The sequence below is a fragment of the Vulpes vulpes genome, chromosome 10 (assembly GCF_048418805.1).
Source record: "Vulpes vulpes isolate BD-2025 chromosome 10, VulVul3, whole genome shotgun sequence".
NCBI classification, from domain to species: domain Eukaryota; kingdom Metazoa; phylum Chordata; class Mammalia; order Carnivora; family Canidae; genus Vulpes; species Vulpes vulpes.
This window is the reverse complement of record NC_132789.1, coordinates 54,623,782-54,902,629: the sequence shown is the minus strand read 5'-3', so window position 1 is coordinate 54,902,629 and position 278,848 is coordinate 54,623,782. Positions and strand designations below refer to the sequence as shown.

Below are 278,848 nucleotides of genomic sequence, written 5' to 3'. Positions count from 1 at the left end.
TGACATATCAGATAAAGGGCTAGTTTCCAAAATCTATAAAGAACTTATTAAACTCTACACCAAAGAAACAAACAATCCAATCATCAAATGGGCAAAAGACATGAAGAGAAATCTCACAGAGGCAAACATAGACATGGCCAACACGCACATTAGCAAATGCTCTGTATCACTTGTCATCAGGGAAATACAAATCAAAACCACAATGAGATCCCACCTCACACCAGTGAGAATGAGGAAAATTAACCAGGCAGGAAACCATAAATGTTGGAGAGGATGCGGAGAAAAGTGAACCCTCTTGCACTGTTGGTGGGAATGTGAACTGGTGCAGCCACTCTGGAAAACTGTGTGGAGGTTCCTCAAAGAGTTAAAAATAGATCTGCCCTACGACCCAGCAATTGCACTGTTGGGGATTTACCCCAAAGATACAGATGCAGTGAAACGCCGGGACACCTGCACCCCGATGTTTCTAGCAGCAATGTCCACAATAGCCAAACTGTGGAAGGAGCCTCAGTGTCCATCGAAAGATGATGGATAAAGAAGATGTGGTTTATGTATACGATGGCATATTACTCAGCCATTAGAAATGACAAATACCCACCATTTGCTTCAACGTGGTTGGAACTGGAGGGTATTATGCTGAGTGAAATAAGTTAATCGGAGAAGGACAAACATTATATGGTCTCATTCATTTGGTGAATATAAATAATAGTGAAAGGGAATATAAGGGAAGGGAGAAGAAGTGTGCGGGAAGTATCAGAAAGGTTGACAGAACATAAAGACTCCTAAGTCTGGGAAATGAACTGGGGGTGGTGGAAGGGGAGGAGGGCGGGGGGTGGGGGGGAATGGGTGTCGGGCACTGAGGGGGGCACTTGACGGTATGAGCACTGGGTGTTATTCTGTATGTTGGCCAATTGAACACTATTAAAAAATAAATTTATTATAAAAAAAAAAAGGTAACTAGCTGGAGGCATGAACTTCCCACTTTGCCCACACCTGCTTCCGATGCATTCTCTTGGTGCCCAGCCCCTGACTGCAGCACAGCCTTTTGATAGATCTTTGCCTAGTGAGGGGCAACACTACATGTTCTCCCAAGGCCTAGGGACTCCTATGACATTTCTTCTGTCTGCTATTTCCTGGGATCACTCTCCAACCTCGTACCTGGGGCCATGTCCCTGGCTGGTGAGACCGCTGACGTTCCTAGAGGGAGGGGCATACACGTCATAATGGGCATTGAGCCAGCTGATGATGCGAGGGCTGGCGTGGGACATAATAATGGGTAAGTGTGAGCTTATGTCCAGTTACTCATTTGGTCAAGATGAGTAACTAGCCAAACGCCGTTTGGAGAAATGACAAAAAAGCTGCCTCGGATTTCTTCTTCTCGACCCCAGGCTCCACCTACGCACTCTATTCCTTCCCCCTCTCCACCCCGGGCTCCACCTACGCACTCTAATCCTTCCTCCCCTCGACCCCAGGCTCCACCTCCCCTCTCTAATCCTTCCTCCTCCCGACACCGGGCTCCACCTACCCACTCTATTTCTTCCGCCTCTCGACCCTGGGCTCCTCCTATCTACTCTATTCCTTCCTCCCCTGGACCCCAGGCTCCACCTCCCCACTCTATTCCTTCCTCCTCTCGAACCCGGGCTCCACCTCCCCACTCTATTCCTTCCTTCTCTCGAACCGGGGCTCCACCTCCCCACTCTATTCCTTCCTCCTCCCAACCCTGGGCTCCACTTCCCCACTCTATTCCTTCCGCCTCTCGACCCCGGGCTCCTCCTACCTGCTCTATTCCTTCCTCCTCTCATCGTCCAAAGCCTCTTCCTCTTGTGTGTAACTCTTTTCGTCCACAGAACACTCCCCAGCCTCGGCCACCTCTCTCACCTCATAAGCCTACCTCTTTCCCTCCTGTTCATAGTGCTGTCCCTCCTTGCCGCCCTAACGTACAGGTTTCCCCACCCAAATCTTGCTCTATTCCTTCCAAAACGTCCAGTCCCCGCTTTTTTTTGCTCGCTCCTGTTCCCTGTTACCTCAATTTCTACTTTGCTCCTACTCCCCCTCCCAGCCCTAAGTAGACGTTAAAGTCTTATCCTCCCCAGCATTCCAGCCGACTCCAACTAGACCTCCGTGATTCACAAATCCTATCCTGGAGAGATGATTTCCCTGTGAGTGGGACAGTTCTGATATCATCCAGAATTGCCAAAACAAAAGATCCCCAGGAGCTTGACTTGGTGAATGTTGGGAACTCAAGACAATGCCAGTCAACATCTAGCTTGTAGGGTAAGCCTTGTCCATGATGGCGTTTTCACCCACAACATGGTTATCGTACTATTCTCTGTATGTTACCTTCATCCTTGTGAATCGCCTTCAGATGCCAGAGATACCTTTAGCAAGATCCTTTTTTCCAGAAAACCAGTTTCTTACCTCTCTTTCCTAATTTGCTGGCCTGAATGAATTCTACATTTATAACTGGTTTCTCCATGGAAGTTGGTCTGTGACCACAGAGCAAACAGCAAGACCAGGGACACAAGGTAGAGAAGAGTGAGTGGAAATCATCTCATCTGATCTCTACATGGGTGAGTCCTATTGATCTGCCCTGGATGAAAGTGAATGGGAGAATGGGTGACGCCTAAGAACTCACACACAGAGCCCATGACCCCTATTATAGACGGAAGGATTGAAGGTTCTTTGGTCTGGTTCCTCCAAGACTCTATTGTTCTGCATCCCAGGATTTGTGGAAATGTACTAGGGACTTTCTGCCTTTGAGAAATTTCTCCTGCAAAAAGATAGGGGGGCACCATTATGTTGTCATTGAAGCTCTGACAGTTGTACCTCTGAATCCTAGGAAATGGCAGGTACCAAAGCCTAGAAGGCAAGGACACATATTTATCCTTTCCAGATAATTGCATCAGATAAGCAGATGATATATACCTGTGGTTATATACTGTTTATTTTAATTAATACAATATTTTAATATAATATATTAATATAATATTAATACTATAAAATATATAAGGTCTAATATATAAGGTCTTATATTATTATATTATATTTATATATTATATATGTTTAAAGTCCTCTTCTCAAACCAATATATAGATTCAGTGGAATCTCAATCAAAATTCTAACACATATACCTGGAAACTTGACAAGCTGATTATCATTTGGATGGAGAGGCAAAAGAGCCAAGAATATCCAAGACTCCCTTAAGAACCGGTAGGAGTAGTTTTTCTACCAGATACTGGGACTTACCACAAAAAATTGTAGTAATTAAGATCACATAGTAGTAGTGCCAGGATATAAGCAAAAGAATTAGCAAAGTTTTCTGGTAATGATAGATCTGGAGTAGAGCATGCCACAGAGAAAACTTGGGCTAAGGGCTACAGAGTCCAGATGGGTTTTGAAAGATTACACGTGGGCTCATTATAAATAGGTTTCCCTAGACAGACACAGGGGAAAGAGCCCTCAAGAACAAGGACAAGGAGCACCAGGATTCAAAACAAGGAGCCATTCAGTAGCTAGCTGGGTTCAGGAACTGCCCATGTGTTCTGTACAGGTCATGTGCTCTAAACTGTGTCCCACACTGACACACATCCTGGACTACTCTGTGTCTTGAGTGAATGAACAGATAGATGATTAAATGAAATAGTTTGTGAGAGAGCACGGGCTCTGCAGTGAAAGTGTAATATAGGAAGTATCTAGAGTAGTCAAATTCCTAGAGAAAGGAAAATGGTACTTACCGGAGCCGCAGATGGGATGGGGCCATGGGAAGTTGTTCAGTGGGTACGAAAAAATTCTGGAAATTAGTTTCACACAATGCAAATATGCTTAAACCTCCTGAATCACATCCTCAAAATGTTTCTATTGGTAAATCTTTTTTTTTTTAATTTTTTTATTTTTATTTATTTATGATAGTCACAGAGAGAGAGAGAGGCAGAGACACAGGCGGTGGGAGAAGCAGGCTCCATGCACCGGGAGCCTGATGTGGGATTCGATCCCGGGTCTCCAGGATCACACCCTGGGCCAAAGGCAGGCGCCAAACTGCTGTGCCACCCAGGGATCCCTCTATTGGTAAATCTTATGTGTACGTTACCACAGTGACATTTTTAAGATCAAAAACTGTGAAGTCCTCACGTTACATACATTAGGAAAGGGTTCCTTGGTCTATATTATCCCACCTGTAATAAGGGACAGAGTAACTTTTTTCAGATTGGAAACCTCCTCCGTTTTGCAAGCTAGACGGGCAGAGTTCTGATCCAGGCAAGGACTTTAAATGGGACAGGTCTCTGACTCCTCCCCAAATCTCTTTTAGCCAATGACTGTTGAAAGGGCGGTGCAATCAGGTCCCTAACCTCCTGGGCCTGCTGCCTGGCCCTGGGTCCCGTCCAGGCTGCTGCAGGAGCCGACCCAGGAACCAGGCCGAACCTCGAGAAGCCGAGGGAAGGGGAGTCGCCGGGCTTCAGGCTTCGGAAAGAAGCGAGGCAGGAGAATCGGTTCCGGAAGGAGGGGGTGAGGTGGGCGGCCCCGAGGGCTCCAAGGGACGCTGTGATCACGGACGCCGTTGCCTGGAGACCGCGAGACGCCGTTGCCTGGAGACCGCGAGACGCCGTTGCCTGGAGACCGCGTGACGCCGTTGCCCGGAGACGGCGCCCCCCCCCCCCCCACCTCCCGCGGCCGGAGCCGGGAGTGCAGGGAGCAGGAGCCCGACCCCGCCGAGCCCTGCCGCCCTGGCGCGCCGCCCGCAGGAGCCGCTGATGCCCGATGAGGTCCACCAGAACCAGATCCTGCGGGAGGTGTATCTCAAGGAGCTTCGAACCCAGAAACTCTCCACAGAGTATCACGTGAATCCCCTCCGCAAGGGTGAGTGAGGGGCGCCCCGGGGCGGGGGAAGGGACGGGGTGCGGGCCCGGGGCAGGAAGGAGCGGGGCCCTAGGGCGCGGGTGGCGTGGACGGAGACGCCTTCTCTGACCTCGCCCCTCCCTCCTGTGTTTCCCGCTGGGACTTGGCAGCGACGGGGGTGAGCTGGAGGCTGGAGGGTCTCGCTCCACATCCCGGCGGAGACTTTAATACGTTAAAATGCACCCACAGAGGGATCAGATAGTATTTTTGTGGCCAAAAGGCAGGAACGCTTTGGAAACTTTTGCTTTCTCAATAATTCTATTTTCTAGCGTTTTATGCTTGGTTTGGCTGTTTGTGTTTTGGTTTATATGCTAGTTGTGTCTGTGTGTGCCAACCTTCTAGGCTTCTTTTTTTTTTTTTTTAAGATTTATTTATTTATTTATTCAGAGAAAGAGAGGGAGGCAAAGGGAGAAGCAGGCTCCATGCAGGAAGCCTGACGTGGGACTTGGTCCCGGGACTCCAGGATCACACCCCCGGCTGCAGGCGGCGCTAAACCGCTGCGCCACCAGAGCTGCCCATCTTTTCAGGCTTTAATATTGTCTTAGATGCTCAGAAAATTCCGGGTTGGACTCAGGGCCCTCCTGAGAAAATGGCCCTGCTCCCACTGCTCAGGTGGCACGTTTCTCGGGGGTTGCCATGGCTGCCCCTGAATGCCACTGGGTCTCAGATGGAGCCCCAGACTCAGGCACCCAGCCACTGCCCAGCTCTCTTCCCCTGCACAGCCCATGAGGATCCCAAACTTACCAGTTGGAACACTGGGAGCATCCGCACCTCTCCCCCAGCTGCTGCTGCTCCAGACTCTCTTGTTTGAGCAAAGGTACCGCACTTGTTTTCTCCCCAAAGTGAGAAGCCTAGAAATCCTCCTAGATGCATGTGTGTGGATTCTGCACCTGGGCTTCACCTAGCCTTGGGGTGAAGGTCCAAGGCTTCCTGCTCTATGTCTAGCCTTGTTCGGCGGCCCAGGACGTCTGCAGCACTGTGGCCAGTGCTGTTTGAGAGAACATTCTGTCCCAGTCAAATGGTCTCTACAAATCTTTGCTGCCCAGAATGCTGGCCGTTTGCCCCATGTGGCTACTGAGCACTTGAGATGTGTCCAGTACACATGTAGAATGGATTTCTAATTCTACTGAATTGTAACTATTCAAATTCCTGTAGTTCCATGTGGCTGGTGGCCACTATCCTGGGTAGTGCTACTCTGGATTGTGAGGTCCTTGAGAGCCGAGTTCCTAGTGACCCTCAGAAAATACTCAGCAGGTGTCTGGCCTAGGGTGAGTCTTCAAGAGGGCAGGGCATTAACGTGTAACCTTAACCTATGCCGGTGTTTTTTCTACAGTTCACACAATTACCAGAAAGCCCATGTCTTGGCATGAGAACCTGGAGGAACCTGCAGATGGTAAGTCCCGCGGTTTGGGAACAACACTGAGGTACAGCACAGACAGGCAGGTGGCTAGAGAGACCTTTCAGGGTAGCGTTACCTTGGGCAACACTCTGAACCCCTGAAAACTGGATGGAAACCCACGAAGCTCACAGGAGCTTCAAGCATAGGGCCAGTCCATTAACTCTCAAGTCCAGAAAAATCCTCCTAATGGCCTTCCCAGTGCATTCATATATTCATTCATCAAACATTGAGCTGTTACCAGCAGAGGTCCTGAAGTCATTTTAATGGACTTCCAAGTCTGGTTCTGCCACTTGTTAACAATGTGACTATGAGCAAGTAATTTTAAATGTCTCTGAACCTATCTTCACGTAGTGGTGAGAATTAGACAACATCACGTAAGTACTCAGAACACAGAATAGTATTGTATTGCTGAAATGGAAATGCGGACTGTTTTGATTATTACCATGTGATAGTCCCTCAGATGGGGCCGGGAGTGGAGACCTCATACCATGATGAAGGAGACAGACAAGTAGGTAAAGAGTAAAATTGGAATGGCAACAAAAGAACACACAGATGCCCCTGGGCAGACAGTGGATTTCTGGGAAGGCTTCTTGGAGGTGGAGAAGGTCAGGGATCAAAGACTAGGAGGACATTCTGAGTTCTATGGAAAGACAGAGGAATGAGAGATACCAGCATGGCCCAAGATAGGGCGGTAGTTTGGCCTGGCTGGAGTATACTGGTGCACAGGGCAGTGCTCAGAAACAATGGAAGAGAGGTCTTTGGTGGAGAGCCCTATCCTTCCTGGCAGGCTCTCTCCTCCCTCCCTCCTTGGAGTAGAATTTGATGGAGGAAAGATGTGAGGTTGATATAGGAGCACAGGGTAGGCAGGTGGGGTCAGCAGGAGGAGGGTGGATTCCATAGCAGAGTAGAGACAGACAAGTGAATAAACCAATAGAGTATCGGCAGGGGAAGTGAGGATGCTATCCGTCCTGAAGAGAGCAGTCAAGCTCGAGGAAGGGAGAGGAGTCCAGGCCTTGCAGCACTAAGATTAACAGGCAGCGAGGGACCTGAAAGCTAGCCAGGATTGCACTGCTAACTGCTTATCCTGAGGATGCACTCAGCCGGGGGCCAGGTCCTTCATTCTCAGCCATCTCGCTGAGGTGGATATTGGCCTCAATTTACAGATGAGCAAAGTGAGGCCTGGAGAAGGTAAACCACCCATCAGGCTAGTAGTGGAAGGGCCAGGAAGGGCTGACTATGAAGCCCAGTTTCCTGCCGTTGTCAGGCTGCCACCCTCAAATTGACAATTGGTAGGGTGGAACCTGAAAATGAACCCTGTGCAAGTCCTCAAGCTAGGGAGTTACAGATACACGCATAGGGTTGGCAGCCCTAGCTCTTGCAGTACGGAAGATGTGGCTTCTTACAACCCTCCCCCGCACTCCGTCATGGCCACGTTGGCCCCGCTTGCTCCTGCCTCAGCACCTTTGCTCTTGCTTCCTGTCCAGTACTTCCGTCTGCCTCTGCCTGTGGCTGGCTGCTGCTTGGCATTGGGAGAGGCCTCCCCTCACAGTCCCGGTCTAGAGTAGCCAGCCCTGCCTGTACCTCACCATCGGGTTCGCTTGTCCCCTTGTGTAGTGTGTCCTCTGTACCCCCAGCTAGACGACCAGCTCCAGGAGAGCAGGGACCATGCTTGCCACACTCTGTTCTACTTGCGGGGTCCAGAAGAGTGCCTGGACAGAGTTTGTGCTCAACAGATATTTGTTGCAAGATGAGTGTTGCAGGGTCTTGGCAGGCCCCCGAGGCCAGCTGCTGAAGCCAGGCCAAAGGACCCAGGAATTCTCGGTCCCAAAGCCTGCTTCCCTCATGACTCAAGCCTCTTCTCCCAGCCAGGTTCCTCAATCTTATCCACCATGCCGCTCAGGGGCCACGAAAGAAATACCCAGACACGCAAACAGAAAGCCAAGAAATTGGATGGGACTCTGAGCCCTTGGTAAGTGTGGTTCCTTGCCTTGGGTAGGCCCAGAGGCAACAGAGGCTGTGGCTAAGAGAATGGTATATGAGGCCAGACAGCCTGGCTTTGAACCCTGGCTACCACTTACTAGCTGGGTGACCTTGGGTAAGTCATTTAAGGTCTTTTGTGACTGCGTTTCCGCAGTGGAGCATAAATGGAGATATTACAGCATGAGGTAGTATGTGTAAGGTACTTAGAACAGTGCCTAACCCACAGCAAAACACACCTCCTTTGATTGGTGAGGCTCCAGGAGCGCTGAGGAGCCCAGGAAATAAAATTGTCAGCACATTACCTCCCGAGATGACATAGGGCTTCTGGTGCTAAGACGTTTCCAAGAACTTCCTGCCACGTTTGTCTCTTAGGTTGCTTGCATCTTTCATCACACGGAAGGCTTCAGTTTTTAAGTAGTCAGATGTGCTGGTCTTTTCCATCCCAGTGTCTCGGCTTTGTGTCTTTCTTAGGAAAACCTGCAATATCCAGAGTAGCAAAACGACTAGCTTTCCTTTTAGGCTTTTCCTCAAGTTGTCATGTCTTTTTAACACGTGGCTTTTAGGCCATCTGTGTGTTTTGCCTCTGAGGTGAAGCTGTAGACGCTGATCCTTAGCTAGATCAGAACTTCCTTCGTTCCCTCCAAGGCCCCAAGGTTTCGCGCCCCCTGTCTCCTTGCGCTTACTGCTCCTGCAGCCACCTCCTGACACCTAGCCTCTACTCCTTGGGGAAGTCCTGCTCATCCTTCAGGAGCAGCCAGGAGTCCCCTCTTTATAAGGTCCCGTTAAGGAACGTGTGCCCCATGCTCTCCACCGGGCAGATTTGGGCACCTTGCCCACGTTGTTCTGGAGCATTGGGTGCCTCCTGCTCCCCACCATTCAACCCAATTCCATTATCAATGTAACATGGTGGCTCTGGAGCCAGACAGCTTGAGTTCAGATCCCAGCTCCCCCACTCTGGAGCTGTGAGACCTGAGGAGGAATGGAAGGGAAAGCTTGTAGCCCGACCCGGGTCTAGTCACAGGCTTGTCCTGGCCCCTTGCTCTGTTCCCAGTTGTATTCCTCTGCTGAGGGTGAACCCTTCCCAAGAACGGCCCACATCCTTAGCTCTTGCCTTTCTACCTTTCTACCGTGTGGCCTGGGCTTCTCACCCCTTTCTACAGCTCTCGTCTGGGGCATGTGGCTCTGCCACAGGGCTGCTGCAGGGGGATTGGAGTAAATAGCTCAGCTCTAATGAAGGAAGAGAGGTAGGGAGGTGGCTTGAAGGGGAGACGAGAGAAAGGAAGGGTGGAGGAAGAAGGGAGGAGGGAGGGAAGAAGAAGGAAGGAAGGAGGAATGATGGAAGAGAGGAAGGAGGGAAAGAAGGAAGGAGGAAGGAGGCAGGGAAGGAAGGATGCAGAGAGGGGGGAAGGAAGGGCTTAAGAAAAAGCTGCTCGTTTACTCCAGCTTCTCTTCGCCTGTGGGACATCACCCTGGGGAGAGCAGACTGGGAGACCAAGGGGTCCAGCAGGGAAGCCCCACCTCCACAAGGATTGCTGAGCCTGAGAGAGCTGCATGAGCCCCAGTGTAACTTAGGGCTCCCTGCCCCAAACACGCAGACAACCCCAGTCCCAATGTGAGGACACTGGGGAAGCCACACTCAAATACCTGCAACTTCTGCCCTCCTGGTAAATTTGAGGAAAATGTATCCTTTCAGTTAATTGTGTAAGTTAATCTTACAGCTTCCCTAAGAGGGACGTGTCAGAGCGCTTGCTGTTGCTTCTCCGTGTAACCAGGTCAACAACGTCCATTCTTTCATCCTATGATCGTGTGCTGAGCCCCTGGGGTGTGCTGGCCTAGGCCCCACGGACTTTGAACTCAGGTCACCCTCCCCCCCGGGGGCATCCTTCTGATGCCCACGATCTCCTCTCTAGGTCAGCCCGGAACGTGATGACCGCAGGCTGAACCATTTCAGGGTGCACAGCGATATCACGCTCTACAAGGCTAAAGTGTGGAGCTTGGGAGAAGATGATCGCCACACATAGTGTTCAGCCCCCACCTCAGCCTCGTTCCTGAAACCCAGCCTGTGTGCTGCGTGGATAAATAAAGATGACTTTCAAGTGTCAGTCTGACCTTTCCTTTGTGGAGTATCACATTTTTCTGCCTGCATGCACTGGTTCAAATCCTTAATCTTGGAGATTCCTGGGTGGCCCAGTGGTTTAGCACCTGCCTTCGGCCCAGGGCGTGATTCTGGGGTCCTGGGATCGAATGCCACATTGGGCTTCCTGCGTGGAGCCTGCATCTCCCTCTGCCTGTGTCTCTGCCTCTCTGTGTGTATGTCTCTCATGAATAAATAAATAAAATCTTAAAAAAAAAAAAAAAAAACACACAAACCCTTAATCTTTTAAACTAGTGTCAGAATTCCAGATTAAGATGCCTACAATATTCCCTCTGCCTTTCATGACCCCAATAGCGAATAATAAAGAATATTGTATGAGTGCACAACAGAGAATGGGAGATGATCATCTAAGTCGGAAGATATATTTAGAAGGTGGAAAGCTGATGGAAGAAGGTGAGGAAGCCACAAATAGGATGCACTGAATGGGACACCTCTGAGCAGAGAGCCTTGGAGAGAGGTTCAGGACTCCGAGAGAGGGGGGTGTGAGGCAGGGAACCAAAATGGATGATAGTAGGGAGACCCTCTCCCACACACCAGCCAGGCATGGAAGATCTCCCACACTGGAGGTCTGTCCTTGGAGAAGTGGGAAAGACCAGGGCTCAGGGACAGTGAGTAAAACCCAGGGTAGGAGTGGATGTGAAGCTCCAAAAATCAATGAAAACTTGTGAAAGCAAGGTTGAACCCCTTACCCCACACATATATTGCATCTTTATCCTGGGATTGAAGGTGGAAGGTTCTCCTCTGGAAAAATGAAATGGCTCCGCAGAAAAGCCTCCATGTGGTACCTGCCGAGAAAGAGCCAGGGAGCTCCAGGCTGGTGAGCACATGGAGGTGTTGGGAGGGCGGTGCGCCCCAGAGCTCATGGAAGCCCCCAGCTGCCTTCCCATTCCTTGCTCCACGTAGCTCTTGCGTTTGGCTGTGCCTGAGTCATCCCTGAAAGGGTGAAGCCAGATATTGCTGAGATCACTCTTGCATTCGGAACCTGACAAGGTGGAATGGAAGTCTGCAAATATGAGTGGCCTTGCCTTGGGAGACATTTTCATACAAGATGATGACTACTACTTGGGCAGCTAGAAATGTGCCAGGATCTCTTAACTATGATAATCCTTTTGTTGTAAGGGACCTGTGGTATCAGGTCCTAAATCCCATGTAATTTCCTGAGAGGGGTAGGGGCACCTTTTCCTCTAATGAGGCAACTCTTAGCAGCCTCTCATTGGCTGCTCACTAGAAAGACCAAACCTTGCTTAGACACTTGGGAGTTTTAGCCACAACCCCCAACCTCTGGGGAAGGAAGAGGGACAGAAGACCATCACTAGTGGTCAGTGACTTAATCAACCGTGCCTGCATAGTGAAACCTCCTAAAAACCCTGAAACTGCAGTCTGGAGATCTTCCAGGCTGGTGGATGCATCAAGGTTCAGGGAAGATGTCATACCTGAAGAGGGCATGGGAGCTCTGAGCACCCTTCTACCTTCATAACCTTTAAAACAATTTATCAAAATTTACTAAGATCGCCTTGCATGATTTCAGCAAGCAGCTCATTTTTATGGCCCTGCACTATGGTGCGTGTGAGCACTGCCTGTGTACAGCCTAATAGCATATTCTATTTTGTTTAGTGTTGGGGAGAACGTGCTGTATTTAAAGGAACAGACCTGCAGGAGCAGTGATTACTCTCAAAACCAACAATTCTGTGATGAGAAAGAACTTATAATTTACACTAGGATCAGAAAATTAGACTCACATCTCTGCATATCCACTTTATGCTCTCCTCAAAATATGGTGGTGAAGTTTTTTTTAAAGTTCATCAAAGTACTAAAACCCCCTATTTGTTAAATGCATAAAAAGAAAATAGTAAAACTAGTATTTGGTAGACTGTAATTTAAAATATTAAAAACATTGAAAACCAAGTGTTTTATTTATAAAAAAGTGCTTGCCTTTTTTTCCTTGCACATGACACAGAGAAAACTTGGCAAACTTACTCCTAAATTTGGATTCACTTCCACCATTTTGTCACCTGTACTTTCAATGTTACAAAATACCTCCATGAGCCCCATTTTGTCACCTGTACTTTCAATATTACAAAATACCTCCATGAGCCCCTTTCACGTGAAGTTTCCTGCTGGTGTCCCTTCCTCTGGGACATCTTCAGCCTTTTCATCATTTTCCTGTGTTGCTTCCGCTCCCCTTCTGGCCGTGTACCCAGTCTCCAGGAAGCAAGTGTCACCATGCCCTTGTCACCTCTTTCTCCTAGGGCTCCACTTGTGTCCTTTTCAAATTTTACTTCCAACCTGACCACCCGCACTTTCTTGTCCCTCTTTCATCTTTGTTGGTGGATTCTCTTTTAATAGCCTATTTTTGTAAAATATGGGTTTGTCTCTGGGAAACTGGCCACATGCACACCCTCTTGGCCATCTGTGCATGAACTGAGCAAGATGTGCAGTGACCTGCCACCCAGGCACTTGCAGGGATGGCTGCTCCCTGGTTATGCATCTGTTATTTTGGTCGTGATTTGAGGACTGATTTGTGGAGCTAGCAGTAAAGTTTCTACTTTCTGCCCTTACTCAGAGTTGACAATACTTGGGTAACTGAAATGTGAAGTGTTGCTGAGAAACTGCTACTGCGGGAACGGAAATCCACCCGAAGCAAGAACAGCCTATCTTTGGTGCCAGGAACTGCCGGGTCCCCATCTGGGTCCCCACCTAGGTCTTGGTGCCTGGGGTTGTGATATAATGCAATGGGAAGGTTAATCCTGCCTGCACCCTGGTGACCCCGTGAGGGCTGACATGGTAGAGAGGTGACATAAGTGACTTCTACAAAGTATATCTATCTCTGAAATTAAGGAAAGGGATTCCATTTGCTATACAAGAAAAAAAAAAAAAAGAAGGAAGGTAAGGTACACAGCTTCCAAGGTCTTTAAAAGTGCTGGCAGTAATGACCTACACTTGGCCTTGCTGGTATGAACTGTAAACTTGTGTTCTCCTTTCCTAAAACTCTCAATGTGTTCCACACCTGACCCAAACTCTTGAACCGATTCTGAGGCCCTTTCTTTGAGTTCCTATACATTACCTCCACCCACTTAATATTGTAGATTGTCAAAAATAGGTCAGGGTAACACGTTTTGGTCTTCTGAAAACATGACCTGTTTGCTCAGAATTTTGTTAACTGAAATTACTTTACAAAACCTAAATTCGTTCTTTTTGTACTAGAATCATAGGGAACCAGAAACGTCCTTTCTTTATATACCAATGACTCTACAAGAAAGGAAACAATGGGAAAATAAATTATTTTTTCTGCTTAAGAATATACAGTTCTCAGATATCTCTAGTCCTTAATGTATGGTTTCTAAACTGTAATGGAGAAAGGAAGGGCAGGTAAACAAACTTCCCACCCTATCAACAGAGTAAAACCCAACATGCAACGTGACCTGCCCATCCATGTCCTACCTATTCCTGGCTTCCATTCAGAATCGGAGTACCTCTCAAATAGGTACCACTAAGGCTCAGACATTATGTAAAGCCCCCCACCAAAATAATTCCAAGCAGGTAAAAACTCTTACCATATGGCAGGCAATGTTCTAAAACATTTTACACGTATTAACTCACTTAATATTGATAGGAACTGTATTTGGTAGATTATTCTCATATCTATACAGAGAGGACATAGCACAGAAAAAATAACATGCCCAGGGTCACACAGTGAAGTAGCAGAGACAGGTGTTAAACCCAGCGGTCTGGCCCAGCCAGTGCTCCTGACTTCCATACAGCTCAACATGAAAAACGGGGATCAAAATGCACAGGGAGGGGCTGGAGGAAACCCAAGGAAACAGAATGAAAGGAACAGAATAAAACTCTCAAAAAACCAAAATCATAATTCACATTCTGAGGTGAAAGAATAAGAACTCTTGGGGACAAAATGTAAAATGAAAGCTAAATATTCACTGAATGATTAGAAAAAAAGAATCAAAGAAATCTTTTCCCTAAAGTGGAACTAAAATACAAACCTAGAAAATCATCAGAAGAGGTTCAAAATTTGACTAACAAACTCCAGAATTAGAACAAACAAACAAAAAAAAATAGGGAGAAGCTATCAAATAAAATTTGCCAGAACAAAAGATCCAGCATCCTTCCAAACACCCTAACCAAAGAAATAAAACAGGCCCACGCCAAGGCAGGTCATCATGGAATTTCAGATCGCTGGGAGTGGAAAAGCTTCCAGAAGAGAGGGAATGGCAGCAACTTTTCAGTGGGGAGGCTATGCCTACAACATTCTCAGGACAACTCCCACCAGCCAAACTAAAGGCAACTGCAGAGATGTGTAGGAGATCCCTTCTAGGAAGATACTAGAAGATGGTACATGGCAAAAGAAGGCATAATCTAAGACAGAAATGGGATCCAGGAAATAGTGAGTTCAATCCAGATGGTCTAGAAGAGGCAGGGTGAGAGCTGTATGACAGACAGGAAACTATAAGGTGGAAAGAATGAAATGTGTCTAAGGAAAAATAAGGATATACAAGGAAAATCAGGCACACAGAAAAATATGAGGTGATAATTAACTCAAGGAAAACCCACAGCTGTATCACAAAGGAAATTTTATCATAGTACACGTAGCTTGACAGTGATGGGTATTTAAATAATCATAATGATACGATCACTGATTCTTGACTTATCTAGAATCGTGATACAATTACTTAGAAGCATGAGGAAGGTGCAAGTTAAGTCTTCATATATCATAAAAAAAAAAGACGATTTGGACTCAAAGTCTAAATTATCGTCAATCAATAGCAATCCTACTTAATATATAAAAGTGACTTCTCCATCTTTTAGTCCTGAGTTTTTAACCATGATTGTGTTTCTTTGAAAACTGTTTATTGAAAGAACTTTTTACAAAAAGAAACCAACACAAGAGATCCAACTGTATGCTGAAATCCCAAGTTTGCAACCCTTTTTCTTGGCTCTTTGTATACAAAGATGCTGCTTAGTGTGGTCTGCTCTTCATTTTCTCTCGTGTCCGTTTTCCTGGTCTCTTCTACGGAAAAAGAAATAATAGCACATGTGGTTACAAAGCACTTGGCCTTCTGCCCCAAGGACAGGAAGATGCGGGTAGGAGTGGGATGGGACCCACAGCTCACTTACATTTGATCCTTTCTTTCCAGGCCTCTTGAGGCCCTTGCCATGAGCTGTCTTGGCCCGGAAGCTGGATACATCATCGTAGCTCTCACGAGTGTTCCACTTGGAGCCTTTCTTCTTTCCACCAAAACCAAACTTCTGGTTTTTATAGCGTCGCTTAGCACTGGGCCTAAAAAAAGCAGGCTTACAGGTTACCCACAGCACTGCAAATCCCGATGGATCTTATGGCCCATCAGTATCCTTAGTTTCCCATCTATAAGCAAAAGCTCTTTGCTTAGAGCTAGACGCTACTGCTACCCAGAATCTCATCCTCAACCCTGCATTCTTAACTCTAAAAACTCCCCAGGCAAGCTCATCCACTTATAGTTTTAACCACTAGTGCAAGAAAACAAAGCAAGAACCAGGAAAGGATCCACATAGATCTTGCGGCTCAATACTTATCTCTAGAAAGCTTCTTCTATTCTAACTAACTCTTGCTAGATCATTCTCAGTCGTTTCTATTCCTTTCGAGGATAGTACAGGCAGTTAACATTCAAATGTAATAAATTTTAAAACTGGTCATTCCACAGGAATCTCACATTCAGCATATCCAAAATAACATGCCATCTCCCTTCCCACACTGGTTTCACCTTCCGTATATAAACACCGACTCGAGGTTGGTGGTCCTACCATCTATTCCAGCCTCCCGGGCTAGAAACCTGGGCACCAGCCTTGATTCTTCCTCCTTTCACTCTCTACACCCAACACAATTACTGAATGCTGCTAATTTATTACTTCTCAAATGTTTCTTCGACCTGTTTTCTCTTCTCTGCCCCCGTTACCACTTTCAGCCCATTATCACTGCTCTCTGGACTTTGTAGTGCCCCCTTATTGAATTCTCTGCCTCCCTCAAGTCCATACTACATACAAGTACCACCGTAATTTTTCAAATACATGATTATGACGTGGTCATTATTTTGAGTGCTTTACTCAATCAATGTCTCTCCCATGGCCTACTGGCTAAAACCCAAGCTTCTTAACAAGGCACACACTGCCTCTGTGACTTGGCCCAGGCCCCCCCTCCAGCTACATCTCACCTCTCCTTGCCCCACACTGAACTCCCAGCAGTACCAGATCCTTGCTGTTCCTCATGCACAAACCTGTTCTCATCTCTATGCTTTTGGTCATTTGTGTTCATTTTTGCTGAAACCTGTGTCTCTCCTATTCTCCTGGTTAATTCTTGCTCATCCTTCAGACTAAGCTCAGGTGGGGCTCTCCTCCAGGGAGCCATCCTCACACCCTGATCCCCAGAACAGGTCAGCTATTTCTAAAATGTGCTTCCACGCTACTCCTTACATATCTTTATCATGGCATTAATATATTCTACTGAAATTATCATTTCTCCCAGCCCCGGTGTCTAGGGATACATAAAGGTAAACTAGAAAGAAAATAATAATATCTGCCATTAGCCCTTTTAAGTCTGCATAATGCTATGCAGGCATACACTTTTCTCATTTTCACAGATGAGGCAACTAATATTTAGAAAGGGCAAGTAACTGCTGGGGATTTACCCCAAAGATACAGATGCAGTGAAATGCCGGGACACCTGCACCCCGATGTTTATAGCAGCAATGTCCACAATAGCCAAACTGTGGAAGGAGCCTTGGTGTCCATCGAAAGACGAATGGACAAAGAAGATGTGGTCTATGTATACAATGGAATATTACTCAGCCATTAGAAACGACAAATACCCACCATTTGCTTCGATGTGGTTGGAACTGGAGGGTATTATGCTGAGTGAAATAAGTCAGTCGGAGAAAGACAAACATTATATGTTCTCATTCATTTGGGGAATATAAAAAATAGTGAAAGGGAATATAAGGGAAGGGAGAGAAAATGAGTGGGAAATATCAGAAAGGGAGACAGAACATGAGAGACTCCTAACTCTGGGAAACGAACAAGGGGTGGTGGAAAGGGAGGTGGGCGGGGAGTGGGGGTGACTGGGTGATGGGCACTGAGGGGGGCACTTGATGGGATGAGCACTGGGTGTTATGCTGTATGTTGGCAAATTGAACTCCAAAAAAAAAAAAAAAAAAAAGAAAGGGCAAGAAACTTGCTCAAAACTACCCAAAATGGTGGACTTTAGACCCTAACCCTAGGTCTATACACTTAACCATTGTGCTGTGAGATGAGGAATCTACTTCTACTAAATATTCACTTAAAATGTGCCAGATGCTTAAATCACCCTACTTTAGTTTGTTTTTTTTTTTTAAGTAAGCTCTACATCCAACGTGGGGCTTGAACTCACAGCCCAAAGATCAAGAGTCAAATGCTCTACTGACTGAGCTAGCCAGGCGCTCCCTAGATCACCCTACTTTAATCTTCTAAGACTGATATGGCTAAAAGGATCCATCACATAGGCCTTTAGCCTTGGCTGCAGGTAGCACTGCACTCTCTCAACCCTGAGGCCACTCCTATGGTCTCCCCAACTTGCCCCTGGACTGCTTGCTCAGTACCCACCACAAAACCAAACCAGAACCCTTCATACCCCTTCTTCATCTGCTGGCTTTTTGCTCCTTCCTTTGTTTTCCGTGCAACGGGTTTCTGATCCCCCTCAAGAAAATCCAGTTTATCAGAAAAGCCTGGGGGTGAAAAGGTACTTTGATCAGCATCAACACATTTTAAGAAAAACCGAAGCTTCAAAAAAAGGTTGTTACTTTAAAAAAAAAAAAAAAAAAAAAAAAAAAAAAAAAAAAAAGGTGGTTACTTGCTAAATTAATTTTAAGAGGCATATTCTGCTCCCCACACTGTTCCCAAACCTTAGGTCCAATGGTTCCAAATCAATCAAGGCTCTAGAAGCAGGATATGTTAAAATAGCAACGGCCCCTGCTCCCCTATATCCTTAGAAGGGAGATATACTGACCTTTCTGATATTTCTTAATGGCATTCATCATATGTGTTTTCTCTCGCTGCCTCTTCTGAAGAACCTCTGTTTGCACCTGGGACATGAACATAGGGCTGTCACACCCACTCCAGACCACCATCATTGCAAGTGTCTACATCCACTTGGTAACACTATGCTAACACCGCGGCCACTGAACATTTACTGTGTGCCAGAACTATGGTAAAGCTCTAAGTGTATTCTTAGTTTATCTTCTCAGCTACCCCATGAAGCAGAAATTCCTAACACTCCCTGAAATTGAAGCACAGAGAGCCTAAGTAACTTGCCTGAGTCACACAGCAAGAAAGTGTGCAGCTGAATTCACACCCAGGGGTCTACACTCTTACCTGATTACACAATTCTGCCTACAAAACCACAGCAAGTCACATCTAGATCTACAATCAATTCTCAGGTTCTGTATCTAGCCCCTACTGTTAGTAGGCATGAAAGTATCAACAGAAACAAACTCCCAAAAAAAACAAAAAGCAAAACAGTTGTAAGGATAAAAACAGATGCTTCCATTCGAAGGCAGCGTTTTCAATCTCAATACTACTGATAGCTTGGACAGGATCACTCTTTATGGAGGGGTGGATGGCCTGTCCTGGGCACTGTCGGACATTTTGCAGCCTCCCTGCCCTCTATCCACTAGATCTGAGTAGCTCAGTCCCCATTGAGATGTGACACCAAAAATGTCTCCAGGCATTGCTGAATATTCCCTGCTAAGCAAAATTATCCCCAACTGAGAACCACTGACATGATGTTTCCTCAAATTAGAAGCAGTGAGCTAACAGGCCCAAAGGAAGTTTTTCTTCGCCTTTGATCAATTAGGTTCCGTTACTACCAACCACTTAGGCCCTTGAGTTGACCTCAACCATCAACTACCAGATCAATCCAATAAATGCAAAGCTGCCCTTCTGCAGAGAACAGGATGCTAATCTACTCTTACTCTGCTGAGGACTTGTCAGTGAAATGACTCCAAATGTGGACAGCAGCACAGCACTCCAGATCATGAATGTTTATGTCCAAAAATGTTGACAGAGTCTGCACACTCGTGTTGATCCTCCTTACACTCACTTCTTCCCACTACCCTGACTTTAATTCCTGTCATTGTCTTTCCCAAAGAACCATGAAATAAAGAGGAAAAAACAAGGACACTTTCCCTAGATTTTAAATTAGAACTCAGACATCCACAGCAGTTCAAGCACACAGGTGCCATTTGTCCTCTCACTTGGATGACAATCAATGATATGGTTCCTTCAAAGACTTTACAAACATCTAGACCAGCGATTCTCCAAAGCAGGATGCATTTCAGAATCATGTAAAAAGTTTTGTGGGGAAGAGAAGACAATACCCTCAGATTCCCTGACACCCTGAAGCCTAGAAATCTGTTTTGAAAAATTTCCCCAGGTGGTTTTGCTGTAGAGTGGGGTTTGGCCCCACTGATCTGAACCCACCTCTTCACTGTACAGATATGCAAATGAATGACACACCTGCAGTTACCAGGCTACCTCCTCCCACCCAGCCCTGCCCCCTCAAGACCCCAGGGTCAAGGAAAGATGGTGTTTACAAATCCAAGCACACATCCGCCCTCTGCAGTGCAATAATCAACACAAGATGGAACAGACACAGGGCACAGAACCAGATCAGACCCCGGCACCCCGGGCTGACAAACACTCAGCGACATCCTATGCCCACCACACACTTTCCTTCTCACCTTCTTCCCATATTTCCTAAGTGCTCGCAGTTGCTTCGCCTTTTCAGACTTCTCCATGGCTGCCTGTTTAGCCTGCAGCTTCTGTCGAATCTAAAACACAAAATGTCGTCAGCTTATGTTATTTGGATGTGGGCTGACCACTACTTAGGGTGCACTGGAATGGGAACAGATCTTCCCAGTTCTGCAAACTGGAGCTCAAAGGAAACTTATAAATTGTGTTTTACACATGAGGACGAGAAGCCCAAAGGCTGAGTACTTGGTTCAAGATACCAAGAGTATTAGGGGTAGGACCTGAAAGCCATCTCCCTCCTGGTGTGCTGGCTGTTCTGTTATGCAAATAGGCCTGCTTGCCATTTTACCAGGAGGACAAACTTCTCCCCAACCCTACAACCTTGCTGACTGAGGTCAAACCAGCATGCAGCCTCACTTCCCTTCTCTAACATGCCACATACACATTAAAAACTCAAGCAGGCATCAGGAACCCAGGCTTCTCCATTAGACACACACACTTTAGTCACACTTGTCAGCGTGAGTGTCCAGAGATGTGCCCCAGCTCATCTCTAAATTAGCTTCCCCGAGTACCACGGAGACAAGAGCTCCCTAAAACCCAGTTTGAGACCTATATTGGAATATAGATCTTGAAATTAAAATTTACCCCGAAGACTATAGTGAGAGATGAAGAGGGACACTATCTCATACTCAAAGGATCTATCCAACAAGAGGACTTAACAATCCTCAATATACATGCCCCGAATGTGGGAGCTGCCAAATATTTAAACCAATTAATAACCAAACTGAAGAAATACTTTGATAATAATACACTTATACTTGGTGACTTCAATCTAGCTCTTTCTACCCTCCATAGCCCTTCTAAGCACAACATCTCCAAAGAAACGAGAGCTTTAAATGATACACTGGACCAGATGGATTTCACAGATATCTACAGAACTTTACATCCAAACCCAACTGAATACACATTCTTCTCAAGTGCACATGGAACTTTCTCCAGAATAGACCACATACTGGGTCACAAATTGGGTCTGAACCAATACCAAAAGATCGGGATAGTCCCCTGTATATTCTCAGACCATAATGCCTTGAAATTAGAACTTAATCACAACAAGAAGTTTGGAAGGACCACAAACACGTGGAGGTTAAGGCCAATCCTGCTAAAAGATGAAAAGGTCAACCAGGAAATTAAGAAAGAATTAAAAAGATTCATGGAAACTAATGAGAATGAAGATACAACCATTCAAAATCTTTGGGATGCAGCAAAAGCAGTCCTGAGGGGGAAATACATCGCAATACAAGCATCCATTCAAAAACTGGAAAGAACTCAAATACAAAAGCTCACCTTACACATAAAGGAACTGGAGAAAAAGCAGCAAATGAACCCCACGCCCAGCAGAAGAAGACAGTTAATTAAAATTCGAGCAGAACTAAATGATGTCGAGACCAAAAGAACTGTGGAACAGATCAACAGAACCAGGAGTTGGTTCATTGAAAGAATTAATAAGATAGATAAACCATTAGCCAGCCTTATTAAAAAGAAGAGAGAGAAGACTCAAATTAATAAAATCATGAATGAGAAAGGAGAGATCACTACCAACACCAAGGAAATACAAACGATCTTAAAAACATATTATGAACAGCTATACACCAATAAATTAGGCAATCTAGAAGAAATGGACACATTCCTGGAAAGCCACAAACTACCAAAACTGGAACAGGAAGAAATAGAAAACCTGAACAGGCCAATAACCAGAGAGGAAATTGAAGCAGTCATCAAAAACCTCCCAAGACACAAGAGTTCATGGCCAGATGGCTTCCCAGGGGAATTCTATCAAACGTTTAAAGAAGAAATCATACCTATTCTACTAAAGCTGTTTGGAAAGATAGAAAGAGATGGAGTACTTCCAAATTCGTTCTATCAGGCCAGCATCACCTTAATTCTGAAACCAGACCCCACCAAAAAGGAGAATTACAGACCAATATCCCTGATGAACATGGATGTAAAAATTCTCAACAAGACACTAGCCAATAGGATCCAACAACACATTAAGAAAATTATTCACCATGACCAAGTAGGATTTATCCCCAGGACACAAGGCTGGTTCAACACTCGTAAAACAATCAATGTGATTCATCATATCAGCAAGAGAAAAACCAAGAACCATATGATCCTCTCATTAGATGCAGAGAAAGCATTTGACAAAATACAGCATCCATTCCTGATCAAAACACTTCAGAGTGTTGGTATAGAGGGAACTTTCCTCGACATCTTAAAAGCCATCTACGAAAAGCCCACAGCAAATATCATTCTCAATGGGGAAGCACTGGGAGCCTTTCCCCTAAGATCAGGAACAAGACAGGGATGTCCACTTTCACCACTGCTGTTCATCATAGTACTGGAAGTCCTAGCCTCAGCAATCAGACAACAAAAAGACATTAAAGGCATCCAAATTGGCAAAGAAGAAGTCAAACTCTCCCTCTTGGCCAATGACATGATACTCTACATAGAAAACCCAAAAGCCTCCACCCCAAGATTGCTAGAACTCATACAGCAATTTGGTAGCATGGCAGGATACAAAAATCAATGCCCAGAAGTCAGTGGCATTTCTATACACTAACAATGAGACTGAAGAAAGAGAAATTAAGAAGTCAATACCATTTACAATTGCACCCAAAAGCATAAGATACCTAGGAATAAACCTAACCAAAGAGGTAAAGGATCTATACCCTAAAAACTATAGAATACTTCTGAAAGAAATTGAGGAAGACACAAAGAGATGGAAAAATATTCCATGCTCATGGATTGGCAGAATGAATATTGTGAAAATGTCAATGTTACCCAGGGCAATTTACACGTTTAATGCAATCCCTATTAAAATACCATGGACTTTCTTCAGAGAGTTAGAACAAATTATTTTAAGATTTGTGTGGAATCAGAAAAGACCCCGAATAGCCAGGGGAATTTTAAAAAAGAAAACCATAGCTGGGGGCATCACAATGCCAGATTTCAGGTTGTACTACAAAGCTGTGGTCATCAAGACAGTGTGGTACTGGCACAAAAACAGACACATAGATCAATGGAACAGAAAAGAGAATCCAGAAGTGGACCCTGAACTGTATGGTCAACTAATATTCGATAAAGGAGGAAAGACTATCCATTGGAAGAAAGACAGTCTCTTCAATAAATGGTGCTGAGACAATTGGACATCCACATGCAGAAGAATGAAACAAGACCATTCCCTTACACCATACACAAAGATAAAATCAAAATGGATGAAAGATCTAAATGTGAGACAAGATTCCATCAAAATCCAAGAGGAGAACATAGGCAACACCCTTTTTGCACTTGGCCACAGTAACTTCTTGCAAGATACATCCACAAAGGCAAAAGAAACAAAAGCAAAAATGAAGTATTGGGACTTCATTAAGATAAGAAGCTTTTGCACAGCAAAGGATACAGTCAACAAAACTAAAAGACAACCTACAGAATGGGAGAAGATATTTGCAAATGACATATCAGATAAAGGGCTAGTTTCCAAAATCTATAAAGAACTTATTAAACTCAACACCAAAGAAACAAACAATCCAATCATGAAATGGGCAAAAGACATGAAGAGAAATCTCACAGAGGAAGACATGGACATGGCCAACAGGCACATGAGAAAATGCTCTGCATCACCTGCCATCAGGGAAATACAAATCAAAACCACAATGAGATACCACCTCACACCAGTGAGAATGGGGAAAATTAACAAGGCAGGAAGCAACAAGTGTTGGAAAGGATGTTGAGAAAAGGGAACCCTCTTACACTGTTGGTGGGAATGTGAACTGGTGCAGCCACTCTGGAAAACTGTGTGGAGGTTCCTCAAAGAGTTAAAAATAGACCTGCCCTACAACCCAGCAATTGCACTGTTGGGGATTTACCCCCAAAGATTCAGATCCAATGAAATGCCGGGACACCTGCACCCCGATGTTTCTCGCAGCAATGTCCACAATAGCCAAACTGTGGAAGGAGCCTTGGTGTCCATTGAAAGATGAATGGATAAAGAAGATGTGGTTACGTATACAATGGAATATTACTCAGCCATTAGAAACGACAAATACCCACCATTTGTCAACGTGGATGGAACTGGAGGGTATTATGCTGAGTGAAATAAGCCAATCGGAGAAGGACAGTGTATGTTCTCATTCATTTCGGGAATATAAATAATAATGAAAGGGAATATAATGAAAGGAGAAGAAATGTGTGGGAAATATCAGAAAGGGAGACAGAATATAAAGACTCCTAACTCTGGGAAACGAACTAGGGGTGGTGGAAGGGGAGGAGTGTGGGGGGTGGGGTTAAATGGGTTATGGGCACTGAGAGGGACACTTGATGGGATGAGCACTGGGTGTTATTCTGTATGTTGGTAAATTGAACACCAATAAAAACTAATTTATTAAAAAAAAAAAGGAATATAGATATTGGATTAAATGTTGGCAATTCCCTTCCTCCCATAGTTAAACGAGGACCAAGTTCCAACCAACTTTAAATTATACTACATCTGCTATTAATTACTCCCTCATCTTAGAGAAGAGAAAACTGAGACCCAGAGAAAAAAATCGTGTACCAGTTGGTTATAGCACCACCCCCTGGCAATGGCAGGACATGAAGTGTATTTTCTCTATACTGCATGCCAGGACCACACAACCAGGAAATGCAAAAGGCCATCTTTATCTCAGGAACCACAGTTCTTATAGAACTTCTCCTCCCCTTAAATGTCTAAATTAAGGGGAAAAAAATCATCCTTAAATTTATCAAAATGGTTGTAACTAGCACACGTTTGAGGTAGACAGTTAAAGACAGTAATTGTCCTCTGAAAACCACTTCCCTAATATTGGGCTTAGTCTTTTTTAAAACATTATTGGAGATAAGCCAGCTGACCACACGTAAATATAAAGCCTCGGCTTTCCAGAGAAAACCTTTGTTTCTTACCTTCTGCATCTGCTGATCAGACTTGGCCATCTCTGCAAAATAGTCAGTGGGCCTCTTGGTAGGAACTTTGAGCTGATGGAGGCGGGGTAATACCGCCAGCACCGCAGCCTGGGCCTGCCGGTAGCTGAGGATGCAGGACAGTGTGATGTAGGACAAGCTGGGAATAAGCTAAGGGAGAGACCTTCTATTCCTTCTCACTTGCCTATCCGTCAGGGATAACCTTGGAGTTATCCATGGTCAGAAAAACTCTCAACATCTGACCTCCACCAGCAAGCACACACACACACAAGTGAAAATGTAATAAAACCTCATGAACTTGGTATCTAGGAGAAATTTAGTCATATACACTTTAAAGAAGAAGGGGAGTTCTGCTAAAAATAAATCAGTTTAAGAGGATGACCACATTGAAAATACCCATGAAAATGGGGCACCTGGATGGCTCAGAGGTTGAGTATCTGCCTTTAGCTCAGGTCATGATCCTGGGGTCCCACATTGGGTTCCCTGCATGGGGCCTGCTTCTCTCTCTGCCGGTGTCTCTGCCTCTCTCTGTGTCTCTTAAGAATAAATAAATAAAATTAAAAAAAAAAAAAGTACCCATGAACTAACAAACTGATACCAATAATGAATTCTTATGCAGTCACTGAGAAAAGTTCATGTAAGAACCTTTCAGAGACAAGTTTTTGTTTAAATATCTGAAAGTCCAAAAAAACCTTTAAAACTGAATACTTCAAAATAAAATTTAAAAATAATCTTTTTTTTATTAAAAAAAATCTTAAAAAAAAAAATACACTGGGCTTTCGATTACAACTGGTGGATCAAAGGGCTCTTCCCTCGATTACAACTGATGGACCGAGGGGCTCTTCCCTGACTGCAACTGGTGGACCGAGGGGCTCTTCCCTTGTTGCAACTAGTGGACCGAGGGGCTCTTCCCTCGACTGCAACTGGTGGACCGAGGGGCTCTTCCCTCGACTGCAACTGGTGGACCGAGGGGCTCTTCCCTCGACTGCAACTGGTGGACCGAGAGGCTCTTCCCTCGGTTGCGACTGGTGGACCGAGGGGCTCCTCCCTCCACCAGGCACAATCTCCTTAGCTCTCCTGAGTATAAAGAAGCCCTTCCTACCCTCAGGCTGAGGCCAGCTTCCGAGAAGTACAGGCTCACGACCCTCCCCCACCCCCCACTCCAGTACAGGCACCCGAAACTCCCACCCTTGAAGACAAACCTACAAGCTCATCTCCCGCTTGAAGTCGTCTTCTGGATCAACAGCTTTCTGATCCTTGGTCTGGGGTGTTGACTGAGGTCCACCGACTTCCGGCACGGGACCCAGGGTCACATCGAGCCTTTCAACCCACTCCAGATCCCGCTTGAACTCAGCCAAACACTGCTTCAGGCCACTCTAGGAAATGCAGACACCGAGGCTGCATGAAGGCTGCATGAAGGAGGGGAACTGGCCCGCCCGGCAGCGCGCAGGCCGAGTCTTCCCGGGGACGAGGCCTCGGCCCGACGAGCCCAACAGCGCCTGGAGAGCATCCCGTGTCCCAGGACCCCCCGACCCGGCGCCCGAGCTCACCACGTCGTTCACAGCCTTCTTCGGCCCCTCTAGCACGACGTTGAGGCCTGGCTTCAGGAGGCCTCGGGAAAACGCATCCTGCAACTGCGGGGCACAATCGGCAGTCGGCACCGGGGAGCGGGGACCGCCCCCCGCGCCCGGCCCCGCGCGCTCGGCTGACACCCACCTCTCGGTCCGTGACCAGAGAATCCTCAGATTCCGAGTCCGAACCCGACAGCGGGGGGGTGTCCATGTCGGAGCGAGGCGGGAGGCCCGAGGTCCGCGCGGCCGGAAACCGGCGCCTCTCGCCGCGGCCCACGTGGGCCCGAGCGGCACCTGCGCCGCGGGCTCGCCGCCGCCGCAGAGACCGGGACTTCCGCTTCCGGCTGCAGAACCACACTTCCGGTTTGCCGTTGCTATAGGAACCGCTCAGGCGTCCGAGAGAGCCCGGGACCTGTTGGGGGTTCTACCGCTGGATACCCCAGTAGTCTGGTGACCCGGAGGGAAGGAGCGAAAGGGGGCGCCCGTAGCCGGGGGCCGTCTGGAGAAGCGAGCAGCCACGAGGGAGCTGAGGAGAGAGGAGAAGTAGGAGACGCGGCCGCGGCGAGAGGGGGTGAGGAGTACGCAGGGGAGGAGTGGGGGGAAGCGGAGGTGGGCTCCGGGGCGGGGCCTCGGGTGTGGGCGGGGCCATGGGCGGGACGCGATCGGGCGGGGGCGGGGCCGGGGCGGGGCCGGGGGCGGGGCGACGCGTACCTCCAGGCTCACCCTCTGCGCTGGACGTTCAGCAGAACCCCGTGCCTGGTACCATGTCGACCGTGGTGGCTCAGTCGCTGCACGTTTTTGGTCTTCGAGCCCACGTGGCCAACAATATCTTCTTCTTCGATGAACAGATCATTATATTTCCTTCAGGAAATTACTGTGTGAAGTACAACATGGATCAGAAGTGGCAAAAATTCATTCCAGGTAAAAACCCTTTCCATCCTGACACATTAACTGTGCGTACCAAATATAACCCCCTAAAAAAAAAAAAAAAAAAAAAAAAATATATATATATATATATATATATATATATATATATATATATATAAAATCTCCTAATCCCAACAAGGTTATTGAAAGGAAGATATTTTTCACCAATTTAAATGTGGGTATAGTTTTATAAATGTAGATGAAGTACATGTCTACCTGCATTGTTTGGCATACAGAGTAATCACACATACATAGTGAAAATCACTGTAAAATAATGTTAATTTAAAAGTAGTTTTTTTCCACTGTGATTTAGTGAAAAAAATATTTTATTTTTTTAATCTATTTTTTATTGGTGTTCAATTTGCCAACATATAGAATAACACCCAGTGCTCATCCCATCAAGTGCCCCCTTCAGTGCCTGTCATCCAGTCACCCCCACCCCCCGCCCACCTCCCTTTCTACCACCCCTAGTTCATTTCCCAGAGTTAGGAGTCTCTCATGTTCTGTCTCCCTTTCTCATATTTCCCACTCATTTGAAAAAAAATTATTTTAGAGTCTCTTTTCATTGTCTTTGTCATCAGCAGGACCACTTTTTTAATTGTCTAAATACAGTTTTTTCCAGAGATCATTAACTTCATTACAGCACCTTTTGAATCCATGTATGATGAAGACCCTGGAGATTTTATCACCAGTCACAAATAACCATCTGTATAGTGTTAACATTTGTTCACACCGATCCTTTTAATGTTATACACAATTTCCACAACTTAATCACTCTTTTTCCAGTCTTTGTTGCATTCAAAACGTTTCATCATAACATATGCATACAAAAGAGCATTCACTAGAAATATGTAATATCTAAAAAAACATAATAAAATGTAGGTCTGTGAACCCACCACACAGGGTAGGAAATAGAACATGGCCAATTCCAGTGTTTCTCCCTGATTTCGTTCTCACACATGCATATTCACACCCCATCCCAGATATTGTAATTACTCCTTTATTCTTTATATAGTTTTACCACACTTATGTGTGGCCTTATATAAGTGATAGTTTTGTCTTTGCTACTTACCAACTTTATATAAACGTAATCATAGTTGTACATATGCCACTTGCCTCTTGTTCAACATCATGCTTTTGAGAGTCATACATCTTAATACATATTAACTGAGTTATTTTATTGCTATATAGTATTCTATCATATGAATCAAACATCTCAAATATATTTATCCATTCTAGTGTGGATGGACATTTGGGAAACAACAGTTTTTTGCTGTTACAAAGCATGCCACTATAAACTTTCTTGCATTGGTATGTGCTCATCCACTTGTGCAGGGCACACCGCCAGGACTAAAATTACTGGGTAATGTGGTAGTGCCAATTTACACTTCTAGGGACTGCATGAGAGTTACCATTCCTTTCCAACCTCTTCAACCCTTAGCATTGTCAATCTTCTTAATTTTTTGCTAAGCTAATTGTTGAGAAAGAGTATCTCAATGTAGTTTTAGTGTGCATTTTTCCATTACTAGTGAGGATGAATAGGTTTTCACGTTTATAAGCTGTTCCTGCTTAGTCTTGTGTGAATGCCTTGTTCCAGTCTTCTATCCATTTTTCTTTTCTTTTTATTTATTTTTTTGTAATTTTATTATTGATTTATGTACATTTTATATATTCTCTATAGAATTCTTTCCAGTTTGGGACTTGTGTTTTCTCCTTCTTTATGGTATCTTGATGAACAGAAATACTTAGTTTTATTGAAGTGAAATTTATCAGCCTTTTCCATTTTTCCCTACCCCAAGATTATTAATATATTCTCCTTTTATGCTTTATACTTTTGCCTTTGGTGATAGGCTCTGAGTTAGGAGGGTGCTTAGTGTGTGCAAGGAGGTCAGTGTGGCTGGAGTGGAGTGAATGGAAGAGTGGGGAGAGGGAAGCCAGATGGGGCAGTACCAGGGTTTTGTAGGTCAAAGGCTGTGGTAGTCTGATGAAGTGGGAAGCCATGGGGGGCTTCTGAGCAGAGTAACAGGATCTAACTTATGTTTCAACAGGCTCTTTGGCTACTGTATAGAGAATAGATTTAAGGAAGGGCAAGGGAGGAAGTAGGAGACCAGGTAAAAGAAGACGTTGGCTTGGAGTGGGGGTAGTGGCAGGCTGTAGGGATAGTGATAGAAAAGACTGAAGTAGGAGCAGGTTTTTTGGGGAGCATGAGGAGGTTAGTTCTCGGCATAGTAAGATTGGGATGCCCACTAGGTAGGCAATGGAGATCTTAAGTGAGCAGTTTGATTGATTTTGGATCTGGATACAAGGGAGAGAGGTCCAGGCTGGTGATAGAAATTTGAGGGTCATCCACACAGAGATGAAATACAAAGCCATTCAAATGTCAGAGATTCCTTTAGGGAGTGAATGTATTTATAAAACAGAAGAAGCCTAAAGAGTGTACTCTGGAGCACTCCTACATTTAGTGCTGGGGAACTGAGGAAGAGCCAGCACAAGAGTCTTTGAAGGAGTAACCAAAAAGATTAGAGGAGGTCCACACAAGAGGGAAATATATTTCAAGAAAGAAAGAGTCTATCATCAATGGAGCAGAACTCGGAAATGAGGAGGACCAATGCTATGCCAGGTACCGCCCTGGCGTGAAAGCACAAAAGGAAGGAGGGAGAAGCTTTCCTTTCCCTCTTGGAGGCAATCTCATTTCTGCTCAGTTTCAACTCCCCACTGTGACTCTTACCTCAAATCTGCATTTTCAGTCCCAACCTGTCCCCGAGCTTTAGAATCACATAAACTGTCTGCTAGGCCTCTTTGCCTAAATGTCTCGCAGTGTGTAGCTCCCACACAATATATCCAGAATGGAATTTGTGCTTTCCTTTTCGCTCCCTCTCTTCCCTGAAGGCCCTCCCTCGCCAGATTGTGAAATACGCGATAAAGCGATGATTACAAAAATAATGTGGTGCTGGTATAAATATCTCAGAAACCCAGGTACCTATATTTGTGTATGTAAGTGAATTTGATATATCATAAAGGGTGGCATTAGGAATCTGTGCTGGGACAACTAGTTAGGTATTTGAGAAATGAGAATCAACTTAAATCTTCGTTTCATACCTTTTACCATCCCGAACCCAAAATGAAGTAAAGACTTTAGGGTTAAAAAAAAATGAAATAGGAAAAAAAAAAACTAGCAACCCTAAGAACATGAATAAAAGTAAAATCCTTGGATGAATGGATGGGCTATTTTCAGCAAAAAATCAGTGAACATTATGCTCACCATGACCCCTAACTCCCTCTCTGTGTTCTTTCCCAGCTGTCACCCCTTCTCCTCGTCACCAGATGTCAGTCATAGCACATTTCTCCCTTTCCCTGCCACACCCAGGCCACCACCGGTCTGACTTAGGATTTCTCTCATCTCCCATCCCAGCTTTCATATTGCTTATCACTACCATCCTGTTTTTGAAATAATCTGCCCCTCCCCCCTCTGGTGTCCCTCCCTCCAGAACTGTCTCCCACACAATTGCCAGAGGGTTCTTTCTACAACACACATCCAACCCTTCCAAAAGTTTTTCTGTGACAGTCATTTGTCTTCATGGTAAAATCCAAACTCTCATGCAAGGCTTCCAGTGACCCCAAACCTGGGTTCTTTGCTGAGGCACACTGACTCCGTGCAGCCCTTCCAGAGAGGCCCTGCTGCTGGCCAGACTTGCTGCAGCTCATTCTGGAGCACAGCACAGAGACCGTGGCATCACTTGCTAGCATATCCCCCCTGCCTCACTCACCCTCTCTTACCCTGTGCTGAAACCGGGCCAGTTTATTCACAAGACATGGGAAGCATAGAGCCTAGGGCCAGTGATGCATTTAGAGACCCAGGAAAATGAATATAATAATAATAAATTAAGTTGGCATTATATCCTTCTTTATACCAATGCAGTCATAAAATATAATTTTACTCATTTTTAAAGCATTTTATTAATTTTTACCACTAATGGAAGAAGGGGCCCATGAAAATCATGACATGGGCTTGATTTTATCTCCCCAATAAAGTATTTGCCGCTTAATCTCTGCCTCAGCCTCTGCTTTCTAGACCACAGCTTTTATTCTCATGCTTGTTACCTCGTGTTTGCAAGATGACTGCTCTGTCACCAGTTATCACCAACATATTCCAGGAAAATTAGGGGTAGCCTGCATCCATCTCTGGTTTTTGAGAAAGCACAAGCTTTACCCTAAGGTCAGTCCAGCAGATGTCTGTGGCTCTCATAACCTGAGTGTCACATAGATGACCTAACTGCGAGAGAGCCTGAGGATGCCAGTAGTTGGCCTCTCGGCCTCAAAAGTAGAGGAGTATTGAGTGCCGGCTGTGCAGAGCATAAAGGCCTCCCTATCCCACCCCTCTAGACCCAGCTTTGGTTTCCCCTGGCTCACATGCGATTCTCCAGCCATACCCCACTGTTTGTGGTTTTCCGCCATCCTGTACCCTTCCTCACATCCACGCCTTTGCTCTGCCCACCTGCCCACCCCCACCCCAACCTGCCACCTGCGCACTCCCACCCCAACCCACCTTGTCCTCCTAGCATCATTCCCTGACTTCTCCTCCCACCTCAGCCGCAGTGAGGTACCCATTCTCATCATTTTCCAAATACCCCGGACACAGTGGTACCACGGAACTGCCAGGATTGACATTTAACCATTTCTGTGCCTTCCTCCCATGTGTCAAACCTGCCACCACTATGCCTGGTTCATGTTGAGTCATGATGAAAGCATGATCTGCCCTCATTATCCCCCTTTACCTCTGTTCGCAGGCTCAGACAAGAGTCAGGGCATGCTGGCCTTGTCCATCAGTCCCAATCGGCGATACCTCGCTATCTCCGAGATTGTGCAAGAGAAACCCATCATCACCATTTATGAACTGTCATCCATCCCTTGCCGGAAGCGCAAAGTCCTTAATAATTTTGACTTTCCCGTACAGAGATTTATTAGCATGGCTTTTTCTCCGGACTCCAAATACCTGTTGGCTCAGACATCACCTCCAGAGTCAAACCTTGTTTATTGGCTGTGGGAAAAACAGAAAGTAATGGCTATTGTTAGAACCGACTCTCAGAACAATGCTGTCTACCAGGTACCTCCCAGCATAACAAGTATCGTGCAAGTTATAAAACCTAAGAAGAGCTTTATTGAATGCTTTCCATGTGCCAGGAACAGTGCTGATTTCTTTTTTTTTTTTTAATTTTTATTTATTTATGATAGTCACAGAGAGAGAGAGAGAGAGAGAGGCAGAGACATAGGCAGAAGGAGAAGCAGGCTCCATGCACCGGGAGCCTGATGTGGGATTCGATCCCGGGTCTCCAGGATCGCGCCCTGGGCCAAAGGCAAGCGCCAAACCACTGCGCCACCCAGGGATCCCCAGTGCTGATTTCTTAATGTGCATTTTAAAATTTAGTCTCTCAACGACCATATGTGTTCTGTATAATTATTATCCTACTTTTATAGATGAGAGAACTGAGGCTCCAAGACATTAAGCCACTCACCCAGGATCACACAGGTAGTGTGAGTGGCAGGGGCAGAAGTCCCCGCCTGCAGTGCCTATCTTCTTTCCTTTGGCCCAGAACTGCTTTCCCAGGTCGGGCCCCGAGATGGATTGAGAACTCACTTCGCCTTGCTGGTCCTGGCCTCTTCCTAGCAGCACTGCTAGGCAGTGGGAAAATTTCAGGAATGTAATGCGAAGTGGTAGGTCTTGAGGAACAGGTCCATGAAATTGCAGTTAAGTGGGGAATGGAACTTTCCATCCTGGTTTGAGAGCAAAATGAAGAGGACCTATGGGAAGGCTGGGTGACTGCTTAGGCAGTGGGTCCCAAGGAGGTTTTATCTTGGTGCAGTCACCCCAGGCTAGGATCTGGCACTCAGCTCTACAAGTTCAAGGACTCAGATGGGCTCATGTTCAAAGATATTAGCCAGTCAGTGTCCCAGGAATGGATTCCCTTATTCTCACGAGAGGCTGGTGAATAACCCAGCAGGTGACAACCAGAACACTCGTATCATTTATCTGGTGTAGTTCTTCCCTAGTGATTGAGAACCTGGGAGGTGAAACTAGTAATCAGAGCATACTTGGTGGCCACAGACTCAGATCAAAAGCAGAAAGAACTGGAAGATTATTTCACCTTGGTGAGGTCGGGTCCAGCATCCCTATTCAGAGTAGAGTACATCCTCTCCAATAGATTCAGTAAACACTTACCTGGTGCCTACTACGAATCCAGCCTCAGGAATACAGAAATGAAGAAACTACAGCCCGTCAGTTGCTCACCATCTAGTAGGTTGACTGCCATTACTGTCCATCCCAGTTGATGAGACTGTGTAGCTCTTGCTGATGTGGTCCCTTTTCCCCTGGACAGGGCACGTAAACCCTCCTTTTGCAGCTGAGCCTTCATTCCATTTTGTCAAGACCTGCTTATCCTCTTTTTGGTCTTTGTAAAATGATTTCTGTAGGTTTCCTAGCTTACGATGCATGGGTCTTACAAATATAGTGAATCTGTGCTCTTATCAAATATGATATCAAAATTTATCATGACTTAGTGATGTTTAAAGGATATGCTGAGCTACCTGAAATAAATATTCATTCACAGAATGAGAAGTAATTCCATCAAGATTAGTTTTATCCTTTCATATTTTACAGGTGAGCTTCAATCCCCAGGATAACACTCAGGTTTGTGTCACTGGAAATGGGATGTTTAAGCTGCTGCGTTTTGCCGAGGGAACTCTGAAGCAAACCAATTTTCAGAGGGGAGAACCCCAAAACTATCTAGCCCACACCTGGGTGTCTGAGGACAAGATCATTGTTGGCACTGATACAGGCAGGCTCTTCCTCTTTGAATCTGGAGACCAACGCTGGGAGACAAGTATAATGGTCATGGAGCCCACTAGCGAGACCAAGAACCTGGAGAAGATCCAGGAATCGGAGAGGTAATGACATCCCTCTGCACTGGTGCTCTTGTGAAAATATGCTCATCATCCCAATAGCATTATACCAAAAACCATATTTTTTTACAGTCACTCAGAACCCCTCGACCTTAAAATCGACTCTTTTCACCTTCCCTGTGCCTTTCTCATGTTCGTCTATATTTACGCACAAATTTGACACCTATGACCTAGATACATTTCTTTTTATTTATATATGTAATCTCATCTTTTAGGCACTTCAGCTTGACTGGTCTTCAAAACTGCAGATTTTCAAACATACATTTTCTAGTGGCTGCCTAATTTTCTGATTCAATTCAATAACTGGCCACCAAGCTCTTGCAGTGTGCAAGGCACCTTGCTAGGTGCTGGGGACATGGGTCCTCAAGGACCTCACAATTTGGAAGGAGCCAGCAGACCCACAAAGAAGTGCAGGGAAGTTGTAGGTAAATCTGACAAAAGCCTATGGGGCAAAGTGGGGGCTCTGGTCAAGTTTACCTCTACTATGGTCAATAATAGTCATATCTCACACATATTAGAATGTGCCATCATATGTCCTAGATACTGCGTTAAGCACTTCATATGTATTCTCATTTGAGTCTTTCCCTATATGGTATATATTATCATCATGCCCATTTTATAGACAGAACAGTGAGGCTCAAATAGGTTAAGTGACTCACCCAAGATCGTAGCCTGTCTGCCTGGCCCTGGAGCCTCAGCCCTCCAGCACATGGCATATGGTAGATCGTTCTTTCTTGGTAACTTCCAGTTCATTTTTCACCGTCCCCCACAGCCATGACCTCTCCCTTTCCGCTCATCATTCTATTAGGAGCTTCTTGATGAGTCCCTCTGCCCTCCAGTTTGCCGTGTTCCCAATCCTGCAGCGGGTCCAGTGCTCTAAGAATAAAGCCCAGATTCCTGAACTTGGCCCACATATCCCTGCTGCTTTGACCCATCTTTACATCTGGAGCATTGGCTCCTGCCTCTATCTCCCACACATGTCTCTCGGACTCTTGCTTCTGGGCTTGATCACAGGTAGTTCCTCCTACCCCACTCCTCTGGACACATTCACATACCGATGTACTCATGTTTGTTCATCAGATCAGCTGGGGGCTCTCAGCCTCTGCTCATCTCAGATGGTTATACCTCTTCTGTAACTGTCCTCTGAAACCCTGTTACCGCTGACTGGCTGCTCCCATCCCACCCACCTGCTCCCTAACTGTCCTTAGCATTTGTCCCCTAGACTCTAAGCTTCTGAGGGCAGAAACTGTGCCAATCTTACTTCTATTGTTTCACAGAGTTGTTTACATAGTGTAATTCCAATAAATATTTGTTATGTGGGAGGAAGGAGGGAAAGAGAAAGGGAGGAAGGAAGGAAATGGAACCTTGGATTCAAATCTCAGCCCTCCCACTTACCAGTTGCATATCTCAGAAAACTCTGAGCCACTTTTTCTTAAACAAAAGGAGGATGACAATGCACACAACAACCACAGTAATAATATACTCTCTCCTTGGAGTTTGTGTACCAGTCCAAGGCCCAAGGGTAGCATTTTGGCTCTGGGGCTCACAGTGGGCGATTTCTCCCACCCCCAAAGACAGCCAGCCCTTCTTTCTCATCCCTAGCTGGACTCACCTCGTTGGGATTGTCTCCGTAAACTTTATATGCTATTTTCTCTTTCCAGCCTGATCCAATTTCCAACCATCAGTTCCCCGGTCCCTTCCTATGAACAGGTCATATTGGCCAGTGGCCACAGCCAGCTGGTCTTACCCCAGGTGTTCGCCATCGCAGCCTATTCAAAGGGATTTGCCTGTTCCGCTGGGCCAGGGAGAGTTTTGCTGTTTGAGAAGATGGAAGAGAAGGATTTTTACCGGGAGAGCAGGGAAATTCGGGTAAGGAGGGGAGGAAGAAGCAGAACTGGGGTCCTCCTGGCACGTGTTCTCCAGCAGCAGAGCACTGGTGGGGAGTTTGCTGGGAGGAGAGAGCTGTTGCGCTGAGTGGAAACGAGGACTTGAGCCATTTGTGCCGTGGGGAGTTTTAGGATGGGGTGGCCAGAGTGGGGTTTAAAATTGGGAGAATCTGGATTTGAATTCTGGAAGAGAACTCTGGCAAATTAGATTTTCTCTTTGAGGCTTAGCGCTCCCGTAAAAAATTTTATTATGACATATACTGATATTTAATGTCAAGCATATACTGGCACATAGGAAGCATTCAGCAAATGTTTGTGGAATCAGGGATACAAACTGCTATGAAGAGAGATCGTCTGTGCTTGGGGAAGATCCAGGTGGGCTCTGGGTGTTTGGTGGTTATCTTTAGGGTAGGGCCCTAGAGGAAGAGTAACGATTGACAGGAGGGAACAGGTTAGGAATTGCAGGTGGGAGTAACAGGTAAAGCAGAGGCACCATGGATGAGGAGCAGGTGGTGTATCTGGGAGATACTCTGCTCCCCCCTGGGGGAGAGGAACTGAAATCACTCGAAAGAGCAAGATGGGAGCTGAGGCCGGTGAAGGATCTCCAATGCCAGCCTGGGGAGCATGTGTATGATTCAGACGGCCTGTTTTTGAGCGGAGAAGCATTACACTTAAGAAAAGCAATCTGCCTATGGTGTGTAGTGGGGGGGGCGGTATTTGGAGGCACTAGATGTGCGGCGGCTACAAACACTGCAAGAGCCAGGCTTGATTCTACCCTTATTGGCGGAGTGACTCGAGATGCATTGCTGAATCCAGCACAACCTCTCTTTCTTCACCAAGAAAGCAGCCCATCCCTGGTGGTTATCAAAAGGATGAACCAGACCTGTATGAATCATGTGTGCTGTGCTTGGTGCTCCACCCGTGAGAGCAAGTACTATTGCCATGCTTAGGAATCAGTTAAGCGGCTTTGTCACTCAGGCCAAGAAGTGGTGAGGTCTCGTCACGGCAGTGAATGGCAGGGAAGGTGGGAAAGGAAAGAGCTTTGTGGAGGTTATGCCTGTAGAACTTGCCCTGAGTAAACGTGGACAGCTGGAGATAAGGAGCTCTCAGAGATGATGCCTCAGCTTTGGGACTGGATGCCTGGGGAAAAGATGCCAGGGTTAGGAAAATCGGGGGTAAGAGCAAGGCGAATGGGAACCAAGGGGAATTATAATGAATTTACACCGCCTGCTTTCAAAGCAATTCATTCTTTTGTTTGCTTATTCACTTCGCAAATATACACTGAGGGTTTACCAGGTGCCAGGTTCTATGCTGGGGGCTGGGGATGCGGTAGGGAAGCAGGCACATTAAAAATCCTGTCCAAAGAACACAGTCAACAGGCAAACAAACAAATATTAACTGATTGACCCCCGGGGATCAACGCTGTGAAGAAGAGAAGGCCAGGAAAAGGACAGGGAGTGAGAGGGGGTTCTGTTCTAGAGACATTGGCTCGGGGAGGCCTCCCTGAGAAAGTTGACATTTGGCCAGACACTGGAGTAAAGTGAATCAGCTGGAAATGTGGGTTAGACTTTGGGAGTGAGATCAATACGTACACACAGACACACACACACAGTCCTTAGCTGGTGTCTGGCACAGAGCTGATGCTCTGTTTTTACTATTTTAAGGATTTATCATTGTGATTACATTCACTGCTGTTGCTTTCGTTGAAACCCTCGTATTAGGCAAAATCACTGACAGATAAAACATAGAGACAGAGAAAAAGAGGACTGAGGACAAAATCTCGCGTTTCCTAGTGTAGAGTCTGAGACAGAATGAGGACCCGGCAGAGGCTGAGAAGTGGTGACCGTTCACTTCTCATCTAACAAATGGCTGTTGCGTACCTACCACGGCCCAGGTCCCATGCTGGATGCTGAGATAGCTGAATCGGCCACGGCCACTTCCCCAAGGACCTCACTGTCTCTGGAAGAGAAGAGCAAGGCAGTGCTTCCTCTTTGAGCAGTGCGCTGCGCTAGGCACTGTGCCAGGCCCTGGGACACTGACAGGGTCCTTGGCCTGTGGCTTCCCCATCCTACTTTACACAGTGTGATGAATGTGGAGCAGAGGGCAGCTCCCTGGCAAGCACACTGGGGTGCTGTGGGGGCCCACCCGGCCCAGGGCAGGGTGAGGCAAGGCGAGGCAAGACTCTTCTCCCTCCCAAACCCTCACCGTCCTTGCAGAGCCGGGGGGTTGACGATGGGAAGAAGGAGGAGCAGGTGTACAGGAAGACAGACCTCCAGGCCAAGGGGAGAAACTGAGAGCCTGGTGTCCTGGCCCCTGGGAGGCAGGTACTGCCATCACCACTACAGGATCTAGGAAGGTCAAGAAGGCGAGGATTGAGCAAGAGCCTCTGGCTCTGGTGATAAGGAAATTTCTAAGGTTGATGAGGACATTTCAAGTGATACAGTAGGAGGAATTAAGAACCAAGGGGGTGGAAGAAAGTGGGTGATATGTGCGGGCCAGCCTTTCAAGAAGTCTAGTTGTCAGCAGACGAAGAGCACTGAGGTGGGGAGGAGGGGATATAACATTATCATGTCGACTTGAGAAGTCCAGGCCCTCCCAGAGACGACAGGCTGGGCTTCTGTATGACCCCTTCTCTTTTCCCTGCCCTGTCACCTCCCCATATGGAAGAGGGACTGCGACCTTCCCCTCTGCTGGCCCGAAGTGCGCATTGCTGCACTTGATGAGGTGGCTCCCGCACTGGGATTCTGACAGGTGGGCAGGAATGGGGTTTAAACCAACACTCATCTTCAGGGGGAACCTCAAACCGAGATGTGGAGAGTGATCATTTTTACACATGCTGCTGTCTCTCGGTCAGCCGCTGATCACTGAAGGGTGACACACAGTTGACTCAGGGCCCTCCCTTCTCCCCATCCGAGGAGGATCCTTGCAACCATACTGGTCTGGGAGTCTGCAAGCTAAAAGTATCCACAAGAACTCTGAAAGCCCCGGGACGCACCGACTGACAACATGGGGACATCACTAAGAGCTGCCTTGCCTCTTGGGCAGATTCCTCTGGACCCGCAGAGCAACGAGCCAAGTCAGTCTGACAAACAGGACATCCTCTGCATGTGCTTCAGTCCCTCAGAGGAAATCCTGATTGCCAGCACCAGCAAGAACCAACTCTACAGCATCACCATGTCCCTGACAGAGATCAGCAAGGTAAGTCTTCCCCAGCAATGACTGGCTACCCTGGGGGCCAAGTCTTACTCTAAATTTGCTGAGCATGGCTCATTCAGCCCTTTCATAAGAGCAAAAGAAACTCTAATCTTAAGATTTCGCTGTAGAAGCACTCTGCTCTCCTCGGTGGGATGGCGGTTGGCTGCAGCCTCCTTGTGGGACACACTGCAGTTGTCTGTCAGGTTTAAATGGTACATCTCCTTTAACCCTGCAGTTGCACTTAAGAGACTTCAACCTACCATAGACGTTGCACAAAGATGTATGCTCGTGTGCACAAAGACGTATGTAAATCAAGAAGTGTGTTTTTCCTTTTTTGTTCTTAAATAACAAGGAAAGATAGCATGAATACACTGCAGACATTGCAGCAAAAACAAACAAACAAACAAACCCACCACTATTAAAAAGAATCACTTTGAACTTCTAAAAGGTTCGCTGCATCAAGAAGATATTGCGGTCTTAAAACTGTATGTACCTGATAGCGTGCACTCCAAATACATGAGGCAAAATTTGACAGAACAGCAAGGAAAACAGACCATCTACAATCATAGTAAGAGATGTTAATGTATCTTTCTCAGTAATGGTGGTTTCTTTTAAATGATAGTTTTTTTAAGTTTAAATTCAGTTAGTCGACATACAGTACATCGTTAGTTTCAGATGTAGTTTTCAGTAATTCATCAGTTGCTTGTAACACCCAGTGCTCATCACATCATGAGCTTTCCTTAATGCCTGTCACCCAGTTACCTCATCCCCCACCCACCTCCTCTTCAGCAACCCTCAGTTTGCTTCCCAGAGTTAAGAGTCTCTCATGGTTTGTCTCTCTCTCTCTCTGATTTTTTTTATTATAAATTTATTTTTTATTGGTGTTCAATTTGCAAACATATAGAATAACACCCAGTGCTCATCCCATCAAGTGCCCACCTCCTCTCTGATTTTTTTTAAGACCCATTTAGTTTCCCCTCTTTCCCTTACAGTCCTCTGCTCTATTTCTTATATTCCACATATGAGTGAAACCATATAATTGTTTTTCTCCAATTGACTTATTTCACTTTGTGTAATACCCTCCAGTTCCATCCATGTTGATGTGAATGCTAGATATTCATCCTTTCTGATGGCTGAGTAATATTCCATTGTGTGCACAACATCTTCTTCGTCCATCTGTAGAAGGACATCTTGGCTCTTTCCACAGTTTGGCTACTGTGGACATTGCTGCTAGGAAAATTGGGGTGCAGATGTGCCTTCATTTCACTATATCTGTATTTATATATGAGTTTTATTGAATATATACTGATATTTATTCACATGCCATACAATTCACATATTTAAAGTATGCAATTCAGTGGTCTTGAGTGTATGCAGAGAGTTGTGCAACCATTACCACAATTTTAGAACATTTTCATTGCTTCTGGTTCTTTTTGTTTGTCCCTGTGGATTTGAATCACTACCTGAAATCACTTCCTTAGGGGATCCCTGAGTGGCTCAGTGGTTGAGGGCCTGCCTTTGGCCCAGGGTGTGATCCTGGAGACCCAGGATTGAGTCCCACATCAGGCTCCCTGCACGGAGCCTGCTTCTCCCTCTGCCTATGTCTCTGCCTCTCTCTGTGTGTCTCTCATGAATAAATAAATAAAATATTTTTTAAAAAAATAAGTCACTTCCTTAGCCCAATACAATTTGCTCCCACCTACCATCTTTGTGCTATTATTGGCAAATACATTTCCATGCACCCAACAATGCATAATATACATATTGTTTTATACAGTAGCTTTTTCAGTAAGGTTAAAGAAGAGTGGGGATGAAATATGTGTTTATCTTATTTTTTATAATGACATTATGCCTTTATTGGTGTTCTTTGTGGGTTTTGGTGAGTTCAAATTGCTCTCTTGGGTCACTTGCTTTCAACTTGATCAATCATTTTGCTCTTGGTGCTTTCAATTTTTTTTTTTTTTGTCTTCAGTTTTTGATATTTTTACCATTATGTGTCTGTGGATCTCTTTGTGTTTATCTTTCTTGGAGTTCGTTCAGCTTCCTGGATGTGTACATTATTTTTCAGTAACCTTGGGAAGTTTACAGCCATTATTTATTCAAATATTTTTCTGCTCCTTTCTCTCTCTCCTCCCCTCTGGTACTCCCATTGTACATATGTTGGTATGTTTAATGTTACCCCACATTTATCTGCAGTTCTGTTCATTTTTCTTCATTCTTTTTTCTTTCTGTTTTTCAAATTGCATAATCCTATTGATATGTCATTAACTTCTCTAATTCTTTCTTCTGTTAATTCAGATTTACTTTTGAGTCCCTTTAGTGGATTTTTCACTCCTGTTATTGTACTTTTTACCTCCAAATTTTATTTATTTATTTATTTATTTATTTATTTATTTATTTATGAGAGAGACAGAATGGGAGAGACAGACAGTGTACATGAGCGGAGGTGGGAGGGAAGAAGGGGCAGAGGGAGAGGGAGAGAATCTTAAGCAGGCTCCAGCATGGAGCCTGACTCGGGGCTTGATCTCACAACTGAGATCATCGCCTGAACTAAAACCAAGAGTGAAACGTTTAACTGAGTTGAGTCATCCATGTGCCCCATGAATTTCTATTTTTTAAGCAATTTTTGTCTCTTTTTGATGTTCCCTATTTGATGGGACATTGTTATCAGAAGTTTCTTTACTTCTCTAATCTGTAATGGCTGCTGTGGAGTCTTTGTATATTAAATCCAATATCTGGTCACTCTCACAAAGAACTTCTGTTACCTGGTGCAGAAAAATGCAAATTAAAACAAGTCTGAGATCTTTCTTTTCTTTTCAGTGACACTTTTCCTTTAATATTTTTTGTCTTTTTCTGCTTTTGAAATGAGCCTTCAATTACAAAATATCAAACTATACTCCAAAATATCAGCTATTGGCATATGGAGAAACTCATAACTAAGGACAATTGAATAGCAGCAGCAGGTGGCAAGAGGTGGGAAGTAATTGAAGCAGAGGTTACAAATGTTCACAGGAAGCTAAAATTATCCAACAGGTTGTGCCCTAATGTTAGCACAGGTTACACTCGTCACTACCTTGGTGGGCAGCCTCAGTGTGTTTGGGTTCAGATTCTACATAGCAATACAATTTCTTCCAGTTTAGAGTTCTTGGCTTGCACCAATCACAGGGTGGCCGGATGGCACTGGACCAGTCTAGTCTATTAGCTTTTCAAAATGCTGTTGTAGATGTACTGAGACTTCAGGAGCTCTGCACTTCAATGATAGCATGTAACTCTGGTTTCCTGGCTGGATAGCTCAGCTAACATCCAAATGCTATCAGTGAGCTTCAGGGATTGGTACAGCATGTCCTGCCCTTCTACATTCCTCTTGGCAATAGTGTAACATTATTGTTTTGCAACTTGCTAGTGTCAGTATTTTAATGACATTCCTTAATCTAAAACTGAGGTTTTCGTTGGGAATATCCTTCCATGTTGCAAGGAAGATCTGGCAACTTTGCTTTGCTCTCTCCTACAAAAAGCACATTGAGTGGGGTGAAGTGGCTGAAGTTGCCTCGGGGTTACACCTCTGGCTCCTCAGACAACAAAGTGACAAGTAGAAGGGCCAACTTTTTTTTTTGGGGGGGGGCCAACTTTTTCAGTAGCATATTACAGTAGTCAGAGTCTTTGGGTGACAACCCTAGAAACTTCATTAACTGAAAGCACCAATGCTGGCAGGAGATAGCCAAGGAGTTACATGCCCACAGATGCTCTAATGTGCCAGTCATCTTTAGGGTTGTAATTAGGTAGTCCAAGATAAAAATCTGGCCCCATTCAGTGCACTCATCTGGGGTTGTCAGCAGCTTAATGATGTTCTGTTGGTTCAGATCAAGCAGGTTGCTGTTTAGGTAAGATTCGCTGATTTCAGATAATGCTACTATACCATTAGCCACGACCATTGGGTTTGAATCTGTATGAGATCCCATAGAGAATCCAGATTTCCCTGATCTTCTACCATTTGGGCATTGTGTCATGGAATTTTGCCACACAAACTTGCTGCTGCTGTTTTCCAAACATAGGGATCTTCATCCTTCAAGGACTTGCAGAGAGGTTCACAGGGATATTGAGTAATATTGTCCACCCAGGTGTACCCCATGGTTCTGACTCCCAAGGCCCAAATTAGAGGATAGGGATCTTCACAGTCCTTTACGAAGCTGTTGACAGCTTGAAGTAGTTCATCAAATAGAGATACATGAGCTTCTTTAATTCCAGATTGTCTTTGCATATAGTTCACCACACCTGGAAAGAGAAGACTGACACCTTTCCCCACAGTCAGGGCAACAATCACTTTCTTCACAGTCTCCTCCTTCTTTTCTTTCTTTTCCTTATTGAGTGCAGCCTTCAATTCAAAGATTTCTCCTTTTTTTTTTTTAAAGATTATTTATTTATTTATTCATGAGAGACAGAGAGAGAGAGAGAGAGAGAGAGAGAGAGGCAGAGACACAGGCAGAGGGAGAAGTAGGCTCCATGCAGGGAGCCTGATATGGAACTTAATCCCAGGACTCTAGGATTATGCTCTAAACTGCTGAGCCACCCAGGCGTCCCAATTTCTCCTTTTTTATTGATTTAAGTGCTTGGAGTCAGTCATGGTTTGGGATCTTTTTTTAATTAAATTCAATTAGCATATAATGTATTATTAGTTTCAGAGGTAGAGGTCAGTGATTCACCAGTCTTATATAACACCCAGTGCTCATTACAGCACATACTCTCCTTAATATGTATCACCCAGTTACCCCATCCTCTAACCACCTCCCCTCCAGTAGCCCTCAGTCTCTTTCCTCTGATTAAGAGTCTCTTATGGTTTGTCTCCCTCTCTGATTTCATCTTGTTTTATTTTTCCCTCCCTTCCCTTATGATCCTCTGTTTTGTTTCTTAAATTCCACATATGAGTGAGATCATATGACAGTTGTCTTTCTCTGATTGACTTATTTTGCTTTTCGCTTAGCATGGTTTGGGATCTTTAATGTGCTCCAGAGGCAAGGGCAAGGGTGGCCGCAGCAGCCAGAGAGCATAGCTTGAGTGGTGAGGTAATGATTTCTTGCATGTCACAAGTGAGAGGCTTTTTTATAAGAATTATTTTTATCACACTACCAGAAATTAGAAAGTCAGATCCCATGAGAGATTTCTGAGAACAAGGGGAAATGAGAATCCTAATGTGATGATGATGGATGTGTAAACTGGCACAGGTATTCTAGAGAGCAATCTGGTAGTTCCTGGTCAAGTAGAGAATGCATGCATCTTGTTATTCAGTGGTCTGCCCCTGGATTCATACCAGGAACTACATCATGCCAGTCCACCAAAGAACATGCACAAAAGTGTTCACCTTAATGTTCGTAGTAATGGAGAGTTAAAGACAACCCAGATGTCCATTTCTGGGAGTGATAGAGAAGTGAAGTAGCTGGATGTATACTACAGAATACCAAACCTAAGTTAGAAGTGATGATTATACATATGACAACACAGATGGTTGAGAGAAAAAGTAAAACTACAGAATGCAATCTGAAGACAGTGCCCTATATAGAAATATCCAAGGATATAAATGAGACACATTCATTGGTGCCTTTGATAACAAGGGAACAAGAGTGAAAATTAAAGAACAAAGGAATGAACTAAACATAAAATAAAAATTGACTCTACATGAATTGAGTATATCTGCCCCTGAGATATAAAATAAAGAAAATAAAGATAGAAAATCAAGGAAATATGTGGCAAGTTTGTCAGATGAGCTTTGGGAATGAGAGTCAGAGCAAGAGAGTTTGGAAGACCTGGAAAGAGAATAAATGATATAAAATTGGTATCTCTTAGAGATTTAGAAAGTGAACTTACTGAAAAACGTGGTGGAGTTACTGCGTCCTTTGGAGGTTTATGGTCATGAATTCTAAGTGAAATCGGTAAGCCTGCTTGCCTGATTCTCCATCATTGTACAGCTTCTCAGGCAGAGGTGCAGAAAAAAGACAGAAGAAAGAACTGCTGTTGTTTTTAAGATAAGAGAGCCTTGAGTGTGCTTAAAAGCTGATAGGAATGTACCAGTAGAGACAGGAGATTGAAGAGATGAAAAAGGATGGAAATAATTGGGCCCATCCCCCGATCTCAGCACAGAGCCTTTCCTCCGTGGTAGTAGAGAAGGGTGAGTAGATGCAGGTAAGTTAATAAGTGGAAAAGGGTCAGGATTTGAGGGAATCTCCATCCCAGCCTTTGTCTTACTTGTGAATAGACCTAAAATATATGCAACTCATTGACTTTCTCAGCCATCACTCCTCATTCAGGTGTCCCAGCTCTAATGCCCCTGATTACATGTGGAGCCTACACAACATGTATAACAGGATACATTTTCATTTCAAATCATTCACCCAGCTCTCACTGCTGCTGGTGGCAGAACAACACCATTTCTCTGAAGAGAAATTTGGTGGTACCTATCAAGGCCTTTAGAATTTAGAATTACCACTTCCCCCAGTATTCCACTTCTAGAAATGTGTCCATTTTGTCAGTCTCAGCCTGTTGATAGTGATGCTATTGGCTGGGAATGCCTGAGGCACTTGCCAAGGCCCATGCTACTTCTAGCAAACCCCCAGACATTTCTCCCACTAGGACCAGTGATGTGGATGGACTGGACTTTTTGCTTCTTATTAGGATTGCAGAAAGCACTTCAGCAAAAAACAACAGGGAACTTTGGGAAGCATAATTTATTACTCAGGCTCTGGAGGGTACGCAGCACACGTAGGGTCACAGCATGAAGTCGTGAGTGGGAGGTTATGGGGTTTTGCCTTTATGAGGCTGTGAGGGTAAGACATCTAGAATTTTTGTAGGTTCACTTTTTGTTGGATAATTTAAAGCCTAAGAGTGGGGGACACCTGGGTGGCTCAGTGGTTGGGCATCTGCCTTCAGCTCGGGGTTGGGGGTGGTGGTGATCCCGGGGTCCCGGGTTCAAGTCCCATATCAGGCTCCCTCCATGGAGCCTCCTTCTCCATCTGCCTATGTCTCTGCCTCTCTCTGTGTGTCTCTCATTAATAAACAAAATCTTTAAAAAAAAAAAAAAGCCTAAGAGTGGGATTCAGACCCTAGGAAGGGAGAAGTGGGATCACTCAAGCAGTCAGTATCTAAGTTATCAAGGGCGTTCTGAAAAAAGACCCATGGGTAGCGGTGGCCTACTACCTTGGTGGCTTTGCCAGCAGCTGGTAACACATTTATTCAAGATGGGTATCTTTTGAAATGGATGCCTACACATTCAAAAGCTTAGTCCTGGACACTCACACTGCAGGATCTAAGGAAGTAATCAGAGAGGTACACAGAAATACACACAAGGGTATTTAGTCTAGTGTTACTCCTAAATAACAGAAAATGGAATCCACTGAAATGTGCCCACATCTGGTATATATATAGAATAAAATATTTTATTGCCATCAAGATAATATTTTAAAATAATAGTGGCATCAGAAAGCATGCATGATGTTCAAGCAGTCTTGCTACAGCCTGATTCCTGTGTACTTGGTCTAACTAATGTTCTTGGGTAGTAGTGAGAGCTGAAGTGCACAGCCTGCCTTCTGCTCACTGTGCCAGAGCTCGCTGTGTGTGATTTCTCCAGGGGGAGCCTGCTCACTTCGAGTATCTGATGTACCCCTTACACTCAGCATCCATCACTGGTCTATCTACGTGCATCCGCAAACCCCTCATTGCCACCTGTTCCCTGGATCGATCCATTCGCATCTGGAATTATGAATCAAAGTAAGGATGAAAGGCTTTACTACTGTAGTGTGCAAGATTTCAGTTGTTAGATTTGTTCATGTGAATTATTTTAATTAGAGTTTTAAAATATTATTACTTAGAAGCTTTCAATTGGAAAAGTTTTTTTTAAAAAACCAAGTCAATCAACTTACCTATTTCTCTGTGCTTGGCCTAGAAAATTGCTTTGTGTTTTATTAAGTGCTTACCACATGTCAGACACTATGCTGGACACTAGGGACATAAAGATAGCACTCCAGTATCTCACCTTTTTATATAACCTCCTATGTTCTTCTAGTTTTCCTATTGCCTCCCTCCCACTAGATGTGCTTTCTGCCACATGGAACTCTCTGGAAACACTCCATCTCTTTCTCCTTATCACTGCCTCTAGCCGCCCTTAACTCCCTAGTACTTTATCCCCTTGGCATAGCCTCCGTGAGAAGCTCCAACCTAGTTTGGACCCACACTGGAATATCTTTGGTCTTTGTGTATAGCTGCTGGGATGCTGAAAAGAAACCACTATCCTTCTGATTTGGGGAACTCTAACTGGAGCCATTCCTTCAGCATCACTAGACAGCTCATTGATCACTTCCTCAATTTTCCTTACTGCTTGGACACTGTCCTCATATAATCAAAATACAGAAAAAAAGAGGAACCAATCATTTTAAGCAATAAAGTATCTCAAATGCTATGATAAAAATATTTGCCAGGTACAGTGGAGGCCTCAAGGGATTTAGCAGGCTGGACTTCTAATTCAGTCATCGATCTTCCTTACAGCACATTGGAGCTATTTAAGGAATACCAAGAGGAGGCATATACAATCAGCCTTCATCCATCTGGACACTTTGTTGTAGTAGGGTTTGCTGACAAGCTACGCCTTATGAATCTACTCATTGATGATATACGTTCTTTCAAAGAATATTCTGTTAGAGGATGCAGAGAGGTAAGATGCTAGAAATAAAACCAGAGTTGAAATATCAAGAACTAACACACTTTGGTGAGCTGGGACCAGTCTGCCTTAGAGAACTTCAGTGGCTTTAAAAGAAGAAAAAGGAAAAGATCAGTTCTTCTCTCTCCAAACTCCTTGAGTGTATGGCTCTATCTCATTTTCCTCATACTCATCAAGATATTTCAGTGAGCCCCAAACCTTGTGAGACCCCACCTGTGATTAATCCTTTCCGTGACTGCAGAGGAACAAGAAGCATCAAAGAGGAAATTTATCTTAGACTCAGAGTCCCAGCTGGGAAGGTGAAATTGGAGGTTGAGAGGGGCCAGGGAATATACACATCAACAGGGAGAGACAGTAAGCAGCCAATCACATTTCTCCCTAAGATGACCACAGAAACCAGATAGTTCAGGAATCGCTTCCCCACTCTGAAACTTCTACAGACACAGAATGAGTGCTGTGCTCTACCATCCAAGCAGATTCATGGTCCATGCACGTGGCCATGACAACATCTTGGCCAGTGAGCTACAGGAATAGCAAAATGTCAGCCAGTGCTTGGTTCTTTCTGTGTCTTCCCCCAATTCCCACTTCTGCACCTGGTTGTAGCCTGAACTCTCTAGGAAAAGGAGCTCTTGACTATAACCTGCAGACTGCTCATTTCTCTCTTTCATTCTTGCTGTCTTGCTTTGTTTCCTCGTAGTGTTCCTTTAGCAATGGGGGTCACCTATTTGCTGCAGTCAGTGGAAATGTGATTCACATTTTTTCCACCACAAGCCTGGAAAACATCTCAAACCTGAAAGGACACACAGGGAAGGTAAGTGAGTAAGCAGTGTCCAGAGAAACGAGGGTCACAGAGTCCAGCACTATACTCACTGAGTGAACAAAAGAGAAACAATTCCTTTCTTCTTGGGAGTTCACTGTCTACTTGGGGAAAGAGACAATAAAACAAAGCACAGACTAATTACTAATCACAGTAAATGCAATGAAAGAAAAACATGCGGTGTCATGAGAGTCAATAATGAAAAAGTTGGCATAATTTAGATTGGGGTGTTCACAAAGGCTGGGTCCTAAAGGAGTAGGGAAGTATTAACCAGACAAAGCTGGCAGAGATCATCATTGCAGATAGGAATCCAAGGACCCTGGGATGAGAGGTTGCATGGCTGTCAGAGGAACTGAAAAGTCTGTGGGGCTGGAACATAGATATCAGGATGAAACCCAGGAGCAAGCTGAGTTTGTTGAGGTTGGCAGGGGCCCACGTGCATGGAACTTTGTAGACCTTTTAAGGACAAAAAAGATAAAGATAGTTTATCCTCCTTGTTCCTTGAAACCACTGAAGACTTTCAGGGCAGAGAATAATATAACCAGATTTTCATTTTAGATTACGTTGGCTGCAGAAAGAAAAATGTATTGAAAGAGACAGGGTGAACATAGTAAAGAGAATATTGTGAATATCTACACTATTTTGGACCACGATGGAGGTGGGAGAAAGGGAGAAGTAGATGGATACAAGAGATATTTATGAATCACGACCAATAGCTTTTAGACCGAGTGGAGGTGAGGCAGCAGGAGAACGGAGGGGCCAAAGGTTGAAAGACTAAGAAGTAGTCAGTGAAAGAATTTGGAGAGAAAAAGCACTTGAAAAAGAAAGGCGTTGTAGGCAGGATGGCCTGTTAAAGACGATGGAATGGGAGTATAAAATAGGATAGTGGTTTGGGATATACATGACTGGAACCAGGGACACATTCCAGAAGTGATTGAAGGGGCTGGAGAGGTGGGCTGCATCAGAGTGTGTGTACCATGCCAAAAATTGGACCTTAGTCTGTAGGCAATGGGAAGCAATTGAAAGGATTTAAGAAAGGAAGTAACTGGATTAGAAAGGTACTTCTCTAGCGGTGCCTGGGTGGCTCAGTTGCCTTTGGCTCAGGTCATGATCCCTGGGTCCTGGGATCAAGCCCCACGTCAGGCTCCCTGCTCAGCAGGGAAGCCTACTTCTCCTTCTCTCTCTGCTACTTTCTCACTTACTCTCTCAAATAAATAAATAAAATCTTTTTTAAAAAGAGCAAAAGTGAAAGATGAGTCAGGAAATAAACCATGGTTTAGTAGTACAGATAGAAGGAAGCATGATATTTAGTTCCATTTTGTACATATTATGTCTGATGTACCCAAGATGTATGATACATGAGTGTGGAGATCAGGAAAGAAGTCTAGGCTGAAAATGAAGATTCAGGGGGTTAGGCAGCAGTGGAAATCAGAGACATCGATTACATCACCAAGGGCCTGTGTGGAATCTGAGAAGAATCTTGGGCAGGAGACAGGTGGCCAACATTTAAGGGACTGGATAAGAGAAAGCCTGCAAATGAGGGCAGGCTTTGAACTTGGAATCAAGGAATTGTATCAGAGAAGTTAAGGAACTTATTCCCAAAAGGATAAAGTAGTCAGTGGCTTTAAAGGTCAGAGAGGGGCACCTGGGTGGCTCAGTTGGCTAAGCATCTGACCCTTGGTTTTGGCCCAGGTCACGATCTCATGGGTCATAAGATCAAGCCCCATGTTGGGCTCTGTGCTCATGGGAGAGTCTGCTTGAGATTCTCTCCCTCTGCTCCCTTTTTTCCCCACTTGCGCACATGCATACGTACACACATGCTCTTTATCTCTCAAAAAAATAATTCAAAAAATTTAAAAATAAAAGTCAGAAGTCCTGTCAAAACTAAAAACTGATGATTGAGTTTAGCAAGTAATAGGTGCATCAGTGCAGGTGCTATGAAAACGCTAGCATTATTGAGTTGCTGAGCTTCCTCAGTTTCAACAATGTGACTGGCCTTCAAGTGACTATGGAGATACAGATGAAAGCACACCAGGTGATTCTGATGCTCTTTCTAGAACTATGTGTACCTCCATGGGAGGCCCTCCCTTCACCAGTACAGAAAAGCAACCATCTGTTTCACAACTTTGCAAGTGTTTATAACCCTGGTCTCTAACCAGAGATATATGTTAGATTTACATCTGCAATATTTAAAAAAATACAGATGGAGGATGCAATAAAGCTATGCCTGCAAAGAAATTTATAACCTGAACTATATATATTATAAATATAAAAAAGACAGAATATCAGTGATATAATCATCCATCTCAAGAAATTAGAAAAGTAACAGCAAGTTAAATCCAAAGAAAATAGGCGTGCCTGGGTAGCTCAATGATTGAGCATATGCCTTTGACTCGGGTCCTGGGATTGAGTCCCACATCAGGCTCTCTTGCAGGGGCCTGCTTCTCCCTCTGCCTATGTCTCTGCTTCTCTCTCTGTCTCTCATGAATGAATGAATATTTTTTTTAATTTCAAAGAAAATAAAAGGAAGGAAATAATAAGGATGTGAGCAAAAGTTAACAAAATAGGAAATAAACACAATAGAGGATGATTAAAGCCAAAACTTGGTGTGTGTGTGTGTGTGTGTGTGTGTGTGTGTGTGTGTTAAGTAATCTCTACCCTCAATGTGGGGCTTGAACTTGCAACACAGAGATCAAGAGTTGCATGCTCTGCCAACTGAGCCAGCCAGGCACCCCTAAAACTTAGCTTTTTTAAAAACACAAAATGGACAAGCCCCTGACATGACTGATCAAGGAAGGAAAAAAAGAGGAAAGGTAAATAACCAGTATGAGGAATAGAAAGGGAATATTACTACAGCTCCTATATATAATTTTAAAAGATCAAAATAGGATATTATGAACAAATTTACATAAATTGGATATATAGATGAAACCAACAAATTCCCAGACAAATTGGATCTGTAAAAGAATCTGTAAAGAAAACTCTAGGCCCAGAGCATATCATTGGAGAATTATATCAACTACTTGTAAGGGGAAAAAATGACACTAATCTTGAAGAAACTCTTACAAAGAACAACAACAAAAAAGAGCAAATACTACTTCAACGTGGATGGAAATGGAGGGTATTATGCTGAGTGAAATAAGTCAATCGGAGAAGGACAAACATTATATGTTCTCATTCATTTGGGGAATATAAATAATAGTGAAAGAGAATAGAAGGGAAGGGAGAAGAAATGGGTAGGAAATATCAGAAAGGGAGACAGAACATGGAAGACTCCTAACTCTGGGAAACGAACTAGGGGTGGTGGAAGGGGAGGAGGGCGGGGGGTGGGGGTGACTGAGTGACGGGCACTGGGGGGGGGCACTTGACGGGATAAGCACTGGGTGCTATTCTGCATGTTGGCAAATTGAACACCAATAAAAAATAAATTTATTATTAAAAAAAAAGAGCAAGTACTTCCCGATATTTTTCTATGAGGCCAGCATAATCATGATACCAAACCTGCCAAAGATATCACAAGAAAGAGAAATGATTACCCATTATTTTTCATGAATATAAAAAAAATCCCAAACAAAATATCATTAAACCAGTCCATCAACATATACAGAGAACAATACAGCATGGCCAAGTTGGATTTATTCCAGGAATCAAGGTTGTTTTATAATTTGAAATCAGTTAATATGCTATACCACCTCAACATAAACATATGAATTTTCATCCTTTTTATCTGTGTAAGTGCAGATACAATATAATTGTTAATATTTAATATCCATTCATGATTTTTAAAAACAATTTACTAAAAATATAATGGAACTTTTCATTTTATTTGTTGAAAATCTTATGCAACATATTTAAGAAAACGTACAGCAAACAGCCTGCTTGATTATGAAATTATGGAAGCCATCTTTCTTTTTTTTTCACATATACATAAAAATTTTATTTTTTTATTGGAGTTCAATTTGCCACCATATAGCATAACACCCAGTGCTCATCCCATCAAGTGCCCCCGCTCAGTGCCCATAACCCAGTCACCCCCACACCCCACCCACTTCCCTTTCCACCAACCCTTGTTCGTTTCCCAGAGTTAGGAGTCTCTCATATTCTGTCTCCCTCTCTGATATTTCCCACTCATTTTCTCTCTTTTCCCCTTTATTCCCTTTCACTATTTTTTATATTCGCCAAATGAATGAGACCATATAATGTTGGTCCTTCTCCGATTGACTTACTTCACTCAGCATAATACCCTCCAGTTCCATCAACGTCAAAGCAAATGGTGGGTGTTTGTCGTTTCTAATGGCTGAGGAATATTCCATTGTATACATAAACCACATCTTCTTTATCCATTCATCTTTCGATGGACACTGAGGCTCCTTCCACAGTTTGGCTATTGTGGACATTGCTGCTAGAAACATCTGGGTGCAGATGTCCCAGCGTTTCATTGCATCTGTATCTTTGGGGTAAATCTCCAGCAGTGCAATTGCTGGGTCATAGGGCAGGTCTATTTTTAACTCTTTGAGGAACCTTCACACAGTTTTCCAGAGTGGCTGCACCAGGTCACATTCCCACCAACAGTGCAGGAGGGTTCCCCTTTCTCCGCATCCTCTCCAACATTTGTTGTTTCCTGTCCTGTTAATTTTCCCCCTTCTCACTGGTGTGAGGTGGTATCTCATTGTGGTTTTGATTTATATTTCCCTGATGGCAAGTGATGCGGAGCATTTTCTCATGTGCTTCCTGGCCACAAATATGTCTTCTTTGGTGAAATGTCTGTTATGTCTTCAGCCCATTTGATGATTGGATTGTTTGTTTCCTTGCGGTTGAGTTTAATAAGTTCTTTATAGATCTTGGAAACTAACCCTTTATCTGATATGTCATTTGCAAATATCTTCTCCCATTCTGTAGGTTGTCTTTTAGCTTTGTTGACTGTATCCTTTGCTGTGCGAAAGCTTCTTATCTTGATGAAGTCCCAATAATTCATTTTTGCTTTTGTTTCTCTTGTCTTCATGGATGTATCTTGCAAGAAGTTACTGTGGCCGAGTTCCGAAAGGGTGTTGCCTGTGTTCTCCTCTAGGATTTTGATGGAATCTTGTCTCACATTTAGATCTTTCATCCATTTTGAGTTTATCTTTGTGTATGGTATAAGAGAATTGTCTGGTTTCATTCTTCTGCATGTGGATGTCCAATTTTCCCAGCACCATTTATTGAAGAGACTGTCTTTTTTTCCAGTGGATAGTCTTTCCTGCTTTGTCGAATATTAGTTGATCATAAAGTTGAGGGTCCACTTCTGGATTCTCTATTCTGTTCCATTGATCTATTTGTCTGGTTTTGTGCCAGGACCACACTGTCTTGATGACCACAGCTTTGTAGTACAACCTGAAATCTGGCATTGTGATGCCCCCAGCTATGGTTTTCTTTTTTAATATTCCCCTGGCTATTCGGGGTCTTTTCTGATTCCACACAAATCTTAAGATGATTTGTTTCAACTCTCTGAAGAAAGTCCATGGTATTTTCATAGGGATTGCACTGAACATGTAAATTGCCCTGGGTAACATTGACATTTTCACAACATTCATTCTTTCAATCCATGAGCATGGAGTATTTTTCCATCTCTTTGTGTCTTCCTCAATTTCTTTCAGAAACTACAATGTTCTATGGTTTTTAGGGTATAGATCCTTTACCTTTTGGTTAGGTTTATTCCTAGGTATCTTATGCTTTTGGGTGCAATTGTAAATGGGATTGACTCCTTAATTTCTCTTTCTTCAGTCTCATTGTTACTGTATAGAAATGCCACTGACTTCTGGGCATTGAATTTGTATCCTGCCACACTGCCAAATTGCTGCATGAGTTCTAGCAATCTTGGGGTGGAGTCTTTTGTGTTTTCTATGTAGAGTATCATGTCATTGGTGAAGAGGGAGAGTTTGACACTTTCTTTGCCAATTCGAATGCCTTTAATGTCTTTTTGTTGTCTGATTGCTGAGGCTAGGACTTCCAGTACTATGTTGAATAGCAGTGGTGAGAGTGGACATCCCTGTCTTGTTCCTGATCTTAGGGGAAAGGCTCCCAGTGTTTCCCCATTGAGAATGATATTTGCTGTGGGCTTTTCATAGATGGCTCTTAAGATGCTGAGGAATGTTCCCTCTATTCTTACACTCTCTAGATGCTTTCTCTGCATCTAATGAGAGGATCATATGGTTCTTGTTTTATCTCTTGCTGATATGATCTATCACATTGATTGGGAAGCATTCTTTCTGAGATACAGAACAAAGCATAATGCCTTCTGTTCACCTTGTACTGAGTCCTAACCAATGCAATAAGGTAAGAAAAGTCCATGGGGCTCCTATAACAAAATAGCACAGATTGGGTGGCTCATAATAAACAGAAATTTTTCCTCACAGTTTGGAGGGTGGGAAGTTCAAGATCCAGGTGTCAGTATGGGTAGGTGAGGGCCCTCTTCCTGGCTGCAGATTTCTCATATCTTCTCAGGGTGGAAGGGGTGACCTAGCTCTCCAGGGCCTCTTTCATAAGGGCACTAATCCCATTCATGAGGGCTCTACCCTCAATGATCTGATCACTCCCAAAGGCCCCACACCTCCTAAAACCATCATCTTCAGGGGTTAGGATTTCAACATATGAACCATGGGGGAAATGGGATGGAAGGTAAGAGACACAAACATTCAGACCATAGCAAAATAAAAGGCATAAAGTTCAGAAATGAATAAATAAATCATCACAGATCACATTATTGAGTATGTAGGAAACTCAAAGAATTTTCAGATAAACTATTAAAATGAATGAATCTAGGAAAATTGTTGGAAATAATGTTACTGTATTTTCTCAAGCAGGTTTTAAAATAATAGTAACAAACAGAAAATGCCATTTAAGAGGTGGAGAGGGAGCTGAGGAGGTGGGTAAGGATGTGCCTGACAGGGTTAGAGTCCTGGAAATATCAAAAGAGGTGGCCAGTGGGTCAGGAGGTTGGTTACTTATGAAGAGATTGAGAAAATAGGCAAACATACTGAAGATGACGGAAAGATCTTTCACTACTGGAGAAGGGAATTACAAATATGACAGGGGGGAAAGCCGAGAAAGTTGTTTCTTTGTTTAGTGACCTGGCTGAACTAATTCTGAGAAATCTTTCTTTCCCCTGCTGTGTGCAGCCTTGGTGTCTCAGCTCTTCCTTTTGTTCTTTTTTTTTTTTTTTCTTAATTTTTTTTTTCTCAGTACCTAGGGGCTGCCCCTGGGTTGACCTGAGCCACTTATTAGTCACAGATTGTGCTCAGCCCCCTTAGCCAGTTAGACTTTTACCCTTTACTGTTGGATTTGTGTAGCTGGGAGACTGCTGTCACGGTGCATGGAGGTCACTTTTTTTTTTTCTCCTGCTCCTCGTTCAGCTGGAGACTAGTAGGTTGGAGGTTCTCTCTCTGATTGTACCCAAGGGAGTGCAGCCTTCATCATGCACACAATCTTCCAGCTGCCAGGAATAAGTGTGATTTTAGCGCTAAGCCTGGCTTCCTGGGAGATGCCAATGACCCAGAGGAGATTATTATTCAGTTAGCGTTTGGTCAGATGTAATATTTCAACCCCTTGTGCCATTGAGGCCTCTGCCCTGTGTTAATGGGTCTCCGTGCAGCTTAGGAGATGCTTTCAGGTTTCCCCATATCCCACTCTGATTGCTCTTGAGCGGTCATGGCTTAGCACATGCACACAGCCCTTCCGACCCCCAGAGTTGTCTCTGTGATTGTGGAAGGGCCCCTCTTGACTGTCTCTCTCCCTTGTTCTATAAAATTCTTATGCTCTGCTATTTTGCTTATATCGTGGACCTGCCGGCCTTCTCTTACTTGCTCTGCACCACTATCTCCATCATTGTAGACAATGCCCAGAGGGTGGACCTCTTCATGCTGTGTTCCAAATAAAGTCAGTTTTGTGCTTGCTGAAGGACACGCACCAGCAAAGGACATTCGGCCTCAGTCTAGTGGAACACATGAGGGGTTCATCCTCCTTTCCCAAATGAGAGGCATGTGTGTGCACACGAGTGCTTTTAACCAGATATGTCTCCATCCTGTAGGTTCGTTCAATTGTGTGGAATGCAGATGACAGCAAACTAATCTCGTGTGGCACAGACAGTGCCGTGTATGAATGGAATCTGTCCTCTGGAAAGAGACAGACCGAATGCGTCCTGAAGTCCTGCAGCTACAACTGTGTCACTGTCTCCCCTGATGCCAAAACTATCTTTGCAGTTGGGTCAGACCAGACCCTCAAGGAGATTGCTGACTCTTCGGTGAGTCTTCCTGGCCCACTGCCCAGCCACTGTACCCATCCGTGGGAGACAGCCTCCATGTGCACAGCAGCAAGTGTGATGGGAAGAGGGCTCCGGAGAAGAGGGCCCCTTCTTTGTGGGATAACACCCGGCCCCCCCGTGCCTTCTGAGTCAGCTCAGTCCTTGTTACTCCTGGGATTTCCTGCCCAGGGCCCTACCTGACCAGGTTAAACTGTGGGGCCCCTTTCCACTTCCACTTTGCTGGCTGATGTAAGGTCTCTACCACCTTCCCAGCCCACAAGTCAGCAACATCCCTAAACTGCTTGCTAATCCCAGGGTAGAAACACAACCATAGTTCCTGCCATCGCCTCGGCTTGCCACTGTGTTCACTTGAAACCCCCAATCTCTGAAATTTAGGAACTGCCCCATTTGGCTCCAAAGACCAAGGACACTTCTCCATACAAATGTGGCTGTGTCCTTCTCCAGGTGCCCAGTGACAGCTGACCTCCATTGGCTCCTCCAGCCTCTCTTTGGTGCTTGTCGCCGTCCTGGTGCTGGTGCCTGGGAAAGTGTACAGAAACCACGGCAGCCAACTTGTCTGAGACGGGTTTCCCAGGATTGGAACTCAGCTGAGAGTAGGGGTTCCCTCCACTATGCCCCTGAGTGGCTTAGTCCTAATTCTGTGGTGGCTTTTCCAGTGCTGGACCGGAAGGGAGCTTCATAGGGGGAAGGCCCACTGCAGTCCCCACTTCTTGGTATCCCCACTGGCTGGCACAGCCTGCATGACCCATGCAAACACTCAATGACTGTAGGGCCCATATCCCATTCTGAGTTTGAGATGCAAGGTAGCACAGCAGTCAAGAGCAGCGACACTGGGCCCTGACTGCCACTTACAAGGCAGGTTGACTACTTGCTGTCCCTGTGGCTATTTCAACATCTTAAGATAAGGGCAACAGTAACTAGTCAGAGGGTGTTCATGAGGACTGAATGAGTTACAACATGAGGAAGCTGTAAAATGGTGCTACTTGAAGGCTTCCTTTTATTAGGGTTGCTCTAACTCCTCACAGTTTGTCCACTAGTCAGGCAGCCACGATAGACTAATCTGTGCCTTTTCTGTGCTCCACACTATGCCAGGTGCTTTAAGGAATAGAAAAACATCTTTTCAGTACAGAACTTGCCCTTGTGTTGCTCAGAGGAGGGAACGACATGGGGACCCTGGGGGTATGTATGGCTCAGCCCCTCACTCTGAACAGAGCTGTCTGTGTTCCAGGTCCTTCGAGAGATATCAGCATTTGACGTCATCTACACGGCCGTCGTCATCTCACATTCCGGGCGCATGATATTTGTGGGCACCTCTGTGGGCACCATCCGTGCCATGAAGTATCCACTACCTTTGCAGAAAGAATTCAACGAGTACCAGGCCCACGCAGGTCCTATCACCAAGGTGAGAAGGGTCACTCTCCGCAGGGATCCAGGCCCAGACCTAGCCCTGCCCTAGATCTATCTGATCCTGCCCTTCATACTCCTTCTTCATCCCTCCAACCCCCTCAGTGGCTTTTCTTTCCTTATTGGTCTCTCCTTCTTAATTCATCCAACCACCCATTCAATGAACATTTATTGGCTACTAATATCCTTTATTTCAACTACTCCCAGGAATAAACCCTAGGAGAGAATCAGACATACACCTAAACATTCCTGTGTGAGGTTACTCACCATAATATTATGCATAATAATGGGCCATTTAAGAGATGTCAGGAGCATCTCACCCAGATCTCCGATCTGCTGAGTGCTGGTTGTGGCACCCAGCTGTCCTCCCCAGAGGAAGTGCACTTGACAGGATGAGCACTGGGTGTTATTCTATATGTTGACAAATTGAACACCAATAAAAAATAAATTTATTTTAAAAAATAAATAAAAAATAAAAAAAGTCAAAGCCCCAGAGATGAGTCCCTGCCCTTCCCTGGAGGTACAAAAGGCCTCCCCTGGGGAACTACCATGGGTACACATCTGGAAATTGTCCCCCCAACAACATCAAAAGCTAAGACTTTGAATGATGTCCCAAACTCAATACTGGCTTACCTTCAGACAGTATCCTTACTAAAGAAAGGATTTTCCATTATTAACTGGAACATTCCTATGCTGAGCTTGAGTCTCACACTCAAAGTAAATTTATTTATTTTTTTAAAAGATTTTATTTATTTATTCATGAGAGACAGAGAGAGAGAGAGAGAGGCAGAGACATAGACACAGAAAGAGGGAGAAACAGGCTCCACGCAGGGAGCCCGATGTGGGACTTGATCCTGGGTCTCCAGGATCCCTTCACACCCTGGGCCGAAGGGCGCACCAAACCGCTGAGCCACCCGGACTGCCCTCAAAGTAAATTAAAAAAAAAAAAAATTCCCTCTCTTCTTTTCATAGCGTTTTGTACATAAGGTATTTATTTTTCTGATTATGAAAGCAATGCATAGTTACTTTAGAAATAAAAATCTTCATGAGGCACTGGTGTGGCTCAGGTGGTTGGATGTCTGACTCTTAATTTCAGCTCAGGTCATGGTTTCAGGGTTGTGAGGTGGAGCCCTGCGAGGGGCTCCATGCTACGCATGGAATCCGCTTAAGATTCTCTCTCCCAGACTCCTAAATCTGGGAAACGAACAAGGGGTGGTGGAAAGGGAGGTGGGCAGGGCGTGGGCGTGACTGGGTGACAGGCACTGAGGGGGGCACTTGATAGGATGAGCACTGGGTATTATGCTATATGTTGGCAAATTGAACTCCAATTAAAAAAAATATATGTAAAAAAAAAAAAAGATTCTCTCTCCCTCTACCTCTCCCCACCCACTCTTATATGCTCACACTCTTTCTCTCTAAAACAAAAAAGAAAAAGAAATAAAAATCCTCTTCATAATATCATTAATATTTTGATACATTTTCTCTTTTGTGTAGATTTTGTGTGCATTTTAAATAAATTGAGACCATACTGTATATATTCTTTTGTAGTCTGCTTTTTAAAAATTAATGCTATTATAAGCATTTTTGTACAATTAAATATTCCTCGAAAACATGATTTTAGTAGCTATACAAATATCCTATCAAGTGATAGACCACAGCTTATTTCTTTTCCTACAACTGGGCATTAAATGATCATATGAGAGGCCCTAACCAGGGCTTCTCTACAGAATTCCGTGGGCATCTCTGATTATCCCAAAGGCTAACTTGCTAGACAGAAGAAGAATTCCTGAGTGCAAGAGCAACGCCATTAGTAAGGTTTTCGACACATATTGCTGACTGCGAGAAGGCCTTTTTCATTATTGATTCTTTTGCCTTTGCTTTTTATTTTGAGATCATTATAGAGTCACAGGAAATTTAAAGAGAGCATAGAGGTCCTGTGTGCCCTCCTCCCAGTTTCCCCCAATAGGTACATCTATCATAACTGTGCAACGGTAGGTATCACACCAGGAAACTGACGTTGGTGCAAAATGTGTGTGTTTCCATGTCATTTTATCACATACATAGATTCCTGTAGCTGGTATTGCTCTGTGGCCACCAAGGACCCCCTCTTGCTGCCTTGCTGGTGACACCCACCCCCCTCAGCCACCACTGACCCTAGTCCTGAGAAAACACTCATTGGTTCTTTATTTCAATCATTTGTCATTTTGAGAATTTTATATAAATGGGATCATACAGGGGGCACCTGGGTGGCTCAGTGGTTGAACATCTGCCTTTGGCTCAGGGCATGATCCCAAGATCCTGGGATTGAGTCCCACATCGGGCTTCCTGCATGAGCCTGCTTCTCCCTCTGCCTGTGTCTCTGCCTCTCCCACTGTGTCTCCATGAATAAATAAATAAAATCTTTTTAAAACAAAACAACGGGATCGTACAGCATGTGATCTTTTGACAGTGGCTTTTCTCACCTAGTGCGATACCCCCTTGAGCTCTGAGTTATTTCACATATCAATACTTCATTTCTTCTTACTGCTGAGTAGCTTTCCATGGCATGTATGCACCATAATTTGTTTAACCATCTACCTATTGTAGGATAGCTCATCCCCACCCCCCTAGTTTTTGGCTATTACAAATAAAACTGGTAGTAGCTCTATTGTATACAGGCTTTTACCAATCATATACAGGCTTTTGTGTGGACCTTCATTTCTCTGGGAATCATTGCTGGATCATAGGATAAGTTTATGTTTAGTCTTTTTTTTTTTAAGATTTTATTTATTTGACAAAGAGAACACAAGCAAGGAGAAAGGCAGGCAGAGGGAGAAGGAGAAGCAGGCTTCCTGCTGAGCAAGGAGCCTGACATGAGACTCCCAGGACCCTAGAATCATGACCTGAGCCAAAGGCAGACGTTTAACCACTGAGCCACCCAGGTGCCTCAATTTATGTTTAGTTCTTAAGGAAACTAAAGTAAACTGCCAAGCTGTTTTCTAGTCCTACCAGCAATGCATGCAAGATCCAATTTCTCCACATCATTGCCAGCATTTGGTATTGTCACTATTTTTTATTTTAGCTGCTTTCTAACATGTGTGCAATAATATCTCACCATAGTTTTAATATGCATTTCCCCAGTGGCTAATAATGTTGAACATCTTTTCATGTGCTGCTTTGCCATCTGTATACCCTCTTTGTCATCTGTATACCCTCCATATTTCTTTACCATCTTCTAGTTGGATTGTTTGGGGTTTTTACTGCTGAGTTCTGAGAGTTCTTTTTATAATCTAGATAATAATTAACCCTCAAGATTCCAAACGCACAGAGAATATAAACACAGTCTTGTTTCCTTTATTCATTAACAGAAGCTTATGAGAGCTCCCTGTCTTATTCTTACCCAGGATCCAGTCTTCCTGCCCCATGAGGCTGCACTCATGGTTGCCTGAACAGAGGCCTTGCACATAGCCAGCTCAGTTCTGGTTATCTGAGGCCTCAAAAAGCCTCCTTGTTGTGATTTTTTTCTCCTCAGATGTCGCTCACCTTTGATGACCAATTCCTGCTGACCGTTGCCGAGGACGGCTGCCTGTTTACCTGGAAGGTCTTTGATAAGGATGGTCGGGGGATCAAGCGAGAGAGGGAAGTAGGCTTTGCCGAGGAGGTGCTTGTTACTAAAACTGACATGGAAGAGAAGGTAAGAACCAGATCAAAGGAAGAGGGACATGGAAATTCCTTACCAGACTGTCCACACCCCTAGGACCACCATTCAAGGCCCTATACGCCTGGCTGCACAGTGCCCCACACAGACTCCCGCACTCCCCTGAACATTTCCCATCCACACCACCATGCTGCTCTCCTCTGCGTGGCTGGATCTCTTTCCACCCTCACCCCTGCCCATCAAACTGCCACCTGGTCATCTTCACTTACACTCTGCTCTACTTTTAGCCTGTGAACTAGCTTTCCTCTTCCCACTCTTTGAGGGCAGAAACCATGACATGCAATTCTCTGTGTGACCAGCAGTTTCTAGCCCTTGCTAGACACATGAAAGACAGTCAATAAATATTTACAGAATTGAACTGACAAGCTGAATATGCCAGTTGTATCTGTGAAACTTAACTGCTAGTGGAGCCTTCTTCATTTAAAAAAAGAAAATAAAGTATTTAGAAAACATTCCTGAAACCTAGTCTTCCTAATAATAAAACAATAAAAGTAATGATAATCAGCGTTTTTTTTAGATTTTCCCTGAACCAGGTACTATACTAATTATAAGTATTTTCTTATTTAAATGTCACATCATCTCAGGCAGCCTGTGTGGCTCAGCAGTTTAGCGCCACCTTCAGTCTAGGATGTGATCCCAGAGAGCCGGGTTCGAGTCCCATGTCCGGCTCCCTGCATGGAGCCTGCTTCTCCCTCTGCCTGTGTCTCTGTCTCTCTCTTTCTCTCTCTGTGTCTCTATGAATAAATAAATAAATAAATAAATAAATAAATAAATAAATAAATATTTAAAAAATAAAATAAATGTCACATCATCTCTATGAAAGATTCTATTATTCTCCCCATGTTTCCAGAAGTGGCGTTGGAGAAGTTAAGGGACAGGACTAGAGTTTTGCTCCAGATTTAATATAGAATCCTCTCTCTTAATCACTTCCCCCAAAGGCCCCTCCCTCCTGCGAAAGCATTAAACACTCCAGGAAGATGTGTTTTGAGAGTTTTGAGGGGACAGCTAGCTCTGCACCCCGCTCCCCAAGGGAGACACCGAAGGGATGGGAAACGCACAAGGCTTACAGAGAATGGCAGAGCTATCCATTCATTGCTGTTCATCCAGAATCTAGAGTGAATTTATTGAATGCCTGCTGTTTGCTAGGTACTGGGGATGCATGTGTGAAAAGACAGCCCTGAGCTCTGTGATCAGGAAACTCACAATCAGGTAGAGATGAAGAAAACCATCAGAACAGCACTGCAAAAATGGCCCCAAAGCAGGAGGATAAGACCCAGGCATTTCCAGAGATCTCTGCTAGAGTTTCCTGCTAGGAACTTTCTGCAGGAAAGGTGAAATGAGAGGAAAGGATGAGGGAGAGCCTGTGAGAGTCAGGGTCTGACCTACTGCAGGCAGGCAAGTACATCTCCTCCTCTTCCTTCTTCTCTCTGTTTTCTCCCCCATTCCTCACAGAGGGTAGGGGAAGGGAGCAACTAGGAGACCCCAGGCTGTGCCAAAGGCCAGGCTCCCCACCCAGCCCCCAGCTTGGCCTGTGAGAAGTGCTGCCAAGTTGGAAAGAGCTAGAGTATGTTCTGCTCCCTTCCTGGAGCCGCCCCATCTCTGCATCTGTGAGACTGTGCTCTTATTCACTGTTGGCCTCTCTGCCAAGAGAGGCCCATTTCTCTCTCCCATTTCTCTCTCCACCTGTCCTCTAAAAGTCACATTTCCCTGGGGCACCTGGGTGGCTTAGTGGGTTAACATCCAACTCTTGGTTTTGGCTCAGGTCGTGATCTCAGGGTCATGAGACTGAGCCCCATGATGGGCTCCACGCTCAGCAGGAGTCTGCTTGGATGTTCTCTCCCTCTGCCTCTCCCCACCATTCCTGCACTTGCATGCATGCTCTCTCTGTCTTAAATAAATAAATGAATCTTTTTTAAAAATTAAAAGTCATATTTCTCAGAATTTCCAGTTCTCTTTTTTTCTTTATATTCTATGATTTTCTATGTAACTATCTCTCAGGACATAATTTACCTACTCATTCATCCATCCATCCATCCGACTAGTGGTCACAGAGGGGTCTGTTATGTACTAGATGCTGTACCAAGGTCTAGGATGACAGAAGTGAAAGATATATAGAGGCCTTTAGCTTGTAGCCTGGGAGGAGGTACAGGTAAAATTAAAAAGGGAAATTAAGTGTGTTATGGGTGTTATGACAGAATGATGCTCTGGGGTCACAGGCCAGGTGGTGCCAGAGGAAATGAGCTTTGGATGGAGCCTTCAGGAACAGATGGGAAAGGCTATTCCACACCAAGGAATGAGTGTGCAAAAGGATGAGAGAGGTGCTCTGGGGAAGATGCTCCTGGCTAGGTGGGGCTGGAGAGGGGAGGGTGTTTGGAGCTGGAGCTGGAGAGGGATCGTGAGGGCCTTTTACACCATGTTTTAGAATTCAGAATTTGTTCCTAAGGACCTACTGATAGATTTATATTAGGGAATGGTTTGAGGAGATTTGCATCATGGAAAGCTGCCTCTGCAGCCAGGCTGAGAACACACTGAGGAAGGATGATGAGCTGTGCGCCACAAATACAACATGCCCGAAACCATCACTCCCATCAATAAATCTATTCCGCCAGTCCAAGGCAGACCCTGGAGTGACCTCCTCATCAGATAAACGTTCATTTAGTGCTGTGTTGCTGGTCCTGTCCTAGGTGCCCAGGATAAAGCCGTGACACAAGATAGGCCAAGTGCAATCTTCAGGGAGCACTCTTCCCAGGAGATGGTCTTCATCCATGGCCTTTTACCTTCACCCCATACCCAGTCAGGCACCATGTTCCCTAAAATCTTGCTCTTGAATCTCTCCGTTCCACTCTCCTCCCCCTTCCCCATCTGGACTGTGCTGTTCCCACCCCCCAACTAATCCCTCTGCTTTAGTGCTTGATCTAGCCCAAGCTACACACTGCCATCAGAGAGGTCTTTGTGAGATGAAGTCAGCTTAATCAGGTTGGGCAAGGACCTTCAGAGGCCCTGTAAGAGAAAATCCTAATTTCTTATCATGGCTGGCAAGGACTTTGATGGTCTGACCCCCTCTGGGCCTCCTCTCCCTCTGCCTCCCATCCATACCACATCATACACAGTGTCCTGACCAGACGTCCTTGCTCTCATCCCCAACTTTGCCCATGCCCCCTGTGTTCATCCCTCATCTCAGTACTTCCTGTGTGCCAGGTCCACACTTGTCCACTGGCCAGGAATGCAGAAGTGAGCATAACACATTCCTTATTCTCTAGTTGTCCATGGTTGTAGAGGAGATAGATCAAAAAAGATGAGATAGGGATACGTGAGGAGGCTGGGGGGTGATCATAGATAGGTGAGAAGAAAACACCTGTGTTCTCACCCTCTCTGTCATCAGCGTTACCTTTTTCAGGAAATGAAGGGTATGTGTATCACAGTATTTAGAAAACTTTGGCACCAGAGGATACAACAGAATGAAAGAAGAAGTCACTGGACATAGGAACCAGCAAGGCAGGAAGAGTAAGGACTAAGAGGCATTGAGAGGGACACATTGACAGTCCTGGGAAACCACTGGCTCTGGGCACTTTTCACAATTTGTAATGATGTTATTTGGCTTCTTCAGTAGACCGTTAGCTCCATGGGGGCAGGAATCATGGTTCCACACGTGTTCTTCAAGTACCTCCTATGTGTTAGGCACGCTTCTGTGTATCAGTATACAAAACCAACAAAGATCTCAGCCTTCCCTGAGTTTAAATTCTAATGGAGGAAGAAGACAAAAGACAATAAACAGAATCATACATAAGTTGCATTAGAAAGTGCCTAGATCCAAGAAAATAGTAAAAAGTAGAGCAGTGTGAGCAGGGTCATGAGTGCTGGGAATGGAAAGGAAGGGTCACAGGATTAACTGGCGTGGTCCAAGTGGACTTCACTGAGCAGGTGGTATTTGCACATATTTCAGGCTGAGAGGGTTGTTAGCGTAATGCCTGGTGCACAGCGGGGGCTCACTGAACAGATGTTGTGAAGGCAGAGGAAAAAGCTCGTATGTCTCCCCAGTTTTCAGTCCCGGTGTCTCATGGGGAAAAGATAAATTCTAGTGGATACACGTGTGTTTGAGGCTGGGCAGAGCTGCAGAGCTCAGAGAGCTCGAGGCCACGAGTTTAAATATTCTAATTCACCCACACTGTGAATGTTCTTGATTCTGGTGTCCTTCTCCCAAAGGCTCAGATGATGTTGGAACTGAAGACTCGTGTGGAAGAATTGAAAATGGAGAATGAGTATCAGCTTCGATTGAAGGACATGAACTACTCTGAGAAGATTAAGGAGCTAACAGATAAGTTCCTCCAGGAGATGGAATCCTTGAAAACGAAAAACCAGGTCTGTTTGAGAGACTCAGCCAACAGCCACAAATAATAAGATGTTTCCAGTTTACTCAAGATGGAACTGGCATACACCATCCCAGCTATGCTCAAACAATGAACCATATGATAATGTGTGGTTTTTAAGGATAGCTGATAGCATCAGAAATGCTTACAGCAAAGTGCCACGTAGAACAGAGCAGAATATAAAACTATAGTGAATGGGATTCATCAAATAAAATAAATACACATAGATCAGTTCATAAGAAAATAGCTAGCAGTGTGATTACCTCGGAAAGTGGGGATGATGGATAATTTAAAATTTTCCGTATTTTTGCAAATTCTTTACAACGAGAATATATTATCTTTAGGATCAAGAGAAATGTATTTAAAAACAGAATGCAGGGCACCTAGGTGGCTCAGCGGTTGAGCATCTGCCTTTGGCTCAGGTCATGATCCCAGGGTCCCGAGATCGAGTCCTGCATGGGGCTCCCTGCAGGAAGCCTGCTTCTCCCTCTGCCCTGTGTCTCTGCCTCTCTCTGTGTGTCTCTCATGAATAAATAAATAAAATCTAAAAACAAACAAACAAAAAAACAGAATGAAAAGTCACAAGAAAAACAAAGTATAGAAAGAAAAGAGGTACCAGAATATCAATTTCAGGATCATCGGTAGATGAAATAAAATTAGTCTAACTTGTCCTCCTGTAGTTAGATTTGATCCAGGACTTCCCCAGAATAATCCCCTTATTCTCCACAAATCTGTCCTGCCCTTCATCCCAAACCTCCTATTTTTGGCTCAGATGGTATTTGTTCTTTTATATTATCTCCACGGGTCAGAGAGTTTGACTCAAAAAAAAAAAAAAAAAAAAAGCCCCTGGCTTTTAGTTTTATTATTTCCTTCCTTTAGTCAACAAACATTGGTGCGGGGGCCCTCCATAAGCTAAGCACAGAGTTATTCCTGGGGGCGGCCCCTCTGCCTGCAAAGAGCTTTCCTGCTCGATTAAGGAAAACACTCCTTAGAAGCTGACACATTAGCACATCCAAGAATGTAGTTGACAGCAATGTGCAGACAACAGAGAATTCAAATGAATCTTTACTTTCTTCCCCCCCAAAATCCATCTGCTACATGTCCAAAACCGAACTCATCATTGACAAGACCCGTTTAGTAGAAAGGATATAAATAAGGAACGTCTAGAACTCTCAGAGCAGAATATAATGTAAATAAAAAGTGATAGCTTGCTTGTTGCTCATGGAACAATGCTTGGTTCAAAGGAAGGGCTTGAGAAATGTTTGTGAGTGAAGGGGGATGGCACTCATAACATGTGTTCCTGCCCTAGGGGTGCTTTCAGCAGACATGTGGGAATGAGAACAGTTCACTCTGTGTTTTAGGTTTTAAGAACAGAAAAAGAAAAGCAGGATGTGTCCCATCGGGAGCACATTGAGGACCTGCTGGACAAACAGAGCCGGGAGCTGCAGGACCTGGGTGAGTCCCCAGGGAGAGGCCACACGTCGGGTGGGGGCAGAAGTCTGGGAGTCCCCCGGACCCAACAGAAGTCCCAGGTGACCTGGTTTTGTCTGTAAACAGGCTGCATTTATGCCCTGGATCTCACTGTGGCTTTTTACTCCTGTGCATTTGCTCATTCATTAAATACGTATTAAACACCTACTGCATGCCAACAGGAGATATGAGGAAGTGCAGGTCTGGAGCCTGCTAGGCTGCCTTGGGTCCCAGACTGACCACATTAGGTGCTCTAGGGAGTCACCGGACCTCACCGAGCCTCAGTTTACTCTTCTGTAAAACAGAGGTGCTGATAACTATTTGGCATATTTAGGACATTTTTCTTGGCCGTGAACCCCCAAACATCCCTCCGCCCTTTCCTGGAAACCTTCTGCCTAGCCGACAACGTGGGGGAGTTTGGCGGCCACCTGATGGGGTGCGGGCAGGAAGCTGGGCAGGCGTCATGGAGGCACCTGCCCTGGCTGGTGCTAGAGGTGGGCGGGAGAACACCAAAGGCTCCTGGGCGGCCCTGAGTCCCACGCGTAATAACGGCCCTTGCTTCTCTCCAGAGTGCTGCAACAACCAAAAGTTGCTTCTAGAATATGAGAAGTATCAGGAATTGCAGCTCAAGTCCCAGAGGATGCAGGAGGAGTATGAAAAACAGCTTCGGGATAACGATGAGACCAAGAGCCAGGCCCTGGAGGAGCTGACTGAGTTTTATGAGGCCAAACTGCAGGAAAAAACCACCCTCCTGGAAGAGGTACTCACTGGAAGCTGAACTGTGCCTCCCTTTCACGGTGCATCCTGCAGGCCTGGCCTGTGACCAGCCCATGGAGCTGTGGGAAAGCTGGCTTCACCTCCTTTCACTTCCAGTCCCTCCTTTCAGCATGTGTCCCTTGGGCCTCGTGTTCTGCTCTTTACCATTTGTTTCCCTCCAGACCAGGGGACCCAGGGGGCTGGGAGGTGCTTGGCTTTAGGGACTGAAATTCTTTGGACAGACTAAGTTCATATCTGCTGTCCTATCCTACTTGGACCTTCGAGCCTCAAGGACTGGAGAGACCTTTCTAGATGCAGCCAGCAGGGCCTAGAGAGGAACAAGGGCCCGAACAACAGGGAAGGTAGTTGCCTGAAACCCTTTAGCAGCTCCTTGTGTCTTACAAGATGAAATCATTCCTTCACTGATTTTACAAACCCAGGTTGTATCTTACTGTTTTACCAGCTCGAGTGCTGGGTGACCATGAAAAATAGAGACCGGGACCTGGTTTTCGGTTGTGTGGAGGAGGCAGGCACACAGACGCATCCCCGGAGGTGCATGCATGGAGGAGCAGGGGGAGGTGCAGACCTCCCTGATTGCTCAGGGAAGGCTCGCAGGAGCTAATGAGACCCAGGAGGAGTCGGAGCCAGAATGAGCAGGAGACATGGAAACGCGGGAGGGAAGGGCATGCAGGCAGAGCACAGTCGGAGAATGTTCGGGAAGGTTGGGTTGCCAAAATATCTAGTTTCCCGAGATGAAGAGAAAACTGAGAAGAGCCAGATGGCTGCCTTTCCTGCACGAAACGGCAACAGATGGGGCACCGTAAGCGAGGGCACAGAGTCAGGAAGGGGTGGAATGAGTTTTGAAGGGAATGAGGAAGGAGGTGGCAGAGAAGAGGCCTGGCAGGTGTGTAGCTGAGCACGCAGCTGAGGTTTTAAACCTGAATCCTGGCTGTGTTCATCCTCCACCCAGTGCTTTTCCTCAGCAGGACTGCGGGGAAGGCCGGCACAGAGCGGCTCTCCTGAGCGCTGCCACAGGCAAACCAGGGCATCTGGGGAGCAGCCACCAGGGCCAGCCCAGACAGGGGCAGAGGACCAGATGCCTGGAAGACAGTGGAGGACTCCAGACAGGGCCGGGCCCACCTGGGGTCCAACACCGCAGTCACCTGTGCTGAGGGCAGGGCCTGCGTTTGCAGGCCTCGGAGGTGGGCCCAGGCCCAGGGTGGACCTGAGTGCGGGGGTGCCACGGCAGAGGAGAGACAAGGTCAGAGCACCCTGGACATTACAGGGTCACCCCCGCCAGTTGTGCCAGGAGGAGGACTAGGCCACATCCCCACCCCCACCCCCCAAGTCTTCAGGGAGCCGGGAAGGGAGCAGGCCTTGGGCCCAGAGGAGCAGGAAGTAGAGAGCGGAGGTCTCCTCCCAGCAGGCTGGGTTCTGACAGCCCCACGGGGAATGTTCCCGCACAGCCTTGCCGGCCTCCCACCCCTGCCCCGGCCCTCTGCTGCCATCCAGCTCCCTCCCATCCAACCTCATGCAGTGGCCAAGTGTCCCACACAACCTCTGGGCCTCTGCTCTGGATGATTCCCCTTCACCTGGCCGCAGGTCCTGCCCCTTATAACCCCTCTCCCCGCCCACAGGGCTAAGCAGCCTTACCAGTGTCCTCAGGGTCCCTGGACCCCTGCCTCGTCGGTGGCCTATAGGGTAGCATCCTGCCTTTACTTCCCTTCCCCTGGGGGAGCTTCTCAAGGGCAGGGTCACCAATCAGTGACTTTCAAACCCTGCAAAAGGTGGGGGGGCATGTCCTAGATGCTCCAGAAATGTTTGTCGACCTCCAGTCAACTGATCTGAGCTTTGCCTTTCAGGGGGGCTTGGGGGATGGGGGGGTGGGAGAGGAATCTGCCCTAAGAGGAGAGAGGCTGGAGGAAGGCCAGCACCCTCACAGTGATTACCTCCCCATTTCTTCCTTTGAGTCAAAGATTTCAACTCAGAACTTCCCTAGGAAGTTTCCACCTGGCAGGCCTCCTCACCAACCTGGCTGGCCTACTTTCCTTTCCAGGGACATCTCCCAGAGCCAGAGCCAGAGCCGTGGCTGGCGGGCAACTCTGGGCTGCAAACAGAGCACACCGTGCCAAGGCTTCTGTCTAGCAAGGGTCTGGTGACACATGGCGGGGAAGAGAGAAGCCTTTCTCGGGAGCCCAGTATTAAAACCATGTTGTCTCTCTGAGCCCCTGACACTCACCCCAGGGATGGGTACATGCAGCTTATGAGAATGCCAGGGAGGGATCCCTGGGTGGCGCAGAGGTTTAGCGCCTGCCTTTGGCCCAGGGCGCGATCCTGGAGACCCGGGATCGAATCCCACGTCGGGCTCCCGGTGCATGGAGCCTGCTTCTCCCTCTGTGTCTCTGCCTCTCTTTCTCTCTCTGTGACTATCATAAATAAATAAATAAAAATTTTAAAAAAAAAATGAGAATGCCAGGGTCAGGACAAGGGGGACACAGTGGACTCTGACCGCCTAAGGGCTGTAAGCAGAGGAATCACACCCGAGTCAACTCTCAGCCTCCCCCAAGCTGAGTTCATGCCTTTTTTTTTTTTTTTTAAAGATTTTACTTATTTATTCATGAGAGACACACAGAGAGAGGCAGAGACACAGGCAGAGGGAGAAACAGGCTCCATGCAGGGAGCCCGATGTGGGACTCGATCCCGGGACCCCAGGATCAGGCCCTGGGCTGAAGGCAGACACCCAACCACTGAGCCACCCAGGGATCCCAGGCCGAGTTCCTTTTTCCTGCGTCCCAGCTCCAGGCTCTGACTCATTCTGTACCAGCTGCTATGCAGATTGTTCTTGGTGAGCAGAGAGATGTGGCCCTGCCATCAAGGAGCTTCCATGCCCACGAGGGAGCCTGTCAAACAGGCAATTAGAGTATGATGCAAAGTGTTGGGGGATGTGCAGGGCATTGGGTTAAGGAGCAGGAGATCAGAGTTAAAGACTCTCTTTCACTCAGGTAGTGGCCAAGTACCTACTGTGTGCCCCTGCAGGGTGTACTCTGGGACCCTGGGAGTGGGCAGAATAGACCAGGTTTCTACCTTCTAGGAACTTTTGTCTATTGGGAAAGACGACCAAGTAGTTCCACAGATACAAAATTACAACCATCAGCAGTTCAGTGACGGAAAGACAAAGGAAGCATGGGTGTCAGTGTGAGGAAACCAGAGGTGGAGAGGGTCAGGGGTGTCGGGAAGGTGGTCACTGAGGTGCTGGAGGCCACGGCCCCATCTGGTAGGGAGAGAAGGGAAGACAGAGGACAGACGGGAGGACAGTGGGAGGTCAGGGGACACAGGGCCCTGGTTCCCATGTGTGCAGTGACCCCCGGCTCCCCGTTTCAGGCCCAGGAGGACGTCAGGCAGCAGCTGCGGGAGTTTGAGGAGACCAAGAAGCAGATTGAAAATGATGAGGACCAAGAAATCCAAGATATCAAAACCAAGTACAAGAAAAAGCTGCGGGATGAAAAGGAATCGAACCTGCGGCTCAAAGGAGAAACTGGCATCATGAGGAAGAAGGTATGAGGGGCCCGGGCTTCCGCCAGAGCTGAATTGCTGCGAGTAGCTCTGTTCTCCCCCCAGGCACCCTGCCCTCCCCTCCTCGGGGCTCTCCCTGCTGCATCCTTTTCACAGCGATGGTGATGTTTGCCAGGACACTGGTGGACACCCCTGGCTCTCATGGCTGGGCAAGTAGGATTTAGTCGGTTTTCAGAGTTCAACCTCTGGTAGAGATGGAGATGAGGCTCTCGAGTGGGTGGGAGGCCTGGAGGTGTAGGAAGCTTGGTTTACGAGGCAGATATGTATTTGTAGTCACTGGCGGCGGGGTGAACAGAGATTCAGGTCACAGATCCTTGCAGAATTGGGTTTCCCCAACATGTTTAGCCTCAGAGAAGCCAACTTCAAGGCAAAGTCACGTGCCTTCCCACTAGAAGTCCCACCACCTGTCAATCCAGGGAACAGTGTCATCTTCCCTTCTCAGACTTGGGCAAGGTGGCTCATCCATTACAGTATCGGTGACCTTGATAGGGCACAGATCCCCACCTTTCAAGGTCAGTGGAGTCATGGAAAAGTCTGGGTCCACCTGGGGCGCTGGTCTCCAGAGCTTCTTGACCCGGACAGTCCATCCTCACAGAGGGGACATGGGCTGGATCTTACCAGATAGAATGCTACGTCACTCACGTGGCCTGGGAAATGCCTGACCTGTCCCAAATCTCCAAAAAGTCACTCCTAGAAGCCCAGAAATGTTGAGTGCTGAATGTGTTTGCAGCTCACGAGGGTGGGGAGTCGGGGTCACAGGTTGGTGACGGGGAGGCGAAGACTCTGGTGGTCTCTGTAATCTTGTATCCGCAGTTCAGCAGCCTGCAGAAGGAGATCGAAGAGCGAACCAATGACATTGAGAGCCTGAAGGGGGAGCAGGTGAAGCTGCAAGGGGTCATTAAGTCCCTGGAGAAGGACATCCTGGGCCTCAAGCGGGAAATCCAGGAAAGAGACGAGACCATTCAAGATAAGGTGAAGGCTCATCTCCCTCAGCCACTCCTAGGCAGACCCAGGGGAGGAGGACAAAGCTCAGGAGAGGATCCCTGGATGCTTGGAACACATTCATTGAACTTGATGGGGGCTGAGTGGTCTGTGAAGTACCTGCTGTGTGCTTTGGCACTGGGCTGCTAGCGGTAAACACACCACACTCAGTTCTCCCAGCAGCCACAAGGGGACCCAGCTGTGGAGCTCAGGAGATGGCATTCCAGGCAGTTTGGGATCTTGCCCAAGGTCATGTCATCAAGGGGTGACAGACTTGGGGCAAGAGCCTGAGTCATCTGACTACAGGGCCCCTGCTCTGCGGTGCTCCAAGCATCCTCGGGAGACCATGCCCATGGGCCGGGGACAGCTCACCTGCCCCATTGCACACTCCTTGTGGTTGGCCTACAACTGCTAGGCCAGCCACAGGAAGCTGGTGTCCCTTTTCAGGATGCCTTTCTTACAAAATACTTAGAAGACCAACATCACGTTTTGTGTGGCCTATCAAAATTTTGTATCCTCCTTCCAAGCAAATCTAGGCCGTGTGCCCTTTGGCCCATCCCCTCACCATTCCTGGGTCAGGCAGGCAGTGTTCTCCTGAGATCGTGGCCTTCAGCACCGGTTAATTGGGTTCCAGCACAGGCTTTGCCATTTACTGACCACAGGACCTTGCGTAACTTCTCTAAGTCTCATTTTCTCGCCTGTGAGGTGGGATCTGCTAAAGGGACACGTGATGGTGCCTGTATGAAACTTCTGTATGTGCGTGTTCGTGCTTGTGTCTGGCCATTGGTGTAGGGAGGGTCCAAAGCTCTCTTCAGATTCTCGAAGGGTGGTTGACAAGAAAGAGGGTAAGTCGTCCTGATCTAAAATTGCAACAGTCTCCTATCCAGCCCAATGGCCTTCCTTCCCACTTCCTGCACTGGCTCCCCGCCACCGGGCTCTGTAATCGTGTCATCCTTCCACTTAAAATTCTCCCATAGCTCTCCGTTGCCTGTGGCAAGGGCAACAAAGTTTTTTCCGTAAAGGGCTAATAGTAAATATTTTGTCTGTCACACTACTGAGCTCTACCCCTATGTTGTAAAACCAGCGGTAGACCACACACGAATGAGGGGGCTTGGCCATGTTCCAACAAGACTTTATTGGAAACAGGTCAGATTTGACCCAAGGGCCAGAGTTGGCCAACTCTAACCTCCTTTAACCCCAGCACGCAGACCCCTGGCCTCCTCCCCCTCCTATTCTTCAGCCCGATTTCTCACTTCCCTGTGAACCACCGCTTTACACGCCCACTAGTTGTTCTTGGCACCCGCGGTATATGCTGTGCCTCCCGGGCTGTCCTCCTTTACAACACCTGTAGCAGGGTAGGGCTACACTCATTGACACATATGCTTTCCCAGCTAGAACTTTCTCCATTAGGGCAGGGACTGTGTCCTACTTCTATCTGGAATCTCAGACCTTAGCGAAAAGTCTTCCTTCAAGAAATGTTTGATGGACAGATAGATCTACATCCCAGTTACAATCTATGTGTAACAAATTCTCCCAAAATGTAGTGGTGCAGAACAGTAATTGTTTTATTATGCTCTCAGATTCCGTGGGTCTGGCATTTGGACCAGGACAAGATGGCACGTCTTCGTCCCCATGGCAGGGACCTTGCTGGGCCTCGGGCAGGGGTGACTGAAATAGTGGGGGAGGGGGGTAGAAGATAGTATCCAAGGTGGCTTCATCATGCTCATGTCCAGCCCCTTGGCCAGGGGCAGGGGTTGGGAGGCTGGGCTCAACTGGGACTGTCCACCAGAGACCAGCGTGCTCCTTAGCCTGAAGGTCTCACCAGAGAGGGCTTCTTGCCGAGCAGATGGCCTCCCTCAGACCACAAGTCCCAAGAGAACCAGGTGGAAGCTGCTTGGCCTCTTCTGAGCTAGCCTGGGAAGCCCCCCAGCATCACTCAAGCTGCATTCTTTGGGTTACAAGCCAACCATAAGTTCAGCCGGATGCAAGAGACAGTTAATTAGATCTTAGCTCCTGGTGGAGAAGTGTATGGTCACATTGTAGAAGAGTATCTGGGATGAGAGATGCTGTCGAGGCCAGCTTTGGAAAATACAGGCATTGACAACCTGTATTTGAGTGAGTGAGTGAGTGAGTGAGTGAGTGAGTGAATGAACAAGGTCCTGTCACAGAAGCCAAGGAGTCCACGCCGCAGCCCAGTGGGGGAGCTGGCCTCTGTAACCCCACCAGCCGGGACAGCCGACTGTGGAGGCTCAGCCAGCTCTCAGGATTTATGTCCTTTGCCTGCAGGGGATTCCATAGACCATGGCCTCCTGCTAGCTCTCGCTTCTCTCTCATCTCGCCCACAGGAGAAGCGCATCTATGATCTGAAAAAGAAAAACCAAGAACTAGAGAAATTCAAGTTTGTGCTTGACTACAAAATAAAGGAGCTAAAGAAGCAAATAGAACCGCGGGAGAATGAGATCAAGGTGATGAAGGAGCAGATTCAGGAGGTAAGAGCCATCTGTGACAACAACGCTCTGGCCTCTTGGACCCAGGTCTCCTCCCCACTATTCCTGACTGGCCTGGGGGCAAGGAGAGAAGGCTCTCCTCCCAGGCCCGCCTGCTCCCAAGGTGTGTGGGCCTCCACTCTGCGGAGGAAGCCACAGCAGAGGCCCAGCAGAAGCGCAATGCTTTAAGGTTTGGCTTGGGTGGGCCTAGGCCCTGCCCGCAGCTTAGGGCCGGCGCCCTGGGTTCTCCGCGGGAAGCCAGCAGGGGGCAGCGTGTCCTCAGCCACCAGATCTGTGCCACCCCTCCTGTTGCACCTTTTTTTCTGTCTGGGAATGTTGGTGGGGGCGGATGCGGAGCTGCAGTGTTTGGACTTGATTTGAGGAGGAATGGGAAGTCGTGAAGGCTCTTGAGCAGGAGAGCGACAGCGTTAAGTGTGTGTTCGGGGAAGCAGACAGGCTGGAGGGAGAGAGGAGAGATTAAAATCAAGATCAACAGGACGAGGGCTCCTGAGAGTCCCGAGGGATACAAGCGTCCCCTTCCGGCCCCTCTGGCCCATGTACAGTGCATCTCCTTAAGCAGATGGCAGCTGACCATGGGCTCCACGGTGGATGGAAAACCGAATTCCTGGGGCACCTGCGTGGCTCAGTCGGTTAAGCCCCTGGCTCTTCATTTTGGCTCAGGTCAGGATCTCAGGGTTGGGCTCTGTGCTCAGCCAGGAGTCTGCTCAAGGATTCTCTCCTTCTCTCCCTTCCCCCCATTCTTTGTCCATCTCCCACTCCCCACTTGTGTGCCCCCCACTCTCTCAAATAAATAAATCTTTTTTATTTTTTTATTTTTTATAATAAATTTATTTTTTATTGGTGTTCAATTTGCCAACATACAGAATAACACCCAGTGCTCATCCCATCAAGTGCCCCCCTCAGTGCCCGTCACCCATTCACCCCCACCCCCCACCCTCCTCCCCTTCCACCACCCCTAGTTCATTTCCCAGAGTTAGGAGTCTTTGTGTTCTGTCTCCCTTTCTGATATTTCCCACACATTTCTTCTCCCTTCCCTTATATTCCCTTTCACTATTAGAAACGACAAATACCCACCATTTGCTTCAACGTGGATGGAACTGGAGGGTATTGTGCTGAGTGAAGTAAGTCAATCAGAGAAGGACAAACATTGTATGTTCTCATTCATTTGGGGAATATAAATAAATAAATCTTTTTAAAACACCTGAATTCCTGATTCCCCCTTCCTCCCGCTTCCTGTTTCTCAGTAAACGGTTCACAACCCAGGCGCTTAAGGTGTAAGTGTAGAGCCTTCTGGACTCTCCCCTTCCCCTGACTGCCCTATCCCATCTGATGGACATCCCAGAGACATCTCAAATCCAGCCCTCCGTCCTCTCCACTGCCTCTGTCATCTGCCGTCTGGACTTGACTCCACCTTCCAGCCTGGTCTCCACATACAGGCTGCAGCAAACCCCTACTGGAGTCCCGTCCCACCTGGAATAAAATCCACAGTCCCTACCAGGGCCTGCGTGATCCCGGTGCTACCCCTCAGCAGCCTGGTCCGCAGGCCCCCTCCCCGGCACCAGCCCAAAGGCCTTCCCACGGTTCGGCTCCCCACCCGTGTCCGTGTTCGCTGATCGTGCTGAGCAGGGACACAAGTAACGTGCGTCCGAGCATCCACGGCCTCCATAGAATGGGATTCCCAGGAGCTATGGTGGAGAAAAGCCTAGCCTTTCCTCTCTAGAGGACCCAGGGAGGAAGTCGGGTGGCGGGATCAGTCCAGGGCTAGAGCGTGTCCAGAGAGAGTGTGTCCCTGTGGCAGTGACTTTCTCCCTGGCCTCTGGGAAAAGGTAGGGTGTCCCCAGCTGACCACAGAGCTGCCTCCTCTGGGCTCCCTGCCATTCGTGAATGACTTCATTGACCAGATGTGGCTGTCCAAAAAGGAGCCCCACTCGTTGGGAAGTCAGTGTGCTGCAGGACCCTGAGATCACTGTCCCATTTCCCCTCCTTGTCTGTCAGGGAGATTTACACGCAGGTCACTTACTTTCCACCCCAACACACCTGAAGGATTGCTCCCTTCTCCCATCAGTAACTGGACCAGCCATAGCACTGCTCCTCAGCGGAGATAGGCCTGCACCCCAACAGTGATTCAAACGGGGCCCCTCCTACCCCGACCCCCTGATGCCCGGTGCTGCCAGGGCTGATGTCTGGGCCAGATTCCTTCCCAGGGACCTCTGGGGGTCAGAGGCCCATTTCCCCCACCCACCGCCAATCTCCTGTGAAGTTCCTTTTCCTCCAAGAAGGGAGCTGCAAGCCCGCGGGCTTGTCCATGGAGCTGAGACCACCGTGAAGGACAGTCTCATACTCCCTGGAACCAGGTGCCTCCCTGCATGTTTACTTCTCCAGCTGCTCCTTGAGGAGACAGGACTCCTCCCCAGGGAGACAGTGTCCGGAACCTTGTCATTTTTCTTCACACTTTACTCCTCTAGTGCGGGGTTTCTAAACCTCAGCATTATAACATTTTAGGTTGGGTAATTCTGTGTTATGGGGAGCTGCCCCATGCACTGTAGGATATTGAGCAACATCCCTGGTCTCTCACCCATTAGATGCTGGTGGCAATCCTACCCTTCCCCCCGATGTGACAACCAAAAATGTCTCCACTTGTTGCCAAATGTCCCCTAAGGGGCAAAATGCCTCTTTCCTGTCCCATCCCTTCCCCCCTAGCCCCCCCATTGAGAGTCACTGAGTGTAAGGAGTAACACATGGAAGAGTAGATGGGATTTCCTCACCAGGAAGAGGATGCTTGTTCTTGCATGCTGGCTAGTATCCTAGCTGTCCAGCCGGCTATTCAAATTCAGCATATTTCACAATTTTTCTCTGAAATAGCTTATTTTTGTTAGCGTATTTTGACACTTTGCCTGTACGCCTTTCTAACCTCATCTGCCATTTCTGGCTTCAAGACTGCAGGGAAAGAGGTACAGGCAGCTGTAGGCACTCAGACATGACCTTGGAGGAGCGCCTTTCTCTCTTCCAGCCACTGTTCCCTTGGTCCGGGCACCTTCGTGCCACCTCCTGCCTCCAGTGTTGCTCTCTCTGGTAGGACCTCTACACCAGGCCTTAGGTAGCACCTGCTAGGGACTCCCTGAGCTTTCAGGATAAAGGCCAAGCTTCTGATCCATGTAAACGTCAGGCCAGGATGGAGGCCAAACTTCTCCCTGTTCGAGCCTCTGCCCCCTGGGTCCTGCTGACCCAGCTCAGCCGGCCTCTCTGGCCCCAGTCCCCCTCCCTCACATGCACCCGTCCTGCAGCCCCCGGACCACCTGTAGCCCATGGAGATGCACTGGGCAGCCCACGCCTCTGGTTGTCTCTGTGCATGGCCTGTTCTCTCTGCCTGGGGTTCTCCTTCTTGACTTTGTCCTCCAATGCCTATTGGTCTGGCAAAACCTGACGGAGCATCCCTTTTCTGGATCTCACTTCTGGATCCTCCATGCATGCAGGAGGCCCTTTCTACCTGGACCTGCCCTCTTATCCCTCTAGACCTGCGGCCTCCTGAAGACAGAAACCACCTGTTCATCAGTTCTGTATCCCCGTGCCTATGATGGCTGGCCCGCGCTCTGCAGGGGACACAGTCTTTCTTTAGCTGTGCACATCCCCCCGCAAGGTAGCCTCCACAAGGTGGATCAACATAGCTCCACCAGCATTGTGTATTTATCTTTTCACTCCTCTTCCAGAAGGCAGGTTGCTTCAAGCACTCCTCTTCTTCCTCCTTGTAGGTCCCCTTTGCCTTAAACATTTGCCGTGTGCTCCTCTATTCAGACGAATATCTACTGAGTGCTGCCTTCCTGTCTGACATTGGGTCGAAGGGCTATTCCGTCTCTACAGAATGCTTCCAATGATTATAACATTCTACAAGCTGCCCCTTCATGTCCAGAACATGGGTGTGGCTCACTAGGGGTCCTGGTATCCCAGAAGATGGTCAGGAGCTTTGAAATCTGACCAAAGGGCCTGGGATAGACTAGAGGAGCTACTCCATCCAGCCATGAAAAAAACCTAGTGAACTGTCTCATCCCCCCGCCCCCAAAAAAAGTAGCAAATCTCTCTATCAACAGGAATACTAGTGTCCACCAGATTTGGTGCATCAACCAAACATCATCCCTTTGCTTTTGATAGAAATCAGATCAACTGAGAGCTCACATACGCCTGGTCTCATCCTAATCAGAAGCTCCCATTGTCATTCACAGTGTCTCTGGTTAATACAAATAACAAATCTTTCCAAAGCTCATTGGTCACCTTTTCCTTTTCTTTGAGGATGAGACATTCTCCTCAGTTGTACTTTTGAAGACCTTTTCCACAGAATGATTGAGGTAGAGTTTCCTTAGACTGGGAACACCTACCTGCTGGTCCCTTACAACTTTGATGGCCTGTGGCCCCAAAGGGTCATGATCCACTCACATGATTTCACAAAATAGGCAGGGAAGGTGCTTCTCTGTAGAACCCTGCCTCAGGCTACAGGCTACAGGTTCCAGTACTTGAGAGTAACCAAGTAATAAAGGATTCAAGAAAAGAAGGTAATTAGCGTGGCTGAAGGAACAGGGAAACTAAGGGAAAAATTCAGAGCCTGCTTATAGAAATACATGGTCTGGCTTAATATATCTACCAAAGGGTAGAGGCTTTGGGAATAGCAAGGAGTTAAGAAGAAAGGTTTCAGGGGTGCCTGAATGGCTCAGTCGGCTGGGTGTCTGACTCTTGATTTCAGCTCCAGTCATGATAGGGTCGTGAGATCGAGCCCCACATCAGAATCCACAATGTGGAGCCTGCTTGAGATTCTCTTCCTCTCCCTCTGCCCCTCCCTTGCCCACTCTCCTGTGTGTGCACTGGCTCTCTCTCTCTCTCTCTCTCTTTCAAAAAGGAGAAAGAAGAAAGGTTTCATTGCAGAAGACATAAGTAGGAGCTAGAAAAGAAAAGCCCTGGTAGCCAGCGAAACCTTCCCACTGAAAGGCTTTATTCTCAAATATAATTTGCATTCCCTTACTTTCTTATTCTTGACTTTTCCCCCCTTGATCTCTGTAGATGGAAGCAGAACTGGAGCATTTCCATAAGCAGAACACACAGCTGGAGCTGAACATCACGGAATTGTGGCAGAAACTAAGAGCCACCGATCAGGAGATGCACAGAGAGAGACAGAAGGTGCGAGGATTTCAGAGTCTGGTAGATCTTGGATTTAGGATCTGGCACCTGTCTGCAGCGGGCAGCTGGCTTCCAAGAGAAGGTGCCAGCCCATTGCTAAGATACATTCCCATTTTAACTCACTCTCCACTTGCTCACAGCCCTGCCTGGTTTCATGCCCATGCAAATGTACATGACTACATCCATCTGAGACTATTAGGACTTTGGGTAAAGTGCTCAAGGGGATGGGAAGCCAGTTCCATAAAGCTGCTTGCAGCATTAGCTTGTTGAGCCTGGGAAGGAATATGCTCAGAGAGGCCATTTGTAGGCAGTGGCAAAAGGTTTTGACTATCAGAAACAAAACAAAACAAAAACATGCTGAAACAAGGAGAGCCTCAGAAATTGTTTATTCCAGTCTCTTTAGGTAATAAATAAGGTAAGTAAGGCCAGAGAGATTAGAAGTCTTAAAAATGTCACTCAGCACCCATAGCTACGTAGTATACTCAGAGCCAGCACCGAGAACTAGGTCCTCTGGTTCTGGGCCGGCACCTGGCTGCATCCCCACCCCTAGCACAGGGCCCCCCATGTTGGTTGAGTGATTTTTTTCCATCCCCCACATCGAGCATCGACAATGTACTAGGTCTTAGGGAAGCTGCAGAGCTACCCACGTGAACTGACACAGACCCTGCCCTTCACAGACTGAACAGCGGTGGCTGTTCACAACAGGCTAGGTGGTTTGTGGTGTGGGCACACCAATCATAATGCAAGATGAGGGGTTATGATATATGAACAGAGGGTTATGGGAGCAAAGAGAAAGGAGGGGCCCTCCAGGTCGGGGGTACAGGAGAATGGGTATCAGAAAGCAGGATGGAAGAGTGAGTCTCTGGCCCAGGTGTGCAACTGAAACCAGTGGGCCCAATTTGATCAGGTTTTCACTCCCCACTCACAGCAGTGAGGGTCAGGAAGGATAAACCCCAGTGAGCTCAGAAGGGAGACAGGGAAGCACTGGCCCAGGGGCCTGCAGGAGAGAAGCTATCCTATCCATCTAGGCTCAGAAAGGAATAGGGTGACCCCTCGCACTTCCTTTCATCTTTCAAGGCCTGTGGTCCTGAAAAGAATCCAGAGCCGATGAAGGAAACTTCTGTGTGGCCTTTTTTTTTTTAAATAATAAATTTATTTTTTATTGGTGTTCAATTTGCCAACATACAGAATAACACCCAGGGCTCATCCCGTCAAGTGCCCCCCTCAGTGCCCGTCACCCAGTCATCCCCAACCCCCGCCCTCCTCCCCTTCCACCACCCCCAGTTCATTTACCAGCGTTAGGATAGGAGTCTTTATGTTCTGTCTCCCTTTCTGATATTTCCTACCCATTTCTTCTCCCTTCCCTTCTATTCCCTTTCACTATTATTTATATTCCCCAAATGAATGAGACCATATAATGTTTGTCCTTCTCCGACTGACTTATTTCACTCAGCATAATACCCTCCAGGTCCATCCACGTCAAAGCAAAGGTGGGTATTTGTCGTTTCTGATGGCTGAGGAATATTCCATTGTATACATAAACCACATCTTCTTTATCCATTCCTCTCTCGATGGACACCGAGGCTCCTTCCACAGTTTGGCTTTTGTGGCCATTGCTGCTAGAAACATCGGGGTGCAGGTGTCCCAGCGTTTCATTGCATCTGTATCTTTGGGGTAAATCCCCAACAGTGCAATTGCTGGGTCGTAGGGCAGGTCTATTTTTAACTCTTTGAGGAACCTCCACACAGTTTTCCAGAGTGGCTGCACCATTTCACATTCTCTGTGTTACCTTTTAAAGATGAAGCTCTGCGGGCAGGTGCACAGGGTTTTGGGTACCTGTCTCTGGCTCTCAGCTATGCGCCCAGCCAGATCTCTGTGTCCACTGTGGGCCCCGGCAGCCAACCCCAAGGCCCAGGGGAGGCGTCTCTCATCTTACTGCTGCCATCTGCCTCGGCCTGCACCCCCTCCCAGAGCCCCTGCAGTGCCAGGAGCAAATGCCTGTGGTTGCAGGAGCGGGACTTGGAGGCGCTGGTCAAACGGTTCAAGACAGACCTTCACAACTGCGTGGCGTACATCCAGGAGCCCCGGCTCCTGAAGGAGAAGGTCCGAGCTCTGTTTGAGAAGTACGTGCAGCGGGCAGACATGGTGAGCTCTGCTTCCCTTGCTCACCTTCTCTCCCGGGGGTCCCCCCGCCCCCCGAGTCCCTCGCTGAGAAGCCCTCCGCACTCAGGTGGAGATCGCAGGGCTGAACACCGACCTGCAGCAGGAGTACGCCCGCCAGCGGGAGCACCTGGAGAGAAACCTGGCCACTCTCAAGAAGAAGGTGGTCAAGGAGAGTGAGCTGCACCGCACTGATTACGTCCGCATCATGCAGGTGCCCGCGCCCCTCGCGTGTCCCACTCGTCTGGGGATCGCTGCCTTTCTCTACAGCCCTCTCTTTGCCTCCCCAGAGCTCCACCTGGCAGGGGCCGTGACCAAGAGCCTTTCCATGCTTTTCTAGATGTTTCCTTCCCCACCCCTGTCCTGCCAATGCCCATTCATTTCCACCCCGACCCCGACTTCACAGGCACCATTTCTTCCCCCGCCCTGGCCCATCTCTATCCAAGGCCTCCCCATCTCCTTGCCCCCTCTGGCCCTCCATCCACGTGATGTTAGCTCTCCTGAGTCACGCTCTCCTCTTTTTCCTTGGTTTCCAACTGTGATTTCACCTTACTTTTTTTTTTTTTTAATTTATTTATGATAGTCATCACAGAGAGAGAGGCAGAGACACAGGCAGAGGGAGAAGCAGGCTCCATACAGGGACCCCGATGTGGGATTCGATCCCGGGTCTCCAGGATCGCACACCGGGCCAAAGGCAGGCGCCAAACCGCTGCGCCACCCAGGGATCCCCTCACCTTACTTTGTTTTGCTGTTGTTTATTCCCCGTGAATCACACGATCCCCAATGGCCCAGCTCCCTCCGACCACACCTGGCTCCACCCGCCTCATCTGCCTTTTCTGGTGCCTCAGGTGCCTTCCCTTATCTCTTGGGTCCAGGGCCAACCACACCCACAACCGTGTTGGCCTCACTCAGGTTTGATGAACTGCCCACACCCACCTCCCAGGAGCCTTCACGGGGCTGTTCAGAAGTCCTGACCCCATTACTGCCGCCTCCACTTAGCACATTATCAGGACTGCGCGTCAGGATCCTTCTGCCAGATTTCTGTTTGAGTATCAGTATCGTCTGAGGCAATTAATGTGATTTAATATCAAAGGGGATCATCAGAATCACGTTTATAAGGCATGTACCTTTTTATGTTTGTATTTCTTTAATGCCATAATTAAAATACTGGGATGGGAGGGGCTGCAGTTGGATTGAAACAAACCAGTTCCCAGCTGGGGCAGTCCCAGTCCCCCCACAGGCAGCAGAGATTCAGGCCCAGACCCAGGCACCGCGGGCCTTGTGCCATCCTGCAAGCAGCCCCTGCCCCAGAGCAGCCCATGCCACCAAACCACGGCCTCCTCCTGGGCCAGGGAAGCACTCAGAAGCCCAGAGAGAGCAGTGCATCCGGCTGATGCACCCTTTTGGCACCAGCAGTGGATACACAGAGCCACTGCTAAGGGTCTCAAGGCCCCCAGCACGGAGAGCCCCCGGGGTTCTGGAAGGCGGCCCACTGGCCAGTGGGACCAGGGTGACTACAGAGGAAGCTGACAACTGGTAACATTGCTAGGCCTTTGTCTGTGCCCGGCCACCAGAGCACAGGCCTGTCAGGCCCTCCAGGGGCTGGGTCCCTCTGTCTGTGCCAAGCAGATTTGGTAAAGCTAATGTCAGTCCCAGCAGAAGAAAGAAAAGGAAAGACCACAGGCTACCAGAGGGTGCAGGTCCCAGGACGACACCTCTCAGGTCAGGCACAGGTCTTCTTTTGCTCCCTGGGACCCCAGAGGATATGTGCACCCTTGTCCTGGGCAGGGTGAGATGGTGGAGGGAGCAAAGAGATAGAAGCAGCACTCCTTCCCAGCCCTGCCACTCCCTGATGGCTGGCAGAGAGAGCCATAAACCAGGGGAAGTCCCCGCAAGACTGCTTTACTCCAGCTTGTAAAGCAGTGTGCTGCGGAGGAGTCTGCGGATCCATAGAGGGGGCCCTGGGAGGCAGGGTTCTAGGTTCCCATCCCCTTGCCTACAGTAGGCTCTGTGTCAGATTTTGTTTAGAAGAAAGGAAGGGAGGGAGGGAGAGAGGGAGAGAAAGAGAAAGAAAAGAAAGACAGGAAGCAAGAGAAAAGGGAAGAAGAAAAACTTTCAAAGCCATCATTTTCAATTATAAAAATTGCTTCCTTCTTTGATCTTAAGCTGAAGGAGAGGGCCCAGGCCAGGACCAGGCAAGGTGTCAGGCAGGAGAAACGAGAGTGGGCACTGTCTGTCTAAACCCAGTTTATCCTGCCCCGCCCCCCTTACTGGGAGACCTTGGGGAAAGTCCTCAGCCTCCCCAGGAGCCTCCTTCCCTATCCGTAAAATGGGAAAGGAAGTACCAACCTCAGTAAGTTACTCCAGGGATTAAATAAGATGACTAATGTAAAGCATGAGGTACTGGTCTCTGGTCATTACAAACAGGTGCTCTGAAAATGCTCTCTCCCTTCTGGTCCTCTCACCTAAAGACCTACTCGAGAACCAAGGCAGAAGTCAGTGGGAAAGCCTGGAAGGCCATCCCAGCAAGACCAGGGCTGCCCGTGGGCTGGGGACATGGGAGGGAGGAATTGCACAACTGCTCCCAGACTCCCCAGCTGGTGGCCTGGGGGCCTGGTGCCTTGCTGTGTCGGTAAGAACCTGCCTCTGCAGTTGCCAAGGTGCTGGCACTTCAGTCCAAAAAGGCCAAGGAAGGCCAGGGCAGAAACACAGAAAATGAGGTCACTGTCTCATTTATTTATTCAGAGAGGAGCGCAGGGCCTCCCCCCTCGTTCTCCAGCACGCTTGCAGATACGAAAGTAAGAGTTGCTTTGAATACAAACAACCAGGACACACACTTTATTCATTCAGGAGACAATTTTGAGGGCTTCTTAGAAGCCAGGCTCCACGCTAGCCAAGGAAGATTCTGAGATGAATGTGACAGCATGCCCACCCTCAACAGTTCACGGTAGGAAACTTCAACCAGATACAATCACGGCTCAGTACAGTCTGTCCAGCACTGTGGGCACGTTGCGGAGGCGGGCTTCAGTGAAGGCAAGAGGCATTTGAGTGGGCCTTGAAGTGGAAGTAGAGGTGATCAGAGAGCAAGTGGAGAAAGAAACTTCCAGGCAGAGAGACCACCTGAGAATGGGCAGGGAGGGAAGAGTGAGGCTTCTGGGGTGTCTGGGGACCCTCCTGGGTCCACAGACCTTCCTTTATTGCAGAGCTCCAGAAGGGAAGCAAGGAAAAAAAGGCCTGCTGGTAAGTAAGGAGTTTAGGGTCAATTGAGGGAGCTTTCCTTGCCACACCAAGAAGCATAAGGTTTATCTTACAAGCAGGTACCGCCCAAGGTGGAAGCACGTAGGGGTGTTCTCTGTTTTGAGATCACCTCAGTTGGCAGGGTGGAAAGGCTGGTGGGGAAAGGCAGGTGGTGGGAAACCCCGTGAGAAGATGGCTGCTCGTTAGGGGGAGACGAGAAGGCCTTGGAAGGGCCTAAGGCCTTGAAAGGGGCTAAGCTGTGCCCTCAAAGGCAATTCAGAGGGGAAATGATGACATGTCAAGTCGGACGTGAGAGGAAGGTTGAAAGAGGAGCAGAGAGATGCCTCATCTGTGCAGTTAGGCAGGTGGCGGTCCCACCAACTGTGGGGTCCAGAAAGAGGCCACTGATGCAGGGCTTTCAAAGTCACGGGGTAAACAGGCTGCCTGCATTTTCCATGCTGCCAGCCTCTGCCATATTCTTGAAGGTGTCAACACAGGGAAGGCCAGTAGGGGGTGCTAGAGGCATTCTCTTCCTTCTCCCTTCTGGGCAGAAGGCTCTATCTCGGCCTGGTTCTGGCCTCTCCTCAAAAGGCAGTCCTGGACAGCTCAGTGTTGCCCCTTTGTTTAGAAGTCCACTATGGAAGTGGACTTCAGCATCCCTCCAGCCAGTCATACCCCAAGACCTGGCACTTGATGGCCCCCAGGTCAGGTCACATTTTTCCTACAGCAGAGGAGCTGGGTGGGGGGCTGGAGGATTGGAGGGGTTTTTATAGATGGTCCTGACCAAGGAGGGACCAGGAACAGAAGACTCAGCACACGGTCACGTCCACATTTTAAGCTTACACAGCTTCCCAAAGCACATGAGTTGATCTCAGGGTGACCCCTGGGCTTCTCAGAACATAGACCACTCCCGAAAGCACGCTTGAGGAAGCCAAACTTGTTCCTCTGGGGGGCTTCCATGGCCATCCAAATACCATGTGAGATATTGGAATGGGGTGAGGTCAATGAGAGGTGGAACGTAGAGTCTGGGAGGCAACAGTCCTAGAGGAACAAGCACTTGGAGCAGACACAATCAGATTCAAATCCTGGCTCTACCTCACCGCACTGCCTTGGCCTCAGTTTTCTCCTGTGGAAATGAATCTGATAATACCTTCTTTTGTCATAAGGTTGTAGTGGAATTAAATGAGTTATTGTATGTAAAATATCTGATGTGATACAGGGATCCAATCAATTCTTGAAGTTATGATTACTCTTGTCATCATCATCATTATCATCATCAAGCATTGACTGCCTCAAATTGTGTTTGTTCCCCCTTGGTTCCAGGCCTGAAACATTCTTCCCTGTGCCCCACTACCCCAGGAAGCCTTTCTCACACTGGGTGTGTGCCTCTCTTCAGACTCTCATGGCACCTCTAAGCACTGGATCCAAGCTGGACCTCCCATCTCCAACACAGTGACCAGTGCATAGTAGGCTCTTAGGAACTGGTCCTTAGATGATTTGTATGCATGAGTGAGTGAATGGATGGATGAACAAATGGATGAACAGAACCAGGAACTGGGCTGCATTAAGTCATGGGTCTTGATCACACTCTAATAGGGACCATGGCATGTCCTGGAGGTCCATTTAGGTGGCAGGCATCATGGAAGTGACCAACGCAGGTGGTGGGGTTAAAAAGTACCAGAAGCCTGAAGTCCCAGTCATGGTAGCAGGATTGTCAAGGGTGGAGGGGTGGGGAGACACCAAGGCAAGGGCTCCACCTGGGGTCATTTGGGTAGTAGAGAGGAGAGATGCTGAGCGCTGGTGATGTATCACAGCAGGAAAGGTAAATTCAGACCCAAAACTGATGGGATTTAGTGACAGGACGGATGGAGATGACCAAGAAGGTCCTCATGATATGGCCAGAGAGGACTGGGCAATGGTACCTTCAGTCTCTAATCTTCATTCTGATTATGTTATTTGAATTGAATGAGACAAGGGAAGTTAAGTGATGCCTGTGAAGAGGAGGAGTGGAGAGAGCCCCTGAGCCAGAGCCAGTTTGCCCAAGTTCCCTTCGGCCCTCCCAAGTTTCCCTTCGCTCTCATCTCCCCCATTGACCTTTACCCCCTTTTTTGTAATTTCCTTGTTAGTAAGAATCTCATCCTTTTCAGCTTGATATCTACTGCATTAGTTATTCATTTGCTATCCATTTCACAAATATTTATTGAGCGCTTCTTACATGCAGGGCAGAGTCCAAGGTCTTAGAACGAAATGCATACATATTTAATTGAGCATGTCATGATTGAAAGTCAGTGTGGAGAGGTTCCGGGGGAGGAGACGTGGTGAGTTTTGCTGGAGAGCATTTGGAAAGGAAACGTGGGAGATTCATCACTAAGGCCTGGGCTGGTTAAAAGAGTAAAAGATCCCATGGAGAAATCTGCTGACTTTATAGAAAAAAAGGCACAAAGCCCAGCCTGAAAACAAGGGATCAGCAATAATTGGGCATTTCACCCGAGAGAATTTTTTTTTTTTTTAATGAGGAATACTGAAATTAGGTGATGTACTGAAAATCTGAAGGTATATCTGACCTGCTCAGAGAAAGAGGCTCTGGAGGAAAAGAATATGTTAGTGTCTCCAGTTCATGCACTGGTCCCACCCAGCCCCTATAGGCATGTCCTTGTAACAGAGAAGTAGTTGTTGTGGCTCGTGGACAATAGTGCTTGGGATCACCCTGTTCTCTGGGTTGACTCCATGCTTCCCACTATGGAGAGAGTGTCCCAAGTGGTGGTTGTCCCTAGCACAGGTCTGTTTTATGTAGATTTGGCCTGCATTTGCCTTTTTGGGTACTCTGACCTTCAAGGACTTTGCTATCAATGAAAAGGAAGGCAGAGATTTGAGGTGTGGGAAGGGAAGAGAGAAGCGACTGCATGGTTCCAGGTGCAGAGCTCCCACCATAGGGCCGCCAGCAGACTCTTCATCCTCATTCCTCTGTACCTGCCTCTCACTTTGTGTCTGGTGATACAGAACTGCAGCAAGTCTTCCCCGACACTAGCCATGTCCTACTTCTGTGTCTTTCTCTTGTTCCAGTTGTGTGCGATCCCCATACCCTCTCCTTGGTAACTCCTTGCAGCTTCAGCCCAGGGATCAATCCCTAGGAATCCACCCTGGTCATTCAGTCAGGTCTAAGTGCCTTTCATCTGTGCCCCACTCCTCCATTACAGCAAGGTGGCTGCCATGCTTAATTACACCCAGATCCCCCACTAAATCCTAAACTCTTCAAGAGCAGAGGCCAGGTCTTACTTTCGTTATACCTTAGGATCAGCACAGTGGCTGGCCCATAGTAAGTACTCAAGTAAATATTGGATGGATGGATGGATGGATGGATAGGTGGATATTTGTCAAACACAAGAAAAGTGAACTGTCAATGGATATAGCAAATGTTCAGTATTTGTTTTCTGTGCTCCTCACTAAACAGTACGCTGAATGCAAAAACCATTTCTTATTTCTGTCTATATCCCAGGGCCACAGCAGATACCATATAAATGTAGGTTCAACAAATGAATAGGAAAAATGAATAAAGGATAGTACAGTACTTAAGAGCTCAGAGCTCTGGAGCTGGACTGTCAGAGTCAGAATCCTGACTCTGCCACTTGCTATCTATGTAATTTGGGCAAGTTATATAACCTTTCTATGCCTCAGTTTCCTCTTCTATAAAATTGTAATTATAATAGAATTTCCTCATAGTATATTATGATACTACAATGCATTCAATTCATATGAAGTGCTTAGAAAAGCATTGTTGTTGATGCTGGAAAGGCTCTAGATGCTTGGGAATGGTACACACTGTCTGTATCTTATATTGCCAGAGTCCACCTAAAGGTAAGTCAGCTGGTATCTCAAGAGGCTGATCCACAAGCTAGGATAAGGGCTCATACCCTGGTAGAGTAATCTGGGTTCAGGCCCAACCCTGTCTGTTCCATACATCCTCAGCCCCAGGCCAGGGCAGGCTCTGTGCCCACTGATCACTCATCCTTCCATGCTCACCCTCTCTTCCTTCTTCTCTACAGGAAAATGTCTCCCTGATCAAGGAGATTAATGAGCTCCGCAGGGAGTTGAAGTTCACTCGCTCCCAAGTCTACGACCTTGAAGCAGCTCTGAAACTGACCAAGAAAATCCGACCACAAGATGTTCCAGAGACAGGTAATGTCACCAGTGGCCAAAGGGGATGAGCATTGGGATCAAGGGACCAATGGGAGCCACAAACAAGTCTTCCTTTGGCTTCCAAGTCTGCCTCTCCCCAGTGTCCTGTATCAGGCCACATCTACCCGATGGCCTTCTGGGAACCTCTTCATGCTGTTCCCCATGCCATCCAAAGGATCTGTGAGGCCCTTGCCACATTCAAGCATGTGAGACCAAAATCCTTGAGGTTATCTCTGATTTTAAAATTCAGAATCTTTCCAGTTTTAGAAAGAACTTACTATATACCACATATTACATAACATCCCTAGAGGAGTCTGAGGCAGGGCCCCGACATCCAACACATTCGTATTTCTGTAGTGAAACATGAATATTCACACTGAACTTCATAAATTTTAAAATGCTTCACATTTTTAGGGCTTTTGGCACTTCAGAATTGAAGATAAGGGATTGTGGACCAGTGCGATTAAAATAAAGACAAAAAGAAAGATTAGAAATATTCAAATGGAAAGAGGAAAAAATGACATTAGAGATATTAAATGAGTTAGTTACTGCAATTATCCTAAATTTCCTCTGAATTTCTGACAGCCAGGGCAAAAAGAGAAACAGAAATATGATAGTTTACATAGTCCTCATTTATGGGAAGAGGAAAACTTGGAGTTGTTTTTTTTTCCCCCCCGAGGAAACAAAACTTTCCCTGGCACTATATTTTGTAAAAAAACTTAACACATGGATCTTTATGAAAAAGGATGTTGAATAACACAGTGGGCAGCCTTTAACTGTATGTCTTCAGACAATTAAAAAACATTCTTCAGGTATCCATTTCTTATTTGGATGGTCAATAAAGACAGAATATAAGGTATTTCTATGGAAAATTAAGTCAGTGTGGTTTGAGTATATTGTTTTCTTCGGTTTACATTCAGGAATAGAGCTTAGAAACCTTGATGAATGGAAACCTGCCATGGCTGTGGCCTGAGTCTTTCCAATATCAGTACTATGGTCACTTAAGAGGTTATCACTGGGTGAAAGTGACTGAAGTATATGCAAGAACTCTGTACTATTTTCATAATTTCTTGAGAGTCTTAAACTATTACAGATTTATACATATAATTGTATTGTCTCATCTGCCCTTTTTGTTAGAGTTGAGGAGAAGTTGAAACAAGAGTAAACTCTCTGAGTAGTACCGGAAGAGGCAATATTCCGTCTAAAGAACTGACATAAGAGCCGAGTATGTGTTACAAAAATTGAGATGCTTGACTTATTGGAGATGAAAGTAAAGCATAGATGTGCCTGTGAACAACTGCAAAGCCTCTCTTTAAAAGACATTTCAAATATGCCCAAATATCCTAGCAAATATCATTGAGACCTCCTCAGGATACTGTATGATATAGCCAAGTTCTTCCTATTAATATTATTGAAAATTTCAGACATATACAAAAAATGAGAGAAAAACCTAATGAATTCCCATGAATCCATTCCCTGACTTCAACAAGTATCAGTTCCTGTCACTCTTGCTTCATCAGTATCCACAGTCCCCAGTTCTTTCCTCTCTCATCACCATGGATTATTTTGAAACAAACTTAACATCAGATCATTTGTGTGGTATAGTTTTACTCAAGGAAGATTTCATTTATAACATTTGAAGACAAGTATTACCAACTGTCTGCTTTAATCATGAAGAACCTAAGTCTGACTTTTAATTTTGAACAGGGGGCCACCAAGACAAGTTAGCTCAAAATATACATCCTCACGTTGTTTAAAATTGACCAATTCAATTGGTTTTTAAGAAGTCTTTATATGGGGGCACCTGGGTGGCTCAGTCAGTTAAGCATCTGACTCTTGATTCCAGCTCAGGTCATGATTTCAGGATCATCAAGCCCTGTGTTGGACTCCATGTTCAGCAGGGAGTCTGCTTGAGATTCTCTCCCTTTGCCCCTTCCCAACCTGAGAAAATAAATAAATATTTTTTTAAAAAAGAATTTTTTTTAATTTTTATTTATTTATGATAGTCACAGAGAGAGAGAGAGAGAGAGGCAGAGACATAGGTAGAGGGAGAAGCAGGCTCCATGCACCGGGAGCCTGACGTGGGATTCGATCCCGGGTCTCCAGGATCGCACCCTGGCCAAAGGCAGGCGCTAAACCGCTGTGCCACCCAGGGATCCCTAAAAAAAGAATCCTTTATCTGAACAGCACAGGTTGCCATCCCCAAACCACTGAAAATAAATAAATATTTTTTTAAAAAATTCTTTATCAGGTTGCCATCCCCAAACCACTGAAAATAAATATTTTTTTTAAAAAGAATTCTTTATCTGAACAGCACAGGTTGTCATCCCCAAACCACTATTTTAGTTTTAGCAGCATTTAAGTTTTCATTCACATAACAATTAACTAACAGGTCTAATAGACACACCTGCATATTTTTCAATTATTAAAACCATATAATTAGAACTTCTAAATAAAGATGGCTAATTAGAAGCCTACTAAAATGGCATAAATAAACCATATGATCAAAGAAAACACGAAAGAGACGCAAAATTTTGAAAGCTGGAAAACAGATAAGTGGTAACTGACTCCATAGACTCCTAAGGCAGGAGTGGGGAACCTAGAAGAAACCCAATATACATTACAGAACCTTCCCAAGTCTCTGGAATTAGCAGAAGAACATATCTCAGGAAGTAGGGGTGAAGGTGGGGCTGAAAACAATGAAAGACTTCAAGAAGGTGTTAGATTTACCTACTAACCAATACAATGGCTAAAAATAGATGGATCAAGTCCATCATCATGGAATATCCAAAGACCAGAGAACAAAGGAAAAATCCTTCAAACTTCTGAAAATAGGGAGAAGTTTCATACAAAAGACCAAAAAATCCCAATTGCAGGATACAAAATCAATAGACAAAAGTCAGTTACATTTTTATATACTAACAATGAACACTCTAAAAATTAAATTAAGAAAACAATTCCATTTATAATAACATCAAAAAGAAGAAATACTCAGGAATAAATTTACCCAAGACGGCAAAAGACTTGTACATTGAAAACTCTAAAACATTGCTGAAAAATTAAGATACCAATAAATGGAAAAACATCTTATGTTTAAAAGACAATACTGTTAAGATGTCAATACTACCCAAAACAATCTACTAATAGTCCAATCCCTATGAAAATCTCAATGATTTTTTGTGGAAATAGAAAATACATCCTCAAATTCATGTGGAATCTCAAGGTATCCCAGTCAAAACAACGTTGGAAAAGAACAAAATTGGAGGTCTCACACTTCCTGATTTCAAAACTTAATGCAAAGCTATAGTAATTGAAACAGTGTGGTACTGATATAAAGAGAGAGATACAGACCAATGGAATAGAGTAGAAAGGCCAGAAATAAACCTGCATATATATGGTCAAATGATTTTCTTTTTTTTTTTTTTTTTTTTTTTTGCAAATGATTTTCAACATGGGTGCCAAGACCACTCAATGGGGAAAGGACAATCTTTTCAGTAAATGGTGCTGGGAAAACAGGATACCCATATACAAAAGAATGAAGTTGGACCATACCTCATATACAAAAATTAACTCAAAATGGATCAAGGACCTAAATGTCAGAGCTAAAACTATAAAACTCATAGAAGAAATATAGGAGAAAAGCTTCATGACATTGGATATGGCAATGATTTCTTAGGTATGGCATCAAAACCACAGGCAACAAAAGGAAAAATAAATAAGTTGGACTACACCAAAATTTAAAACTTTCATACATCAAAGAACACTTTAAGCAAGAGTGAAAAAGCAGTCCATATGATGGGAGGAAAATATTTGCACATCATATATTTGATAAAGAACTGAGATCCAGAATGAATAAAAAATTCCTGCAACTCAACAGCAACCAAAAAAAATTTTTTTTGATGAGCAAAAGACTTAAATAGACATTTATCCAAAGAAAATACACAAATGTCTAATATGCATATGAAAAAAATTCTGAGGGATCCCTGGGTGGCGCAGCGGTTTAGCGCCTGCCTTTGGCCCAGGGCGCGATCCTGGAGATCCGGGATCGAATCCCACGTCGGGCTTCCCTGCATGGAGCCTGCTTCTCCCTCTGCCTGTGTCTCTGCCTCTCTCTCTCTCTCTGTGACTATCATAAATAAATAAAGATTTAAAAAAAAAAATTCTGAGCAGAAATCATTAGATATATGCAATTTTTGTTTGTTTTGAGGGAGAGTGTGCACATATGTGTGCATATGCACACAAGAGGAGGAGAAGAAGCAGAGGGAGAGGGAGGGACAGAGAGAATGCCCAACGCAGAGTCCAGCACAGAGCTTGGTCTCATGACCCTGAGATCATGACCTGGAGCCAAAATCAAGTCAGATGCTTAAATGACTGAGCCACCGAGGCACCCCAGAAATATGTACACTGAAACGATAGCAAGATACTACCTCATGCCCATTATGATGACTATTATCAAACAACAACAACAACAAAAACTACAAGTGTTGGTAAAGATGTAGACAGGGAAAGGAAGGAAAGAAGGAAGGAAGAAGGAAACAATGGAGTCAGATCAAGATAAAATAAATTGGGAAACTATAAGCTAACTAGAGAGGAAAACTTACCTTACAGAGGGAGATAGGTGAGATAAATATCTGTCTGTCTTAGCTCTGGATGAAGGAAAGAAAAAACAAACAAGAGAAAAGATCTCTCCCTGAGAACTGCTAACTGAAAGCCCATACTCAGGCAAGTTCAAGTCCAGAATTTACACTTAATTTGTGGCTCAAAGAAACCTTGGCTGAAGATTCAGTTTAACTAGTAGTATCTCCGGGTCCCAAGCAGAAGCAAATGCAAATTTCCTATAGAAGAATACATTTTAAGAATGTTGTCAAAGAATTCCTATAGATAATATCCTAAGGAACATGAACTCACAATCAAAAATCACTAAGTCCAGGAGGAAACCTACTGCTATCTACTACTGTTTTGTTACTACTAAATAACAATATTTAATATGTTTAAAGAAATAAAAGAGAAATTTGAAAACAAGGCAAAATAAGAGTCTCCCAAAATTGGCTAAGTATATTTGAAAAAAGAACCCAAAATATTCCTAGAAATGAAAACCATAAATTGCAATTAGATTCAACGGACAGACTGAACAATAGGTTAGATGTATCTGAAAGGAGACTTTGTGAACCAGAAGAACAAAGAAATTACCCAGATTGCAGCCCAGAGGGACAAAGGTATAATAAACGACAAAGAAGATGGAATGGGAAAACCTAACTCATATCTAACTGAAGCTTGAGAAAAAGAGAATGAGGAGAGGCAACATTATGATAAAGAATAGCTGAAAGTTTTTCAGAATTGATGAAAGATAACAATCATCAGGTCTAGGAAGCCAGGTGGATCTCAAGTAGGATAAATAAAAAGATATATATATCGAAACTACAGAAAACCAAAGACAGAGATGTTAAAAGCAACCAGGGAACAGATAGATTGCACATAGAGGAATAACAAGTCAGCTGATACCTAACTTCCCAAGAGCAACAGTATAAACCATGTAGAAATTATGAAATAGTGTCTTCCGAGTGCTAAGAGGTAATAACTGTCGCTTAGAGTTATGTAACCAGTGAAACACATGAAAAAAATTTTCTTATAAACAAAAACTGGGAGAATTTTTCACCAAGAAAATCTCATTTAAGGAAATTTTAAAGAATATATATCAGGAAGAAAAATTATTCCAGAGGGAAAGTCTTAATGCAAGAAGAAACAATGTGTGAGGAAAAAGCAAATATGTAGAATCTAAACAACTGTATAAGCCAATACAAAAAAAAAAAAAACGTCTAAAGTGTGGACTCAAATACCAAGACAGAGTTAAAATACTGAGCATTTAACCAGGGGACTCAGAGCTAAAGCATTCTAAGTCTTGTATTGTTTAGCCAGAAGGTAAAAATATTGATTTACTTTACACTCTTTTAAATTAAATATGCTTGTTAAACTTTTTAGGATAACTATTAAGAAAGAAAGTGTGTATACACCTTCCAGACGAGTAAAGGGGAAAACCCTCTAAATTCTGAAAAGACCAAAAAAGAAAAGGAAAAAGTGACACAAACATAAAATGCAAATAAAACAGTAGAAATTAATGCAAATGTATTAGTAATCATATTCTTATTTCCCATCATTTAAAATCAGAACTCAGGCGCCCCTGGATGGCTCAGTCGGTTAAGCACCTTCAGCTCTGGTCATGATCTCAGGGTCCTGCTTCTCCTTCTCCCTCTGCAGCTCCCCTAATTGTGCTCTCTCTCTCTCTCTCAAACAAACAAACAAACAAACTCTTTAAAAAATAAAAGAAAATCAGAACTTAATCTCCCAAAAGAAGCTTGTGGGCAGGATGTGGAGAGATTGCCCAGTTCTGGCAGATGGCAGGACCAGAGCAGAGTACGGACCAATAGGACACGGAGGTAGGGGGTGGGCTGGGGCATGGAGGAGAGAACTGACAAGGGAGAGACAACAGCCAAGGGGCCATGAGGAAAGAACTGACATGGCACAGCCATGGTGAAAAGGACAGGAGGGTTTACACACCACAGCACACGGTAGAAGGACCATCAAAGGGAGGACCCTATAAGACAGACCAAACTCTGATGAGCTGGCAGGTCATTATCAAAGGGATGAGAAAAAATTGGAGCAGTGGAGAGAATCAACAGGAAAAGCCTAGCCCATACCCTCAAGATGCTCAGACCAAAGAAAGAGAAAGACTGGGGAAACAAGTGCCAAAGCCGCACATTGGGCCCACTGGCCCATCTTCTGTGTGAACTGGTCTCACGAAGCAGAGCTGCACCCTTAAGAACATTCATGGACAGTGTCACCCAGGCCAGGGATGTTTCAGGAGACAACTGCTTCTGGAGGTCAGCCACCAGCCAGCAGCTGTGTCAACCCTGAGCTTTCTTACAGTTCTGCAGTATCTGACTTCCCTATCCCTTGCATGTTAGGATACTCTGCATCCAGGACATCCCAGTCCATTGACCTCACCCAGTGATTGCAGAGCTGAGGGGACCTTAAAGCCACAATCTGCATCAAGATGCTTATAGCACCTGGTGAAGCACCGAGGGGTTGGTATGGCCAGCGGCAGGGCAGAAGATGGAAAATTTTGAGTGCTGGAATATTTCCAGGTTCAGTCTAGTATGGACCTTTAGGACCGTGGCCTCATAAACACAGGTTGGATCTCCCTGGGCAATGAGACAATAATTGAATAAGTGTAAAGGCCAATGGGGAGGGCACTAAGTTTAGTCCAAAGACTATGCTGGTAACCAGGAAAGAGGAAGTAGCTAAGGGAGCAGGTGGAAAAGCAAACAGAAACTGGGCAGAGGCATGTGACACCGGTGGATGGGCTTTTAGGCTTGGGAATGCTGTACCTTCTCAGGGCCAGGCCACAGCTTGACAGAGAGGATGGTTATCAGGGGCAACCAATAGCAGCAGGAGGATGAAGCGTCAAGAGCTAGAGAAAGAAGAAACACTAAAAGATCAAAAGCCTAGAAATTGCCAAAAAGAAGAAGAGTAGAGGAGCATAGGCAAGAAGAGAAGGGTCTAGACTTCCCTTAGGAAGAGTAGGATATCAGTCAATCTGAATGCTGGTCCCATCTTCAGACCAATTAGAAGCCTAGGGCAAGGCTGGCCACTGGGCATTGCTGACAACTTCCTCCTTGCAATACTCTCTTCCTTGGCTTCCAACATGTGGTCTTTTCTAGAGTTAACTTCTGATATACAGGGAAGAGATTGGGAGTGGGTAGGGAAGAGACCCCTCTTCTCCTGAGAGAAGCTTGACTGGGAGTTGAAGACACAGATTGGCAGCCAAGTGGTGGTAATGTCATCTGTGAGGAGTGGAGGAGAGGATGGATTTGGCAATAATTTCTTAAATGGGACACCAAAAGCAGAGGCAACAAAAGAAAAAATCGACTACACAAAAAACTGAAAATGCATGTGCATCAAAGGACACAACCAACAGAGTAAAAGAGCAGCCTGTGGGATGGGAGAAAATATTTGCAAGTCATATACGTGATAAGGAGTTAATGTCTAGAATATGTAACAAACTCCTACAGCTCAACAGTAACAACGAAACAACCAGATTTAAAAATGGACAAAGGGCTTGAACAGACATGTCTCCAAAGAAGATACACAAATGACCAACAAGCACATGAAAAGACACTCAACATCACTAATCATCAGGGGAAATGAAATAAAAATCACAATGAGATACCACCTCACAGGAATTAGGATGGCTGCTCTCAAAATAAACAGAAAATTATGGGTCAGGATCTGGAGAAAATGAGACCTTAGTGCACTGCTGGTGGGAATGGAAAACATTGCAGCCACGCTCTAGGGCAATTTCTCAAAAAACTCGAAAGTAGGATTGCCACATGACCCAGAAACTCCACTTCTGGCCGTATACCCAAAAGAACTGAAAATAGGGTCTCCAAGAGATATTTGTACCCCCATGTTGATAGCAGCATTATTCACAGTAGCCAAAAGGCAGAAGCAACCCAATGGTTCATCCCCAGATGAATGGATAAACAAAATGTAGTACATCCATGAAATAAAATACAATCCAGCCCTAAAGAGGAAAGATTCTGACACATGTGGTAACACAGATGAACCCGGGGGACACGGTACTAAGTGAAATAAACCAGACGCAAAAAGACAAATACCATATGATTCTACTTATGTGAAGTTTCTAGAGCAGTCACGTTCTTAGAGACACAAAACAGAATGGTGGCATGAGTGTTCTTGCCAGAGTCCTGGAGATTGCACAACGGTGTACATGCACTTAACACTACTAAACTCTGTACTTAAAAATGGTTAAAGGATAAATTTTATGTTATATTTGACCTTAATTTTCTTTAAAGCGTTGGGGCGAGCAGTTAGAGTACAGGCCGAAGTTCAGAAACACAGCCAGAGGGGAGGAATGAGAGTTCTCTATGGACAGGAAGTCTGCCTAGGGCTGTAAACCAAGAATTTGAATCTCATATGTTACTTTTTTCAGTGGCACACAACAGGCCAGGTGTGAATGGAGCCACCAGGTGGCTGGGTAACCTCAGGTTCATGCCATGCATGGCTCATGGGGCAGGAGGAAAAGGCATCTAGAGTATCAAGCATGCTCTCAAGAAAATGGCCAAAGGGGGAAAAAAAAAAGAAAAGAAAATGGCCAAAGAGACCCCACTGTGGGTCTAACTGCACAGAATAGGGAGTGAATCTAAAAGGAACCCACTTGGTAGGTAAAAAAATAGAATTGTCCAGGAATAAGAGATCCACGTTCAGTCCAAGAACAGATAACTTGAGCAGAAGGCAGTGAGAGAGATGGCAGAAGGAGGATGGGCCACTACAGCAGAAATGTAAAAGTGCAGGGTCCTGGTGCTGGGAGGCAGGGGAAGCCACAGAGTGGGTGCCAGCATAGCATGGAAGCCAAGGACATGGGTGTTGAGAGTTCAGCCAGTGGGGCCAGGGAATGGGATGAGCCGTGGACCCTGGAGGACACTGGCATTGGGTGGGATGATGGCAGCACCTGAGACAGGAGGATGGAGCTGGGGGAAGGTCCTCAAGGGGCATGAGAGTGGCCAGCCCAGGAGGGGAGAGAGGGGTGTGCCTCCTGGAGCAGGGGTCTGATTCGAGGAGGAAGAAGACTCGGGGTTTGGATGCCAACCTAGGTCAGCAGGAGAGCACCACCCTGCTTGGGGAATGGGGAGCAGGGGAATGAGCGGGGCCTGCTGGGGAGGCCTGGGGCAGACAGACTGGGGGCTCAGGAGACAGGCTTTCTCACTCTGGAGTGTCTCTTCCTTCCTCCATCTCCACCAGATGGTGAAACAGCCTGTCTCTATCCCTAGCGTCTGGGCTTGAGTGTCTGTCCCATAGTAGGTGCTCAAGAAATCTGGGGACGATGGGGAAAAGAGGGACAAGCTGGTTTCCAAACAGCTTCACAGCAGCCCAGCAACAGGCCCACAGGAGTCCTGCTCTGTGCCTTCCAGTGCCCAGCGAGGACGTGTGCAGCGCTGCGCCCACCATGAGACTAAATGAGCAAGAGGAAACTGGGAGAATCATCGAAATGCAACGTCTGGAAATCCAACGCCTCAGAGACCAGATCCAAGAGCAGGAGCAGGTCCCGGGCTTCCACCCCCTTGCTGGAATTCGGCTTCCTTCCCTGGTCCGGTCAGAAGTGGATTTTGAGGTGCAGACCAACTGATCCCCCCTGGGGAGCCATCTGCAGGTACCCTGGGAGCCCGGCACCTCTGCGCCCAGGCCAACTCTGTGCTGTCCCTGCGGTCCCCACAGCACTGGCCCTACCAAGCTTTTTCTCCTGCCCGGCGGAACTTGGGACATGGTCAGAATAAAGATGTTTGCCCATCACCATGTCCAACTCTCTGTTTAGCCAGGGAGCCAGAGAGGGGGGTAGGGAAAGAGGGGACCCTGAGGACTGGGGGGTTCCAGCTCATCCAAAGCCATCGCTGCTTGTCCCTGTCCAGGCCCAAGGCCGCCTGTCACCACGGAGATCACGCTGCCCTTGGGCCCTGCTTCCTGCTGCCCCTCTGCTCCCTCAGGGGCCACTGGGCTGGGACCACACCCTGTCACAGGGGCCAGCTTATCCACCTCAGACCGGTGTGTACGCAGCATGTCCTGTGCCCTCTAGGACACCAGGCCCAGGGAGCAGGAAAAAAACTCAGGCGCCCTCTGATCCAACCACAGAGACAACAACCCGTTACTTCATGACGCGGGGCAGGTGGGCCAGAACACAGCCCTCATTCCCAACTAGCCTCTGGGCTTTGCCTCTGAAGAAGAAATGGACTTGAAATGAGGTCAGGGAGGTTAGCAGAGCCAGACCTCCCTGCAGGGTCGTGAAGGCGCATTGCAGATCTGTCGCTGTCCGGGGGCCCGTGCAAAGCCCCTGAAAGTCACTGCCCTCTGCTCCCAGGCTCTTGCTGCACTGGCTTCCTTTCAGTTCCTATAAAGGGTCAAGTTCTCCCTGCCTCGGGGTCGTTCCACATACTATTTTCTCTGCCTGGAATGCTCTCATCCCCACAATTTCATCCTTCAGATGGATGTAGCTGAAATGCCACTTCCTCAGGAAGACGGTCCCCAATCCCCCCTCCACCATCTAGATCATGTGCGCCATTTGGTTTCCTTCATAACCCTCACTATGACATTTCCATTTGATGGTGTGATGCTGCCTCTCCTCCAAGGCTCTCAGTTCTGTGGGTGCAAGTGCTGTGTCTGTTTTTAAAGTTCCGCTGGGTGTCTGGGTGGAGCATTGGTAGAGGCACCCAGTGGAGGCTGGGGGCCGTGGGGAGGACACTGTGGCCAACCACAGGTAAGAGGACAGCTTCTGGGCCCCAGATGGTTGTAAAGGAGGTGCAGAGATGTGAATTCTTCTGACTTCAGCCCCAAGGGAGTTAGCCTAGCACAGGGAGAGGGAGAAAACCTGGGGAAGAAGGCAGGCGTAGAGCAAACCTGAGCTCTTCAGGGGCCAGAAGGGGATTCACTGTGGCTAGGATGCAGCAACATTCAAATGACAGGGTTTCCAACCTAAAAATGCCTTAGAATCAAGACCTCACATTTCACCTACAAAGATGGGCCTCAGGTTACAGGTGAGGAAATCGAAAGGGTGAAATAGCTGGCACAGGCTCCTTCCGCCGGGGAGCAGCGGGAGCACCCAACTTGGGGCGCCAGCAGCCTCCACATTCCAGCCCCTTTGAGGCTGCCCTGGAGAAGCACGGAACAGAATCCCAGAACCCCGGGCCAGGTGGTGGAGGGGAGTGCGACGCCAGGAGAATCTAAACCAGAAGTAAGGGAGCTCCCAAGCCAAGCTCACCCAAGCCAGTGGCTAGCTGTGGCCCAGCTGCTGGGAGGGCAGTGGGAGCAAGAGCTCAGGGCGGGGGAGAGCCCTGTCCCAGCAGCATCTGGCAGCTGGGGCCAGCGGGAGACAGGGTGTTTTCTCAGCTGCCCAGGGGGGCAGGGGGGTGGCCTCTTGCTGGCAAAAATCTCACCGTTTTGTGCAGGTCTCCACCTACCAATAATCAGTGTTGAGGCTGGACTGGCCCTTGGGGTTCTTACTAGGATTCCGAGACACCCTGCAGCAACCACCATCAGGCAACCTCGAAAGAAAGGAAGGTTTATTACTTGGGGACCTGGAAATTACACCTGGGGCTCTCAGCAAGGTGGGGGGTGGTGGGGGGAGGCAGAGGAAGCAAGTCCTGTTTGGGGTACGGCTCTACTGGGGTTGCGTGTGGGGGCCTAGGGTTTGTGGCCCCTTTAAAACATAAGAGTGGGATCTAACAGGTGAGGGGGAGGAAGGTGGGGGCAGTGGCTCAACGGGTCTGTTACCAAAATCAACCAAGACCTCTAAAAGCAAGAAGCCTCAGTGGCTGGCAGTGGGTTTTTTGAGAAAGTCTTTGAAGTGGATGCCTCCACAATCAAAGCAGAGCTCAGGTACTTGCACCGCAAAGTGGGGCTCAACTCCACCAGTTGCCGTCTCCCTTTTCCTCTGTGTTCCTACATCAAGCCGGTGGCTGGCACTGCCTGGCTGGCTGCTGCAGCAGAGACCTCCCTGACTCCTCCCTCCTGACTCCATGGGGAGGTTCCCAGCCCCGCTGGTGAACCTCCCCCTTCACAGGGTCTCTGCAGCCGGTTGACCCCTCATTGATAGTGTGGGCCTGACGGTCACGCACTCCTGCAGGACCCCGTGTCACCCAAGTGGCTAGGCCTTGGCATATGGACTCCACACTTGTGCTTCTGGTTGGGGTCCATTATTAAGCTCTGGGGACTCATGCATTTACGGTGTGACAGCTGGTGCTTTGGGGGATTGCTTTCTCTCTGGGCCCCCGGCCATCCATTGGCTCCCCTGCCCTTCCTCTGGAGTCAGCATCCGTTGTGGCCAGGCAACGTGAGCTGCCCCGCTGAGCCTCCTCTGCCAGCCTGTTCTGCACTGAAGACCCTGCCCCACAGGAGTTCTAGCATTAGCATCTACCTTTCCCCACTGCTTTTTACACAGAGCATGACCAAACAGCTGCTCCAGGAAGTGCCTGGGCGCCCTGGGAGGCCTGGGTACCTCTGTGCTTCCAGGTAGGACTCCCTTGTAATCATTGCTCTGGATTTGGAGTAGTGAGAGTTTAGAGAAAAGGACGTGAGGCCCAGGAGCGTGGGTTCATTCTTCCTGAGCTCTCTTGGGGCAGCTGCCCTAGTCCATTGGAGGTCCAAGGCCTGCTTATGCTCTGAGCACACCTGATGAGGACTCCCCAGAGCTGGGCTGGGCTGGGGGGCAGATTTCCATGCACCAGGCAGCCGGAAGAACTAACCTTCCCTGATCAACTACGTTGGCCAATCACAGACAAGAATTGGTGTGTATTGATCATCCTGTGTGTGTCACATGCTGGGATTTGGCAGGAGTGGCAGCTGTAGGACTCGCCTAGCACTTCCTATGTGTACTGATGTAGTAAATATATTGAAGTTGGGACTACGAGAGTCTAGTTCTGAACAGAAGAACTCTGGATGCCTTTCTTTAGCTACAAGTAATGAAACCCAACTCCAGCCAGTTTAAGCCCAAAGGGGAGGTTTATCACTGGGCCGGGCAAGTGTGTGTGTGTGTGTGTGTGTGTGTGTGTTGGCAGGGGTGTCTCAGGAATCTCAGGACAGAGATACAACCAGGCCTCAAGAGAAACTTGAACCAAGGCCTGGCTGGAGCCACCGCTCTCTCTCATCCATGCCCCTCCCTGCAGACCAGTTTCCATTCCCAATTGGGGGAGCAGAAGATGCCTCAGCATCTTATTAGCACACACCCCAAAGCTGAAATGGAATCTCTAGTCCGACTTTAAAATGACAAAAGAGAAGTACTTTTGGCCTTGCTTGAGTCTGGGGCTCTCCTCTATCCACACCCAGGGGATGGGTCACAAAAAGTAATCCTGGTTGCTGGGGTTCATCCCTGCCGTGAAGGTGGTCATTGTGCGCAGGGCAGACGCTCCAAAACATGTCCCTCTGAGGCAGTTGTCACTCAAGGAGCACGGAGGTCGGGGAGGGGGTGGGGTGTGTTGGCTAGAGCTGCAGACAGTAGTCTATGCCTCTTATGCTCCAGGCTGCCCTTCAGGATAGCGGAGACAGCACCTCTTTTCCTCACCACTATGTCTCTAGCACACCTGGTGGGAAGACAAAGAAGGGAAATGGTAACTGTTTGCTGGAGTTAATCAAGATTATAATTATATTATTTAATCTCATACACACAACTATTAATACTAATTCCCCATTTTACAAATGGAGAGGCTGAAACACAGAGTTTAAGCAGGTTTTCTAAGGTTGCACAGCTGGAGCAGGGGCTGGACACTTCAAGGTCAGTCTAGCTCCAAAACCAGTGGGCTTTCCACCATTTACTCCACAAGCAGTCACCAAGCACCTCTTATATGCCAAGCCTATTTTAGGAGCTGGAGGGGGACACGGATCAGACTCACATCTCTTCGGTCATGAAGCTTACATTTTAGGGGAGTAGAAAGACAATATTCCAGACAGGTAAGAGAAATACATAGCATGCTGTGAGGTGGTAATTACTACCAAGAAACTTAAGAGAATAAAGGAAATAAAATAGGGCCAGGGGCTAGGAGGTAGGAGAAGGTTGTGATTGTAGACAGGGTGGCTGGGAAGGCTTCTCGCTGAGGTGGTGTTCGAGCACATACATCCCTGACCTAAGGTGCGGGAGGGAGTCACATGGAAAGAAAAGCATGCCAGGCAGAGGGAACAGCCTATGCAAAGGCTGTGTCACAGCAAGAGCAAGTCCGGGAGGGACAACTGGATGAAATCAGAGAGGGCCCTAGCCATCCAGGAGGACTTTGGCTGTTTCTCTGCGGAAGATGGGACACTGGAGGCAGCTGGAGTGACATCACGTGCTCTGCATTAGAAGGGGGTCAGCCCAGTGACCAGGGCGATAGTAGCCTGTGGTGGGATTGTGGCAGCAGGGAGATGGGGCTACAGGGCCTCTCTTTGGAGAGTGGGCCTCTCAGAACTCCCACCGTCCAACGGCCATCTGATCCACATCCTGCACTCTGTGCCCACTGCCACCTCCTACTCCCGGCTCTCACTACTGCCCATCTGAGCTGCCCCCAGTTTGGGGGACAGAGTTCAAAAGCCCTGCAAGGAGCCTGCCTATCCACTTGGACTGTAGCCTTACTTGACAAGACCCAGACCGAGAACAAAGACTCACTCCATCAATGTTTAAGCTGAGGAATCTTTTAGGCTTGGTTACCACCATCCAAAAAGTTCTGTTTAAACCCCTCAGGGGAAAGGGAGGGAAAATTTCATGAGTTCCCCTGCCCTAGCTCCATCCAGGACATCTGGACCACAGGTCTGGCAGGGCTGACCCCTCCATGGGACCAGGAGGGTAAATAATTGCTAGAAATCAGCAAGTCAGCAGGAGGAGTTCACAACCTGGAGCCCTGACCCTCCTCGCCCTGTGCCCCAGGGCAGGGGATGCCTTTATAAAGTTTTGCCCAAGTGGCATACCCACATGGTCCTCCCTGAGAGCCAGCTGGCCTCACAGCAGGCAGCTTGCCCTGACTTTTCCTTGAGGGGAAGAGCCATCTGGATCTGCACTATCCCCGTCAGGGAGCCGTGAGCCACATGTGGCAATTGCACGTTTGCCACATAGCTAGTCTGAACTGAGAAGCACAAAATAAGAGTGATGTAGCTTAGTAATCGTGTGTCATCCTTCACTAAATGAAAATCATAATCATAAATCATAATCATTCCCTAAAATGAAAAATATTAGGGGGTTAAATAAAAATTTTCATAGAGTATTTTCACCTTTTTTTTTCTTTTTTTAACCTTTGTAACAGGGCTACTAGAAGATTTTTATTTTTTGTTTTATTTTTTTTATAAGAATAAGGTCTGACTTTCTTTTTTAAGATTTTATTTATTTATTCATGAGACACAGGAGAGAGGCAGAGACACCGGCAGAGGGAGAAGCAGGCTCCGTGCAGGGAGCCCGATGTGGGACTCGATCCCGGGACCCCAGGATCACACCCTGGGCCCAAGGCAGATGCTCAACCGCTGGCGCCCCAGGCGTCCCTACTAGATTTATAAATCACATCTGTGGCTCACATTATACTTATCTGACAGCACGGCCCCAAGGCTGTGGCTGGCTCCCACATCATCTCCACAGAGCAAAGCGAAGAGAGGCACAGAAGGGTCAAGCATGAGTATTTCATGAGCTGGTACTGGGAAGAAAACTTTGTCTTTCTTGTCTATTTGATACACATCAGAAGGAGAGAGGGCAGGGGGCATTACAAGGGACCCAATCCAGGAAATGGGTGACAGCCTGCAACCACCTCCAAGTGGGGGCCCCCGTGCACCCATCCAAAGTATGTGCGGTAGGCGCTGCCAGGTTCAGCTGTCAGAAGCAGAGCCCTGGCCACGTCCCTGTTAGGCTTCAGAATCTTCCAGGGGCACCTCAGAGGAGCCCAGAGGCCTTGCCACGGCATGCACGTCCCTGTGCAACCTGCCAAACTTGTCCTTCCAGCCTTATCTCACGGGCTGCCTGCCCCTATCACTTCACATATTCATTCATTCAACAAATATTTATCATTACTTCCCCCATGCTAGGCAAAGTGCAAGCTACGAAAGTGTCCGGTCAGCAAACGGGACACTGAGACCACCGTGTAGTGGGGGATGACGAGTGAGTAAATAGTGGCAATTACGGCGCACGCTTAAGAGCAGCTGTGGGGGAGGCATGGGGCCACTTTTGAATTCTGTTCCCCTGGACCAGCCTGGAAGTCCGAGAGGGCTTCCTGGAGAAGATGATCTTACAGTTGAAGAATCTCAGTTGGCCAGGCTGAGGCAGGATGGTGGTAAATACCACCGTGCATGGGAAATCAGAGTTCAAAAACCAGCCGGAAGGACAAAGCATGGAGTGGACAGAGCATGGAGAACTGAATGACATGCCACCCAGCTGGAGGGCAGGGGCCAGTGGCAAGTGACTGGCACGTGGTGCAGAAGGCAGGGGCTATGTGAGCCTGCAAAGGAGTGTGGCTTGTATCCTGAAGTGTTTATTCTGCAAGAGTTTTAAGCCAGGAAGCTCCTGTTTCACACCTGAAAAGCCTTTGCCCTCTTCTGGGGGGAGCTGAAGCCCCACCTCTCCCAGCAGGTGCCGCATCCAGGAGGCCAGCCCTTGGTGTCAGGGCTTTAAAGGAGACCCAGCAAGGGGCCTGTGGGAGCTCCAGTCCAAGGATGAGGGTACTGGGCCAGGGTTGGGGGGTCAGCTGGTGTTGGGATTTGGGACTGGGATTTGGGGGCTGAGTTCAGGAACAAGGATCAAGGTCGTGGTCTAGGGTCTAATTCCAGAATCTGGAGCTGAGGTTTCAAGCCAGATTTGCTGTTGGGATTTGAAGCCGGGGCAGGAATTGGATTTGGAAATGGGGCTGGAGGGTTGGGGCTGAGATATGGGGTAGGGGTTGCAGTCGGAGCTGGGAAATCTAGTTAGAGTTTGAAAGTGCAGCTGGGGTCGGGGTTAGGTTTAGGCTGGAGCTAAAGCTAAGCTGGGCTTGGAGTCAGGGATGAGTTAGGGTCCAGGCTCTGGAGCAGATAGAGAACATTCCTCCTGCTGCCCGGATCTGGGAATTGTGTTCGAGCCCTAACAGCGGCGGACAGAAGCCCCTCCCTTCCCAGGAATGCCTCCAGCCCAGCAGATGGAGCTGTGCCACGTCAGCCAATCGGCTCAAAGCTCTGCCTTGGAAACACCTGTTGATCCCCCTCCCCCCACGCACACCCCCAGGGCTTACCTGGACCAGGTTAGGCAGGTGAAGCACCTCCCCGGAAACGGAGCTGGAGCGCCCCACCTGCCTGGCCCTGTCTGCTCTGATCGGATCCAGCGCTTCCAGGCTTCTTGTGAGTGCCCCATGGTCCCCTGACCCCCACCGCCCCCACTCTCTCCCGCTGGCTCTGCCCAAGAACCTCCGCCCCACCCGCAGCCTGTCCCCACTGCCCCAGCACACCTGTGCAAGCACTTTCAGACCAGTGAAGTCACAGACCTGGGGAACACTGGGACTGACCCCAGGTCCCCTCCCAAGACCCCGCCCCCACCTCCCTTAGGGGCATCTGCACCTGCTCCTCCCAGCCTGTGTGCTAGGCTGCCCCTGCAGAGGGGGGTGTGTGTGTGAAGAACAGACTCCTCCTGGGGCGGGGTGGGGGTGGTAAACCCTTGTACAGCACGGCCACGTTCATCACATTCCTGGACCTACGTATACAGCAGGAGTCCTATCCTGAATTAGGAGAACATTGTGTTCTTTTATTCAAGGAGGCATTCTTTGGGCATCTATGCAGGTCCTAGAATTCCCATTGGAATTTTGAAGCGGAGATGTCAGATGACTCGCTCCCATCCTTCAAGATAAATGTTATTGTCCTCATTTTTCCAATAAGGAGACTGAGGTTCTAAGAGGTGAACTCATCTGGGGATTCTCTGACCCTCCCCTAGGCCCCTCTTCCAGCTAACCCACACCCGGCATTTATCACATATATGCACCTGCTGCAAGCCAGAGCTCCTTGAGGGCAGGGACCACGGCTGCTTTCTTTTGCCCAGTTGAGTCACGCTGATTGGCCTGTAGAGGAAGGTTAAATGTGAAACGAGTAACCACCGTCAGGTCCTTTGCCCCAGTCCCATGGGTGGTAAGGACAGCAGCTGGGGTTCCCTTACAGAGCCCTCCTCCCTTCGCCCCACTTTAGAGAAATCATGGAGGAGGGTGGCATGGGGGCGTTGGTGAGAGGGAGAGTGGAGAAAGACGGGAGGCAGGAAGACGGACGTGGGTGGGGGTGATGAGGCAGGAGCCGTGGGGACGGAAGCAGGGACTGTTTACAGCTGGCCTCCCTGGGACGGGCATTCCACGAGGAAGTAAGAAACATGAGAGGAGGAGGAGGAGGTCCAGGCTAAGGTGACAAGCTTTGGTTGGGACCTGTTGCGTCAGAGATGACTTGGGAACAATTGGCTTATGGGTCTGGAGCTTAGGAGGGAGATCTGGGTGTGAGGGAGAGAGGGATTGGGGCACCGACAGCCACAGGTGGGAAATCCTATGAGATGCTGGGGAAGGAGAGAGGTAGGGATTAGATCCCGACCCCCAGAAAAGTAGCCGCAGCCCCCAGAGAGAAGGCTCAGGGTCAGGCTGCTGGTTCCAGAAGGGTTAAGCCGTAAGTCCCCCCCCTCCCCACAGCCCTCCCCCAGGAGCCAGCGGTGACAGCTGAGGCCATGTGAGTCCGATCCTGAATGAGGCTTTATCTCTGCTCTTGGTCCCATCATCCACTGTGGCACCAGCTCCTTCGGGCCGCCGGGATGGGACAGGCACCTGAGAGAGCCAGAGAGGTCAGGGGCTCCCCTGGTGGGGTGGGGGACATGTCATGTGGGGGAACCCTCCTGGGGTCACTGGAGAGGCATTCCCAAGTTGCAGTGCTGGGGAGGGGGTGTGGCGCGTGGAGGGACGGAGTGCGGGGGACACTGGGGCGGATTCCCAGGGATCATCCCCGAGGCTCCCAGGGAGGCTCTCCAGGGCGAGTGGGCTGGGCAGGTAACAGCGTGATCCCCCTGCAGGTGCTGGAGAGCGTGCCCTGGGCTGGGAGAGGACCAGGACCCCAGACCTCGGGCCTCGGGCTGCCGAGCAGCTGGTGAGGGCTCTAGGCCATGACCCGTACCCCGGGCCCCCTGGCTCTGCCCTGCGCCCTGCACCCAGCCCCCTGCCATGTCTGAAGGGGAGGCTCCAGCCCCGCCAGGCCGGGGGCTGCCTCCCGACATGCTGGCCGAGCAAGTGGAGCTCTGGTGGTCCCAGCAGCCGCGCCGCTCGGCGCTCTGCTTCGCCGTGGCCGTGCTCCTGGTGGCGGGATGCGGGGCGGGCGGTGTGGCCCTGCTGTCCTCCACCAGCAGCCGCTCGGGTGAGTGGCGTCTGGCGGCAGGCACGGTGCTCTGCCTGCTGGCCCTGCTGGTCCTGGTCAAGCAGCTGATGAGCTCGGCCGTGCAGGACATGAACTGCGTCCGCCAGCCCCAGCACGTGGCCCTGCTGCGCAGCGGCGGGGGTGCCGACGCGCTGGTGGTGCTGCTCAGCGGCCTGGTGGTGCTGGTCACCGGCCTGACCCTGGCCGGGCTGGCCGCCGCCCCTGCCCCTGCGCGGCCGCTGGCTGCCATGCTCTCCGTGGGCATCGGCCTGGCGGCCTCGGGCTCGCTCTTGCTGCTGGGCCTGCTGCTGTACCAGGTGGGCGTGAGCGGCCACTGCCCCCCACTCCCCGCCGCCGAGGCCCCCTCCGCCCTCAGCAACGGCAGCGTCCTCAGCATCTCGGGACAGCTGTCTGCTGGCCAGCGGCACGAGACCACGTCCAGCATCGCCAGCCTCATCTGACCAGGCGCCAGAGAGCTCCCCCTTTTCACGAGCTGCCCAGCACCCACAGGGTGGGTGGGAGTGGGGGCGCGCTTGCAGGGACGCGTGCAGGGAGTGCGCGTCGGCATGCACGTGTCCCCAGGACTGCCCACCCCCTGTGGGGTTGCGTGACCTGTGCCGAAGAGCCCACGTGTCCCCACGTATCCGTGCCGCAGGAAGGCGTACTTGGGTCTCCTTGGAACTCGGGGTTTGTGACCATGGAGCGGTCGGAGTCTACCTGTCTGTCACCGGGGTCCCTGAAGATCCTTGGCACCCACTCTCAACAGCCCTCGAATCCAACCCTGCCTTGTAGCACCGATGAGGGATTTCCCAGGAGTGACTGTTTCCCGCCCCCAGAGACCACACCGGTGACTCTTCACGGACCACGAGAGTGGTCACCTAACTGGTGACCAGGTGGAAAGAACACGGGCTCCGCAATGTGACAGGACTGGACTGGGATCCCCCGTCCATGACTCCCCAGCTGGGGGCCCTGGGCAAGTGACTTAACCTCCCAGAGCCTCAGGTTCTAGAGAGTCACAGTCGTGATTGTGGTGACCAATGGTGAGGACCACGTGACATCGTGTATAGGAGGGGCAGGCACCTGGCAGGTGTGAAATAAAAGCCGGGGTCACCGTCATTGTGATTGTCCCTCACCATCTCACCGAGAGACCTTCCTTCCCCTCCCAGGGCCCCCCCCACCAGCCATCCCTTCCACTGGGAACACTGCCTAACTCGAGCAGGCAGATGTGCCCTGCCCGGCCCCCCGCCAGGCCTGTGGCTTCTCCTCTAGGTCCTGTGGAGGGGAGTGGGGGTGAGGGGACGCTCAGCTTCGGGAAAGTGGAGGGTTTCTATTTGGGGGGTGGAGGCGTGTACCCTGAATCCTTCACGTTTGCTCCTGTGCTGATTCAAGATAAGCCTTAAGAATTGGGGGTTTATCAGCCGGTTTCTCTGGAGGCTGCAGCTCCCTACCCCACCTCTAGGATCAGACCGTCTTGGCCGGTGCAGTTGCTCCACTGGCTGACCCTCCTCTGCACACCTGCACCACCCCCCTCAGGCATGGGAGGGTTGTCCGAAAGCCCCCTGGGCAGGAAGAGTCACTTCCTGCTTGGGGTCAGCCCTGGAAGGCATCGCCCACCTCCAGCGCAGAACTTCTTGGGTGGCAGTGATCATGATCACCTCCTGCAGGAGGAAGAGCACCAGGAGACCCCAGGTTTCATCACTCCCTGCTGCTCAGGTGGGGTGTCCCCCCTCCCCCGCCAGGGCCCCCAGAGAGGCAGGTGTCCAGGGGCACTGAGAGTAGAGCACCTGTAAGTGCTCTGACAGAAGGAAATTGCTTTCAGGGACCAAGATCTGGGGGCTCCTCCTGGAGAAACCTGGGAGCTGATGGATGGGGGAAGGGTGTTGCCAGCAGGGTGAGTGGAAACAAGAGGCCATGTGTCCGGGGGCACCAAGGACAGCAGAGCCTCCCCCGGGAACTGTGGCATCTCAGACCCTGCATATTCAACCTGGGATCCCCTAGTCCTCATCCCCACCCAGCTCCTCATCTCACCTGGGGGGTATGGCCTTCGCCCAGCACCTCGCTCCCTCCCCACCTCATGCCCTGGGAACACATCACCACCTTTGGACTCCACCGCCCACTCCCAGCGCCCTCCCCGGCTATGCGTGATTTGTGCAGCCTCCCCTGGGGGGGGGCTTCCTACTTCTACTCTTTTCTTCCTCAGTTCACCTCCCCCCCAACCCCACCACATACATATACTTGAGCCGCAGTGTTAGGGGAGGTGGGGGGGAAGGGGATGCAGGGGGATGCCCCTCCTTGACCCAGGCTCCAGACCCAGGCACCGGGAGGCTCTTCACCCCTTCTCTTGTCCTTGAAATGTGTGTCCCACTTGCCAGCCCACTCCTAGAAGCTGCCCCAAGGATACAGCCTCAAGACAGTGATGTTGCGAGGAGACTATCTGGGTGGCACAGGACACTGAACCCAGTTAAGGCCTCGGTGTAAGATCTGACAGGCAGGTGCTGAGATCTACTCACCCCCACCTCCCTGAGAGTCACCCAAGAAAAGCCTCATAAGTAAGTTCCTGTGCCCCTTACACCTGCCATCCCCCAACCTGTCCCCGTCTTTGTCTTGGGTCTCTTCCTGCCCCCCAACGGCCAGGACCAATTTCAGGTTACACCCGGGAAGCTCCAGGTTGCAACCCAGTGCTGTCCTTACAGGGAAACTTACAGTATCCCCCCACGACACACCTGTCCCCCTAGACTAACAAGGTGCCCATTTCCTACGTCCATACCCCCAACTGTAGACGCCAGTCTCACTTCCTTCCCTGCGCGCCTGTCTCCTTAGTCAGGTGGTCCTGCTGGCAGGACATGGGTGTCGCTTCTCTGCACATCCCTTATTCCCAAGGTGGGCCTGACGCATAGTGGGTGCTTTACTGAGTGGGTGAAGGGCTCAGCTTGGTTGGATGGCAGTGTGTATGCCCTACCCAGAACAAACAGGTCAGGAACCTAGGCCACTGTCCACTCCTGGCCCTGAATCTTTCTGTCCCTGAATCCTCACTCTTCCAGGGCTCCCAAGAGGGAGCCGCCATTCTCATCAGAGGACCACAGACCGCCTCTCCATCCGTTCATGTGGGGAGAATTCCTGTTTCTTTTCAGCTGAAACAGGGTTAGACTCTTTCATGAGATTTCCTTTAAAAAAACTAAAGGAAAAAAATAAAAATAAAAAAACTAAAAGAAGGGAGACGCCTGGGTGGCTCAGTGGTTGAGCATCTGCCTTTGGCTCAGGTTGTGATCCCGGGATCCTGGGATCGAGTCCCACATTGGGCTCCACGCAGGAAGCCTGCTTCTCCCTCTGCCTGTGTCTCTGCCTCTCTCTGTGTGTCTCTCGTGAATGAATAAATAAAATCTTAAAAAAAAAAAAAAAAAACTAAAGGAAGGGCACCTGGCTGGCTCAGTTGGAGGAGCATGCCACTCTTGATCTTGGGGTCATGAGGTTGAGTCCCATGTTGGGCCTAGTGATGACTTTTAAAAACCCAAATAAGAAGCAGAAGGTTTATTTGAGGAAAACAAATAAAATGCTACAAAAAAAAAAAAAAAAAAAAACTAAAGGAAAACAGAAGCACAGGCCTAAAGAAAGGGTGGAGGGCCAGGTTACATCGCACCAATGTCCCAATAAGCAGCCACCACAGGCAAGGCCTTCCTTGAGCTCCCCTGGGAAGGACGCCAGGTGAAGACCATGGCCCTGCCCCCAGAGGGCCATTCCAAAGGGCAGTGGAGTAGTACCTACACACCCAGTAGGACGTGGGTCTGGGTAGGAGCTGGGTGGACGCACGGGCAGGGCGGAAATGCCGCTACTTCTGCAGTCACTACAGCTGACTTCCCAGGACCTGGTACCCCTAGCTTGTTGGCTCAGAGTATCTCCCTAAATCCCATCTCGGGCCACACTGCAACCAGCCATCCCCTGGCCCCTCCTGTCTTCATCTCCCTTCTGGTTAAGTTTCCATGACCCATCATTTCACCTGCTCCTTGACAGTCCTCAGCTCCTTAGCCCCCCGCCCCCTCCCTGTCCTTTGGTCCCAACCAATCCCTTCCCGTCTGCCTTCACTGCACCTGCTGCCTCACAGTGACTGGTTATTGGAGAGACCTGCCTTCACTGCACCTGCTGCACAGCCAGGCAGCCTGGGGTCACCATGGGTCCCTCATCACCCACCTCGACTGGTCTGCAATGCTACTCATTGCTTACACTGTTCCTCCCCGGTGGGCTCCTGCTCCCAAGTTCTCTCCACGACCTTTCACACCCCAGCGTCACCCCCAGAACACCACCCTCTGCAGGGGGCTTGGCCTCCCTACCACGAGAAAGTGACAGCCCCATGGTGGGAAGCCTTCCCCTTGCTCCTGCCAAATAGCTCTCCCTTCCCTCCCCTTTGTGGAATGGCCCTGTCAGCCCAGCCAAGGAATTTGGACTTTGTCCTCAGGACAATGAGAAACATGGAAAGCTTTTAATTAGGGGAGTACTCTGGCCAGAATAGGATTGGAGACCGAGGCTGGCCACAGTGCAGAGCCAGGAATTGGTCATCAGAGAAAAGAATCAGAAGAAATGTCCAGTCAGTCCCAGAGGTGCCATTTCCGCAGGCCCCTGGGGGATGAGAAGCAGCGGCCAAGCTAGGGAGGTGGAGAAGAAGGAGTATCCCAGAAAGAAGGGAGGGTCCAGAGATGAGAGAACTTGGCTCCTTCAAGGAAACACAGTGGGTTCGTGTGGCCAGAACTGGAACATTCACTGGCAAGAGGCAAGGGGGCAGCCAGGGAGGAGCCCTGGGCCAGTCCTGGGCTCAGAGGCTTCAGAGCAGGTGGTCCCGTTTCTTAAGGTGAAGAGGAAGCTGGTGGAGGGTTTTAAGCAGAGGAATGGCCTGGTCAGAATTGTGCTTTAGGACGGTCATTCTGCCTGCAGCGTAGAGAATTAATTAGAAGGGGCAAAACTAGGGACGGGGGAAGGTGCCGGCTGATGAATGCCATCTCCGGCTCGAGGCAATCAATGGTGGCCCCCAAGAGGTGGCCGTTGGGACAGAGTAAAACACGACAGATCTGATGGACATTCAGAGGGTGCGATCAACATGTCCTTGTGACCAAGGAGCTCTTTAAGATGAGAGAAGTGTGATGGGTTGAGAGAATGTTGAGGGAACGAGAGGCTTAAGACGGGAGGCAGAGAAGAGGCTGTTCTTAAAGGCCCTGAGTGGACAGGCAGGGAGGGTGGCCCCAGGGCACGCGACAGGGGCCAGGGTTTATGATGCCACGTGGACAGGGGAGAAGCAAGAATGTGGACACGGGTAAGTTGGAGCAGGAATTGAGGGAGGCCCTGACCAACAACTGACCCCAAAATGCAAAGCGGTGTTGGGTACAAAGCAAAGAAGGGGCTGAGGGAGAGACAGTGGGGTGGTCTGGGCCTAGACAGAGGTCCCCGTGGGCAGCAGGGGAGGTAGAGAGAGGCACTTGCCATATGTGCCCCCAGTGCTCCATAGTCACATTTCAGGTCCTTGGCCATGTCACCTGGATCCTCAGATACTGGAAGAACATGTTCCAGCAACTTCTGGATGGTTCTTACATCACATCTAGTTACATCCCACATGAGACGTCACCCCTTCTAGGGACACTCAGGTTTCTAGAGGGGCTTTCTCGGGTGTAATACATGCTCCCTGGCACTCAGCTTTCTGCACGCGGACGGGGGGCTGCCTTCTGGAGTGTTCCCCAGGACCTGCACGTAGCTGTGGAAGTCAGCCCCCGGGACTTGATTGGGGCATGCCACTTGTACCCTCACAGCCCGCCCTCCCAAACCTGCAGCTTGCACCCTGAAACGTCTCAGCTCCCGCTCCCTCGGGGGAGGGGAGTGCCAGCCCGGGGAAGGCTGGGAGCAAGTCCAGCTACCAAGACCAACGATCGGTACTTTGGGGTGAGATTGTGGTGCGGTTGCTGAGTGAAGCGGGCAAGTTGCAATTAACTTGTGGGAGCCTCAACTTCTCAGTCTATGAAATGGGGGTGCCCGCCAGGCAGGGCTGTCATAAAGAAGCGCTAGAGCTTCAGTGTCATAATTGTTGATGTTGTTACTGTTACCATGTTCTACAGGATCAGAGATTCTGATTCAAGTCCTTTGCTGTCCTTATGGGATCTTTTTTTTTAAGGATTTTATTTATTTATTTATTTATTTATTTATTTATTCATTCATTCATTCATTCATTCATGAGAGGGAGAGAGAGAGGGAGAGCACACATGTGTGTGCACACATTTAGCCATACAAGGAGAGGAGCAGAGGGAAAGGAAAGGGGAGGGGGAAAGAATCTCAAGCAGACTTCGGGCTGAGTGTGGAGCTGGACAGGGGGCTCGATCTCACAATTCCAAGATCATGACCTGAGCTGACATCAAGAGTCGGACGCTTAACTGACTGAGCCACCCAGGTGCCCCCTCACCGGATCTTCTGACCTGAATCCTGGGATGCAGACACATCTAAATCTCCAGCCCAGAGTGAATGAGGAGGAGGGAGGCTTGGCAAGCTTCCCCTTCAAGATGAGCAGAAGCCAGCCTCTGCCCCTGGAAACCGCACATCAGGCATGGACTCCACGGTCACCCACAGCCAGCCCCTCGTCAGTGCACCCAGCCACCCAACCAGATACCGGGGCCACTTCAGTGCCTCCTTCCTACTCCCCACTTCTGGCAGCAGCAAGCCTGCCAATGCCGCCTCCCTCGTGTCTCTGGAATCTCTCTGTTCCCTGCCACACCCTAGGCAAGTCTTACCACCTCTCTCTGGGGCTCTCCCCTCCAACCCATTGGCACAGCATCCAGAGTGACTTTTCTATCACGATTACATCACTCCCTGGCCCAAAAAGTCCACAGACAAGCCCCAGCTGCTCTCATGTTGAAGTGCAAGCTGCCTTGGCACCAAAGCCCTCGCTGATCTGACCCTCCCTCCAGCTTCATCACTGCCCGGGGCACCCCTCGATCCCTGCCTTTCTCTCAACCTCCTTCCTGTATCAGTCCTGCCCTCCCCTTTCTTCTCGGCTTGCTCTTTCCTCAAAGGCTAGCACTGCAGCCAGTGGCCACATGTGGGGTGGCCACCCGGCTCCTGAGGACTCCCTCTTGTCTGGGAATGACCTGAACAAACAGGCACCGAAGTCACATCTGCACAGCAGGAGGCTGCCCCCATTCATAGCTGGGTAGGTACTTGACCCAAATTGGGCTGATGACATTCTGACATTCCCCCCCACCCCCCCACCCAGTACTTGAAACTTGGAACCAAGAACTCGGGAGTCCCAGGCATGGAGTCTCATGAATGCCCACAAGTGACAGAGCATGAGAGATACTAGATACTTTTCCTGTCCTCAAGCTGCTGGAGCCCTCTGCTTCCTGCCTTCCTGAGTCCGTTGTCCCTTTAATTCTCTTCCCATTGTTTGCGACCAAAAGAAGCTTAAATTTCTCCCTTCTTTAATCTGCCTCCCTTGGTTGGATTATTTGGGGGTTTTTTGGTATCTCGTTATATAACTTCTTTATATATTTTGGATGGTAACCCTTTATTGGATATGTCATTTGCACACCTCTTCTTCCACTCAGTGGGTTGTCTTTTAATTTTACAGAAGATAGGAAAAGACATTTCTCCAAAGAAGACATACAGATGGACAAGAGACACATGTAAAGATGCTCAATATCAGTCATCATCAGGGAAATGTAAATCAAAAGGCCATGAGCTATCACCTCCCACCTGTCAGAATGGGTAAAGTCAACAACACAAGAGGATACAGAGGATGTGGAGAAAGGGAAACCCTTGTGCACTATTGGTGGGAATTCAACCTGGTGCAGCCTCTGTGGAAAAGTGTGGAGGTTTCTGAAAAATAATTAAAAATAGAACTAGCATATGAGCCAGCATTCACACTACTGAGTATTTTTACCCAAAGAATTCTAAAGGATACATGCAACCCTATGTTCATTGCAGCATTATTTACAACAGCCAAATTACGGAGTCAGCCCAAGTGTCCACTGATAGATGAGTGGATAAAGAAGGGGTACATATGCATACATACCATATGTATATAATGGAATATCACTCAGCCATAAAAAAGAATGAAATCTTGCCATTTGCAATGACAAGGATGGATCTAGAGAGTATAATGCTAAGCAAAATAAGTCAGTCCAAGAAAGATAAGTAGCATATGATTTCACTCATACATGGAATTTAAGAAACAAATGAACAAAGGGGGGAAAAAGGGAAACTAAGAAACCTACTCTTAACTACATAGAACAAGCTGATGGTTACCAGAGGGGAGGATGCGAGGAAATGGAGGATGGGGATTAAGAGTACACCTGTCATGGGATGGTTCCAGCGGTTGAGTCTCTGCCTTTGGCTCAGGGCATGACCCCACGGTCCTGGGATCGAGGCCCAGGTCGGGCTCTCTGCATGGAGCCTGCTTCTCTCTCTGCCTGTGTCTCTAACTCTCTGTGTCTCTCATGAATAAATAAATACGATCTTTTTTTTTTTTTTTAAAGTACACTTGTCATGATGAGCACTGAGTAACGTATGGAATTGTTGAATCACACACACACACACACACACACACACACAGAACAGGACAAAACTGCCTCCCTTGCCCCAATCTCCCCAGCAAGGATGAGCCTGTCCTCCTCCTCCTCATCAGCTCTTGATAAAGTCTCCTACATTCGACTCATTCCCTCACCTTTCATCTACTCACTCCTCAGTCTGCAGTACAAGCTTGACAATTATTTATTTAGCATCTGCCATGCACAAGAATGAGGACACAAAACTAGACACGGCCTGTGGCTTCAGGGAGTTCACAGTCTAGCCCTGAGGACCCGCACAGCAAGGGGGATGTGCAAACTCTAATGCAGATTAAAATCAACGGGGGTGGGGGGGGGCAGAGAAAGGCAGAGGAACTCACAGGGTGTTGGGGGTGGGGAGCAAGTCTCTGGAGGGGCTGCACTAGCAGTGTCTTTTCCAGCAACAAGGGACACTTTTATGCACGAGTCCCAATTCAGGAAAATAAAAATCAGTGACTCCTTTTTACTTTCATTTAAGACAAAAATAGGTTTAATTAGTACCTGTGAAAAATGTAATATAACCATTTCAATCACTCACTTTATTGAAAAAATTTCAACAAGATACTTGGCACACTGGATTTTACCTACTAAAATGTCATCATCTCGGTACATCTGAAATGCTGGCAGGTAGGCGGGTCACAAGGGGTCTGTTGGCCAGGGATTTCATCACTGTCATAGAGGATTTTTTTTTTTAAAGATTGTTTATTTGAGGGGGGGGAGAGAGAGAGAGAGGGAGAGACCTTGCATGCGCACACACATATGTGTGAGCAAGCAGGGGATGGGGCAGAGGGAGAGAGAATCCCCAGTGGGGGAACCTGATGTGGGCTCCACCCCAGAACCCTGAGATCATGACCTGAGCTAGCTGCACAACCGACTGAGCTGCCCAAGTGCCCTCTGTCATGGACGATTTGAGAGAACAGAAGAGCAGTGTAAGCCAGGGAGACAGGGTAAGCAAGAAGTGCATGGGAAAACACCTTGCAGGAGAAAAGAAGTAACAAATAAGGAGTTTTCTAGGGAGTGAAGTTGAGAAAGGCAACTAAGGGAACCAAGGGGCTGACAGAGGCCCTATTTCTCCAGCCAGGTCCTGGGTAGTTGTCCTGAGAACTGCAGGGAGCCATTGAGGGTGATGGAGCAAGAGAAGATTTATCACTGTAGTGCTAGCGTCAGGGAAGGGAGGATCGCTCTACGCCTGGTTAGCCCTTAAGCCCCAAACACCTCTGGCCCCTTGTGGTATCCTCCACCCTCAAGTTGTCAGGTATGGGGAGGGGAGGGGGTGTCCAAAATCAGGGCTCAGAAGGAAAAGTTGTCCCTGTTCCCCTCTGTCTCCAGCCCACCAGCCCCGGGCTGAATGTAATTGTCCTCGATGAAGCCATCATCATCCTCTTCACCCACGTCCGGGAAAGCTGCCTTCCCTATCCTGGGCAGCTGGTGGTGCTGGTAGCTGGCATGATATTTGCGGCAGAGGTAGCATTTGGCAGCAAGCGCTATGAGGAGGGAGAGGACCACAGCGCCCAGCACAACCCCGACCAACACAGGCCATGCCCGGGCCCCGGTGGCCAGTGCAGGGGACACGGCTGATGCTGAGGGCCCCACAGTGGCTGCGGAGAAAGGGACAGCATCAGGGTTGGGGGTCCCAGATGGGTTCCCTGGGGAAACCGAAAGGTCCAGTGGGGACAGGGTCCTCCCCGCAACTGCCTCCTTGGCCTCCTTCCCACTCACTCACTTTGGTTCAGCTCACTCATCGAGAGGCCTGAAGACGCCGGTGAGCCTCAGCTTCTGCCAGAAGAGCTGGGCCTCCAAGGAAACCCCTAGATGCCAGGCAGCCCTGGAGCTCAGAGTCCTAGAACATACACATGCATGTGGGTGTCCGGGAGGCCGCAGGAGCACATTAAAGGGCAGACTCACGGCCACGTTAGGGTGCAGAACAATTGACCAGAACCAGTCGTGCACAAAAGGGAAATAAGCTGAGTACCTGGAAATTGGCTATTTGTAAGGGAATGCTATAGGATCCAGCTCTGCAAGCTCCTGAAAAACATCAACACTGGAACTTACTAAGCACCATGTGTGATTCAGGCACCAGGCATGTGCTCACGGCACCCTGTGATGTGGGGATAAACATTATCCCCTCTCTGTAGATGAGGACCCTGAGGCCCAGAACAGTGAACTAATTCAGCCAAAGCCCCAGGACTTGAACCCAGGTCTCTGATACCAGGGCCCAGACCCAGTCTGCTACACTGCTTGGTGGGCAGAGGCTGGGACGTGGGGCAGAGGCAGTTCTGGCCCCCAGGGGTTAGGCAATAGCAATTGCTTCAAGCTAATGAACCAAAGTAGAGACCACATGTGGAGGACAGCGCCAGTCCCTAGGTGGGCAGGGGCCCCACTCCTCCTCAGTCAGGAGTTCCTGCTTCCCCACCTTGACCCTCAGCTCCTCAGACACATCCCTTGTCCATCGACCTCTGTCTGCTCTCAAGAGGGAGGCAGTTTTCAGGGAGGAGCCAACTGTGGATCACCTGGATCAGGAAATCATCTGGATAAGAACTACTAGGGCTAGGGCGGAGCTAGAGGAGGAGCACCTGAATTAAGGGAGTATCTGGAGGAAGATCATCTAGGCTTGAGAATACCTATGGCGGAGCGCCTGAATCAGAGGAATGTCTGGGGGAGCAACACCCGAATCTGAGGAGTATCTAGAGGAAGAGCACCTAGGTTAGGGAAGTACCTGTCAGAAGAGCAGCTAGGCCTGGAGATTATCTGTAGGTGGAGCACCTGAATCAGAGGAGTACCTGGGGAGGAGCATCCAGGCTAGAAAAGCACCTAGGAGAGAAGCATCTCATTTAGGGGAGTACCTCCCACATTCTTTGATACAGATGTCTTAATGAAACCCTCCTTCCTCCCCTCCAACCTGTCACCAAGCCCCATCAGTTCTTCCTGGAACTAAATATCTCTAGAATGGCTCTGACCCTCCTCTGCACCCCACTGCCACTGTCCCCATCCAAGCTACCTTCATCTGTACCTCGACTCTTGCATGACCTCCTAACCCTGTCTTTTCCCACTTTCCATCCATTCCTCAGGGTGATTGGCCTAATGCCCCCATCTGACCCCATCACTCCCCCACTCTTAAAAATTCTTCAGAGCTCCCCAGGCCCTCTGGGCTGCACAGAGATTCCTCAGCATATTCTTCAAGGCCTCACAACCCAGCACATGTCCTCTGACCCACTCGTCCTCTTGTCCACAGTCCCCTCCCCCACGCTCCACACACACACACACATGCACTCACATGCACACACACACACACCCCGTCACCCACCCTCTTGTTTGCCACCCACCCCCTCCTCTGTACTTTGAGTTCCCCATCCCTGATGGCCAAATCAGACCACACCTGCCTGTGAGGTTGTCCCAGGACCACCCCCCTTCCATGACCCCTTCCCTGGCCTACCCAGTCAACTGCCCATCAGAATCAGCCAGTGACTGGCTGGGCAGCTGCCTGGGGCCAAGGACCGGGCTGATTAATGTGTCCCCCGGTACTGGCAGAGAGCCGGGCGCTCAGGGGCTCCCTGCGGGTCAGAGGAGGGGACAGCTGGAGAGTGAAGAGGGGAGCGTTAGAAAGGAGAGCTCCGTCACTCATCACTCACTGGGGGCCTACTCTGGGCCCCACACTAGGCCCTGGATCCTCAGAAAATAAGATTTTGATCAATGGAAATGAATTGTATTCATACTGACCTCTCTAAGATTTTACTCCTACTTCCTTCCTTCCTGCCCTCTCCCTGTGAATTCTTCTCAAGGACACACACACCTCCACAGGCTGTCACCCTACCCCCACAGGTCACATCTGTCTCTTCCATCCACAAACACACACCCTCTGATCTACCAGACATACACCCCTGATTTGTGGCTCCTTTCAAAGCTCCCAGGAGCCCTCAGGGATCTGCGGGATCCCCCTCTCAGGCCCCCCAGGGTCTCCCCCTCTGCTCCCCACCTGTAGGAACTGTGCACAGTCCAGGGAGGACGCTTCCGGCTGGAGCGGGCAGGACCTGACAGGTGGGCGGGCCACTGACTCACCTGGGGACGCCGCCGGCGGGCGGGGCCGAACCCGCAGGTGCGGGCGGAGGGCGGGGCGACCGGCAACGTCTCCAAGCGGGAGGGCTCGGGAGTACGCTCCTTCCCGAGCTGTGGCGGGGACCCTCTGGGCGCAGGTCCCACCCCCACCCCCAGGGCGGAGGGTGGGAAGCCAGGGGGGTGGGAGGGGGCGCGGGGGGCGGTGCTGGGATCCGAGAGGGCTGAAGCGGGCCCTGGAAGGGGCGGGCAGGCACCTCAGGAGGCGTCTGCTCGGGCTCCCAGCCCTGATGTGCCAGTGAGTTTCCCGTGACAGGTGCAAAGTCCAGAGAAGGGGGGTTGGGGAGCTCCTCCCTGGCAGCAAAGCCGCCTGGCCAAGGACACGCTGAACTGCCTGCAAAAATGTGTGCGAGCCTACGCTGGGGGTGGGGAGGGGGTGGAGGTCATTGGGGGAGCTTACCTGTGCCCTTGAGGTCTGCTGTGTGCCTGAGCCCTGAGCGTCTACCTGGATAGAGACTTCTAGGCTTCGTCTGGTCGCAAGGATCCTGGGAGCCCACAGAGCTGAGCTCTGAACCTGTCGCCTTACTCCTCAGCTCCAGGCCTGGTGCCTCCTGGCCTTTAAGACCCAGCTCTAGAGTCACCTTCCAGGGGCATTAGGTCCTCCCAGACTAGCCCTCCCCACCCCACCCCCATCCCGGCTCCTCACAAACACACACACACACCCCAGCCCACCCCCCAATCTTCCCACCCCCCAAGCCCCACCTTCCGCAGGAGCTTTTTCATAGGGGCTGGGTTTTGACATCAGGGTTCCCAGCACCTGATGCGGGGCAGGCTCAGTAAATGCTTAAAGGAGGACGTGTTAGGAGCTAAGCCATGAAGCACAAGCCTTCAAGGGGAGCCACAGGGCACAGCCAGGGCAAGAGCTGCTGCGGGGCTTGGAAGTGGGGCCCACAGAACCAAGGACCTGGAATACCTGGGACTCCTGCCGATGGCCCCTCCCAACTCTCCTTCCTGGTTTGGCACTCACCTGGCACACTGCTCCAGCCGCACCAGAATGTTCTCTATTCCTAGGACCCACCGTGCTCTCCTCTCCCGGGCTCTGAGCCCAGCCCTTCCCTCCAGCCCCTTCTCCCACATGTCCATCTCCCACCTGCTTGATTCCTCCCAGGCCAACTCATCACTCAGGCCCCAGCTCCAGTGACTCTTTTTTTTATTTTTTAAGATTTTTTTTATTTATTCATGAGAGACACAGAGAGAGAGGCAGAGACACAGGCAGAGGGAGAAGCAGGCTCCATGCAGGGAGCCCGACGTGAGACTTGATCCGGGGACTTCAGGATCACACCCCCTGCTGAAGACGGCGCTAAACCGCTGAGCCACTGGGGCTGCCCTGGGGTCTTGCTTTGATTTTTGAATCAAGAACATCACAGGATTCAGAAGCTATTCATTGAACACCTACCAGTCCCCACCTGGGACCTACCAGTCCCAGGCCCTGTGCTGGTTCTTTTTTAATTATGGTATTCGTATAACATAATCCGCTTCACAAAAAAAAAAAAAAAAAATTAGCCGTTTTCAGGGCACAGTCCAGCAGCATGTAGTACATTCCGAACCTTGTGCAAACAGCTCTCTAACTAGTCTAGAACACTCGCATCACACCAGTAGGGTACCCCAACCCATTAAGTAGTCACTCCTCATTTCCTCATCCCTCCAGCCTCCAGCTACCACTAATCTACTTTCTGTCTCCGTGCATTTGACTGTTCTGGATCTTTCATACAATTCTAATCATATTTGTGCCAGATTTTTAATGAACTATTTCATTTAAACCTCATAACTCTGAGATAGGTGTTAATTATCCCTTTAACAGATGAAGAAAATAAGGCCCCGAGAAGGTAATTTGGATGAAGACTCACAGAAGAGAGCAAGTAATGGTCTGCACATCCATCAGTCAGTCACTTATTCAATGAATATTTATTGAAGGCCCACAACCAGCCCATACAGCATGCACTGCAAAACAGCAGAAAGCAACCTGCTGGATGCCCCCAGCGCAGGGAGAGCAGAGAACAGGCTGGATGTCTGCACCTGCCCCATCAGACAGGAGCTCTAGTGCAGTGAACAACCTTTACGACCTTCCATGGCAGCCCTGGAAGCCATGTGGTAAGCTCAGTGCTAGCACTGAGGGCAGAGTTCCCACCACCATACAGCTCTCATTCTGGTTGGGAAGGCAGACAATACACAAGCAAAGAAATAAATAAGATTAGTTCAGATAATGATGAGTGCTGTGAAAAGTATAATAGCTTCCTGTGATAAGGAGTTGTAGAGGTGACCGCTACTTTACATCAGATAGTTTAAAAAAAAAAAAAAAAAAAAGGGACTCACAGAAGAGGAAATGTGTGAGCTGAGACCTGACTCAGAGTAAGATAGCAATCACACCAGTATCTGGGGTAAGAGCATTCCAGAAAGAAGGAACAGCCAGAGAAAAGACCAAGAGGCAGGAGCACAGCTGGTTCATTCAAGCAACAGAGAAGAGTCCAGCTGGAGGGAGCGCAGCCAGTGGGGAGAGTGAGAGGGGCAGTGTGAGGGGCCTATGGGAAGAGCTCATGGGGCCAGGAGGGGGGGGCCTATTCTTCCCTCCTTCGGTAAGAGGGGCTGACCTTTCATTCTGTGTAAAGGTTGGACTAGAGGAGACCAGAGTAGAAGCAGGGAGGCCAGCTGGGAGGCCGTTGCTGTCATCCAGGAGAGAGGGAATGTGACACCAGGATAGTCAGGTAGAGATGGAGACAAGTGCTCAGGCTCCAGACATATTCTGAAGGTAAAGCCAACATGATTTTCTGACTGGATGTGGGGGTTTGCAAAAACAAGAAAAGGAACCAAGAATCACCCCCAAAGTTTTGAGCAAGCAGCCAGTAGGATGGAGTTGTCATTGACTGATACAAGAAGACTCTGGAAGGGGCAGTGTTTGCAGGGCGATCAGGACCTCAGTTGTGGATATGTTAGTTGTGAGATGCCTGTGGGACATCCGGGTGTCCCCCTGAGCCTGCATGCAGCAAAGTAAGAGCTAGACATAGACATTTGAGAATCAGCAAAATGTGGATGATTTTTTTAAAAGATTTTATTTATTTATGTGAAAGAGAGAGAGAGACAGATAATGAACAGGGGGAGCAGCAGAGGCAGAGGGAGAAGCAGGCTCCCCACTGAGGAGGAAGCCCAACCCAGGACTCGATCCCAGGGATCACACACTGGGATCACAACCTGAGCTGAAGGCAGACGCCTAACCGATAGAGCCACCCAGGTGCCCCAAAAGTGGGCGATTTTTAAAGCCAGTCATCTAGATGAGATTCCCCAAAGGGAAGTGTGGAAAGAGAAGAGGGCTGAGCCTCGGAGCTTGCCAGGCACAGAGGTCAGGGAGAGGAGGAGAAGCAGGAAAGGAGGCTAGGAGTGGCCTGGAAGGAGGCCGACACACCCGGAGAGGTGTCTGGGAGGCCAGAGAAGAAAGCATTTCGGGAGCAGGGGCTTGGGGAGCTCTGGAGATGCTGATAGGTCAGCTAAGCTATGGACTGAGAATTGACTTTGAAATTGGCCACGTGGAGGTCACTGGCATCCCTGGCAAGAGCAGTCTCATGGTGTGGTGGAGACAAATGCCCAACGGGGCACGATGTGTGACATATGAGCGATGCACAAGCATAGGAGCAGAGGGCAACTCCATCAGGGAATTTTGCTGTAAAAGGAACAGAGAATGGAGCAGACTCTGGAGAAAGGTGTGGGATCCGGGGAAGATTTCTTTTTTTCTTTTTTTAAGGCTGGGAGCTTTTAGACCATCTGTGTCTGCTGATAAGAATAATCCAGGAGAGAGAGGAAACTGATGACACAGAGAGAAGGAACAATGGGAGTGAGTTCTTGAGGGCTGAAGGGGTGTGGGGTCAAGTGCACAGGTGGAGGGTTGGCATTGCACAGGAGCAGGAACAGTCCCTCTGACGAAGGTGGAGTGTACAGGTGAAATGATGGGAGCGTCTGGTTTCCCAGAGAAACAGGAAGCCATGTCACCAGCTCATAGTGAAGAGTGGGGGAACGGGTGGAGGTACTGGGATTTGAGAAGAGGGGAATCCCTCACCCCAGGGCTTGAGAGAGAGAGCATGGTCTGGCCAAGATTGGGGATTTGCCTGGCAAATCTGAGGAAGCTAGAGAGGGCCAAGGGAGCCGAGCTGTAGGCAAGGGAGTGGTTGCCATGCTGGCCCATGCAATCTGGGTGGGGCAAAGAGGAAGTGAGGGCCAAGTGCAGGAGGTGTGACGAGCCCTGGAAAAGTGGTAGGATGGGTGCATTTTAGGAGCCATTTCTGGTTGTGCCAGAGAGAGTACGTTGAAAAAATAGGATGCGGTCAGGGCACCTGGGTGTCTGCCTTCGGCTCAGGTCGTGATCCAGAGGTCCTGGGATTGAGTCCCACATCGGGCTCCCTGCTCAGCGGGGAGTTTGCTTCTCCCTCTCTCTTTGCGTTCTCTTCCTTGCTCTCTCTGAAATAAAGACGTAGAATCTTAAAAAAAAAAAAAAAAAAATAGGATGTGGCCAGCAGATGGTGGCACATGGAAATGGAGGTTACCCAGGGGATGCAGGTCTTGATACAGACACAGCCTAGGATATGAACCAGAGAGTGGTCCTAGATGGGGGTCTGCAGACGGATGATGGTCTTACTACGCCCTGAAGTATGTTAAACTCAACCTGCTAACCAGAGGACTAAAGAAAACATGCCGATAGCTCTCTTAGTAAATGGAAGAGTAGGATTCGAACCCAGGTCTCCGGACTCTAAACCCAGCACCTTTCTGGTTATATCCCAACTAGATTCCTCTTCTGTGTGTAACACTTACCATCAATGGGTTCGATCCCTCAGAATCACTTGTAGTGACAGACAGCAGTCGCTTCGAAGATTTTAATGTATCTCCCAAAGGAAATTGAGGGTGCTGCTAATAGAACAGAGAACGGATGCTGAGCAAGCGAAGAACAGGGTGTTCTGCTCCCATCCTGCACTTGCTCCCTTCTCCATTTGACCCAACCCTTCCCTGGGGCAGTCCCGGGGGTCTTAGCCTTGGGGTGGCTGAGGTTCCCTTGTTAGAAGCTGATGAGAGCAGGACAGTGCTTGTGAACACAGTCACAAATATGTTCACAATCCTGTGTGCAGTAGGTGTTCAATAAAAACGTATCAGGTCAATGAATTGTGGGAATTCCGGGGGCTGACCTGCTCTTTCCAGGTTAAAGACTGGTGTTTGCACTCTGTATGAGGAAGCTGTGTTCTGTTGTAAATGGGTGGCCCCTTGAATTGGGTAAAAGACCCTTCTTCTTGCAAGGCCCTGGAGGGTGGCTGCCTGCGTCCAGCTCGGTCACCACCAGCCTCCCAGAGGTGGATGGAGTCAGCACCTCCCGAGGACCACCCGCTCCTCTTCCATCCAACCCCCACCATCCCTGGAGGCTGGCCTGTCCCCACTCCCGGCCTGCCACGCTGACCTCCCAGACACGCCCCGGCATTCGGAGCACCCCTGAAGGGGCCCCAGTGGGGAGTGGCCTTTGCAGCTCAGTGAAACAAATCCTCTGACCTGGTCATCTCCAAGAAGTCATGCTTCACCGACAACGCAAGCTCAAAAGGATACGTCCCAGTAAAGCTCCCCAGGCCCAGACCTGAGACTAGGGAAACACTGGAGATGGAAGCTTCCCGTGTTTTCCTCACTTCCTCAAGGTGGACAAGCCTGTCCAGGGTCACAGGATTCCACGAAGCCCCGAGGGAGAGCTTACCAAGCTTCTTGTAGCCCCAACCACACCACCCTGAAACTCCAGTATAATTACCTCAGATGGTTGCTACATCCATCCAACATCCGGGTTCATGGGATGACTTCTTCCCAAGCTGGCAGCTCCATCCAGCCATGTTGGGTATATAATCAGAGATGGCGGGTACCCAGTGTCATGAGGTAGCGGTCTGGAGCCCCCCCATGATCAGTTATCTCTGGAGTAACTGGGTCCAGGGAAGCAGAGGTCAGTAGACCTGGCAGGGGATGACCACACCCTCTCCTGAGGGATGACACAGCCAGGCAAGTGGCAGGGGTGACAGCCCAGGGGGACAGAGTGGCCCCATCATGCTGCGCTCACCCAGCCCTGCCTCCCCAGTCCCCATGCAGTGGGAACAATCACCTCTCCCACATTCTTGCTTTCTCATGACGCTCTGGTAAGAAGGGGGAGAGGAGGAAAGTTGGTGTCCACCTGAGCCCCCCGGGGTGTGGAGGCAGCTCCTATGTGGAAGTCCTCTGGTGGCAGGTGCCATGCAAGGCTGAGAGGAGGCGTGTCTCCCACAGGGGCAGGGAGCCCTCCCCTCCTATGTTTGTACCAGCGTCCCTTCCTCTGGGTGGCGGCAGGATGGAGCTGGCAAAGCACCAGGGCGCCTTCAGGGAAAAAGTGTGGCAAGAAAAGAGTGGGAGCGGTGCCTGGGTGACTCAGTTGGTTGAGCATCTGCCTTCCGCTCGCTTGGGTCATGATCCCGGGGTCCTGGGAGGTGGGCCCCCTTGGGCCTTCCAGCTCAGCGGGGAGCCTGCTTGTCCCTCTGCCTCTGCCCCTCCCCCTGGCTCATGCTCTCTCTGTCTTTCTCATAAATAAATAAAATCTTTTTTTTTTTTTAAGATTTTATTTACCTATTAATGAGAGACAGAGAGAGAGAGGCAGAGACACAGGCAGAGGAAGAAGCAGGCTCCCTTCAGGGAACCCTACATTGGACTCGATCCTGGGTCTCCAGGATCAGGCCCCAGGCTGAAGGCAGCGCTAAACCACTGAGCCACCGGGCTGCCCTAAATAATATCTTTAAAAAAGAAAAAAAGAAAGAAAGAAAAAGAAAAGAATGGGAGTTGGGGCCCCGCCTTCAGCCGCGTCCTTGTCATCCCTGTGTGACCAGTGCGGGATCATGGGAGTTAATGGACTCGTGCTGTCATTACCTCTTACCCTCAAACAATATTTGAAGTGACATTGAACAAGTGGGAAGCGCCCCCTCCGCTCAGCCAGGCTGTGGCCTCTGGTGGCAGCTTTCTCTCCTCAAACGTGCTTTGTCTTCTCAGGAGGCGTGCTATTGTCGGAGGCACAGGGACAATGAGTCATTTGTGTTGTGCGTTATTGGTTCTAGGATTTCAGGGTGACGGAGGTGAAGCAAGGGCCCAGTGGACCTTCAAAGCCAGACATCCAGAAAAGTCATGCCTGCCCATCTCCGCGAGGCCCCCCACCCGCTCAGAACCCAGCACAGCACTGAAGTCGTTTTTCCAGAGTTAAACCTCTCATGCTTTCAGAGTGCATACGGTGGAGATGGGAAGCCACTTGCAATCCAGTAGGACTGTCTAGCCAGCCTGGTTCATGGTGAGCACATGGTCTGGGGTCAGGGCTGAGCCCCAGCACTTAGCTGACTTTAAGAAGCATCCCATTCCTCCCCCGTAAAATGCGAATAATAATAATGAAATGTACCTCAAGGGCCGAGAACCCACGAGAAGGCATCAGCACCTTTCCCTGGCACCTGTAAATGTTCAGGAACTGTTAGTCATGGTGATGGAGGTTTGCTGCTATTCTGCGTAAGGCTCCTGCTTGTGTTACTGGGTCATCTTCATTCTGACCAGGGTCCATAAACACCTGTTATGGTTTTTTTTAAGGTTTTATTTTTATTTATTCATGAGAGGCACAGAGAGAGAGAGAGAGGCAGAGACACAGGCAGAGGGAGAAGCAGGCTCCATGCAGGGAGCCCGACGTGGGACTCGATCCTGCGTCTCCAGGATCACGCCCTGGGCCAAAGGCGGACACTCAACCACTGAGCCACCCAGGCATCCCAACACCTGTTAGGTTTTAAGTGAATCCCGAGCTTTGCACTGTTTGAACCCCCCGTGGGGTGTTCATTCTGGCTTCTGGCCTCATAGGGTTTCTTGGGCCAAATGGCCTTTGTCAAGCAGTGTTCGTGAAAAGGACTTCATTCAAAGGCTTGTTGGATTAACTGGGGCTTCCTTTAAATACGGGCTTGTTTTCTGAAGCTTGCTTTTTCCAACAAGGAGAAAGAATACAATGGGTTCCAAGTAATCTGCAGTCCTCATCACAGCTTGTCACAAACACCTGGCACATCTTTTCAGTCCAGGGTGAAAACACACACTCACTCCCTCACTCCAGGAACACAGCCTCAGCCTGGTGTTCCAGAAGCATCTGCTGACAGACTTCCTCTCAAATATACTTATTTCCTGGAAGAAGAACAAAAACTGTTTTTGAATTGACCATATGGCTTTGGTTGCCACTGAGGGTAAGTGAAGGGACTCTTGTTACTTAACGGCTCACCTAAGAAAGAATCTTAAAAGAATTACTTTCTTTGTTTTTTTTTCCCCCTTTGCTGATGAACATGAAGAGTGATTTACTGGTAAAGTCAATTTTAGGCAAAGATAGGGACTTAGGAATTGGGTGAACATGTTGCTTATTTCGGCCAAAAGAAAACCTCATCAATTCTGTAGGAAACATTTCACTTGGTTTTTCCAAAAGCAATTGTGACCAAGAGGAGAGAGAGATAAAGCACTTATGGAATATATAAAGACACCAGCATTGGGGGTTGCACATAACAAAGAAATATCTTAAATACTTTTCAGAATTTTCTAGGAGCCAATACACAAGGGCATGCTTTAGGAGAAGATAGGAATGTAACGGGGAGGGGCATATTGGGACTACCCATCTCCTTTAACATCAGTGGGGAAAACAGAGCTGCATTCAACTCCACATACTGACTTTACACAGCCTGTATATGACAGCGTGACTGAAATCCAAGAAACAAAGATGGAATTCTCACTCTGTTTATTATGAAAAATAATTGCATGGACATGCAGGTAATCCACCCTTCTCTGGCAGGTTTCCTTGGGAGGAATCTCTGTGACTTAGCAGAGGGCTGATCTGACACATTCCTATGGCCTTGATGTCAATTTTGAGGAACAACTTAAAGAGATTCATGTTCCTCATCCTCCATCGACCCAGCCCTAAATTTCTCCAATAGTTTTTTGTGCATAATTTGCCTAACAGTTTCACCCAGATGGGTCTCAATTCCTTTTTTTTTTTTAAGATTTTATTTATTTATTCATGAGACACAGAGAGAGAGACAGAGACATAGGAAGGAGGAGGAGAAGCAGGCTCCATGCCAGGAGCCCGATGTGGGACTCCATCCTGGGACCCCAGGATCATGCCCTGGGCCGAAGGCAGATGTTCAACCACTGAGCCACCCAGGCATCTGGATGGGTCTCAACTCCACCACCATTTCTGTTGGAAGACTGGAAATTTATCTACATAAAAAATTTAAGTCGACTTCGTGGGCATTTTCATGGGAACCTGGAGAATGTTTCCATACATATTTACATGCAATCTAAAACTCTCAGGGCGGTTTAAGAAGCCATGTGGAACATCATGGATGACCATGGGAGACCACGGAAGGGGCATAAATCAGTATGTGGTCTGAGTAACCAGTTAGGGGAGGGGAGTCTGGTGGGCCTTGGAGGGTTGGGCTTTCCTATCCCTCTTGACCATGAGAGTCACTTGGACAACAGGGGGCCCAACCCATTGGGGTGACCATAGAAAGTGGTCTTTTACTTTCCTAAACTAAAAGTCAAGAAAACAATGCTTTGATCACTCCCTCCAAAGTAGGACTTAAGGGCACCTGGGTGGTTTAGCAGTTGAGCTCCTGCCTTCGGCCCAAGGGGTTATCCAAGGGTCCCAGGATCAAGTCCCACATGGAGCTCCTTGTGTGGAGCCTGCTTCTCCCTCTGCCTGTGTCTCTGCCTTTCTTTCTGTGTCTCTCATGAATAAAAAAAAAAAATGAAAAATGAAAAAAAAAACAAAGTGGTACTTAAGACCACAGCCAGACCTTCATGTTCTTAAGTTGTCTCATGTAGAGTGCTTTTTGCCTTTTTTTCAAGGGAATAAATCAAGGGAATAAATATGAAGAACTGGATTCCCTTTAGGTCACATGAATTTTCTTTAATTCTCAAATATGGGTCAGAGATCAGAAAAACAGAAAAGGTAGACAGTGACAGCTCTCACTCCCAGCCCCCTGCTCCTAACTACCTTACTCCTCTCACCCAGTTACTTACTTTTATGAATTTCTGGTGTATCTTTCCAGTCCCTTTATGCAAATACAAGCACTAAGAATATACATACGTATTTTCTCCTTTAGTACCCAAAAGCCAACATACTGTCCACGCTGTTCTGCATCTTATTTTTTTCACTAATTAGTGTGTCTTGGAGAGTCTTATCTAGATTTAGAGAGTTTCTTCAACAATTTTTGCAGTCACAGAATATTCCATCATATGGCTACCTCAAAATTTATTTGACCAGTCCCATGTTGACTGACACTTGGGTTTTTTTCCAATCTTCTGCTATTCCATATAGTGCTGCAAGGATTAAGTTCCCAAGAATGTAAGTCAGAGAGCCAATGTATTTGTAGTTTTGACAGATATTCCCAAATTGCCCTCCGTGGGAGCTATACCAACAGGCATTATATGCGAGCACACCTATTTCTCCACAGCCTCATCAAGACTGGGTTTCTGCCAAGTTTATGGATGAAAATGGTACTTAGGAAGAGTTTTACTTTGAATTATTCTTACTACAAGTAAGGGGAGCACGTTTTCATATTTTAAAGGACCATTTGTATCTACTTTCCTATAAACTGTTCATAATAGTGAAATTGTGTGTTAACATATTATTTTTTATAGTCTTTGCCCATTTATCTATTGGACTTTATGTGTTTTTATTGATTTCTAATCTGTACTATGAGTTACAAATTTTTTCAAGATTGATTTCAGAACAAGAGAGAGAGAAAGAGTGAGCATGAACAGAGAGAGGGGCAGAGAAAGAAGGAGACAAGCAGACTCCCCATTGAGCAGAGACCCACCCACCACCAGAGTCTCAGTCCCAGGACCCTGAGATCATGACCTGAGTTGAAACCAAGAATTGGACACAACCAGCTGAGCCACCAGGTGCCTAAGTTACAAATATTTTTGACATTTGTCTCTTATTTTTGCCTGTCAGCTTTTTCTTACTTACAGTAAATTTGATTAACCTTTTCTTTTAAGGTTTATGGATTTTGAGGCTTAGTTAGAAGGGCTACCCAATCCAAAGTTAGGAGGGAATTCACCCACATTTTTTCCTAGTTTTTTTTTTTTTTTTGCGGGGCGGGGGGGGGGGGGGCTTGATTTTTAATGTTTAAATCTTAGACTCTCTTGGAGTTTCTCTCTTTTTTAAAGATTTTATTTATTTGAAAGAGAGAGAAAGAGAGCACTAATGGTGAGAGGGGCTGAGAGAGAGGGAGAAGCAGACTCCCTGCTAAGCAGGAAGACTGATGCAGGGCTCAGTCGCAGGACCCTGGGATCGCGACCTGAGCCAAAGGCAAACACTTAACCAACTGAGCCATCCAGGCACCCCTAGAGTTTACCTTGATATATGGTGTACAGATCCAATTTCATTTTTTACAGACCACTACCATTTGTAGCAACACGATTTATTATAAAGACCACTTTTCCTATTGATTTGAAATATCACTTTTTATCTATGGTAAGTTCCTGTATGTATTTGGGTCCATTTCTGGATTTTCTCTTCTTTTGATCTATTTTGGGCCAGTTCCATGTTGTTTTAAGTACTGTGACTTTATATTTAATATGTTTTATGTTCTGGCAAATATTGCTGTGAGGTAAACCATCCCAAAAGTTAGTCATTTCAAATAAAATTCTTGTATTATATGTCCCAGTCTCTGTAATTCAGAACTTCAAGAAAGTCTTGGCTGGGTGGTTTTGGCTCATTGGGTTATCAAAAAATAACCAACTGGAAAAATGTTGGAGGGGAAGAGCTGGAGCAACTGGGGACTGGCCCACCGTCTCTTTGTTATCATGTAGCTTCAAGGTTTCTTTATGTGGTCTCTCTACATGAGCTAGTTCAGGCTTCCTGAAGCATGGTGGCTTCAGAGAAGTGAGACTATTTACATGGCAGCTCAGCATGACGGTATAGGCGTATAGTGCTTCCAGGAACTAGAAGGTACCTTGGCCTTCTCACCCATGTATCATCACATCCTCTGTATTTGTTTGACTGCAAATGACTCAACTCCTTCCAAAGCCAAGAAGAAGAAACATGACCCTACCTCCCAGTGGGGGCAGATGTCAAGGTCACATGGTAAGAAAAACATGTGGAATGGGAGATACTCCCATGGGCAATTTGGGAAATACAATCTGATAGGGCTGGAATACCCTTCATCAATCTTCTATTTCAGAGTTTTCCTGACTATTCTTACCAGAAGAAGTCTTTCAAATAACCTTTTTAGAAATCTGATACTGGAGGTGCATTTCCTGATAATGTGTTAACCTTTTATCATTTTCATAAAGTACATTTAGTTCTAATTATGGCCAAGCTCTCACTATCAGATGTGATTCATTTCTGAAAAATATGCTTCTAAAAAATCAAACAATTGGGATGAATGTTGGGTTTGGCAAGGGAGAGGATGGTTCTAAGATAAAAAGCACTGCCCTTGACACATGTAGTAATGGATTAGAGTTGGAGACATCCTATGAACTCATATTAGTTTAATATACATACAAATTGTTAAATATAAAAATACTTATGGATGAGTTGATATAAACAAACACATATATTTCTTTGCTCTGTCTGCTGGGAGTACCTAGGAGAAATACCCCAGGAACAATGAACATACCTGGCACCCAACTTCTGGTTTCTAATGCCATTCTCAAATAAAAGAAAACACAGCTCCTCAGAAATAGCTGATTCTAGGACTAGACAAGGGAACATACAAGATGAACCTGGAGCGTCTTATTTGTGCCCAGAAGTAAAGAAGTGCTGAAGCCCAAATACAAACAAACAACAACGAAACCCTACATTGGTGGGGATATATGTCAAAGAAACAGAGGAGCCAACTGAAAGATCTCTCAATGGCTGAAGACAGAACAATTCAAGCAATAAAATAAAGTAGCATTGAATTATAACTCAAAGCTTGAAAGAAATACCCATGAGTCCATAGTGATATAAATAAATGCTTGACTAGATAAATAAGTAGAGGAGAAGAGAGACATATCTCCCTTTCAGAAGAATTCTCAATGATTTATTTAAAGCCTCAAGGAGGAGGAGCATAAATCCCCTCTCCTAAAGTGTGGGCTGTGTATAGTGACTTCAGAGGGACAGTGCAGAAAGGCAGAAAAAGAATAGTGACGTTACAGTGGGAAAATCAGACAAATACCACCTCAGCTAGGTGAATGGGGCAAATATTTACAGTGATAAAATGTTGATAGTATGTAGCCGTGACATGATGGGATGAGAATAGCACTTTACTTCTATGGTCTTGTTCCCCAAAACCTGTAACCCCAGCCTATTCATGAGAAAAACATCTATAGACAAATTCCTATAGAGGAACATCCTACAAAATACTTAATCAGTACTCCTTAAAATTGTCAAGGACATCAAAAACAGGAAGTCTGAGAAACTGTCACACCAGAAAAACTGTCATGTCAAGAAGAGCCTAAGGAGGCATGGAAACTAAATGTAATGTCATGTCATGGATGGGATACTGGAACAGAAAAAAAGGCAAAGGAAAAAACTAAGGAGATCTAAATAAATTGTGGACTTCAATTAATAATAATGAATGGATATTGGTTCATTACTTATGGTAAATATATCATACTAACATAAGATGTTAATAGTAGGGGAAAGCAGGCGTCGCATATATGGGAACTCTGTACTATCTTCCCCATTTTTTTGTACATCTAAAACCATTCTCTTTTTTTTTTTTTAGATTTTATTTATTTATTCATGAGAGACACAGAGAGAAAGAGAGGCAGAGACACAGGCAGAGGGAGAAGCAGGCTCCATACAGGGAGCCCGATGTGGGACTCCATCCTGGGACTCCAAGATCACGCCCTGGGCCGAAGGCAGGCGCTAAACTGCTGAACCACCCAGGGATCCCCCAAAGAGACAACTTCTGTTATCATTTTTCTCAGACAGTAATCACTAGCACGTGCAGGTAATCGGGGTTGTGCATTTGTTATGGCCAAATCAGACCCTACCGCTCTGCAGCTGTTATTCTGGAACCTAGACCCTCCTCCCCCACAAAAGAAACATTATTCCCGAGGAACCTCAGTATGGGTCAGACATCACTACATGTGTCACTAAATCATACACCGAGCCTCTATCACGAACCTCGAACCTCAAGAAAACATGGGCCTTGCCCAAAAGGGTCTGTGCATTGGTTCCCATTCTTTGAACAAATGCCCTGAAGCTTCAAGTCTTTGGGTTTCTGCCATGAAAGGATCTCTGCTGCCTTTTAGGCGAAACATTCCAAAGCACGATGTCTGTCCTTCTTGCGGTTGCATCCCCAGCATGTGGCACAGGGTCTGGCACCCAGGGGGGACTTGGAACACATGTGCATGCAGCTGGGGGTTCCCGTGAAGCTGTGGGCCTGTCCTCTTGGTTTCATTAACCTGTTCCTAGAGAAGGACTATGCTGTGATCTGAATGTCCGCGTCCTCCCAGAATTCATGTTGAAATCTTCATGCCCAATGTGATGTTAGGAGGTAGGGCTTTGGAGGTGATTGGGTCTTGGGGGCAGAGTCTTCGTGAATGAGATTAACTATTTTTATGAAGAAGGTCTGAGGGACACCCTGGAGGCTCAGTCAGTTAAGCAGCTGCCTTCAGCTCAGGTCATGATCCAGGGTCCTGGGACTGAGCTCAGCGGGGAGCCTGCTTCTCTTTCTCCCTCTGCTCCACACACCCACCCTTCCTTGTGCTCTCTCTCACTCTCACTCTCAAATAAATTAATTTTTTAGAAAGGCCTGAGAGAGCTCCCTTTGTGCTTCTGCCCTGTGAGGGCCTGTGGCCTGGAAGAGAGCCCTCACCTCGACAGTGCTGGCACCTGGTCTCCCAACTTCCAGCCTCCTGAATGGTGAGAAATAAATGTTTGTCATTTGTAAGTCACCCAGTCAGTGGTATTTTGCTACGGCAGCCTGAAAATACCAAGACAGGCTCCTCCTCCAAAAACAGCAGCCCCAAATCTAGATCAGCTATGAAAAATAGTGATTTTCGGTGTCACTTGAAACAGATGACACCGTCGAGCAAACGCAGACCTACTGGCTCCCCAGCCCACCGTGGAGCATGAGGCCGCCCCAGGGGGTCCTGACAGTTCTGAAAACATAAGGCCATTTTTCAGTCTTTATGGGCAAACGACAGTTGATTTCATTACCCATTCCTTTCTGGTCCAAACACGGCTTCTTTCCAGTAACACTCCAATTATGGGTCCCTAAAATTTGGCATTTGGAAACTAACAGTGGCACGGAACTGTTTAAAATCGAAATCTCAAAAAATAAAAAATAAATTGAAAAGAATAAAATAAAATCGAAATCTCCACGGCACTAAAATCTCCTCTTCAGTGTTCCACGAGGAAGCCTGGCTGCCCCAAAACTTTTAGCAACTGAGTAGCCCAGGCCGCCTACAGCTGGAATCCCTACTATTTGCAGGAAGGCGGCTTTCTTCGCAGTGAATCGTCAGCCTTGTATGGAGTTGGTCAGGCTGCTATTCCTGTCCCCCAAAAAAGAAATTTTCTTTGGTTGAGCTCTTTCATTATCAACTTAGTTGGGTTGGGGGGGGGTGTTTCCAAGGATCGACCCTACAATGTGTCGAGCTGCACACTTGCAGCTTTATCTTTTTTAGCCTCTGACTTTCCAGTGACTGAGACTCTCAGATGCGCATGATGGTTTGAGCATTCCTATTGCAACAGCAGACCCATGTACAACCCACTCAAAATGTGTTCGTGCAACGATATTTCATCTGTGACATGCTGTTTGTAAGCCCGGGCCATGTAGATAACTTGCAACAGTGCTCCCTTGAGCAGCACATGTACTGAATTTTTTGCAACACAATCTGAGGGCATGTGAAAATACACTTTTATACTTACAGGACGTTGTTGCATAATACAAGTCTTTGTAGACCAACGCGGCAGGACCTGCACTGTATTTACCTACAGATGATTACTGGTGGGTGTGCTTCCCAGCTGCAAGCAGGGAGGGCACATGGGCCTCAAGTCTTGGCACGTGCCACAGTGTCACAGGTTCAGACTTCTCCGTTCGGAGCAAACATTTGTGCTCGGATCTGTGTCGCTTTCCAGGAGAACAGATGCTGCTCAAGTGTTCTCTGCGCTTTTGCAAAATGACATCAGGCCCACCAGGTTTTCCCAGAACCAAGGGAGGTGTTCTACAGAAGTGAACTGTGCCTCCAACCCTGCCAGACAAGCTGCCCTGGCATTCCCCAGCTCCTCTCTCGTGCCAGATTCAAAACCCTGGCACCAAAGTAGGCCAAAAATGAAGGCGTCTACTACCTCGCTCCCACACCAGACTCGGAATGGGGTGTCTGTGGGCCTAAGGGATAGGGGAGAGGAATCCTCTCTGATCCCTTTTCATGCTGCATACACCAGCAGTCCAAGTCTCTTCTGAGACTTTTCGGGGATTTTCAGAAAAGCCCCAGGCCTGAACCAGCACAATCAGTCTTGGAGAGTCCCACTTTCCCAGGACAGTGAATTGGAGACTGCTGGAAAGTCCGGCCTTCATCCAGGAATACACTCTGGGAAGATGTCCCAGCCCCAAAGGGAGGGTTTGGGTTCCCAAACAAAGTCACCTAAGCTGGCACCAGATGTCACCCCCACCCCAACCATTCCATTCCATGCCAGAGGGGCCACAGATCTCACCACGAGCTCCAGCCCTCTGACAGCTCCAACACTTGTCCCTCTACTCCCTGGAAGGACAGACTCCTGGAAGGCATTCCGCACCTGCAGGACATGCTCCGTCCTGGGAATTACCGGTGATGGCACCAGATGGAGCAGTGGTGCCAGGGCAGTGAGAGACGAGGGGGCACAGCAGAGGCAAGAGCCATGGGCCTTTGGAGGCTTTTCCAAGGGGCTGGGGCTGCTCCCATGCTGCTGTCAGCCCTCTAAAGTGAGCACACACCCAGTGCCAGGGATAGGCATGGGTTTGCAGCCAAAATAATGACATCGGGGTGCCTGGGTGGCTCAGTCGGTTGAGCATCCAACTCTTGATTTCGCCTCAGGTCATGATGTCAGGGTCGTGAGATTGAGCCCCACCACTCAGCGGGGGTCTGCTGAAGATTCTCTCTCTCCTTCCCCCCCCCCTCCAAAATAAATAAATCTTAAAAAAATATGACATCGGGCAGCCCAGGTGGCTCAGCAGTTTAGCACTGCCTTCAGCCCAGGCCATGATCCTGAAGACACGGGATCGAGTCCCACGTCGGGCTCCCTGCATGGAGCCTGCTTCTCCCTCTGTCTGTGTCTCTGCCTCTCATCCTCTCTCTCAGTTCTCTCATGAATAAATAAAATCTTTTTTAAAAAAATATGACATCAAGCAGACAATGAGCTGCTGCCTCTGGTAGCAGCTTAAGCTAAGGAGGCTCACTCCCTGCACATTCCTTGGGTCTGCTTAATGGGCGCCCTTGAGGAGCCACTAAGTCAGGAGTTCAAGTCCCCGCCTTGCCACAACCCCAAAGTGCCCTCAAACGCCACAGGCCTCACTTTTCCCAGCTGTATGATGAGAAAGCCGGGTGTAGGGAAGCAAAATATACCACCCTGAAATAGATCTCCTTGGCATATTGATTCTTTTAAGCTGGTTCTTTTTAAGAAACAGTAGGAAAAAAAAAGAAAAGAAACGAAACAGTAGACGGGGGGGGGGGGGGGGGGGGGGGGTGTCCTGAAAACCACATAGAAGTCACCCTTTTGTAAGAGACATTTATAGAGATAAGGAAAAATCTCCATCGATAAGCCTGTCTCCCCCTTGTTGTAAGAGGAAGAAGAGAATGACTCAATCTCTAGAGAGCAAAAACTTAAATCTGCACGACCACCCTACCCACATTTACTGTCCTTTTCCTGATGACCTCCCTAACTGACTGCCCCTCGGCCCTCCCCTCCCCGCCTAAGCAGATGCTTAGCTCACCGAGCCACCCAGACACCCCCTTGCCCATTCTTAATCAGGAGTGTGTGTTGAGTTGTATAAGCCCTTTATATATTTTGTTTTTTTTTTTTTTTTTATAAGAAGCTTTTTTTTTTTTTTTTTTTTTTTTTTATTTATTTATGATAGTCACACAGAGAGAGAGAGAGAGGCAGAGACACAGTCAGAGGGAGAAGCAGGCTCCATGCACCGGGAGCCCGATGTGGGATTCGATCCCGGGTCTCCAGGATCGTGCCCTGGGCCAAAGGCAGGCGCCAAACCGCTGCGCCACCCAGGGATCCCCCTTTATATATTTTGGATATTAACCACTTATCCAATATATTATCTGCAAATATCTTCTTCTGTTCTATTGGTTCCCTTTTAATCTTGTTGATAATTTCATTTATGTGCACATAATGGGGGCCACCTTTGTTTTCAAACATCTCTTCTGCCTTCCTGCAAATGACCCACCTCTCCTTTGTAGTCCAACCTTGTTATATAAGCTTCAGCCACCTGGCTGTTGTTTGGGTCTTATATTATATAGGGCTCCCATACATATGTGATTAAATTTATTTTTCTCCTGTTAATCTGGCTTATGTCAATTTAATTATTAGACCAGCTAAAAAGCCTAAAAGGGAAGAAGGGAAAAATTTTTCCACCCCTATAAGAGAGACCCAGGAAAACTGAATAACTCCCTGAAATGGCCAAAGCCATCACTTTATTTATTTTTAAAGATTTTATTTATTTATTCATGAGTGACACATTGAGAGAGAGGCAGAGACCCATGCAGAGAGCCTGACGCAGGACTTGATCCCGGGTCTCCAGGATCACACTGTGGGCTGAAGGCTGCGCTAAATTGCTGAGCCACGCAGGCTGCCCAAGCCATCACTTTAAATACCATCTTCAGGAGCCCCTGGGTGGCCCAGTCAGTAAAGTGTCTGCCTTCAGCTCCGGTCATGATCTCAGGGTCCTGGGAATGAGCCCTGCATCTCATCGGGCTCCCTGTTCACTGGGAGGGTCTGCTTCTCCCTCTCCCCCTGCTTGTGCTCTCTCTCAAATAAATAAAATATTTTTAAAAATAAAAATAAAAATGGGCAGAGGAGCTGAATAGACATTTTCCAAAGAAAACCTACAGATGACCAACAGAGACAAGAAAAGATGCTCAACATCACTCCTCATCGGGGAAACCCAAGTCAAAACCACAATGAGATCATCTCACATTTGTCAGAATGAAAAAGAAGAAGAAAGAAAAGAAAGAAAGAAAGAAGAAAGAAAGAAAGAAAGAAAGAAGAAAGAAAGAAAGAAAAGAGAAGAAAGAAAGAAAAGAAAAGAAAAGAAAAGAAAAGAAAAGAAAGAAAAGAAGGAAATAACAAGTGTTGGTGAGGATGTGGAGAAAAAGGAACCCTTGTGCACTGTTGGTGGGGATGAAAACTGGTGCAGCCACCATTGAAAACAGTATGGAGGAAACATATGACCTAGTAGTTGTACTAGTGGGTATTAACCACCACCACCACCCCCCAAAAAACCCCACTAATTTGAGAAGATATATGCACCCTATTTTTACTGCAGCATTATTTACAATAGCCAAGACGTGGAAGCAAGCTAAGCGTTCATTGATAGGTGAATGGATAAGGACGATGTGGCCTATATATACAATGGAATATTAGCCATAGAAAATGAGATCTTGCCGTTTGCAACAATATGGATAGACCCAGAGGGCATTGTGCTAAGTGAATTAAGTCAGACAAAAGCAGGTACCAATTGATTTCACTTATAGTGGAAGCTGAAAAACAAAACAAACAAAAAATAGACTCAAATGCAGAGAACAAACTAGTGGTTGCCAGAGGGGACAGGCAAGAGATAAAGGGGATTAGGAGGCTACAAACTTCCAGTTATAAAATTAAAAAATCAAAGAGATGGAAAGTACAGTGTAAGGAATATAGTCAATAATATTATAATAACGTTGTTTATTATAATAACGTTGTTTGGTGACAGTCTACACATATCGTGGTGAGCGCTATATAGAACTGTTGAATCCTTATGCTGCACCTCTGAAACTCACCTAATGCTATATATTAATTATAACTCAATTAAAAAAAAAAAAAGATTAGCCTGTTGTGCAGTTAAGCTTCTTAGGTAAAAAGGAATCTCTGCGAGTAGCTCTCTTCCTGGTACTGGCACCCTTTCCAATATAAATTTAGGCATTTGAAAGGGAGGTAAAGAGCTTTTTTTGAATCTGCTGGGTTTTGAATATTTTTAGCTCAAAATAATCTTCCTGCCAAAGAGGCATATGGTGGGAAGACTTGCTCTGAAGCCCTTCACTCCTATGTCTACAGGAGGCATACGTGTTATTAAGCTTTTTTCTCCTGTTAATTGTCTCATTATCATTTATTAGGCCAAAGAACCTGGAAGGGAAAACTTGTCCACCTCTACATATGCAAGATAGAATCACAGAATCAAAGTCTCTCTCTCTCTCTCTCTCTCTCTTTTTTGTTTTTTGCTGAGTGTGAATTCTTGTGTTTTGTCCACTTGCGAACTGCTCTCTAGGACACCCAAGTAGCTGTGTCCTGGGACACATACGTAAGGAATTGCATTGTGTGTATGTGCTGGGGGAGGGGAGACCCCAGAACAATATCCTCCCCCCTCCCTCCTCAATAGGCGGAAGCCACTGGCTTCCTCCCTTTCCTGCCTCCTGCCTGCTGGCAAAACTGAGGACCAAAGGGAGAAGAGGAGATGAGAAAACCCGTCAAATAGTCCCTAGTCTATCCTTACAACTCTCCCCCACCTCAAGTGACCCCATTCCAAGGGCCATCCAGGCCACACCCATCCCCAGCATTGTGGGGCTCGACTGGTAGAAAGTGGGGGCGCAAGCAGGGTAAGTCCTCCCCACCCCTTCCCTGCTACCCCTCCCACCCAAGCTACCTCATTTCCTCTTCCTCCCCAGTACCAACACTCACTAATCAGTGCAGGCCCAGCAGCCAGACCCAGACTGACCGGAGGCCTAGCTCATCCTGGCTGGCCTGGTCAGCCTCCAGAGTATGGTCTGGCTGGGGCCCCCTTTGCTGCTCCCCATCCTCTTTCTGGCTTCTCATGTTGGTAAGTCTCCCCCAAGCCACTCCCACCCCTGGCCCCAAAGCCCTGATTCTCCCCTAGAAAGCCTTATGATCACTGCCATGACCTATAGGTACACACCCAATCAGCTAGAAAGTAGGCTCAAGGCCTCCAAAACCCAGGCAGGCCCAAGAGTATTCTAGGAGCTGTGCTACGAGGTTATTGGTTGAAAGGCACCCAGCCTCCAGATCTGTGTAACAGATCCTGTGATGCTGACCTCCTACGGCTGTTATGGGGTTTAAATGAGATAATTTATGCAGAGCACCCAGTGCCCAGTTTTGGGGTAAGCGGCAGCTGATTCCCTCAGTCATGGCCAAAGAGGATTAGAATGCAAAGGCTATCTTTGAGTGGTAGGTGGGGACACGGGACATGGGGTGAAGTGCTCCAGAGGAGCACTGAGGAGTAGTCAGCTAGTCTGCTTGGGGATAGTAGATGACAAGGAAATCCAGAAAGACTTCACTAAGAGCAGTGGTCTTCATTCCAGGCAGACAGAACAGTAGATGCAAGTCTCAGAGGTGTGGAAGTGCATGGGAGAGAAGGTTCTTGGAGGGAACTCAGCAGGAGAGGCAGAGCTCGAGCAACAGGGGCTCAAGAGCATGCTCTGTACCCTGAGGGGCAGTGGGGAGCTGAGGGAGGTTGCAGACCAGAGAGCCACAAGGTCTTAGATGGTCACTCTGGAGGATGAGTTGGGGAAGGATGGGATGCTGAGATGGTCCAGGTGAGTAAGGGCGAGGCCTAAAGGGTGGGCTTGGAGATGGAAGGGGCAATGAAGAAGCTTTGAGGAAGTAGAAATCTGCAGAATTTTGTGACTGATTGGCCAGCCAGCAACATCCTTAGAGTTACAGAGTTTAGAGTCAGACAACCTGGCTCTGCCAGTTACTAATTGTATGCCCTTGGGCAAGTTACTTTCCAAGTCTTCGTGTGCTGGCTATAAAATTGGAGTAATAACACCCACCACCCAGGAGAGTTGGGATGATAAAATGAGAGAACACGCATCAAGTGCCTGCCGTATAACTGACCCCCAATAAACATTAATTATCACGAAAGGAGGAGCATGAGAGGACTGCAAAGTTTGTGTCTCAGGTGGTTAGTGCCACCTGTTGAGCCAGGGAGCACCAGAGATGCGCGGACCTGGGGAAAGCTGATAGAAACGCAGGCCCAAGCGGAGAGGCCGGAGAGGCTGTCCCAGGGCTGTTGACTCAGAGGTGACAGTTAAAGCAGGGGGGTGGGGGGAGTTGATGAGCTTACTCCAGGAAGCCTGTAGAATAATTATTTTTGCCCTCCTCTGTAAATGGGAAGACATCAACTTCCCTGGGGGGGGGGGGGGGCGGCTTGCGGGAAGATCCAACGCAAAAGCAGGTGCTCCGGCATATGGTGGGGGGGTCAGCAGATGCTAACTTGATTTCCTCCTGCTAGGCTTTGGAATACTCATCCATAAGCTAAGTGGCATTTAAGCTAACTAATTACTTGCCAGTTAATGGGCAGGAAAAGAAAAGCAAGGCCTCCCGCCTTCCTGCCCCACAACCACCCTGCTGAGCGGCCACCTCTCTCCCTTCACTCCCAGGAGGGCCAGCCTTGTCTACATTTCTGGCGGGGCAGGGAGGGCTTTCTCCAAGACAGGCCTGTTCTCGGAGGCTGTCCTGGACAGCCGCTCCCGCTCCCCTTCGCAGTGTGCGACAGGTGGGGACTCCAAGCGGTGGCAGGGCCTTGGGCGGTGAGGAACCGGAGACAGGGAGCGCCCATCATTCCTTCCGAGGCCCTGAAGGGAAGCCATCTGGCAGGAGAAGGGGGTGGGGGCGGGGGGGGGGCAGGAGGCCAGGGGAGGGGCTTTGTTTTTGTTTTTAGGACAGAGAGGCTGGGGCGGGGCAGGAAGGGAGGGGAGGGAAAGGAGGCCTGGGAGGGCGCGGCGGCCTGGGGACCCGGTGGCACGCAGGTGGCGTCCCCTCCAGGCGCCGCGGTGGACCTGACGCTGCTGGCCGACCTGCGGCTCGTGGAGCCCCAGCGCTTCTTCCTGACCTGCGTGTCCGGGGAGGCCGGGCCGGGCCGGGGCGCCGAGGCCTGGGCGCCGCCGCTGCTGCTGGAGAAGGACGACCGCATCGTGCGCACGCCGCCCGGGCAGCCCCCGCACCTGCTGCGCAACGGCTCGCACAGCGTCACGCTGCAGGGCTTCTCGCAGCCCTCCGACCTCGTGGGCGTCTTCTCGTGCGTGGGCGGAGCGGGCCCGGGGCGCACCCGCGTCCTCTACGTGCACAACAGCCCCGGAGGTGAGTGTGGGGCGCGGCTGGGGCGGGGGCTGGAAGGGAGCCCACCGTGGACCTCTGACCCCCCATCGCCTCCACCCATCTCACCCCGCCCCCGCTCCCCACCCGCAGCGCACCTGCTCCCGGACAAGGTCACGCACACGGTGAACAAGGGCGACACGGCCGTGCTTGCAGCGCGTGTGCACAAGGAGAAGCAGACAGATGTGATCTGGAAAAGCAATGGTGAGAGGACCCATGGGCCTGGAGCCTCACCACACAGCTCCCCCCCCTCGGCCGGGGCGCCCCAGCTTTGGCCGCCTACACAGCCCCACTCTGATACACCTGCCACCCTCCCTGCACACTCCACACCAACCTGTCGGGAAGCACCTGCACCCATCTCTTCTCCGGCTGCAGCTGTCCTCCCACTGCACCCAGAGGATCAGCAGCCCTGTGGTTGGCTACCTCCTTCCCTGTTACCCTCAAGTCAGCCCCGTGTTGAACCTTCACCTTTGTCTCCCCCCTGGGAGTTAGCAGGTGCTGGCACATAGCCCCCCTGGAGGGAGCAGCAGCCCCGTTGGGGAAGAAGAGAACTGGTAACTCAGCCCAGGCCTGCACTGACTTTGGCCCTATTGGATGGACCCTCTGGCCACCCCACGGAAGCGAGCCATTATTCTATGTGGCCCCAAATATTTCTTGCCTCTACCCTCAGACCCACAGCCTTCTGGCTGCCTCTTGCAGCCCTGGGCTCTTGAAGGAGGAGGACCCTTCCCTTGGGCCGCAGGGTTTGCCTCCTGAGCACCAGGCCCCCTGAAGTGATGAGGGGTGTGGAGAGTCTAGTAGACCTGAGCTCCCTACAGTCCAGTCCCAGGCAAAGAGGCATAAAGGGGGTAGGACGAGGACAGGGACCCTAGTGTTTGGGTCTGCTTGGAGGAAGAGGCTTCTGGGAGAAGTCCCCAGGTAGATAACCCCTGAACTATGCTGAGAAGGAGGAATGGGAATTAGCCGCACACAGGAGGAGGAAAGGACATTCCTGGAGGAGGATTGGCTAAGAGCAAAGGCAGGAAGTGCTGAAATACCATGGTGTTTCTAGAAGAGAAACCAGCATTTCCAGAACTCAGGCATGTTAGGAATCAGGCAGGGTGTGGAAAGGTGTAGGGCCAGAGGGCTCAGCGGTGGCCAAACTGGTGAACGCGATGTGCTAAGGCATCTGAGCAGGGATGCTGCGGAGGCTTCTGTTGGGGCAAGTCCTACTGGCTGCTGAGTGGAGGCTGGACAGGGAAAGGGGGGGACAGAGGCAGAGGAGACTGCCTGGAAGGCTGAGGGAGGCTGGGGCCATGGTGGGGGTGGCCAGGAGCGGCGTGGAAAGAACTGGCCTGCTTTAGCAGATGAGGAGAGGCGGGACGGAGCAGGACCTGGTGACTTCCTGAGTGTTGGTGGGGCGTGGAACAGAGGATGCACCCCAGCATTCTGGCTTGGGGACAGCCCCTGGCTGGTGCCTTGCCCCAGTTCTGGCGACTGTACTGTACAGATTGATGTGACCTGGGCACCAGCTCTCACCTGGTGCTGAGACCCCTGACCCATTTCTGCCCCCAGGATCCTACTTCTATACCCTGGACTGGCATGAGGCCCAGGACGGGCACTTCCTCCTGCAGCTCCCCAACGTGCAGCCACCTTCGAGTGGCATCTACAGTGCTACCTACCTGGAAGCCAGTCCCCTAGGCAGTGCCTTCTTCAGGCTCATCGTGCGGGGTTAGGAGCAGAGGGCGAAGATGGAGGGTGGTATGGGAGGCTGGGAGCCCTGTGGGCACTTGCGGTGGGCCCCCCGGCCTACCCCCGTGGTCAGCAGCCGTGGTAGGTGGGTGAGGGTCAGCTGCTGAAAGCACGTTCCTCCAGGCTGTGGGGCAGGGCGCTGGGGACCAGACTGTACCAAGGAATGCCCCGGCTGCCTGCATGGAGGTGTCTGCCATGACCAGGATGGCGAATGTGTGTGCCCCCCTGGATTCACTGGTACCCGCTGCGAGCAGGGTAAGGGGGACGGGGAGCTAGGACTGAGGTGGGAGAGGGTGACTGGCTGGGGGGAGCCTCTTGAACCAAGAGGATGGAGCCTGGTGGGTGGCAAGAATGCAAAGTGGGTCCTGAACCCTGAGGCCCAACAGTGGACCCTACACCCACACGCCCGTGTCCAGCCTGCAGGGAGGGCCGTTTTGGGCAGAGCTGCCAGGAGCAGTGCCCAGGCACGTCGGGCTGCCGGGGTCTCACCTTCTGCCTCCCGGACCCCTACGGCTGCTCTTGTGGATCTGGCTGGAGAGGAAGCCAGTGCCAGGAAGGTACGGACTGACCTGCCCAGACAGCCGGCCACAAGCTGGACCTGGAGCCTCCACTCTGGTCCTCCACAGGCCCCTGCTCACCTGGCCCGTGCCCTCTCTGCCCAGCCCGTCATTACCCGGGCCCCAGCTGTGCCTGCATTGCCCCTGACCTGTGTCCCTCTAACCACAACCCCTCTCTCTTCTCAGCCTGTGCCCCTGGCCACTTCGGGGCGGATTGCCGCCTCCAGTGCCACTGTCGGAATGGTGGTACTTGCGACCGCTTCAGTGGCTGTGTCTGTCCCTCCGGGTGGCACGGAATGCACTGTGAGAAGTCAGGTATGAGCGCAAGGGCCTCTGGGATCTCTCAAGACAAGTCAGCCTTCATCAGACACACCTTCCTGGCTCGAAGTCCTGCACTCGGGGAGCTTGCAGGCCAGGAGGACCTCTCACCACCCAGACCACACCGCCCATACAGGGAGGGGCAGCAGCCCAGAGAGGGGGATGGAGCCCAGAGGAGGCCCCGGCCTGTCTGAAAGGTTTAGGGAGGGCTATGGGGAAGGGGCAAGGTCTGAGATGGGGTATGAAGGATGACAGTGAGATGGCTGGGGAAGGAACATGTGCAAAGGCCCGGGGGCTGAGGACTCGGTCGGATACCTGGACGGTGGAGTACAGGGAGGCCGGGGGGAGTGGCCGGGAGAGGCGAACCTTGGCAACTTTGAACTCAGGCCAGCAGGTGTGCACTGTGACGGGGAGGAGGGAATTGTGGGAGAGTGGAGGCAGGAGACCCCAGAGCGTGTGTAACGGAGCCCAGAAATGAATGAGATCTGACCCAGTGTTCGGGCTGTGAGGCGGGTGAGGGGCCCGTGCTGGCCTAGAGAGGACCTCGGGGTGGGGGCACAGGAGGCAGACCCGGTGGCCCAGCAGAGGCAGGGTAGGTGGAGCCGCAGAACCTCCGCTGGGATTCAGGACACGGGACAAGGGCAGCTGGGGGCTTCAGGACGTGTCCTCTCTCTCCCTAGACCGGATCCCGCAGATCCTGGACTTGGCCTCGGAACTGGAGTTCAACTTAGAGACCATGCCCCGGATCAACTGTGCAGCCGCGGGGAACCCCTTCCCGGTGCGCGGCAGCATGGAGCTCCGGAAGCCCGACGGCACGGTCCTCCTGGTCAGCCCCCACCCCGCCCCTCCTGCCCTGCAGCTGCTCCCCCAGACCCCCGAGCCCCGGGGCTTTCCGCAGGCTCAGATGGGGTCAGGCTGACTGTTAAGAAACTGGCGCTGGCCCTCTGTCCCCTCACCAGTCCCCATGTCGGCCACATGGGTGCCCATTGTCTGCTGTCTGTCCCCTTCCCGTGTCTCTCTCAGTCCACCAAGGCCATTGTGGAGCCAGACAAGACCACAGCCGAGTTCGAGGTGCCCCGCTTGACTCTTGGGGACAGCGGGCTCTGGGAGTGCCGCGTGTCCACGTCTGGTGGCCAAGACAGCCGACGTTTCAGGGTCAACGTCAAAGGTCAGTGATGTCCTGCGCCCGTGAAGGACGGTGGGCAGGGTGGGCCCTGGCTGATGCTGCTCAGACTGGGCATTGAAGCAGGAAGGGCTGGGGCATCTCAAGTGACTGCCCAGGACCAGGGCTTGTCATGGACCAGAACTCAGCGCCGGCCGGGGTCAGGGCAGGAGCGTAGCTCGGGCCTATCTGCAAAGGACATCCCGTGCCCTAGAAACAGGACACCTCTGGCCCTGCCCGGCCTCCTGCCTGGCCGTGCTGGCTCTCTCCACCTCCTCACAAGCCCTGCACACTGTGTTCCTTTAATTCTGCCTCTGGGGTGCTGCTTCCTGCTCCAAGTCACACCCCAGGGCTCCCAGTGCCAGGACTGGGGAGCGCTTGGGGCACCTGAGCTCAGAGGGTGACCTGCCACCCAGAGGAGCCGCATGGGGGTTTCCAGGTGAATAGGGAGGAGGCCGCCTGAGCCCAGGATGGTCCCTCTCCCTTCGACAGCACCAGGAGCCCTAGCTCCCTTGCCCTCTGCTCCTGACGGCCACGTACCCCACACAAGCCCAGACCCCTCTCCTCTTCCTCTGGCTCTTCTCCCCACTTGCTCTCACCCCTCCCACAGCTTCGCAGCTGCCCCACCCGCAGGACTTAGTAGTGTGGCCTGGGCTCCGCCTCCAGCCACCCTGTCTTTTCTCTCCAGGCTTCCACCCAGGCAATTTGGGTTCAGATCCTCACCACGAGTTCCTGCCTCCATGCCTTCAAGCCGCTTAGCACCTCACATCTTCTTTCTCTCCCTGCACAGCAGCAAGGACATAAGCACCCACCAGAGAGGGTTGCTGTGAAGCAAGTCAGATGGTGCATTTAATGCATTTAAGTTGCTCTTAAGCACCGAGCGTGGTGACTGACACAGGGCACGTGCTCCATATATGTTGACATTTATTGTTAGTATATTTTCATAAGAATTTAATTTATTTGAGAGAGAGCCAGAGAGAGTGGGGGGAGGAGCAAAGGGAGAGGGACAAGCAGACCCTGCCCAGAGCACAGAGCCCCAAGTGGGGCTCAATCCAGGCCCCGGAGGTCATGACCTGGGCCGAGACCAGGAACCAGGCGCCCAACCTCCTGAGGCACCCCGATTGTGACACCTGTTAAAGTGCCCTCTTCCACGGTTTTGGCTGTTCTCTGGCAACTCTCAGATCTGAGCCGCAGCCTCGACCACTGTCTGAGCTCCAGACCCATTTGGTGGAAACTCTAGAAGTAGGGGTCTGGTTCTGAAGTCAGTGTGGAAGTGTGGGCGCACTTTACATCTGAACACCGCCTGCACAGCTGACCCCCCAGCATGAGCTCTGGGACCCCAACCCCACCCTCCTCTCCCCTCCTTTCTGTCAGACACCATGGCTCCTGCCCACACCCCTGCCTCCTGCGCTCCCTCTCCACCACCCATTCACCCTTCCATCCACTCTCCTTAGAACCATCAGTCCAATACACGTTTGGGGGGAGGGGGCAGTTACGGCCCTGATGTAATAATCGGGGAAGAAAAGCTAAGGCCGGAGGGAAAACGAGCACAGAGTGAGGAAGCCAGGCAGGAAGACAAGAGCTGTTTGGGGTGGAAGTGGCTGGTTCCAGGTAGCCTGGCCAAACACCGGGTTCACACCGCGCTTGTACCTCCTGCTGGCTGCGTGTCCACAGGCCAGGAAAGCTCTCCGAGCCTCATCACAAGGGGTGACAGCCCTGTTGGAAAGGTAGCTGTGACCTGGAGAGGTTGTACGCGTGAAGCAGCTAGGATAGAACAGGTGCTTCATCCCTGGCTACCTTTTTTTTTTCCCAACAAAAGAGTGACAGATGATGGGGGGTGGGCGGGCTGACAGCAGGCTGTGTCCCTGCCTTGGGTTTCTGCCCCCTGCATGTCCCGCACTGCATGGACAGCCAGCCCTCCCCTGAGTCCATCCAGCTGTGTCAGACCGGACCTCACATCCTTGGGGACACGCTTGTGTCCTCGTGGCCAGGTCCCTGCACTCCGAGCTGCCCAGAGGGCCGGACACCGGCCTGACTGGTCGCCGGCCCCGCCAGTCACCTGTTGAACTTGGTCGCTCCCCAGCCCAGAGGGGCCCGAGGTCCAAACCAAGCCGCTGAGACCCCTTTGCTGGCCAGAGCAGAGTCCTCTGCCTTTTCTGAGGACAGGGCCGGCCGTCTGGGCCCTGCCTGACCTCGGGTCCCCCGGCAGTGCCCCCAGTGCCCCTGACCCCTCCTCGGCTCCTGGCCAAGCACAGCCGCCAGCTCGTGGTCTCGCCGCTGGTCTCCTTCTCCGGGGACGGACCCATCGCCTCCGTCCGCCTGCACTACCGGCCCCAGGACAGCACCATGGCCTGGTCGGCGATTGTGGGTGAGCAGGGCGACGGCTGGGGGAGGGGGGACCTGGGGCCCCACAGGGGTGTGGGTGACAACGCCAGGAAGGGGCACAGTGAAGGGGGGGTGGCAGCTTCTGGAAGAGGTGGGGGCTGAGTAGTGTGTGCCGCCCCCAGTGGACCCCAGTGAGAATGTGACTTTAATGAACCTGAGGCCGAAGACGGGATACAGCGTCCGAGTGCAGCTGAGCCGGCCAGGGGAGGGAGGGGAGGGGGCCTGGGGGCCTCCCACCCTCATGACCACGGACTGTCCTGGTGAGAGGCGGGAGTCATCCCTTCGCATCCGCCCAGGGGATACCCTCCTGTGCACGCAGGGGTCGCCCTGCCTTGCCCACCCCAGGGGCCCCTGCCTTCCCCACTGGAGGTTGTCCCCCCCTGTCCCCTGGGGATCGCTGTCCCGGCCAGCCCCAGGGGCCAACTGAACAGTCTGCCTCCCAACCTCCGACCCCAGAGCCCTCGCTGCAGCCGTGGCTGGAGGGCTGGCACGTGGAGGGCCCTGACCGGCTGCGAGTGAGCTGGTCCTTGCCCTTGGTGCCCGGGCCACTGGTGGGCAATGGTTTCCTGCTGCGCCTATGGGATGGGGCACGGGGACAGGAGCGGCGGGAGAACGTGTCGTCCCCCCAGGCCCGCACCGCCCTCCTGACGGGACTTGCGCCCGGCACCCAGTACCAGCTGGACGTGCGGCTGTACCACTGCACCCTCCTGGGCCCCGCCTCGCCCCCTGCGCGCGTGCTTCTGCCCCCCAGTGGTGTGTATGCTCGGGAGGGGGCTCCCAGGCTTGGGGTGATGGGAGGACGCGGAACACACAGGACACGCAGGACGCGGGAGGTTACAGGAGGGCAGGTGGATGCGGAAAGAACGCAGGACGCATGGGCAATGAGGGGGAAGGAGGGCAGACAGACGTGAGCACAGGGAGGACGTGGGACAGGCTGATACGGGAGGCCAGTGGGAGGTGGGTCCCCAGGAGCCTCGGGATGGGGAGAGATGGGGAGGCCAGGCCTCATGTGAGATCAGCGTCAGGGGAGGGGGTGGTGCACAGGAGGACATGGGATTTGGGGGAACACAGGGCACAGGGGCCTAGGGACGCCCTGGCACAGACAGAGAGCAAGGGGAGCAGAAGCTTGGGGTTCGTGAAGGGATCTAGGGAGAGGACTCCAGCCCAGGGGGGAAAGGCGGAGGTTGGTGGGATGGCTCCCATTCCGGGGTCCACAGAGCAGGGGACACAGCTCAAGTGGGTCTGACCCCAGAGCTACATGCCCTGCTCCTGTGTGAGCCCTGCCTTCCCGCCCCCATCTCCCCAGGGCCCCCAGCCCCCCGCCACCTCCGTGCCCAGGCCCTCTCAGACTCAGAGATCCAGCTGACGTGGCTGCGCCCAGAGGTTCCGGCTGGGCCTATATCCAAGTACATCGTGGAGGTGCAGGTGGCGGGGGGCTCAGGAGACCCACTGTGGATGGACGTGGACAGGCCCGAGGAGACCAGCACGGTTGTCCGTGGCCTTAACGCCAGCACACGCTACCTCTTCCGTGTGCGGGCCAGTATCCAGGGTCCCGGAGACTGGAGCACCGTGGTGGAGGAGTCCACCCTGGGCAACGGTGAGAGAGCGGGGCCCCGGGGGCTCCTGGTCCTGGGGTCGGCCCCCACGCCCTCTCCTTCCACACCGTCTCCAGCTTTGGAGCTGGGACACCCAAGGCCCCTCCCAACAAGTGACACGAGTCCTGGTACTGGGCACCCTGACCCTTCCCTGCTTCCGTGGCCTTAGTGCTGGGAGTATCATGTCACTGCAGCGAACCATTGGCCTGACAACCCTGGTCCCACTGGTTCTAGGATCTCTGACCCCTCCGTCCCTGACCCAGGTGCCCCCATGATCTCCGTTGCGTGCAGGTCTGCAGAGTGAGGGCCCGGTCCAAGAAGTCCAGGCGGCCGAGGAGGGCCTGGACCGGCAGCTGATCCTGGCCGTAGTGGGCTCTGTGTCTGCCACCTGCCTCACCATCCTGGCTGCCCTGCTAACCCTCGTGTGTATCCGCAGAAGCTGCCTGCACCGCAGACGCACCTTCACCTACCAGTCCGGCTCGGTCAGTCCCTGGACGCGCCGGGGAAGCACGCGTGCACACCCTGTGTCTGACCCCGTGTGTGTGTGCACACGTGTGTGTGCGTCTCTCTGTTGCAGGCGTAGGACTACACTCAACAATGCTCAAGGGTGCAAAATGTAATTTTCTTTATTTTCCTAGAACTGAATTCAATTCCTAAGTCAATCAATGTTGGCAGTGAGATATTTAATACTCCCAGTTCAAGATAACTCCGTCAGGTCCCTATTCCGCTGTGGTTAATCCAGGACCCTCCCTCTCCTCACTGGGCAGGGGGACACCTGGGCTTCATCCTGGCCTCTGTCCTGGTGGACCCTCTGGGACCTGGGAGCCTCCTGCCCACAGGCCCCTCTTACTGTTGAGTCCCTCATTCCAGCCTCATCTCTGCAAAGGCCAGGGCCTCCCCAGGGAGAATTAAGAGCTGCGAGGTGCTTCCTGTACCCTGCGGAGGACGTGTTCTGTGGCCCCCACACTCTTCATCGCAGCCCTGGTTACCTGTCACTGCAAGGGGGGTGGGGGAGAGGGAGCACCGCCTCACCCTCCCTGGCCTCACCGTAAACTTGTCTGAGCTTTAGGTAGCAGTCTGCACCCTCCAGCACCCAGGCCCCCACTTGGGTGGGAGCAGGGCAGGCTCCCTTTCCAGGACCAGCATCACCTCCTCCTGCCACCCCCGCCCACCCCTCTCTCCCCACTGCCCGTCCTGCCTCCTGTGGGATCTTCCCTGCTGATCTGTCCCTAACGATCCAGACTCTGCCCTTGGTCCTCTACACCTGGGTTCTGGATATTTACAGCCAAGCTTTGGCATTTCAAACAAAACAAACAAAAAAAAAACCCCTCTTCTCTCTCAAGGGCTGATCCTTGTGATAGAAAGCCTAGTGTCCCAGGCTATTGTCTCTGCCTTGGTAAAAACTGCCTTCAGAGTTTCAATTGGCCCCTTTGTTCCAGGCTGCTCCCTCTGAGGTCAGCGCTGAGGTGGGGGCGGGGTGTTGCATACAAATGTTGAGGGCAGGAGGTGGGAAAGCAGCCTTGCACAGAGAGACAACCCTAACATCTGTTGTCGGGAGGAACCCTGCCTCCTGTGCCCTCCTGAAGTGTGTGCGTGCCCGTGGAGGAGTGCACGTGGGAGTGCACGTGTGCGTCCGCTGGTGGGCACCCCCTGTGTGTCTGCGTGTGTCCGTGTGCTCGTGCCCCTCTGTGAGCATGTGTGCATGTGCCCACCTGCGTACGGTGCCCCTAGCTGTTCGTGCCTCGTGTGAATCCAGGTGGCCCGTGCCCTTGGCCCTCACCTGTTGGGCTGGGCTTCAGCTCACTTAGGGACCCCCCACCCACCCAGGTCTGCATTAACCTTCTTCCAGTTGTCATGCCGGCAGTGCCCTGGGCCCTGTCCAGCTGTTTCCTTTTCGTGCCCTAGGCCTGCCCAGGCGGCCCCGCTCCGACATGGTTGGGGGAAGTGGACGTGCCTGTTTGTGGTGGTCTTTCCATCTTCAGCTCCCAGGTGGTTTTAGAGCTATTGATGGATGCCCCGTGGGTAGACAGTAGTCATCTCTGCTTCCGTGGAGAAAACCCCTCCAACTGACTCCTGGCAGCTCAGGCTTAGTGCTCCATGCATGTATCTTAGCCCACCGCCCAGGGCTGGAAGCCTGAGTACTTCTGGTGCCAGAAAAGCCCGGCTGTGAGATCAGCACAGTAATGGGGAGCTTGCCACTTCCCATCACAGCTCATTCCAATTCTTTCCCATTTTAAATGTTAGAGATATCATCTTTCCATCGACTCGTGGCTCTGAGCAGCTTTACCCACTCCTTGATCTTCCAGAACCCCACGCACCTGATCCCCGGCTGTGGCCTCGCAACTCTCTTCTTGGACATTTGTCCACCCAGCAGCCCCCTGATAGCTTCATCTCCTATGATTCTGTGTCAGCATGTGTCCTCTGTCTGCATGTCTCATCCTGGCCAACCACCAGAGTGTCTTCTCTGGTGGTCTCTGTCCATCTGTCTCCTCCCTGTGCCTCTTGCTGGGCCCATGTCCGCTGCATGGACCGTCTGCCCACTTGTCCCATCCTCCGCAGGGTGAGGAAACCATCCTGCAGTTCAGCTCAGGCACCTTGACGCTAACCCGGCGGCCGAAACCACAGCCCGAGCCCCTGAGTTATCCAGTGCTGGAGTGGGAAGACATCACCTTTGAGGACCTCATCGGGGAGGGGAACTTTGGCCAGGTCATCCGGGCCATGATCAAGAAGGACGGGCTCAAGATGAATGCGGCCATCAAGATGCTGAAAGGTCCCCTGGGAGCGACCCCTGACCCCAGGCCCACCCCTCTCCTTTGTCCCACACCTGCCAGGCCTTCCCTGGCTCCCTCCAGCAACTGGCCCCCAGCCCTCACCAGCATGCCTTTTCTCTAGAATTATTTCTGGCGAAAGTGATACTGGATTCTTTCCACAGAGTACGCCTCTGAAAATGACCATCGTGACTTCGCGGGAGAACTGGAAGTTCTGTGCAAATTGGGGCATCACCCCAATATCATCAACCTTTTGGGGGCTTGTGAGAACCGAGGTGAGGCCCCAGCTCCTCACCTGTCCTGTCCTCCCAAGCCCCATCCCCTCCTCGCTGCAGTGGTTTGAGGCTCCCTGTCTCCTACAGTTGGGGGCCTGCCTCAAGTGGCTGCTGGTGTGAGCCCCCACCCAGTACCTGGTCCTTCCCTCCCAGGTTACCTGTATATCGCTATTGAATACGCCCCCTACGGGAACCTGCTAGACTTTCTGCGGAAGAGCCGGGTCTTGGAGACGGACCCAGCTTTCGCCCGAGAGCATGGCACGGCCTCCACCCTCAGCTCCCGGCAGCTGCTGCGTTTTGCCAGCGATGCCGCCAATGGCATGCAGTACCTGAGTGAGAAGCAGGTGTGTGTGTGAGTGTGCGCGGGCAGGTGTGCCACGGGGACGACTGCGGGAGGAAGAGTCAGCCTGCGGTCTTGGACGTGGTGGGTAGGAAGACAGGAAGAGGACAAAACCCTGAGCTGCTGGCCCCGGGCGAGTGCATCTGCGGGGAGGTGTTGCGTTGTAAGCACCCCAGGGACACCTTGGTTGGGGTGTTGAATTGACAGTTAGAGATGCCAGCCTAGAACTCAGGAGAAAGGCCTAGTCCAGAGACCACAATCTGGGAGTCATCACCCCACAAAGGGTGGAGGAGTCCCGTGGCAAGGGAGTGGACCCCATGAGGGGTGGGAGGGAGAGATCCACCAGGACAGGGTGGAGGGTGGAGTGGGGAGTGGAGGCCTGAACCCAAGTCTGAGGACACTCTGCCTGAACGGAAGGAAGGAAAGGACAGTAGCAGGAGGGGAGCGTGACACGAGGGAAGACATTTTAAAGTTAGTGAAGTTTTGAGTGTGTTTGAGGCAGAGGAGTAGAGGCCAGTGCGGAGGGAGGGGTTGATGGAGAGAGGTCCCTGAGGAAGGTGGAGGGTCTTGTGGGGAGGATTTGAGACTCAGGGAAAGGTCACTTTGGGCAAGAGGAAGGCCTTTTCCACTTTCATCCAGGAGGGGAGAAGGAAGGGAGGAGGGAGCCGGTGAAGAGGGGAGGGTGCAGTGTGGTCACCAGAGACAAGCCCACTCTTGCCCCAGGAAAAGAGGTGCACCCTGAGCTTGGCCATGGCCAGATCATGGGAAGGAAGGGATAGCCAGCAGCGTGACTCTGCTGAGGCAGGAGGCGCCGACCCCACCCTGCTGGCTGGGAAGAAGGCTGAGGGGCTGTCCTAGAGACGGAGGGTGCCCGCAGAGACCAGCTGTGAGGCCAGACCCGTCACTGGCCCAGGAGTCCCGGGCTTGCTCATCCCTAGTCTTTCCTGACTCTGACCATGCCTGCAGTTCATCCACAGAGACCTGGCTGCCCGGAATGTGCTGGTCGGAGAGAACCTGGCCTCCAAGATTGCTGACTTTGGCCTTTCTCGGGGGGAAGAGGTTTATGTGAAGAAGACGATGGTAAGTCTCAGTCCCCCCTCTCAGGTTCCAGTGCCCCTCCAGAGCCCCCGACACAGGCCCCTCCTCCTCACCTGACCCCTCAAACCCACTCTCTCCCAGGGGCGTCTCCCCGTGCGCTGGATGGCCATTGAGTCTCTGAATTACAGCGTCTATACCACCAAGAGTGATGTGTGAGTGTGGGGCTCAGAAGGGGCAGGAAGGATGGGTCCCCTCAAGATGCATATAGACATAACCTAGACACATCTTAGACACGTCTCAGGTAGTATAAGCACGATTTGGGTATACCCAGAGTCTCAGGTATACCTTGGCGATGCCCAGCATCTTAGTGGGAAGGGGGTTGGGTGCTAGCTGGAAGGAGGCATTGTCTTGGAAGGTGTTTCGGTGGTAGGACTGGGGTAGGGAAGTTCAGGGCTGTGTTCATCTGATGCTGGGAGATACACTGGAGAGGTTCGGGAATGACCACTCATGGAATGTTCTCACCTTCATCTCTGAAGGGCAGGGTCATCCCCACCTGAGAACCTAAGCAGAGCATGGCCCCAAAACCCTTTATTTATGCTCCTCACCCCAGATGACCATTTTGGCTGCCCTTCTGCTTCTCTTTCCAGGGAACTGGCTCTGGCCATCAGCCCCTGGCCCTTTGGCCTGGCCTGCCTTGCTCACTGTCCACCACAGTGACTGCCCCTCTGACCACCACTCAGCTACTTCCTGCTTCTGCCCCCAAACCCTCTAGATTTCCTGCCCTACTAGAAGTCCTACCCTGGTCTCCCCTGCATGGAGGTTGCTATAATATAAGAGGCAGTGAAGAACAAGGGCTCTGGAGTCGAATTGTCAGGGTTGGATTTCAGGTCTACCACTTACTAGCAGGGTGACCTTGGGCAAGCTATCTAATCCGTGTCTCCATCTGTAGAATGGGTGTAACAATAGCACCTGTATCACAAGGCTGGTGTGAGGGTTAAATGCATGAATGTGTATGTTAGATCAGTGCGTGGCCCACGGTGTGTAATTAAAATGTTAGCTGTGATTATGTTGAGCCTGGGGGCGGCTGTGAAGGAGTTCCCGTGGAGCAGACAGCAGGTGGCCAAGTCGGACACTTGCAGAGTAGCCCCATGCAGGGGCAGGGTGGGGCTGCCCCCTGGGGTCCACAGACGCTAGACTGCTGGCCCCTTGGCCTAGAAGGTAACTAAGTACATCCTTCTCATTTCAGTTGGTCCTTTGGGGTCCTCCTCTGGGAGATCGTGAGCCTTGGTGAGTTCCAGAGCTTCAGACCCCAGCCCTCTCCTTACCGCCCACCCCATTCCCTGGGCTCAGAAAGCTCTGTTCCCTCCTGCAGGGGGCACACCTTACTGTGGCATGACCTGTGCTGAGCTCTATGAGAAGCTGCCTCAGGGCTACCGCATGGAACAACCTCGAAACTGTGATGATGAAGTGTGAGTCTCCTCAGCCTAGAGCCCCGTGACCCTGTCACCCCAGTCGGCCCTTACCCCTCCTCTCAGCAATGTCCCCTCTGCAGGTACGAGCTGATGCGTCAGTGCTGGCGGGACCGTCCGTACGAGCGACCCCCCTTTGCCCAGATTGCGCTGCAGCTGGGCCGGATGCTGGAAGCCAGGAAGGTGAGGAGACTGGGGGTGATGGAGACTAGGGCTCACCAGGCTCCAGGGATCCCCTCTCACAGGAACCAGAGAGCAGCAGCTTCCATGTCCTTGTCCCCACTGCTAGCTGCCAGGATGGCTGGGCCTCAGGATGCCACCCTCCTTTCCAGCTCTCCACGGGTTAGACACTAGGTCCTCCTAACTCTTCCAAGGCCTTGGCAGCAACTCCCTGCCAAGGTCCCAGTCCTAGACTGCTTACCTGTCTTACTCTGCTGGCGCCATCAGCCGGCTCTCATCACTGGGCCACCTCTTCTCACCGGGCACAGAGCCAGAGTATCAATGCATGAATGGTCAACTAACAGAATGGATGGATGCGTGAATGAATGAATAGAATTAGTGGTTGGATGATATAATAAACATACAAGTAAACACAAATAACCAAATCTAATAATCATGTGAATAAATGAATTATCAGGTAAATATAAGTGAAGAAATATACCAAAATGAGCAAATGCAAAAAGAGTTCTTCATATGAATTAATGACTAAGTAGTTGTAGGAATCAACAAGCTGTCTTAAGGAATGAAGGAATGATCGGTGTGGGGGGGCCTGGCTGGCCCAGTCAGTGGAGCACATGACTCTTTATCTCCGGGTGGTGAGTTTGAGCCCCATATTGGGTGTAGAGATTATTTAAAATCTTTTTTTTTTTAATATTTTATTTATTTATTCATGAGAAACACACAGAGAGAGGCAGAGACACAGGCAGAGGGAGAAGCAGGCTCCCTGTAGGGAGGCCGATGTGGGACTCGATCCCGGGTCTCCAGGATCAGGTCCTGGGCTGAAGGTGCCTCTAAACCGCTGAGCCACCCGGGCTGCCCAGATTATTTAAAATCTTTAAACAAACACACAAACAAGAATGAATAAATGATCAAATAACCACATAAATGGGTAAATGATTAAAAAATAGCTTTATGAATAGATGAATAAATGAATGAATTCATGAGTAAACAATTCATTTGATGGGTCCATAAAAACGGAGATGAGTGGATAAAGAAGATATGGTATATACAGTTGACTTCTGAACAATGGATAGGTTGGAGGCACCAATCCCCAGGTAGTCGAAAACCTGCATATAACTCGTGCCTGCCCCAAAACTTAATTACTAATAGCCTACTATTGACTGGAAGTCTTACAGCTAACATAAACAGCCAACTAACACATATTTCGTATATGTATTATATACTGTTCTTAGACTAAAATAAGCTAGAGAAAAGAAAATGTTAGTAAGAAAGTCATAAGGAGGAGCAAATACATTTACCGTACTGTATGGCATTTATTGAAAAAAAAATCTGGTGTAAGCAGACCCATGTAGTTCAAATCCATATTGTTCAGGGTCAGTTGTGTGTATGATGGAATATTACTCAGCCATCAAAAAGAATGAAAGCTTGCCATTCACAGCGACATGGATGGATCGAGAGGGTACTGTGCTAAGGAGGTGAAATACGCCAGAGAAAGACAAATACCATATGATCTCAATTATATGTGGAATTAAACAACAACAACAACAACAAAAACAAATGAACAAACAAAAAACAGAAACTCATAAAACCAGAGAACAAACTAGTGGTTGCTAAGACCCACCGATTTTGGACAAAATCGGTGAAGATTAAGAGGTACAAGAGGAAAAAAAAAAAAAAGAGGTACAAGAGGTAGAAACTTCCAATTACACAATGAATAAGTCCCAGGAATGAAAGTACAGCCTAAGGAATATGGTCACTGATACTGTAATAACTTTGTGTGGTGGCAGATGGTGAGTGTCAAGTCGCTGTGTTGTACGCCTGAAACTAATATAATATTGTATGTCAACTACACTTTTAATGAAAAAATTTTAAAAGCAATAAAAAAAACCCTCTTGTTGAACAATGTGTAAGGGGCTCTCAGCTAAACCCGCAACTGTTGTCCGTCCGTTCTGGCTCTGGAGGGCCACCCTCGCCCATGGGGCCATGTTGCTTGAGTCTAAATCAAGGTCTCTTCAAGTGGCCCTACCGCATGGAAGCCAGGGGGCCCCAGGCTAGAGTCGCCGCATCCCCAGCCCACAATAAAGCTTTCTCTGCTTCCCAGGCCTACGTGAACATGTCGCTGTTTGAGAACTTCACTTACGCGGGCATCGACGCCACAGCTGAGGAGGCCTGAGCTGCTGTCAAGCCAGAACCGGGCTCTGCTGGCCAGAGCAAACTCCACTCTCCGACCTGTGACTTCTGATCCTTGCAGCCTCTGATCTGAGCTGCCTCAAGGAATTTTTTTTAACTTAAACTTAAGAAAAGAGGGGATCCAAGGGTGGGGTGGGCTTAGGGGACGCGGGTCCTCATACTTTAGAGTTGCTCCCATGCCTTCTGCAGCTACACTTCTTATAGTGACTCCTCCCATTTCTCCTTCTCGTTCAGCCGTTCCACATATATCTCCTCTTCTGCAACTGCCCTCACTCAGCCCTTCCTTCAGCTCCTACACCCAAGCCAGCACCCACACCCTAACATTCCACATTCGGCTACTCCCCCACGTCTGGCTTTATAATCAGAAAAAAATAAATGCTCTGAGAAGCTCCATCCAATGTCTTTCTTTTACTTGCTGGCCAATCCCAAGGAAAAGTTAAACCAAAGAGAAACTCGGACTTTCCAAGAAAAGAAACATGGTCCCTAGTTAGACAACCATAGGCCCAAGCCCTGTACTGGGGGTTGTCTCTCCATGCTGGGGAATGTTCTGGAAGACTCATTTTACACAGACACCACCACCCACATCTCTGTCCTATGAGAAGTCCAGTTTCCCCTGGTCTCCTGGTCTCCTCCCTGTCTCCAGCCCACATCAGCAGCAGGCCTCCCGATGTCTCTATGTAACTGCTCGTCCAAACAGTCCGAGCCAGGATCAGCTCCGCCTCAGCTCAGATTGACACCTCAGTACCAGACAGATGCTGGTTTTTCTTGAGCTCCCACCTCTGCTTATGTCTTTTGGTGGCCTTCCCTGGCTTGGTAGCCACCTTACTGGCCCTCCTATAGGCCCCAGAGGAGGAAGGCAGAGGTCACTTCCAATTTGAGCCAGCCACGGCAGGATTCCTTCACCTTCCACAGGGTCTTATTGTGTGCTGGGAGGTGCTTCTGCCCTGAAAGCTAGGCCCATGTCACAATCTCAGGTTGTGTGGCCTTCAGGTTTGCCCATCTTTTGGATTTGCCACTGCTGTCCTCAGATTTCTCTTCCCCCAGTCCTTAAGAAACAAGATTTGTCTTGCTTCACATGTGTTTTCAGTGAATCAGATGAAATCAAAGAAAGCATAACACAGTATGGCATTGTAATAACATGGATTCTAGAATCACATGGATCCATGTGCAGGTTCCTGCTATATCACTTACTGTCTGTGTGACCTTAAGCAAGTCACTTAACCTCTCTGAGCTTCAGTTTTCTCCTCTACAAAATGGGTTTAGTAATAGCTACCTCACTGTTGGTAGAACTAAATGAGATCACACCAGCATGGACCGCATTGGGCCTGGTACATAATACATGCTCAGTAAGTGTCAGTTGATATAATATACAAATGTAAGGAGTTTGGAAGAGGCAGTGGTCATTATCAGAACCTGTATTCCAAAAAAACTCGAGTGGTTGGAGTGGGGGGCTGAATTTAAGAAGTGCACTGGAGTAATTGGGAGGCTATGCAGGATGGGGAGGTAGGATTCGCTAGAATGAAATTTCAGATCTACTGCAGGGATATTTCAAGGTCCAGAATACAAAGTTGTCCTGGGGGGTCAGGGAACATTTGGGTGGCTCAGTTGGTTAAGCATCCGACTCTTGATTTCAGTTCAGGTCTTGATCTCAGGATCGTGAGATCAAGCCCTACATCAGGCTCCATGCTCAGTGAGGAATCTGCTTGGGAAGCATCTCCCTCTGCCTCTCCCCCTGCTTATGCTCTCTCTCTCTCTCTCTCTCTCAAATAAATAAATCTTTTTTAAAAAAGATTTATTTATTTATTCATTAGAGACACACACGCAGAGAGAGAGGCAGAGACACAGGCAGAGGGAGAAGCAGGCTCCATGCAGGGAGCCCAATGTTGGGCATGAAGCACTTAAAATAAATTTTTCAAAAAGTCCTTGATGGAGACGAATATATTAACAAAAGTGCCCCTGTGGGGTGACAGGTATGTAACAAACAATGAAACATCTCTGTATAAATACAGCATACTGTGGGAGAGGGAGGGGACCTGGAAAACAGACAGAAAGTAGAGTCAGGAAGACTTCCAGAGAAAGTGACATTTTAATTTAGCTGCGAAGAAAAAGGAGCTTGCCAGAGGATAGGATCCTGGCAGAGGAAAATAGCACCTGTGATGCGGTATGTTCAGGAGCTGCAAAGAGTTCTGTGTGCCTGGAGCAAAAGAAGAACTCAGCTCTGTGCAGGGAGTGAGTCCAGAGAGATAACGGTCCAGCCCGTGCTGGGCCGTCGAGGCAGCATTATGGAGATGGGACTTTATCCTAAGGGCAGAGAGTAGCTTTGGGAGAGCTGAATGCAGGAGTGTGCCACGATCAGATCTGCATCTTTTAACAGATCACTCTGGCTACTGTGTGAAGAATGGATTGTAGAGGAGCAAGAGTGAAGGGGAAGAGTATGCCCATAAATGTAGACTCACTTTGATGAAATGAACACATTCCTAGAAAGGAAAGAACTACTTAAATGGACTAAACCCCAAAATAGGCCATCTGAAGAGACTGATAACAAGTGAAGAGATTTAAGTTAGTAATTTTAAAACTACTCACAAAGAAAGACTCATGTCCAGATGGCTTCACTGGTGAATTCAACTGTACATTCCAGGGAGAATAAATATATTAATTCTTCACAAACTCTCCTAAAAAAATGGGAGAAAATAGTTCTCAATTCAATCTGTGAAGCCAGTATCATTACCCTGAAACTTAGAGCATAGACATCATAAGAAAACCTCAGTTTGATAGATCTTATGAATGAGGACATGAAATTTCTCAAGAAAATACAGTTGACTCTTGAACAGTGTGGGTTTGAATTGCATGGGGTCCACTCATATGCAGATTTTTTAAAATAATTAACAGTACTCTAAATGTATTTTTTCTTCCTTATGGTTTCCTTACTAACATTTCCTTTTCTCTAGCCTACTTCACTGTAATAATACTGTGTATAATACACATGTTAATCAACTACTATCAGTAAAACTTCTGGTCAAAAATAAGTGATTAATAGTTAAGTTTTTGGTGAGCCAAAAGATATATGCAGATTTGGTGCTCTAACCCCCACAATGTTTAAGGGTCAACTGTACTAGCAAACAGAATCCAGCAACATGTAAAAAGATTATATACCAACACCAAGTGGGATTTAGCCCAGGAATGCAAGGTTGGTTTAACATTCAAAAACCTATTAATGTAATATATCAATAGAATAAAAAAATACAACCTACATGATCATCTCATTGCAGAAAAGGCACTTGACAAAATCCAACACCCTTTCATGATTTAAAACAAAGAAGCTAGGTATCAAAGGAAACTTCATCAACCTGGTATAGAGCATTTACAAAACCCCACAGCTAACATCCGATTTAATAGGAGAAATCTGAATGCTTTCCCTCTAAGATCAGCAACACAACAAGGATATCTGAACAACAAGGATATCTCTCCCTACTTCTATTCAATATTGTCCTGGAAGTTCAAGCCAGGGCACCTGAGCAAGAAAAAGAAATAAACAACATGCAGGCTGGAAAGGAAGGAGTAAAACTATTTCTACTTGTAGATAACATGATTGTGTATATCAGAAATCCTAAGGAATCCACTCAAAAACTATAAGAGCTAATAAATGAGTTCAGCAAGGTTGTAAGACACAAGATGAGCAGACAAAACACAGTTTTCTTCTACACGCTTGCAATGGATAATCCAAAAATGAAAAGAAGAAAACAATTCCACTTACAATAGCATTTTAAAAAGTAAAATACAGGGACGCCTAAGCAGCTCGGAGTCTGCTTGTCCCTCTCGCTCTGCTCCTCCCCCTACCCAAGTAAATAAATAAGTCTAAAAAACAAAACAAAACAAAACAAAAATACCATTTATTTTAAAAGCAGTGGGTAAAATGCTTAAGAATAAATTTTGTAAAAGATTTTATTTATTTATTCATGAGAGACATACAGAGAGAGAGAGGCAGAGACACAGGCAGAGGGAGAGGCAGGCTCCATGCAGGGAGGCCGACGTGGGGCTTGATCCTGGTTCTCCAGGATCACACCCTGGGCTGAAGGCGGCGCTAAACTGCTGAGCCACCCGGGCTGCCCTAGGAATAAATTTAACAAAGAGTGCAAAACTCGTACTCCGAAGACTGTAAGACTTCATTGAAAAAAATTAAAGCAGGATTAAATAAATTGACAAGCTTCTCATGTTCATGATTTGGAAAACTTCATATTATTAAGATGATAATACTTCCCAAATTGATCCACAGACTCAATTAAATCCTTATCAGAATCTTGGCCAACTTCTTAGTAGAAATTGACAAGCCAGTTCTAAAAGCCACATAGAGAATATTCCTCAGCCATTAGAAAGGACAAATACCTACCTTTGCTTCAATGTGGATGGAACTGGAGGGGATTATGCTGAGTGAAATAAGTCAATCAGAAAAGGACAAACATTATGTGGTCTCATTCATTTGGGGAATATAAAAATTAGTGAAAGGGAATAAAGAGAAAGGAGAGAGAATGAGTGAAAATATCAGTGAGGGTGACAAAACATGAGAGACACCTAACTCTGGGAAATGAACAAGGGGGAGTGGAAAGGGAGGTGGGCGGGAGCTTGGGGTGACTGGGTGATGGGCACTGAGGGAGGCATTTGGCAGGATGAGCACTGGGTGTTATGCTAAATGTTGGCAAATGAACTCCAATAAAAATAATTAAATAAAATAAAATAAAATAAAATAAAATAAAATAAAATAAAATAAAATCCATATAGAATTGCAAGGGACCCAGAATAAACAAAATCATCTTGAAAAAGAATAGCAAAGTTCCAGGACTCACACTTTCGAATTTCAAAATTAACTACAAAGCAACAAATACCAAACAAATTAGAATAGAATAGAATAGAATAGAATAGAATAGAATAGAATAGAAAGAATAGAATTTTAAAAAAAGAATAGAATAGAATAGAATAGAATGGAATAGAATTCAAGAGTCCAGAAATAAAATCATGTGGCTAAGGTCAACTGATTTTTAACAAAGACATCAGGACCATTTGATGGAGAAAGAATGGTCTTCAACAAATGGTGCTGGGTCAACTGAGTAGCCACACACAAAAGAATGAAGTTGTACCTCTTGCCAAACACTATACACAGAATTAACTCAATATGAATCAAAGGCCTAAATGTAAGAGACTGTAACTCTTAAGAGAAACATAATAGTAAATCTTCATGACCTCAGATTTGGTAATGGACTCTTGGGACAACAAAAGTACAAGTGGCAAAATAAAAAAACTGATAAATTAGACATCATCAGAAGAGAAAATTTATACATCCAAGGACACTATCAAGAAAGAGAAAAGACGGGATCCCTGGGTGGCTCAGCGGTTTAGCACCTGCCTTCGGCCCAGGGCGTGATCCTGGAGTCCCAGGATGGAGCCCCACATCGGGCTCCCTGCATGGAGCCTGCTTCTCCCTCTGCCTATGTCTCTGCCTCTCTCTGTGTGTCTCTCACGAATAAATAAATAAAATCTTTAAAAAAAAAAAGAAGGAGAAAAGACAACCTACAGAATGTGGAAAATGTTTGCAAATCATGTATCTGATCAGAGACTTTTATCTAGAATATATTAAGACTACAACTCAAAAAAAAAAACTTACAACTCAATAATAAAAACAATCCAAAAAATAAATTAATTAATTAATTAAATAAAAAATAAAAACGATCCAATTTTTAAACAAGCAAAGGATTCGAATAGCTCGTTCTCTAGAGAAGACCTACAGATAGCCAATAAGCTCATGAAAAGATGTTTGATACGATCAATCGTCAGGGAAATGCCAATGAAAACCACAAAGAGATACAAATTTACACCCACAGGATTGGCTATAATCAACAAATCAGATAATAGCAAGTGTTGACGAGGAGAAATCAGAACCCTCATACACCGCAGGCAGGAATGTGAAATTGTGTAACCTGTTTGGAAAACAGTCTGGCAGTTCCTTAATGAAATGTAAGTTTCCATAAGTGTTCCCATAAGACCCAACAGTTCCACTCCTAGGTATCTATCCAAGAGAAATCAAAAAATATGTCCACGCAAAAATTTGTACACAGATGTTTATAGAAACGCTATCCATAGTCCCAAAATGTGGAAAGAACTCAAATGTCCATCTGAAAAAAAAATCAAATGTCCATTGACTGATGAAAGGATAAATAAAACGTGGTCTGTCCATCCACACAACGGAGTATTATTCAGCCATTAAAAGAGAATAAAGTATTGATCCGTGCTACAACATGCATGGACCTTGATGCCATGCTAAGCCAAAGAAGCTAATCACAAAAGACCACCTCTTGGGATTCCCGGGTGGCTCAGTAGTTTAGCACCTACCTTTGGCCCAGGGCATGATCCTGGAATCCTGAGATCGAGTCCCACGTCGGGCTCCCTGCAGGGAGCCTGCTTCTCCCTCTGCCTCTCTCTCTCTCTCTCTCTCTCTCTCTCAAATAAATAAATAAAATCTTTAAAAAAAAAAAAAAACAACCCCCCCCCAAAAAAAGACCACCTATTGCTTTTGCTTGTATTTCATTTATATGAAATGTCCAGAAGAGACAAGTCTATAGAGATAGAAAGTAGATGGCGCGCCTGTAGAAGGAAACTGTGTTTTGTGTGTCGATCTTGTGTCCTGCAGCCTTGCTGAGCTCATTTATTAGTTCTCAATGGTTGCTTAAGGCTGGGAGGAAGGTGGGGGGACAAGGCTACAAGGAGGGCAAGAGCTACAAGTTTCAGATTTCTTTATGGGGCAATAAAAAAAGATCTAAACTCGACTGTGACTGCACCTATCTGTGAATACTAAATTCACAACTTCAGTGGGTGGCTTGTTTGGCATGGGAATTGTACCTTTACTGAACATAAAAGTGTTCAGAGAAAGAATGCCTGAACGCAGCGAGGTCAATGACTGTTCTGGGGGTGCAGGCAGGATGCGGTGAGCCAGAGGAACTCCACGGGTGGAGGAATGGGTGAGGGTTGACCATGGCAGTGGAAGGCAAGGGAAGAGTCTAGATCACCGCCAGCTCTGTGCAGGGGGCTGGGGTGATGGCGTTAGCAGTCACTGAAAGTACGGCAGCTGATTGTTGCATGGAACTTACTTGCCAGGCCCTGTTCCAGGCACTTTCTACGTATGAATTCCTTCGATCTTCAACAGCCCTCTTAGGGCTTATTAGGGATTATTATTGTCATCCCCATCTGACAGGAGGGAAAACCAGCTTAGAGAGAGTGAGAAACTTCCAGGAAATCTGACAGCTAGTAAATGGCAGAGCTGGGATCCAAACCTAGCTATGCTGACTTCAGGGTCCTTCTCGAAGCCCCAATGCTATGCTGCTTCTCAGGCACAGTGGAGAGGGGCCAGATTGGTGTATAATACAACTCCCAGGTTTTTAAAAAGGGTTCTCTTTATTTATTTGATGGAGAGAGTGCAAGTGAGCATGAGCAGGGGAGAGGGGCAGAGGGAGAAGGAGAAGCAGACTCCCCACTGAGCAGTGAGCCCGACTCAAGGCTTGATCCTAGGACCCCGAGAGATATGTCCTGAGCCGAAGGCAGACACTTAAGTGACCGAGCCTCCCAGGGGCCCCAACTTCCAGATGCAGCTTAAACGCACTGGTCACGTACTGGCCAGGTCTTGGGCTAAGGGCCCCCAGGGCACCCTCCAGAAGATGCCCACATTTGCACTGTGGCCTCATAGCAGTCAGAGCCCGCTACAGACGATGCAGCACAGCTGCACCCAGTCTCAGCCTGTCTAGCTGCAATTCTCGCCACTTCTCTCTAGGGCTATGGTCTCTAGGCCCCCAGGACGGCCTGGATTGGGCAGGGGGTACAGAGCAAGAGACCAGCCCAGACCCTTGCCAGAGAAATGGTGGCAAAGGCACAGCTCTCCAAGCCCCAGGAAGGCAGCCGGCTGGGGAAGAGATGACTGGGGAAGACGACCACATTATCCAGAGGGGCCTCCCTGCAGCCTGTCCAGGCCACAAAAACGGAACTCCGGGCCCGTCAGCCCTGAGTCATTCCCTGTTGGCCCCCAAGGAACCGGTGATTTCCTGCCTGGCCCTCAGCCGGCCCAGGCTCCTCCCATGGTCTATGTATCCTCTTATCTCACCCCAGGCCCTCTTCCAAGGCAGGGCAGGCCAACCAGTTGCTGACCGTCTGGGCTGGTCCTCCTGCTTCCTCTACAGGAAATATGGATTCAGGAGTCAAAGAGAACCCAGCGGCTAAGAGAGCAGCTCAGGGGCCAGGCTATGTCACAGAGGATAGAGAGCAGAAGGGCTCACCAGATGGGGTCCCATGCAGCCCCCTCACTGGGGGTCACTGCTGGACCAGGACTGGGGCTCCTTTTCCCATTGACTTGACCTATGCCTCTCTTGATGCCTGCTTTGAACTCAGCCTCCTCCCGTGGGAGAGACTCACAGCAGGCCCTGTGCCAGGCACATACCTGTAAATAAGTGAACAAGGACAGATGAAACGGTGACAGATGTCTATGTAGAGGTTCAAAGAACAGGCTTTGGGATCAAACACCCCTGAATTCAAGTCTCAGCTGGGCCCCTTTCCGGTGATTTTGGACAACTCAATTATCCATCTCAGCCTGCATTTTCGCTTCCCTCAAGTGAGGAGAGGGCACCTTGAGAGAGTCATTGGTGTGAAGAAATGAGACCGTGCGTTAGCATCATGGACAAATAGCCAGTGTCCCTTGATGGTACAGCAGGTGTGATGCTAGGACAGGGCTCCTAGGACAGGGCTCCGGGAGGAGGCAGCAGGCCTGCTCCCACCCAGTTTTTACCAAGGAGGAGTGACTTAGGATGACAGCTCCCCTCTGGCAGAGTTCTCCTCTCCTCAAGCTTAGGCCGAGGCTAGCATAGCTGTTTACATATAAAAGCACCCCAAAGAGGCACAAAATTTGGGGGTGGGCACTGAGAGGAAGGAAAGATTGGGTGTTTGCAACCCAGATGCCCTTAGGGCAGCCCTTTGGGACCACCATTTCCATTTAAATCCAGTTAGAACAGCCCAGTCCCCCCTATTCCACATCCTCGGGAAGTCCACACCCTCCTCTGTTGCTGCCTGACTCTCCCAGGGTGCACACCCTCAGGATCACCTCTCAACCTGAATTCTCTGGCTGCCCTTCTCTCTTGACTCTGCAAGTATCATCACTTTTCTCCCTTTGTTCCTAAAACACCACGAATTAAGGCTGCGTGTAGAGGACACTTTCAGTGAATGCATCGGGGGTGTTCTGAGGCTGAGCATGCACAGAGCAGGGAGTAAACCTGATTCTGGGTATTCGGTGGGCGCATCACTGTGTTGCGACTTTCCTCCTACAGTCCTACTGGAAGTTCTCACTGGTGAGGTTTTCTTCTCCTCCAGCTTCTGTCTTTCACTTTACTACCCCTCTTCTTTTTTATCTGGAGTTACCACAATAGATCCCAAAATGCCCACCAATTTCTTATTCTGCAAATTTAACTCTCTGCCTCCTTCTTACCGAGGCCATGCCAAAGGCTCACCAAGTTGTTCATAATCACAAAAGAGCTAAAGGTTTCTGGAAGGAATGTAACACTGCCTTTCTATTTTTAAATTAGCCTCTCTCCCCTGTTACATATATAGTTGGGGGATAAGAAAAGTTGGGGTCAGATCTTGAATCACAAAGAAAGTTCCAACAGGTTGAGAAGCTGGAGGGTTCTGTGCCTGGGGAAGCAAGGGACCAAAGCCCTGTGGCAGAAAGGGGATTGGGTTTGGGAATAATGAGGGGAGTGTCCTGGGGGGAAGAGATCCCAGGAAGGGGAAGATGAAAGGCATAAAGGCCTTTTGTTCCAGCATCCAGAGAGGAGTCTTGGTCCAAAGGATCATATGGAGCCACAAAAGGATTTTAAGCAGGGAAAGAATAAAAGCAAATTTGAGCTTCAGAAAAAGCGCCGAGTGAGGACATTGAACCATTTGTCAACTCTCAGCAAACTTAAAACATTGACAAAGGCTTGGGGAAATACGGTGCTCTGACACACTGCTGGAGCAATTGAACAAGTGGGACGTTTGGAGAGGAGTTTGGCAAGGCTGGGGAAGTAAGTGATAGGGAGATGGAGGATCCAGGGGCCTAGAGTTACCTATTCCAGGCTGTCCGACTGGGTGGAGATCTGGGGAAAATGGGGAGACAGGCACGGGCTCACGAGAGCCACTTCTCCTCTTGACTCACTGTTCAGTGACATCATGTTAGCAGCTTAAAATTGGCCGTGGTGGAGTATTTGCACCCCAAAAGCTGCAAATGCTACAAAACAGGGCTCCCTCTTGCCCCCAGAGATAGTTTAACAGTACCCTTACTCCCTGAGCCAGGTTTCATCCAGCATCCCCTTACATTCCCCGAGCAATAGCTGCAGAGAGATCAAATACAGGCTTTTCCAAGCCAGGGCTTTGACCTTATATCCTGAGAAAAGCCTAGGCCTGCTGACCTAGACTGGACCTCAAGGAGCCTACTGGACTCTTTAGCCAAAGAATGGGCATACCTGAGAGGCCTCCTTTCCCCTAAGTCTCTTCTAGTTCCCCTTGATATTCTAAAGAAGCAAAAGCCTGGGGAAGTCACCTCTTCCCAGGCTTGGATGCAAGAGCAGAGGGAGAATGAAGATTCATGGATAACTTTCAGGTTCCAGGCTTAGATGCCCAAGAACCTAGGGTGCGATGCAGAACATAGGAAGAGAAAAATCCTCAAGGGTGTGTGGGAGTTAGTGATCTGGGCGAAGTGCCTCTGGAACAACAGAGACCTCTAATCAAGGAAATGCAAATTTGAAGTTCAAGAGAGTGGTACCATCTTGGGAGTTACTGGTCTACGGATGGAACTGAAGCCATGAGATCACTTGGGGAATATGAAGGGCAAAGCAAGGACACCTGGGAAGTGAGAACATGTGAAAGAAAGAGGAAAGAAAGAAAGAAACTGGGAGGGAATGTTCCAGGAGGCAGGAGGAAACCAGGAGAATGTGATACATTGTAGAAGCCAAGGAAGGAGGAGAACTATCAAATGTTGCAGAAAGGTTGACCTTGATAAAGATTGAGATGAGAGACACAATGAGGTTACTGTGGCTGGTTGAGAGTGAAGACAGTGGTAGGAGGTCAGATTTAAAGAAGTAGAGGCCACCCCACGCAAGACCTTGTATCCCCAGGCAGGGCCTCGTGTGCCCTGGGAAGTATTTGGATGTTATTCTAAGTGCAGTAGGAAATCATTAGCGGGTTTTAAGCAGAGGAGGAAAGAAGTCTGATTTGCAGTTTAAAACAGCTCACTCTGGGGACACCTGGGTGGCTCAGTACTTGAGCATCAACCTTTGGCTCAGAGTGTGATTTGGGGGAGGGGAGGTCCTGTGATGGAGCCTCGCATCAGGTTCCCCCTGGAGGAGCCTGCTTCTCCCTCTGCCTGTGTCTCTGCCCCTCTCTCTGGGTCTCTCATGGATAAATAAATAAAACCCTAAAAAAAAAAAAACCAACAACAACAACCCAGCTCATTCTGTCCTGTGGAGGCCTGGAGGAGAGATGCCAGCCCCCCACGTTCCCCACCCTCACCCCTTATCCCCTACCCCCACCCACAAGAATGCAGGCAGGTAGGAAGATACTGCATTAGCCCAGACTTGATCTAGATGGTGGGACGTGGAAAAAAGTGTTTAGATTTGGGGTACATTTTGAAAGAATATCGAATAGGACTTCCTAGTGAATTGAATGTAGGGTAAGAGAAAGATAGGAATCAAGGAGTACTGAGCTTTCGGGTTTGATCAAGTGAGTAGACGGTGATGCCATTTACAGAGTGGGTAAGACTAGAGGAAAAAGAAACAAATCACAGGCTTCGGGGTCAGAACAAGAATCAAGAGTCTCATTTTGGCCATCTTAAGTATAAGACGCCCATTAGACGTGCAAGTGGAGATGCCAAGTAAGCAGTTGGGGATTTAAATCTGGAGCCCAGGGGAAGCCACAGCTGGAGATAATAATTTTGAAGTCATCAGCGTATACATAGCGTCAAAGCATTGGGAGTGCGTGAACATTAAAGATGCACTAGACCCGGAGGTTGGGAGGCCCTGGATTGGGGACTGGGGGAGGCCTCCGAAGTCATCCCCATTGGCCAGAGGAAGCTGGTCCTTGTAACCTGAGAGCTGGACAGGAATCAGGACAAGCCTGGCCTCGGGAATGTCTGCAGAAAAATGGTGCCGGAGAAACTAAGACCTCACAAGAGGGCAGAAGGATTCCCACTTACTCCCTCCTCCCGGCCCCCAGTCTCTCTGTAAGCAGCATTCATTCAGGAGGAGGAGAGCAAGATTGCCGTTGAGGCCGCTTAGCCTGTAGAGCCAGCAAAGTAGCACCAGCTGAGGCCAGAGGGGCTAAATGGGGGAGTTCATGTGGCATGTGCTCCCCTCTATCCCTGCAGGAGTCAAAGCTCCTGTCCCGGGGCACAAAGCCACCTGTAGTTCCAGCACTCCCAGGAGGCGGCCTGGGCCTCAGACAAGGGATCACCCCCACTCGATTGCTACTAATGTGAAGAAGATGAGCACAGCTGAGCCCCTGAGACCAGTCTTCGCAGACTTACACGTGTGTTCGAGTCATCTGGGGGTTTGGTCAAGGGCAGATTCTGTTTTAGTAGGTCTGGGGTGGGGCCCACGATTCTGCATTCCTAACACACGCCCGGGGAATCCTGCTGCTGCCCATCCACCGGCCACACTTTGAGTGAGCAAAGGACCAGAGGCAGCTCCGGAGGCTACCACCGGGATGGTGCACATCCGGTTCCGGGGAGAACGTGTTTGTGCACCAAGTTATCAAACGCATTAAACTGGAAGTAGCCACCATCTTGTCATGGTTGTGAGGCCCTCGTTTCTCGAAGGACTACACCTTCCAGCGGCTAAGGCGTCGCTGGTGAGCACTTGGGTTCTGAAGCTTGACCTCCTGCGCTTTACCTGTCAGTAGGTCTGTGATCTTGGGCAAATCTTTCAACTTCTCTGCATCTCAGTTTCCTCGTCTCCATAATGGAAATACGACTAGTGTGAGGATGAGCTGAGGCAATAAAGTCCTGGACACAGAGCAGCATAGTAAATGCTCAGTAAATGTTGCTCTTCTTGTGGATACTACACTCTTCTGGAATAGTTGACAGAGACGCACCCAGAGGCTCCGTCTCCTTCATGGTCAGAAATGTAACCCCCATCTCCCTCCGGCACTCAAAGGCCTATATCTTCTCTTTCGAATTCCTCCTACGCTCCTGCCCACTCCCACTCCCCCTCCCCTGGCCCCTGGCCCCAGTGTGGTCTGGACGGGCCCCACAGGGGCAGGGACAGGGACAGGACGTGGGGCTGTATCTGACAGGAACCTGAGGGGCTGGCCTGGGAGGGGATTGGGGCCCGGCTTCCTGAGGGGAGGATGGGCTAAGGCAGGCATACAGTGCCGGAGAAGATGCCCTCCTGGGCCCTCTTGGTGGTTACCTCCTGCCTCCTCCTGGCCCCCCAAAACCTGGCACAAGTCACCAGCCAAGGTGAGGTGTATGGAGGGTGGAGATCACCTATACCCAGGAAGAGGGAGCCCTGGGAGGGGTGCAAGGTAGGAGGCGCCCAGCAGTCCCTTATTCTTGCCCATAAACACGCCTGGGAGGACCAGAGCCCAACTCCCCAGCTGTTCCTCAGGTGCCTCCTTGCTGGCCTCGGATTCAGAGCCTCTGAACTGTTTCTCTCGAACATTTGAGGACCTCACTTGCTTCTGGGATGAGGAAGAGGCAGCGCCCAATGGAACATACCAGCTGCTGTATGCTTACCCAGAGTACGTGCTGGGCTGTGCCACAGGCCCCTGGATCCGCCCTGCATTTACCCTGGCTCCTGTAGCTCTCCCGCCTCTGGCCCTATAGAGGACCACATGCCCTCAGTAGCCACTGAACAGATGTGCTTTGGCTAACCCCAGCCCCAGCCCCAGCCCCCCATACCCCCCAACCCCACCTGTCCCAGGCACTGAGTAGAAAAGTGGCAGTAAGGGAAATAGAAGCTGGGCTTGGGCCCAGACCTGGGTGGCTGGAGCCTGTCAAGGTGGCCATGGAGGCAGAGCAGAATCCTCCTACGCCCACAGGGAGAAGCCCCGCACCTGCCCTCTGAGCTCCCAGAGTGTGCTCCCCTTTGGAACCCGATACGTGTGTCAGTTTCCAGCCCAGGAGGAAGTTCGCCTCTTCTTCCCCCTGCACCTGTGGGTGAAGAACGTGTTTCTGAACCAGACTCTGACCCAGCGGGTACTCTATGTGGACAGTGTGGGTAAGGGCCACCCTCCTGTCACCCTGGCCCCTCTCTCTGCTGCCCTCAGTCCAGCTCCTAGGATCAGCCTGGTTTGTGCCCTTTGAGGGCAATGTGGATGCCCTTCATTAGCAGACCACCAGAGCTCCTTCAGGACCCCCGTATCATTCTTGGCAACCAGAGCTGGACTTCATTTCATACCAGAGACAACCTATGCCCTACCCCCCATCGTTAACCTGTTCGTTTCCTCATTCAACGGTTACAGAACACCTACCGTGCTAGGTGACAAGGACACAGAGATGAGGGCACTGAGGCTAACAAACCTGCAGTGGGGTCACTGTTCTGATGAGGAAAGGAGAACAGGCCAAGGAACCTCCTTGCCCTGGCCTCCAAGAGATCAATGGCCTGTGATCTAGAATCCACGGGCTGTCCCAGCCAGCTTCCAGCTCCCCTCCCTACAGTCCACGGGTTGAACTATCAACTGTGGCACTCAGAGAGTTCTCACGTACCCTGTCTTGCCCCTCAGGCCTGCCAGCTCCCCCAGATATCATTAAGGCTTCGGGCGGGAGCCAGCCAGGGGAACTTCAGATCAGCTGGGAGGCCCCAGCTCCCGAAATCAGTGATTTCCTGAGGCATGAACTCCGCTATGGCCCCAAGGATCCCAGGAGTTCCATTGGTCCCACAGTCATGCAGCTGCTGCCCAAAGAAACCTGCTGTCCAGTTCTGCAGAGACTGAACCCAGACCCAGCTCTGCACCAGCCTCCATGTGCTCAGCCCATGATGCCCCAACAGGACGGACCAGAGCAGACCTTTCCAACTAGAGAAGTATCCTAGCCTTCTTCTACCCCACCTTCTACATCCTCCCCCAGATTTTGCCCCAAGAAAGGGAAGGCTATACTTTGGGGATTCCAGACTGGGCTGGTGCTTGGGGAGTTAGTATGGGCTTGGGAGCCATATCGATTTAGGAATCTCCCACATTGGGTTGTTCACACCAACAGAATTGAGTGTTTCAGGCCTTTGAGTTAATGGTAATTTCCCTAGAAAGCTCTGAACACCACCTGAAACCCACTCACCTGGCCCCTAGTCTGTGTGCATATCTATCCAGTGAGGAACTGGGCATCTCTCCACAGGTATGCTGTGGGGCTTCAAATATAAGAGATGGAGGCTGTCTCAGTTGAGGCAGACCTAGATTCTGAGGCTGGGATTCTTCTCCCAAGGCTTCATCTCTAACAGTGAGGAGCGGAAGTTGTCTCATCTCGGGGCTCCAGCCGGGTAAATCCTACTGGCTCCAGCTGCGCAGCCAACCTGATGGGGTCTCCCTCCATGGCTCCTGGGGATCCTGGTCCCTCCCTGCAACCGTGGACCTGCCTGGAGATGCAGGTGAGTCAACACAAGAGTGGGAAGATGGGGAGGCGATAGAAAAGATCTCTAAGAGGTGTGGACTGGATATGGAAGCTCTAGGAACTGTGGTGGTTCCTGATGACTTCAAACTTGCCACTGGACAGAGTGAACCATATTCGGGGAGAGAACAAAGAAGGGGGGTAAATATTCCCAGTTATGTGGCTAAAGATGATCTGGAGAGTGGGAACGTGTTGGCCCTAATGGGACTTCCTTCTGTTAACTCAGTGGAAATCGGACTGCAGTGTTTTACCTTGAACCTGAAGAATGTTACCTGTCAGTGGCAGCAACGGGACCACGCTAGCTCCCGAGGCTTCTTCTATCACAGCAGGGCACGGTGCTGCCCCGGACACAGGTGAGAGCTGAACTGCTGATTGGGACGTCATGGGAGAGAGGCACGATCACGCAGAAGGGGAGAGATTGCTCTTGGTCCTCCTTCACTCCCCTCCCTTGTCCCCAGACCAACTGGCCTCCATGCTCTCATCCTCCAATAGGTATTTTACCTTCTCAGCCTCTCTCCATCCCCATTGGCCTGGGTTTAGCCCAGATTTAATCAAAGCACCTAAACCACTGCAACAACCTACATTCTCATTCACCTGCAGTTTATCCCTCATGCTGCTGACAGAGTGACCTTTGTTAAATTTTGAATGGCCTTCCCATACTCAAATGCATACTGAACCCCTCCACCAGCAAATCCAATTAAGATTTCACCTTCAAGAATTACCACCAAGCACCTCACTGATCTGTCACTCCCCCCACACCCAATCTAAAACCAAGTTTGTGTTTTTCAGATTTTTATTTAAATTCTAGATAGTTAACCTATAGTGTACTACTGGGTTCAGAAGTAGAATTTAGTGATTCATCACTTACAACACCCAGTGTTCATCACAATACCCTCTTTGATGCTCATCACCCATCTAGCTCATCCCCTGCCAACCTCCCTCCATCAACCCTTAGTTTGTACTCTCTCATTAAGAGATTCATATGGTTTGTTTCCCTCTCTTTTTTTCTTCCCATATGTTCATCTGTTTTATTTCTTAAATTCCACATGAGTGAAATCATATGGTATTTGTCTTTCTCTGACTTACTTATTTCACTTAGCATACCATAATACACTCTAGCTCCATCTATGTCATTGCCAATGGCAAGATTTTGTTCTTTCTGATGGCTGAGTTATATATATATATATATATATATATATATATATATATATATATATATCCCACATCTTCTTTATCCATTCATCAGTCAATGGACATTTGAGTTCTTTCCATATTTTGGCTACTATTGATAATGCTGCTATGAACATCAGGTACATGTATCCCTTCGAATCTGTATTTTTGTATCCTTTGGGTAAATAACTAGTAGTGCAATTGCTGGGTCATAGGGTGGTTCTATTTTTAACTTTTCAAGGAACCTCCGTACTGTTTTCTAGAGTGGCTGCACCAGTTTGCATTCCTGCCAACAGCGTGAGAGTTCCCCTCTCCCCCCCCATCCTCACCAACACCTGTTGTTTCTTGTGTTGATAATTTTAGCCATTCTGACAGGTGTGAGGTGGTAGCTCATTGTGGTGTTTGTTTGTTTGTTTTTTTCTCATTGTGGTTTTGATTTGTATTTCCCTGATGATGAGTGATTTTGAGCATCTTTTCATGTGCCTGTTAGCCATCTGTATGTCTTCTTTGGAAAAATGTTTATGTCTTCTGTCCATTTCTTAACTGGCCTATTTGTTCTTTGGGTGTTGAATTTGTTAAGTTCTTTATAGATTTTGGATTCTAACCCTTTATCAGATATGTCATTTGCAAATATCTTCTCCCATTTTGGAAGCTGCCTCTTATTTATTTTTTAAGACTTTATTTATTTATTCATGAGACACAGAGAGAGAGGCAGAGACATAGGCAGATGGAGAAGCAGGCTCCCTGTGGGGGGCCAGATGTGGAACTCATCCCAGGATCCCAGGATTCCTTCTGAGGTGAAGGCAGATGCTCAACCACTGAGCCACCCAGCACCCCGCCAGTTAGGCTCCCTTTTAGTTTTGTTGATTGTTTCCATCACTGCACAGAAGCTTTTCATCTTGATGAAGTCCCAATAGTTCATTTTTGTTTTTCTTTCCCTGCCTACAGCCACATGTCTAGTAAGAAGTTGCTACAGCCAAGGTCAAAGAGGTTGCTGCCTATGTCCTCCTCTAGGATTTTGATGGAGTACTGTCTGTCATCCATTTTGAATTTATTTTTGTGTATGGTGTAAGAAAGTTAAAACCAAATCTTGTTGGCTTTACCTACTAAATATCTCCAGAATCTGTCCACTTTTGTTCATCATTGCCATTCCCCTAGTAGGAGCCATCGTGATGTCTCACTTGGGCTACTGAGAAGACTTATTAACTGATCACCTCTTAAATCCTCCAAATCATTCTCCACATAGGAGCCAGAGTTATCTTTTAAAGTGTAAAAATGAACAACACAACAGTCTCTGCTTAAAAATCTTCAATAACTCCCCACTGATCTTGGAATTCAAAAAAAGAAGAAGAAGAAGAACCCTATTGTGGCCTCATAGAGTACTTAAAAGACTCAGCCCCTACGAATGCCTTCAGCTTCCTCTTACACCATGCTGTCTTTTCTTCTCTACAACTCTTTATTTCTTCTACCTGCCACATTGTCTCCCACCTCCAGGTCTTTATACATGCTGTCTACCCAGCCCTCCTGTCCTAACTTGTACTTATCCTTCATATCTCAACTCAAATGTCACCTCCTCAGGGAACTGGCTCCTGGTCTTCTTCATCAGGTCCAATAGCACCTGATTGTACCACATACCTCTCCTTCCTAAGTACTTATCATAGTTACAATTTTACATTTATACTGTATGTGATTATTTAACTGATAATATCATTCTGTCTCAGGACTCCAGTTGAAAAAGGATGATCTTTATTTTTTATTGTTTATTTTTAAAATTTCACTCATTTATTTGAGAGAGAAAGAGAATGAGCGAGAGAGAGAGCACAGGTGGGGTGAAGGGCAGAGGGAGCAGCTGGCTCCCCGCTGAGCAAGGAGCCCAAAGTGGGGCTCTATCCCAGGACTCCAGGATCATGACCTGAGCCAAAGGCAGACGTTTAACCAACTGAGCCACCCAGGTGCCCTGAGAAAAGCTGATCTTGACTATACATGATCCCTAAGGGCAAAGTCAATGTCTGCTTTTACTCATTAATGTATTCTCACCTACCACAGCACCTAGAACTTAGCAGTTACTCAGCAAAAATTGCTAAATTAATAAAGCATGAAGAAACCGCCATTAACAGTTTTAATGTATTCTTGCAGTTTTTCTATGTACTTACACATATCTATACATAACATTTAATTTTCAGTATAAATTGGATCACATTATATATATGGTTTGCCAACTTACTTTTTTTCCTTAAAAATGTGTCTTGGAGCCCATTGCAAAAAGATGTAACTGATTCTTTTTAATAACTGCACAGATTTCCACAGTCTAGAGGTGTCATGAATGGATTAAAGGGAAGCAAAACTGACATCACCATTTTTTTTACCCAAACCTGCTCCTCTTCCTTTTGTCCTCCATCAACTCAGTTTTCTGGGCCTGAAACATGAAAGTCACCCTGGTCTTCTGCTTTTTCCCCACCCTCCAGGTCCAATCAGAAACAGTCTTGTCATCTCTACCTCTTCAGTATCCCTTGAATCCATCTCTTTTCCTCCACCCTCCTTGCCACCACCCTGTTTCTGGTCCTCATCACTTCATACGTGGAGACCATAAAAGTGTCCTATTGGATTTCCCTGCTTCTAGTCTGTCCTCACACATTCTTTCCTACAAAGTGTGGTGACAGTGACCTTCCCAAAGTACAATGCTAATTTTGACAAGTTTCTGTTTAATCCTTAAATTGTTACATATTACTACATTACTACAATCCATAATTACTCCAAGACAAGTTCAAGCTCCTTAAAAAAGTCATAAGGGGTCAGCACCGGTGGCTTAGAGGTTTAGTGCCGCCTTCAGCCTGGGGCGTGATCCTGGAGGCCCGGGATCAAGTCCCATGTCAGGTTCCCTGCATGATGAAGCTTGCTTCTCCCTCTGCCTCTCTCTCTCTCTCCTCTCTCTCTAATAAATAAATAAAATCTTAAAAAAAAAAAAGTCATAAGGCCATCCATGACCTTAGTCTGCCCTCTGCCACTTACCACTCACCACTAGGCCCTCTAAGCTAAGAGCATTCTGTACCACTTAGAATTTCCCCCAAAGCACCGTATCTCTTATCTGTGCACAAGCATGTGCCTGGGATGCCTGTTTATCCCCTTTGCCTATCCTATGTATAGTCCAAAACTCAGTCCAAGCACTGCCTTGTCCAGGAAGTATTCTCTGACCCTCCCCATCTGGGTTAGATTGTCCTCCTTGATGGGACGCCTGCGTGGCTCAGTGGTTGAGCATCTGCCTTTGGCTCAGGGCGTGATCCCAGCATCCTGGGACTGAGTCCTGCATCAGGCTTCCTCTGAGGAATCTGCTTCTCCCTCTGCCTATGTCTCTGCCTCTCTCTATGTCTCTCATGAATGGTCTTTTTTTTTAAATAAAGGGGTTTTTTTCCTCCTTGATACCCCTCAAACCAAGCTGTACACACCACAGAAAAATACCATCTGTCTGTTTTTCTACCATTCCCACTGGAATGAGAGCTCCTTGATTATTCCTCTATATATTCATAGGGCCTAGCACAGTGCCTGGCACATGGATCAACTATCTGTTGAATAAAGAAGTAAATACATAAATTCATTAGTAAATAATTTTAGTAATGGCTAGCCATTTAGGAATTATAATCAGGAAGGAGACATGATTCATTTGTTCAATAAATAATTATTGAGGGTGGCTATGTGCCACACTGTAGAGTGCCAAATAAAACAAAAAGTTTCCATATTGTTGGGGCTTCCATTATAGTTGGCGGGAGAGGAAGGGAGGGCTGAAAAAGAAGCAAAGAGACCACAGAACAGGTTATATGACAGAGACTAAGTGAGAGTATGGGGGATGGGTGCTAATTTAGATTGTGTGGTCAGAGAAAGCCTCACCAAGGAGCAGACAGGGAGTGGAGGCCTAAATGGCATAAAAAGAATGAGTCACATGGAGATCTAGAGTCAGAGCAATCCAGGGCAAGGTGAAGTGCAAACGCGGTGTACGGGGCACATCTGTAGAATAGCAAGGCAGCCCATGTAGATGAAGGCTGGCACACTGGTGTTAAGAATTATAGGAGATGGGGACGCCTGGGTGGCTCAGCACTTGAGTGTCTGCCTTTGGCTCAGGGGTTGATCCCAGGTCCCGGAATCGAGTCCCGCATCGGGCTTCCTGCATGGAGCCTACTTCTCCCTCTGCCTGTGTCTCTGCCTCTCTCTCTCTGTCTCTCATGAATAAATAAAATCTTAAAAAAAAAAAGAATTATAGGAGATGAACTAGATGTTATACTATATGTTTGCCATTTGAATTAAATTTTTTTTAAAAAGAAGCATTATAGGAGATATGAATGGCCAGGCAGGGAGGAACTAAATCATATGGAGTCCTGTGGGCCCTGGCATGGAGTTTGGCTTTCATTCAAGGGGGGACAGGGAGCCACCGAAGGATTTCAAACAGAAGAGTGATGTAATATGACTTTCCTTTTAAAAAGGTATGTTTCTCTGTGAAATGATGAAGAAGTAAAGGTAGAAGGAGAGCCACCAGTTAGACGTTTGCCTTAATCCAGGCCAGAGATCGAGGTGGTTCATTGAATGTGGTAGTGGGAAAGGTTCAAACAAATGGACAGGTTGGGGATATCTTCTGGACATCCTCAAATCAACGTTTTGGAAGCAAATTCAGGTGGCTCTGTGGAGAACAAACTCCACAAGGGAGTGGTGAAAACAAAGGCAGAAGAGCCAGTTGGGAGGCTATTGTAATCATCTAATAGTAGAACATAGAGAGGTGACTAACAGGCCTATTGTACGAGATGAAAAACATGATCTTTCCACCAGAAAGATGAAGGCTCTTTGAAACAATCCTGTGAAGTAAGGATTATTAACCCATTTTACAGATGAGGAAATGGGAGCAGAGATAAATCATTTACCAGAGTAGTACACCAATAAGCCAAGACCTGAACTCTAGGGCCCAGGCTATTTTCATGAATCATTTAGCTCTTTCCTTAAGGGGAAGAGGCTGGACACCAAAGTCAACTTCCGAAAACAAAAACATCATGGCAGGAAGACAGAAAGCTTTGGAAGCTCATCCAAGGGAAGATTTAGATTATAATCCCTACAGGCCATATCCCGTGGGATGGGATTTATCAGGATTAGTATAGAGGTAGGTCTGGTTCAATGACTCCATGGGGATGATTCTTAGGGATCCCATTTGGGAGAAGTGTGAAGAGGAGAAAAATCCAGGATTACAACCCTCCCGGTTCTCCCGCTGCCACTTCAAGTCACGAAACGACAGCATTATTCACATCCTTGTGGAGGTGACCACAGCCCAGGGTGCTGTTCACAGCTACCTGGGCTCCCCTTTCTGGATCCACCAGGCTGGTAAGAACTTGCTTCCCTTCTCCTCCCACTTTCTGCCCCTACCGCCCTTGACCCCATGCCCCAGGATCACCACTTCTGACCCATGGCCCTGGTGGCATGATATCTCATGCACAAAAGGGCTTAGGCCAGTCCCTGCTGGCATCCCCGTAGTGCTCATCCCCACTCCAAACTTGCAATGGAGGGAGGTCTCCAGTGGGCAGCTGGAATTGGAATGGCAACACCCATCATCCTGGGGAGCCCAAGAGACCTGCTATCAGCTCCGATACACAGGAGAAGGCCATCAAGACTGGAAGGTATGACCAAGGAAAAAATGCCCACAGATCTCACTATACAGGGTATTCCTGAGTTTCATTGGATCTGTTATCAAGAGTGAGGGCATCCATGTACCTGTATCTGGGTTTGTATATCTATGTTTATCTGATTCAGCTGGTATCTTAACCTGTCCTTGGCACTTGACACTGCTGACTACTCCCATTTAAAGTTTTCTGCTCCCTTTGCCTTTGGGATACCAGTCTCCTGATTCTCAACTACTTCTCTGGCTGAACCTCCTCACTCTTTCCTAGCTCCTCCTTTTCCACCCTTCCTGAATATGTTATGCTTCCTATAGCCCCATTCTAGACTCTTTTCTAGATAAATATATATGCTCACCCTATGTAACTGCTTATAGTTTTAATGACTATGCATTAACCATCACACACCATTCCAACACCCATATGGAAAGGAACTTCTATGCCCTAAGTAAATTACCTGAACTTTGGAAGTCTCACTTTTGTCATTGGTGAAATGGAGATACAACTACCTATCTTCCAGAGTTATTAGTAAAAATTAAATGTATAAATATCTAGCATACTGCCTGGCAGATAGAAGGTACTCAATATAACTTAGTTAAATATTACTTTCTCTACTTTTATTCTCACTAACCGCATGTATTACAACTTCTTACCAGACAGCTCTGCACAAAAGGCCCCTGGGGCATTGCAATCCAGTATATCCAAAACTAAACTCCTGCTCCTCCCCAAGTTTATTTTACCTTTTTTTAAAAAAGATTTTATTTATTTATTTATTCATGAGAGACACAGGCAGAGGGAGAAACAGGCTCCACGGAGGAAGCCCAACATGGGACTCGATCCCAGGTCCCCAGGATCACACCCCAGGCCAAAGGTGGTGCTAAACCCCTGAGCCACCTGGGCTGCTCTATTTTACCTTTTTATAGGGGTATAAGTTACATTCAGTAAAATACATAGATCTTAAATTTACAATTGATCAATTGGTACATGTATACACCCATTTAACCATTGCCCAGATCAAGATATAGGTTATTTCTAGCACCCCAGAAGCTCCTCCTGCCCCTTTCGGCCACACACGTACCCCAAGGTAACCACTAGTCTAGTCTCACTGTATCATTGATAAGTTTTGACTGTTGTTGAACTTAATAAAATGGAACCATATAGTATGTCTTCCTCAAACTTACTTATTCCCTGACCACTTACCCTGGAATCACCCTTGGCTCTTCCTTCTTTTCCCTTATCCCTCCATTTATTAACACGGAAGTTGAATCCTGTGAAGGATTTTATTTTGTTTATTGTACTAACAGTCCTCAGATCCCTACTACCGCTGTCCTAGCTCATCTTTGAGCACCCAGCCTGCCCATCCACCCGCTTAGCGGGTTCCTGAACTACTCTGTAACCCCAAGCAAGCAACTCAGGCAGCATGACATGCCTCTTCATGCTCCCATTCTCCCTTACTTGCATCACCATTATTGCACTAATTACTCGTAATTATTTACGGGTTTGCATGTCTTCCTCATTAGACTTGTGAGAAACCATGTTTCATTTATCCTCTGTCCCGATGCCTAGCACAGGGCTTGACATCCCCTACAGTTATGTTTGCTCGTCTCCCTGCTTGTCCACACGACGCTTGTTCCCTCTGCTTGGAATCTGTCCCCGTATCCTGAGCACCTGGCATCCGCCGCTGGATGCATGTTACTTGTATGTGATGCATGTGAACAGTCTATGTGGCCCTGAGCATCTAAATGTGCCCGGGGTTTCCCGTCGCCTGACCCGGATCCTGGAGAGCACTTCTGGCGGGATGCCCGCGGGACCTGGTCAGTGCTGGGTGCACCTGTGTCAGGAGGAGTAGTTAGTTCTCGGTGCAGGTGAGGTCGGTGTGTCGGGCGCGTTCCTCTCGGGGCTCGGGAGGGCTAGGCGGCTCCGTCTCGCAAGTTTCCGCAGGGATGCATGTATTTTGCCTGGGAGGCCCTTTGGGGAGCGGGGATCCCCGGAGATTCAGGGCGGTAGGACTGATGCCAGGCTGCCGAGGCCCCGCCGCCCGAGCCTGCCCATCGCCTCGCTCCCCCCCCCCCCCACCCCCGCGCAGGTGCTGGAGCCGCCTCTCGGGGCCCAGGGAGACACCCTGGAGCTGCGCCCGCGCTCCCGCTACCGCTTACAGCTGCGCGCCAGGCTCCACGGCCCCACCTACCAAGGCCCCTGGAGCGCCTGGTCAGACCCAGTGAGCGTGGACACCACCTCCGAGACCGGTGAGGGCCGCGCGGGGCGCCGGGCGCTCTGCGGCTGCGCGAGGGGCGGGGCCTGGGGTTGGGGGCGGGACATGCGGGCCTGGGCTGGGCTGGGGCGGGGTCTGAGGCCCCGGGGGCGGGGCCTGTGGTGCCGGGGGCGGGGTCTGAGGGGCCGGGGCGGGGCCTGTTATGCCGGGGGCGGGGCCTGAGGGGCCGGGGGCGGGGCTTCGGCCCAGGGCCGCAGAGATCTGACTGGTTTTGTCCCTTAGCCTGGATCACCTTGCTGACCGCTCTGCTCGTGGTGCTGGGCGTCAGCGCCCTCCTGGGCCTGCTGCTGCTGAGGTGGCAGTTCCCTGCGCTCTACAGGTACCTCCCCGGTCACTCAGGGGACAGGGGTGGGAGGCCTCTAAACGAGCATCCCAGGGTTACACTCTGCCAAGGACCAAGGACCGAGGACCACATGTCCACACCTGTGGCTTCAGCCACTTCGTGCACGCCTCCCCTAGGAGTTGTACGCCTCCTTACACTCTAACGTGCCGCTATACCGGACACCTCCAGCAACCCCACCTCCTGACTCCCCATCTCAGTAACAGGGCTGCTGCCCACCCATCACGTAAACCCGAACACTAGGCACCTCCCTCCCCTTTATCCAGTCTGGCCTGGTCTGGTCATCCCACCTCCTAAACCTCGCTCAAACAGTGGTCCTCTTTTTCCAGCCCTACAGACACTGTCAGGCTACTGAAACAGACCCTCTTCTCCCTCCAATCTAGCCTCCCACAGCCACCCAAATAATCTCAAATCCACATGAACTTGTCACTCCCCTCCTTAAGCCTCATTACTTGCTCCCTAGGATAGAATCCAGGCTCTGGAATGACAAGCAAGGCTCTGTAAAATCTGGCCCTTGCCAGCCTTTCCACCTCCTCCCACCCTGTGCATCAGCCTTGCCAAACTGTTGGTGATTTCCTCCATAAGTCAAGTGGTTTTGCTTCTCACTGCCAGGGACATCCTCCCTGGATGACTAATACCCCTTTATCTTTAAATAACTTTCTCCACCAGCTCCTAGAAACCTTCCTAAACCTTCCCCTATTGGCTACTCTCTTTGTGTCACAGTACAGACATCTGTCACAGTACCAGTAGCATTTTGCAGTGTTTATTTCTTTATATATCTTCTCTATACCTTACTTGGTCATCTTTAGATCCTCAGCCCAGTGCCTGCCAAATAGCACACCCTTAAATAAATGTTGCTAATGACTTGCTTATGTGGGAAGACAAAAGCTGAAGAGAAATGTCATGGGAAGTTATAAACAGAAGGATAGAAAAGCAAAATATAACAAACAAATATGATGATGGAATCCACACCACCTCAGTCCTTCTGCTGGTAACATCTCTTGGTTCTTGAAGACTCATCTCAGAAGGCAGCTCCTTCAGGCAGCCTCTCTCGGTGACCCTAGACTAGGTCAGATGTCCCTCCTCTATGCTCTCATCTCTCCTTGAATGTGTCTTTCTTTGAATTTTTAATTCACTCATCTGTATGAGCAGACCGGATTGTCGCCTCTGTGCAGGTAGTCAGATCCAACAAAACAGCTGGGAGATGCTGCTGAATCAGGCAAACTCAGCTTCCTGTCCCCAACTTGCCAGATAAATCACTCCTCCCCTGGAAAATGTGAGTGAGGTCGCAAAAGAAGCCTGAAATGTTATTCAGCGAAAGTCTTTCCAATGTGGAAATATGAGCCTAAAGAAATGCAGGTTCCCCAATTTACCTTAATCTATCCTCTTCCCAGAGAGACCACCTACCCCAGTAACTTAGTAATAAGCACCCCCCCTGGTTCTCTTCATTCACCCATTCAACTAATTTCTTGAGCACCTACTATGAGCCAGACAAGTGTGCTATCTATCCCCTAGAGATATAGGACTCAGCAAACAAACTCTGTGTTCTCATGGAGTTTATATGCTCGTGGAGTGAGACAAACACAAACATGTATGATAATCTAATGTGTATACAATAAGCATACGAGTCAATAAGTGCTGAAAAAGAAAAATAAAGCAGAGCAGGAAATAGTGACAGGGAAGGGAGGTGGTACTGTTTTAGACATGGCAGTCAGGGAAGGCTTCTCCCTCAGGATGGCAGTTGAGCAAAGACCTAAATGACATGGGATGACAAATCAAGAGGAGCAGAGTGCTCCTTTGCAAGTGCAAAGGCCCTGAAGCAGGGCTATTTTTTGCACGTTCCCACCACTGACCCCCCTTCCCCTCCCTTTCACCAGTGCCCCTCTATCTTATCTCACTTATTGCCTTGACTCTTGCTTCCCCAAGCCTTACTCCCTGACCTCGGCCTCACTCACCCCCAGCTCAGTGGTCTCCCCTTCCCTCTCCATTCACCCCTGTGACTCAGTCTCCTCTTCCTTCTCCCCAAGGAGCCTGAAGCACGCCCTGTGGCCCTCACTTCCAGACCTGCACCGGGTCCTAGGCCAGTACCTTAGGGATGCTGCAGCGCTGAGTCCGGTGAGTGTGTTCCCTTTGCTACTCCCCACTCCCAGCCCTGCCTAGAGTTGGATCCTTGCCCCACTGCCCACTTTTCCAAGGCCCTTGCCCCACCAGCATACCATCCCTGGGCCCTGCCCCCAGCTAACCCTCCTTCCTGCACAGTCCAGGTCTTGCCCCCACCACACCTGCTCTAATCCAGACTCCTTTCCCCCCCATCTCTCCCAGCCCAAGGCTGCAGTCTCAGATGCCTTTGAGGAAGTAGAACCCAGCCCCCTTGAAATTCTACCCAAGTCCTCAGAGAAGACTCCAGTGGCCCTGTGCTCCTCCCAGGCCCAGATGGACTACCGAGGCTTGCCCCCTTCTTGCCTGGGGACCATGCCTCTGTGTGTGTGCCCACCCATGGCGGAGTCGGGGTCCTACTGCACCACTCACATCGCCAACCATTCCTACTTACCTCTAAGCTGCTGGCAGGCCCCTCTCTCCCCATACCCTGGACAGATCCAAACCCACCAGACTTCTTTTTTCAACCTCCCTACCCACCCCAACCCCACAACACAAACATCTCAGACCTCACGTCCATCCCCCTCTGTCTGTCCTCATAGTTGGGCTCCCCGACACTGACAACGTTTGGTACTGCTGCTGACATAAAGCCGGGTTCATGTATTTGACTAAGCTCCTCTAACTCGCCTGCTTTCTCTCTCCTCCCTAATGCTCGACTCCTTGAGAAGACATCTCCACATCCCCACTTCCCATTTGCTCTTCAGACAATTTTGGTTAGTTCTCCTGCTTTGCTAAGGAAACTACTCAGGCCCAGTTCACTCTAAACCCTGTAATTGCCATGTCCGGTAGGGTCTTGTCAATCCTCAATTTATTTGGTCTCTCTGGGCATGTCATGGTGACGGCTCATTTCTCCTTTAAATTCTCTCCTACCTTGGCTTCCATAATATCACCACCTCTCCTGGCTCTGAGTATAGGAGTAGTTAAAAGCACAAACTCTTGAGTCAGAGCTGGGTTCAATTCCTCTCTTACCTACTTGCTAGCTGTGTAACCTTGGGCATGTAATTTAAAACCTTTGAGCCTTGATTTTCTCACTGTAACACAGAGATAATGCCAGAGCCCCGCAGAGTTGTGAAGAGGACAATGAGCTGATCTAAGTAGAGCACAGTGCCTAGAACATAGTATGTTTATATCTGAACTATTGTAATTATTCCTTCCTGTTCTCTTATCCTGGCATCTCTCCCACCCCTTAATTATCATAGCTCCTCAAGAGTCCATTCCCTTTCCTGTAAGCTGGCCATTCCAAAGTTCTTACCTCCAGCCTTGACTTCTACTACTGTACCTGTGATGCTTTCTGCAAGGAATTGTTTATGTGTCTGCCTCCTACTACTAGATGTGAGCTCCTTGAGGGCCACAGCGCCGTGATTTATTTGTCTCTTTCCCCCCAGCACCTAGAGCAGTGCTTGGTGCAGGAGAGTAGGCCTTCCATAAATGTTTCTTTCTTTCTTTTTTTTTTTTTCATAAATGTTTCTTAAATGAAGGAAATCTTTCTGGACAGTGCCACCTTGACCCCATGCTAAGCTCCCTCATTCTCTAAGCCATTCATTCGCAGCAGTAAATGTGCTTAGGCCAGGGGCACCTGGGTGGTTCAGTCAGTTAAGTGTCTGCCTCTGGCTCAGGTCATGATCTTAGGGTCCTGGGATCAGGCTCCCTGCTCAGCGGGCAGTCTGCTTCTCCTTCTCCCTCTGCTCCTCACTCCCCCATCCACCCCTCCCCCCCCATGTTATCTCTCTCTCTTTCAGATAAATAAATAAAATCTTTATTAAAAGTGTGCTTAGGCCATTCTGGTTATGGATTCTCATGATTCATTCAAACTCGAAAATAAATTTTTTTTTTTTTTTTTTACGGGCTACTAAGCATACCCACTATTTTAATCAGGGTCTTGGCAGAAATAGATGGCACACTCAAACTGAGCATCTTGATGAGAGTCTAATAAAGGGTGTATTTATAAAGATGAGGCAGGACTTAGGAAAACCGTCAAGGAATAGTGCCGTACCCTAGGGCTAACAACAGCTGGGAACTGTACCACCTGTAGGGAGCAAGGGGCAAGGGGGGAGTGTGGTTACTAGATCTGCAGAGAGCCACTCTAAGAGAGGGCTGCCTGACTGGAGTGTGACCTTTGGTAGAGAGCCAACCTGTGACGCCATGGCAGAGAGAGAGCCAGGGGAATAAATAGCTCCGGCTCACTCTCCCTCCACCCATTGTTCTCCCCTGTATTAGTTTGCTAAAACTGCCGTAACAGACTACCACAAAGTTGGTGGCTTCAAGAACAGAAATGTACTGTCTCACAGTTCTGGAGGCTAGAAGTTCAAGGCATCATTAGGGTTGGCTCCTTCTGAGAGCTGTGAGGAAGAGTCTGTTCATGCCTCTCCCCTAGCTTCTAGGGGTTCCCTGGCAAACGTGGCATTCCTTGGCTTGTAGAAGCATCACCCCCATCTCTGCCTTTATCTTCACATGGTGACATTCTCCTTGTGTGTATCTGTGTCCATGCTTCCCCGTTTCATAAGGACACCAGTCTCCCTGGATTGAATGACCAAAATGACCTCACCCAAATGACCTCATCTTCACTAATTACATCTGCAATGATCTTATTTCCAAATAAGGTTCCACTCTGGGGTATTGGGGCTTAGTAATTCAACATATGAACTCAGAGGGAGTGAGGTGGACGAAGTTTAATCCATAGTATCCTCCAATTAGTAGGACCCAAACGGGAACCAAAGCCCAAGGGAATCCATTGATATAGGCCATATAAATCACCCTCACAAGGCACAGGGCATGGTAGAGACGGATATAAGAATATATCTGAATGGGACAAATGGATGACATCCAGTATACTCATTTTCCTTCCCCTAGCCATGGTCAAGGCTCCAACTCTGGTCCTAGGGACTCAAGACTAGGATTGAGATCCACAGCACTGAACTTCTCACCTTTGCACTCACACTTAGCCATCATATCCTGACCACTTTTACTTCCTAAGTCCATCTCCTCCATCTCCACTGAGCTATTGCTACAGCCTGCTAACTAGTATCTCTGCCTCCAGTATCTCTCCTTAAACCCAACCTGTCTGCTGATTGATCTTCCTATCCATCCCACTCTATACCCCTAAATCTTTATCTTCACTCTTCAGAACCTGATCTCTTCCTCGTCTAGTGTTTTCCTACCTTAGGATTAAAAATGTTAACATAATACCAAGCACATAGTAAACACTCGATGTTTATTGAGCTATTTTTATTATCATCCCAACCGGGCTGTTCCACCACTTAGATGTCACCTGTATTTTATTCCTTTCATGCCCTTTGCTTTCCTAGACTTGAGTTCTAGTGGGAGTCTCCCATCTAACCAGCTCTTTGGCTCTAATTATCCTTCTCTAAAGCCTTGTTCTCCATCCCCTCCACATGAGAAGCAGTGATCTTTCTTTCCTAACTGGAAAGCTCCCTGTGTTTTCTATCCCATTTCTTCCTGAGTAAGGTAACCCAAGCACCTTGCTCTCTCAGCCGGCCCTTGCCTGGCTTCTTCCATTTCCCTTGGCTCTTTTGCCTCCACCTTCAGAAATGTATAGGCTCTTGGTACTGGTTCCCTCAAGCTCTCATGCACTGTCCCTGTCTCAATCCCAAATTTCTCAAGCAAGTATCCCATGCTTGCTGCCTCTACACGTTCCCCATCCCCAGCCTTCTTTCTCCAGCTCTTTCCTTGAGCACACACTCTTCTGACCCAGCTCTCTTCAAGGTTGCTGATGATTTATTGTCAATGGCCAGACCTGACCTTTTCTGTCATCATTCTTCTTAACCATTTTGCATATCTTAGAATGCCTCCCTCTTTACGGTCCATGTCAGTATAATTTCCACTGACTTCTTTCATTCCTTTATTTTAAAATGTATGAAATCCCTGAGGTTTTCCCCCTATCCTTCTTTTTCTCTATAGTTACCCTTACTCCAGAGGTTTGCTGGCCACGTCTTGCATTTAGATATGTTTTGTTTGGCTCCTCTCTATGCAGAAACTTACTGATTCCACAATGTCTAGCAGATAAAATCCCAATTCCTTAGCTTCACATTGAATTCCAAGCTTCACCAGCTTGACTCTAGACAACTTCTTCTACATTCTCTGAGGTTCAGGGTCTCCCTGTCTCCAGCCGCAAGTCGTCCATGTAATTGGAAATTAAAAAAAAAAAATGAATACTTCAAAATCAAAATTAATAACAATATTAAGTTTGGGCTAAGAGCCCCATATTTTTCTCTGTCATCATGAGTGATCTAAGGTAATTATTAGAAACATGATTTTTCCAGCCTCTCTCTGGGACAGTAAACAGCATATGATTAGGAGTGAAGGTGTTAGCCAGATAGTTTGGCTCCGCTATTTATTTTTGGCTGTGTGCCTTTGGGCATGTTTCTAACCTTTTTCTGACCCAGTTTCTTTTTCCATAAAAAGGGAATAGAGTATCTGCCTTATGGGATCAAGGATTAAAGTCAATAATGTATGTAAACTTTTTAAACACGGTAGTTAGTGGATGGCCAATAAATGGTACCCATTATTATCTTTATTACTGCTGCTTCACCTCTAAGCATATTCACACAATTCATCCATGTCCTTATGAGAGCACTGGATTGAATGGGAGTCAGACCTGGCTTCCCACCAACTGTGTGGCTCAGGCAATCCCTTCCCCTGGGCCTTGGCTTTCTCATCTGTAAAATATGGGTATGTTGCCAGGATGGGGAGGATGCACCGTGCTCAGATTAGACTAGTGCATCTTCAAAATTCTTGCCACCTCTAAAGCCCCATGGAGGTAAGCCACAATGGTTCTCAGAAGGCAGTCCCAATCTTATTATTTCCAGAAAGGCAGGTCTGGGTCCTGATCTTTCTTCTTGATCTTAAGGAATTCATGCCTTTCCCACCCTCATTTTCCCCCATTTGCAAAACAACAACAAAACAATTTTTTAAAATTTATTTATTTATTTATTGGACACAGAGAGGACAAGCAGGGGAGAGGTAGAAGGGGAGGGAGAGGCAGATTCCCTACTGAGCAGGGAGCCCGATGGGGGGGGCTCCATCCCAGGACCCTGGGGTCATGACCTGAGCCCAAGGCAGCCGCTCAACCCCACCGACGAGCCACCCGGGCGCCCCACAAAACCACGTTTCACGCGTGCTGCTCCTTCCTAGCAGTGCTCCCACAGGCACCAAGCTAACAAGCTAATAATAGCTCTGGCTTCTTTCCGCTCCTAAGCTGCCCAACCACTTCCCCGCCCCTGCCCACCTGCCGTCTCTCCCTCCTCTGAACGGCTCGGGGCTGTAGGGCCCTCCACCGAGTTCCCGCACTTCCGTAGCATCAATACCACCCACCCGCCGGCCTCAAGTGCGAAGGGCGGACGCGGGGAAGGAATGAATGGAAGCGGCTCGGGAGGGCGCAGGCCCCGCCCCGGCCCCGCCCCCAGGCCCCCAGGCCCCCAGGCCCCGCCCCTCTCGCCTTCAGACTCCGGGCCTCCCGGGACCAGCCTTAACCTTCTCGCCCTTCGAATCACGCTCCGCGGCTGGATTCTCGTGAGATCTGCGGCTCGCACCGGAAGCCCCGCCTCCCGTGCCGTCAAAGGCCAATGGGCGAAGGCGACGGTTGCGACGGTTGGGTTTTGAAGGAGCCAATGAGTGCTCGGAGCGGAGAGTTTAAGAAGCGCAGGCCGGCGCGGCGGAGGCCGGTCGGCGATTGGAGCCCGCTGGGAGCTGCAGGTGGGAGGCCGTCGGGGGGCGCGGGCGGGGCGCGGCCGGGGTGGCCGGGGCTGAGCGCGGCGCGTCTTCCCCCAGGACTCGGCGGGCACCGCGTCCATGGCGCAGTTCGTGTTCGAGAGCGACCTGCACTCGCTGCTGCAGCTGGACGCGCCCATCCCCAATGCGCCCCCCGCGCGCTGGCAGCGCAAGGCCAGGGAGGCCGCGGGCCCGGCGCCCTCGCCCATGCGGGCGGCCAACCGGTCCCACAGCGCCGGCAGGACCCCCGGCCGGACTCCGGGTCAGTGGGGTGCGGCGGGCCGCGGGGGAGGGAGGCGGGCCGGCCGACAGCGCCCCAGGAGCCTGCTCCCACTCTCGGCCTCCCTCTCCCCGCGCCAGGCAAGTCCAGCTCCAAGGCTCAGACCACTCCCAGCAAACCCGGCGGGGACCGCTACATCCCCCATCGCAGTGCTTCCCAGATGGAGGTGGCCAGTTTCCTCCTGAGCAAGGAAAACCAGCCTGAAGAGAGCCACACGCCCACCAAGAAGGTACGTGATCCAGAGGGGCTTGGAGCCCAACAGCAGCCCGTGCACCCTGGACCATGCATCCTGCCTCACGCCCACCCTGTTGCCAGGAACATCAGAAAGCCTGGGCTCTGAACCTGAACGGTTTTGACGTGGAGGAAGCCAAGATCCTGCGGCTCAGTGGAAAACCACAGAATGCCCCAGAGGGTAAGACCTGAAGTTCTTGGTTCCGGGAGGGAGGTGTCAGCACGACCCTTAGTCTGCTCCTCCCACCTAAGACTGTGGCCAGGGCAGGTGTTGATCTGACCTTCCAGGCTAGGGGCCGTGGGAGGAGCCCGTTGTCCCACTGTGTGGGCCCGCTGGGTTGCCACAGGTTACCAGAACAGACTGAAAGTGCTGTACAGCCAGAAGGCCACGCCAGGCTCCACCCGGAAGACCTGCCGTTACATTCCCTCCCTGCCAGACCGAATCCTGGACGCCCCTGAAATCCGGAATGACTACTGTGAGTGCAGCCTTCCCCTTGCCCATTCATTGGGTGGAGGGAGAGGGCCTGGGCACCAGGCACGCGGGGAAGCTCATGCTCCCCCTTCCCGTCCCCCTTCCCTGCTCTGGCAGACCTGAACCTTGTGGACTGGAGCTCTGGGAATGTGCTGGCTGTGGCGTTGGACAACAGTGTGTACTTGTGGAGTGCTAGCTCCGGTGACATCTTGCAGCTGCTGCAAATGGAGCAGCCTGGGGAGTACATATCTTCAGTGGCCTGGATCAAGGAGGGCAACTACCTGGCTGTGGGCACCAGCAGTGCTGAGGTGCAGGTGAGACCCGTCCCTGTGCCGCAGGCCTGTGGTGCACAGACCCAAGGGGCTTGTCCGGCAGGAGCGGGGTGGGGCACCAGCAGTGCCCCTGTGGGCAGCAGTGCCAAGTCGCAGTGTCTGATCCTAGCAGCCTTCTCTCTCCAGCTGTGGGACGTGCAGCAGCAGAAGCGGCTTCGAAACATGACCGGTCATTCTGCCCGAGTGAGCTCCCTGTGCTGGAACAGCTATATCTTGTCCAGGTGTGTGGTTTTAGCTGGTCTGTTGCGAAACCTGTCTGATTTTTGCCAGCTCTCCCCAGAGATGCACCTGTGAACTGAAGCAACTCAGTCCTGCTGGGCAGTGTGTGGCACTGCCGCTGACCCTCGTTCCGTTCCCTTCCCTCAGTGGCTCACGTTCTGGCCACATCCATCATCATGATGTTCGGGTCGCAGAACACCATGTGGCCACACTGAGTGGCCACAGCCAGGAGGTGTGTGGACTGCGCTGGGCCCCAGATGGACGACATTTGGCCAGCGGTGGCAACGATAACTTGGTCAATGTGTGGCCTAGTGCTCCTGGAGAGGGTGGCTGGGTCCCCCTGCAGACATTCACCCAGCACCAAGGGGCAGTCAAGGTGAGAGTGGGGCTGGGTTGGGTCCTCTGCAGACCCTCACCCGGAACCTGGGAGACGGGATGGTAGTTTTGGACAGAATTACCCTGTGACCCCAGTAGCTCCTTGTCTAGCCCCTGTACCTGCTGATTCCACCTTTATCCTACCTAGGCTGTAGCTTGGTGTCCGTGGCAGTCCAATGTCCTGGCAACTGGAGGGGGCACCAGTGACCGACACATTCGCATCTGGAATGTCTGCTCTGGGGCCTGCCTGAGTGCTGTGGATGCTCAATCCCAGGTAGTCTTTTACCTAGCCTCTCCCTCCCAGAAGCAGTCTTACTCTGTTTAGTCTTCCTTGGGCAACTGTCCCCACTAGTGGCTTCGCCGATTCTATACCCTGATGATTTCCAGAATTGTAACTTCACTCTCGCTCAAGAGGTCAGGACCATACTGATGTGTGCGGCTTAACTCCAACCTCAGTCCTCTAGGTGGCAACGCCCTAGTATGTGCTAAATTAAGTTTGTCACTTCTTGTCTCTCTGAAATGTGTGTTCCTCTTATATTGTTTGAGAGGGATAGAACCTACTCAGGAATCTGCTGCAAGACTTCCTAGAATCTTTCATCGTCTCTTCATCTAGTCACCGAAACATAGCATTTTTACCTCAGGATCATTCACATGTGTCCCCTCCACTCGAGGTCACTCTTCTTCCCAGTGGAGGCCCATTTCAAGAACTGTGGTGGTTCGGGTCCAAGTCTGGCACCTGGCGGGGCCCGATACTCCAGTGGACTTAGGTCTCATTGGATAATGTTGCTCTACGTTGTGCCCTCACCTCAACCCCTCTCCACAGGTGTGCTCCATCCTCTGGTCTCCTCACTACAAGGAGCTCATCTCTGGCCATGGCTTCGCACAGAACCAGTTGGTTATTTGGAAATACCCAACCATGGCCAAGGTGGCTGAGCTTAAAGGTAGGTACTAAGCGACAAGCCAGACACAGAAGGCTACATGTTCCATGTGGTCGATCACATGAAATGTCCAAAGAGGCAAATGCAAAGAAAACAGATTGATGGGGCCGGGGGGTGGGGGGGGGGGGGGGTGGGCAGAAGGTGAGGAGAGACTTTCTTTAGGGAGTGATGAAAACATTGTGCAATTAGTGTCGTGATGGGGTTGCACAACTTTGTGAATATACTAAAAACCAACCAATTGTGTACTCTAAAGGGAAGAATTCTGTGGTATGTGAATGGTCTCAGAGGTGTTCTAAAAAACAAAAGGAATGTGGCCCTCCACACTGGCGGCTGGAGGTGTCTATACTCCCAAGCACTGCTCTCATTTGTTCCCTCCTCGTGCCTCAGGTCACACTGCCCGGGTCCTCAGCCTGACCATGAGCCCAGACGGGGCCACTGTGGCCTCAGCGGCTGCAGATGAGACCCTGCGGCTATGGCGCTGCTTTGAGTTGGATCCTGCACGGCGGCGGGAGCGGGAGAAGGCCAGCGCGGCCAAGAGCAGCCTCATCCACCAAGGCATCCGTTGAGGACCAACTCATTACCCCAGTTTTTTGTTTCTTTTTTATTTTTCTAATAAAGTCATGTCTCCCTCTCTTCTCCTCGCATGAGCTCTGTCCAAGCAGCCTTCCCCAGAGTTCCTGTCCACTGTCCTCAGAGAGCCAGAACCATCCCTCCTGTTTGCAGACAGGGCTGGCACCTCTTCATTCACACATGTACACACGCAGCCTGGGTGGTTTCCTCTGTCACTTTTAATGAAGACCTAAGTGAGTGAGCAGCCTCCACAGGCTGTAGTCCCAGGCCCCCCACCCACTCTGACCTTTGGTCAAGAAGCTTCTGCTTCAGTGTGGGCTAGAGAAGGAGGGGTCATGGGTCCAGAGTGACAGATTATTGCTGACCTCTTCAGTGTGAGGAAAAAGGCCACAAGACCCTGGTGGGGGCCAGTCCTGAGTGCTCCCCTCCCAAGTTTAAGGCCAGGAGGGGAAGATGAGTGTCCAGCCCTTGAGCCCCCGGCTCTGGAGTGGCAGAGGGCAGTGCGGCCGTGTCCTCGGAGCTGGCCAGGAGAAGCGGGTGAGCGACGGAAGCCATGGTCCCTGTGTGCCAGCTGTGGGGAGGGGAGGGCCTGCCCCCTGCTCAGTCCTGACCACACAGGGCCCTGGTCACAGGTCACCGGTGTAGGCGGGGAGGACGTCAGATGCTGCCCAAGGTGCAGTCCTGAGGCACTTAGGTGGGCACCTAGCTAGGCCACGTTTCTCAGTTGGCCTTGACTTTGGCGGTACCTGGAGCTCCGTTTTGCTGAAGTACACGGGGCAGCCGCTTGCCTTTGGTATAGGAGTGATACCAGAAGTTGGAGAAGAGCACAAAGAAGATGGTGCCATACATCCAGATGAGGTGGATGATGACTGGGTACTGGTAGTCACAGCTAGGCATGAAGTAGTACTGGGAGATGTGCAGCGACACCAGCACGAACTGGATCTAGAAGGGAGAAGGCCAGGGTCAGATGAACAGCGCTGGAGTAGGGAAAGGCTGAATGTGGAGGCCTGGGGTCAAAGGGGAGGCAGGATGAATAAAGGGCGGGTGGCTCAGGGCCGGGCCCCTCACCAGCTGGATGGCTGTCATGTGCTTTTTCCACCACAGGTAGGGCTGAGCCACAGGGCCCAGGGCGGACAACCCGTAGTACAGGTACATGATGACATGCACTGAGGAGTTGATCATGGCGTGGAAAGAGCCCATTCCTCCTGTCGGGACAAGGAGCGGGGTCAGGAGAGGCCAGCGGCTGGTCCTCAGTGCCTGCCCCTCCGCCCCCCCCACACTGTGGCCTTCACCACTCACCCGGGGCAATCTTTACCCCCCACCACCAGCTCCAGGGAAGCACGGAGTGGTGGAAGACATGGAGGAAGGTCACCTGTCCATCTTTTTTCCGGAGAATAAATATCACCTAAGAAGAGTGGGGAAATGGGTTTCAGAGCCAGGGCCGCCGCTTTCTCCCCACCAGGTCCTCGTATCTCCTGTAACCACTTACCGTGTCCATCAGCTCGATGAACTTGGAGAAGAGGAAGAGCCAGGCCACTCGAACCATCTGCAAGAGGTCAGACAGCCTTAGGACCCCCACACTACTCCAGAAACGTCTCAGAACTGGCCCATGAGCCCAGGTCACACCCAAACTGCTATCCCCAGGGTGCTTATAACCTAGCACCAGTACCCCCCCCCCCCCGCCCCCCGCCGCCCCCGCTTACCCTTAGTGCCTCCGGGCTGTTGGAATAGTCTACTGGATCGCAGCGCCAGGTGTAGGTACTCAACCAGCCAGACATCAAGAACTAGGAAAGGGTGTGGATTAGACCACCAGAGTTCCACCCTGCCCAGTCCCTCCGGCTATCCAGCTAAAGCAATGGATCTGAGCCTCTCTGGAAAGGAGATGTCATGCTCTGACCTGACCTCAAAGCCTGCCCCTCATCCTGCCAGCAGGAATTAAAACCTGGGCATCCCAGGGGCCCACCTCATAGACAATGTAGAGGGAGAGCGCCACCAGTGAGAAGTTGTAGACAATCATGAAGCCCCGGAGCTGGAAGGGCTTCCGATTGGCCATGATGCGAGGCCCAAGTGAGAGAACGAAGTACACGTAGGTCAGGAGGATGGAGGTCATTAGCAGGGGGGACCCCATCAGAGGGTAGCCCTGGAGCCGAGGATCTGTGAATAAGGGTCCAGGAGTCAGGAGGAGTCACGGGATCCGAAGGGGCCCCACCAGGTGGACAGGGGTGGGGTCGGGTCACAGAGGGTCAGGGAGTCCCTAGGGACTCTCCACTAGGAGACAGCCCCAGATCCAGGGATCCTGGGGCAGGAGGGAGGAGAGCAGCTTACCTGCATGCTTCATCATCTCCTGGTACAAGTTCACGATCGCCTCCATCCTGGCTACGGACTCTGGGGAGGTGAGGGCGGTGGGTGTCAGGGCTGGGTGCCTCCATCCCACCCCTGACCCCCCCGACAGGACACAGACCAGACCAGACAACTCCTGACACCTCCATGCAGAAAGGCCAGAAGAGTGAGGGAAGGAATTGCTGGGGGACGGGGGTAGGAGGCAGCTTCCCGCCCCTCCACACCTCCCTTCCCTCCCTCTCGGCCCGCCACGCCACCGAGATTCTTCCCACCGACCTCACTCCCCCTCTCCCTCCACAGGAGCTCTCCGTTGCCGCACTCTCCGGAGAAGCTCACCTTTCCTCTCCAGAGTGACTGCCTCTGCCTTGCCCGCCAGTCTCCCACTTCTCCAGCTCTGGGTCTTTTTTCTCCCCGGGGGATCCTCCCAATCCACTTTCGGGATGCTCAGCTCCCGGGACGATCCCCCCCCATACTCCCTCCTCTCCTCGGCCCTCCTGGGCCCTCACCTCCCGTGACTCTGTCTCCGCTCTCCGCTCCCTGCTCCCCTCCTCTCCGGCACTCCCCTCCAGCCCTTCCTCTCGGGAGCCTGGCCCTTTGAGACTCCTGCCCCGGCGGCTCCACCTGTCTGACTAGATCTGGGAGCGCCCCGCCCTCCACCCGCCCCCGCTGCACTGCGCATGGGGTGGAGGGTGGGTCCAGGCCACAGGTCAGGGCCTGGAGGAGCAGGACCCACCAGGATTGGGAAAGCCAAGAGGAAAGCATGGGACTCACCACCCACCCACCCCGGACAGCCAGGTGAGCTAAGGCTCTAGCTTAGTTTTGAGCCAGAAACCTCCAGCCCAGCCCTAGCCTTGGCCCAAAGAGAGCTGTTGAAAACCCATACCCAGCATCCTCTCCTGATCTAGCCATAAATTCTCGGTTTGCCCTGCTTCGGAATGGGTACGGTCGCCCTTCTCTCCCTGGGAGGGGCAGGGAAGCCAGTGGCATGTGAGGAGGTGGGTGAGTGGAGGAGGTCTCAGGAATCTTCCCCTCCCTTAGGGAGGGTCCTAATGAACTAGGCCCTCTCCCCCTCAGAACCCGAAGGAATGTCGGGGGAGGGCACACTGGGACACAAAAGCCTGGGCCCAGACCCAGGAGGGCCAGGGATGCCGAGGCTGTCCCAGAGGGACAAGGCACTCCCCTCACGGCCAGGGCAGGAGATGCTCAGGGCAGGAGATGCTCGGCGAGCTGCCTGCACCCAGGTGTGCCCGGTTCCCTCTATCAAGAGAACAAGCCTGCACCCAGGTGTGCCCGGTTCCCTCTATCAAGAGAACAAGCCGTGCAGGCGCTTAGTGAAGAATGTCCGCTTCACCTCCTGACACATCCACCCAGGCCATCGGCGTGCCCCTCGCACACTCAGCTGGGCACGCATCTCACAGGTGCTCCCCCAGCCTCCGGGTGGACCCCCAACCACACCCCGCCACGGTCGGTCCCCGAGCCCTCCCTCCCACACAACTCTCCCCACCACCACCGACAGGCTGACCCGTGGTGAGCAGGAGCACACAGGCGTTCACGGACACACCACCCAAACAAGCCTCCATGGACTCTGACACGCACAGTTTCTGATGCTCAGACCCACTCCTGACTCCACTCATGCGGGCAACACGCCCCAAACACATACACGGCCTCCTTCGCTGGTCCTGCGTTACCATGTGCAAGTGTTCATGCTCACACCCTCGGGCCTACATGCAGATTTACTCACACGTACATGAGTCACAGATCGGTGTGGTCACAGACATAAACTCAAACACCGCACTTAGAGGTGAGTGAACATAAAATCACCCACACCACATTGAGACACACCTGCCTTCGGTCATGCACGCAGATCTCTCCCACGGATGACAATCCCCATTCATTCATTCACCGTCCGATCTCGCGGGTCGCCTCTTCTGTGGCAGGGCCTACCTGGCACAGGCCTGTGCTCGCACACGCACACACAGTTCCTCCCCGACCCGCGAGCCTGCCAGCTGGTTATCTCTCCCGCTCTCTCAACCACCTCCTCGAGTTCGCCCTCCACAGACACTCATGCACCCTGGAGGTCAGGAGCGGCTCGAGGCTCTGGAAATGACCTGTCCCCAAGCTTGAGGAGCGCCGGGTGTGTCCCAGGAGGGGAACCAGGCGGGTGCTCCCTTGAAGACGGATGGAAGGGGAAAAGGAGACAGGCAGGGGCCGGGGGAGGGGAAAGAGGAGGAGAAGAGCCCGAGCGCGGAGAGGGAGGAGGAGAGGGAGGGTAGGAGGCGCAGAGGGAGGGAGGGAGGGTCGGGAGGTGGTGAGAGAAGGCCTAGGTTTGAGCAAATAGGGGCCGGGAGCGGAGGGAGGCGGCCGGCCAGGCCCGCCCCGGAGAGCTGGGACCTCCCACCCACGGTCCCAGGAACCGCCTCGCCCACGGGCAGGGCAGGGCAGGGCAGGGCGGGCAGGGCGCCCGGGCACGTGGACGGCCCGCGCGTGGAAGGGCCGCACTCACCAGCGGGGGGCCGGGCGGGCAGCAGCGGCGGGCTCGGAGGGAGCAGGGCCACACACAAGTCCCCAGGGCCGGCCTGCCTGCCACTTCCTCATCTGCTGGGCCGACTTTCTGTCACCAGAGGGGGACGGGGCGGGCCGGGCGGGGGGCGCCTGCTGATTGGCCCCGACTCGGCTCGGCCCGAGGGGCGGGCGCAGGGGCGGGCCGCCAGATTCCGGGGCAGGAAGCACGCCCAGCGCGGGCTCCCCACCCCTTCCCTCCGCATCCCGCGGCCCGCCCCCCGCCCGCCCGAGGTGCACCTTGCTCGCGCCGGGCCCTCCGGGGACAGTCCACCAACGCGCCCCACGCGCCCTGATGGGCCCTGCCCTCCGGGGCGCCCCCTCCAGGGGATGGGGGGCGGAGGCAGCACGTGGGTGCCGGGGCTGGGCTGGGGGAGCAGCTGGGCCGGGAAGCCTTCCCTGCTGAGCCCTAGCATTAGGAACTGCTAGGAGGGCTCCGCAGTGGGAGAGTCCGAGTGGCCCGAGGCAGGAACAGTGAGTCACTGGCTAAACTGGCCTTGAAGGCAGTGAAAGGAAAAAAAGGCAAGTGGAGCCAACTGTGGCTGAATGCGGGAGGGAGGGCTTGAAGGCCAAGCCGGGCAGTTCGGTTTTATTCTGGAAGCACAGGAGAAACAGCGAAGGTTTCCGAGCAGGCTACACAGTCAGGCGTGTGTCATCAAATATTTATTGACCACCTACCGTGTGCAAGAGTGTGGTAAGTGCTAGTGACACATCGGTGAGCGGGGCAGATGCTGTCCCGGCATGGGGTTTACCACCCAGCTGAGTCACTTCACTCTGGCAGCCAGGGTGATGAGGTTATTGAGGCAGGCCAGGTGAGAGCCTGACCTACGGAGGTTTGGAGACTGATGGGATGAGAGTGGCAGAACCAGAGACGTCCCCAACACAGGTGGACTCGTTCTCTCTACATATACTTAGCTGTCTACCCGGCTTCCTGCGCTCTCCCCTCTCAGCTCCACACACTCACCCACGAGACTGAACTGGGGTGAGGACCCCGTTTTGGCGGAATGAAATCTCTATCTCCAGGAGCTCCGGGGGTGGTGCTGTGCATATAAGTGACCCAATAACTGCTTGTCAGACTGGATGGTGTAAATGTGGACAGGAAAGGAATTCAGAAGAGACAGTGGTTTGGGAAAAACATATGTTCATAAATGGTGGGCTGGAGCCATGTGGGAGTTCAATCTTAGAGGTAAGAGGCCAGAGCCAAGGTAGAACTATGGTCCAGCCCATCAGTAGCTACCCTTGAAAGGAAAGGGCGGAAGAATTCAAAGGCTCAAATTTAATGGCATTTTATAACACTAAGGCTTCCCTGATCTCGCCTTGAGCCTGCGTTATTCTCCTGGGCCACATCCTGTTGCCCAAGGATGTCTGCATCTTTCACACACCCCCACCCCTCTAAGCCTTGTCCCCTGGCTCAATACAAGGTACAGCTCTCCCAGGTAGTAAATCACCTCCCTCCGCTCCCGCAATCCTACAGCAAAGCAATAATCTGCAACCTCCTCCACTCTAAGTTCCACTCAGTCCTGTGTTAGTGGTCTCCGTATCTCTTGCACCGGGCCCACTGTCTGGTTCATTTGATCCTTCGTAATATTTGTGGAGTGAATATTAGAATAAGTGAGACTGTGAGAAAGCCAAGAGAGGTCGTGGGACCCAGAGTCAGGTGGGGAGGACAGTGAGAATTCAGAAGGCTTTTTACTCCCCCCCCCGGGAGTGGCAGTCTCCCTTGAGTCGATAAATATTTGTTGAAAGCCTAATGTGGTCCAAGTATACTTTAGTGGCTTTGGGGTCACCTCTGCCTCCAGAGGCCTGAGTTTTAAGTCTTCTACTGAGGACCTGCATGACCTTCTGCAAGTTGTTGAATCTCTATAAAACAGGAACAGTGCCTCCCTCATCGTCAAGAGTGGAGGAGCTAGCCCGCATACAGCGCTTAGCACTGCTTCTGTGCTCGACAATTCACAGACACGGTGGGAAGCAGCCCGTACGTCAAGAACCTACCACTCCTGATAACCAATGTACCAGTCTTGTGTGTGGATTCATGAGCATCGGTTTAACAAATATTTCCTAAGTGCTTACTGTGTACGCACAGTGCCCCGAGAGTACTGTCAAGAGGTTCTGGATTCAGCATCCATCTAGAGACAAGTCAGACACGAACAAAGCAGACTACTGGAGATGATGTGTGTGCAGTCCCACAGGTCAAGTACAATAGAGGCAGACTTCAACTACCCATTTATTCACTTGGGCCATGGTGGTCAATGTTGACTACATGAATGAACAGGCGCCAAGACTCCCTTCACTCAGTTCCAAGCCTAGTCCCGGGAGACACCGTCTTCCAACATCTGATAGATGTCATGTGGCCCCAAGTCCTACAAATGGCATCTCCAGGGCCCTCGGTTTCCTGCAAAACACTTGCAGTCTAGAGGAGAAGACAGACGTCTAGATGACCAATCATAGTAGCAGGTGGCGAGTGTTCCCACAGAGATAAACAGAGGGTTATGAAAGCACTGAGGAGGAGCACCTTACCCCAGGGTGGGGGTGAGTTCATGACGGCTTTGTAGAAAGGACACCTAAGGTGAACATTGAAGGGCACTTTCTAGAAAGCAGGGAAACACAGGGGCAGAGGCAGGCACATGTGTGAAGGCACAGAATCAAGAGATGTGGTGGGTTTGGGGAGCTCTAGGTAGTTCAGTGCAGCTCCAGCTCAGAGGGCAGAGAGGTCAGGGCAGGAGACACAGGCAGGAAATCAGTTTATACAGAGCCTTACATGCCATGGTAAAAAGTTTGGATTTTGTTCTGTTTATGTTTTTCAGCCATGGCTGTATGCAATCACCTGGGGAGCTTTTAAAATATCGATGTCTGGCTCTCACCTTCAGATTGACTCTAATGGCTGTTTTTAACGGGAAGAGGCTTGAACATGTTTACGGGCTGTGCGGAAGGAGACAATGGGATCCAGCATACAGAGGGAGGGATTGGCCTCTGGCTAAGGAGACCTCACAGACTGACTTGTACGGGAAAGGGTAAATCAGTCAGGTGACTGGGAGAGGAGGTCATTTGGGGCCTGCAGAGAAGCTGGATGGAAGGGACAGGTTGATCAACTAGAGAGACTGAAGGGGTCCAGGAACTCAGTCCTGATAAGCTGGAGACTGGGGGTTAAGGGAAGAATGCCCAGTCCAACAGCTAAAATTCCCCCTCCTTCATGGAACCTTCCTGACCGGCTAGGAGGGAGGTAACTCTCCCCTAGGGTCCCACCCTGTCTGATGCCCAACTCATTCACTACTCTCTCAGGGGTCCTGCTCTATCCTCATTCCCCGGAAGATAAATCACTGATGTACTTTCTGCAAGGGTTTGGTCTCAAAACCACCATCCACGTGAAGGCCAACAACTCCATTCCCATGATGATCGGAGGCTTGACATGTTTCAGCAGAAACATTTAAAGGAAATGGGATCAAAGAAGCAGGCATGGCAATGAGGAACAAGTGGAAAAAGGCAGGCCTGTGTGTGCATGAGCAGGTGGGCAAATGGGGAGCAGTGGAGGGGCTGCGGCATGGGAGACGCGGGGAGTTGGCTACAAATGACAGGAACTGAAGGTCTAGGCTAGCGGATGCCAGAGTGGCAGGTAGAGATGGAAGCAGTCGCCAGGGGCTGTGTCAGGCTTCTCCCTTCCCCATCCTGTAAAGGACAAAGGGCACTTTCTATCCAGTCATCACACAGGAGTTGGGGGGAGGGCTGAGTCTGTGAGGACAGGGGAATGAAGAGAGGATGAAGGGTCTGTCAGTTAATCACTCTGCATATCCCTGGGCCTTTGCCAGCTAGAGGGTGTCCTCCGCCTGAGGCTGAGACCTTTGCTGAAGGAACCCGAGCTGGAAAGATATCCAGAGGGCAGGAGGGAGAGACTGTGTGCAAATACCCATCATGTCTGTCCGTGGGCAGCCAATGCCTACACGCTGTGGGCATCAGTCAGTGTTCACTGAACAGAACTAAAGAAACTCTGGTACAGGGAGAGGGCTCTGAGAGGCCCTGCAGAAAAAGCTGTGGAGAGAGAAAAGGGAAGATTTTGGGTTCGGGACAAACCAGGGGAGGTCATCAAGATGAGGGAAAGAGAGCCGGATCCTGAGGGTGTGTTGAGAAGGGCCAAAAGGGGAAAAAAGAGAAAGTGTAGCTTATTGTTCAATACTTTCTCTGGCAAGAAAGGGGCCAGCTGCTTTCCACACACTCCTCAGGTTCGGTTCTGTACGGTTAACTACTATTAGCACTGCTTCGTGGACGTAAAGAGTGGAATCAGAAACGGTGATGGAGGGACGCCTGGGTGGCTCAGTGGTTGAGTGTCTGCCTTCAGCTCAGGTTGTGATCCTGGGGTCCTGGGATTGAATTCTACATCGGGCTGCCAGCAGGGAGCCTGCTTCTCCCTCTGCCTGTGTCTCTGTCTCTGTCTGTCATGAATAAATAAAGTCTTTTTAAAAAAAAAAAAGGTGATGGAATTCTCTCAAGGTCACGTGGCAAGTAAGGCAGCAGGAACACAGGTGTTCCAGGCTGAGGAAAAAGTGTGGACAAAGGGATGGAAGGAGACAAGCACAGCACAGGTGTAGGGAACTGGTACATCTGATTCTGCTTGGCCAAAGGGTATGCGGAATAAGAGGCCTTCATGTGTAAGAAGGTGAAAACATAGGCTGGCCCCAAATCCTGAAGTAGTCTGAATGAAAGAATGAGGAGTTTTGTTTGTATTGGGGTGTCCCTAAGAATTTTTAAGAAAGAGGTTGGTATGACCCCCATTATCTGTTACAAAGACAAACCTGGGGACAGTATGCTGTATAACCAGCAGGAAAGGAGAGGAAGGGGATCCAGCTGGGAGGTGTGACCCACGGAAGGCCTGCCCTAGAGCAATGGGAGTGAGCAGGAAGGCAGGACAGAGCAGAGAGGACACAGGATTGACAGGAAGGTGGTCATGCTGGATAACTCAGGTGGGAGCGGAGTGGAGGAAACTAATGCCTTTGGGGACATCTGGAGTTTGAAGTAAGATGGCACATTCCACAGGCAATCTTAAACACGGTTCTGTAGGCTTAAAGAATGGACTTGAGGAAAAAAAGGACTTGAGGGCTTGAGGAAAAAAAAAAAAAGTCCAAGGATTCCCTGAAATCCCACAAAGTGGGCTGTGGGGGCTCAGACACTTTCCCACCCCTTGCCCTCATCTCCTTTAGGAACTCCTGCCCCCACCCCACTAGCCTGATAACCACGGTGGTCTCCCCATTTCCCTCAGTCCAGGCTCCTAGCGACACAGAATCCAAGCAAGAACAATAGGAGTTCGTACACGAGACGAGCCCTGCTGCCGCAGAGTGGAGAAATACAGAGTCGGGGGCCTTGGCCATTGGAGCCCTGGAGCCCACCTGCAGCCAGTTACCCTTCAACCCCCCATCCCCATAACCCAAACACACCAGGGTCCCCCTTTCTTTGTGTTTGGCTAGGGCTAGTTTAACTGTACTGTACTGTAACCAAAGCAGTCCAACACACCATGATGCAGTAACAATGAAATTGCTCAGGAGAGAGTAAGGGAAGAGAACAGTAGTTAGTATTTGAGGGCTGACTCTTGACCTCAAGGACCTTTCATGTCGTTCCAAGAAGCTTGGACTTTACCCTGTAGAAAATTACGAGCCACTTAAAGGTTTAACTTTCATTTTAAGTATGTTCAGTGGAGGACTGAACATGTTCAGTTGAGGACTGGGCTATCGCCCCATTTCACAGAGGTGGAAACTGAAGTTCTTGGAAGTGAGACAACTCTTCTAAGGTCACACAATGAATGTGTCCAGGTCAGATATAATTTAAGAATGGTGGAACGTACAGGGAAGGAGATGGCAAAGGTAGGTAACCCTGGAAGAATGAGTTATTCACTAGATTGAGGCGGGGGGCTCAGAGCAGGATAAAGAGGGCAGAGCCTGTGCAAGCAGTGGAGGTGTGAGACGGCACCAGACTCCCAGGTCCTGGCTCCAGGTGAGAGGGCTCACAGCTTAAAGGCAAGAATAGGGGAGCTGCCATGACACAACGAGGCCTACGGGGCAGGTGGGGAGTGTGAAGAAGCAAGCACGAGCTCTGGTCTGCCACACCTGGGGAATTACAACAGCAGCCCACGGACACCTGGGCGCAGGCCTAGTAAGCGTGGACAAATGAGAAGGGAACTCATCACAAGTGCACACAGAAAGAGACCTCTGCATGGTGTAGGGCCCCCTTTAGGGACAGGATGGAGGCCAACTATGGAACTGAGTCTTTACCTAGCTGGGACAGGAGATACGGTTTAGGAGGGAGGATAAAGAATATTTTGGGTGAGGGAGCCTGTCGTTTGGTCTCAAAGCAATATGACACAATTGAAGAGACCAAACTGGGCTTTAATGGAAGAGGGTGGGTGTCAACTAAATGGGAGAAAGAAAATGTACAAAACTAGATGCAAAAATGACTTCTCACGCCAGATAAACCAGTGTAAAAATGCTCTGCACTCGGTGCTGAGGTGATACCATGGGGGCTGAGATGCATGCAAAGGATCTCTCAGGAGGCTGCTGAGCATGACATCCCCGTAGACGAGGTGCAGAGGGAGGAAGAAGTTCTGTCCTCATAAAGGGACTGATCGATCGTTGGTTTAAGCAACAATTGCTGACGGCAGTTCTAGACACTACCTGAGGACAGCAAACGTTTATTGAACATCTATCGTTAAGCACTATTCTGAGCACTTCCTATGTATTAACCTAGTTAAACATCACAGCAACCCTACAATAACAGCCACTAATATCATCATCCGCAGGAATAAGGAAACTGAGGAACAGAGGTAAACTAATTAGCCCAAGCCACACAGCTAGTAAGTGGCACAGCTAGGATTTGAACCTAGGCAGTCTGAACCTGCTCTTTTAACCTAAAAGCTACACGGTACTATCTCTCCAACATCAACTAAACCACACCACTACTGGTAATAGCAGCAGCTAGCACTTAGAGTGTTTATGCCCCGCTGAGTGCTATACAGTGTGCCAGACACACACATTTCATGCCAAAGATCACACTGCTCTCATGTAGATGGACTGCGATTCAAGCCCTGACAGCTCAGAGTGCTTGAACTTGGAGGACAATAAAGAGCATAAAAGAGGAAGTAAGTGACCTTATTTTGAGTGGCACCAAGTTGTGCCTACACTGGGGTGTCAGCGAGCTTCACAGAGTGGCTCATGGGCTCAACTTTTAAAGATGACTGGGTTTCGGCAGACAGAACAATGGGGCAAAATGTTTCTTGCAGAGGGAACCATGGGACTAAAGGAACGGAGACCAGAAACAGTTTGTGACTTTCAGGAAACTTTAAGCAGCTTCTATGGCTTGGGAATAAAGTGGGGGCAGGACAACAGAGAAACTAAGTCAGGAGAAGTCAGGGGGCCAGATCACACAGAATCTTTTACTTGCCTTCCCAGGAACTTTGAACTGTTTTTCACTTTTTCAATAAAGTACATGTAATGGCAAAAAAGACAGAAAGAAGTATTCCCCAGGGAATCTGGTGGCTTACTCTGAACCCCTTTGGACTAGTAGGAATTCCTTGAACTCTATTTTCTCTTAAGAATGCATACGTGATCATTTTTTGTTCTCTAAATTACCCTCAAGAAAATGAGTGTTCTAGGGTGATTTGATCCTAGGACTTTCAGTATGTGTGGCACACTGCCCCACCACCCTGCCAGGTACTTGGACTCCCGTTTGAGAAACATGGGGAGGGAACTAACTACCAGAGGATTTTAATCAAGGGAGCAATGTGATCCGATCAGTTTAGAAAGACCTGGCAGCCATATCAAAGATGCGTTGGAGTGGGAGAGAGGGAGTCTGAACACCACTCTTAGGGCAAGAGGCCTAGGGCTTAAACTGCAGGGCAGGATGGAGAGATATTAGAAAGTCCGAGAGACAAGATTTGGTACCTGACTAGGTAACAGGGGCTGGGACCCAGAAGGATTTAGGGTGGCTTCCATAGACCTAGCTCAGGGCACACCCAAGAAACTGGAAAAAAAAAAAAAAAAAAAAGACAGGCTTAGAGGGAAGGATGACTGGACTTGAACGTTCAGAATCTGAGGTACCTATGGATCCTAGGGGCAGAGAGCTCCGAGCTGTAAATAAAAGTGGCGATCACAGAGACAGCAGGCAGAGGGAGAGGCCAAGAGCTACAAAACAGGAATGGTCAAAGATGTAGAGGCCAAGTGGGGAGAAAGAGATGAGAAGGAAGCGGTGAGCACTATCAAATGCCATGGAGATAAAGTCAGATGAGCACTAAAAAAAATCTGGATTTAGTTCAAACAGTGATGTTTGAGGGGGTGCCTGGGTGGTTCAGTGAGTTAAACGCCTGCCTTCGGCTCAGGTCATGACACTGGGGTCCTGGGCTCCCTGCCCGGCGGGAGTCTGCTTCTCCCTCTCCCTCTGCCCCTCCCTACTCCCCCTGCTTGTGCTATCTCCAATAAATACAAAAGTTCTTAAACAAACTAGTGATGTTTGACAGAGTAGTTCCAGAAGAATGGTAAAAGGAATGGCAGGTGTGAAAGAAGAGGCAATGTTGTGTGGCCCCTGTATTTCAGGAGTGTGGCTGTGAGTCAGTGAGCAGGGATGTGGGGTCAAGGAGTACCATGGAAGAGACACTAAAAGGACACTAAGCAGGGCCATGAAAATGGAAGCAGCCCAGAGAAAGTAGTAGAAAGAACAGAGGTGGTATACAAGCAGGGGTGTGGGCAAGAGAAGACCACAGACGGGAAATCTGGGTGAGAACCAGAGAAGGCAGTGGAGTGGCAGAGGGCAAGCAGGGAGTGGAGCAGCCCAGGCCTCTGATTGTTCAGTAGGACAGGTTATCATCCCATGGAAAATGTCATTTACTGCTTTCATTGCAAGTCTCTCTGGTCACAGATCTTGCCCACGGGATAGAGGGATGCCAGAGAGCTGGAAGGTAACTTCTGACATACATACTACATGCATCTCTGGGGTAACTTACCACATCTTTGATGAGTTTTCACTACAGAACTAGTGCAAGCTAGAAAACAATCGTAGGGAAGTACTCTGGCGGGATATAGGTATGTTAACTTGCAGGTGACGGAGAGGGAACTTCAGTAATAGTTTGTACAGGTTTGAGGGCTGATCTAGGAAAATTCTGGCTTATTTTATATAACATAGTCACGCAATGAGGGAAACAAGCAAAATGCATGGGAATAAATAGGCTTGCGAATCACTGCCAGAGACTTTAAAGCTAGGAAGGATCCCTGGGATCAGCCAGTTGACAAGACGGAGACCCAGGGAAGTCAGGTGCCTTGTCCACAATGCATTTGGGGAAGCGGCCACATAAACTCATCCAGAGACCATAACAGAGATCCAGACCTGCCTGTGACCCTAAGAGGCACAAGAACCAGGGAGAAGTTAAAGGGAAGAAGAGAAGAAAAGAGGGAGATTGTTCTGTGGGACACACACGTTGAAGTGATGGGGTGCCACGGCCTTGTCAGATGGGCTGGAGAGTTTGCCTTCTGCTTCAACTAGAAAGCCCCGTCCGCAGAGCAGCAAATGCTTCCCAAGTGTTACTCCTGTGTGTTTGAGGCCGTCAGGCCAGAGCCACATCAGAGCCTCCACAGGGTTGGCATGAATAACTCTCAGGACTAAACCAAAAACAGACCACAGCCCCTGGCCCTATTCCTGGCCCACCACTAAACTTCAATAAGCTATCCCCCCACATCTGGAAGATGGAAGAAAACGTACAGCTCTTAGTAATTTCTCTGGACAGTAATCAGGAGTTGACCCAGGGTGGGCGTTTGGAAGGATTCAGCCTCCGTCCCGCCTGGTGCTGGGATCAGCTCACACGGCTCCTGTGTCCACGGGGCACAGAGAATACATTGTCCGTAAGGAGGATTATTCTGTACAAGAAGCTCAGACAAAGGGAGAGGTTGTTCCCAGCTGCCTGGGGGAGGTGAGATGGGGTGGGAAATGGGACCAGCCTTGCACTAGGGCATTCCTGCAGAGTGCAGCTTCCTCCCTGACAGCAGGACAGGACGTGGGCAATCCACCCCTCCAGCTCAGTCCTCAGGCCAGAGCCCATAGTGGAGCTGGAAGGAGCACTCAGCTACAGCCCATCTATTTTGGCCATTTCACAAAAGTACAAGGTTATGTAAGGCTAGCTAGGTAGGTGGGGCAGCAGTAGACCTCAGAAGGGGTAGAGAATGGGGTGACTGGGGCAGTGAGTAAAAGGGAGCTTCAATGACGGAATTCCAGCCACAGGCCAGAGCTGGAGATGCTGTCCTAGGCAATGGCTGTCATGCTGATATGGATTAAGTAAGCCTCTGCCTTCAGCGGAATGAAGACCACACTAAGTAAGAGCTCATGGTTTCGCAGCGCTTCTTTCTCCACCCGAGACATAATCCCAGGAGACAATGGCCTCATCTCATTCTCCAGGGGCCCCGAGAGCAGGAGAAAGCACAGTCCCCAAGCAAAACAGAGGAGTCAGAAACAGAGGAATACCATCAAAGGGGAGCGACACCGTTTACAAATTTTAAATCTGAACAAGTAAGCCCACCACGTCCTCTTCTTCAAAGGGAGCTCCATATATACTCGCTCTCGCGGAAATGGGGGGAATGAGTGTGTGAGGGGAGGGAGATGCTTTCCGTTGAGGCATTTACTGGGTTGTCTGAGTCCCAAAACTGGCAATGCTACATAGGTGTATGCACTCCAGAGGGGGTGGGGGTGCGGGTGGGGGGTTGGAAATGAGAGCATGTGTTTCCAGAGTAAAGAATATAGATGTGAGTGCCTCCAGAGTAAAGAATGGGGCCCAAGAGGTGGGTAAGGTCCTGCACATGCTCCTGTTGGGGCAGGACGGCATTTCCACTCTGGAAAGACAAGGAACCCGTTTCAAATATTATGGTGGCAATGAAGGTGGTATGAGCCTGGGACAACAAAGAAACTTGGGGTTGGTGCCTCTCAAAAGGAGAGAATCTTCTGGGGGAATTAAGGACCTAGCACAAAGCTGCTTCAGGGGTTTTAGAGCAGCACAGCTTGAACCCTACCCAGTATGATGTTTAGCTCTGACACTTCCAGCAGAGATGGAAAAGATAAGAACAGAAGGAACACCTGAGTGGGCTGACAGAGCAATAGAGCAGTACTGCTGAAGTGGAGGAAAGGTCTGGCATGGCCTCAGAGCTGATAACAGGACTCCTCGCGTGGCGGTGTGCTAGGACCAGTGAACTCTATGGATACCGTTTCTTGTCTTGATGGAGCAGGAGTGGATCTGACACATCGCGGACCACTTTTCCAGTCCTTTGCTGCCACAGCCTGGCACAATTCTGACCGGCACCAAACAAAAGCCAAAGGATTGGTGTGTGACAGAAGAGAACAGAAAAAGGCAGCAAGAAGGTATGGGCAGGCTCTCTGCATACCTCTTGGGATTTTTGGATCAAAGCTAATCAAAGCTAAGAAGACATTTTATGGGGAACAAATTGGAACCGCCTTGCATCAACTCTGAAAGTCTCTGACACAGGGCCTCTGACCGCTAGAGAGCTCCCTCGTAAATCACTGTCGGCTAACATGGACCCTGTGGCCATCAATTTAAAGAACTTCATTCAGAGAAACCCTTTGGTCTTCTCCGGACTCAAACCCTGCCCCTGCCTGCAAAGGAGCACCAAGAAAGGGGGCTTAGGTTGCAGACCCAACTCACTCTGCTCTTCAGCTTTATGTAAAGCATGCGGAGGTCCTGAGGGCTGTCCCCACCCACCAGCAATCTGGCTCTCATTTGAGCCACAGTTTTAGTGGACTGGAGGAAAGCCATCCTGGCCCGAGTCCAGGAACCAGGAGCTATTATGAGAGCAGTGAAATCCAGAAGAAAGACGGTGTAAAGCGTGATTCCCCTCTCCCTCTAAAATAAGAAAAATGAGTCCGGAGAGAAGGGGCTTCACGTGCTAACAAAGCCCCTTTCTCACACAGTCCTACCTGGTAGAGCCACTTCCTGGGAAGCCCACACCTACTGGACCTTCAGCATCTTCTTGCATGTGTATAAGATAGGGTGAAGGAGAGGGGAGGGCAGGCCCACGCTTCACCAGAGCTGTGGGTGGACCCTCTGACCCAGCCCAGAAGCCCCGTTGCCGGCAGCTTGGAGAGATGGCCCTCATGGAACCTGGGCAGGGGGGCCTATGGAGCCGGCATGCCTCTAAGGACATACACAGGCTGTGACAGTTTCTGGCACCATAAAATACGGACAGGCTTTCAAACAGAACAGAGTGGTCCATGATCTTGTGTCCATCAGCTCACCGCTGACACGAAGGAGTGTCAGATCCTGCTGGGTTCTGGATCCAGGACTGAGGAGGGCAGTGGGAGAAGTGGCTGTAGAAACTATCATTTATTGAATGCCCATTATTTCATAGGCTGTACTGTTTTACATTCATTTTCTCATTTCAGTCCTCACAACAACCCTATGAGGTAGGTATCATCACCATTTACAAAGAAAACAGGCTCAGAAAAATCAGGTCACTTGCCCAAGGTCACTCAGCTAGTCTGTGGTGCAGCTGGAACCTGTCTGGCGCTGAAAGCCCATGTTCTCTTTATTATACCCGTCTAGTCCAGCTTTGGGCAAAGTTGCCGGCCACACTCACCGCTGGTAGGGATGCATTGAAGCGGACTTGATGTTGGTTTTTATTCCACTTGGCATTTTCCCTAAAAGGAACATGAAGAAAGACACCTGAAGCACAGTAAGACTTTTATGATAAATCAGAGAGGTGGTCTCCCAGGCTCCCTTCTGCCACCCTTTCGCTCTATCAGCTCAGAACCTCTGTGGCCTCTGACCCCGGGTAGCAAAGATTAGAGGTGTGGGTCCTGACCAGCCCTCTCCCGGAAGGTATCTGGAAAAAAAGGACTGATAGTATGAGGGGTCAGAACACACCCCAGCAGTCTCGTGCTCAGCTACTTCTGGAAAAGACAGCTAGACCCCATTTACTGTCACAGGCAAAAGACTGTTCTCTCTTACTGTAACTGCTCCGTTTCCTGGAGGGCTTTGGAAAAAAACAAAAAAAAACAAAACAAAACACAAAACACCTCTTCTAGCTACGCACATCTGAACTCCTCCAGACTGTTCTCATAACTATTAACAGTAGATCAGAGAGATTGAATACAAAGAAAAGAGTACGTGTAGCTTGCTTGTCTTTCAATCCCAGCATCCCTACTGAATGGTCTTAACTGAGGCCCACCCACTGGTCTAAGACCCTGACAGCACACTCAGTGTCCAGAGTAAACGGGACAAGAAGGTAGTTGACACAGAGCTCTAAGATGGGGCTGGGAGGTGCAGTCCTGCCGCTCAAAGTTCTTCCTTTCGCTGGTACCTGCTACAGTCTCAAAAGGGTGTTTTTACTCTTAAAAATTGATTTCTGGGTCACAGTCCAAGGAGGATAGGAGAAAATCTCCAACTCTGGAATACTGGGGGCCCAGACAATCCAGCTTATCCCTATTTCCATGCTTCGAGTCTGCTACCATGTCATTCTCCGCCACCTTACCTGTTTGACCTGCCTGGGCCATCTGCACCCCACTGAGCAGTGGCTGCTGTTGGCTCGGAGCTCCTGCCATCTGTACTTGCTGTAATCCTGAGGCTCCAGCAAGGATCGGTCCAGTTCCTGGCTGGCCGGGCTGGCCAGGACCACTACTACCGGAAGGCCTCCAATTAGACAGCCCCTTCCCAAAGGCCACAGCTGCTACTAAGGCATTGGTGTCTGCGGGGTTAAAGGTCTGCTTGTTTGGCCGGAGACCTGAAGAAAAAGGGGAAGTGAGGAGCTTGTGACGCGCCTCTGACCCTGGACTAAACCTGGCAGCAGGAAGACCAGCCCCAGGAGCCCCAGGGCTTCAGCAGCACCCACACTCACCAGCAGCCCAGAAAAAGAGACCCCAAGAGACCCCCACAACTATCTCAGAATTATCTCTTCTCATTTTGCCCCTTTCCTCTGCCTGCTCCAGGGCTGGCCCTCAGTATAAACGGCAAACAGAATGGACACATCCCTCTCCTAAGCAGTTGTCTTCTATCCTCACTTCACCACCACCCAAACCACCAGTCCTAGTCCAGTCATCTTCTCCTCCTTTCCCTCCTCCATTTTTGCCACCAATCCTTCCATACCTCCACTCTCAGATTCCCGTTCCTCTTTGCTGATTTTCTCCAGAAGGTTCGAGCACATTTTATTCAAGCTCTGGATCTGCTTCTGTAACACATTTGTGCAGAGATCAGAGCAGACAGGAAATGCTTGTGATGAGGGCTGTTCCTTGTGCTCTTCCAGGGGCAACTTTTATATAACCAATTGTGCACCCCTACCAGACACCAACAGTACTGCCCAGCTTCTCATGAAGGGCCCCAGGGGAGGGGGGAGCAGCAGGGCAGTGACTTGGTCCAACCTGAGCTGCGTCAGCACCAATGCGAGCAGCATCTGTTGTGAGCTGCTTCTCTTGCTCTTCGACCTCAGGGTCAGGCTTGGTTCTCAGGTGGTCAGGGACCACCTCGTGGCTGAAAACAGGCACTCGTCCTTCGGTCTGCCGCTGTAACACACAGATGTTACTGATCCTCCCATGCAATCCAAGACAATTCAATCTGGCTTGCTACACAGCTCCTTCCACTGGCAAATGGTACATTTTTGGGGAAAACACAGCCTGACACTTACAGTATCTGGCTTCCTAGGACACTGTTGCTCTTACTCCCTGCTTCATTTCCATCTGCTCACACCTCTATTTCTACCAGACATAGAGACAAGTTTCTCTTTGCTACATTTTAATAAAATACCAAAACAGACAAAAATCACAAAAGAACACACTTTTTCCTCAAGATAGGTATTGGAGGAGAAAGGTCTTTGCCTTGGCACAGAGGCCTCAGGTTTATTTGGCACTACTTGGAAGTAGCTCCCCAATTCCAGAAGGAAAAAAAGGCCTCAATAAAGCAGCCCTTGCTTTCTATTACCACACACTACACATTCAGAACTTCTAAAATAACCAAGCAACAATTGTGCCCTAAGCCCTCATCTAAGAATTTAATTTCCCATGTTATGCCCTTCTCCTCTTCTTACCATGAGATCTTCATCACGGTCTGGGGACAGCACCAGGGGGATGATGACCTGGTTGCGGAACAGCGGTGTCTTTTCATGCTTCAAGACCTTGTTCAAAGTGTTCAACTGTCCAGAGAGCAAGGCGAAGCTGTCCAGAACAGACGGCCTGGTAGTGGTAAGAAGGTGTCACGATGTTCTCAGTAAAGTAGCCTCGAAGGGGTCTTTCAGACTAGGAATACCCAGGCTCACTCGAAAAAGACTCAGAGCACTACAGCTGGACTGGGCAGGAACCAGACTGGATCCCAGGGATTGTGGGGTTATGAAAAAGGGACATGCTTTTAGTTTCTAACACATATGGAGAAATAAGGCAGCTCATTATTTGAATGGGGTAAAAGACCAGTGGCAAAGTAAGAACCATGGCTATGCTTATCATTAAAAATTTATAAACTGGGCAAAAAAAGATCTTTCAGGCCTGAAAACAGGATCCACACTTGCAGAGTAGGTTGGACCTAAAAGACTCAGCAATATCTATCATAAGAGATCCGAGATGAACGCTGTACTCTTACTGTAGTGGGAGGACCCACTGACGGAGTACCTCCACCCAGAGAAGTCAAAGGGTGACAATCAAAAGCTAGAAAAAACTTGGGTTGGAAAACTGGGCATTTCTCTATTTCTGTGCCACAGTGGCTCTACGACAAACTTCACTTGTTAAATGTTGGGAAACATAGCTCTTTTCAAATTAAAAGATGTTTGCAGGACAGCACGGGTAGCTTGGCGGTTTAGCACCACCTTCAGCCCAGGGCGTAATCCTGGAGACCTGAGATCGAGTCCCACGTCGGGCTCCCTGCAGGGAGCCTGCTTCTCCCTCTGCCTGTGTCTCTGCCTCTCTCAATCATTATGTGTCTCTCATGAATAAATAAATGAAATCTAAAAACAAAAAAACAAACTTGGAAATTTAAAAGAAAAAAAAAGTTTGCAAAGTGATAAATTGTGACATTCCCTGGAGATGTCCTATCAATCAGGAGGCCTGCCCCCTCAACCCCCACCCCATGGAGCCCTCCTCAGCTTGCCCTGGCAACCCTTACCAGGTCAGCCGGTCATACTCGTTCTCCAACTTGTATATGAAACTCCCCAGTGAGTTCTTCAGATCAGCCACTTGACTCAGCAGTGCATCTAATGATGCCTCCAGCTGCTTCTCCTCCCTCTGCACCAATAGGAACAGATAGGTGTGGCTATGTCGCATACAGAGAAGGCTGAAAAGCCGGGATGACAGTATGCAAAACTAGTCAAGTAACCCAGGCTCTCACTGGTGCAGGAAAGCCAGGCTGTTCTCTATCTTTGGTATTTGGGTTACAGACAGCATCAATTCTTAGACCTTTCAATCCATTTGCCTGACCTCAATTCCTCCTTTCCCTCATTGTCTGCTAATTCATGTCTGGCTTTCCTCTGTATTAGACACTCTCTCAGGGAAGCCCACGTGGCTCAGTGGTTTAGTGCTGCCTTTGGCCCAGGGGCCGTGATCCTGGGGCCTCAGGACTGAGTCCCACGTCGGGCTCCCTGCGTGGAGCCTGCTTCTCCCTCTGCCTGTGTCTCTCCCTCTCTCTCTCTGTCTCTCATGAATAAATTAATAAAATTAAAAAAAAAATAGAAACACTCTCTCACTGAGGCATTTTTTTCAGACATAATCCCTGGGCTTTATTAACTTTTGTGTGCCTCTGCAGTATTTTGTCTTTCTCTTGTCCTAGAACTTGCCTTGTGAGCCTGGAAGTTCTTGCCAGTCACACAATCTCCGGAAAACATACCCATGCTTGTGGAAACGAAGGAAACTAAGGTTTCCCTGAAACTTGTACCCCCACGGCCCCTCCCCCACTCCTCATCTGCCATCAGCATTTGAAGTTTTCAAGCTTCTTCTTGCTGGATTAGTCGGCATTCGCTTTATCTCTGTGCCCATATTCCTGCGTCCCTTCCACAAGCTCACTCAGCCTGAAGACATTTACTGACAGCCAACCAGGTGCAAGAAAGTAAGCGGCAAGCGAAAAACAAAGACAAAACGCACATGCTCCTAGGAGCCAGAGACACAATTTTAAAATGCTGGGGTGTCTGCAGTTTCCTCCCGTCTGTGATCTCCGGTTTTACTCCATTTCTTCATCCTCAACAACTAACAGGCTCAGGCTGGGAGAAATGATGCAGAGCTGTCTTGCAAACTCACCAAGGGGCATGACGAGGGCCTGGATCCGGCGCTCCACTCACAGAGCCTCAGATTTTAAGTAGCTCGGCTCTGGGCCTCCCTCCCCTTCCCCCAATCCCTCGGTCCCTCGGGCTCCTCTGCAATTCCATCCAGATCCCTCATGTCTACATCCAACAGCTTGGGCAGGGGCCGGAGCCAACTTGCATTTTCTTGAGCTGCCTTCCTTGCATTGCATGTCAACCGTCCCAGTTACCGTAGCCTGATCCCTCCGTGCACGCCAGCTAGTCCACGCAGCCTCCTTCCCCATGACAATGCCCCAACCTCCCATCTCTTGCCAAGTGGGCCCCACCCCCACCGCTCCAGTCGTCCGCGCCCCCGCGGGCCCTTACCCGTCAGCTACGCGCTCTGCCCCCTCCCGTCGGCCCCGACTCCTCACTCTCTCCTCGGCCAGCCCATTCTCAGTCCTGTCACCTGAAGCTAGCTGGCGGTTAACAGCCCCAAGCCCGCTCTCACCTGCATGGCGATGACGGCGATGGCGGCGGCGGCGACGGCGGCGACTTCCCCTTCCGATTTCCTAGTCGGCGATCCACTCTGAGAGACCTCGTCCCCCAATCAGAAAGCTCAGGGAGAGCGCGGCCCGCCCCCTCACTTCCGGTTCCGGCGGGGCTCCGGGAGCCGGGTCAGGGGTCGAGAGTGGAGCATCTTCTCTGGCCCGGGCCGGCGCGGGAGGGCTGTGTGATGGCCTCGGAGCGCCCGGAGCCGGAGGTGAGGGGCGGGAGGGCGCAACGCAGGGCGCTGGACCCCGGGCCCCGAGGGGGAGGCCTCCTCCCGGTTTGGGGGCGGCCGGGCCGCGTAGCCTGCGCAGGGACCCGCCCGGCCCCAAAGGCCCGACCACTGAGCCTCCTCCCCGCGGCCCGCAGTGTCGTCGCGGGGGCGGCTAGAGCAGAAACCCGTCGCTTTGTTTTGTTTATTGAAATTTCAGACACGTCCCCGGCTCCAGGGCTCTCGGATTCTTCGGTCTTTAATATCGATGTTAACAAAACTTGAGGTTTGATTTTTCTACCGCAGTTTCCGTGGGCAACATGGCACTAGTGTGTTGATGGTTTTTGCATTTCTGCAGGCATTGGAATGCCGTGAACAGCGTGAGTTAACTTAGTTGTAGCGCTTATGCACTTAGGGAGCAGCTTTGGTTTGGTGGGGAAAAAAAAAAAAAAAAAGAAAAGAAAAAAACATTTGGCTCAGAGTGAAGTCTCGTCCCAGTATTGGTGTCGCCATTTAGCTGTCTGTGCAACTTTGGGCAAGTCTTGACTATCCCGATCCTGTTTCCTTCTTCATTAAGATACCTGTCTTACGGTGTGTTGTGAGGACCTTCTGCATTAAACCAGAAAATGCATATGAGCACCCATTAGGTGCTAATGAAAGGAACCTGTACGTACATGATGTTACTCAAACTTGTGCCAGGGAGGTGGCAATATCCATTTCTCATTTGCAGATAAGGAAACCCAAAAGTGAAGGTTAAGTACCTTACCCAAGTGCTGCTGAGCTGGGGAGTAGCAGAGTTTTGAAATTAGAAGATCTGAGCATAAAATCAGATTTGGAAAGAACATCACTAAAAGAAGTGCCCGGTATTCTAAGAGAATATATGAGTAGGTGGGAAGGGTGAAGGATGTGTATAGTGACATAAGTAGTAGTTATTACTTAGTGAATGCTTACTGCATGCCAGGCACCATTCTCGACACTTTGCAAATATCACTTAGTGCTCTCATCCCTAGATGCTTTTTATCATCTCCATCTTTCATTTGGGGGAAATTGAGGCACAGAGCTCACCAAAGCAACATAGTAACACAGCTAGTAAGTAGTAGAGCTAGGAATCCCAAACGGGGCCTGGCTCCAGGTCTTATGTTCTTAAACTTCGTGATTATAGTATAATAACATAACCACAGGATGGTAAATCTCCAGTTTGTGGGGATTTGGTGTGATGAGACCCGAGATTAAGTAAGAAATGTTGCCCTATTTTAAAGAATCAGATAGGGACACCTGGGTGTCTCAGTCAATTGAGCTCTTGGTTTCAGCTTAGGTCATGATCTCCCGGTGGAGAGACCCGAGTCCCATGTTGGGCTCTGGGCTCAATGGGGAAATCTGCTTGAGAGTCTCCTTCTTCCCCTTCCTCCCTCAAATAAAAAAAAAATAAATCTTTAGAAAAAAATAAAAGAATCAGACACATTCAGGGATAGCGGGATAGCCTATGCATCGTACATATCAATATTGAGAAAGCCTGAAAGAATTTTGAATACATCTCTTTAAGGATTAAGATGAGAGGAAATGGGGGGATGTTCTAGGAAAATACAGTATACCTTTTAGGCAGGTAGTCTAAAACAGCACTGTCGTCCCCCCCCATTCTTGCTCCCACACCTCAAATAAATAAATAAATAAAACAGCACTGTCCAGTAGAAATCTAATGCACATACGTAAATTTTCCAGTAACCCCATTTAAAATGGTAAAAAGAAACAAATGAAACCAGTTTTAGTAATGTATTTTATTTAACTCTACATTTACAAAATATTACCATTTCAACATGCAATATTTAAAATTATAAGATATTTATCATTCTTTTTTGTACTAGAGTTTAAAAATCCAGCATGTATTTTATACTTAATAGCACTTCTCATTTTGGACTACTGAACTAGCAACATTCCAGGTTCTCAGTAGCCCCATTTGGTAATGGCTTCCATATTGATCGGTGCAGATCTGTAGTAACTTGGAGTCAAGACAAAGTTGGAGTCTCATTCAGCCAAAAGTTAAGCATGTGTTAAGTTCTTGATCTGAATTTCTGAAAATTTTAACTCAGAAGGTAAGGGGAGTGAAGAGTTCTGCCCCTGGTCAGAAAAGTGACTGACTTTTAGAGGTTGTTAAAATCCCAAGAGAAAAAAATTGGGCATAGTCAGAAATCATTCATTCATCAAATACCTAAAATATTTTATGAGTGCTACTATGGACTCAGAATCATGCTAAGTATCAGGGTGGATGCGGAGCAGTGTAAGACAGACATGTCCCCTATTTTAATGGAGTAAACAAACACTGAATTATAGTGAGGGCTGCAAAGGAAAACTACAGAGTGAATTAATGTTTGAAAGGGATTCTTAACTGACTCTGTTAGGAAGTGTGAGAAGGGAGGGCTGGGTTGAGAATGCCTTCTCAGAGAAATGACATTTCAGCCTGAAAACTGAGTAGAGGTTGGCCATGAGCAGAGGCAGAGGCGATTGTGAAAATCCTGCGAGAGAAGGAGCTTAGAGCCTTCAGAGAACAGAGGAAGCAGTGGCCGCTGTGAGTGCACTGTGGCAGTGGGAATAGCTAACACTTCTGGAGTGTTTACCGAGTATTGCCTAATCCTTGTAAAACCTCCATGAAATAGGCACTGTTATTTTCCCAATGTCACAGATGAGGAAACTAAGGTACAGAGAGTTTAAGTAACTTCAGCAAGGCCTTGTACTAGCAAGTGGCAGCAAAACCAGTGTTTAAAAGATCCCAGGTGTGCTGATGCAGTGGGAGATTGGGGAGAGATGAGCAGATTCAGGTTGAGCCCATGCTAGAGGTTCAGGACTTTGGCATAAGCACAGTAGTAAGGAGTCTACAGACAATTCAAGGGGGAAAAATGTCTAAATTGTTTCATGGGATTCTATGAACAGAAAACAGCATGAGGGTTAGAAAAGGTTTCAAAGATGATACTTTAACCACAAAGGGACAGGTGCAAAGAGCAAACAAAACCCAATAAATTGAGAAGGGCGATGATTCCTTCATGCTGATATACATGGTATGCAGCACAGTGCCTAATTATTATTCATCTTGTTATACATACATGGTATGTAGGTCTCAAGAAATGTTCCAAAGAATGATAGGCTGCTTCTACCATTATTCAGATTCTTATTGAATTGCAACAACATCTTTATGAAGTAGATATTCTTACCTACATGTTATCAATGAAGAAACTGAGGCCTAGAAAAATTAAGTAACTTGTCCGAGCTCACACAGATAGCAAGTAGTAGAACCAGATTTGAATTGAAGTCTCTGACTCCAGAACCACGCTTTCTCTGCCAGACTACTCCAAGAGGACTGCGCTTCGGACTCGGGTATTAAATATCAGGGAATCAAAGCTCCATGGGAGTCTGGAAGCAGGGAGAACACAGCTAATTCAGGGATTGTCAGATGTTAAAGTAGAGGAATCCCTTGGGGAGCTTGTTAAATTTCCTTTCTGGAGTCCTATCAATTCAAATTCAGTTGGTTTGGGTGGTGCCCAGGAATCTGCATTTTAATAAGCACCTGAGGCCATTCTGATGCACCTGGTCCTTGGATCACACCTCAAAAACTACTCTTCTATCTGCTTAAATTAATTATTAAGTTTTCTGGATCTGATCAATTACATCTTGCATCTTCGAGATGGTGATTTGAACACCTAGCTGTTGACTTTGAAGGGGTCATGGATGAGGCAGAATGTTGCAAGAAAGCTCAAATTGAGGAGATGTCCCTGGTTTTAAGAGGGTGGATTCTGTAAGAACTGGTTGATGAACTAGGTGGGTTTCAGCTTGGCCTTGGACAGTCAGTCCATCATTCAAAACAACTTTCAAGACAAGGTGGAGAAATGGAAGAGTACTGTAGTGGAAATAGGCGGCCTAATAGCCACTAATCTAAATGTTGTCTAATAGCACAGCACCCATCTGTGTCCCACCTGGTTTGTCTCCCCTTTCCCTCCTTACCTAGCAAACCCTGCTCAACCTTCAGGGCCACTTTCTCCCAAGACCCTAGTCTAGGTTAGGTTACTTTATTATATGCTGCCACAGAACTGCATTCTCCTTTGGTGCACTTACTCAGTTTGTAATAATATAGTAATTAGAGAAATTATTTGATTAAATTTTTTCTCCATTATGGGGTAAATTTTTTGAGAGCAGAGAATGCCAGTTTTTGCTTTCCAAGGTATCCTTAGGATCCAGCCCAGTGCTATCAAGTAGCTGGCTCTCCATAAATTTGTTGACCAATAAATGAGTACATACTCTCCTTGTCTCTGTCCTCTTTGGACTGCGATGAGAAATTGATGGCATCCTGATCGAATTAGCAGGGAAATTAAGCTGGAAAGAGATTTGCTAGAAGGCAAAACAGCACTCCGAGCTTCACAATAGAAAAACAGACTGAATTTATCCAATGTAACAAGACTAATTGAATAATTGTATGTGTCCCAAAAAGCCAGCTGCATGAGGACAGAATGGAGGATGTGTCTTAACAGCAACATAAGTGAAAAAGTCATGAAGTTTCCCTGCACCAACAGTACAGTCAATCTTCCAAATAGAACTTAAGAGACTGAATCTGTGACTGCACCTGGATATTGTATTCCATTCTGGCCCCCACATTTTAAGTTGAAAAAGAGACCAACCAAAGCTCATAGGCATATGATCTAAGATATAAAATAGGGATCCCTGGGTGGCGCAGCAGTTTAGCGCCTGCCTTTGGCCCAGGTCGCGATCCTGGAGACCCGGGATCCAGTCCCACGTCGGGCTCCCAGTGCATGGAGCCTGCTTCTCCCTCTGCCTGTGTCTCTGCCTCTCTCTCTCTCTCTCTGTGACTATCATTTAAAAAAAAAAAAAAAGATATAAAATAATGAGGAAACTAAAAACCATGCCATTTGAGATACATCTAAAGAACTTGGGATTGAATGCCTGGGTGGCTCAGCTGTTGAGCACCTGCCTTTGGCCCAGGATATAATCCTGGAGTCCCAAGATCAAGTCCCACATCGGGCTCCCTGCATGGAGTCTGCTTCTTCCTCTGCCTGTGTCTCTGCCTCTCTCTCTGTCTCTCATGAATAAATAAATAAAATATTTTAAAAAAAAAAAAGAGCTTGGGAGATGTTTACAATGGAGAAGTAGACTCCAGACTCCCCTCAGATGTTTGCTAGATTCTCCTTTGGCAGAGGGTCAGACTTTCCCTGTGGGGCCTGAGGAAGTAAAACCAAAAGTGGGTTAGATGTTTTCAAGAGAACAGATCTCAAGGTTGGATGAATATTATATCAAGAACATATTTTGGCGCAGATAACTGAGGAAGAGCAAAACTGGTGAATGGCTGTCCGGACTCCTTCCAGACTTAAAGGAGAACCTGATGGTTGAATTACTTGTTATTACTTGTTACACTAATATGCTGTTGGAGAAGGTGATCATATTTATAGAGGAGGAAACTAAAGCTCAAGCCCAGCGGCTCCACTATAGAAACACACTGTCTTTCAAAACAAATCTGTTGAACCCACACCAGCTCTCCCTCCCCAGATTCCAAGAATAGTAGAAAAAGAGAGAATATTAGAAAAGCACACTTTAGTGAAAATCTGGTAAAAACTTATACAGAAGCAAAGGAAAAATCCACACAATAAAATAGGCTAGTTTTTTCCATAAAGTACATGAGGAAGGAACACTTGAATAACAAAGAGCAGATGTTGACAAAAATGAAAAATTTGGAATCACTGGTAAGAAATTCAGAACAGAGCTTGAAACAGAAGAGAATAAATTAAGCTTATGAGAGCAATTTCCCTTATTTATACATTTCATTCAACAAATATTTGAATACCTAGTGTGTCTTGGCACTGTGCTAGTTGCTAAGGATACAGCAAAGAACAATATATAGACACAGCTTCTACCTCCCTGGAGCTTCTAGACTTGTAGGTGAAACAAACATTACGAAATACAGAAATTCTTCATTATAAACTGTAGTAGGGGCTATGAAGAAGAATTGTAGATTGTTTTGTGAATGCTTGACATGAGGTACCTGATTTAGTTTAGGGGATCATAGAAAGATTCATTCATTAAACCCAGAATTGCCAAGATTTTAGTCCTAGAAGATGGAGTGAGCCAAGTGTTCCCAGTTGTTCCCACGGTGCTGATTTAACCCGGCTCAGTTTGGGCCCAAACTCCCTTTGTTGTTTCCTTGCATAGCTGAAATAGGCTGGCATTTGGAAAACAAAGTCTTTACTAAGTACCAAAGAGGAAAATAGTAACCGAGATTAGTGTTAAAATGATCTCACCTGGGATCCCTGGGTGGCGCAGTGGTTTGGCGACTGCCTTTGGCCCAGGCGCGATCCTGGAGACCCGGGTTCGAATCCCACGTCGGGCTCCCAGTGCATGGAGCCTCCTTCTCCCTCTGCCTATGTCTCTGCCTCTCTCTCTCTCTGTGACTATCATAAAAAAAAAAAAAAATTTATCTCACCTTGAGAAGAGTTGTACTGATTATTAGTTTTAATTTTTTTTTTAAGTAGGCTCCACGCCCAGTGTGGAGCCCAGTATGGGACTAAAACTCATGACCCTGAGATCAAGACCTGTGTTGAGATCAACCCGGTTGGATGCTTAACCAACTGGGCCACCTAGGCACCCCCTGATTATTAGTTGTAAACATCACTTTGCTTTGCTTAGAACGATATGGTGAATTCACTTATTCAGCAAAATCATATAGAGCATCTGATGTCCTGGGTACTGCTTAGGCTCGAAGAATAGAATGATGAACAGGATGCTGAATTTGAGTATCCTTCTTATTCTCATAATATTCCAAGCCCCAGGGGTGCTTGAGTGGCCCAGACCATTAAATGTCTGCCTTTGACTCAGGTCATGATCCCAGGGTCCTGGGTTCTAGCCTCATGTCTGGCTCTCTGCTCAGTGGGAAGACTGCTTCTCCTCCCTTTGCTCCTCTCTCCTGCTCGCTCTCTCTCTCTCTCTCTCATAAATAAATTCTCAAACAAACAAACAAAAAAAAACCTTGGCAGGGGCCCAGCATCAGCAATTAGATAAGAGTGGGCACCCATCTCACACCCACACCACTTGTCCTGAGGGAGAGCTTGACTGGCTCATGAGAGCATCCCACCTTGAGACCAAGGGCCAGGCAGAGGGCAAGTAACTGCTGCAGTTTCCTTCTTTGCAAAGTAGATCCCTGTTCTGTTTTTAGCATCTTGGCGATAAGAATATGCAATCTGATGGGACCTTTTGGGGGAATGGTGGTTAGAAGTGATGGTAAATACCTATATCTGATTTTTCTAGCTAACTCGGAAATCATTCCACAACTAACTGGTTTCCAGTGCTATCTTAGCCATCCTGACACCTTTCTGTTACTTTCTAATTAATCACCAGTTTTTGTCTTATTCTAAAGATTCCTTAAAATGGTAGCTAAGCTCACTTGTCTTGAAGGCTAGTTCAACTGTCTTTACCTGTGTGTGTGTATGTGTGTGTATAAAACCAGACTTTCGGGGATCCCTGGGTGGCGCAGCGGTTTGGCGCCTGCCTTTGGCCCAGGGCGCTATCCTGGAGACCCGGGATCGAATCCCACATCGGGCTCCCGGTGCATGGAGCCTGCTTCTCCCTCTGCCTGTGTCGCTGCCTCTCTCTCTGTGACTATCATGAATAAATAAATAAATAATCTTTTAAAAAAATAAATAAATAAAACCAGACTTTCTCAATGAAAGTCAGTGCTGGCTTTACATTCTGGCACAACTGGTGTCTCATGGGGGACCAGTCTCAAACAGTTCCCGGAATGGCTGCTTTGAGTAGCTCTGGTCTAGGCCACTGTCATTTCCCCTGGTTGTTAGGGGATCTTTCTGAATCACATGGTAGCCAGAGGGAATTTTTTTTTTTTACACAGATGTAATGTTACTGCTCTGCTGAAAAAAAGTTCAGTAGCTTGTCCTAACTCTTGGGATAAAATCCAAAATCCTGTCCAGTACCTACCTGAGCCCAGTGTAGGGAAAGAAGTGTAATAATAGAGAGTAGGGTGATTTTAGGTTATCTTAGAGACCTAACACAAAATAATACTGAATCATATCATATCAGTGTTTCAAGTATCTTATCTTTCTGATGATGACAGAGCATCCTTTCTGCCTCCTAGAGATCTGTCATGTTCTTTCTTTTTTCTTTTCTTTTCTTTTCTTTTCTTTTCTTTTCTTTTCTTTTCTTTTCTTTTTTTCTTTTCTTTCCTTTTCTTTTCTTTTCTTTTCTTTTCTTTTCTTTTCTTTTCTTTTCTTAAGATTTTATTTGTTTGAGAGAGAATGAGTGGGTGGGGAGAGAGCAGAGGGAGAGGAAGAAGCAGACTCCCTACTGAGTCCAGAGCCCAATGTAGGTCTCAGTCACAGGATCCCAAGATCATGACCTGAGCCCAAGGCAGAGGTTCAACCAACTGAGCCACCCAGGTGCCCCAAATCTTTTCTGCTCATCTTTTTTTTTTAAAGATTATATTTATTTATTCATGAGAGAGACACAGAGAGAGACAGACATAGGCAGAGGGAGAAGCAGGCTCCCTGCAGGGAGCCCAATGTGGAACTCAATCCCAGGACCCTGGGGGTCACGACCTGAGCCAGAAGGCAGATGCTCAACCACTGGGCCACCCAGGTGCCTCTTTTCTGCTCTTAATTAAGTCCCCAGTTCTATCCATTTGTCACTCTCAGTCTTTGGGCTCTGTGACTTATGAGGCCTGGGTTTGACTTCTGATCCTCTACCTACTAATTATGTTAAATTTTTTCAATATTTTGGGCCTCGGAATTTTTCTGTTCAGTGTTTTATGTACAGACTGGATGAGTGTACTTGTGTGAAGAGCCTTGTATTGTGCCTGGTAATAACCTCTAATAGTTGATTTTTATAATATTCTTTATAAGTGTCAGGCATTGTGCAGAACACCTCATATGCCTGATTTCACTTTACCTACTTAACAACACTAGATCAAGATTAGGATTATATCCATTTATAGGACACACACACCCCTTGTGCTCACTCATTCTCCAGTAAATAAAATCTTTATTTTTTAAAAAAGATTTATTTATTTTTTCATGAGAGAGAGCAGCAGAGACATAGGCAGAGGGAGAAGCAGGCTCCATGCAGGGAGCCCAATGTGGAACTTGATCCCAGATCCTGGGATCATGCCCTGAGCCAAAGGCAGACACTCAACTGCTGAGCCTCCTAGGTGTCCCTAAATAAAATCTTTTAAAAAAAAGTTTTTTTTTAAGAATTATATCCATTTTACAGATGAGAGCACTGAGGCTTAGGAAGGTTAAGAATGCTTTCCCTGACCTCACAGGCTACTAAGAGGCTGAGTTGGGATTCATGCCAGGCTATCTGAGTCTGAAGTTCTTGTATTTAGTCTGTCCAGGGCACTGTTGGATATATTATAGGTGTTCAAAGAATGTTAACCTTCTTGCCTTCTGCTCTCACTGTGCCACATCCCAGGGTCTGTTTCTGCATCTTTTGCCACATGCCTCCTGTCCTGGAGAAGAAAGACTTTCTTCACCTTTAGTCCTCACATCTCTGTTCTCCATGCTCCTCTTTGCTCCCGGGCACCCTTCCTTAGTGCTTTTCCAGGGCTTTTTCAGTTTCTCTTCCACATTTCCCCCATTTAGGGGAGAAAACTTTCCTTTCAATACTACATTTCTTAATAGGTGGTCATTAGCCTCTGTTCATTTCTCTTCTACCCCTCTCCAGTGCTTGCAGCCTGGCATTTCCCCCTCACCCTTCAGGGACCCTGGAGGAGCAGTTTGCAATTTGCCTAAAATGGGAGGAGAGTAATCTTTTCATTGGAGGCTAGAGTAAGGGAATAAAGGAATTTCAGATAACCTTGTTCAGGAAGAAACATTGAGGGAGTTCAGACCAATGGACCCAGGTTTTCTGCATGAAACAGTAGGTGAGTTTATCTGTTGGGATCCCAGGAGTTGAGAGATCAGGAAACGTTCTAGGGGAATAGGAGAGGTTGCTCACCGGGGAGAAGTAAAAGGATTGCTAAAGGCCTACTGGAGGTGGCATTCCTGGCAAGATGACAAGTTTCTTTGTGTCAAAGTGCAGCTGGCATGGTATATGTGTGGATAAAAGAGAATGTCAAATCCATCCTGAGTCAAGATTTGGCAAGGCTTGTGAGTGGAAGGACAAGGATGCGGATAAGGGAACTGATGCTTGTCAGGACACTGTTGAGTCAACTGCCTGTGAGGCAGTGGTGGGAAGGATCTAGAGTACTGACCGCAATGAAGTGTGGAGGGTGGGAAAAGTGGGTTGTGATCCACAGAAGTTGAATCTGGAGGCATTCAGCAGACTTGCTAGTCACCCAGCGAAGAGTCCTTTAAGTGGCCATTGTTGTCAAGGCTTCTTTGGAGGAAGCGTTGGCATTATTGATTATCTGCTCTGTTGTAAGCAATTTGCTGTGCATAGGGACACAAGACTAGAACAAGACACAGTTCCTGCCCTCAACAAGTTCGTAGCTTATAGGAGAAACACCTAATGGGAAAAGGTCACTTCATCAACATAGAAGTCCGCATAAGGGGAATGGGAGCAGAGAATCAAGTCCTTGGGAGCACTTTGCACTGAGGTGGGAGTTAACTTTTTGCCTCTGCTGCCTTGTCTCTCAGGTATTATGAACTCCTTAGACAAGTTATTTCCGTGTTGATCTACGAATGCTAGGAACTTAGTGAATTTTTACATTTTTTTTTTTTAATGTCTCTTTGTGTCCAGGTAGAAGAAGCTGGGCAGGTGTTCCTGTTGATGAAAAAGGATTATCGAATCTCCCGAAATGTCCGCCTGGCCTGGTTCCTCAATCACCTGCATCAAACTGTGCAGGCCACACCCCAGGAGATGCTGGTGAGGCCCAGAAACATACAGGATACGCTAGGCTGGCCCAGAAGGATCTGATTTTTTAAAGAGGATCCTAGAAACGGGAGGGGAGATTTATCCTGGGGAGGTCTGATTCTAGAATGGACAAGTGACTTTGCCTGCAAGATGGTTTCACAGGGGAAATGTTTAATTTTCCATACAGGAAGAATATATAGTTGGGCTGTGGGAGCTGGAGCCAGTGGTTTGCCATTGGATATAGAAGTTCAGGTCCTGCAAATAAAGGGGTGACTCTTCCCTGACACTTTTCTGGTCTCTATCCTAATTGTCAGCTCCAGTCTGAGCAGGAGTTGGAAGTCCTCAGTGTCCTGCCCCCTGGGTGGCAGCCAGATGAACCAGTGGTCCCAAGGCCATTTCTCCTTGTACCTTCCACCCGGGTCACCTTCCTGGCTTGGCAGTATCGATTTGTCATTGAACTCGACCTTAGCCCGTCCACTGGCATTGTGGTAAGGGATTGAGGGGAGATAGTGGGAGGGAAGGAGGGAGAAGAGGGTGAGGGAGAGAGGGAGAGGCATGAGAGAAGTGGAAAGTGATCCCAGCCTACCATTGGAGGAAGGAAACAGGCTTGTACATGGTTGAGTGTTTAAAGAGATCCCCTTCGATCTGTGGCACTGTATTGTGTGTGTGGGGGTGTGTGTGACCAACCTTCAGATAAGAGTTCCACTGAACCATGGAAGCTGCTTGCTCCTGCCCTGTGCTCAGGGCTGCTTTGGTCACACTTGAGAGATCTTTCTCTGCATTGCCCTCAGGATGATTCCACAGGAGAGATATTGTTCGATGAAGTTTTCCATGCCCTCTCCCGCTGCCTGGGCGGGCTGCTTCGACCCTTCCGCGTGCCCGGATCGTGCATCGACTTCCAGCCCGAGATCTACATAACTATCCAGGCCTACTCCTCAATCATTGGCCTGCAGGCCCACCAGGTATTGCTTCCTCTCCTGAAGTCTATACCCTCAGAACTCATTTCTGAGAGTCCACTGATCAAGCCCTTGTCTCATCTCTGCGGTCTATGCCCGGAGTCCCTAGCTCTGCTGGCTTCTTGAACCTATTTACTAGTCATCTCTGAGTCTCTCTTCTCTCAGGAAGAATCTGTTCCTCTGTTCTTCAAGAGCCTTCTCATGAACTTTAGGTCATTTGGCCTTGATTGGACAAATGCCTCTCTCATTCCTGTAAGTCTGTGGTTCCGGCCCCTGAATGTCTGTTTTATGCCACCACCACTCTCCTAATTTGATTAGAAGGTTTGCTTGTATTCTGACTCATGGCCCTACCTCTGGGAGATGATCTTTTAGAAGAATTTTATGATTTTGAAATATAACAAATACCCAGAAATATAATTTCTTCCAAGGACAGAGGAGGGTCATTTTCTCTGAGGGCCTTGTGAACTGCTGAGTGTTATGCTGACCATACAGATAATTACAGGGCTTATCCACCACCCAAGCAGGCTATCACGAGACACTCCTTTTGGACAATGGCCAAGTCTGTTACTGGGATATCTGTTTTGGGCTTAGATAAGCAGTGGCCCAATTTCCCCTCATCTGCTTTTAACCTTTTAACCACCCTCAACTCATTGGTAGGGGCTTACCCGAAAACAATCTTTAATGGCCATGTTGTCACCTTAGCTGTCAAACAGGCTGTGAGAAAGGGATGCGAGGAACAACACCTGAAGGTCGGTCAAGGCAATTGATGCAGGTCTGGATCCCAGCCCTCTGTTGTGTTTTAAGTGCTCTCCTAGCACAGCTGTTAGGACTGTTGGTTGTAGGCTACATCCCCAGAGAGAAGCCTGGCTTCGCAGGCACTAACAGCCAAGATAGGGAAGACATGGGTGGTAGGTAATCACTCAACACTTGGTTCATCTTGGCAGATGCTTTCTGAAACCTGATCTGTGCAAGGCCTGGGCTATGTCCCAGAGTCACAGATGAATCAGACACTGTCCCTGTCCTGATGGGAGGAGTTGAGAGTTTAGTAGGGGAGACAGATATTAAAGGAGGTAGTTTCAGTTGAATGTGATAAGGACACTGATAAGTAATGACTCGGGTGCCATGGAGCACCAAGAGGGAGCACCCAGCCAAGCCTGGGGCTGCAACAGGAAAGACTTTCGCACAAAGAGGCATTTGAAGTAAGTCTTGAAGGAAGGATTGAGGTTAACCCTTCAAAGAAGATGGACTTTCCAGACGGAGAGGCCCAAAAGCAAAGCCACAGAGCTCTGGAACTGTGCTTCCCAATCACAGGTGTCCTAGTGAACTACATGTAATTCTGTTTGATAAAGTAACATTTGAATGTGGGGATGGGGACTGGTAGTAAAGAGGAGACAGATAAATGGAGGGGCAACTGACTGACTTAGTTGGCAGAACATGTGACTCGATCTCGGGGCTGTGAGTTTGAGCTCCACATTGGGTGTAAAGATTACTTAGAAATAAGATCTTTTTTTTTTAAGACTTTGTTTATTCATGAGAGACAGAGAGAGGCAGAGACACAGGCAGAGGAAGCCTGATGTGGGACTCGATCCCAGGACTCAGGGATCACAACCTGAGCCAAGACACTCAACCACTGAGCCACCCAGGCGCCCTAAAAATAAGATTTTTAAAAATTAGGCAGAGAGAACCAAGCAAGGTTACACTTATATGGTATGCTTCTATATTATTCGAACAGTATAGCCTTTTGGAAAGTAATTTGCTAGTATGTAGTAAGGATAACAATAATGATCACTGTGATTGGAACTTTCTGGGAATGTTTTCTGATTAAATAATCTAAAAGAAAAAAAATTTTTTTAATAAAAAAAGAGAGGGCAGCCCAGGTGGCTCAGCGGTTTAGCGCCTGCCTTCAGCCCAGGGCCTGATCATGGAGACCCGGGATCAAGTCCCACATCGGGCTCCCTCTCTGCCTCTCTCTCTCTCTCTCTCTGTGTGTGTGTCTCTCATGAATAAATAAATAAAAATCTTTAAAAAAATAAAAATGAAAAAATAGAGATAAGTGGAGGCAGAATAAGAGAGGCCTTAAATGTCATGGCTAAGAACTTACCCTTTGTTCTATAGAGGAGTTTAGTGTGGTGATGACAAGTGCTAGACGTGGATTCACACACCCCTGTATTTGCTTGCTGGCTGCATTCACTTGTAAAAGTTACTTAACCACTCTGTACATCTTTGTCTTTTCCCCAAAATAAGGGTATTAACAGTACCAATATCATATGGTGATCGAGTTCATATATATCACTTAGAACAGTGCCTGCCATGTAGAAAACATGCAAACGTTAGCTATTAGAACTGTTCACTATTATTAAAACTATTAAAAATGGGAGGTTTTTCAATGGATGGTAACAGGATCAGATTTGTGGTTTGGAAAGATAGAATGGAGGACGGATCCTGTTGGGGAGAGCAGGCAAGAAGATGAATGCAGCCCCAGAGAAGAGGTGGGCCCTGAACCAGGGCAGCCCCTGTGGAGAAGGAACAGGCTTACTCAGATTACCTCACCCCCAGGGGCCTCAGCCCTGGGCTAGCTTCTTCCCTATCTCTAAAGCTCCCCAAGATGTATCCTGCTTTTCCTTAAAACAAAACAAAAGTTAAAAAAAAAAAAAAAAAGTTAGATCACGTGTATAGCGTATGTCCATTCAAAGAAATTTGAAAAATACATAAAATACAAAGAAAAACAAAACTCACCCAGAATGAACCACTACTATGAACATTTTATGGAATTTCCTTCTTGTCTTTGAGTACTTGTTTATCCTCCTTCATTACCACCCCACCGTCCAAAGAGGAGAAACATCAGGCGAATTCCAGACATGTAGTTTGACATCCTGCTTTTTCAGTGTATAGTCTGGGCATTTTTCCTTGTCAGTAAGTTTTCTTTGAAAATATGATTTTTAATTGCTGCCCAGTTTAATATTTTATCGCATTTTATCATTACATATTTAGCCAGACTCCACTGTTGGGCTCTTGGGTTGATCTACTTTTCACTCCTATAAATGGTACAGCTGTGAACAGCTTTCCCACTTTAGAGCCCCAGTTCCTACTCTTGCTCTGATTCTGGTTTTCTTCTTAGAGTCCCCCTCGCCCCTCTTCTGGCTGGGACCACCCCCTTCCCAGTCCCAAGTAGGGAGTGAAGATGTAGTTATTGCCTGGGAGGGCAAGGGTAGGGGAACAGCAGGCATATGAGGAGGTGGTGGGAGTCTGAGAGAGAGAAGAGATCACAGGGGCCACCAGGCCCGTGTGAAACTTCTAGGATGGGCGCACTTATTTATGTTGAAAGGAGGAGGAAAGGAATCCCATGGAGAGAGAATGAAGGTATTAGACAAGAGATCCAAGATGAGTTGGAGAGATTAGCTTTGGGGGGAAGAAAAAGCAAGGAATCTTTTCTTCAGAGCCTTGAAAGAAAACCAAAAACCCAGATAATGTAAACACGGAGCAAACATTGTGGGTATTTTCTATGGGTTGGAGAGTAGTACACCGTTGGGGTGAAAGTAAGCCAGGAGTTCCTGTTGACTGGTTTCCTTTCTCTGTGAAGAGACAAGTAAGGGGCAGCCCTGGTGGCTCAGTGGTTTAACACCATCTTCAGCCCAGAGTGTGATCCTGGAGACCCAGGATCGAGTCCCACATCGGGCTCCCTGCATGGAGCCTGCTTCTCCCTCTGCCTGTGTCTCTGCCCCCCTCTCTCTCTCTCTCATGAATAAATAAATAAAATCTTTTTTAAAAAAAAGAGAGAGACAAGTAGGAGTTACCTGCTGAGGTTAAAAGGAAGAAAGGAACGCTCAACTGGGAAGATGATTTTGAACCTAAGAGAAAACCTACCTGTGCAGTATTTAGAAATCAACAAGAATAAGAGTATGAGTCAGAATGAGAAAGGCTTTGCCAGGCTGAGGTGGGGCAGTCTGGTGACCTGAGATGGAAAATCTTATGGCACCCCCATGCGGGAGCTTGGGGAAACCCAGTGTGCAGGACTGTAAGCAGAGAGAGGTTGTGAACCCAGTTTAAGGTCATTAATAGCCTGATACCCTGATGGAGGAGATGATCTGATAAGAGAGGAACTGGCTGTGGATTTAGCCAACTTTAGATCCTGGGTGAGAAGTCAGGATCGCATAGAGGGAGCTGTGGAGAATAAATAGGGAGGCTAGATAGGGGCTTGCCAGTGTCCCCCCAACCTTCATATCTTTCCGTTGTGCTTTTCAGGTGCTGGTGCAGGGCTGCCTTTTGGACCCTTCTCAGCGAGAGGCATTCCTGCAGCAGGTATACGAACAGCTCTGTCTGTTTGAGGATAAGGTGGCCACCATGCTACAGCAGCAGTATGACCCCCAGAGTCAGGTATGTGGGAGAGAAAGCAGGTGGAGGCCATTTAAAGAAACTATTAAGAGACAGAAGGGAGAGAAGAGGGATAAGCCCCAATATGGAGGGAAGAGAGGGCAGAAAAAGGGGCTAAGAGCCAGAGTGAGCCAAGGATAGAATTGCTGGTGAGTGCACACAACAGGTTCCTTCCCTGCTAGAGGAGGGAAAGGGTCAGCTATGTTCCCCAAGACATGCACTCTTGCCAGGAGAAAATGTGAAAGCTGTTTGCCTGTGTGATTTCAGTCCTAGATGTCCTTCACTGGATCTGAGAAGGTGATTGTGGGTGGTTTTGTTCTCTAGGACTTTGTACAGTCAGGGATAAAGCTGCTTGGACTCAGTTGAATGCACTTGCTCATTCCTTTGGGTATCCTAGAAGTAGCCCACATATCTGAAGTCCTACATGTCTGAAGACTTAATTTGATTGATATATAAAATATTTTCTAATAGCAATGGGAAACTACAGGAAAGGGGTCTTATTGACAAAAGGTGGGGAAGCCTGCTCCCCTGTAATCCGGTGCACCATGCGTTTTCAGGCTGCCTGTCCATCTACGGGTCAGCATCTGAGCACACCTGGGCAAGCAAGCATAGTCAGGACTCGGCTGCACAGCAGGGCGTTGGGGTCTTCACAGGGTAGGCCTGTCTGGCCCAGGCAGTGCGGGGCTGTAGATTCCAGTGTTGCTGTGGAAGGGACAGTCATGCCATCTGTTGAATTCGGTCTCCTCTGTGATTTGGGCCAGGCAGAGGACCAGTCCCCAGACTCAGGGGAGCCCCCGGGCCGGAAGGTGGGAGTCTCCATGGTGACAGCTGACTTGGGGCTGGTCAGTATGATTCGTCAGGGCATCTTGGCACTGCAGTTGCTCCCTTCAAACTCTAGCGCAGGTCAGTATAAGGAATGGTGGTGAGGTTGGGGAAATAGGAGGGTGTAGGAAGGGGGCATTATCAGTACAGATTGAGGTTCCTGGGTACAAGTGGGTCCCAGGGAAGAGGATCTGTCTCCTTGTTTGAGGAAGGTCAATGTGCACAAGTGTATCTCTCAAGTACCCTCAGCTCTGACAGCCATCTGGGACCCTAGTGGGAAGGAGTAGAGCTCTAAGGACGTCACTTAGGACACCAGGATCCAGCAATCAGGAGGGAGAAGCAGGATGGACGGGAAGAAGAAAGGATGTTTGCGGATCATAAAACATATTGGTTGGTGGGCACTAAGGCCTTATGGGCCCCATCAGTTGAATGTCCCCCTGTGACTTTGATCTGGTCAGTGTCCCCAGGTCTGTCCAATGTTTCCTGCTCCAGGTATCATTGTGATCACAGATGGGGTGACCAGTGTCCCTGATGTTGCCGTCTGTGAGACGTTGCTGAACCAGCTTCGCAGTGGCACCGTGGCTTGTTCCTTTGTGCAGGTGAGGACTTTCTAGGAAGGAGGAGAGGAAAGTATGGTATATCACAAAGTTGGACATGGCTGGTTACTTTCTTTTGGGGGGGGGGGTGGCGGGGACTGGTTACTTTCTTACAGGTGATGATTTCTTACAGAAAGCCAATAACATAGTTACATGTGTGTTAATGGGGGGAATAGTTGTCTAGAACAGGGTAGGCGGCAGTGGTGGGAGAGGACTCTCATCTTCATCCTTAGGGTATGGGGAGACAGCATGTTGTAATAATAAGAGTGCTGAATTTGAAATCTCATGGTCATTTCCAGCCTCATCTCCCCCATTAGGTTAGTTATCACTGTTTGATTGCAATGATTGGAAAACCCAACTCAAACTAGCTTGAGCAAAGGAAGGAATAGGATAATGCAGCCAATTTGGATTGATGGAATAGGAAGAGTAGGAAGTAAAGCACTCTGGGAAACAAGGCTGGAGGGTAGGCATTGGCCAGAACATGAAAAGCTGGTTCTGATATGTTAAGAACTTCAGGATAATTCTGTGGGTGATGCAGGTAAGCACAAGGAAAGTCACTAGTTGCATTTATGTTTTATAAAGGTCACTCTTGCTGCTACATGAAGGCAGGAGTAGAGAGGCAGGGGGATTATTAAATGGAGTGCTCAAGGTGAGAGAGGAATAGGGCTGGGGAATAATGGTTAAGAGACCAGGGGATAGAATTGAGAAAATGGAGAGGTAGGGTCAACATGACTTATGATTAGCAGAGTATGAGGGGTGAGCAAGAGAGGTCAAGGGTGTCTCCAAGTTTGTGACCTCAGTGGTAACTGGATAGCTGACTGGCAGAGCAAAAAGGAAAAGAAGCAGCCTAGGTGGAGTGAGGACAAGATGATGAGCCCAGGTTTGTGCATGTTGCATTTGAGGTGTCTGTGGGTCAACAGGATAGCAGTTGAAAGCATCACCTTTGGAGTTAGGCATGCCTGACCCGAATCCTGGCTCCACTTATGAGCTGTGGGACACTGGGCACATCGTTTGATTCTTGGTCAGATTCATTTGTAAATGAAGATTATAACAGTGCCTACCTCGTTGGGTGAGACAATGCATTTAAAGTGCTCAGCAGAGTGCATAATTATGTCATAGACAGCTGCTATTCATAGCAGTTGGATATGCAGATCTGATACTCAGGAGACAGCACGAGTTGAGAGAGTTAGGATTTGTCAGCCTACAGATGGTAATTGGGCAGAGAGGAGGGCCCCTAAAGAGCCTTGGGGAATACCAGTGTTTAAAGGTCTTTCATAAGAAGGGAGCCCAGCAAAGAATGAAGGGAAATAATCAGACAAGAACCAGAGGATAGCAGGGAAGTCCCAAGTTTGGGGAAGAAAGGAGCGGTTAACTGTGAGATGCAGCAGAGAGATCAGGTAAAATGAAGAATGAGACATACCCTTTGAATTTGATGATTAAGGGGTCATGAGGATCTTTTCCAGGCCATTTCAGCAAAGAGATGGCAAGGGAAGGGATTGCAGTGGGTGGAAGAGTGGATGGAAGAGAAGGAAGCAGAGACAAGTGGACATGAGGACTGGGCTTGTTTCAATTGAGTGGGGAGCAGGAGAGAAGGGAAGCCAGAGGGAAGTGCAGGGTGGAAAAGGCAGGTGCTTTGTTCTGCCGGTTTGTTTTCCAAGCTAGAGACTTTAAGCATGTTTCTAAGGATCCATGAGGAAGCGGAGTTTGAAAATAGGGAAAGAAAAAGGAAGCCTGATGGAGTAAAGTGTTTCCATGGACAAGAGAACACTGGCTCAAAGAAGTAGATCAAGGAACTCTGCTACTCTTTGCTAGAGAGTAGCACTTCTTCCTTTGAAAGGAGAAGGATAAAGTGATGATAGGGATAAATTCGTTTAGGGGCCTCGGGTCCCTCTCTGAAGGAAAAGGTGAGGGTGAGTACTGTGAGGAGGGGCAGCCAGAGTGGGGGAGAAGTGTTGAGGACAGCCCCAAAGGACTTGCTGGGTTGGGTGTCACATGTGTACCTCTCTCCATTTGGTGATCCTCGTTGGGGTTTGGAGGTCGAAGCAGAGTGAGGTCAAGAGGGCCAGGGATAGACTTAGAGAGCAGAGGTTCAAGGGCTTGCAGTCTTAATGAGGTCAAAGAGCAGCAGGAGAAGGAGAATGGAAAGAATCCAGAGGGATACAATGGTGTGTAATCAGTAGGATGTGGCAATTGAAATTGCAAAAATGAGGTGGTTCCAAACGAAGCCAAGGGCCAGCATGTAGGCAACAGGCGGCAGTGGAATACAGAGAGTTCCTGGAGATGAGGGTTCAGGAACTGAGAGATCAAGGAATTGAAACAACTCAAGTTTTTCTGTGAAGGACCAGCCAGTAAATATTTTAAGCTTTGTTGGCCTATATACAGTTGGCACAACTATTCAGCTCTGCTCTTGTAGCATCAGAGCACTCACAGACAAGATGAATGGGCATGGCTGTGTTCCAATAAAACTTTATTTACAAAAACAAGTGATGTGCTAGATTTGGCCCAAAGGTTGTGTGTAGTTTGCCACATAACCTTTGGCAAACTGATCTACGGGCTTAGTATTCAAATTATGGTCCATGGACCAGCAGCATTGGCATCACCAGGGAGCTTGTTAGAAATGGAAAATCTTGGGCCCACCCCACACATAATGCATCTTAACAAAATCTCCAGGCGTTTTATATATATCCTAAGGTTTGAGAAGCACTTTGTTAGAGACATTGAAGTCTCTCCAATAGTAACAAAAAGCAGTTCTCAAAATCTTTAGTGAGTGATGCAGTCTAGCGTTTGATGTTCTAAAGAAGGGTGTAGCGACATGGCATGGGCTTCAGACAGGGGCCCAGGGAAGGACAGCTGCAGAGCAGCAGTCTGTCCCGGGAGAACATTGACCCACTCCCAGCTCTGTGGTCTCCGGGGGTGGGAGCAGCCACCAGCCTAGTCTCTTCCACTCTTTTTGTACTTCCTTCTTGGCTGCCTCTTTTGGAGCTAGGCCTCTAATTGTTCATTTTCTCTAGGTGGGAGGAGTTTACTCTTATGACTGCAGTTTTGGCCACGTGCCCAATGTGGAATTGATGAAGTTCATCGCAATGGCCACATTTGGCTCTTACCTGTCCACGTGTCCTGAGCCGGAACCAGGCAGCCCGGGTCTGACTGTCTATCACCGGGCATTTCTCCTCTACTCCTTTCTGCGCAGTGGGGAAGCCCTGAACCCCGAGTATTACTGTGGTAAGGGGCGGGGGGCAAGGGTGCATAGCACAGACCCGGAGGTAATGCCCTGGGGGACCTGAGCACGGGCCTGGGGCCAACTGTTCTGGCTCGGCTCTCTCCCCAGGGATGGCGCATAGCCCCTCCCTGTAGCTCTCTGATAGCCACCCACCCCTCTCCCACCCTGCTGGTCTTCTAGGCTCCCAGCACCGCCTGTTTAATGAGCACCTGGTGTCCGCAAGCAGCAACCCTGCCCTGGCTCTGCGCCGGAAAAAGCACACTGAAAAGGAGGTGCCCGCTGACTTGGTCAGCACTGTGTCCGTACGGCTTCGAGAGGGATACAGTGTCCGAGAGGTCACGCTGGCCAAAGGTAAAAGGGTCTCTAGGCCCTGCCTTGTCACGCAAGTCTCAGACCTGCCAGATGGAGCGGCAGGCACCTAGGGATCACACAGGAGATTCTGCTTGTCATTGGAGACAAGTGGGTTATGATCTGCCTTCAGGACTTAGTTCTCTTAGGATTTAGCTTCCCGGTTCCCTCTCCTTTGCCAGAGGTGAGTCAAATGAGGGTGGTGTGGTGTCCTGAATTTGGCTCTGTTCTCGCATCACTCCTGCAACTCCCATCTGTAGTTTGGCAGTTGGCAGGCTCTAGGCCTGAAATCTCTGGAACCATGCTTGGAACCTTTAGTTAAGCTAGAGTTCCAGGAGGTGGGTGGGGGTTTCGGGTAGAACTTGGTCCCCGGCTGGAGTCCTGCGTCTTCTTCCCCTAACTGGCCTCCCACTTCCCCCATAGGAGGGTCTCAGCTGGAGGTAAAGCTCGTGCTGTTATGGAAACACAACATGCGCATTGAATATGTGGCTGTGGCACCCTGGCCCCTGGAGCCTGAGGGCCCTCGAGGAACAAGGGTGGAAGTGACAATGGAAGGTGGCTATGACATTCTACACGATGTGTCCTGTGCACTAAGGCAACCCATTCGCTCACTGTATCGTACCCACGTTATCCGACGGTTCTGGAACACACTGCAGAGGTGAATGAGGTCACCACTCAGTGAGTGATGCCCCATTTGTTGTGTGGAGGGACAGAGGTGTGGAACTGGGAGCTGGTGAGAGTCCCCCTGAGCACCAGGCTTGTGTCCAGGGTCACCCATCCTCCTGAGGCTCCCTTCCTCTGTGCCCACCGGAGTGAGGTGTGGCTCAGGGTCGGCCCTTATTCTGCAGCATTAACCAGACGGACCAGATGCTAGCCCACCTTCAGTCCTTCTCTTCAGTCCCAGAGCATTTCACGCTTCCTGATAGCACCAAGAGTGGAGTGCCACTCTTCTATATCCCTCCTGGCTCCACCACCCCGGTAAGTGGCTCTGATGCTCATTATCCCCATTAATGTCATGCCCACCCAGACTTGGATTGGCACAGCTTCTAGAGCCCAGAGCCACCTTCTTTTTCTTTCCCTCTCAAGTCTGAGGCACTTAAACCAGAATCTTAGCCTTGAGAGCATTCTCCTCCCTCCTTCCAAGTTCCTGGCAGAGAAAGATCTATAGAGAGAGGCTGTCCTTAGCAGACCACGGGGGTCCGAGGTAAAGACTTGGAGAACATCTAGATGCCCGTGAGCCCCTTCTCCACATGGTGTATTCTGGCCTCCCCCAGCATCTTCACCCATTTCCCACCAGCACCAACTACCGTGGACTGTGTATTTTGCAAAGACCGTAGCTTCCTTTGTGCTAATGATTTCACACTCGGCCACAGACGTCGGCCTCATGCTGCCAGGCGGGGGCTTATGCTGGCATCAGTCAGTGATGGAGATGTGGCAAGCCGCATCCTTGGTCTGAATTTAGCTCTAAAGGGCTACACAGTCTGTCTCTGGGCTCATCCCAATCTGACCTTCATCCTAGAGGCCTCTGTGTTTTTCTTCTTTCCCAGGCTGGGCTCTGAGTTCCTTTAGCCATAAACCATTGCCCTCTCTGAGCCCTGGACCCCATAGTCCTGTTTGCTGTGTGGTTCTTGTGCCATGTTTTCTGTGAATGCTCCTATAGGGCGGTCCTTCCTGTCCCCAGGTGCTCTCCCTTCAGCACAGTGGGTCCGACTCATCCCATGCCCAGTTTGCAGCCTACTGGAAGCCAGTGCTGTCCATGGATGCCAACTCATGGCAGCGCTGGCTGCACATGCATCGCCTGGTGCTAATCCTGGAGCACGACACGTGGGTACCCTCTGCAGGCCGAGTGGACAAGGTGTGATGGGGAAGGGGAGCAACTGATGAACTCTCACCCACCTTCAGCCAAGGATAAACTATAACCCTTCCCTAGCCTTCTGGGTTACCCACCCCCACCTCCTCAGACAGGACCTGGAAGAGACAGGGAGCAGTCTGTTCTTTGCCCCCAAGCCTGCAAGATCTGACCTAGGCACGCACCCGTCTTGCAGACCGATCCCCAAGCACTTGCACACCCCCGGCAGTAATGGGCGCTACAGCACCGTGCAATGCAGGATCTCACACTCCTCACTGACCTCTCTGCTTCGGGACTGGAGCAGCTTCGTGCTGGTTGAGGGCTACTCATATGTGAAGCTGCTCTCCAGGTGGGCAAAGTCATGTCCCCTCGCTCCCCGCCCCCCCCCCCCGTCACCACACCCCATGCCTCTTCCTCTAACCCCAGACCTCACCACTCCTCCTCAACCCACTGACTCCCAGTCTAGAATCTGCTCACTGACCCCCATTTCTCCCTAGTGCCCCAGACCAGCCACCCTCTTCCTTCTACATGGTCCGCATCATTTCCAAGGCCCCATGCATGGTCCTTCGCCTGGGTTTTCCCATCGGCACACCAGCCCAGGCCCGACACAAGGTGAGCTGAGCCCTGACTGCCTCCCAGACCCAGGAGTCCTGTAGGTTAGACTCAGTCTTTCAGTCTTTCTCCTCAACTCATACAGGGCCAGGGCCAGTAGAGATGGGAGACCCCAGACCAAGAAAGGCTTAGAGTAGAGGGCTCTCCCACTTTGTCTGGGGGACCCTTCTCCCAGACCTATAGGAGACAGGGTTAGGAGGATCTGATCACTTTTCTCCTCCAGATTGTATCTGGCTTACGGGAAGAGATCCTTCGGCTGCGTTTCCCTCACCGGGTACAAAGCAAGGAGCCAACACCCAAGGTCAAACGAAAAGGGCTGGGGGGCATTGGTGGGGGCAGCTCTCCCTCCAAGTCCCCCCCCATGCTGGGCCCGCAGCAGGCCCTATCTGACCGGCCTTGCCTTGTGGTCCTGCATAAGCCCCTCGACAAGCTACTCATCAGGTTGGTATAGAGGCTGGACCGTACAGGAGGGCTGGGACTCAGCTGGGTCTTGAGTGGAGGTCAAGGTGTGGCCTCTGTTGCCCAGGTATGAGAAGCTACCCTTGGACTACCGGGCGCCCTTCTTACTGACACTGGAGCCACCAGGGCCACTGCCATTGGTGTCCGGCCGCTCAGCCTCTTCCAGCCTAGCATCTCTGTCCCGCTACCTCTACCATCAGCGCTGGCTCTGGAGCGTCCCGTCAGGCCTGGCCCCCGCACTGCCACTCAGTGCCATTGCACAGCTTCTGTCCATCCTCACTGAGTACGTCATCTCAGCATGACCGGGCAGCTCTGGATGGGAAGAGAGCAAGTGTAGATTCTGGGTTGAGCCACAGGCAGAAAGTGAAGTGAGACCCTGCCCTCTCTCAGCCCCTGTGCCATCGCCGTTACACACAATATTTAGCTCAGAGCAGTGCCTGCCCCTGCCCTGCCCTGCCTTCACTCCCACACCCCATAGTCGGCCTGTGCAACTAGAATTTGTTGCACCCAAGACACCCATGATCTGAGGAGGGCTGCCAGCAGACAGGTCTGCCTGGGTGGCTGCCAGAAGTGGCCACATACGGGGATGGGGGGCAGTAGGATAGACTCTGAGTGTCTTTCCCCAGTCTTATCCTCTCCCCACCCCCACCTTTATGGGGCTTTAGAGTCCGACTCTCTGAAGGCTTCCACTTCGCCTGCAGTGGGGAAGGAATCATCAACATGGTCCTGGAGCTTCCAATTCAGGTATGTGCCATCCCTCATGACACTTCCCCACCAGGGTCCATCATTAGAGGGACACTTGCCTCCAAGCTGCGTCGGGACTGCTATAAACTTGGCCTCATGGGGACCCTGTGACCAGAGGACCTGAAGACTGAGGCCCATCCCAGGACAATGTGACAGGGGCTAGGGTTCTGGGGGCTAGAGCTGGGCCAGGCTGGATCTCTGACTTGGCCAAGGTTTGCCCACCATCTCCCGTTTTGCCCCCAGAGCGAGCCCCTGGGGCAGGCTGCAGGTGAAGAGAGGCACACATGCGTTGTGCAGTACATCCTCTTCCCCCCACACTCTACGTCCACCAAGGACAGGTGAGACCCAGGCTCTCTCTGGGAGCTGCCTATCTCCATATTCCCACTTCTCCTACTGCCCCTGGAGTTCTGTCTCTGAGCTGTTAGAGAGTCGGGGTAGGGGTGCTTCGTCAGGCAGATGCCTGTCCGGAAAGTCACATGGAAATTATGTTTGTCCTGTGCCCCCTCCATGGGCTGACCCCCTGCCATTGGTTATGGATCAGACTCTCCTCCCTGCCAGGCTCAGGCCTCCTCCTCCTCCTCCTTTAGCTTCTCAACAGATGATGACAACGATGTGGAGGTAGAGGCCCTGGAAGGAGACTCAGAGCTCAACCTGGTCACCGAGGTGTGGGTGGAGCCTCAGTATGGGCGGGTGGGACCCGGCCCCGAGAGCTGGAAGCACCTCCAGGACCTGACCTACTCTGAGATCCCTCAAGCTGTGAGTGGCCTCGAAGTACCCCCACGCCTTAGCGAGTGAGGTGCCGTCCCCTCTAGAGTACCACAGCCCGCGGCCTTCCTGGCCCCTCTGAGTCTCTGTGGTCTGCCTGTCTGTGACAGTGTGGGCTTCCTTGAGAGCTGGACCCCAGAATACTGTGGCCTAGGACAGGCTGACCCCTGACCTCTGCTGTTTGTGCCCCAGCTCCACCCTCGGGATGCAGCCTGCATAGGCTCCATGCTGAGCTTCGAATACCTGATACAGCTGTGCCAGAGCAAGGAATGGAGTCCTCTGCCCCCAGAGCCAAGGGTCTCTGATGGTCAGTGGGGAAGGGACCCCTGGGGTGGACTGTGGCATAGGGAGTGGGCGGCAGTCCTAGTTGGGGCATCTGGGTCTCACTATGGGTCTTATCTTCCTTAGGATTGGAACAGGGAGGAGATACCTATGTCCACGAGATCCCTTTCCATTTTGACTTAATGGGACTGTTGCCTCAGTGTCAACAGCTCCAGATGTTCTTCCTTCTGCTTTCCAGAGGTGGGTGAACTTCGTACTTACCCACACCTAGAGGGCCAGCAGGCGTGGGAATGATAGAGAGCAGATGAGTCTGCAAACAAGCAGATGAGTGCTGGGGCAGGAGGAGGCTTGGAGGCCACCCGAGGGCTGCCGTGGTCAGGGCTGAGCCAGGGTGCTAGGCCACAGGAGGCTCTTGGTGCTGAGCGGAGTGTGTGTCGGGCAGAGCCAGAGGGCGTCCCTCTCGCCGAGGGGCCCTGTCCCGCCAACGACATGGTGCTGTGCCTGCTGCACAGCTGCCTGGGGCAGGAGCTGAGTGACCGGGAGATCCCGCTGACCACGGCTGAGCAAGCCACCTTCTTGAGTGAGGTGCTACGACGGACCTGCCACGGTCCAGGTGAGCTCTCACCTCTTTCCTAAAGAGCACACTCTGGCCCAGCCCCCTTTGCCCCACCCCATGGGGGGTGGGAGAGTTCTGTCTTTGGGTTTGGGCCTCCCTGTCTCTTCACCTCAGTGCCCTGCCTCTGCTAGCCCTGCCCTCGTCCACCCACCTCTACCCCTATTGTAGGTCCAGAGGAGCCACCGGCAGGGGGCCACGGGATCCTAAAGGATCAAGCAGTCAGCAGCACCCAAGCCACTGGAGACTCAGCACTTCCTCCCCTGGTCAGCACTGATTTGTCTCCTTGAGCCGGTTTTCCCACTGACCTCCTTCTGTTAGCACGTATTCATGCCCCGATTTTGTATCGCCGAGGATATTAAGCGCCTCCTGCCAGCGACAGGATACTGTCACTCCTCTTTGTCCTGGATCTCATAAGCTGTACCGAGGGCAGCACTCCAGGGTAGAGGAAGGGAGCAGGGGTTGGGTGGTCCCTTGCAGATCACTCTGTTTCTCTCTTACAGGCTGGAGGCCCTCCTGAGACTCTCAAGCCTCTCATCTCTGCCCAGCCCCCACAGTGGCGCTGCTATGCAAGGCTTGTGACTCCCCAGCATGTGTTTCTGACTTTCCTCCCAGCTACCTTCCCAGGTACCACCTGCTTACCTTCATCACCAGCCCCAGATACAAACCCGTGGGCACCCTCACTGGCCCACCAAGCAGCTCTGACTTCCATCTCTCTTCTCTTCTTCAGACGTCCAACATCTGGCTGCCTATGGTCTGGAGGGACCCTCTCAAGAGGAGACAAAGCCGAAGTTCGGGGATTGGAGTGAGGCCGCCAGCCCGAAAGATCTGGGAGGACCTGGGATGAGGGCTCCAAAGGCCCAGGTCCCCATGCTCAGTGTTACGCCAGCCGGCGGTAAGGCTGCTCCCTTTTTGGTCAGTTAAGCAGGAGCAGGAATGGGAGCAAAGAGAAAGCTTGGAGACCATGTGACATCTCTTCCCACAGACACTGCCCAGGACCCAGGGGACCTAAGCCCACCTTTCCGTCGGGACTTACAGGCTTATGCTGGGCGTCAGGCTCCACAGACAGAGGGTGCCGATGGCCCCCGGACCCGGTGTCCTGTTTACATCTATAGCTGTGCCCTGGAAGCACTGAGGGAGCAAATGGTTGGCCTGCAGCCCCCTCAGGCACCCCGAGACCTCATCTTTCAGTGAGTACCCTCGGTGTTGACCTCGGTCCTCCCCCAGCCACGGCCCCCAGCCAAGGCTCATGAACACACTCATGGGTACGGACAGACAGGCTGATGATCAAGGCAAGGACTCAGTCCATGTCCTGCCTACTCCTGGCTTAGCTTCCTTCAGCAAATCAGTTGAACTTGCTGGGCCATGAATACATTCAGTAGAGACATATGGACAGTCCATGGGAGCGTGGGTGGATGGGGAGTCTGAGATGTCCTTTAGGAGAGTTGGCCAAGCTTGTGCCTCCCTCCTATTGCTAGGACTCCGTTCCTCGACCAGCCCTCCCCATCCTCAGTCTGGATGGAGCCCAGGTACAAGGAGGCAGCCAACCATTGTGCCTTGCTGCAGGAGCACGCGCAGCGATGCTATGTCCGTGGTGAGCAGGAGGCCATGCAAGAGAGCATCAGGGAGGAGCGAGGCTTCTCGGGATTATGGGCATGGGCACTGGAGAGGCCATGCCAGAGCTCAACTGTCATGGCCCCTTCCACTTTCTCAGGGCTGTTCCGGAGTTTGCAGCAAGCACAGAGCGTCAGCTCACAGGACTTGCTGATAGCAGTCGATGCCTGTGAGGAGCTGCTGCAAGAAGTAGACATCACCCCTTTCCTGCTTGCACTGTGTGGCCACACTCGGAGTCTGCCCCAGGCACCCCCAAGCCCTGGGCCTCTCAGCCCTGGGCCCTTCAGCAGCAGCATCGAGGAGGCCCCTGAGCCTAGAGAACGAGCCATCCTGGCTTCCGAGTCCAGGTTAGGATTGGCCCTGAGTGGTGTGTGAGGCTGTACAAAGTCCTTGGAAAGAGAGCTTCTGAGCCAGGGTGAGGGCTGTGCAAGGTGGTGCCCACACACCACGGAGGCAGTTGCTTTGTCGCCAGCTTCTTCTGCTTCCCAGACTTCTCTCTCCCATCTATAGTCTCTGTCTTCTTTTCTGGCCTGGAGTGTTGAGCTGGGTGAGAGGTATGTAGAGTTGCCAGCTGCCATCAGTGAAAGTAGGAAGCTTGTTCTGAGGATATTTGTGCAATAGTAGTAACCCCTAGAACCACTTGTGCATTTCCCGAGAGCATGTCCCTCACTGCTGAGTCCCCAGCTCACCTAAGAGGTCCAGCAGGACCCTGATGGAGGGAGGGAGAAAGGCAAGTGAGCAGACATCTGTGTGTCTGGCCCCCGCAGTGTATTAGCCTCGAGGAAGCAGAAGAAGCGGAGGGAGGAGTGTGCTGACGATGCCCAGGCCCCGAACTCCAGCCCTTTTCCCCATCTAGAGCTCTAGACGCACCCCCCCCACCTTTCATGCTTGAAATCCATGCATTTTTTTCTCACCAAAACTAACTTCTCTATCTGTGTTCTCCCATGGTGAATGAGATCACCCTCCACCCAGCAGCCCAAGTCAAAACTGGGAGTCCTCCTTACTCATTGCTTCATGTCACAGAAATGTCTGGTCGTTAAGAAACGTGGGGGTTCGAGCCAAAATGGGTGGGTCGGTTCCCCTTGCCCCTCGCACCACCTGTGCCGTTGTGCCAGGCACCCTTGCTAGAGCCGAAGATGGGTGTGTGCCACTCCCAGTAGGGAAGCAGGCTCCTCCAGGACTTGGCGGTCCTTAGTGCCTCGACACCCCTCACCCCCATCCTGCCTTCTCAGCATAGAGACCGAGGACCTCAGCGAGCCTGAGTCTCAGAGCAGCCGTGTCCCTGGCAACCCAGACCCTAGCCTGGAGATCTCTCTGACAGACGTTTGCCAGCTCAGAGGAGAAGCCCATGATGCCCTTCATAGCCTCATCCAGGTGGGACGCTTGCTGAGGGCAGAGGTGGGTGGAGGCCTGCCTGTGCTGGTGTGTCCTCTCTTAGGGGTGGGGATGGGGGGGGGCTGTGTAGGCATCTACTCTAGGGTAGGGGGCAGTGTCCTGCCAAGGGCCGGCTGACATAATAACTCCCAAACAGGAGAAGTTCCTGGAGATCAGTGGTCTCCACTTCCGCACGGTGCCCTCCAATCCGCACTACTTCTTCTATTGCCCTCCATCCAGCCGGCGAGAGGCGAGTGGCTTCTTCCCTTCCTCCCTTCCTCCCTTCCTCCCTTCCTCCCTTCCTCCCTTCCTCCCTTGTACCCCCTGAGCCATAGCCTCACTGAGCCCCCTGAGTCTAGATCCTCTTGACTCTTGGCTCCCTGAGGCCTGGATGTGACTCTTGTCCTGCCTCAGATAAAGCTCTCTTTCTTTTGCTCAGGATGAGGGCCCCCGGGACATAGTAGACAGAAAAGTCAGTGATCTGGAGTTTTCAGAGGCTGAACTCCTAGGAGAAGAAGGTGTGTGGGCAAGTGGGTAGAGGTGGGAAGGCTGCTTCAGGCCAGGGAAGCTGCTTTGGGGCCCTCCACCGCCAGCCTCTCCCAGCCACCACATGACATGCTCCTTGTCTAGGAGACACGTCAGCCTGCTGCGTGGTCACTGAGAGTGACCCAGAGCTGGAAGTAGAATACCGAGAGAGCCGTGAAGCAGACCTGGGGCCGGCGGGGCTCGACTCCGCCTCGCTGTCAGATGCAGACACCGTGAACCCTGATGAAGACTCCTTCAGTATACTGGGGGGCGACTCACCAACGGGGCCTGAGAGCCTGGTGCGTGACCTGCCGCCTCTCTTCCTGCATCTCACGTGCTCTGTGCGGCTGCATGGGCAGCACAGCTCAGTACCTGTGTGCAGCCTGCCCACCTGCCTGGGTGAGTCCAGGGTACCCGAGGGAGGGCCCCAGGTGCCAGGACAGCCTGCCTGCCTGCCTGCCAGGGGTGGGGGTGGGGGGAGGGGGAGAGCCCATGGCTGTAACTCATGAGCGCTGAGGACTTGAAGTCTGTGCCTGTCCCTGGGCTCCGGCAGCCCTCTTGACTTTTCCCCTCTCCCAGGCCAGGTGCTTTCCAGTCTGGAGGGCCCCCCCCTTGGAGGCCGAGTGCCCCTGAGGGACCTCAGTGTTACCCTGGATGTCTTCGTGTTGACCTTGCCTCTGGAAGTGGAGCTTCCCCCGACCTCGGACCCTCAGCACCACAGGTGTGGCAGCAAGTTTGGTGGGGGGATCTAGGGCCTTGATGGGGGTAGGGGCCCATTAAAGAATCTAGAGACACTTGGGGACTCAGGACCCCTTGAGGATTCCAAGAAAGGAGTTCTGAAGAGGCCCTAGGAAGAGAGTAGCTGCTGCTCTTTAACCTTTGCTCCCACCTTATTCAGATCCACCTCTGAAAGCAGTGCTTCATTCCCACGATCTCCAGGGCAGCCATCATCTTTAAGGTCGGATGATGGCCTAGGACCCCCACTGCCACCCCCAGAAGAAGACAGGTACTTTCCTTTCTGTCTCTCAGAGTTCCTTGCTCTCTGTCAGTTTTGTTTTTTGGAAACCAACATCTAAACTTTTCTTCCACGTAGGCACCCTGGACTGTCCAATTTGGCCACACCCCACAGACTGGCTATTGAGACCACCATGAGTGAGGTGAGGGCCTTCCCTTCTCCAACCTAAGTGGCGACCCCTCAACGCTGTAACTGATACCCTTTCCATCATGTGAGTAAGGTTAAGGGGCTCCTTTATTCTAAGTTCAAAGTAAGGCCGCCCTCAATCTGTGAGGCAAAGTGTCTTTTGGTCTGCAATTGAGGGGATGCCCCAACTGGCAAGGAAGGTGCCCTTCACCACTTGCTGGATTATTCTCTGACTGTAGATCCGCTGGTTGCTGGAGGATGAGATGGTGGGAGCCCTCCGAAGAGGGGGCATCCCCCAGGGCCCTACTCTGCACCGTGCAGCTGCCCACATCCATAGCTCTCCTGGACGCTCTACCTGCCTTCGCCAAACCCTACCACTGAGTTTTGTGTTTGGACCAGAACGTTCCCTTACACAATTCAAGGAGGTATGCTGCCCTCAGAAACCCCCCTGGTCATCCTGGAGCCCGTTCTTCCCTGGACTTCAGATACAGAAGTAGAAGTCCTGGTTTGATTCCATAGCATTACCCTCTGGACGGCCGCCTCACCACATTGTCCCTCACCCCGTGCCTGGCAGCCCAACTCAGTGGGAAGAGACCCTGCTCTCCTTCTTGCCACTATGCCTGTTAAACTTTAGGCAAGCCACTGAACCTTTGCACACCTCAGTAATGGGGGTGCCAGAGTCTGCTTCACCAGGTAGTTTTGAGGGTCTGATGAGGAAGTGTGGGGTGCCACATACAGGGAGGGCTGCTCTTGCCTAAACTGTGACCTTGGCTCCTGCTCCCCAGGAGTTCCGCCGCCTTCACCTCCCTGGCCATGTTCTTCTTGAGGATCCCGAAAGTGGCTTCTTCTTTGTAGCAGTTGGCCAACAGCCAGGTGGGTCCCAAAGGGAGCCCCCTTCGACTGCCTGGGCTTGGCACAGCCACGAGGACAGGGCTGAAGGCATCGAAGGGGAGGTGAGCCTTTCCCGGGATGCCTTGGGAATGGAGGGGGTGGAGGTAGGTATGTGGAGCCTATATTCACTTCTAACTTTCTGCCCCTCAGGCCCTGACAACCAGCCCCCAAGCCCCTGGCTCCCCAGAGGGCTCTGAGGGCACCCCCCTCCTCAGCTTGCCACAGGGAGGTAAGAGAGGACTCAGGTAAAAAGTCTGGGGGCTAGGACCAGGGACTTGTAGGTCCCTGGCCCTGCTTCCATTTTCAGAGGGCGATCCTCAGCCAGATCAATAGAGGTTCCAGGCCTTTCCCTTCTCTTCCCAGGGAGCCAGCCTGGGCCCAGCCGGGGGCTGAGCCTTATGTCCAGTCAGGGCAGCGTGGACTCTGACCACCTAGGTAAGCTGGAACAGTGGGGGAGGGTCTAGGCTGATGGGAGGCAGACTCAGGGCTGTGCGGCAGGACCAGGCAGGGGGCCTCAGAATGGACTGACGTGAAGGGGCCAGGCCCAGCAAACCTGATGATGCTCACAGGATCAGATGAGCCAAAGGATGGGACTGAACTTAAGCACGTTTGACACAGGTTACGATGGTGGCAGCAGTGGCTCAGACAGCGAGGGTCCCAATGAGACCCTGGGGGAGAAGGCTCCCTTCACGTTGCGGACCCCACCTGGGCCAGCACCTCCCCAGCCTTCACTCTCAGGCCTCCCTGGGCCCTGCCTGCCTGACTTCTGGCTCATCGTTCGGGTACTGCAGGACCGCGTAGAAGTATATGCTCATGCACGGTAAGTAGCACCTGCACCTGACTCTGATGTCTGCTGCTTTTCCCTGGTCCCACAACACTCCTCTCCAGGGTTGTTCAAAAGTAAGACTTGGGACTAGGCTTTGGACAGGGGTCTGACTGCATTCTGGAGCTGGGTGGTCCTGACTACTTCCCGCAGCCTGCAGCAAAGCAGGTCACTCTCTACTTTCCTAATGGAGTTAAAAGCTGGTAGGATTTTGGCTCCTGGCCTTCATTAAGAGCTGCCACAGTTCAGAGCAGCTTCAGAGGTTGACATGGGAATAACAGGTGATACTTAACGAGCGCTTACTGTGTGGCAGACACTGTTCTGAGTGCTCCACCTGGATCAGCTCCTTTCATCTATGCAGCAGTGCTAGACAGTATTACTCTCCTTATGGCAGGGGGAGGATACTCAAGCACAGGTAAGTTCAGTACTTGCCCAAGGTCACAGGAAAGGGCAGAGCCAGAATTCCCAGCAGAGCCTCTTTATTTTATTTTTTTTTAATGTTTTATTTATTCATAAGAAGACACAGAGAGACAGAGACACAGGCAGAGGGAGAAACAGGCTCCATGCAGGGAGCCCCACGTGGACCTCGATCCTGGGTCTCCAGGATCATACCCTGGGTCGAAGTCGGCACTAAACCACTGAACCACCCAGGCTGCCCAGCAGAGCCTCTTTAAATATGACTCCCATCTTGGGATGGGGTGGGTTTGAGAAGGAAAGACCACCGTTCTGCTCAAGATCTGAGAATGGAGAGCAGATGAGCTACGTGAAGGAAGCTTCAGCGTGCTGCCCACGAGGAAGCTGATAAAGCAAGCATGGGATCTGTGTTTCTATAATTGCTACGGAGAGTTCTGCTTTTCCCATTTCCCACCATGTTTGCTTCCCTTTGGCCAATCCTACTCCCTTTTCATGGTTTCTCTTGGCCCCCGCTCTCAAGACCCCACCACCAACAACAACTGTGTCTGATCCATCCCTCCCCTATAGGAGCCTGATTCGGGAGGATGGGGGTCCAGGCACCGAGTGCCGTCACCTGCAGCAGCTCCTGGTGAGACAAGTTGGGGAGATCTGCAGGGAGGTCAACCAGGTAAGGGACAGCTAGGGACAGAGCTTTCTTTTTTAAAGATTTTATTTATTCATGAGAGACACAGAGAAAAAGAGACACAGGCAGAGGGAGAAGCAGGCTCCTTGCAGGGAACCCAGTGTGGGACTTGATCCCAGGACCCCGGGATCACGACAAGAGCCAAAGGCAGATGCTCAACCACTGAGCCACCCATGTGTCCCTGGGGACAGGGCTTTCTGGCATGGGACACTGCTCAGATGAGGCAGGAGTTTCCAGGACTTGACCTTCAGAGGCTCTTAATCTGCCTTGGACATTTCCTACTGAGATACTGTTACTCCCTGGGCTCTACAAGCTGGGGAATGCTCCCTCCCCTCGCCCAGTAAGGCAGGTTACTCTCCCAGACCCTGACTAGAGCTAGCTGTTCCATCTTGTGGCGCCGTGCTAGCATTAGGGATATAATGGTGAACAAGACAGGGAAACCCTGACTCTCTGGGAGCTTATGTCGCATGGGGGAGATAGACATTGAACAACTAAATTACACAAATTATTTCCATTACAATTGTGAAGAATCATACAAAGGAAAAGTAGAGACTGCTTGCTACAAGAGCAAATGACGGGGTCCGATCTTCTGCAGTGTCAGGGGGAAAATTGAATTTTTAAACTGAGGCCTGAAGGCTGGGTAACAGATTCTGGCAAAGAGGAGGGACGAGTGTTCATAACCTGGGGTTCAGAGCCCTGAGCCCAGTGACTGTGGGACACATCTCTGATTCCCCAGTGATTACTGATACTCTCTTGATCGCTGACCCTGCCCCCTCCCCAAGATAACGGGCATCCTCTTTGGCCTCTGATCACCCCTGACCACTGCCACCAATATATGAGGAATTGAGGAATGTTTCAGTTCCCTGATACTTGGCTCCTCCTCCCAGCGGCTGCTTCTGCAGGACCTCCATGACAGTCACGTGTGTAACTCTCTTCTGGTGGCCGAGAGCGAAGAAGATCTGTGGCGCAGTGAGACCCCCTTCCACTCCCGTCAGCGGGCACCACTGCCTACCGATGGTGAGACCCCACCCAGAAGCCTCCCTCATGGGCTGCTGCTGCCCTTCCAGTAGGAGGATTTGCCTTCCAATCTGCTGTCCCTCCTGACGGGCAGGCACAGGACCCCTTTGGGCTTCCTGAGACTTCTGGTCATGGTTAGGAAGCCTGACGATCTACTTGAGATGCTAATGAAGTCTTGACACTCCTGCTCTCTTCTGTTACTCCTGATGACCCCTCACCCCAGCTCAGGGGGAAAGCCAAATGATGATATCATTCTTTGCAATTCTCCCATCCGGTTTACAAGTAAAATCAGACTACTTCTATATTTAATATTCTCACCAAGTCTGTAGGTGAATGTTCCTAACAGTTCCGGACACTGCGTCTCTCAGCACATCCTGAGATGTGCTCTATATCAAAGCACCATTCCCCTAATTAGCAGGCTTCCCAGGGTTTTGATGGTGTCTTCCGCACATGGAGCATGTGCTAGGACAACCACACACCTTTGCTTCAAATGCCTTCTGGCAGCGTGCGATGGGAGACTGGTCGGAGCCCTGAGACGGCCCTTCCTCATTAGAGTCTGTCCAACGTGTTTTTGCTGGACAACCAGCATTCTGTTCCAAACTGCAGCCCCCTGTGCGCTCTAAACACTGCTCACATCCAGCATCCATCCCTGGTTTCTCTGGGAAACCAGGTGGCCCCCTCTGCCATCAGGAGGCTCCTCATCAACCTGGCAACCTGGAAAGGGTCAGACAGGGTGCTGGACTGTGTCCCTGGGCTCTTGCTTTCTGCCCTACTACCCTGTGGGTTCTTTGGGGTAGCTGTCCTCCGGCGCACAGTGTTTTCCCTGACTCTGCAGGTGGGTATCAGCACTCCTATCCTCAGTTCTTACTCCTATTCTTTTATCCTATTGCTACTCTCTGTGAGTACACAGCTGGGGGTGTATGTTATGTATTATGACACAGCCAATGTCTCGACATTATCTTAAGGATTTTCTCATGTCTACCTTACCTGCCACCTCTTCTTAGCTCCTTCTCCACATCTCCCTGAGAGCCTTCGTGCTGTGACCTGGCTTCCTAAGAGCACGGTCCTGCCACCTTACCCAGAATGGCCATCCTTCCCCTGCAGAGTAACAGACCGGGCCAAGGAGTCCTGAGGAGTGAGGACAAGTAGACCAGTTTCTTTTTTTTTTTTTTTTTTTTTTTTAGTAGACCAGTTTCAAAGTGAGAAGTAGCAAGGGCAGAAGGCTGTGTCCCGCTTCTGACCCCCTGTCTCCCTTCTCCCCAGATTACGCTGCTGATGAGAGCTGTGCACCCCGAGGGTACCTAGCAGCCACAATGCAGTTTGTCCCTGGCCATTTCTCCTGTGATGTTGTGTGGGGAACCGTGATTCGCGTCCATTCACGCCTGAAAATGGGTCCCAGCATGGGAGTCTCTCGGGGTGTGTGACGGGCAAGAGAGGGCAGGTAGAGTGGGAGAGAATCTGGAGAAGGGGGCGTCCTGAGCCCCTGTCCCTCCACAGCCATCCAGGCCCTGCGCTCCGTGCTCAATGCCTTCTCTGTGGTGAACCGGAAGAACATGTTTGTCTATCAGGAACGAGCTACAAAGGCTGTGTACTACCTGCGGTATGTGGGTGAGCCCTGGGAAGAGGGGGTAAAGCAGGGGTCAAGGATAGGGGCAGAGGACGTATGCCCAAAGACTGTGCCACTCTCTCCCAGGCTCCTGGAGACGTCGTGCAGCGAGCGATCATGGGAGGGTGACGCGCTGCCCCCCTCCCTGGCTCTGTCACGAAGCCAGGAGCCCATCTACTCTGAGGAAACATCGGCATGTATCACCCCCTCCCCACCCCCCAAAGCCTCTGAGCTCCCCTCATACTTGGCCCCCTGGAGCCGGGCCCTGACCCACGTTTCTCTGCAGGGTCCTCGTTCTCCCCTGGACATGGCTTCTAGCCGCAGTTCAGATGCTGCTCGTCCTGTGGGCCAAGTGGACAGGCATATCCAGCTGCTGGTGCACGGCGTAGGACAGGCAGGTAAGCGCCACGAGGAGGGGGCAGGGGAGTAACCAGAGGAGGTTCCAGAATCCTCCTGAGACTTCTGGCACCTGCCCGCTCTAGCTCATGCTGTGCTCCCGGTTTCCCTCAAGCAGGAACCAGGCAGAACAGACCCCGTGATGTTTAGAGGGTAGGCGCTGCAGCTCATTGAAATGCAGCTTGGAGAGAGGACCCATTAAAGCCGACACTAGCTGTCTAGCCTGGCTGACTGGGGGGATGGTTCCAGTGGGTGGAAACCGAGGGCAGGTTTGGGGTGAAGGTGCTGGGTTCAGATTGGGAGATGGTGAGCGCGAGGGACCCAGTAGGCAACTGGATGTTGCAACTCATACTTATGGCTGATTTAATGTGTACTTGGCCTTGGGCTCAGACTATTACGTATGAGGTAGATGTTGGTATTATTCCCATCATATGGATGAGGACACTGAGGCTTTGACAGGTGACACTCCCCTGTCCACAGTTACATAGTGAACTAGAACTTGGCAGAGCTAGAACATGGTGCCAGCTGCCTCCAGTGTGTGGGGGACTGTTCAGGTGTGGGGGTCAAGGGCTGGTCTGGGGCTTGCTGGATCCTCTGCCAGTGACTCTGTGGCTGCGTCAAGGTCCTGAGATTACAGATGAGCTAGTACGGGTCCTGCGTCGGCGCCTGGACGAGGCCACACTGGACGTCATCACTGTCATGCTTGTTCGGAACTGCAAGCTGACACCCGCTGATGTGGAGGTCAGCTCTCTCCCAACCTCAGCCTCCCTCCAAGGCTCGGGTGCGGGGACAGTGTCTGCTTCACCCTCTCCATATAGTTCTGACCCCCCTTCCTTCACACTCCCTACAGTTCATCCAGCCCCCCGGAAGCCTCCCCTCAGAAGTGCTGCACCTGGCCCTCCCTGTCTCCTGCAGGCCCTGGCTTCCTGCCCTGGCCTGGTACCTGCGCCAGAACCTGCTCATCTTCCTGCACTCTCCCAAGTACACGGACAGCAACAGCCGGAACCACTTCCAGGTGAGGTTTCAATCCCTCTCACACTGCGTGTCCCGATGCCCCCACACCCCCCTCACTGTGTGACCGTTCCCTGCGGGTGCTGCATGTGGTATCCCCCTGCCTAAAGACCTGTATACACACACCCATGCCTCCCCCCACCTCCTACACCTTTATTGCCTGCCTGCGTCTTCCTGTGCTCCTAGGAATACCTGTCTGCCATTCCCCACAGTGGACACCATCCCCTGATGGTTTCTGTCTACCCACTGGGGCTTAGTGCTCTCTGGTGCTTCTCTCCCCAGCACCCGCTCCCACCACAAGGTGGCCTCCCTGACTTGGACATCTACTTGTATAACAAGCCTGGTGGGCAGGGCACCGGTGGCAAAGGTATGCTGCAGGGCGCCAGCCTGGGCCCCTGCCGACTGTGGGAGAGCCTTTTCCTGCCTTATGGCCAACAGGGCCTTTCCCAGCCTTGCAGCTCAGGGCCATCTAGAAGTCTCAGACCTGGGTCTTCCTGTGGATTTCTACCCAGGGGTCGCCTGCATCACTCTAGCCTTCGTGGATGAAGGGGGCAGCCCCATCTCACTGGCATCATGGCCCCCTTCCTCTCCGGGGCCCCTTGACCCACTGCAGGAGGAGGAATTTGAGCAACTGACCCAGGTCACTCGCTGCCCATTCATGTCGGACAGTTCTTCAGGTGGGGCAGCCTGGTCAGTGGAGGGGGTATTCAGTTAACACTCTGGGTGGGAGCCAGAGGCACCCTCATGTTACACCCATTCTTTGTTCCAGCTCAGAATGGGGCCCCATGGCTCCGACTGGATGTGTGGGAGAAGGGCAACATCAGTATCGTGCAGCTGGAGGAGAAGCTCCGAGGAGCAGCCCGCCAAGCCCTGGCTGATGCCATCATGGAGCTGCGGCTGCTACCAGCCTCACTGTGCACAGAGGACACATCTCCAGGTACGTGGGATCCGGAGAATATCCCAGGCCCAGGCAAGACAGTGTCTCTAGTGAGGTTGCCAAGGATGGGGGTTCGGGAAGGCATTGCAAAGGCTCTCTCCAAAGTACACACTCACAGTTATCCTTTTATTCTCCGCGTCAGCAAGGCCACACGCCAGCAGAAGTACATACATGCAGCTGGTCACCCACTTCAAGAGAGAGATTCCTCCTCAGGAAGCTCCTTCATACATACACATAGCTGTCAGTTGTGTATGCTGCCATTCACTGATAGGCGGGATAAGGAGCAAAGTGGCAAGTCACTCTCACCTGTCTCGGGGCTAGGCTGTCTGACACATGGACTGATGGTTAGTGATGGGAGTCTGTAATGTCTGATGTCCACAGGAAGTCTCAGGAGCGGGTCATTGGAAACCAAGAGCCCTGCGGGCCGAGCTAGCACTTTTCCTCCTGTGCCTGGCCCTGGCCCTGGCGAACCTGTGACTCCCCCCAGCAAAGCTGGCCGGCGTAGCTTCTGGGATATGCTGGTAACAAGGGGATGGGAAGAGGTGGTGGACTTGGCGTCTACCTTCTTGCCTGCCTCCTAGCTCCCCTCCATTCCCCTGCAGACCTTGCCCCAGATGGCCTGTCCCTTGGGGGGTGCCGAGTGTGGCAGGTTCTCTAGGATGAAGAGAGCCCAGCTTAGCAAAAGCCTTCACTTCCCTTTCTCTCGTGGGGCCCTCACAGCCACCCACAGGAGAAGTAGGGCTCTTACCAGTGCAGGTGCTGGGGCTCAGAAAAGCCAAGTGGCCTGCCCAAGGCTGCGGCCGGCACCTCTGAGCCCCTAGGCTCTCCTTACCATTCCACAATGCCCCCATCCTCCACGCCATCACCCTTCCCAACAGCACTTCCTCATTCACTGCCTTGCCCCTAGAGTAAAACAGAATGTGGGGACTTGGGTTCTCCCAAAACAACTGATGACATTGTCCTGGACCGGCCAGAAGACACCCGGGGCCGGAGGCGTCACAAAACAGAAAGTGTTCGGACTCCAGGTGGAACTGAGCGGGCACCAGGCCCAGATTCTGGAGCCCAGAGACAAAGGTGCATTGTGTGGTAGTGCGTCAGGGTGGAGGAGGATGTGAAGTCACAGGTGGGTTTGGGGTTTGTGTGAACACACACGTGTCACACGTGGAGGCGAGGGTCTTACACCTGCTGTGTCTTCAGACGTCGGACCACACAGCTAGAAGAGGGTGAGGTGGGGACCTTGCAGCCGGTGTTTGCTCGTGTGACTCAGCGCTGGATGGAGTTTATGGTTCAGATCGGTGAGGCCCCCCTCCCGCGCACTTACCCCCGTGGCCTGGTCCCCGTGCTATGGCCCCAGCCTGACTTCTCTGCCCTGGCTCCAGGTTGTGCCTCAGTGTCCAGGAGCTCCACCCACATGGTGTCCCGATTCCTCCTCCCATCTGTCCTCTCTGAATTTACTACTCTGGTCACCTCAATGGCCGGAGACACCAGCGTCCGCATCTTTGAGCAGCATTTGTGAGTTTGGGGGTCTCGTGGAGCCTGAGCTAGGACAGGCAGGGGCTAGGCCTGGGCAGTGGTGGCCAGGGAATGGGGCCACACATAGGTGGTCTGCTTTCTAGGAGCTCAGAACCAGAGATCTTCAGTCCTTGCTCCCTTGGACAACTGGGCCCGACTCCACGCCCGGCAGCCGAGCGGCATCTGCTGCTTCTGGGCAGGAACTTCTTGCAGTGGAGGAGACCGACCCAGCAGGGTGAGGGCATGGCCTAGAGGGGGTGAGTTCCGAGTTCCACGGGGGCAGGGTGAGCTCGAGGGGCTCTGCCTCCAGACCCCTATCGAGCTGCTCTCCCCTGTAGCTGCCAAAGCCGTGCAGCGCTTTGAGCCAGGGGGTGACGGGAGCTCCGGGCGAAGCGCTCCCCGGCAGAGGTTCTTGCTGCTGGAGGTCGTGGACAAGAAGGTAAACATGAGGGATCCCTGGGTGGCACAGCGGTTTGGCGCCTGCCTTTGGCCCAGGGCGCGATCCTGGAGACCTGGGATCGAATCCCACGTCGGGCTCCCGGTGCATGGAGCCTGCTTCTCCCTCTGCCTGTGTCTCTGCATGTCTCTCTCTCTCTGTGTGTGACTATCATAAATAAAAAAATAAAAAAAATAAAAATTAAAAAAAAAAAAAAAAAGAAGGTAAACATGGGGCCAGGGGCTGGGCAGGCGAGGCGGTTCAGTGATCTCGCTGACCCTGACCCCAACTCCCAGCTGCAGCTGCTGACCTACAACTGGGCTCCGGACCTAGGAGCAGCCCTAGGCCGAGCGCTCGTCCGCCTAGTACAGTGGCAGAACTCGCGCGCCCACCTCACCTTCTGCCTCCTCAGCCAGAAGCTTGGGCTCTTCCATCATTACGGCCAGTTGGACTTCCCGGTGCGGGATGAAAAGGTGCCCGTGCCTCGGGCGCCCCCCTCTAGTTCTGGTTCTGCAGGGATCAGTTCCGGGAAGTGCCAGTGTGGCAGCAGGGGAGAGGGGACGGGCTGCGGGCGGATGAATGGGGGGATGTGAGAGAGGCTCTGGAGGCAACGGCCATGAACCCATTGTGGCACTCCGTCCGCTCAGGAGCCAAACCCATTCCTCCTTCCAACCATGGAAGCGGAGACCCTCATCCGGAGTGCAAGCCCACCGCTGAGCCGCGAGCAGGGCCGGCTGAGTGCATCCTCTCGGGGTGGGGGCCCCCTTCCCCTGGACACATTCCCCTTCGATGAGGCCTTAAGGGATATCACAGCTGCCCGCCCCAGCTCCTCACTCGGTCCTGTGCCCAGACCCCCTGATCCTGTCACCTACCACGGCCAGCAGTTCCTGGAGATCAAGATGGCAGAGCGCAGGGGTGAGGTCCTGGGCCGGGCAGGGGCATCTATGGAGTGTGAGAGGGAGGCTGGGGTGGGGTGTGCCAGCTCCTGGGGGCTGTGACTAATGCCTGCAACCCCCAGAGCTGGAGCGCCAGATGAAGATGGAGAACCTGTTTGTGACCTGGCAGCAGCGTTCCGCCCCAGCCAGCATGCCTATCAGTGTGAGTGTCCCAAGCCCATGTCCTGCGTGAGCACCCGTGACCCTTTCCTGGCTACCCTCCCAGTCCTCACCACCTCATCTCCCCAGGCCGCGGAGCTGGAGACCCTAAAGCAGTCATCCCGCCTGGTGCATTACTGCGCAACGGCCCTGCTCTTCGACCCAGCTGCCTGGCTGCATGGGCCCCCAGAGACCTCCGGACCCCTGGAGGGCCAGGTGAGGCTCCAGACTCCCGGGTTTCTCCCGTGGGACCTCCCTTTACCACGTGCCTTCCATTCCTCCACCCTGTGATGTGGGTGCCAGCGGCTGGAGCCTTCCTGATCTCCACCCCCACAGCGGCGCCATCGCCCCGAGGCAGGGGCTGGGAGCCGGGAGGCCCCCGCAAGCTGCGAATCCTCAGATGCGCCTCCACCAGGTGCCCGTGAGGAGCCTTGGCTGAAGGAGCTGAGCCTGGCTTTCCTGCAGCAGTACGTGCAGTATCTGCAGAGCATGGGCTTTGTGCTGGTGCCACTGCGGCCTCCCTCACCTGCCCGCAGGTGAGCCCCCTACGTCCCCCTCCAACCCCGGTCCTTCACTGCAGACGAGGCCCCACACACCCTCTCTCCTTTGCCTTGGGCCACATTTAAACAACGTGGGCCTCGTGCCTGTCCATCTCACCAGGCCGAACGCATACACGAGGGTCTGGAGAGCCTTCTTGTGGGTTCAGGCACACCCTCTGAATCTCAGAGGATAACCTACACATTTGTACGCACAGCCGTTACAATCTCACAGGCTCATGCCCACGGATGTCTTGTATGCCGACGTGCTGGCATGCATTCATGCACTAGAAGCTCCCAGGCCTCTGGATCTGGGGCTTAGTGATGCCTGGCCCAGTCGCTGCACGGGCCTCTCTGGGTATTTCACATGGCTCGTGGCCCAGGAAGCCCTGTCCTCACTGAGTTGTCTCTCTCACCAGCGACCCCTGTGCCAGGCCTACCTGTATCACCATCCTCCTGCCCGTTCTTGAGCAGTAGTGACAGGTCTGAGTCTAGGGAAGTAAGTAGCTTCTCTGTCACCACCTTTCAGGTTCCTGGAGCACAGTGACACATCCACAACCACCTTTCCTGTCCTGTGTCAAATCTCACCCGTTTCTGTGGCCCCTGCTTTGTGCTCCTCACAACCTCTGGGCCTCCAGATTCTGTTCCCAGCCCCTTCCCAGTGGCTGTGGGAATGTACCTGTTCATGTTGCACACAGTTAACCTTTGTGTGTAAGTTGTACTTCCTTACTCAGGACACCACTTGGCCCAGAAAGTCAATTCCAACTCCTTAGTGTTTTCTGAAACCAGCTCTCCAGCTCCCAGGCCTCCCTCCTTCCCCCAGGCATTAGGAAGAGAGGACAGGCCTGCTCCTCTGGGACCCCACCCCTCTCATTCTGGGCAACAGGACCTGAGCAGGAGCTCTGCTTGCTGCCTTGACAGGTTTCCCTAAAGCAGCATCTCTGAGAGACTTTAGTTTCCATACTTTCCATTCAGTTTGAAGCTCTTCCCAAAACTCTGGGTTCCTTTTTAAAACCAAAGATTCTGGGGGCACCTGGGTGGCTCAGTTTGTTCGGTGTCCAACTCTTGATCTCAGCTCAGGTCTTGATCTCAGGGTCATGAGTTCAAGCCCCACGTTGGGCTCCACGCTGGTTGCGGAGCCTACTTTAAAAAGTAAAATAAAACAATTTTACAAAAAAAAAAACACTGGGATGAAAAACATATTTCTAGAACCAAATTTTTAGTCAAGCCTTCCTTTCTCACCATTCGTGAAGCATCACCAGTCATTGCTGAAGTCTTGTTCCAATTTCTTTGAGGACTTAACATTTCTTTTCCCCTGAGGCTTTGACACACCCCACCCCAGCCTGCCAGCGAGAGCTCTGGCAGTTTAGAGCTCTGGGGTAATGAGCACCTCCTATTGGCCCTTGCTGTTTTCCTTGCTCATGGTTCCTTCCCTGCTTCTCTTCTCCATCTGCCTGAGTTGAGTAGGCCCATGGGACCCTGACACTGCCATTCCTCAGTCAAAAGAGAACCTCTTTTCCTGCTCAGAGAAAAGTAGGTAACAAGGGCATTGAGCATGTCCTTGAATTTTTTCTTTTGAAATCTTAGACATGCATCAGCCTCTTCTTCCTCCCATCCCACAGCCCCCAGTATGGGGACATCTCCATCCCATCACCGTGTCTCCCCGTAGTCTCAGCAGCCTCTTATGCCCTAACCTGCAGGGAGAAGGGCCTGCTCTCCACCTCTCCACGGAGCACTCAGGAGAGAGCCCTGCTGCCCCCACGGTCTATACCTAGACTCTAGTCCCAGCCACTTACCTAACACAGTACCCCAAGCAGGTCCTTCCCTTCTCTGGCCCCATTTCCACTTCTGCAAGACGCCTTCCCCATGAAATCAACTGTGGGTCTGCTGGCTATACCGCCTCGCCCACTGGCCTGCTTCATCCTCTTCCCTCTTCTTTTTCTGCAGCACCAGCCGGCTGAGGGCCATGGCTATCCTTGGAACGGAGGGTCGTGGCTCCTTTTCCTGTCCTAAAACCAAGAGTGATGGGAGCCCCAAGGTAGTGTATCATTGCGTACTTTCCCTGATAGTGCAATCAGTGATGCCCCAGACCCAAGTGTCTCTGAGCCAGAATCATCGACCCAAGGACTCCCTTACTGGTTCAAGGCTGGTAAACCCCCAAACTTTTCGTCTGAGCCCTAATCTTTATCCTTTCTTTAGAGCACTGGCTCTCCGGTCACCACCTACCACCTGCAGCGGGCACTACCCGGGGGCATCATCCTCATGGAGCTGGCTTTTCAGGTGAGCATGAGGTACAGTGAGTGGGGAGAGGTAGATCCACCGGTCTGTTGCCCTCCTGACCTCATCTTCACTCTCTCTCCAGGGCTGTTACTTCTGTGTCAAACAGTTTGCCCTAGAATGTTCCCGAATCCCCATGGGGCAAGCTGTCAACTCTCAGGTATGTGGTGGGGACAGAGAAAATAAGGGGATCTCAGGCATAGGGCTTCCCCAGTGTGCTGTGGCCAGTAAGAGGAAAGCACTGGTGGTCTGGGCTGGGGTGATCTGTTGCTATGGGCTGGATAGGTCAGTGGTCATTCTGGTGCCATGACTAGTCATCTACCCATCAGCCTCACTCTCTCAGTGGGCCAGAGCTGTATTCAACCTCAGCACTGGAGGCTGGTCTGGTCCTTTGGTCATTATGGCACTGACAGGAGCCCGGCAGTGTGGTCGATCCATACCCATAGCTGGTCAGTGAGGACTTTTGAACATGGTGGGTAATCTGTGCTGCAGGAAGTCCTGGCCTTAGAGCTGAAGACAGCCAGGCTTTGTCAGCATCGCCGCAAACACTTAGAATGAGGACCAGAGTCGCCAGCCACCCAGCGCACCCCTGACACTTAGTGGTTATTTACGTCCCTGTCTGTCGGCCTCAGGGCAGGGCCTCTGTACTCACAAGAGCCCAGCACCCAGGAGTGCTCAGAATGAGTCCAGACCGAGTGAGGTCAGGAACGTAAAGCCCTTGGTACTTGAGTTCCTTCAGCTCCTTCAGTCACCAGGCAAGTCACGTGGGGGCCTGTGCCTTCTTTTTGCCTCTCACTTAGCTCTTGAAATGAGGGTCTGACTGGGCCTGGTCTGCCTGGGCCTCCTCATATCTGGAGAGCTCACATCCAGCCCGTGGATGGTTGCCTTTGACTTGAGTGTGGATACCTAGTCCAGTCCTCACAGGATAAGGTGACCCAGAAAGGCATGGTGACTCTACATGCAGGAACCTACCTGGGCCAGAGTGCTCCAAAGGGAGCTCTGGACGGGCAGGTATGAAAGCATACCTTTACTCTTGTGCTGGCGGGAAGGACCCACTGCGAGTCTCGAGCCTCTTGAAGTCCTTGTGGTTTCCTGCCCCTGATTTCCATCCAGCTTGGCTCTCTCTGATCCTACTTGGATTTCTAAATTTGGTACCATTGCTATTGTTATTAAGCACAGAGTGTGTATACTCAGCGGAGAGGAGAGTTTTCCTCCTGCTGTACACATAAGGAGACCAACGTGCACAGAGGTAAAGTGCGTGCTCTGGGCACATGCCCATCAGTGGCGGGACTGGGGTTGTGGGCCAGGAACCCTCAGGTGACACGTCTTCATGCATCTTCCCTGACAATGAAGTCAGCCATGTCTCTGAGCCTGAATTAGCCCTCTCCCCCCCCCACCCCCTACTGGCCCCGGTCTTCCTCTCTTCCTCTTCCCCTCCTCCATGAGCATCCCAAGCCCCTTGCCCAGGCGCCGCTCTAGCACTTCTAATAATCATAATCCGTGGGCGGTTCAGCTTATCCCGTGTTCTCTAGTTTATGAAGACCTCTGCTTTATCTGTGTGTGGTTGAGGGAGGTGAAGCCGAGATGTGACTCAGCCAGGACCACACAGCTACCCTGACCCCTGGGCTGTCCCATCTCCCAGAGCCAGCTCTGTCCTTTCCTCGGAACTCCTGTGCACCGTGCTTCCGAGGGCACAGGCGTGTAGATTCTGCTAGCCCGGCAGCACAGATCCAGCTGCTAACACGTTCTCAGTGATGGTGACGTCCACCAGGAGAAGCACCAGCTCCATCTCTGTCTTCCTTTCTTCCTCCGTCTGTGGTTCATGCATTCATTCACAGATCAGTTAGAGGAGGCCCGCCCTGGCCTCGCCTTGGCAGGACGTCCCAGAAGACGCTTTACAACCACGTAGGAGCTAGATTTGGGGAACAGAGAGCAACATTCCAGACAGAGAGAACAAGCAGGTACAAAAATGTGAAGAGAACAGACGATGTACTGGGAAGAGCAGGTAGTTCGGTGGGAAGGTCAGGCTGGACAGATGAGAGGAGCCAGGAAAGACTTCCTACTAGTACATCACCTGCCTGGCCACCTTTGTAAAACCACAGTGCCTCACTAGGTTTCCCATACCACCGTCTTCTAACATGCTACGTACTCATCTCTGCGGCCTGGCATTGGTTGTCCTACTGCCCACCGCTAGGATGTAAGCTCTCAAGGGCAGGGTTTGCTCACTTCCCAGTGTATCCCCAGCACCTCGAACAGGACCTGGTGGGCACTAAATGAGTATTTTTTGCATCAGTGAATCTGGGCCAGACTGCAGTGGAATCTGGGATCCAGCGAAAAGGCCCTTCTATCAAAATAGTCATCGTTGCAACGTAAACCGAATCATAGTACTGGGTGAAGAAGGGAATATACCGAGGAGGGCTTCCTGTAGAAGTCATCCCGGCAGAGGGGCTCCCCTGGGCCCACAGCAACAGAGGCAATCTTGATTTCGCTTCCCATGGAAGAGGGGGAGTGTGCTGGGCAGCCTGCCACATCCTGACCCGATCCCCTGCTGCCCACTCCCCAGCTGTCCATGCTGTTCACTGAGGAATGTGACAAGGTGCGCGACCTGATGCACGTGCACTCGTTCAGCTACGACTTCCACCTGCGCCTCGTGCACCAGCACGTGCTGGGTGCCCACCTGGTGCTGCGGCACGGCTACCACCTGACCACCTTCCTGCGGCACTTCCTGGCCCACCACCCTGACGGGCCCCACTTTGGCCGCAATCACATTTATCAAGGTTGGTGCCCAAGGGCAAGCTGGTGAACCAGAAATGGGACAGACCCCAAGGGATCTCCAAACCAGGGCCAATGGGACCACTTCCTAGGCCAGACCCTGCCCCTCCTGTCCCATACTGTTACTCACCTCATGTCACTTGGACCGTGTTCCCCTGTCTCTGGGTTGTCTTCAGCTTAGGTTCTTCATACTGTTTCATATCAAAGTTTAGATCATTTGCCATGTGTACCCTGTCCTCTGTCTGTCCTGAGCCACTTTGGGCCCATCCTGATGTCCTCCAGGATCTAGGAGCCCCCAGAAAAGTAGAGCCAGTCCACCTGTTGGAGCCTTAGTGGCTTCTGTCCCCCATCCCAGCAATTTTAGTCTGTCTGTCCTAGCCTCAGCATTTCCGACAACTTGCCCCTCAGGAACACTGGAGCTTTCCACACCACTCATTGCTGCCCACCAGCTGTACAACTATGTAGCTGACCATGCCAGCTCCTACCACATGAAGCCATTGCGGATGGCCCGGCCAGGAGGCCCAGAACATAATGAATATGCCTTGGTATCAGCGTGGCACAGGTGAAGTGGCAGGGGAGCATCAGCACCTGCTCGGGTGGAGCCCAGGTCAAGGCTGTCCAGGCAGTAGGGAGACTGGCATTTTCGGGAGCCAGAGGGCTGGGGTTGCCCTCACTAGAACCTCAGGGTTGGCATCTCCCCATCCCCACTGTGCAGCTCTGGCTCGTACCTGGACTCTGAGGGACTTCGTCACCAGGATGACTTTGATGTGTCTCTGCTGGTGTGTCATTGTGCCGCACCTTTTGAAGAGCAAGGAGAAGCCGAGCGGCACGTCCTGCGGTCAGCAGATCCCCCACCTCCAATGCGCTCGTTGCCCAGCGTCCCCTGTGCCCTTGTTCTGTGTGTCCCCTGCCCTGGTCAGCACATTCCCACCCTCTCCCTGCCCCAGGCTGCAGTTCTTCGTGGTGCTCACCAGCCAACGGGAGCTCTTCCCCAGACTCACGGCTGATGTGCGACGGTTCCGGAAGCCACCCACACTGCCCCCTGAGCCAGAAGCTCCTGGGAGCTCAGCTGCTGGTCCTGGGGAGGCCTCCGGGCTTGGCCTGGCCTCTGGACTGGCTCCACTGTTCCCCCCACTGGCTGCAGAGGTGGGCGTGGCACGGGCACGGCTGGCCCAGCTGGTCCGGCTGGCCGGTGGGCACTGCCGGCGGGACACCCTCTGGAAGCGCCTCTTCTTGCTGGAGCCTCCGGGGCCTGACCGGCTACGGCTAGGGGGGCGCCTGGCCCTGGCTGAGCTGGAGGAGCTCCTGGAGGCAGTCCATGCCAAATCCATTGGGGACATTGACCCCCAGCTGGTAAGCAGCTGTGGGTTCTAGAAGGGGCTGGTTTGGATTCTAGGGATCCTAGCAGCAGCCGGGATAGAGGGTACGGAGGTCTCAGGTAGCTCTGGGACAGCAGATCCAGCCCCTGACCTTCCCCTAGGACTGCTTCCTATCTATGACGGTCTCCTGGTACCAGAGCCTGATCAAGGTTCTCCTAAGCCGCTTTCCTCAGAGCTGTCGCCATTTCCAGAGCCCAGACTTGGGAACTCAATACCTGGTAAGTCGATGAGCCGCCTCTGAAAGGGTAGACAACAAGTGTCCCCCAAAAGGAACCCCAGCCCCTCTAAACAAGGACTGCTTTGGCGGGAGGCCTAGATAGAACAGGATCCAGGTACTCCTCTTCAGGCACTGACCCTCGACACAAGATCTGTGAGAACGACCTAGATCTCTGACCTTAAAAACTCAGACACAAGCCTTTGGCTAGAGATCCTGAGGGCCAAGCTCTGGGAAGCTCATCAGTGGTTGGTCTTAGGGCCCAGAAGCCCCTAGGCTTTGGGGCTTTAGAGCCTTGTTACCCCAAGTGTGGTGTTTATACCAGCAGCAATGGTGAACACTTGGGAGCTTGCCAAGATGCAGATTCTTAGGCCCCAGCCCCAATCTGCTGCCTCAGCATGTGCCTTCTAGCCCATTACCCAGGTGCATATGAGAGGCTGAGATCACTGCCTGGGCCAGGTGGAGAGGGAGGGGCTCCAGTGGCCAGAGCCTGGGGATTAAGAGACTCGAAGAGGTGGACCTGATGAGAACAGTGGTTGTGGGGAGATGTTCGGAAGACGACTTCAAAAAAAGTAGGAGCTGGTCCGTGGGGTGGGGTCCCGTGACACCTGCTCGTGAGTAGGCTAGTTTCAGGGTGCAAAGGGGCATCCTGGGACGCTGAGGTGAGCTGGTGAGGCTGCGGCTGTGCAGGACAGTGTGAGCAGATGGGGGTGCTCCTGTGGGTGGTGGGTGTGCTGAAGCAGGGGCGGCTTTGAGAGAAGGGTGATAAGTTGAATCGGAGGCCCATGGGGCCCTCCTGGGACCACATTCTAGAAGGTGTATGCATGCTGGGGACCTGGGCCCAGGAGAGAGAGACCTGGGTAGCATCTACAAGAACAGGTGGTCACTGAAGCCTGGGAGCAGAAAGAATCACCTGGAAGAGATCACAGAGCCAAGCAAAGGGACAGTCGCACGGGGTCAGAGACAAGACCCCCGACAGGAGGCAAGGGGTTGTGCCAAGGGTAGAGAGCTCTCTGTCACTGATGGGCTTTGGTGTGCCAGCTTTGTGCAGGGCCTCTCGGTGGACCAGCTGTGAAGCCTTCCAGTCAGGCGCCTCCCCCTCCCTCTGCTGAGGCTGGTCGGGCTGACGGGGAGCCAGCCAGGATGTGGACTGAGGTTCAGTTTAGAGGCAGGGGCCCGGGCCAGTGGCATGCAGACGGGCTCAGGTGTGGCGATGGAAGCAGGCCTTCCTCACACCGGTCGCGCTTCCAGCATGGCCTCAAGGAAGGAAGGTGGAGGCTGCCTCAGGTGACCTCACTCCCCATGTCACTTTGTGTTTCACTGCAGGTTGTATTGAATCAGAAGTTCACAGACTGTTTCGTGCTGGTGTTTCTGGATTCCCACTTGGGAAAGACGGTGAGGATAGCAGGGAGGGGCTTTCTGTCTGCCTCATGGGAGGCTCCTCCAGAACCTGCTGAGGCTGGGAGCCCTGCTCCCTGTGCCTACCCTCCCTCCTCTCACCACCGCACCCCTGCCATGTTCCCCGCAGTCTCTGACAGTGGTTTTCCGAGAGCCCTTCCCGGTACAGCCCCAGGACAGCGAGAGCCCTCCAGCCCAGCTGGTCTCCACCTACCACCACCTCGAGTCCGTCATCAACACAGCTTGCTTCACCCTCTGGACCCGCCTCCTCTGAGGGCCAGACCAGTGAATGTCCGTTCCTCAAGCCATGGGGGTCTGTAAGATGGCCCACTTGAAGCAGGACTGACCAGCCCTTCCAGGCCCGGACACTAAAGGACAGACACCCAAAGCTTTGTGACTAGATCTCCGGGGTCTGCAGCCCCAGCCCCTCAGTGGGAGCTGCCCTCCTGAGCACTTGCCACTGCTGGCTGGCCTGGGGCTCCAGAGGGTCAGGTCAGCTCCCTGAGGTGCCCATCTCCTCTCAGGCCCCTGGACCCTTCCAGAAAGGGACTCCACCTTCCTGTTCACCTGGTGAAGTCCCAGGAGTTCACACCAGGTGGCGAGCACTCACCCCTGAGAGCCCCTCTACCTGAATGCTGCCTCCAAGTCTTGTATTGCTGTCAGCCCCCCGCCCCCATTGTGAGACCCCTGGTCTTCATTTCCCACTGGAACATCATTGCGGGACGTTGCTGTTGAGATACGACACCTTGGTTCCAACCCCAGCGCTGCCTCTGAAGCCCCTGTGACCACAGGCAAGTCCCTTTGCTCTTGGACCTCTGGTTTCTGGTGTGTAAATGAGGAGGTGGGCTCAGACCCCCCCACGTGCACTGCAGCACTGGTGCCAGAGACTGGGGTACCTGAGCCGGAGCCTGCAGGGTTAGACACCGTGCCCCCCGCCCACCCAATAACACACGCTTGGAGAGACGTTCAGCAGCAGCTCTTTAATTCGAGAGATTGAGGATGCTGGGTGCACTGTCCCACAAGTGCGCGTGCAGCAGGACCTCACTGGCCAGCCTGTGGGCGGCCCTGCCTCTCCCAGTAGGAACGAAGCCAGTTCAAGCCCTCTGCCGTGTCTCCTGAGGAGAGGGGGAGGCGGTGGCATTCACCCCAGAAGAGCAGTAGAGCAGCTGTTCCTCCAGAGCTCCCTCCCCAGGGCCAGGCCCGGAGCCCCAGCACCCCCTCACCTAGAGGCCGGTACTCGCAGCCCACAAAGCCCTTGTAGCCTTCGTTCTCCAGCAGTTGGAATAGATAGGGGAAGTTCAGCTCTCCAGGGCTGTCAGGCTCCCCTCGGCCTGGGACCTGTGCCACCTGCACGTGCCCTGGAGACAGACAGATGTGGCAGGGGTGGGGCCCCGGCTCCAGCTGAGGCCCGACAGACACATTTGGGGGCACAGGTGTAGCGCAGCAGACCAGAAGGAGATCAGAGATCCCTCTCACCCACGAGGGGCAGGAACTCCCGGATGTTTCCTGTCAGGTTCCCATCCATGATCTGCCAGTGGAACAAGTCCTGGATAGAGAATACTGGATCACACCCTGCGGCCCGTCCTCCCCAGACGTGGAGCACACGGGCCTCCTGAGCAGCACTCCCTTTGTTCCACTTACCATCTGCAGCTGGAGGTTGGGTCTTCCAACCTTCTGTAAGATGGCTGCCGCTGGGAGAGAGCCCGGAGAGGGGGCCGTGAGCCCCAGGGGGAACCCAAGAATCAAAGGGGCCTGGAGGGGGCACGGGGCTGCAAGTCCTACCCTGCTGGGGCGTGTCCAGGAAGTACTGGGGGTCCGTGATGCGGGTGTTGATGGGCTCCAGCAGTCCCACGAGGTTCTCCTAGCACCACGGTGGACCCGTGAGCAGAGCTCCGCTGTCCATCAGCCAGCCACTGAAGCTCCTCACCATTCCCTCTGAGCTGGGCCAGCGCCCTCCTCCCTCTGCACACACAGGCGTTCACGTGCATATGTGTGTGGCTCTATGGCCTTGGCCTCACCTGAGCCAAAACCCCAGCAGCATGCCTCAGGTTCTCCAGGAACACCGTCTCCATTTCACTCCTGACTGCTGCTCTGTCAGCCCCCTGGGGTACTCGGCCAGCCATCAGGTGAATCCTGGGGGAAGATGGCACTGGAGGGGGCTGGGGAGTCCATCCTGAAAACAGGGCCCTTGCTCCTTGGCTCCCCTGGGTGCGCCCCTTCCAGCTGCCCTCCCACCCCTACCTGCCCGCACCCCACTAGCTGGTCACCTGGCCGCCAAGCTCAGTGGCCTGACCCTCCTGTGTCAGCCTGAGGCTAAACCCTTTTCCAGACACCTTTGAGGGTCACACCATCCTCCTGCGTCAGAGACCCCTAACTGAGCCCTCCCTGTCCTCTCCACCTCTCCTTCCCAGTCACCCTCTCCTTGGGCTATAAACGTGTGTGGGCCTCACTTGCTAACAAGTACTTTGACCCGTTCCCTTAGATATTCCGTGCTGCCTGTCTCTACTTCTGGCATCTGTTCCTTCCATCCTTCCCATCTGCTTTCTGCCCCCACCACTCACCAGTGAGGACCCCCCGTTGCCAGTTCCAGCTCAGCCCATTTCAGTGGGATTTGACATTTATTTGATCAGCCCCGCGCCGCCTCCTGCCATCACCTCATCCCTCCTGGCCACACCCAAGTCCAAAAGGCAATGTCTGAGCCTCGGGAACTCTGCTGAGCACGCCGCACCGGTCTCTGGCCACTGCATCCTTGCCCCAGTGCCCCTCACCTGTTCGTTCCTTTGAGACCCAGTTTAACATCACTACCTGTATCCGGCTCTGCTCCCCGACAGGTGCCTGCTGGCTCCCACAGCTACCATAAACTGATCCTTACTCAAGTGGACCACTGGGTGGTTGGCTTTGCTCTCTCCCTGGCGGGGCAGCTCCGGGCATGGGGTCCCAGCGTGAAAGAGGAGCAAATTGAGGACACGGGCCAATAAGACACAAAAGGCGATTTACAAAGGCTCGGGGCTGACTCCGGACCCTCTGCAACCTGGGTGCTCGTCTCCCAGACCCCAACCGCGGGGCAGGGTGTTGGAGGAGGCCGGGCGAGAGGGGGAGGAGGAGGGAGGAGGGGAGGGTACCTGGGGCAGCCCAGGGCCCGGGCGTACAGCACTGCCTGCTCCAGCCCCTCGCGGAAGGCCGCCTGCCTCCCCGGGACGGCTCCCAGCCCCATCTCCCCTTTCTCTCGGTCCCCTGCGGAGAGAGAACGGGCCTCAGCCCCGGCCCGCCGCCCCGGCCTCACCACCGCCCCCGCCCCAGCCCCGCGGCGCACCGGGGGGCGTGTTGATGAGCACCAGCCGCAGCCCCGCTTCCCGCGCGGCGCGAGCCACTGCCTCGGGCGGCTCCGCGTACGGCCAGGCCACCTCGGCCGCCTCGAAGCCCGAGCTGCCGGCCGCCCGCAGCCGCGCGGGGAGCCCGGGGAGCTCGGGGAACAGCCACGACACGTTGGCCGAGAAACGGAGCGGAGCCATGGCCGGCGGGCGCCCTGCAGCGGGGCAGAGTCCGGGCCGCTCGGGGAGCGGAAGTAGGCGGGGCGGGCGGGAGGGAAGCGCGGATCCCCGGAGGGGAGGGTGCAGCGGGGCGGGCGGGGAGCGCGGATCCCGGGAGGGGAGGGGAGGGTGCAGCGGGGCGGGCGGGGAGCGCGGATCCCGGGAGGGGAGGGTGCAGCGGGGCGGGCGGGGAGCGCGGATCCCGGGAGGGGAGGGGAGGGTGCAGCGGGGCGGGCGGGGAGCGCGGATCCCGGGAGGGGAGGGTGCAGCGGGGCGGGCGGGGAGCGCGGATCCCGGGAGGGGAGGGTGCAGCGGGGCGGGCGGGGAGCGCGGATCCCGGGAGGGGAGGGGAGGGTGCAGCGGGGCGGGCGGGGAGCGCGGATCCCGGGAGGGGAGGGTGCAGCGGGCGGGCGGGGAGCGCGGATCCCCGAGAGGGCGCTGCGGGCCGGGCGGGGGCGGGGAGCGCGGATCCCGGGCGGAGGCAGGCTGCACAGGGTTGCGCGGATCCCGGGGAAAAGTGCATCTGGGGAGCCCGACCCGAGGTAGGGCGCCAAGAGTCAGACTTTTTTGGTTAGAAAAGTGTGGGGTAAAGACCGCGGCTGGTCCAGAAAAGTGACATTCTTCGAGGCTGGAGCAGGGGAAACGCGGGGAGAGGCGCCAGGGCCAAGCGAGAGGAGAGCCCCCGCCCCCGCCCGCTCCGACCGCGGGAGGGCAGACGTGGCCCGGGGCCCCCTGGGCGGAGAGCCGGGAGGGAAGGGCCCGCGCCGGCTGACCAGCCCCTAGAGACCCAGTTGAGGAACGTGAGCTTTAACAGTTAGTATTTCGCCCTCACTGTAAAAATAGTATCTGTTCATTTTGCGACGTTTGAAAGCTAAGAGACGAAATCAAGAACATTTAACTCACTACAGTCATCGCACCACTTTCCCTTACAGATTAAAAAATAAACATAAGCAGGTCCGTTTTCTTAGAATTCTTATCACACTGTACGTGCAGCTGTATGGTTTGCTCTTTCATGTGATGCTCTCTTGTGGGCATTTCCCCGTGTTCTTCAGTACCCTTCAAAGTCCCATACCCAGGCAGCCTAGGATTTATCCTACTGCTCACCGCTGGTGGTCTCTAGGGCTTTTCAAAATTCGTGTGTGCGCGCTGTGAAAACACTTTAATGCACCTCTTGGCTTCACCTCTGAATTTTTTTCCCTAGATTCCTTGGAGATGTCCATTACGGTATTTGCCAGCCCGAAGTCCTTTATGCGAAAACTACCCCCTCCCCCCCCCCCCCCCCCCCCCCCCCCGCTCTCTGCGCGCAGCGGCTAGGAGCGGGCTGTTCCCTCTTCCCCCAGCTGATTGGGCCGCAGGAGGACATCTGATCCTAGGGCAGCCCACCCATTACTTTGCCTGGTTTGGAAAGATGATCTGGCCAATCAGATTCTTTCTCACAGTTCAACCAAGGAAGTGCTGAGAAAGTCAACTAAAAGGTGGTCTTGCCAGATGGCTGTGGCTGTGGGAGCGAAGTAAGCCGGAGTCAAATGGTAGAGGAAGGCTGGCGCAGACCCGGGTGTAACCAGGTACTAGGGTAAGGGTGGCACGTGGAAAAACCTCTGTGAAACCCACAGCTGCCTGGGTCTGCACTTCCCAGGCTGGGATGTCTAGACCTTCCTGGATTTCTGTGTCTGTAGCCTCTTAATGATGTTTCTTGAGAGAATTGGAGTGAGTGTATTTCATCCTCGGTAACCCGAATGACTGGGCCGATTCCTAAGGCCGAAATTACATAACAAATAGGAACACATTTAAGGTCTTGATGCTCTGCAAAATTGCTTTTCAAAATTCCACCAACACGTGAGTGGAAGTCACATTGGTCTGTTTTCTGCGCTAGCTTTGACAGAAGGAAGCTCCAAGTGCAACATTAGGAGCACCCAACCTCCATTGTCTGTTCTGTAACTGCTTGGCCCTCTCCACCACGGCAGGCTCCCTCAGACCCCTGGGGTCCCCACCCCGCACCATTGTTCATCCGAGTGGTTAGCACGTTCCATTTCTTCAGCTCTAAGAACAGACTGCCACCAGCTATTACCGATCACCTGACTTCTCGCCCATTTGTAGCTCGTGTTCTACTTGGAACTTTGACTTGTCCTGAAACGTGTTACTTGGGTACAGTCCAGTCAGGACGTGACCTCAGTAAGTTTAACATTTTAATCGATCCCAACTTCAGCATGTTTATAGTCCAATGTTGACCATGCAGAATAACACCTAAGGAAAGTAATTCCTCTTTATCACTTCACTGTAAATCTCTGAGAGTGTAAATTCTACTTAAGACTTTAAAAGCACCACTACGTGCTGGGGTCCACCCTTTTGTGTATATACCCTTTAGGACAGCAGAGATGATGTGTACACATAAATTAGAGGTGCATGACTCACTTTCCCCCCTAATTCTCTTCAACACCTTCACATAATGTATCAAAATAAATCCCAAAGGAATACAATGCCCATGAAAATTATTTCCCATTTTTTTCAAGATTTTAGGTGATCTCTATACCCACTGTGGGGCTCAGACTCACCACCCCAAGATCAAGAGTCACATGCTCCGC

General features: G+C 50.0%; 12 protein-coding genes across 32 annotated transcripts; 7 read left to right on the top strand and 5 right to left on the bottom strand.

The window, feature by feature from the left end:
• The first annotated feature begins 1,614 nt into the window (after positions 1–1,614).
• Positions 1,615–10,380, top strand: CFAP144 (cilia and flagella associated protein 144). The gene is made up of 6 exons (XM_025992074.2): positions 1,615–2,274; positions 2,482–2,570; positions 4,307–4,854; positions 6,227–6,286; positions 8,158–8,261; positions 10,183–10,380. Exons 3-6 carry the CDS (start codon positions 4,749–4,751, stop codon positions 10,291–10,293), a joined length of 381 nt encoding a protein of 126 aa, XP_025847859.1. The 5' UTR covers positions 1,615–2,274; positions 2,482–2,570; positions 4,307–4,748; the 3' UTR covers positions 10,294–10,380.
• A 3,647-nt stretch (positions 10,381–14,027) lies between these two features.
• On the bottom strand, positions 14,028–27,128 carry EBNA1BP2 (EBNA1 binding protein 2). Its single transcript, XM_025992073.2, has 9 exons — positions 26,907–27,128; positions 26,741–26,824; positions 26,397–26,566; positions 25,173–25,296; positions 20,186–20,275; positions 18,454–18,529; positions 18,079–18,172; positions 15,558–15,720; positions 14,028–15,450 (listed from the first exon to the last, which is right to left on the bottom strand). The coding sequence occupies exons 1-9, from the start codon at positions 26,970–26,972 to the stop codon at positions 15,400–15,402; spliced, it is 918 nt and encodes a 305-aa protein (XP_025847858.1). The 5' UTR covers positions 26,973–27,128; the 3' UTR covers positions 14,028–15,399.
• Positions 27,116–101,399, top strand: CFAP57 (cilia and flagella associated protein 57). 4 transcript variants are annotated; one of them, XM_072724279.1, is made up of 23 exons: positions 27,116–27,332; positions 27,505–27,682; positions 32,476–32,792; positions 34,344–34,630; positions 36,307–36,514; positions 39,577–39,729; positions 47,342–47,481; positions 48,256–48,421; positions 49,125–49,238; positions 57,307–57,519; positions 58,769–58,942; positions 62,456–62,617; positions 66,845–67,000; positions 68,370–68,463; positions 69,048–69,238; positions 72,616–72,789; positions 73,621–73,779; positions 76,134–76,277; positions 81,342–81,458; positions 83,469–83,603; positions 83,689–83,832; positions 90,899–91,031; positions 101,021–101,399. In XM_072724279.1, the coding sequence occupies exons 2-23, from the start codon at positions 27,526–27,528 to the stop codon at positions 101,233–101,235; spliced, it is 3,753 nt and encodes a 1,250-aa protein (XP_072580380.1). In that variant the 5' UTR covers positions 27,116–27,332; positions 27,505–27,525; the 3' UTR covers positions 101,236–101,399. The 4 variants fall into 4 exon arrangements, with proteins under 4 accessions (XP_072580380.1, XP_072580382.1, XP_025847857.2 ...); XM_025992072.2 differs by having other exon boundaries at positions 27,140–27,332; positions 27,508–27,682; XM_072724280.1 differs by lacking the exon at positions 101,021–101,399 and adding an exon at positions 100,851–100,982 and having other exon boundaries at positions 27,147–27,332; positions 27,508–27,682.
• Positions 101,400–108,665: 7,266 nt separating this feature from the next.
• TMEM125 (transmembrane protein 125) lies at positions 108,666–112,052 on the top strand. Of its 4 annotated transcripts, XM_072724274.1 has the most exons (4): positions 108,872–108,908; positions 109,344–109,458; positions 110,225–110,373; positions 110,599–112,052. In XM_072724274.1, the coding sequence occupies exon 4, from the start codon at positions 110,747–110,749 to the stop codon at positions 111,395–111,397; it is 651 nt and encodes a 216-aa protein (XP_072580375.1). In that variant the 5' UTR covers positions 108,872–108,908; positions 109,344–109,458; positions 110,225–110,373; positions 110,599–110,746; the 3' UTR covers positions 111,398–112,052. The 4 variants fall into 4 exon arrangements, with proteins under 4 accessions (XP_072580374.1, XP_072580375.1, XP_072580377.1 ...); XM_072724273.1 differs by lacking the exon at positions 109,344–109,458 and having other exon boundaries at positions 108,666–108,908; XM_072724276.1 differs by lacking the exons at positions 108,872–108,908; positions 109,344–109,458 and adding an exon at positions 109,741–109,948.
• A 7,914-nt stretch (positions 112,053–119,966) lies between these two features.
• C10H1orf210 (chromosome 10 C1orf210 homolog) lies at positions 119,967–124,153 on the bottom strand. Of its 3 annotated transcripts, none has more exons than XM_072724278.1 (4): positions 124,017–124,153; positions 122,223–122,317; positions 121,230–121,346; positions 119,967–121,104 (listed from the first exon to the last, which is right to left on the bottom strand). In XM_072724278.1, exons 3-4 carry the CDS (start codon positions 121,246–121,248, stop codon positions 120,797–120,799), a joined length of 327 nt encoding a protein of 108 aa, XP_072580379.1. In that variant the 5' UTR covers positions 121,249–121,346; positions 122,223–122,317; positions 124,017–124,153; the 3' UTR covers positions 119,967–120,796. The 3 variants fall into 3 exon arrangements, with proteins under 3 accessions (XP_072580379.1, XP_025848086.1, XP_025848087.1); XM_025992301.2 differs by lacking the exon at positions 124,017–124,153 and adding an exon at positions 123,563–123,964; XM_025992302.2 differs by lacking the exon at positions 124,017–124,153 and adding an exon at positions 123,480–123,588.
• Positions 124,154–144,256: 20,103 nt separating this feature from the next.
• Positions 144,257–163,343, top strand: TIE1 (tyrosine kinase with immunoglobulin like and EGF like domains 1). 4 transcript variants are annotated; one of them, XM_025992065.2, is made up of 23 exons: positions 144,257–144,648; positions 146,613–146,927; positions 147,036–147,146; positions 148,497–148,652; positions 148,797–148,928; positions 149,090–149,230; positions 149,417–149,545; positions 150,229–150,374; positions 150,572–150,716; positions 152,920–153,078; positions 153,218–153,355; positions 153,552–153,848; positions 154,402–154,692; positions 154,982–155,172; positions 157,250–157,460; positions 157,623–157,733; positions 157,887–158,077; positions 159,040–159,153; positions 159,253–159,323; positions 160,358–160,398; positions 160,484–160,580; positions 160,664–160,763; positions 162,862–163,343. In XM_025992065.2, exons 1-23 carry the CDS (start codon positions 144,591–144,593, stop codon positions 162,931–162,933), a joined length of 3,417 nt encoding a protein of 1,138 aa, XP_025847850.2. In that variant the 5' UTR covers positions 144,257–144,590; the 3' UTR covers positions 162,934–163,343. The 4 variants fall into 4 exon arrangements, 1 of the variants encoding a protein (XP_025847850.2); XR_011994853.1 differs by having other exon boundaries at positions 144,273–144,648; positions 159,051–159,153; XR_011994854.1 differs by lacking the exon at positions 159,253–159,323 and having other exon boundaries at positions 144,273–144,648; positions 159,051–159,153.
• A 13,026-nt stretch (positions 163,344–176,369) lies between these two features.
• MPL (MPL proto-oncogene, thrombopoietin receptor) lies at positions 176,370–191,963 on the top strand. The gene is made up of 12 exons (XM_072724266.1): positions 176,370–176,463; positions 176,612–176,744; positions 177,045–177,223; positions 177,729–178,027; positions 178,420–178,582; positions 178,829–178,955; positions 184,949–185,127; positions 185,278–185,420; positions 187,504–187,663; positions 187,912–188,008; positions 190,057–190,144; positions 190,352–191,963. The coding sequence occupies exons 1-12, from the start codon at positions 176,385–176,387 to the stop codon at positions 190,745–190,747; spliced, it is 2,043 nt and encodes a 680-aa protein (XP_072580367.1). The 5' UTR covers positions 176,370–176,384; the 3' UTR covers positions 190,748–191,963.
• Positions 191,964–195,827: 3,864 nt separating this feature from the next.
• CDC20 (cell division cycle 20) lies at positions 195,828–199,392 on the top strand. The gene is made up of 11 exons (XM_072724267.1): positions 195,828–195,898; positions 195,974–196,175; positions 196,274–196,422; positions 196,509–196,605; positions 196,772–196,900; positions 197,014–197,210; positions 197,355–197,449; positions 197,595–197,823; positions 197,971–198,096; positions 198,646–198,763; positions 199,148–199,392. The coding sequence occupies exons 2-11, from the start codon at positions 195,995–195,997 to the stop codon at positions 199,324–199,326; spliced, it is 1,500 nt and encodes a 499-aa protein (XP_072580368.1). The 5' UTR covers positions 195,828–195,898; positions 195,974–195,994; the 3' UTR covers positions 199,327–199,392.
• A 138-nt stretch (positions 199,393–199,530) lies between these two features.
• ELOVL1 (ELOVL fatty acid elongase 1) lies at positions 199,531–204,338 on the bottom strand. Of its 3 annotated transcripts, none has more exons than XM_025992062.2 (8): positions 204,174–204,338; positions 201,656–201,715; positions 201,294–201,484; positions 201,034–201,114; positions 200,820–200,876; positions 200,630–200,735; positions 200,399–200,535; positions 199,531–200,272 (listed from the first exon to the last, which is right to left on the bottom strand). In XM_025992062.2, exons 2-8 carry the CDS (start codon positions 201,699–201,701, stop codon positions 200,051–200,053), a joined length of 840 nt encoding a protein of 279 aa, XP_025847847.1. In that variant the 5' UTR covers positions 201,702–201,715; positions 204,174–204,338; the 3' UTR covers positions 199,531–200,050. The 3 variants fall into 3 exon arrangements, with proteins under 3 accessions (XP_025847847.1, XP_025847849.1, XP_025847848.1); XM_025992064.2 differs by having other exon boundaries at positions 203,513–204,256; XM_025992063.2 differs by lacking the exon at positions 204,174–204,338 and adding an exon at positions 203,615–204,070.
• Positions 204,339–216,563: 12,225 nt separating this feature from the next.
• On the bottom strand, positions 216,564–222,024 carry MED8 (mediator complex subunit 8). Of its 4 annotated transcripts, none has more exons than XM_025992061.2 (7): positions 221,951–222,024; positions 220,335–220,453; positions 219,271–219,415; positions 218,609–218,749; positions 218,337–218,418; positions 217,726–217,974; positions 216,564–216,892 (listed from the first exon to the last, which is right to left on the bottom strand). In XM_025992061.2, exons 1-7 carry the CDS (start codon positions 221,954–221,956, stop codon positions 216,828–216,830), a joined length of 807 nt encoding a protein of 268 aa, XP_025847846.2. In that variant the 5' UTR covers positions 221,957–222,024; the 3' UTR covers positions 216,564–216,827. The 4 variants fall into 4 exon arrangements, with proteins under 4 accessions (XP_025847846.2, XP_072580373.1, XP_072580372.1 ...); XM_072724272.1 differs by having other exon boundaries at positions 219,271–220,176; positions 221,951–222,002; XM_072724271.1 differs by having other exon boundaries at positions 221,827–221,971.
• Positions 222,025–222,090: 66 nt separating this feature from the next.
• On the top strand, positions 222,091–273,705 carry SZT2 (SZT2 subunit of KICSTOR complex). 3 transcript variants are annotated; one of them, XR_003233944.2, is made up of 72 exons: positions 222,091–222,202; positions 232,937–233,062; positions 233,365–233,538; positions 233,842–234,012; positions 238,249–238,380; positions 239,139–239,280; positions 239,692–239,798; positions 242,807–243,017; positions 243,196–243,366; positions 243,787–244,021; positions 244,212–244,341; positions 245,045–245,187; positions 245,409–245,561; positions 245,710–245,824; positions 246,048–246,265; positions 246,351–246,566; positions 246,949–247,027; positions 247,271–247,365; positions 247,615–247,783; positions 247,985–248,099; positions 248,201–248,314; positions 248,517–248,687; positions 248,859–248,953; positions 249,191–249,314; positions 249,418–249,582; positions 249,673–249,877; positions 250,166–250,281; positions 250,402–250,648; positions 251,534–251,675; positions 251,833–251,925; positions 252,115–252,193; positions 252,306–252,599; positions 252,780–252,921; positions 253,099–253,206; positions 253,294–253,357; positions 253,581–253,766; positions 254,127–254,294; positions 254,383–254,461; positions 254,596–254,667; positions 254,851–255,052; positions 256,037–256,136; positions 257,039–257,168; positions 258,432–258,584; positions 258,666–258,768; positions 258,862–258,967; positions 259,061–259,172; positions 259,793–259,911; positions 260,021–260,185; positions 260,464–260,548; positions 260,694–260,858; positions 260,951–261,118; positions 261,500–261,639; positions 262,026–262,192; positions 262,316–262,413; positions 262,498–262,630; positions 262,735–262,865; positions 262,969–263,069; positions 263,363–263,539; positions 263,714–263,981; positions 264,085–264,164; positions 264,251–264,376; positions 264,576–264,696; positions 266,644–266,734; positions 266,896–266,976; positions 267,059–267,133; positions 269,537–269,750; positions 270,154–270,307; positions 270,461–270,583; positions 270,693–271,098; positions 271,226–271,342; positions 272,665–272,733; positions 272,867–273,705. XR_003233944.2 is itself a non-coding variant. In XM_025992057.2 (72 exons), the coding sequence occupies exons 1-72, from the start codon at positions 222,176–222,178 to the stop codon at positions 273,008–273,010; spliced, it is 10,281 nt and encodes a 3,426-aa protein (XP_025847842.1). In that variant the 5' UTR covers positions 222,091–222,175; the 3' UTR covers positions 273,011–273,705. The 3 variants fall into 3 exon arrangements, 2 of the variants coding, with proteins under 2 accessions (XP_025847842.1, XP_025847841.1); XM_025992057.2 differs by having other exon boundaries at positions 263,363–263,524; positions 264,497–264,696; XM_025992056.2 differs by having other exon boundaries at positions 222,105–222,202; positions 264,497–264,696.
• On the bottom strand, positions 273,698–276,313 carry HYI (hydroxypyruvate isomerase (putative)). Of its 3 annotated transcripts, none has more exons than XM_072724269.1 (8): positions 276,050–276,313; positions 275,859–275,970; positions 274,755–274,869; positions 274,519–274,597; positions 274,378–274,427; positions 274,213–274,264; positions 273,960–274,094; positions 273,698–273,851 (listed from the first exon to the last, which is right to left on the bottom strand). In XM_072724269.1, exons 1-8 carry the CDS (start codon positions 276,246–276,248, stop codon positions 273,778–273,780), a joined length of 816 nt encoding a protein of 271 aa, XP_072580370.1. In that variant the 5' UTR covers positions 276,249–276,313; the 3' UTR covers positions 273,698–273,777. The 3 variants fall into 3 exon arrangements, with proteins under 3 accessions (XP_072580370.1, XP_025847843.2, XP_072580371.1); XM_025992058.2 differs by having other exon boundaries at positions 274,213–274,282; positions 276,050–276,308; XM_072724270.1 differs by lacking the exons at positions 274,213–274,264; positions 274,378–274,427.
• Positions 276,314–278,848: the final 2,535 nt, after the last annotated feature.

What these genes read in the sequence shown, in the direction of transcription:
- CDC20 (XM_072724267.1), top strand. Translation starts at nt 195,995, where the DNA reads ATGGCGCAGTTCGTGTTCGAGAGCGACCTGCACTCGCTGCTGCAGCTG. An exon ending in TGAAATCCGGAATGACTACT is followed by an intron (nt 196,901 to 197,013) that starts GTGAGTGCAGCC and finishes CTGCTCTGGCAG; the next exon opens with ACCTGAACCTTGTGGACTGG. An exon ending in AACAGCTATATCTTGTCCAG is followed by an intron (nt 197,450 to 197,594) that starts GTGTGTGGTTTT and finishes CCCTTCCCTCAG; the next exon opens with TGGCTCACGTTCTGGCCACA.
- HYI (XM_025992058.2), bottom strand. Translation starts at nt 276,248, where the DNA reads ATGGCTCCGCTCCGTTTCTCGGCCAACGTGTCGTGGCTGTTCCCCGAG. An exon ending in CCTGGACACGCCCCAGCAGG is followed by an intron (nt 274,428 to 274,518) that starts GTAGGACTTGCA and finishes GCTCTCTCCCAG; the next exon opens with CGGCAGCCATCTTACAGAAG. An exon ending in GGAGTTCCTGCCCCTCGTGG is followed by an intron (nt 274,095 to 274,212) that starts GTGAGAGGGATC and finishes GTCTGTCTCCAG; the next exon opens with GGCACGTGCAGGTGGCACAG.
- SZT2 (XM_025992056.2), top strand. Translation starts at nt 222,176, where the DNA reads ATGGCCTCGGAGCGCCCGGAGCCGGAG. An exon ending in TTGAGACCACCATGAGTGAG is followed by an intron (nt 253,358 to 253,580) that starts GTGAGGGCCTTC and finishes CTCTGACTGTAG; the next exon opens with ATCCGCTGGTTGCTGGAGGA. An exon ending in TCTGGAGCCCAGAGACAAAG is followed by an intron (nt 262,193 to 262,315) that starts GTGCATTGTGTG and finishes CTGTGTCTTCAG; the next exon opens with ACGTCGGACCACACAGCTAG.
- MED8 (XM_025992060.2), bottom strand. Translation starts at nt 220,492, where the DNA reads ATGCGACATAGCCACACCTATCTGTTCCTATTGGTGCAGAGGGAGGAG. An exon ending in GAGTATGACCGGCTGACCTG is followed by an intron (nt 219,416 to 220,334) that starts GTAAGGGTTGCC and finishes TACCACTACCAG; the next exon opens with GCCGTCTGTTCTGGACAGCT. An exon ending in TTGGTGCTGACGCAGCTCAG is followed by an intron (nt 218,419 to 218,608) that starts GTTGGACCAAGT and finishes AATGTGTTACAG; the next exon opens with AAGCAGATCCAGAGCTTGAA.
- MPL (XM_072724266.1), top strand. Translation starts at nt 176,385, where the DNA reads ATGCCCTCCTGGGCCCTCTTGGTGGTTACCTCCTGCCTCCTCCTGGCC. An exon ending in GGCACAAGTCACCAGCCAAG is followed by an intron (nt 176,464 to 176,611) that starts GTGAGGTGTATG and finishes GCTGTTCCTCAG; the next exon opens with GTGCCTCCTTGCTGGCCTCG. An exon ending in GGACCTGCCTGGAGATGCAG is followed by an intron (nt 178,583 to 178,828) that starts GTGAGTCAACAC and finishes CTGTTAACTCAG; the next exon opens with TGGAAATCGGACTGCAGTGT.
- TMEM125 (XM_072724273.1), top strand. Translation starts at nt 110,747, where the DNA reads ATGTCTGAAGGGGAGGCTCCAGCCCCGCCAGGCCGGGGGCTGCCTCCC.
- CFAP144 (XM_025992074.2), top strand. Translation starts at nt 4,749, where the DNA reads ATGCCCGATGAGGTCCACCAGAACCAGATCCTGCGGGAGGTGTATCTC. An exon ending in CGTGAATCCCCTCCGCAAGG is followed by an intron (nt 4,855 to 6,226) that starts GTGAGTGAGGGG and finishes TTTTTTCTACAG; the next exon opens with TTCACACAATTACCAGAAAG. An exon ending in GATGGGACTCTGAGCCCTTG is followed by an intron (nt 8,262 to 10,182) that starts GTAAGTGTGGTT and finishes TCTCCTCTCTAG; the next exon opens with GTCAGCCCGGAACGTGATGA.
- TIE1 (XM_025992065.2), top strand. Translation starts at nt 144,591, where the DNA reads ATGGTCTGGCTGGGGCCCCCTTTGCTGCTCCCCATCCTCTTTCTGGCT. An exon ending in AATGCACTGTGAGAAGTCAG is followed by an intron (nt 149,546 to 150,228) that starts GTATGAGCGCAA and finishes CTCTCTCCCTAG; the next exon opens with ACCGGATCCCGCAGATCCTG. An exon ending in CGAAACTGTGATGATGAAGT is followed by an intron (nt 160,581 to 160,663) that starts GTGAGTCTCCTC and finishes TCCCCTCTGCAG; the next exon opens with GTACGAGCTGATGCGTCAGT.
- EBNA1BP2 (XM_025992073.2), bottom strand. Translation starts at nt 26,972, where the DNA reads ATGGACACCCCCCCGCTGTCGGGTTCGGACTCGGAATCTGAGGATTCT. An exon ending in CTGATCAGCAGATGCAGAAG is followed by an intron (nt 20,276 to 25,172) that starts GTAAGAAACAAA and finishes TTTGTGTTTTAG; the next exon opens with ATTCGACAGAAGCTGCAGGC. An exon ending in TTAGGAAATATGGGAAGAAG is followed by an intron (nt 18,530 to 20,185) that starts GTGAGAAGGAAA and finishes TTCATGTCCCAG; the next exon opens with GTGCAAACAGAGGTTCTTCA.
- ELOVL1 (XM_025992062.2), bottom strand. Translation starts at nt 201,701, where the DNA reads ATGGAGGCGATCGTGAACTTGTACCAGGAGATGATGAAGCATGCAG. An exon ending in GGAGATGATGAAGCATGCAG is followed by an intron (nt 201,485 to 201,655) that starts GTAAGCTGCTCT and finishes CCTTATTCACAG; the next exon opens with ATCCTCGGCTCCAGGGCTAC. An exon ending in TCATCGAGCTGATGGACACG is followed by an intron (nt 200,736 to 200,819) that starts GTAAGTGGTTAC and finishes CACTCTTCTTAG; the next exon opens with GTGATATTTATTCTCCGGAA.
- CFAP57 (XM_072724279.1), top strand. Translation starts at nt 27,526, where the DNA reads ATGTCGACCGTGGTGGCTCAGTCGCTGCACGTTTTTGGTCTTCGAGCC. An exon ending in GTGGCAAAAATTCATTCCAG is followed by an intron (nt 27,683 to 32,475) that starts GTAAAAACCCTT and finishes CTCTGTTCGCAG; the next exon opens with GCTCAGACAAGAGTCAGGGC. An exon ending in ACGTGCAGCGGGCAGACATG is followed by an intron (nt 83,604 to 83,688) that starts GTGAGCTCTGCT and finishes CTCCGCACTCAG; the next exon opens with GTGGAGATCGCAGGGCTGAA.